The sequence below is a fragment of the Ceratotherium simum genome, chromosome 7, assembly GCF_057802395.1.
Source record: "Ceratotherium simum simum isolate JZ-2026a chromosome 7, ASM5780239v1, whole genome shotgun sequence".
Taxonomy (NCBI): domain Eukaryota; kingdom Metazoa; phylum Chordata; class Mammalia; order Perissodactyla; family Rhinocerotidae; genus Ceratotherium; species Ceratotherium simum.
Window position 1 is genome coordinate 44,180,551 of NC_141906.1, and position 288,358 is coordinate 44,468,908.

The 288,358-nt window shown below is 35.5% G+C and overlaps 2 protein-coding genes and 1 long non-coding RNA gene across 7 annotated transcripts; 2 read left to right on the top strand and 1 right to left on the bottom strand.

Moving 5' to 3' along the window:
• Nucleotides 1-27,794: 27,794 nt before the first annotated feature.
• Nucleotides 27,795-96,444, top strand: NAALAD2 (N-acetylated alpha-linked acidic dipeptidase 2). Of its 4 annotated transcripts, XM_087433572.1 has the most exons (21): nucleotides 27,795-27,904; nucleotides 28,468-28,601; nucleotides 29,308-29,419; nucleotides 33,827-33,883; nucleotides 39,032-39,218; nucleotides 40,764-40,865; nucleotides 41,550-41,675; nucleotides 43,594-43,780; nucleotides 47,252-47,345; nucleotides 48,694-48,792; nucleotides 52,393-52,478; nucleotides 52,755-52,874; nucleotides 52,979-53,061; nucleotides 55,547-55,610; nucleotides 56,390-56,457; nucleotides 60,731-60,822; nucleotides 62,373-62,463; nucleotides 64,062-64,326; nucleotides 67,030-67,111; nucleotides 68,573-68,665; nucleotides 89,030-96,444. In XM_087433572.1, the coding sequence occupies exons 2-21, from the start codon at nucleotides 28,520-28,522 to the stop codon at nucleotides 89,217-89,219; spliced, it is 2,280 nt and encodes a 759-aa protein (XP_087289698.1). In that variant the 5' UTR covers nucleotides 27,795-27,904; nucleotides 28,468-28,519; the 3' UTR covers nucleotides 89,220-96,444. The 4 variants fall into 4 exon arrangements, with proteins under 4 accessions (XP_087289698.1, XP_087289699.1, XP_087289700.1 ...); XM_087433573.1 differs by lacking the exon at nucleotides 33,827-33,883; XM_087433574.1 differs by lacking the exon at nucleotides 27,795-27,904 and having other exon boundaries at nucleotides 28,344-28,601.
• A 9,661-nt stretch (nucleotides 96,445-106,105) lies between these two features.
• Nucleotides 106,106-126,409, bottom strand: CHORDC1 (cysteine and histidine rich domain containing 1). 2 transcript variants are annotated; one of them, XM_014785248.2, is made up of 11 exons: nucleotides 126,230-126,409; nucleotides 123,212-123,261; nucleotides 120,448-120,504; nucleotides 119,257-119,414; nucleotides 117,106-117,209; nucleotides 116,070-116,125; nucleotides 112,272-112,342; nucleotides 111,202-111,307; nucleotides 109,006-109,125; nucleotides 108,505-108,567; nucleotides 106,106-108,246 (listed from the first exon to the last, which is right to left on the bottom strand). In XM_014785248.2, the coding sequence occupies exons 1-11, from the start codon at nucleotides 126,291-126,293 to the stop codon at nucleotides 108,100-108,102; spliced, it is 996 nt and encodes a 331-aa protein (XP_014640734.1). In that variant the 5' UTR covers nucleotides 126,294-126,409; the 3' UTR covers nucleotides 106,106-108,099. The 2 variants fall into 2 exon arrangements, with proteins under 2 accessions (XP_014640734.1, XP_004427508.1); XM_004427451.3 differs by having other exon boundaries at nucleotides 116,070-116,128; nucleotides 126,230-126,408.
• Nucleotides 126,410-126,494: 85 nt separating this feature from the next.
• LOC147916659 (uncharacterized) lies at nucleotides 126,495-128,164 on the top strand. Its single transcript, XR_015552710.1, has 2 exons — nucleotides 126,495-127,001; nucleotides 127,691-128,164. It is a non-coding gene; the product is annotated as an uncharacterized LOC147916659 (long non-coding RNA).
• Nucleotides 128,165-288,358: the final 160,194 nt, after the last annotated feature.

Below are 288,358 nucleotides of genomic sequence, written 5' to 3' on the forward strand. Positions count from 1 at the left end.
TATAATTAGAAAGATAGGACAAACAAAACAATTTTAGAGACATGCCTAAATTAATCACAAGATTTAATAAAATGTAACTTAAATGCTTAATGCAAAAATATTTAAATAGGGCCAGCTCCGACGGCCTAGTGGTTAAAGTTCAGCATGCTCCACTTTGGTGGCTGGGGTTCAGTTTCCAGGCAGAGAACCACACCACCTGCCTGTCCGTGGCCATGCTGTGGTGGTAGCTCACGTTAAAAAAAAAAAAAAAAAAGAGAAAGATTGGCAACAGATGTTAGCTCAGGGTGAATCTTCCTCAGCAAAAAAAATAAAAAGTAAAAAAATTTAATACAGTTGAAATGTGTTCATATTTAACCCAATATATCCAAAACATTATCATTTCAACATGTAATTAATTTTAAAAATATGAATGAGATATTTTACTTTCTTTATTAGAATACTAAGTTTTTGACATCCACTATACATTATACACTTAGCACACAGCTCAAATCAGACTAGCCACATTTCAAGTGCTCAGTATCTACATGTGGCTACCCTATTAGACAACGTGTAATCAGACAAACCACCCATCTACGTGAGAGACACCTTGTTTTCAAACCCTTAGCTGGAAGAACAATGTCAAGTAGTCTTAGGAAGAGAGGGTGGATTGGAACACACTTTCTCTAAATTCCATACCAACACATGAGCATTATGAATGGTCTCATGATAATAGTTTTAGAGGAAAAGCTGTCAAAGTTAGCCAGGCTGCTTACTTTATGAGACAGGACTCACTGGCGGCTGTAACTTGGCATCCTAATGACCACCAGTGAGGGTCTTTATTTTCTGGATAATGTGGAGGACTGAATTTTATTCTTTAGCTCTTTTGCAGAATTTCTAAAGACTAGACACTTTTCGTAAGATACTGTGCTACACTCTTAACAGAAGATTAGGTTATCACAGCTGTAAACAGGAGTTCAAATCCTTTAGGTTGGATTTACATAATCACTTAATCTGTTTAAGGAACCACCTACAAATACCTGCTGGTGGGAGATAATTAGATCAGTTTGTCTAACACCATTATTTGATGTTACATTTTTAAGCTACATAAGATGACTTCACTTATGCCTTTCAGTGACCCTTCATTCTAAACTTTAAATATATTAACTGCAATAGGAAATTTTGCATGAATCTTTTATTTATTTATTTATTTATTTATTTATTTATTTATTGTGAGGAGATCAGCCTTGTGCTAACATCTGCCAATCCTCCTCTTTTTTTGCTGAGGAAGACTGGCCCTGAGCTAACGTCCATGCCCATCTTCCTCCACTCTATATGGGACGCCAGCACAGCATCGCTTGCCAAGTGGTGCATTGGTGCACGCCCGGGGATCCGAACCGGTGAACTCTGGGCCGCCGCAGCGGAGCTGTGAACTTAACCCCTTGCACCACCCGGCCAGCCCCCACATGAATCTTTTTTTAAATACACTTTACCTTTCAGAGCAGTTTTAGGTTCACAGCAAAATTGAGGAGAAGGTACAGAGATTCCCCATATACCTCTGCCCCCATTGGTGCATAGCCTCTCCCATTATCAACATCCCCCACCAGAGTGGCGTATTAGTTATAATTGTTGAACCTACAATGACACATCATTATCATCCAGAGTACATGGTGTACCTTAGAGTTTACTGTTGATGTTGTACATTCTGTGTGTTTGAACAAATTTATAATGAAATGTATTCACCACTGTAATCATACAGAGTAGTTTCACCGCCCTAAAAATCCTCTGTGCTCCACCTAAATACTCTGTGCTGATCAAGAATCTTTTTTTTTTTTTAGTTGGAGGACTTTTTTAATAAGGCAATTAAAAATAAACATTCTCTGATATAAATAAAAAACTGAGTTCTGTCAGAAAATTGTCCTTTAGATTGGAGAGGTTTATAAACACTTGGAATGTATATGTTTTATTATAAAGAACTGTTTTTCCTGTTTTGTGAACTTTTTTAAAGTTAAAAATATTTCACAAAACAAAAAGTTTGAATGAGGACTGAGTTATAGGTATGAAACTGTAAAAAGGCTGTGTATCGTTGGATCAGTATTCTGAAGCATAAATTAATTATAGTGACTTAGAAAAATTCCCAAATCACCAAGCACAATGAATTTATAGATCAAAAGTTTGTAGTGGGCTAATGAACTTCTCTGAAGCATTGTCTAAATCTCCTATAACTATGAAAAACAAACCGTTCAAAACTGATGAGTCAGACTGAGAGGTGTCTACTTAGCATGTGGGTTCTTTCAACTATGGCTCAATACATTACAAAGATCAACTTTTCTTGTGACCTGCTCCTCACAAAAACTGATAGAAATGCAAAGAGAAATAGAAAAGTCTACAATGATAGTCAGAGATTTCAATATCTCTTTGATCAAATAGAAAATCATAAAGGATGTAGAAAACAGGACAACATTGTTAGCCAACTTGACCTAATAGACATTTATAGAACATGACTCCCAACAACAGCATATTACTACGATGAACAAAGTTGGAGGACTAATACTACCTAATTTGAGGACTTATTTAAAAGCCACAGTAGTCACAACAGTATGGTATTGGTGTTCAGATAGAAAAATATATAAACAGCACAGAATAGAGAGTTCAGACATAGACCTACATGTACATGGAAAATGGACTGTTTTTTACAAAGGTGCAAAGGCTGTTCAGTAGAGAAAAGATAATCTTTTCAACAAATGGTACTGGAACACCTGGATATCCAACTGCAAAAAAAAATTAACTTCAATTTATACTGCATATCATCCACAAAAATTAACTCAAATGGATTATAGACCTAAATATAAAACCTAAAGCCATAAAACTTCTACTAGAAAATCTCTGTAATATTGGGTTAAGCAAAATCTTTTTAGCGGGGTAGGGGAGGATACAACACCAAAAGCATGACCAATAAAATAGCAAATTGATAAATTGGACTTTAATCACAATTAAAAAACATCTACCCTCAAAAGACACTTTTTTTTTTTTTTTTTTTTTTAAGATTTTATTTATTCAGTTTTTTCCCCCCAAAGCCCCAGTAGATAGTTGTACGTCATAGGTTCACATCCTTCTAGTTGCTGTACGTGGGACTCGGCCTCGCGTTGGACGGAGAAGTGGTGCCTCGGGGCGCTCCCGGGATCCGAACCCGGGCCGCCAGCATCAGAGCGCGCGCACTTAACCGCCAAGCCACGGGGCCGGCCCAAAAGACACTTTTAATGGACTACTACGCAGCCATAAAAAAAAATCGTCCCATTTGGAACAACATGGATGGACCTGGAGGGTATTATGTTAAGCAAAACAAGCCACAAACACAGTATGATTTCACCCATAAGTGGAAGATAAACCAATACATGGACCGAGAGAACTGTTTGGTGATTATCAGGGGCAAGGGGGCTGGGGGGCACAGCGGGTGAAGGGATGCATTTACATGGTGACTGACAAACAATAATGTACAATAAAAATTTCACAATAAAGAAAAAGAACATTTTTAAAAAGAAGAAAAAGCAGAGGAAAATATTCAGGGATCATATATCAGGTGGAGAACTTGTATATAAAGAAGCCTCAAAACTAAATAATGAAAAAAACAAACAATTCACTAATACAAGGGTATGAGATTTGAAGAGACATTTCACCAGAGAAGATATATAGATGGTAAATAAGCACATTGAATGATATTCAATGTCATTAATCATTAGGGAAATAGAAATTAAAATGACAATGTGATACCACTATTAAAATTTTAAAAACTGGCCATATTAAATATTGGTGAGACTATGGAGGAACTGAAATGCTCATAAGCTGCTACTAGAAATATGAAATGGTATAGCCCCAGTCAGTTTCTTAAAAAGTTAAACATATGCTTACCATACGATCTCGTCATTCAAGTCCTAGGCATTCACCCAAGAGAAAGGAAAGCATATGTCCATACAAATACTTGTACATAAAGGTTCATGGCAGCTTTACTCGAAATAGCAAAAAACTGGAAATAACCCAAATGTCTAACAGGTAAATAGATACACTAATTGTGGTATATCTATAAAATGAAATGCTACTTAGCAATAAATGAAATGACCTATTGATATGCACTAAAACAAAAATGAATCTAAAATAACTAGTCTGAATGAGAAATAGAAAGCCAGATGAAAAGAGTACATAGTGTATAATTCAATTTATATAATTATCCAAAAAATGCATCTAATCTATAATGACAGAATGCAGATCAGTGATTGCCTGGGAATGGGACTGGAGGATGTGGGGAAAGTTGGATGAGAAAGATTATAAAAGGGCAGGAGAAACTTATTGTGATGTTTCCATGGCTGTGCACGTATATGAAAACTTTTGAAATTATAGTCTCTAAATAGTTGCAGTTTACTGTATGTCAATTATCCCTCAATAAAACTGGTTTTTAAAATCTAAACTGTAAAAATAAAAAAAAGATAGGTCTAATTTCTTGGCAAATATGTTCACAATTAGCGCTTATCAAAGATATCTTCCGGGGCCGGCCTGGTGGCTTAGCGGTTAAGTGCGCGAGCACCGCTACTGGCAGCCCGGGTTCGGATCCCAGGTGCACACCAACGCACCACTTCTCCGGCCATGCTGAGGCCGTGTCCCACATACAGCAACTAGAAGGATGTGCAACTATGACATACAACTATCTACTGGGGCTTTGGGGACAAAAAAGAGGAGGATTGGCAATAGATGTTAGCTCAGAGCCGGTCTTCCTCAGAGAAAGAGGAGGATTAGCACGGATGTTAGCTCAGGGCTGACCTCCCTCACAAAAAAAAAAAAAAAAAAAAAAAAAAAGATATGTTCTGTATTAATATGCTTTTCCTTATGAAAATATTTTTACATCAAAATGACACCAAAATACAAATAAACAAGCAAACAAAGGACACCCAGTCTTAAAGATTCTCCTGGGTCTCACCCAGTGCCAACCACCTAAATCTTCTCATCTCCCCTGCAGGTATTCCTTCCATCTCTGGGATAGATACTATAGGAGTGCAGAATCTTGGGCTGTGGTCACAAGCCTTGGACAGTACTGGACTGCACAGTCAGCTGGGGACTCACATGGGGTTTCATCCGGGACCCCCGTGCCGGGTCCCTGGGAACCTGCTGTCCCTGCCCCTCAGGGTGTGCTCCCTGATTTTCTCCTCTGCTGACAGGAAGAAATCAAGCCAGAAACTTAGGCAGGATAGAGATAAGCTTGGGGTTCACATGGCTGTCTTCTCTGGCACCAGCACAAGCCCCTGAACTGTCTCCTCACCCCTGCCAAGCATAGTGCTACGTGGAATCACTGGGTGTGGATGTGCTGAGATGGTGAACTGGGTCACTGATCCCTCAGATCTTTCTCTAAGGTGTGGTACCAAGCCCTCCAATTCAAAGATTTCTTTCCACCATTTGCTCTGGGATTTATTTATATGGATTAATATCTGTGTGTTTGCCCCAAAGAATAAAAGCTTCATCAGAGAAGAGATTTTATTTGTTTTTATTTTTTAAAAGTTATATGTTTAGGACCTGTAATAGTGACCAGCTTATAGGTGGTACCTAGTAAAAATTTCTTGTTGAATGAATGAAAGAATGAATATATAATATGAAGTGTCACATCATCCCAGACTGGCAAGAAAACGGAATGATCTGATATCAAGTACTGACAAAGTTGTGAAGTAAGTATAATTCTTGAACAGTGTTACTGAACACAAACACAGGTTCATTACCTGGTGCACAGGAAAGCCAATGACCAAAACGTCAGGCTTGTACCAAGCAAAGAGGTTTATTATTGAAAGCAGCCAGACAAGGAGATGGGCGTTAAAACTCAAATCCACTCCTCAGAGGGAAAAAGGTAGGGGTTTTTATCTGGGGTTTTAGGTAAGGGAGGAGGACTATGTGTTGAACTTTAAGGCAGCAGAGGGGGATCATGTGGCCTTGCTGGCTTGTGTCTGCAGCCTGCATTTGGTCTTGAAGACTGAATCTCTTTTTTCCTTGACCTTCTGGACTTGTCTGTTAATTTTCATCCTCAGCCTGCATTTGGCCTTGTGAGGCTGAATCTCCTTTCTTCTTGACGTCTGGACCTTGACTTCCTGGGAGAAACAGCTCGCTCACATACTAAGGAGGGACAGAAAGACCTGGTTAGTTTTAAACCACAGTTGGTTGTGCTGAGTATGCACAGCTGCAGTTAGCAACGCTTATCTCAAGTTTTTTTGCTCTAGGGAAGCTTTTAACTCCTTCGTTCTTGGTTTCAACAGGACTGATGAAAAGTATAATACAGAAGGCTCACTTTGGAAGATATTATATGGTAAAAATGAAATTGTTCAAGACCCATGAACTAGTTGTATATATCTGCAAGTTGTATATCTTTGTGTTAGGCAGAATAATGCTGCCCCAAAGATGTCCACACTCTGATTCTCAGAACCTCTGAACATGTTCTCTTAAATAGTAAAAGGTGATATGATTATGATTACAGATGTGATTACGCTTAAGGATCTTGGGATGGGGAAATTATCCTGAATTACCTTGGCAGACGCCACCTAATCACAGGAGTGCTTGAAAGCAGAGAAACAGAGAGATGGCAGCACGAGAAAGACTTTGTCTGCCATTGCTGGCTTTGAAAGTGAAGGAAGGGTGTCACAAGCCAGGTGGTCTTCTAGTGGTCTCTATAAGCTGGGACTGACCCTCAGCTTACAAGAAGCTTATAGGAAGAAAACAAGAACCCCAGTCTTATACTCACAAGGAACTGATTGATGACAAATGAGCAGGAAACATTCTCTCCTAGAACCTCCACAAGAGAACACAATATGCCAAAATCTTGATTTTAGGCCGATGAGAGCCATACCAGACTTCTGACACAAATACCTCTAAGATAACAAATCTGTGCTTCTTTTAAGTTTGTGGTAAATTTTTATGGCAGAAATAGAAAACTATACAACCCTAGAGAAAATCTTGCACGTGTGCCCTATAAAAATACAGCAGAATTTTTATGTCAGCAATGTCTAATATAAGAAAACAATCAGAAACAATGAAATGATAATCAAAAGTATCACTGATATATAATTTATTATGCTCATGAGACACAATAGTATACAGCTAGACAACGTGAATAAAATACACACAAACAGAAGAATCTCAGAATAATTTTATTAAAAAAGGAAATTAAAAAAGTTGGATTCTATTTGTATAGCATGCAAAACGAGCGAACTTATTATATTAAAATATTAAATATAAAGCATAAATATAGTAAAACAATAATAAAACACATGGAACTCAGTGGTCATCACTAAGGGTGTGAAAGAAAGAGATGTGATCAGCAAAGCTCATACAGGTGGCTTAAAAGTGGTTTTACAGGTGGCATAAAGTTCTTGTATCAGGTGGCTGGAGACACAGAAGTTCATTATGTGGTTATCCTACATACATTACAACTATTTCATCAATATTCTGCTGTTTCTATTCAATAGCTAATACAGTAAATTAGTATAGTGTAACTGGAAAAAAATTAAAAAGCAATGCACACACATTTCAAATATTTCTGTTCTAAATTTTATAAAAATTGCATAATTATCTTCTTGGTGTTTAGTCAGTCTTACAAGGCTTAAGACATCGATATTAAGAATAGTTCCCCTAGGTATAAGTTGTGTTTCTGGAGAAATATAATATTCTCATCTGGTCTCCATAACCCTGATGCTATCTAACATTTATCCACCCGGGTCAACAACTTGGGGACGTATCCCTAAACATTACTAGGGAACCTGTAGTCCTCAAAACATTACTAGATGAAGCGAGCTCCTCACATATCTGTGGATCTTCCGCTCATTAGGAGAAAGAGGAAAAATCATCCTAAATTAATTTATTTAATACAGTTGTGCAGCATTAGTTTTATATTGATAGAAAAGCCACAAAATAAATCGTCTTTGAAAAATCATAAACTTTTCAGGCTTTCTCCCATTAAAACTAACCAGGCTCACAGCCCAGGGAAATACAAAGGTATCCTGTTTCTCAACCTGACCAGGATGCTGCAGTAATTTCAGATAAGTACAATGCCTGGATCTCTACCAAAGGGTCATTCCATCTGAATCAAGGTGTATCTCTCATCGACATTCTGGCAAGATTATTTTTCTGGGACTAGACAAATTATCCAAAGTATAATCAATATCACAGCCTCTCTAAAGAGCAAAATATGACCATCAATGATACAACAGCTAAACCTAAGTCTGATGCTTCATACTGGGTGGACAACAACAGCACAGCTGATGGCAGAGTTGTGAGAAGGAAACACTGCTTTTCCAGGATCACACATGATTTCAGTAGAAGGGCAAGAACTTTTTAATTGTAAACAGCTCGCCTTATGGGAACATGATCACTAAGTACACACCAATGTATCTTTCCTCACAGCCCTCAGTGTAGATACTGTGATTTTCTTCTTTCACTCACTATTATATGTCTATGTCTAATTATATGAAAATGTCTTCTTCACATGTTTAAATAAATTCACACTAGTGGTGTAAAACCTCCAGCTGTGTAAGTGTGAAAACAGGAGAAAATGTGTCGTGTGTTTACCCACTGCTCCATTACTCCATATGTATAAAGAGAAGATATCCTGTTGTTGTATTTGTTGCCCACCTTTTGACATTTATTTATTTATTTATTTATTTATTTATTTATTTTGTTTGAGGAGGATCAGCCCTGAGCTAACATCCATGCCAATCCTCCTCTTTTTGCTGAGGAAGACCGGCTCTGAGCTAACATCTATTGCCAATCCTCCTCCTCTTTTTCCCCTTTTTCTCCCCAAAGCCCCAGTAGATAGTTATATGTCATAGCTGCAAGTCCTTCTAGTTGCCGTATGTGGGACGCGGCCTCAGCATGGCCGGAGAAGCGGTGCGTTAGTGCGCGCCCGGGATCCGAACCCGGGCCGCCAGCAGCAGAGCGCGCGCACTTAACCGCTAAGCCACGGGGCTGGCCCCCTATTGCCCACCTTTTGATTTTTAACCTTCCTGAGATGTCATGTGTCTTACATTCAGCATAGAATTGAGTTTCACTTTGTGATTTAACTTGACAATATTTTTTCTTTTAATAAGAGACTTAAATGCCTTTACTTTTAATAATATAAGAATTGTGTTTGGTTTTATTTTGGTTACAGTGTTTTATACGCTGTGTTATATACACGTATTTGTCTTTCATTATCTTGTTTGTATTTGTTGCTTTTGTTTTAGTGCTGAGATATTTTGGAAGGTTGGATGTTGGTTCTGATGGCTACCTGATTCCCTAAGGTCATCTCTCTCTTTAGACAGTAGTTACTGTCTCCAAACTAAAACAACATCAGCTTGTAGTCTCCTCCTTCCCCTCCACATGTTCTCCCTTATCCTCCAATTTGATAGGATACTAACATTAAGTGTTTCCCTTGGCAGCAGTAAACCTGCCAGACCAAATCCTTTAACTCCTAGGGATTACAGATGAGGCAGTCAGGAAGCTTATTCTATGGAATGCCTTGTCTTCCTTCTTTTCTCCCATTTTCCTTAGTTGTATCGTTTCTACATTATCAGATGTACATTACATTCATTTCTGTCAGTTTTATCCTGCTTTTGCTTGCATCCTTGGTTTGAAGTTAAATATATTTCATGCTTACTACCACCACACTGGAGGAAGAAAGCTTTTGTGTTTTTTAAAATACTGGAGAAAACAAAAAAATGTATATGCTGATGGAATAGAAGGGCAAGAGAGGACAAACGAGAGGGAATGAGAGTGAACATGTTTATTCTGAACTGGTGGGGCTGTTACACTAAGCACCATCTCTAAGCTAGCAGGACAGGATGGTGAATTATGAACAGATAAGTTTATAGCTTTTCAAGGGAGGAGGAAAGCCCTGCCCTCAATAAAAAGCTGAGCAGAATCAAGAACTGGTGATGTTTGAAATCGATGTTTTGACCCAGAGGCAGGAATTTGAGAAAACTCTTTTAGTACCTATTTTCCCAAGAAAATATTAAGATACTTTTTGCTGATCATCTGTCTCAGTTGTAAGCTATGACACAGAGAGTTTCCTTATGGCCTTCACCCATCTTCCCCCAAGGGTAGCATCTTGCATAGCTATGGTACATTCTCACAACCTGGAAACTGACATTGATACAATTCACAAATCTTATTCAGATTTCACAAGTTTTACATGTAGTTATTTGGGTGTGTGCTTTTATTACACGTGCAGATTCATGTAACCACCAATGCAAGCAAGATAGAGAACATTCCATCACAAGGATCCTTTGTCCTATACTTTATAGCCACAGCCAACTTTCTGATTCTTCCTGTCAGTAACCCCTGGCAACTACTAATCTGTTATCCATCTCCATGATATTGTCATTTCAAGAATTTTTCGTAAATGGGATCGTATAGCATGAAACTTTTTGAGATTGACTTCTTAAACTTAGCATAATTCCCTTGGGATCCAGCCAAGTTTTGCCTGTCTTTATAGTTTGTTCCTTTTTATTCCTGAGTAGTATTTCATGGTATAAATGTACCGTGGTTTGTTTGACCATTCACCCACTGAAGGACATTTGGATTGCTACCAGTGTAGGGCTGTTATGAATACAACCTATATACATTCATGTACATGTTTTTGTGTGAACGTAAGCCTATTTCATATCTTTAGGATAAATGCCCAAGAGTTCCATTGATAGGTCATATGGTTAGCACATATTTTGTTTTGTAAGAAACTGCTATACTCTTTTCTAGAGTTACTGTACCATTTTACATTCCCGCCAGCAATGTATGAGTGATCTAGTTCCTTTGCATCTTTGCCAGCATTCGGTGTTGTCACTAATTTTTATTATAGCCATTCTGATAGATGTGCAGTGATATTTCATTGTGCTTTCAATGTGCATTTCTCTAATGGCTAATGATATTGAGAATATTTTCCTGTGCTTATTTACCATCATTATATCATTTTCAGTGACATGTCTATTCATATCTTTTGACTGTTTTCTAATTGGATAGCTTGTTTTTTTACTGTTGAGTTCTGAGAATTCTTTATATATTCTAGATACAAGTCCTTTGTCAGATATGTGCGAATGATCTCTCCCAGTCTGTAATTTGTCTTTTCATCATCTACAGGGTCTTTTCCAGGGCAAAGTTTTTAATTTTGATGAAGTCCAATTTTATAATTTTTTTCTTTTTGTGGATTGTGCTTTTGTTATCAAGCCTAAAAATGCTTTGCCTAGCCCCAGGTCCCAAGGATTTTTCTCTTATGTTTTCTTCTGAAACTCTTATAGTTTTACATTTTCTATTTAAGTCTGTGATTCATTTCAGCTAATTTTTGTATAAGGTGTCAATTCAGGTCAAGGTTCACTTTTGTGCCTATGGACATCCAATTGCTCCAACACCATTTGTTGAAAAGGCTATACTTCCTCCTTTGAATTGTTTATGCACCGTTTTAAAAAATCAATTGGTTGGTGCAGCCTCTATGGCAAACAGTATGGAGATTCCTCAAAGAATTAAAAATAGAGATGACCTATGATCCAGCCATCCCACTACTGGGAATCTATCCAACGAACCTGAAATCAACAATCCAAAGAGGCTTATGCACCCCTATGTTCATTGCAGCATTATTCACCATAGCCAAGAAGTGGAAGCAACCTAAGTGTCCCTCGACTGACGATTGGATTAGAAAAATGTGGTATATATATACAATGGAATACTACTCAGCCATAAAAAAAGAGAAAATCGTCCCATTTGCAACAACATGGATGGGCCTGGAGCGTATTATGTTAAGTGAAATAAGCCAGAAAGAGAAAGACAAACATTGTATGATCTCACTCATATGTGGAATATAAACCAACACATGGACAGAGAAAACTGGACTGTTGTTACCAGGGGCAGTGGGGGTGGGGGGTGGGCACAAGGGGTGAAGGGAGTCATATATATGGTGATGGACAAACAAAAATGTACAACCCAAAAATTTCACAATGTTAGAAACCATTAAAACATCAATTAAAAAAAATCAATTGGGTATATTTTTGTAGATTTATTACTTTTTAATAAAATAAAAACTTAATATTCACTAGTTATGGAAGTTTAACAGTTTTTTAGAAGGTATACTTCTGAAAACAGAATAAAACACCTTCTCAGGTCAAATCAGTCAAAATACAAAGTACTACTTCCTTTAAAAATTAAAATGAAAAATAATTTGAGCAACTAAAATTATCATCTAATACTATAAGTAAAAAAACTTATTATTTAGTCAAATGGTTTTAATTTATACATTAGAATGAGTTCAGAAAGGCCCATTGTATCCTTGAATAAGCAAAAGTTTAGTTCTTTAATTTCAGAGGCTGGAATGGATGCACTATTGTCACCTCGAGGAAATATTCTCCCATTAGAGGCTATTATAAAAAGCAATGAGGGTGTGTAATCCTTGCAAGAGCCATCTTCTGCTTCCTCAGTTTCTTAAATATGAGGCAACTTTAGAGAGGCCTTTTTCCCCTTCTTATAAACAGTTGTAGATATTTGCCCCAAGGAAATGCATTTGTGGTAATATATTTTAATAGAAAGTTTTATTGGTTAAATGTATGTCAGATAACAGTAATTCTGATCAAAATTAAAACTACAAACCAAGCAGGGTTTTTTTTTTTGTTTCCTGTGAAAAACGAAAGATGATTCAAAAAGTTACAAAAATTCAAAGTGCTAAAAATATTCCAATTAATCTTGAAGAACATATTTTGAAGGACTTGTACTCAAGATACAAATTTATTTTAAGAACTTGAGTCCCATTGGAGTTTGTATGTTTTCTAGACCAGCGCTTCTCCAAACTAAAGTACCTTTAGATGACATGGGTATCTTGTCAAAATGCAGATCCTTATTGAGTAAAATGAAGCCTGAGACTGCTCCCAGGTGATACTGAGGCTGCTGATCTTCCATAAAATTTTGAGTAACAAGGTTATAGACTAGTGGTTTGCAGACTTAACTGCATATTCACTTGGGGAGCTCTTAATTATACCAATACATGGGGCCAGGCCAGTTAGATTGGACTCTCTAGGATTGGGCTCCAATCATTGGCAAGTTGAAAGCTCCCAGTTGATTCTAACGTGCAGTCATTATGTTCTAAACTTGAGATCCATTGTGTAGGGAGAAGCAGACATCTGTAAGTTAAAAACTACAAGGAGTAGCATTGTCTCTATCCTCCTCTTGAAATTCAAATGAATGTCAAAGTTGGGACAGAGGTAGACACCATACAAATATGATCCTGAAAACACCCAACACTAAAGGACATGGTTAGACATTTGCATACAACCTGACCCATATGGCATAAGGTCAGTTACCTCAGACCATTATTAAAAATAAAGTAACAAATAAATGGAAAGGTATCCTATGTTCATGGATTGGAAGAATTAATATTGTTAAAAATATCAATACTTTCAAAATCCTTCTACAGATTCAATGCAACCCTTATGAAGATTCCAATGGCATTTTTTGCAGAAGTAGGGAAAACAATCCTAAAATTTATATTGAACCACAAAAAACCCCAAATAACCAAAGCAATCCTGAGAAAGAAGAACGAAGCAGGTGGCATCACACTTCCTGATTTCAAGCTATGCTATAAAGCTCTAGTAATCAAAATAGTACATATTGGCATAGAAACAGACAAATAGATCTGTGGAACAGAATCAAGAGCCCGGAAATAAACCCAAGCATATACACTCAACTAATATTTGACAAAGGAGCCAATAATACTCAATGGAGAAAAGACAGTCTCTTCAATAAATGTTGCTGGGGAAATTGGATATTTACATGTAAAAGAATGCAACTACATGCTGATCTTACATCTCTCACAAAAACTAACTGTAAATTGACTAAACTCTTAAATGTAAGACCTAAAACCATGAAACTCCTAAAGAAAACATAGGAAAAAAATCTCCTTGACATGAGTCTTGGCAATTTTTTAGATATGACACCTAAAGTGCAAGCAACAAAGTCAAAAATAAACAAGTAGGGCTACATCAAACTAAAACACTTTTGCCCAGCAAGAAGCCATCAACAAAGTACAAAGACAACCAATGGAATGGGGAAAAAAATATTTGCAAACCGTATATCTGATAGGTGGTTAATATCCAAAATATAAAGAACTCATACAAGTCAATAGTAAAAAACAAATTATCCAATTAAAAATGGGCAAAAGACCTGAATAGACATTTTTCCAAAAAAGATATACACATGTCAACAAGTACGCGAAAAGATGCTCAACCTCACTGTCATTAGGAAAATGCAAATCAAAACCACAATGAGATATCATCTCACTCCTGTCAGAATGGCCATCATCAAAAAGATGAGATAACAAGTGGTGGCAAGGATGTGGATAAAAGGGAATTCTTCTGCACTGTTGGTGGAAAACAATGTGGAGGATCTTCAAAAAATTAAAAATGGAACTACCACATGATCCAGAAATTCCACTTCTAGGAATATATAGAAAGGAAATGAAAACACTAACTAAAAAGATATCTGCACCCCTGTGTTCATAGCAGCATTATTTATAATAGCCAAGATGTGGAAACAACCTAAGTATCCATGGAAAGATGAATGGATAAAGAAGTTATGGTATATTTATATAATGGAATATTAGCCATAAAAAATGAGGAAATCCTGCCATTTGTGACAACATGGATAGACCTTGAGGACATTACGCCGAGTCAAATAAGTCACACAGAGAAAGACAAATACTGCATGATCTCACTTAGATGTGGAATCTAAAAGCCAAACTCATAGAAAAAGAGATCAGATGTGTTGTTACCAGAAGGGAGGGTGTGTGGGAGGAGGTGGGATTAGAGGAAGGCGGTCAAAAGGTACAAACTTCCAGTTATAAGATAAATAAGTACTAGGGAGGTAATGTACAGCATGATGACTATAGTTAACACTGCTCTATGATATATTTGAAAGTTGTTGAGAGTAAATCCTAAGAGTTCTCATCACAAGGAAAATGTTTTTGCTTTTTTTTTTATTGTATCTATATGAGATGATGGATGCCAACTAAATTTATTGTGGTAATCACTTCAAAATATGTAAGTCAAACCATTGTGCTGTACACCTTAAACTTATACAATAATGTATGTCAAGTGTATCTCAATGAAACTGGACAAAAACCAGCAAAGTATGGGAAGTTATATAAACACATTTTGAAATCTTTTAAAAACTCAAAGTTTTGTGCTAACCAATTCGTAAACACGATGTATTTTTCTGGTTGAGTTATATAAAAATGTCTTTATGTAAAAAAAAAAATAGTAATAAAGTCTACCTTTTAAATAAAGCAAAGCAAAGTAAAGGCTTCTCAGCCAATCTGGATGGAGCCCTTAAACACCATGCTCTGGGACCATGTGATTGATGAAGAACTTGTGTGTAGGGCAGGTAAGAATTTTCTGGACACCTTGTACTGAGTAGGAATCAAGATTTCTGAGTAGAGAAGCAGGAAAAAAATCAGTGTCAGTCCAAGAACAAAAAAGTTCTCTGAATTTTCCCACTTGGACTCTGTGAACTCAAACCTGTAGTTTATTATAAAATATAATTATTTATTGTAATTATACTAAATGTTAACATAGTAGTGAGTCATAATATTGCCAATATATGAAAGGGAGAAAATTCTCTTTTACCTATGACACATATGGGGATATAGAGGCTCATATATAAACTTCAACTTTCAATTAAAATTTCAGGTTACTTACTTTAATCCCTTCCATTAAAATATTTGTGTATGCTAACTGAGATATAACTTCTAATGTCTATAGAGGAAGAAGGAGGATCTTGGTTGAGTCCATTGTTTCCGGTTCAAGTGACTGTGACAAAGTTAGGAAAGCAACTACGTCCTTTCCTTTCTTTTTTAACAGCATTGTTGAGGTATAATTGACATACAATAAACTGCACATTTTGGTAAGTTTTGACATATGTTTACATGTAAAACCACCACCACAATCAAGATAATGAACATCCATCACCTAAAAGCTTCCAGCTGCCGCTTTGGAATCTCATCCCCTTGACTCTCCATGTTGCTCCATTCTAGGCAACCACTGATCTGCTCTCTGTAAATGTAATTAGAGATTAGTTTACATTTTCTAGAATTATATATAAATGAATCATATAGCATATACATGTTTTTGCCTAACTTTTTTCATTCAGCATTTATTTTGAGATTCATACTTGTTATGTGCATGAAATTTATTGCAGAATAATATTCAGTTGAATGGATATAACACAGTTTAACCATTTACTTGTTAATGGAAATCTTGGTTGTTTTCAGTTTGGGGATATAACAAAAAAGGCTGCTGTGAATACAAGTGTCCAAGTCTTTGTGTGGACATACGCTTTGATTTCTCTTGAGTGACACCTAGAAGAGAAATGGCTGAACCACATGCCTCTGCTTTCTGACAGAATTCAATTAGAGCAAATCCCCGTTTCCTTAGACCTTCACTCAAATCCCCTAACCAAGCTCAAATCCTATAGTAGCTTCTTTCTAATACCTTATTACTGAGACATTTCATTGTTCCCCTTGGTATCTGTTTTCCCTCATTGAAAGGAGTCATAAACCCAACTTGTTTAATTACAGGTGTGTTCCTCGTGGTCTTTAGCTGAAGTTTCTTTCTAGGATATTTTTTCTATTGGCATAAAGTTGTTCATAATATTTTCTTACTATTAACTTAACATCTGTGAATCTATAGTGATATCACCCTTCTGTTTCCTGATATTGGCAATTTGTGTCATCTTTCCTTTTTTTCCTGATCAGTCTGGCTAGAGGTTTATCAAAGTTTTGACCTTCTCAAAGATCAATGGGTTTTAGTTTTGTCGATTTTCTCAATTGCTTTTGTTTTCTGTATCATTGATTCCTTCTCAGATTATTATTTTTGTGCTTCTGCTTACTTTGGGTTTAATTTCTAATCTTTTTCTGGATTCTTAGGGTGAAATCTGAAGTCATTGACATGAGGCTTTTCTTCTTTTCTAACATGGAGGCTTTTAGTGCTATAAATTTCCCCCTTAAGTGCTGCTTTCCTGGCATCCCACAGATTTTGATGTTGGATTTTCATTTTAATTAAGTTTAAAATACTTTCTAATTTCCCTTTATATTTCCTCTTTGAATAATAGGTCATTTAGAAGTACGTTATTTAGTTTCTAAATATTTGGGGATTTTCCCGATCTTTCTGTTATTGATTTCTTATTCAATTCCATTACGGTTAGAAAATACACTTTGTGCAATTTTCATCATTTCAAAGTTGTTTGGATTAGTTGTATCACCTAGAATATGAATCATCTTGTTAAATGTTCTGTGTACAATTGAAAAGAATGCATAATCTGCTATTGTTGTGTAGTGTGTTCTAGAAATATTAATTATCTCAAGTTGGTTGATAGTGTTGCTCCATCTTCTCTGTCTTTATTGATTTCATGTCTATTTGTTCTACCAATCATTGACAGAGGAATATCAAAATCTCCTACTTTAGCTGTGGATGTGTTTATCTCATCTTGCAGTTCTATCTGTGTTTGCCTCATGTATTTTCAAGATCTGTTAAGTAGGCGTATAAACGTTTAGATCATTGTGTTCTCTTGATGAATTGATCGTTTTGTCATGCTAAAATAACCTACTTACCACAGTAAAAGAACCGGAAAAAAAAGAATTTTTATTGAAATGGCAGAAAATGAAATAAAATAAAAATAATAAATTTCAATAACTTTATTAAATAAACCAAAACATTATATATACTAATAAAATAAAATAAAATGACCTACCTATTTCTGTTAGTACTCTTTGCTCTTAAATATATGTTCTCTGATATAGTGAAAGCCAATCTTACTATTTTTTTTGACTAGTTTTATAGTTGCTTCTTTTTTTCATCCTTTTACTCTTTAACTAATTTGCCTTATATTTAAAGCTCATTTTTTATAGGACACATATAGGGTAGACTTATTATTATTGTTTGTGTACAATTTATTTTTACATATATTATAAATCTCATCCTACACTGGTATTATTTTTGTTTAAACAGCCAAATATCTTTTAAAGAGATTTGAATATGAAAAACCATCAATTGCTGAAACAAGTACTCTAATCTCATCTGTTTCGATCTTACTGTATCATGTACATATTTTATACTTTATTTTATATTTCCTCTCTCCCTATTACATTTAAAATGTAAATAGGGGATGAGGTTGATGGTTAGCTTTTCAGTTTTGTTCACAGGATGAGACCATTGAGATGGAACCATGACAGAACTAGATGAAGAATGGGCATCAAATAGAAATGCTAGACTTGCATCTGATTGCAGTAACTCTGAGACTTTGAGTTGACTCCTCTCGTGTAAAACCAGCTGTATTTCTCTTTGGCTGTCAAGATCAATCACTGTAGACCAGTGGTTCTCAAATTTTAGCATGATCAGAATGCACCTGGAGGCCTTGTTAAACACAGGTTGCTTAGTTTCCAATTCAGTAGTTCTAGGTTGGGCCCAAGGATTTGCACTTCTAACAAGTTGTCAAATAATATTGACACTGTTAGTCTGCGGACCTCACTTTGAGAACCACTTCCCTAGACAATACTCTAACGCATTTTTCTGTCTGTTTGAGAAAGGGTGAGTGTTCAGTTTGTTAAGTGTGAAAATTATAAAACCATCCCTGGGGATGTTTTTTTGGAAAAGTAACTGCAGGAAGAATAATGTGTGTGGATGTTGGGCAGGCAAAGGATGGACTAAGGATCATTTGCTGGCAGGAGTTTGGTTGATTAGCATTTGAAATCCCTCTCTTTGTGGAATATTCCACTCTGTGAGTCTTCGTAGTTTCAGAACTCTTTCCCACTAGGGAAGCTATAAAGTCTAGACGTTTCTTTTCCCTGGGCCTGGAAGCTAGAGCACAGCCACACGATCTAAGTGTCCCTGTGGAGGTGGTGGGATTGTCTCTAGAGCAAGTGCTACATAGCAGCAGGGTTAGTGCCATCCAGTGTCCTGCTCCTGCAGCCATACCATCTCACCAATTTATTCCTGTGACATAATTGTGCCATAGTTATGGGTGCCTGGCTATCTTGATTTCTGCACACTTTTAAAAAAATTTTGATTTTCTAATTTCTCCAGAGATTCAATGAGCTACTATTGCTTTTCTGCTCAAGTTAGAGTCAGTGCATGTTGCTTGCAAAATAGAACCTGATAGATACCAAAAGCACAGGCCAATAATGATGCACATTACAGATGATAAGGTTAACAATCAGTTTGTTTTTTTTTTAAATACAATAAGTATTTCATTATACTCTACATTGCAGATTAAATTACATTGGACCTCATTTTTTTTCTTTTGGTATTAAAAACAGTAAGTCAAACTGTGAGTACGGATGTCAGCAATTTCACAGAGCTACACTTTTAGTTATCATATATCTGAAAATTCTTATCAATATTTATCCCTTTAAAGAGAAACACCAAGGGGCTGGCCCAGTGGTGTAGTGGTTAAGTTCACGTGCTCTGCTTTGGTGGCCCAGGGTTCGCAGGTTCAGATCCCAGGTACAGATCTACTCACGGTTCATCAAGCCATGCTGTGGCGGCATCCCACATATAAAGTAGAGGAAGATGGACATGAATGTTAGACCAGGGCCAATCTTCCTCAGCAAAAAGATGTTAGCTCGGGGCTAAGCCTCCTCACCAAAAAAAAAAAAAAAAAAGAGAGAAACATCAAGAGAACCCTATTTTTATAGACAAGGAATTTGAAAATGAAAAATAAATGAAGGCAAATCAACTTTAAAGGACAATGGTTTAGAAATATGGACTATAGGATAATAAATTTCTAAGACATCTGAACTTTTCTGCATTAGAAATAAAATTATGGAAAATTATTATTACTTTAAATTTGTAAATATTTGCAAATTGGAAATTTAGAAATGTGAAAAATTGTTGATTAACATTTTTTACTTAAATTGGACAGATTTGGATAACTCCAGAGTCTCATAACTCTTTTTTTCCCTAAATATATATAGTGTGCATATATGAGAGTGTGTATATATGAACGTGTGTATTGTGCTTTTTTCATTGATTAAAAGTAGACTGAGTTGGAAGTGAATTGCTTTTTCTCTCCAAAAGGAATGGAATTGAACTTCACTTAAACTCCAATATAGAGTTTGCCACACAGGCTTTGTGAATAAGACAGACTTGGATCCCATCAAATTCAGTGACCTGAGCCCCTGACAATAATTTTTCCTACTTGGAGATCATTCTGTGAAGGTGTGCCACCTGTTGCTCACCAGAAGAACAAAAACCACTGAATCCCTGTAATTTGACGTCTTCTAAATACAGGACTTTAAAAATTCAACATAAAGAATAAGTTGAGGAGAATGAACCCTCACTATTAAATAAATTTTGAACAGTTTATGTAACTATACTCTTACGGGACAAATATCAGTAACTATAAATCCCTATCCATTAGAGTATTTGTAGAAAACTGCTTGATTCAGAACGTCCTGAGCAGTCTCTGTTGGGATTCTGGTTTAGCCTCTATTCTTTTCTTTGCTGTATTCATCCTCCTACTCTGATCTGCTTCTGTAGCCTATGATATGCACATCCTAAGCTGGTGATAACCTTGTGCCAGAGCTGATATACTGATTATAATAGAAGCTTCACTTTAGAATATTTTATTGAATTTTGAAAGTCTCACAAACTTACAAAAAGTTGAAAATATAGTGCAAAGATCATTTGTTTTTCCAGAACCCTTGTAGAGTACGTTATTTTTCTAAGCCACATTACCTTTGAATACTTTAGTGTGTATTTATTACAAATAAGGACATTCTCCTACATAACCACAACATAACCATCAAAATCAGAAAATTAAACCAATGCATTACTGCCGTTTAATCCTCAGACCCCATTCAAGATTTGCCAGTTATCTCAATAATGTCCTTTATAATAAAAGGATTCAACTCAGAATCTTGTGTTGCATTTATTTGTCATGTCTCTTTAGTTTCTATATTCTGGAACAATTCCTCAGTCTTAACTTTCATGCTCTTTCATCTTGAAGATGGAAGGTTGGATATTTTGTAGAATATCTCAGTGATTTTGTCTGTTTCCTCATGATTAGAAATAGATTATGCTTCTTTGACAAGAAAATCACAGAAGTGATGCTGTGTTTTTTTGCATCAGATGAAAGGGTGCATGATTTTGATGGGCCCACTATTGATGACATTCATTTAGATCCCCAGCTTAAGGTGGTGTCTGCCAGGTTTCCCCACTTTAAAGTTACTTTTTCCCTTTTTACTTAAGTATTTTTGTGGCTAGTTACTTTGAAGCTATGTAAATAGTTCATCTTCACTAAAACTTTAAAGTTATTCATTTATGTCATTTCAATTCATTCATTTATAACCGTTTGGACTCATGGTTTCCAATTTTACTCAATGAGTTATAATTAGTTACAAGCATGATTTATTTTGATCTCAAATTGTTTCAGATTTGATCAATAGCGGCCTCTTCAAGCTGCCCTCCCTGTCCTTTTGACATGTCTCCATCATTCTTTGAGCATTTCCTTGATTTCTGGTAAACAAGATGTTCCAGACATATCTTATATTTCCTTTGCCACAGCACTGGAATAAGCCATTTCTCCAAAGATCCTTGGTCCACTTAGTGGAGAATGGTATTTAGAAGCCAAGATCTGGGACATAAACATGTTCACTGCTATGAAGATGTACTGTTTCCAGGTCTTCTCAGCAAACAAAGCTAGAAAATAAATATATGCATACATTTTTGTTTTTGTTTTTTTTAGGTTCCACATATAAGTAAGATAATACAGTGTTTTTCTCTTTCTGATTTATTTCACTTAGCATAATGCCATCGAGGACTATTCATGTTGTTGCAAATGGCAAGATTTTATTCTTTTTATGGCTGAGTAGTATTCCCCTATATATACAAACAAATTTCCTGATTTTGATGGTTATATTGTGGTATATTGTGGTTATGTAGGAGAACGTCCTCATTTGTAGGAAACACACACTAAAGTATTCAAAGATAATGGGGCTTAGGAAAAAACTTAATCTTCAGTGGCTCCAGAAAAAGAAATGATCTTTGCACTAAATTTGTAAATTTTTGTTAGTTTATATATATAAATATATATATACACATATATATCACATTTTATTTATCCATTCACCCATTGACTGACATTTAGGTTATTTCCATGTCTTGGCTATTGTAAACAATGCTGCAGTGAACATGAGGGTGCATATATCTTTTCGAATTAGTGTTTTCGTTTTCTTCAGATAAAAACTCAGAAGTGGAATTGCTGGATCATATGGTAATTTTATTTTTAATTTGGAGGAGTTGTTTTCATTACAGGCAAAAACACCCTTTCTCTTGGGTGAGATGCCATTTCTCAACGCCTACAGAGCAAGCATCCAGAGCAATTTTTAAAGCAGAAGGTAAACAGGAATTACCTCACTCTAAATTCTATATTTATAGATCAATTTTAAATTTGGTTTCACCAAAACCAATCAAATAAGGTGTAAAATTCAGGAAAGCTGATTGTTCACGAGGGCAGAGTCTTTCTCCTCGGCTGTATTTTGCTGGGGTGAAGAAGTCTCTTCAGGCTAATAAACAGTAAGGACAGAATCTTTCTTCTCTAAGCAATGCAGAAAACACATAGTTTTGATATTAAGATGCCAGCTTTAGAGTGTGCCTGCTCACCACACCCTTTTTCCTCGCAAAGATAACAAAAATAATGACCAGGATAATGGTCCTAGGGTCTAACTATCCTTCCAAGTTGATTGGAGTTAAGTGTTTTTTAAACCGTTCTGAAGAAAAACTTGTGACAATGTCTACAGATGGCTACAATCATCTTTTGATTTTTTTTTACATGTTTAAAGTCCAGCTTTATTTATTTAGTTCTAGGGTATTTTATTCTATTCATCAATATACAAGCTACACTCAGATATTTTGTTCTAACCTACAGGAATTTTTATGAAATATTCTAATAACATTCTTATTTATGAAAAGAGAGTTTAAGGAGGAGTAAATAAAACATCCATGTTGGTTAGACATTTAGTTTTGTTGTGGAAGGATGACCAGTGTTTTAGGAATTAGGATCGACAGGTTGTTAAAATTTTATTCTGTGTGACAGCCAGAGCATTCATTGAACTGGTTATTTCACATCCCCTTGGACCACACCACAGTTCTCTTATCTTTTGTCTCTTCTTTCCTGGATCTTTTCATCCTCTTTTTAGGTACAAACCGGAGTCTGCACTAACTTCACCACTTGATCATCTTAAAACATGTTTCACTTACTAATAGCCTTGCTTGTCTGGGTCTAAGAAAAAGAAGGCATTCTGCATGAAAGCTGGGGTAGTGAGAAGCCTGGCAAATGTTTGGCAGCCTTTCTCAGGGTGGTCTGAGATTGAGAGAACAGAGGATAGCACTGAATCCCAAATACTGGCAATACAGCTCAGGGAATCGTAGGGTTAACCTTCATTATAAATAGGGCTTGCAGAATAGGTTTTATATTGCTTTTATGAATTATACTCTCCTTGGTCAGTCTAGATGGTCAAAAAGAGTTACTGGTTAATTAAGGAGACAGCTCACTGGAGTAAAAGCATGAAATAATTTTAGTTTTTCTAATAACTGCCTCCAATTATAAAATTGTTGAATATCCCTTTCTTTCTGTCTTGCCTTGTTAGGCACCTTTGGAAAATACTGTGGAAGAGGTTCAGGAACTTCTTTGGCCATTTGCCATTTACCAATGCCTCGTTCATCTGTAGATATATAGACGAACTACACTATCACTAGGAGAGCACAGCACACAGGTCTCCCTTAGGGATTGTCTGGTTCTTTGTGATGCTGGTGATCTCTGCTGATGTGGTGGTTTCCTGGTCTCATGTTTGCATGTGTTTCCTTAGTGTTGTTTTCCCTTGAAGGTGGTAAGATTCAAAAGCTAGATCAAGTGGGTTTGATTGCTACTCTAAGGAGTGTAAATTTTGTTTTTAAGTTTAACGAGAAAGCTTGGACAGATATTAATAATAACATGATCTGATTGCCACTTTAGGAAGAAAATTACGGAGTCAAAGATGGTCTGTACAGGAGCATCAGTGGAGGCAGACACCACTTACGGGGCTGTTGCAGAAGCCTAGAGGAGAGTTCGCTGTGGCTAAGATTAGAGGAATACTGGTGAAGCAGCTGGATTCAAGATATATCTTGATTGCAGAGCTAATAAAACTGGTGAATTGGATGCAAGGTGTGAAAGAAAACAACGAGTGAAGGACCAGAGGTGCACCCCAAATCTGCAAGGCAGCCATTAAAAATACTGCTGAAGGTGGGAGAATATCTTGGTGCTCAACTGGAGACAATAATGAGACTAGGAAGCAAATGATATAATCCGAGGGTAGCAACTTCAAAAAAGAAAACACAGTGGAATAATGTTGGCAGAGCAAAGGTCCGTCCTTCCTCTCTGACCCCATGAGTCCGCATGGACTCATTTGTTCTTCCTCATGCAGTGGAAATTTATCTGGTTTTAGGGCAAGTGGTATCATCAAGTGAAAATAGATGTCAAGTGAGATGGAATATAGACAGGGCTTGTAGAAGGAAGATCAAGAATCCAGAGAGATTTATTCATAATCTAATGATACTGAAGGTACACAGGGACTGAGGATGTAAATGAGGCTAGAGGATGAGAGTGTTAGCAGAAAAAGCATGAGGGGTCCCCTGATCCCAGCACTATTAGGTAAAAGTTACCATGGAAAATAGATGAAGGCACATGTTAATGATAAGGGATGAGAAATGTTGAGCAGGAATATTTGGTTTAAAGGCCAAATTATAACTTACCCGTGCCAAGTAAGTTGGAATGTTAGCATCATGGTACACACATCTTGCGTTGATAGGAAGGCATGGGTGGGGTTCCTTTCTCTGTTTTACACTTTAACTTAGTGAGTCTTTTCTAATTTCTACATTTACTGTTGAGTAGAGTAATTGTGACATCAGAAGAAAATCATCCAATCACGGTCTTCTGCTTTTCTTTTAAAATTTCTTCTCACTCATTTTATTAGTCTTTTATCCTTTTCTCATATCCACACTTCTTCTTCTGTCTCACTTCTCACCTGCTCTATACGTTACGGTATATTGTACAATGTACTAACATTCTAACATCTCATTTTAAGTCTGAAACTGATTTTTCACAGTTTTTGGGCCCAGGATTTTAGAAATACTCAGCTGGAATGTATTTCTTGTCATGAATCTCAGCCATCTGACATCAACCTTTCACTTTTTTGAAAGTGAACATTGTTGTCTGGATGACCAGATCATCATGTCACCTTGTGACATCACTAATGGCATCATCTCCATATCTGTACAGCAAGCATCTAGGTGGTCCCTTTCATATGAAAGATAAGGCAACATCTTCAAACTAAACATGAAATTTGTGACAGCTAAACATTATTCCTTCTCTGTTAAATCTTAAACATTGGTATGTTTATTAACAAATTTACATATGCTGCTTTATTAGTACTTATGTCACACTTTGTTTTGAAACCTTGCTATGACCCATTTGATGAACTTTGAAGTTACAAGATTGCCTCTTCTAGGATGTGAGAAGAGGGGGAAGAAAGGATTATATAAAAGTAATTTAACTTTATGAATTGAGAAGATAGTTTTGTCATGTTAGAGGCTCACTAAATAATGAGCAGATCATATATGTTAAATACTTCTATTGAGAGATTGGCTCTCCAATACTAAGAGCTTCTTATACACTTTTTAGCTTTGAAGGAAAGATTGAAAGTGGTTGGCATAAGTCAACAATGTTACTTTGTTAAGTATGCTTTGCAAAATGCAAATGTCTTCCAAGACGCTAATAATTAGAAACTATGATAGCAGCCTTCTGTTATAAGTTTAATTAAGATGGAGGAATGAATCTGTATCTGTATTAACAAAAGGCCAAAGACTTGCTGAACAAGCTAACTGGACTTATGACAATGGATTGGCAAGATAAAGCTTGCAGATGCCACCTATTGAGGCAGCGACAACCTTCACATTTAAGGTAATACTGCTCCTTCTTAGACCGCTTTACATCTAATTATGTATTCAATATTGCCTTCTCATTGTATTGTAGGCTTCCTAAAGGCAAGGATCATATCCTCAGAAATTTTCACAATGTCTGGCATTAAATAAATATTTTTGAATCAATAAATATTGATTGAATAATCTAACTTTAATTTGGGAAGATTAATCAAGTTGGGAAACTGCTAATTAATACAGTGATTTCTTCTATTAGTCAAACTTTAATTAGCTATAAAAAATTGAGATAGGAGTAAGCAAAGAACAAATTTCACAAATACGTTAGTCATTGTAATTGTTAGTTTCTATCTTCCCTTTCTCCAACAAACCTTTTCTAGATATGATTTTGATCTGCCTTTTGAGAGATATGTAATAAATAGCCAGTCATCCCATGAGTAGCAGATAGAAAAAGCCAAGGGTCTAGAAATTAATAAATTATATAGTCAATTCTCAAAAGGTATATGTGTAACCCATTTTTGTGTATACTGACACAAATACCATTTGATATTGTTTGTGGGCATAGAGGAGACCCTCATCACCCAACTGTTAAAAGCAGAAACTGAATATTTATTAAAATCCCAATATTCTTTAGTAACAAAACATATAGAAACAATTCTGGATGAGCTAAGGAAGTGTTTCTTAAACTATGTTTGAGGAGTATAGTTAACTTCATTGGCTATTGCGTCTGTCTGAGTAATTTCATTCTGATTTGCTGTATATGCTGCTGTGTGTGCGTGTGGCGGCCTTATTTTGTATGATAATATCTTTTTAAAGGTGTTCTTCTCTAAAATAGAAAACACTGGAGGCATCAGTTGAGGAATGACAAAGGGCCTAGTAGCTGAAAGAGCTGAAGTTAGTTAGGGGTTTAACAACACACAAATATTTTGAAATCAATTAGTTCACTAAAGATGTTTGGTTCAAAGGTAACTATCAGAGATTCCACAAAAGTTCCAAGGGAAAAACTACCAGATACATCCATCAACAATTATAGTGTAAGAAAAAGAAAGTAGACTCTCTGGCAACTTGTTAGGAGCCAAGAAAAGTGCCTTACCTAAGATCATCAGGGCTTCAGACAATGCAGTGAAGATTGGGGGTACAACCATAGATGGATTAGCTCCTTCATAATCCACTCAGGATGCATCTTTGCTTTGGCTGCAAATCTGCTTTCGGCTGGATATGAAGAATCCAGTTATGAATTCCTAAAGATTGCCTCTAGGATAAAATGGATGCATGCAGGCATCCTATATACAAGGACCACCATTTGCAAACCTTCTAAATACTTTTAAAGAGAAATGCTCTATAATATGATAGGAAGAGGACAGGGAGGATGGCATTTGTTGAGAATCTACTGTCAGTTACAGTAAAAGGCACTTTCAATGGTTAATCTTACTACTTTTGTCATCCTGCAAAAACAGAAACCAGTTTAAGAAGCAAAGCATTTATCTGGGATCAAAGAATTGCAATTCCAGGACCACAGATTCAGATAGAAACCCAAATAGAGTCCCACTAGGGAGTAAAAGTCAGGGGCTTTTAAAAGCAAAGAAAGGAGGTTGTATTACAAAGAATTTTAATTGGAGTAGGAGGTAGAGAAACATTGACTATTGCTTCTATCTTTAGAAGTCCACAATCCTCAGTCTTTGTGATCAGGATGTCCATTCTCCTGCTGACTTCTCAAACAATTGCTTGTAAAACAACTGCTGTTTTAGCCCAGCCCAAAGTTCAAGACAGCAAAGCAGTTTCTCTGGAAAGGCAGCCCTAAGGCCATTTTAAAATGGCTCCACTATAGTCCATTTCGACAATTTGAACCTGCAACATTCTAGTGAGGTAGGGAAAAACGCCAGTTACAGAAGAAGAAACTGAGAATTACAGAAATTTGGAGACTTGTTCAGGTAAGGGGGAACAAAAGAATTCAGTTTCATCAGTTTCTATGTTGACGTAGGGTTAAGGAACTAACGTGTTTTGGTGGAGCTGTCAGGACTAGAAATGCTTCCCAAGCGTGACCAGTTAGGAATTAGGACAGAGAATCTGACAGCAGGGTAATCAACAAGGAAGAAAAGCAGCACTTCAATGCACTTCGCAGTCGAAATTCAGCAATTTCTGGATAAGGGCAGCAAAGAAGCCAGTAAGTACAGTTCTTCAGGAGACAATTAGGGCCGTTTTCAGTAGCCCCCACCACGGACTTTGTCCGCGTTACTGCTGGATCAACACAATGGAAGCTGCCAGCCAGCAGGAAGAATATTGTCTCCTCCCCTTGCAGGGCTTCCTCTCTCCCTCTCTCCCCCTCTCCCCTAGAGGTCCCCAGGGACCTAAGCAGCCAGGAGTTGTTTGGCGCTGCCTCTGGACGGACCTGGAGGGCAGAGGCGGGGCTTTGCGGATGGTCAGCAGCTGAGGCACGCTGCCAGGCTCTCCGGGCCACTGGGTCCCCGAGCGCGCGCTCTCTGTTCTTCCGCAGCCCCGAGGCTCCCTACGGCAGGCGGCGCCCCAAGCTCAGTCCCGAAGAAGCCATGGCGAAGTCCAGGGGCCGTCTGTACCTTTGGATGTGCTTGGCTGCAGCGATAGCATCTTTCCTGGTGGGATTTATGGTGGGTAAGTGCACGGACCCCTTCCCCTAGCCCGTTGCTGGTGCTCCTCGCTGCAGCCTCCCCTCAGCGGAGAAAGCCTGGAGCTGGAGGGCTGGGGCTGTGTGCTGGGCTCGCCCGGCCAGCTGAGCTCCCTCGGCATGGCGAACCTGGTAATTTCAGCAAAAGTGGAAACCGAATGGAATGCATTTTGGCTTTCCTATTCAAGTGTGACTGAAATTCAGATTTGTTAAATACTCACTGAGTTTAGGGTACTGTTAAGGGCTGTAGAAAGACAATTTAGAATTGTCACTATCCGAAGGGATGAAATAAGATGGTTTCATTCATGGCACCATTAATGAGTGAAAACTTGCCACTAATATGGGCAGCAAAAACTGCCCTTCCCTCATCATTTATTAAATAAGTATTTGTGGAATGCGCCCTGTGTGTCAGGCACTGTGCCAAGAACTAGACACCCCCTCCCAGAACAAGACAGACAGAGAGGTCCATGTCTTAATGTATAACATCCTTCATATAAAACTCGTTTTAAGCAACTCAAAATTACATTATACATCGGAATTGGAATTTTCTGCATTTAATATGAATATTTTTGTAAATATCACCATGATCTATTTTTTAGGGAAGGGCTATTTTTTGGGTCTAGTTTTTATAAAAATCAAAAGCAATTAATTATGTGTCTGTGGTGTGTATATGTTTATGTATTCTCCCCCCAGGCTGGTTTATTAAGCCAGTCAAAGAAACAGCCACTTCACTGCGCTCTCATCAAAGTATACGGTGGAAACTGGTATCCGAGATGAAGGCTGAAAATATTAAATCATTTCTTCGGTAAGTTTGTTTTGCATATTTGATCTTAAAAATAAAGTGCTTAAAATATTGCAGAGCGAGAAGTGTATTAAAACTGGTTATATTCATGTGGGTAATCTTTGTGTGAAATTATATATCACATTAATTTCTAGTAGTTTAAAATGTCCCTTTAAACCACTCTTAGGATAAAATCCATTTGAATGTTGTAGGAGTTAAGTCTTTTTTCCCTAACTTCATCTACAGAAAAAGTATCTGGTTGCTTTATTAGATGTTTCAACTTCATGTAACTTTGGACTGCAACTGAAGGTTATTCTTTGTTCCTCATGCCTGGCTTTAATCAGCCATTTTATTTAAATGTCCATATTCTGTCAGGAAGACTTAGATGGTTGTAAACTCTGATTTAGAGGAAAGGAGATTAGAGTTTCAGATTGTGTCTGCCACAAACCTTTATCCCATGTTGCAAATATGAGTAACACAGATAAGACAAAATGAAAGCAAAAGGATCAGTGCAAATCCACCAGCATGAAATACAGTGATGTTCAGGAGAGTGAGTATGAGCTCCTTGAAGTTAATCACCATGACATTTACTTCTCAACTTACTCTTTCAAAGGAGTGTCTGTCATAAAAAAAACAAACCCATCTTTATTAAAGTATAATTTACATAAAATAAACTGCATCCATATACAGGCTACAATTTGAGAGTATGGACAGATGCATAATATACTCAACAAACCACTTCCTTAATTAAGATACAGAAAATTTACAATTTATTCCTCCCTTCACCCCTGGCCCTAGGCAATCAACTGATCAGTTTTATGTCACTATGGATTTCTTTGCATTTTCTAAAATTTTGTATAAATGGAATCATACAATATGTGCTTGTCAAAACTGACTTTAGTGGAGCCATTTTAAAATGCACTCAGAGCTGCCTTTCCAGAGAAACTGCTTTGCTGTCTTGTTCTGGGCCACACCTTTGGACTGGGCCAAAATGGTAGTTGTTTTACAAGCAATTGTTTGAGAAGTTAGCAGGAAAACAGACATCCTGATCACAAAGACTGAGGATTGTGGGCTTTCTGAAGATAGAATCAACTGTTAATCAATGTTTAGCCAAGACTAGCTCTCTGCCTCCAACTCCAATTAAAATTCTTTGTAATACAACCTCCCTTCTTTGCCTTGAAAAGCCCCTGACTTTTACTCCCTAGTGGGACACTATTTAGGTTTCTACTTGAATCTGTGGTCCCCAAATTGCAATTCTTTGATCCCTAGGAAACACTGTGCCTCTTAAAGTGGTTTCTGTTTTTGTAGTTGACATGCTCTTTTGTGTATGTCTTCTTTCGCTCAGTATGATTTTGGAATTCTTCCAGGTTGTTCCATGTATCAGGTTATTGCTGAGTAGTATTCCATTGTATGGATAGACTACAATGTGTAGTTGATGGACATTTGGGTTGTTTCTAGTTTTTGATTATTGTGAATAAAGCTGCAGTGAATGTATGTTTACAAGTTGTTGTGTGGACATATGTTTTCCTTTCTCTTGGAATGGCTGTGTTGGATGACAAGTATATGTTTAACTTTTTAAGAAAACGCCAAATAGATTTCAAAAGTGGTTGCACCATTTTACATTCCTACCTTTCATGTGTGAAGTGTACCAGTTACTCCACATCCTGGTCAACGCTTAGTATTGTCAGTTGTTTAAATTTTAACAATTCCAATGGGTATGTAGTGGTATCTCATTGTGCTTCTAATTTGCATTTTCCTGATGACTAGTGATGTTAAGCATCCTCTCAAGTGCTTATTGGACATTTGTATATCTTTTTCTATAAAGTCTCTGTTCAAATATTTTCTTATTTCTAAATTGCTTTGTTTTCTTATAACTGAGTTGTAGTTCTTTATATTTTCTGGATACAATTCCTTTGCCAGACATGTACTGTGAATATTTTCTTCTGTTTTATGGCTGGCCTTTTTTGTTTTCTTAGTGGAGTTTTTGAAGAGCAGAAATTTTTAATTTTGGTAAAGTCCGGTTGATCAATTTTTTGTTTTATGTTTCATACTCTGTGTCGTATCTAACTTGGCCCGGGAGATGTTATAAAGATTTTCTTTTATGTTTTCTTTTAGAAGTTTTATAATTTTTAGCTTGCACATTTAGGTCAATGATCCACTTCAAGTTAATTTTTACGTATGGTATGATGTAAGAGTTGATTTTTTAAATACGAATATTCACTTATCCCTGCCACATTTGTTGAAAAAACTTTTCTTTCCCCATTGAATTGCCTTGGCATCTTTGTCCAAAATCACTTGATCATAAATGTCTTGCCTGTTTTTGGATTTTATATTTTCTTCTATTGATCTGTTGATCTATATATCTATATATCATTTGAAATATAGAAATCCACGCTATGCAACAAGCCATAGTATCTTGTTTAGTGTAGTTTAATAGTAAGTCTGAAAATCAGATAGTTAATCTTACAAATTTTCTTTTTAAAAATTGCTTTGAGGGCCTGCCCAGTGGCGCAAGTGGTTAAGTGAGCGCGCTCCACTTCGGTGGCCTGGGGTTCGCTGGTTCGGATCCAGGGCGTGCACCGACGCACCGCTTGGCAAGCCATGCTGTGGTGGCATCCCGTATAAAGTGAAGGAAGATGGGCACGGATGTTAGCCCAGGGCCAGTCTTCCTCAGCAAAAAGAGGAGGATTGGCAGATGTTAGCTCAGGGATGATCTTCCTGACAAAAAAAAAATTGCTTTGACTAAGTCATTTTGCATTTCCAAGTAAATTTTATTTATTTATTTTATATACATATACTTTTATTTACCTTCATCCTTTACATACTGTTTTGGATCTTACCATTTCCTCTTCCAAATATCTTACCTATGTTTCCATATCATCTTTTTTTTTCCCAAATAAATTTACAATCAACTTCTCAATTCCTATAAAAAACAAAAAAAAAGCATGCTGTAATTTTGATTAAAAGTGCATTGAATCTATAGATGAATTTGGAAGAGAAGTGACATCTTTAAAATATCAAGTTTTTCAATCTCTTTATTCATTCATCATAGGGATGTATCTTAGTTTAACTTTTCACCCACTGAGGGACATTTGCATTGTTCCAAGTTTTTGGCTATTATGAATAAAGCTGCTATTAATATTTGCATACAGCTTTTACGTGATCATAGGTTTTCTTTTCTGTGGGATAAGTCCCCAAAAGTGAAAATTGCTAAGTTGTATGGTAAGCACATTTTTAGTTTTTGAAGAATCTTCCAAACTACTTTCTTTTTTTCTTTTAAACAAGTTCTCTTAGACTTTTTTTTTTTTAATTTTTATTTATTTATTTATTTTTTCCCCCAAAGCCCACAGTTGTATGTCATAGCTGCACATCCCTCCAGATGCTGTATGTGGGACACGGCCCCAGCGTGGCCAGAGAAGCGGTGCGTCGGTGCGCGCCCAGGATCCGAACCCGGGCCGCCAGCAGCGGAGCGCACGCACCCAACCACCAAGCCACGGGGCCGGCCCCTCCAAACTACTTTCTAGTATAACTGTATCATTTTACATGTTCCATTGGTATTATAACTATTTTTAATTTTACCCATTCTGACAGGTTCATAGTGATATCTCGTTATGGTTTTAATTTGCATTCCCCAAATGGCTAATTATGTTGAACATCTTTCGCTGTGCTCATTCACCATCTGTATACCCTCTTCAGTGAAATATTTGTTCATGTCTTTGACCTATTTTAGATTTGGATAATTTTTTTTTCTATTGAGCGTTCTTTGTATTTTCTAGATATATGTCTTTTGTTGGCTTTGTGGTATACAAATATTTTTCCCAGTCTGTATTTGTCTTTTCACGTCTTTACAAGGTCTTTTGGAGATCAGTTTTAATTTTAATGAGGTCCAATTTATCAGTTTTTCTTTTTATGGATCATGCTTTTGGGTTCATGTCTAAGAACTCTTTGACTAGCCCTAGATCTCTCTTCTCCTTCCAAACTTTATAGTTTATATTTTACATTAAAGTTTTTGATTCTTTTAGAGTTAATTGTTGCGTAAGGTGTAAGGTTTGGCTGAAGTTCATTCTTTTGCCTATGGATGTCCAGTTGCCCTAGCACCATTTGTTGAAAGACTATCCTTTTCCGTTTAATTGCTTTTGCACCTTTGTCAAAAATCAGTTGGGCATATTTGGATGAGTCTATTTCTGGGTTCTGTATTCTGCTCTATTGATCTAGGTGTCTACTGTCTGCCAGTACCACGCTGTCTTGATTATTGAAGTTATATTGTAAGACTTAACAATGCGTAGAATGATTCTTCCCACTTTATTCTTTTAAACAATTGTTTCAGCTATTCTATATCCTTTGCCTTTTCATACAAAATATAGAATAAACATATTTATGTCTAGAAAAATCCTTGCTGGGATTTTGATAGAAATTGCGTTAATCTTATAGAGCAATCTGGGAATACGTGACATTTTTACTACGTCCAGTCTTCCAATCCACGAAGAGGTAAGTCTCTCCAATTATTTAGGTCTTCTTTGATTTCTTTTATCAACATTTTATAACTTTTAGGGTGCAGATCCTGTGTATGTATTGTTTTATATCTAACATATTTATATCTAAGTATTTCATTTTCTTTGGAACAAATTTAAATCATATCGTGTTTAATTTGTTTCCATATGCCATCTTCAAATAGGGACAATTTTATTTTTCGCTTTCCAAACTTGTGTGCTATTTACTTTTTTTTTTTCTGGTCCTTACTGCATTGGCTTGAATTCCAGTACTATGCTGAATAACAGTGATGAGAGCAAACATCCTTTCCTTGTTTCTGATCTTAGGGGGAAAGCATTCAGAGTGTCACCATTAAATGTGATGTTATCTGCGGATTTTTGGTAGATGCTGTTTATCAAGTTAAGGAAACTCTCCTCTATTCTAAGGTTGCTAAGAGGTTTTTTTTTTTTTCATCATGAATGGGTATTAAATTTTGTCACATGGTTTTTCTGCATCAGTTTATATGATCATATGATTTTTCTTCTTTATTGGTTAGTATAGTGATTCTTTTATTTCCTTTTTGATTTTTAGGGGGGATCAAATTCTGTCATGAAGGGTGTTACAGTCTCCTCCAGGAATGTGAAATTGTCTATTTTTTCCATGCTTTAAGTTAAATTTTTGCTTTACATATTATGAGGTTTATTTATTAAGCATATGCACATTAATGTTGTTATGTCTTCAAGACAGAACTACACTTTTATATTTATGAGATGTCCTTCTTTATCTTTGGTAATAATCTCTATCTTTGTTTATTTTATTTGGTATAAATATAGCCACATCAGCCTTCTTATACTTAGATTTGCATGACATGTCTTCTTCCATCCACTTACTTTTAACCTAGCATTTTCTTTACAATTAAAGTGTACCTTCTATAGAGAGCATATAATTGCCACTTGCTATTTTATGCATTTTGGTAATCTTTATTAAAGTGTGTCCCCTGTAGGCAGCAGATAGTAGCAACTTGCTATTTTATACATTCTGGTAAACTGTGCCTTTTAATTTGAGTATTTAGTCTGTTAACACATAATTCTACCACTTTATTGTTTCCTGTTTGCTGCCTTTATTTTTGTTCCTTTACTTCTCATTTTCTGCCCTTATTTGGTAGTGAGGAGAGTAAAATTTTATTTCATTTCAATTTATCTTTTGCCTATACCTCTTTGCATTGGCTTTTTAGTAGACACTCTAGGGATTGTGTTATGCATCTATAACTCTTCACTGTATTCTTAAAGTTACTATTGTACCACTTAATATAAAAGCAGAAAACTCACATTTCTATGTCCATTTACCCTCTCTTCTACTGTCCTTTATACTGTAGCTGTCAAAAGTATCATATATACATACAATATAAACCTCACAAAACAATGTTGTAATTTTTTCTTTGAACAGTTATATGTATTGAAAGACAATTAAGAGTTAAAAAATAGTATTTTGTATTTCTCAGATATTTTCAATGATCTTCAGTTGTTTCTGAAAATTTAGGTTATCCTATGGTATTTCTATTTAGTCTGAACAACTTTCTTAAGCCTTTCCTGTAATGTGGGGTCTGGTGGTGACAAATTCTCTTAGTTTTTCTTCATCTACAAAATCTTTATTTCACCTGAATTCTTGAAGCATATTTTTCCTGGATATAGAATTCTAAGGTGACTTTGTTTTCTTCTCCTTTCAGAACTTTAAATGTTTTTTCACTGTCTTCTGGCTGGTGGTGACATCCGATGAGAAGTCCACAGTCATTTAAGTTATATAACATATGTCATTTTTGTCTTTAATTTTCAGCATTTTTACTATGTGCCTAGGCATAGTTTTCTTCAAATTTATTCTGTTTACAGCTCTCCGAAATTCTTGACTTTGTAAATTTCTGTTTCTCCCTAATTTAGGAAGGTTTTATTCATTATTTCTTACAATTTTTCTGCAGCATTCTTTCTCGTCTCCCCTTCTGAGACTCCAATTAAACTCTAGAATCAAAAAAGCAAAGTGAAGTGCATGCAGTATGGTGTATTTCCTCCCTATCTGTCCTGTGACTTGATGAGATCACCAAGTTCCATCTTAGTTTCTGTGGATGAACTAGAACAAGCTATGGTAATAAGGAATGAAAACAGCTATACTGTTCTTATGAAATCTGAGCTAATTTATGACTGAGGCACATCAGATATCAAAGCTAATTCAAAATGTCTGTTTTGAGGTGCTTGTTTGGCGATAAAAGAGTCAGCATGCAGTAGGATGGATGTCACTTGAAAAGAGGCTCAGTTCATATTTCTCATGCAGTATGGTAAAATAGCAGAATGTCTTACGAAGAGAGACAGAATGCTTATATTTAAATTTGTGTGTTAGGAGACCAGATATATGGTAACACTATTGAACTCTGTCTGCAGCATATCATGAAGTGTCCAAAAGAAATCACCTAGAAAATTACATGAGGTGATGCTCTTGACAAAACATTAAAATTCATGTCTATTTTATCTCTATTTTGCTTTAATGTGTAATATAGCATGAGGTGTTAAGTTATGTGTGAATAGTTTGAATGACGATTATCCTGTTGAAGTTGGCTTTTCTTTTCTTTACATCTAACTGAATACAGAAATTGCACACCGAGAATCATAAGAACAGAGGTAGAGTAAAATACATTGAATTAGGAACTGAAGACTTTTTAATGAGTGAAGAGGAGTGACTCACAGTTTTGACAGCACCTAGAAGGTGTAGTAGGTGGTGACTTTTGGTATGAGCTTTAAAAGAGTTGTTATTTTTGAAAGAAAAAGGAAAAATATTTGAAAGAGCCAATGGGGAGTACAAAGGTCTCCTAGCTGGTCTTCTAGCCCTGAGATATTTGGGGCCTGGGAAATAAAACAGCCTGCAGGTGAGCAGGGTCCTCTGAGGAAACCAGTCAAGGCAAGGAGATCAAGCAAACGTTCAGACAAGGGGCTGAGGATATGGAATTGTTGATCGTGGATCTAGAGGGTTTATGAGCAATGAAAGATTCTAGGAGGGAAAGGAGGGGTTCAAGACTAGGTTAACGGGATTAGTGTAGTGGGAACGATTTGATTTCTCCCCAGCCCCTTTCTTGTTGGCAGAGCTGCCACTGTTGAGTGTTTGCCCTCCTTCAGGAGGGCCAGTGTTCAGTAAGGATTATCTTCTTTCCAGCCCAGGAATCTCTTAATTAGGCCATAATCCAATATATATAACTCTCTTCCCTCTGGCAATGATTAGTTTGAGAAGGGGTATATGATCCTATTATGCCTAATGAATGGTAGGAAAATTTAGCTGAATCTTCTACAGAAAGTTTTCCCCTGTTAAAGGAAACATAAAAGAGGCACTAGCTGTTCTTGTTTGTACTTGTTTCTCCTGAACATTACAGTGTGAATACATGACGCCTGGAGCTGTAATGACCAACTTGGAACCTTGTGGAGAAATTCAGATGTAAAGTAAAGGATCTCACACCCTGCTGCTCTTTTTTTGCACTTCTTTGTTTCATTTCAGTGGGTTGCCTAAAACATGGGAGGCAAAATTTCGTGGTAAATCTTCTATCTTAATTTAAGGAAATATATTTATTTTTTCCGAATTTTAAGAATATTATTTGTTCACTGTAGAAAATAAAACAATAACAAATTATATAAAGTAGAAATTAAATATTCCTAGCCTCACTGTTTTCTCTATGCATATAAAATAACTTCTGTGTAGAAACATATTAATACTTTCTTTTACAAATATTGTAAGATATTAAATATCTGTAACCTGCAGTTTTCATTTAATGATACAGAAAGGGAAAGCTTCACAGAGGAGAAGATGCTTGAGGAGTCCTAATGGATGATTAAGAGCTTACAGGGTGGGAAAGGGGAATGAATAGAAGTGGTGATAGAGGGCGATTCAGGTAAATAGAAATTTATTTATGTCTGAGAGAAGACCTTGTGCAAAGGCTATGAGGTGGTCATTTCAGGAGAAAAATGAGTACACTGAATGATGTAGAGTGGAGAAGTGTATAAGGAGAGTGGTGGGAAATGAAGGTGGAAGGGTGGATCAGATGAAAAGGGCTCTATATGCCAGGTTGGAGTGTGAACTTTATAATGCAGGGTGTAGGGAGCCATAGAAGGATTTTAAGCAATTGAAAAATAAGATCAAAGATTTTAAAATATGGCTATTTCTCAAGGCCAGACAATTGTGACTTTCAGATTCTAGCCCCAGCATTTAATAGTTATGAAATTAGGAGCAAGTTATTTAACTACTCTCTATTTCCTCATTTGCAAAATGGAGACAATGGAAGAAGGGTTGTGAGAATTAAATGAGGTAACCCATGTCAAAGAACCTGGTCAAGTTCCTGGCATATAGTAAGTTTTCAATAAACATTAATTTTCCTTTACTGTCGACCTTTTTTGGGTGTCCTGTGGTTGACTAAAAAACCAATTTACGAAAGTATTATTGCTCTTCTGATGAGGGAAGGGGGTTTGGGAAACTGTTTTAAAATATTATTTACCTCAAGCAAAGTGAATCTAATTAAGAACTATGTCTGTGAGGTCACTTAAATACTCCAAATCCTTTACACGCAGAATCAAGAGAACATTGTCCAAATTCAGTTCAACGAACTTGTATTGTGGAACTCCTGGATAAGCACTGGGGAACTAAGCACTGGGGAATATAAAAATAAAAGTGCAAGGCCTTGAACTTCAATGAGATAGTAGACAACAGCATACAATATGATAAAAACAACAGAAGTATATGTTAAACAGACTGCCCACCTGGTCTCTGACAAACACTGTGATCTTTTTTTTCAAAATGCCTTCATTTACTGATAAGCAGCAAGAAGGAGCACCATTGGTATAGAGGCAAGACATTTTTCCAGGTGTTTTCTCATACCTGGGCCTCTGCTGATTGTATGTGTTTACCATGGAATGTGTTCTTTTTGGGGGGAGCAAAATGTGAAAACTGCAGTTGCACACAGATATTTAAAAACTGGCATATCTAGAAATTGGTATCTCCAGCTGGGTTTTTTATATCTTTGATACAGAAACTGTAACTTAATGCCTAAAGGATGAATAATGCATCTAGAATGGTTCTTGGGCACATCATCTGAATGTAGGCTCTAACTTTAACTCCACTTGTATTTTGTTTTCATTTTAGTTCTTTTACAAAGCTCCCTCATCTGGCAGGAACAGAACAGAATTTACTTCTCGCCAAGAAAATCCAAAGCCAGTGGATGAAATTTGGACTGGATTCAGCCAAATTGGTTCATTATGATGTTCTCCTGTCTTACCCTAATGAGACAAATGCCAACTATATATCAATCATGGATGAATATGGAATCGAGGTGATGTAGAATTGTTGATACTTTTTGTACTTTATAACTCCACTTTTTTGTGTGAATTGGAATTTAGGGTCAAGTCAAAGTAGAAATTTGTTAATAGTGCAATGGAACTCATGTTTTTTAGAAAAGTTAATAAGTTGCAAATTAATTAATTAGTGTCTACTATGTGTTAGGCACAGTGTTAGGTCCTGAGGTCAGAATGAAGACTAGGACATGGTTCTTTTGCTTAAGTAAGGGGAAGCAGATATTGGAACACATCATTTCAAATCAATATGGTAAGTGCTATGAAAAGCATGGTTAGAGTTCTTTATTTACACAGAGCAGGGTCACTCAGCCCAGCCTGGGAGTTAGAGAGGCTTCCTAAAAGAGTTGATATGTGAGTCATGAAAGATCCTGAGGGGTTAACTACATGAAAAAGCAAGGTAAGAGAATTCTAGGCAGAAGAGAAAATACTAGCAAAGGTTTGGAGACATATACTAGCTTAGTATTGGAGGAACTTAAAGATTTTCTGTATTTCAAGAGTGTAAAATACAAAGAGGGCCATGATAAGAGATAAACTAGTATGTATGTTTCGGGGACAGGTCATAGAAGGGCTTATACACTGTCCTAAAGAGCTCAGAATTCAACTTCAGTCATCAGAAACCATTGACAAGTCCTAAACAGTGGAAAGATGTGCCTAGAGAGACATTTTAGATGGTTTGGGCAGTGTTCAGATTAGACCCAGACTAGGCAAAGAGTTAAAGTTGGAGTCTTAAGACAATATTCCAGGTAAAAGATGATGAAGCCCTGATTTAGGATGTTAGCAGGAATGAGGAAGAGGGATGGATTTAAGAAATAGTTGGGAAGCAGTATTAGCAGGACTTGATTAGTGATTGACTGGAGGAAAGAGGTGAAGACAGAATTCAGGATGACTCCTAGGTGTCTGGTGTGGGTGGTTAGCTAGTGATGCTGTTAATAGTGGTGGGGAATGCAGAACCAGAAGCAGGCCTGGGGTGAGAGAAGATAAATTCAAATTTTGACATGTTGAGTTTGGACATCCAAGCTGAAATCACCATCAGGCCATTAGATATCTAAGATTGAAAGCTGGGTTTCATAAGCCTCTTACCTGTGGATAAAATTTAAAGAGTCAAGGAAATCTTGCAGGAAGGGAGTATAAAATGAGGCAAGCCTTGGACTGGGAATAAAACACAGGAAACATTATTTAAGTGCAGTTGGAACAAAAGGGGCCCACAAAGAAAGCTGAAAGGGAATAACTGGAAAAGAAGGGGGAGAATCATGAGAGTGCCACCTTCAAAGCCCTGTTTTTATACTTCATATGGGAACTTGTAGTTACCTGAGATTACATGCATTTATAGAAGTTTCCACTATTTTGAAGGTAATAATAATTGTAAAGCTCTCTCTTATTGTTGCCAGTGGAACTTACCTATTTAATTATAGAACCAGAGATTCAGAATGCTTCATCCGAAGTGTATACTTGGGGGCAAAATGCATTCTTTAATAACAATCTGGAATATTTCTCTCCAACTTCATGTGTTCAATTCTTGCTAGATTTTCAAAACGTCATACCTTGAGCCTCCACCAGATGGATATGAGAATGTCACAAATATTGTACCACCATATAATGCTTTCTCAGCCCAAGGCACGCCAGAGGTAAAATAAAAGACATTTTTATTTAATTCTTTAAATGTTTCTTTGTTATATAAAACTATGTAGAGAACTAAAACAAAGGAGATTAGGTGGATCATACATGCTGATCTACACTTTGAGGTTCCGTGCTATGAACACCCTCCCTAAAAATAATTAAAAAAAAAAACAGAAAAGGAAAAAATAAAATAAATAAAAATCAGATTCTAATGAAGCAGATGCCACTCTTTGAAATAAGTGCTGAACATGATTTAATTCAGTAAGGGCGATAGAGGTTTTTACAAGCTTTTTTCCTTTCTTCATAGTCTGACTCTGTTATAGATTTAAGATCTGATTTTATAGATTACACTACAGTAGTTATTAAAAAAAATGCTATTATTGGAAATTAAACAGAGTTGGGATTTTTAAAATGACTTTTATGTTTTCTATTTCCTGTGGCTCAGCATACACTGATAATTTCCTCAAAACAGAACATACTATTTAAAATATGTTTCATATATTGTCATTTAACTTTTCAGGATTTTGAAATATTTCAAAAGACTTCTACAGAATTAGCATGGATCTGTTTATTAAGGCCAAACCAGGAAGGATAACTTTTGATGATGCAGTATTGTGGAGTAAACTTATTCTTTGGTTTTCTCTTTAATTATAGCAGTATTATGCTTTTTTTTTTCTTTTTTTTCCCTACAGGGAGATCTTATATATGTGAACTATGCTCGAACTGAAGATTTTTTCAAACTAGAACGAGAGATGAACATTAACTGCACTGGAAAGATTGTTATTGCAAGATATGGGAAAATCTTCAGAGGAAATAAAGTATTGTGTTATTTGCTTTTCTAGAGAGAAGACAGGCTATACCCTATAACTGTAAATGATCAGCTTGCATCACGGTTTCCAAAATTGCTTTCAATATATATAGTCATGCACTGCATAACAATATTTTTCAGTCAATGATAGGCCACATATACAATGGTGGTCTCATAAGATTAGTACCATATGGCCTAGGTGTGTAGTAGGCTCTACCATCTAGGTTTGTGTAAGTACACTCTATGATGTTCACGCAATCACTTAACGATGCATTTCTCAGAATGTATCCCCGTCATTGAGATGTATGACTGTATATATTGTTTTGCTATTTGCCATAGTTGTACAGAAAATCCTGTATAAAAACATACATAAAAGTTACATATCTAGAAAGGGAAATTATTTTTATTACAAAAGCAAAATTTGCTTTTTAAAATTTAATTGAAGGAAATTTAAATTAAAAAATGAAAAGCTCCCCTGCATTATCCAACTCATTGCCCAGACATAATCAATTTTAACAGCTCTAGCCAGACCTAATTCTGTGAAATACGAATATAAACATATTTGTTTCTGTATACTCATTTTACATATTTTATTTTTTTTGCAAAGAGGGCATCATACAGAGTATGTTGTATAACTTTGTTTTTTCACTCAGCAGTAACTCATGGGTATTCTTCCATAACAACACATTGAGAGTTGTATAAATGTAGTGGTTAAGAATATAGGACTCTAGATCCATTCAACCTGGGTTCTTGTTTAGTCTGGGCTCCCTGTTCTTCAGATCTTTTACTGCGAGCAAGTTATTTAACTTGTTGGTGCCAATATTTCCTCATATGTAAAATGGGAATGCTAATATTAGCATAAATCTCATAGAATCCTTATTAGGGTTAAATGACTTTATGTTTGAGAGGACTTAGAATAGTGACTGGTACTTAGTAATTTCTATATACCTGCTTATTAAGTAATACTTCGTTATTTTAGATGGCTGTATAACATTTCACAGTATTGATAAGCAACTTATTCAACAATTCCTCTTGACAGATGCTTGTCTTGTCTTAAATTTGTTACTGTTACGAATAATTCCATTGTGAACATCTTTGTCCATATGACTTGAACATTTGTGTGAAGATTTTTGTAGTACAGATTCCTAGTAGTTGAATGGCTGAATCATAGTGTATATTATCTCAGAAATTTGATAGCCATCATCAAATTGCCCTTCAAAAAGGTTGTGTCAGATTGTACTCCCATTACTATTATAAGAGAGTGCGTTCTGAGTATTGGAATTTGTTTTAGTTAATCAAGACTGATGGTTATCTATCTTTTGCTACAATACTTCTGGTAATGAAGAATTCAGTATCTTACAGGGTAGATTTTCCTATTCGTGGTCAGTTTGGATTGACAGAAAAATGTTTACAATAACACTGTGGCCAATTTTTCACACACTATGACTCTTCTGCATAGGATTTTAAATTAGTTTAGTTACACAAATATTTATAGAGTGCTTACTCTATGATGTGCCAGATTTTGAAGGGTAGAGAGTTAAAAGTAGATAAGACAGGGTCCCTGTTCTCGAAAACACCCCCAGTCTAGTAGGGGAGAAAGACATTTAAAAGATACTTTAAAACACTATGACCCATCCTCTAATAGAAATATATACAAAATATAGAAGTACAAAGAAGGGAGACATTAATTTTGCAGTTTTGGGGACAATAGTAATGTTTCACAGACGATCCACTTGTTTAGAGTTGTATAGAATAAATTATAGTTGTTAGTTCTACCAAGAGAGATTGTATTCAAAGCAGAGAACAGAATGTGTAACAGTAAGATAAAAAACAGTGTCTAAATTTTCTTACATTATTAAATTGATTTTCTCAAATGAATGTCAATCATTTGTCACTTCTACGTTATGGATTTTACATTGTCCCTGCAGGTTAAAAATGCCATGTTAGCAGGGGCCATGGGAATCATCTTGTACTCAGATCCAGCTGACTACTTTGCCCCTGGGGTACAGCCATATCCTAAAGGGTGGAATCTTCCTGGAACTGCAGCCCAGAGAGGGAATGTGTTAAATTTGAATGGTGCTGGTGACCCACTCACTCCAGGCTATCCAGCTAAAGGTAATGGATGAGCCCATCATGGTGCACCTATTTTTGCAAAAATACTACTGCCCTTATAGAAGATATAGAAGCAAACATCTACAGAATAACATTAAAACTAAAATTGTGTGCAGTTATAGTATTTTGGATTACTATTGCTAGGAATTCAAAAACATTTCCCTTGTATTATTTTAGTTTTAAATTTTTGTGAGGTGTGGATGTGGAGAGGGAGGAGTCAGTTGAATTCTCTCTCTACCTTTAGTAGAGTACAGGTTCAGAAACACAGGTCCCTATACCCAAAGTAATATTGCTCTTACCAAAATAGAACTTGGGTTTTTTGAATTGCCTAGTGATTTTATCCTTCTCTAGCTCATATACATTTGTATTTTTAAAAATACCAATGATTTTTTTGTGTTAGTTAATATGTAAAATGTGAAAAGTTTTGACATTTATGTAACCATTTCTACAATCAAGATAATGAACATATCCATTACCCTAAAAAGTTTCCTCTCATCCCTTTGTAACTCTTTCCTCCCAACCCTTCCTGCCCCTTCCCTGCCAATCCCTAGGCAACCACTCATCTGCTTTCCATCAGCATAATTATTTTGAGATCCATTCATGTTGACGTCTGTGTCAATAACTCACTCCTTATTTGTGGAGTAGTAGTCCACTGATGGATATACCAGTTTGTTTATTAATTTACTTGTTGATGGACATTTGGATTATTTTCAGTTTGGGGGCTATTACACATAAAGCTACTATGAATAGTTATACACAAGTCTTTGTATGTATGTGTGCTTTTATTTCTCTTGGGTAAATACATAGAAATGGAATGACTGGATAATATGATGTATGTTTTAACTCTTTTTTTTTTTGGTGAGGAAGATCAGCTCTGTGCTAACATCTGTCAATTCTCCTCTTTTTTTGCTGAGGAAGACTGGCCCTGGGCTAACATCCATGCCCATCTTCCTCCACTTTATATGGGACGCCGCCACAGCATGGCCTGCCAAGCGGTGCGTCAGTGCGCGCCGGGATCCGAACTGGCAAACCCCAGGCCACTGCAGTGGAGCGCGCACACTTAACTGCTTGCGCCACCGGGCTGGCCCCTGTTTTAACTTTTTAAGAAATTTTCAAACTGTTTTCCAAAGTGGTTGTACCACTTTACATTCTAGCAGCAGTGTATGACTGTTCCACTAGCTACATCCTTGCCAACACTTAGTATGGTCAATCTTTTTAACTTTACATTCTAATAGTTATGTAAGTCTTCCAAGTTACAATTCTTTTTCAAAATTTTTGTGGCTATTCTAGGTCCTTTCTATGTGAGTTTTAGAACCAGCTTATCAATTTCCACCAAAAAGCCTTCTGGGAGTTTGATTGAGATTGAATTAAATCTATAGATCAGTTTGGGGAGAACTGACATCTTAAAAAATATTGAATCTTCTGATCCATGAACATAGTACAATTCTCCATTTACTTAGGTATTCTTTAATTTCTCTCAGCATGTTTGTAGTTCCACTGTAGAGATCATACACATCTTTTTTTCACATTTATCCATAAGCATTTCATAGTTTTGTGCTATTTTAAATTACCTTTTAAATTTCAATTTCCAATTGTTCATTGCTAGTAAATAGAAATACTATTGTATTTCCAGAAGAAATACATTGATCTTGTATCCTGCAAACTTTTTAAATTCACTAAATAGTTCTACTAGGTTTTTGTAGATTCCATCAGAGTTTTTACATAGATGATCATGTCATCTGCAGATAAAGGGAATTTTAGTTCTTTGTTTCCAATCTGGATGACTTTTATTTCTTTTTCTTGCCTTATTGTACTGGTTAGTACCTGTAGTACATTTTTGAGAAAAGTTGTTAGAGCGGATATCCTTGCCTCATTCTGGTCCCAAGGAGAAAAACATCCTGCCTATTAGCTATAGGATTTTTTTTTTTTAATTCTTTTTGCCAGATTGAGGAAGTTCACTTCTATCCTAATATGCTAAGAGTTTTTATCTTAGCACATTTATCTAGGAACGTATATTGGATTTTGCCAAATGCTTTTACTGCATCTATTGAGATGATCATATGTTGTTATTATTTACTTTTGTTAAATTATACTGATTGATTTTTTAATGTTAAACCAACCCTGCCATCCTGGGATAAACTCCACTGGGTCACAATGTATTATCCTTTTATATATTGTTGGTGTGTTGTTGGATCTGTGCTAAAATTTGTTAAGAATATTTTTGTCTATAGTCATAAGCAATACTGGCCTATAGACATTTTCTTATAATATCTCTGTCTCATTTTGATATTAGAGTAATATTGGCCTCAAGGAATGAGTTGGGAACTATTTCATCATCTTCATTTTTCTGCAAGAGTTTACATGGAATGGGTTTGATTTTTGTCTATAAATGTTTGGTAGAATTCCCCAGAAAATCCATCTGGGCCTGAAGTTTTGTTTGTAGGAATGTTTTCAACTACAAATTCAATTTCTTTGATAGATACATGGATGTTTAGGTTATCTAGTTATTCTTGAGTGAGCTTTGGTAGTTTGTGTCTTTCAAGGATTTTGGCCATTTCATCTAAGTTGTCGAATGTATGGGCATAGAGTTGTTCATAATATTCTAATATTCTTTTTCCTGTTTTTGGTCTGCAGGTACTACAGTATGTTCCCTTCTTTATTCTTGACATTGGCAATTTGTGTCTTTTTTTTTCTTTTTCTTTCCTGATCTGTCTTGCTAGAGATTTATCAGTCTTGTTGATCTTCTTAAAGAACCAGCTTTGGATTTCATTGATGATCTCTATCATTTTTCTGTTTCTATTTCTTAGATTTCTGCTCTGATATTTATTATATCCTTTCTCCTGCTTATTTTTGCCTCATTTTCTCTTCTTTTTCTTGTTTCTTAAAGTGGAATCTGACGACATTTGTTTGAAACGTTCCTTTTTTCTAAGATGGGTGTTTCAGAGCAATAAAACTATTTTGGCTCAAAGCCAAAGTCTCAATAAGGTTATAAGCCTGACAATACTTTTTAATCTTTTCAAAAGAATATCATATTACTGTTTGAATAAGATCTATATCATTTATTCCCAAGATCTCATAAATTCCCAGTAATTTTTTTCTAGTTATTTCCAGTTTCAGAATCTGGGACAAATTTTTCACACAATTGGTTAATTGAAGCTTCTCTAAGACAGATTCAAGATATCCTTGAGGAAATAAAATATTCTTGTAAAATTCAAGAGAATTATGTGAAATGTCAAAACCAATTTGGGAATCTGTAACCACAATAATTGATTTTACATTAAAATGTAAATGATTTAATTTCTTACTGTTGAATTAAATAGACCATATTAGGTAAGACAATCATTGACTTTTGGGGAACTTTAAAATTTGATATAATTTCAAATGTACAGCAACTCTGCAATAGTAAAGAAATTCCTTTAAACTCCTTTCTCAGGTTCTTCAATTGTTTTCATTTTATGCAATTGATTTTTGCAGAGTACACCTTTAGACTTGATGTTGAAGAAGGAGTGGGAATGCCCAAAATCCCTGTACATCCCATTGGATATAATGATGCAGAAATATTATTACGGTATAGTTTTCTAGTTGGATATGAGATTAAGATACTTTGCACTAATGTGTCCATTTTCTTATCTAAAACCATTGTAACCTAATTATGTTAAAAGTAAAGTCTTGTTGTATACCTGAAACTAATATAATGTTATATGTCAATTATACCTCAATAAAAAACAACTAAAAAATAAAAAAGAAACAAAATAGGAAAATGAGAGTTAAAAAAAAAAGTCTTTTATGAAAAGAGCTCCCGAAGTAGGAATAACAGAGCACACCTTCTTTTTATTCCATAAGAGAAAAACAGTCAGTTTAGTGACTAAGAAATAGTAAGAAAACATTACTCTGTTTGCTACAAATGAAAGTCTCAGATGCAAAACTATGTCCAAAGATAAAAAAACTGATTTCAGGTTTTTCAAATACAGTAATGAGTCACTTAATGATGGGGATATGTGCTGAGCAAGGTTTCATTAGGCAATTTCATTGTTGTGTGAACATCATAGAGTGTACTTACACATACCTAGATGGTATAGCCTACTACACATCTAGGCCATCTGGTACTAATCTTATGGGACCACTGTTGTATATGCGGTCCGTTGTTGGCTGAAATGTTATGTGGTACATGACTGTAGTTGGATTTTTTTAAATATTCATTTGATATTTGTACTTGACCTGCATTTTAGAAATATGATAACGCCCACCACTTACTAGATGTGTGACTTGGACCAGTTACTTAATCTTTCTCTGATTCAGTTTCTTTATCTATAAAATGAGGACAGTTTCTCCCTGATAGGATTATTATGAGAAGTAATGAGATCTATGTAAGTATATAAGGTATCTAGAATATAGTAAACATTCAATTAATGTTTGTTATTATTGCATTCTGTAACTGATGTTTCTTTAGAAATCTCCAAACTTCTATTTTTTTAAATGTCTGTAACAATAAAATTTAATAATTGCTTTATGAATGCCTACTGTGTAGTCAGCAGCTTCTTTAGAAATTTCTTCCCCTTAAGTCATGAATTTCCTATTTTCAGGATTTCTTGGACCTAATGCTTCCCTACATAAATAATTAAAGTCAAAAGTAAGGAGGCTGATGCTTCCCATCTCCCCTCACTATTTTGGTTGTTTTCTCTTTAGCTCTTATCAGTAACATTAAATATTTTACTTATTTATCTCAGTTATGGTTCTTTCACTAAAATGTAAGCTCCACAAGGGAAGGGAATTTTGACAGTACCTGGAACTTAGTAAATGCTCAATAAATATTTGTTAAATATGTGAATGAAATAGCTTATCATCTGACTTCATGATTTCTTCTAAGAAATTGTGATGCTCAGCCTTTTTCTGTCATTTTCATTTCCTCTTGACAGCCATATGGGAGGAACTGCTCCACCAGATGAGAGCTGGAAGGGAAGTCTTAATGTGGCTTACAATATCGGGCCTGGCTTTACAGGGCATGATTCTTTCAGGTAATTTTACATTACTTTAATAGCCTGGAAAAGTTTTATGCGTTTCATGGAAAAATGTCAAGATAATAGGTTTGCTAGGTATATTTTGCATCTTCTTTTTCTCATTTTTCATAGTGAACAATTGATCTTATATCACTGAAGAAGTACTTATAGAATGATGTATCGAATTCTTCTTCCAATAGAGACATCACAACATTTGTTTCATGAAGTCTCAAAAATTACCATTTTTGAGTTATAGGTTTAACATTTTAACTTTCCTTTTCTCCTAAAGTTTTAGAACAGTTTTTCAGATAACTTTCAAAATGCTATGCATGTGAAACACTAGGTTAACTTAAGGGAAGGAGTCAAAGAGAAGAGAGAAAGGAGCCAACTTTTATTGATCACTTACTATGTGGGTGGGTTAAATGAGTTAAAATGGATAAGGACATAACTATTGTAAGTCAGTACACTTATCATTTTAATCATTATTGTTATTAACACATTATAGCACTGCTGTGGAGGAGGAATGGTCAGAGAATATGTGTTCATTGAGCTTAATTTTACTGAAAGAGTAAGTTTTCCATTGGATCAAGGCAGCCAGGAAATACCAGCTAAGAGATCAGCTATACAGAGCTGTCAAACAGCATGGCAGGATCAGAACTTTATAAGTAGTTTGATTTGCCTGAAATGTAAAGGGTAAGGGAAATTTAACACTGATAAATCAGAGAAGATATGGCTGTTTTTATTAAACCAAAATTATTAAATCAGTCTTATAATAATAAGGTAAATTATTTATAATTTACTTATTTATTACTTATTTAACTTATTACTTATAATAAGGTGACTTATTAGTAAATAATTAGTATTATTACTAAAAAATTAGTAAATAATTTACCTTAACAATGTAAACTTGGATTCTTAGAGTGCTTTTTAGTTTGTGTAAGAATTTTTTTTATTTCAGAACTTCTAAAGTATTAGGAGTTCAATTTTCTTATTTTATATGAATTTTAGAAATTTTTTTAATATAGTGCTTATTTATCTCTCTAACTCAATTAGAACAGAGTTCCTTTACTATAAGAGAATTTATTATCTAATTTATTACCCTGCAAAAGTAGGAAAACATAACACACAAATGAAAGATAAAGGCCTTTCTGATTTACAAACAGAAACATATGGACACAGAGAAAACGGAAAACATACAGCTTCAGGTCTACAATTTCAGTCACAGCTCAAGAATAAACTCAGAAACATAAAAATTCCCTGATCAAGATATCGAAAAGCTGTTCTTCTTTGCCATGGGCACAAACCCTTAATTGATTTGAGCTCAAAATGAACAAATTCACAAATTTTAAAAATTGCCGAAAACTAAATTTTCTGTCATTTCTCACTCAAAAGAGATCTTCATAATCTGTTAATCCATTTAGAGATTGCCACATGACAAGATATGAATCCAAATTCCTAACCATTTCTGTCATCCATGGGGAATAGCTTATCTGCCACAAGTCAACTAGAAACATAAACAAAACACAAAATCAGTAGAAAAAAATAAAATTAGAGATAGAGTCAGCAAAGTTAAAATTCTATTGCTGCTTGGGATTTACTTCTGAGAGCCAAAAGAAGACGTGTGGGTTTAAGCTGACCATACTTGATTCTGCAAGATGAATGATAAAGGATGACTTTTTTTTAAAGTAAAACCATAATTCTCGAACAAATATAAAACGAATGTGTCAACAATTTTATTTAATTCATTAATTAATAAGGGAACCAGAAAGGAGTTAAAACTGGTTCAAAGGAGAATTCAAAGATGATACAAAAAATCAGCTTATCAGGAATGCTGAAATGGGTGCACTTTATAGCAGAAAAACTGATTCGTCCACATGAGGGGAGGGAAGTCATTTGCATGTTCACTAGACACATTGTGAGTTTCAGCAGACGTGAATTATGTGTGTTACTATCACAAGTTAATTTCTGTCTCCACAGAGTTGTAAAATAGTCAGGTCAAAGACAATGAGAGGCAGAAGTAACTCTGATAGATGAGCTAAGGTCTTCCTCAGTTGTTCCTTCCAGGGGTATATTCATTCATTTCACAAATATTTATGGAACATTTACTATACCCCAGGCACCATTCTGGGTACTAGGGATTCAGGAGTGAACAAAACAGGCAAAAATCCCTGCACTGTGGAGCCTACATTCCAGAGTGCTGTTTATCTGGAACATGATGAGTTCGAAGTGATAAGAGGACAAACAAATAGATCTTTTAGGCACTTCTGGAGTCAAAGATACTAAAAACTAGAAAGATGTAGGATTAAAGATGTGAATGAGCTTCTTTGAGAATCTGAGCAGATAACCTACATTTATTTTCATGTTTAGATTAAAACAGATTTTTTTCCTCATTCCTTATGGTTAAATTAGTCTTAATTTTCTTCATTTAATGACATAATATCAATGAATTTGGGTTTCTTACTAAAAAATATTAGGCTCTTATTTTTAGAAACACATGCTAAACAATATTTCTGCTTTTTTGTTATTAATTTTTATCTCTCAGGAGGAAAAATAAATCCTCAATATCTTAAAATGAGAAAAACACTTACTGATTAGTTTTCCTGCAAAGGCACTTTTAGTTGAATATTGAACATGAGTTAAATATGCATTCAGGAGCACAGTATACTTTTGAAGGGGAAAACCAGAATCTCCATTTAACAATATACCACAGGTTTTGACAGCTTGTTAGTTCTTCTATTCAAAAATGAACCACAAATTAGAAACTGTTGGGATTCCTGCCCCCAATGCACATAAAGACTTATACTGTTCCCTTGTGAAAAAGAGACTCAACATTATCCCATGTCATTTTGGATTCATAAAATGTGAGTGGCATTTTTTTTTTCTATTGGTCTGAGCTTAATTGTATTTTCCTGTGAATTCTAACTTGGTTAGTAGTAATTCATGAATGAATATTTAAAAGGCCGGCATGAATCAGAATCAACAGTGATGGCCTGGAAACGTTTTGTTATATAGTTGTTTTGTACATTTTAGCAGGCACCTCCCAAATTCCCATTTAAACATAGAGTTTATCATGTTTCTTATAGACAGCACTCAGCAGCTGTTTAACAATGGACTGATATACTACTTCAATAATCTCGAAGAAAGTTACTGACTAGCAGTAATTAATGTAAACACAAAGACACATTAAAAAATAGGCTTATTTGTCCTTTAATACATAATGGGCTTTCTTTATTTTTGTAATTAAGTAGGGTGTGTTTAACAATTTTAGAATGAATACCCAAGACATGTTGAATAGTAGAACATTTTGAATTTTAAATAAATATCAATGATATAGCTATGAGGGAGGAGGAATATAAAATATTGACCTTCAGTTTTTTAAATTTGACTTTAAGGTGCGTGCTTAAGTATTTAGGAGTAAAATTTCATGATGTCTGCAAATTACTTGCAAGTGGTTCAATGATATTAACAATTATTGAATTTAAGCAGTTGATATATGGAAATTCCCTGTCGTATTATACAGTTTTCTGTACTTTTGAGATTTTTCATAATAAAATGTTGGAAGAAAGCTATTAGACATAATGCTTTATGTGAAGTAATTTATTCCCTTTGAAATTCTAGGAAGGTTAGAATGCATGTTCATAACACCAATAAAATTACAAGGATTTACAATGTAATCGGAACTATCAGAGGATCTGTGGAACCTGGTGAGTCAGTGAATTTTGCTAAACATTTGTTTTTACAAAGATTAAAAGAGTAAGAGAAGATAAATTTTAGTCCACAGTTGATTTTTCTTCTGGCCGATGTGAAACAAAATTTGAAAAAAAATTATACAACTCTAAAAGAAAACTCTACTTTTTTATAGTGTTGATTTTTTCCTATGGAGGAAACTCAAGTAAGCGGAAGTTTAATTTAAAGACATAAATTACAACTATTTATAATGCATTCAGAGTTGTAGTTCTTTTGAGCACATTCTTTTCCAGACAGGTATGTTATTCTGGGAGGTCATCGGGACTCCTGGGTGTTTGGAGCTATTGACCCAACCAGTGGGACTGCTGTTTTGCAAGAAATTGTCCAGAGCTTTGGAAAACTGATAAGTAGAGGTAAATAATGTTTCTTTGGTAGGTGATGACAAAAAGTGACTCATTTAATTTTCCTTTATTTGTAAGCAGGTGTATCTAACTATGTGTGTTAACAATCATTACAGGCTGGAGACCTAGAAGAACTATCATTTTTGCCAGCTGGGATGCAGAAGAATTTGGACTTCTGGGTTCCACAGAATGGGCCGAGGTAAATTAGACAGAGAAGGTTCTTATTTTCTTGGTCAACAGGGAACAAATATATGTACCTTGGGATGATCACAAATAGATTCCATTATCTAATATGGTTTTAACTTGGAGAAACACTCAAGAGAATTTAAGAAATAGAGTTTGTTTTTACTTTCATATCAGTTTGGCAAAACAGAATAACCTCTTAATTACTGGACTAAAAACAGTTACTCATTATTGTCAAAATATTTTAGTTTCTATTTGTATTTGTTTTGTGAAAAATAAGTAAAATCTGTAAGCTCAGAAAATAGTCAAAACTAGCGAGCTGTTTCTAACAAGTGAATTAACTTGTCTGAAAACTGATACAGATCCTTGGAGTTAATTTTCAAGTTTTTTTCAAGTTTCCTTGGAGTTCTTCTATCTAAGAAAACATCAGATGTTCTGTTAAGATTACTATACTCTGATTATAATTTCATGTTTACAGATTCCATTTAAAATTGCAACCCTAGGTATATTTTACCATTCACAAAAGATAAGTAGCTGATTGTTGAGTATAAGATGATAATTTTGTAAATTGAATTACTTTAGTAAATTGCTGTACTTTATAATTTCAGAGATTTATTTATTCTTCAGATATGATCAATTTTCATTTGTCACTGGCTCTTAATGCTTTATCTTTAAGTGTCTCTCCTAGGCCCCTTTCTTTCTTCTTCTTCCCTTAGCCTCTCTGTCGAGTAACTCTAAGTTCTTAAATGTACAAGGTAAGCTCATACGTTTTTATAAAGGCAGGTGCACTATGTAGTACTTACTCTCCCTCGACTATCCTCTATTTATCTTTTATAAGTCCAGATTTTATAGAAGTTTTAAAGCATGTCAAACATTTCTTGCCATTGTGTCTAGTTTTTAAAATGCTTTCCTTAGGGCCGGCCCAGTGGCGCAAGCGGTTAAGTGCACCCGCTCCGCTGTGGCGGCCCGGTTTGGATCCCGGGCGTGCACTGACCCACCGCTTGGCAAGCCATGCTGTGGCGGCATCCCATATAAGGCAGAGGAAGATGGGCATGGATGTTAGTCCAGGGCCAGTCTTCCTCAGCAAAAAGAGGAGGATTGGCAGATGTTAGCCCAGGGCCGATCTTCCTTACAAAAAAAGAAAAAAAATGCTTTCCTCATGACTTGTTTCCTCTTACTTTACTGTAAAATAATAATATGAATCAAATAAATATGGGGGTAAAATCGCACACACAGTTACTTGTCTAATATCACTTATTCTTTGATTCCATTTACATTGCAAAATTTTATTATTACACTGGTGTTATGAAAATGCATTTTGGAAGTAGACTGTTAATTTAAATGAATCAAATTTCATTAAAGTCATTTACTTTAAGAAATATGTAACTTCTTATGGACACATGTATATATAAATACATGTCTCTATAATTTCAGCAGCTTAAAATAAAGATCAAAGAAATCTAAAATATAAAATAATGAATATGCTTTGCATTAATTTAAATACATCTGGGTTAAAAAAGAATTTCAACATTGTTTCCAGTTTTCTACTAGGTTCTTGATCATATTAAGTAGCAAACTTACCTTCTTTAAATATAGTTAAGGAATCTTCTTTATTTCTACTGTAAATCTCTTATAATGGAAACTATATTCATCTATAGCAGAGGCAACTATCATCTGGCCTGTGTAGGCGAGTGCAGACAGGCAACAGTCCTCATTTGTGTCATAACCACTCACAGCTTTAAATGTTTTTATTACAACATGTTCTTATAAGGTAGCAAGCTAGAGAGAGAGAGAGAAGTAAAGCACTCTCTCAGCATATTCCCAGCTGTGTGTGATGACATTAGTCTTTCTCTCTTTTTTCTTGGATGTGTGTGTGTGTGTGAGAGAGACAGAGAATCTTATCTTTGTCCTAATGTCCTTCTTTCTCTCCCTCTAGTTTTGTCTCTATCCTCCTGTTCTTTTTTTGTTCTTTTTCTTCATCATATCTTCTATTTAAAAAAATATATAGGTAAATGGAAATTTTCTATTTCTCACTTTTCAAATGATAAAATTATTTGGGTATCCAATCCCAGTGGATCTCAAACTTTAATGTATGTAAGGATTTCCAGGGATAGCTTTGAGAAAATACAGACTACCAGGCCTTACTTTCAGCAATTCTTATTCAGCAGATATAGGGTGGGGCCCAGAATCTGAGAGCCTCAATCCTTCATATTCTGGTGCAGGGAATCAAGGAACCACACTTTGAATACTTTTCCTCTGGGGCTCCCTGCCTTTGCTATAAACAGTAGTTACAACATCATAATATTGTTTTAATTGCATGAAGGTTGTTGTCAACCAACCAGTTATCAGCATTTTCTCAAAAGTTATAGTGAAAGGCATAGGTGTTTGATTCATAAAGTTATTTGAAGACCACCTTTATCATAAATTAATTTGCTTATTTTGTTTGCATTTCCACAATTGTAAATACTGTGAATTAAATAAAAACTTTGCTTCAACTATAGGAGAATGCAAAAACACTTCAGGAGAGAAGCATTGCTTATATCAACTCAGATTCATCTATAGAAGGTAAATTTTATTTCAGATTGTTATTAAACAGTATACCATTTTTAAAGTCTGTAAATTCCAACTTATAAACTAAGATTATCCTCTTCCTATGAGATACCTCAATAATACCTTCATTTTCCATTTTACCACAGAGAAAATCAATATGATTCATAACTAAGCTGTTGATTTTAATTCTTTTAGTATATTTACCTTGGATTACTACTTAAAACTCTAGTATTAACCACATTCTTCCTGTGGAGATATTAAAAGAATTTGTCTGAAATATTTTAGAATTTTTCATACAGAAATACTTCCTGTACGTATTGGAACAAATTTGAAGTAAGCACAAACTACAGACTTCTTTTGAACCTGACATGTGACATTTGTGTTTCTAGACTTTCATTATATTATGATTATTTCTAGATAAATGTAAGAGCATATGTCTTGATATATACTGTCGAATTGAATGAATAAGAAATGAATGTTGTAGCCTTACCACTTCCTTGCCAAAGTCCCCCCCAGGAGATAATGCCTTAAGAATGACCCTTATGATTACTGTGGGAGCTGCTGCCGTAGCCACCAAAGTCCCCCCTACCTTCTTCTGTCCGAAGTGTGTACCGCAGTCTCTCTTTCTCCCCCTCTGAAGAACTATTTCCACCCTCTTTCAATTCTCTGGGAATGATGCCTTTGATTTGAAGTCTCTTATATCTTGTTTATAATTAGAAAATAAAGTTAGAATTAAACATAGATTGGAATTTCATTTGGAAGTATTAAAATACTCTGTTTTATTTATTTTTCAGGCAATTATACTCTCAGAGTTGACTGTACACCCCTTCTTTACCAATTGGTGTATCAACTGACAAAAGAGGTATGTAAGTAGATCTGTCTTAATGTTTTCTGATGAATGGATAAGTGAATAACACTTGTTTTCTTGATTAGTGGTACTTCTTTTTAAACTAGTGACAGGCATAGCTGATTTGTATAAAGTCAGAACAAAATCTTTAATACACTACTTATGTATGAGTAAGTATGAAGATAGTATTTCTAGTCTCTCAGTTCTAATAATAGTTCTTATTAATAATTGTGTACATTGTTGCAATGTATAGGGCATATAATTTCATCTGGAAGAGGCATTTTGATATAACAGAAAGAACACTGAGCTGGAATAGAAAAGCCTTGGGTTAAAAGATTGCCTTGACTATTTATTCATTCATTCAACAAATATTTATTGAGTGGTAACTATGTATCAGGCCCTATAAAATGAATTCTAGCAGCAACAATGATAAAACGACAAGTTACTGAATCCAAATATTTGTAATCTAGAGAGGATACAGACCTGTAAATGAGGAATTATAGTTCACTAGAAGATTGGATACCATATACTGTAGAGAACAATTGTGGAATAGAGAACCTAAAATCCTGGGGTAGCGGGGGAAGTTGGGAATCATCAGAGGATGTTTGCAGAATAGTTAATGCCTGGCCTGTAAAATGGCTGTGAAAGTAAGGGAGAAGGCATTCTCAGCAAAAGACACAGTACCTAAAAAAGATGTGGAGGTTTGAAAGAACATATTTCCTGACCTGCAGATAGTCAGTGTGACCTAAGCATAAGGTGTTAGTGGAAAGATGGTAAGAAATGGGGTATGTCAAGTAGGCCAATGAGTTCAGAAATCTGGTGATGGAGAAATTAAATAATCTTTAATGAGGTTGTGTATCATATTTGTTCATTAGCAAGATCACTCCGAATCAGTGTAGTGAATAGATTAAGCTGTAGCAAGTCTAAAAGTAAAATGGAATTAATACCACATGCTTACTTATCACACAGGAAGTTTATAAATATTAGTTATTGACATAAAAAGTTCTCTGAAAACTAAGGCACTCTGAATCTCTAAAAATTATATAATCTATTCATTTAATATCTGTGTACTTCATTTAAATAGTTCCCTGTTATAGAATTTAATTATAGAAATGTTTCTTTCAAGTAGGAATCACTTGGATGACAATGACAAGTAGGTATCAGTTTTCTGTAGGTACTGGTTCTTTTTTTAAGTTGTTTGCTCTAATTATTTTTTGTTTGTTTTTTTTTAATTTTTTGTTTATTGCAATAACATTGGCTTATAACTTTGTATAAATTTCAGGTGTACATCATTATACTTCTATTTCTGCATAGATTACATCATGTTCACCACCCAAATACTAATTACAACCCATCACCACACACATGTGCTGAATTATCCCTTTCGCCCTTCTCCCTCCCGCGTTCCCCTCTGGTAACCACCAACCCAATCTCTGTCTCTATGTGTTTGTTTGTTGTTGTTATTATCTACTACTTAATGAGGGAAATCATACGGTATTTGACCTTCTCCCTCTGACTTATTTCACTTTGCATAATTGTAGGTACTGTTTCTGAATCTCCCTTAATTTTGCCCTTTCCTTTTTACTGTTAGTGTCTGTAAAAACTAGTTCTCCCAGTAGCTGGCCTGGTGGCGCAGTGGTTAAGTTTGCATGCTCCACTTTGGTGGCCCAGGATTCGCAGGTTCGGATCCCAGGCACGGACTGATGCGCCCCTCATCAAGCCATGCTGTGGCAGTGTCCCATATAAAGTAGAGGAAGATGGGCATGGATGTTAGCTTGGGCCTAATCTTTCTCACACACACAAAAAACAAAACAAACAAAAAACTAGTTCTCCCAGTGACAGTCCTCTCGTTATTCCCATCACAACTCTCTCACCATATGGGTAGCTTATGTCCTTGATCCTTTCATTAGAATGTCCCATAAAAACGTCTTAGCTAAAAGCAAGCTGTAAAGAAAATCCTTATTAGGAGAACCCTTCTCAAGATATGCGTTTATGCTTTGTGCTGTCCTACAGAGACTGCTTCTGCCTTTGATATCAGGCCAATAAGGGAGGGAGAAGTTTAGGTCTCCTCCCCGTTGTGCAAAGGCAGATGCTTATCTATGGCCATACCAAAACCCAGTAGAAAGAGGAGACTTTTTTTCCTCCTAAACTGATTATTACAATTTTATCAACCCCTAGTGTGTGTTGGCACAAACAGGCAAACCATACTGGTGACATGAGAGTATGGTGTAGGTGGTGAAGAAGACTGAACTTAGAGAGTAGGGCAGCTGCCTAATAGAAGCAAGAAATGGGACAAGGTATAGATATAATGGAGGATGGCCAGCAATTATGACAATGCATACAGCTGAGACAGAAGACTCTGCTCTAGGGTTTACAGGCCAAAGGGACACAGTTCTGGTTAGCACTAGACCGAGATGGTGTGATTCCAGAAAATGAAGAAGATTTGCAGGGAATTCAATCCAAGCAGGGTGTAGGAATTGGAGCAGGATCTTAGCTATTGCAAATTGGCAGGAGCAGGGTAGGGAGTAGAACCCAGTCAGCTGGCTGGAAATGAGCAGCATGTCCCTGCTACTGCAACATGGTGGCAGCGAAGGGGATGCCTCTGTGGAGTGCCAAGACTGTTTATAAGCCGAGGAGCTCCATGCAATGATGAGGGAATAACCAACTCTGTATAAAGGCCAGAGAAGATATCAGAGCAGATGATGGGTTAAGATGGGAACCATTATCCCAATTTCCACAGGTGAGAAAACTAGGATTTAAAGAGGGGAAACAATACACCACAGGTTATAATGCTTTCAGAGCTGCTTAAGTAGGGTCTGCCTTGGGTCTGCTTTTGAACAAAGCAGAGCTATAAACAAACAAACAAATAAAATTCAACCAATGTGTGTGATAATATGGATCTAAAATAGACATGTTAGACTCCATGGTCCACAATTTTTCCACCACATGGCCCTGGCTTTTCCTAGACTGGAGAAAGAAAAGGAAAGTATAAGTTTCTAAGTGTACTTTCAAGGGTAATAAAAAATGTTTGTGTATATACAGAAGGTCTTAAAATTCCCAAATAGAAATCTGAGGTTATTTAGAGTTTTTTGAACCAATCAAATTCCAACTTTGTTTAAATATAATTAGACTTTCTAAAATAACAGTTCCCCCTCGCCCCACCTGCCCTAAGAAATCGGGACTTATGCTGACTATTTTAAGCCCAGCCTCTTAACTGATATCTGCTGCCCTGAGGCCTCTTCCTAGGTCTTCTTGGACAAAAGCAATTTAGTAAAGTAAATATTATATCTAAAGTTTTCCCCCAATGACTTTTCATTAAAAGAAATCTAAGCTGCCAAACATTAAAGTGATGATATTTGTTAAAAATCTGAACCACTATTAAAGTTTACCAAAATAAGCAGTAAATTTTATCCTAGGTTCGTGGCAAAATTACCAATAGGCAGGCATCATAAATGAAGAAGAATTTACGTGGGATTTTTTTCTTGCCATTAGCAAAAGCATATTTTTCTAAAAAGAACATGATACACAAATGTACATACAGTAGTCCCCCCTTATCCATGCTTTCACTTTCCGTGGTTTCAGTCACCTGCAGTCCTACAATATTAAATGGAAAATTCCAGAAATAAACAATCCATAAGTTTTAAGTTGTGCACTGTTCTGAGTAGTGTGGTGAAATATGCCATCCTGCTCCATTCCTCCCGAGATGTAAATCATCCATCCATATGTCCAGCATATCCACGCTGTACACCCTACCTACCCGTTAGTCACTTAGTAGCTGTCTCAATTATCAGATTGACTGTCGCGGTATCACAGTTCTTGTGTTCAAGTAACCCTTATTTTACTTAATAATGGCTCCAAAGTGCAAGAGCAGTGATGCTGACAACTTGGGTATGCCAAAGAGAAGCCGTAAAGTGCTTCCTTTAAATGAAAAGGTGAAAGTTCTCCACTTACTAAGGAAAGACAACAATTGTATGCTGAAGTTACCAAGACCTATGGTAAGAATGAATCTTCTATCCGTGAAATTGTGAAGAAAGAAAAATAAATTCATGCTAGTTTTGCTGTCTCACCTCAAATATGTATGTATAGAAAAAACATAGTCTATAGGGTTCTTTCCCATCCAAGGTTTCAGGCATCCGGTGGGGGTCTTGGAACGTATCCCTCGTGGTCAGGGGGACTACTGTATATATAGATAGAAGTAGAAGTTGATGTTAACTAACATGTGGTTTTTTATTGGCGTAAATTTAGTTGCTTCTGCCTCTAATTCCCAGTATTTGATTTATCTTTGCAGATCTCCAGCCCCGATGATGGTTTTGAGAATAAATCTCTTTATGAAAGCTGGTTGGAAAAGGACCCTTCATCTGAAAATAAAAATTTTCCTAGGTAAATTACTTGTATCTATATTTCCTACCATAGGATAAGTTATGAATTCCCCTTTGCCCCTTGTTTCTCCAGACGTGCAATTCTCAGATGTCTCATCCACAATTTCAGTAGAGAAAAGATAATCCCAAAGGATCCCTCTGTGCAGTCTTCAATCTTCCGATCAGCCAGAACAGCCAAGTTTTTTAACCTGTAATAGAGCAGATAGATGTAGTTTTGCAAATTTTTAGTCAAAATTATTTTGCTATATTATTAAGTATTCTTTTGCATTCTTGCATAAAATTTCATTCAGATATGTATTAAATGCATTAATAAATAATATAACTTCAAATGATGACGTAAAGAACAATGGATTATTTGCTTTCAAATTTAAGGGGCATTATCAATAACTACCAAATTGTGTCTTTACCTGTAATCGATTTAGATTTTATCTAAATATTAATTTATTTTTTACTTATTCATACAATAGCAGCTTTCTTGTATTTTATATTTGTTTTCTACTGAAATACTATTTCTAAAACTAGCAGATGATAGTTTATAGCTTCATTCTATATTACAAATAAGTCTTGTGAAAGTTGAAATGTGTTTCCATTATAAAAGTTTCACATACTTGTTGGAAAAAAAGAGTAGAAAAAAGATTTTAAAAACATCCAAGGTCTCAATCTCAAAAACATATCTAATAATTAATTTGGAAGTATACAGTTGTGTTCTTAATGCATATGTCATTTTATATTCTGCTTTACTGACTTAGCATTATATTGTGAATTTTTCCATGTCATTACATTGTATACATATATATGCATGCATGTGTGTATGTATGTATGTGTGTGTGTGTGTATGTATACAGTCACGCTCCACATAACGATGTTTTGGTCAATGATGGACCACATATATGATGGTGGTCCCATAAGATTAGTACCATATGGCCTAGGTGTGTAGCAGGCTATACCATCTAGGTTTGTGTAAGCACACTCTATGGTGTTCGCACAATGACAAAATTGCCTAACGACACATTTCACAGAATGTATCCCCATCGTAAGTGATGCATGACTGTATATATACGTATATATACAATGGTTTCATAATTAAGTGCAAAGAAATACATTATAATTAAATGAATTTCTGAAATAAAATAAGGCACATTAAGATTCTCTATGATCTTAAATATAGACTTTCTCATGCAAATTTTCTTACTAGACTGTAGTTCCCTGAGGGCAGGGACCATATCTTATTTGTTGTTTCCCCTCTAAACAATACTATAAATGCTGAAAATATGGAAGACAGCATAGTCACTAGGCTATCGTCTTTGGTGGCACTGCCCAACTCTGGTTGTAGTCAATGCAGATTTATAGATTTAACACACCAATTTCCAGCAGATGATAGGAAAGTGTCTTAGGGGTGGTATATCTTTTCCTAATTCTTACAAATGTGCCATAGCAGTTCCTTGCTATTTTGGGGACAGAGTTCATTATCCCATCTATTTAACTTAGTATTATTTAGTTATTTATGCATTTATTTCTCCCTGTGTGTATTTATTTATATTCTACATCTAGAATCAATAAGCTGGGATCTGGAAGTGATTTTGAAGCTTATTTTCAGAGACTTGGAATTGCTTCAGGCAGAGCCCGTTACACTAAGAATAGGGTAAGTAATTTTATTATTTTGGATACGTAGCACTTAATCCACATTCTTTATGCTGGGAATTCTGTCATTTAGTTGTTTGGCACCAGGCACTGGGTGGACATGTGGTCTGGGAAGAATTCCAGGGATAGAGAGAGAGTGCATGCCCCTTTGTAGATGGACTAGGAAGTAATCTGGAGTATTTTGTGAATTTTTACTGCCAAGGTTGTTCAATGAAGTGGTAGTGGACAGAGTAATGCCAGGTACTTGGCTGGTTATCAGTATCAGTAGCCAGTATCATATCCTTTTCCTGATGCAGGCTTTGTTGGATAATCTCATTCTTCCAGTCTTGTAGGCTCTGATGTACTTTTCCAGAGGAAAATGTGCACCTGGAGAACATATTTTGGTTACAGGGAAGGCTAGGCTAAGATTATTGTCAGTAGCCCTTCTTCAGATTCCCACCCCTGCCAGTCATCTGAGTCCAGGGCTCTTGGGTAGAGAATAAAACTAGTTGCTCTTAATTTTTAACCTGATCCTCTTTGCTATTCTGCACTGACTGGTTTGCAACATTGCCACTCAAACACATTGATGATATGCAAGTTCTTGGATACGCCAACATACACGAGGTCTTGTTTATGTTATAAATTATGTCATAAACCAAATTGAAGATTACATCAGTAAACTGAGATTTGTCAGATTTTTAATAATTTTCAAATCATAATTGCCAACATCTTACTTGTCTACTATACATAACCCTTGCAAATCTGACTATTTAGAATACAACTAATAAGCAAAAACAGCTTCAGAATAACCCAAAATAAATGCATAAATCTGTTTACTAATACTCATTACACTTAATACATAAAAGATGTGCTTTACCTCTTTCAAGGCCTGTTCACTTTTATACTCTGTCATCAATCTGAAGTTATCTAGTTTCTAAGACAATGCAGATTAAAAGCTGAATATTAGAAGGAGAGAGACTGATACAGGGATTCCTTTTAATGATACTGAAAGCAATAAGAATGATAACCTTATAGCAAAGTAGCAGATAGGTAAAAGCTCAAGTTAGGAGGGGCAGACCTAAGAAGTCAAAAACTCTTTATATAGATTAGCACCATGTAATAATTTATGTTTATAATGGTGGCCCTTAACTGTGTGATGCAGGTTAAATGGCATTTGGTTATATACTGTTTGGGAAGGCAGGGAAGGTGCTTAAATATATAATTCTTCAGCTATGTAGATACTTAGCTGCCCAAACTTTTCATTCCCAATCAATTGATAATTTTAAACTGTGCTGATAAGCAATTTGAGTATGTACTCTTAATTTTAGTTATCAGAAATACAGTAAGGAAAATGTTCAAGAAGCAGTACTTTGAATGAAGATTACATGATTTATAAAATGAATAATGGTAAAATTTTAAATTGGTGTACATTTGGTTGTGGTGTCTTAGTTAATAAGATTTTAACATTTTTGCTTTGTTGTGATAAAACTCTGGGTGCCAGATGGTTGTATTTTTTTCCTGCAATCATTTTTATGATTACATAAAATCTTGTAATTTGAATATTTAATGTTTGTCTATACTCGGTCCTCCCTACACCCTTTTTTTAAAAAATTTTTTTAGAAAACAGATAAGTACAGCAGCTACCCGGTATACCACACGATTTATGAGACGTTTGAATTGGTAGAGAAGTTTTATGACCCATCATTTAAAAAACAGCTTTCTGTGGCTCAGTTACGAGGAGCACTGGTTTATGAGCTTGCAGACTCCAAAATCATTCCTTTCAATATTCAAGACTATGCAAAAGCTTTAAAAAACTATGCAACGAGTATCTACAATTTATCCAAGAAGCATGACCAACAATTGAGAGACCATGGAGTATCATTTGGTAAGAAATGGGTGGGCAGATATTTCATAATCTTTAAGTTAGAGCTTTAGATATCATCTCATATCATCATCGATGCATACTATTTCATCCTAGAATTTATCCCTGCCTCATTTATTAATTCTGACTTCTAGAAAAAAACTTTAAACACCTATTAAAGAATGTTACTTAATCTGATGTTTTTAGGATGAATCCATTTTGCTAAGTTAGTGCTGCAAACATTGGATTGGTAAATATTTTCCCTATATTGCTGCCTTTAAAAATATTTTTACTGTTATAGGAACAATACTATAAAAAGGCAACAATATTATACACAGAAAGTAGAGAAAACCACCAATTCCACTACATATATGTATTATAATTATTATTATCATTACTGCGTATATTTTTTAGTGTCTGTCTACTTGGAGGATTTTTGACATAGTTTTAAGCATTCTTTCCTTTTCTATCTAGCCACTTTATGGTTGCCGCTCTACATCATGTATCTCCTGCAAAGCAGGGATGAAATATAGTGTAGTGTAGTAGCATTGAGCATTGGGGGTGAAAGCTGTTTCCTCGTTCAAATCCTGGCTCTAATGTTTTAGTCACTGTGTGACCTTGCGAAAGTTACTTAACTCCTATATGCGTCAGTTTTCTTATGAGTGAAATGGCAAAAAAGAATATATCATGTTTTCAAGATTGCTGTGGAGATTCGGTTGGTTGATTTATAGAAACACTGGTGACTGACACTTAGTGCTCATAAAAGTTACCTATTATTACTGTTTTACTGTAACCATTTTCTTTTTTATTCCGGGAGTACACATTCTTAGTATATACCAAAATTATCAAATATGTACTGAGTATCTACTGGGTACCAAGTACTATGTTATTTACTGGGAGATATAAGGATGTGTAAGACATAGTCATTGTCCTCAAAGAGCTTAAAATCTCTCAGGGAAGGAGAAGACAAAATGCAAGGGATAGGTTATTTTAGGGGTACAAAGAGAGTACTACAGGCACACAGAGAATGAAGTGGTCAGTACTGGCTTTTGAATATCATTACACAAGAATTAGTAAATCTTCAGAAACTTACGAAGAGCAGCAGATCTTTATTTCTAAGATCTAGAACTAAAATGAAACAAAGAAAATTTAGGAAATTGTGTTTACTTAGATATGATTGGAGAATCTCTGTAATGATGGGGAAAATGGAGAGATGAAACTGGAGAAATAGGCAGACCCTACAAGGTGGATTTTCATAGTTCTGTGGCTATCCAGCATCCAGTTCTCTTCCTGAATACCCTGATTTCCTTTGTTGAATTATCTTTGATCAATTTGTAGAAGTCAGGGTCCAATCGAGAGATAGAAACCACAGTTACAGTGGAAGGATTCTTTATATATATAAGGTTAATTGATCCACCCATTTACCTCCTTAGGGATCTCGTCTGATCTGTTAATGCCTTTCTCTCCCATATTTTCAAACTCTCCATCTCTATTGGTGACTCTCCATCAGCATTAAACATTCTCATATTTTTTCTATCTTAAAAACGCTTTTTCTACCTGATGTGCCCTCTTCCTTCACAATCAAAATTCTTCATTTAGTGCCAGGCAAAAAGTCCCTCAGAAAATGTTTTAATGAAGGCAGGAATGATGGATGGATGGATATATAATCTACACTGCCTGACTTGTTCTTTACCTCTCACTAACCAATCCACTGCACTGTCTTACGTTCCTACTACTCTACTGAAATTGCTCTTGCCGAAGTCATCACTCACCTGTGTCAGTGAATCCCAGGGACACATTTCAATTCTTATCTATCTTGACTTCTGTGCTTCATTGAAATTTAAAACTCCTTCTTCAACACTCTTTTCTCTTAGCTTCCATAGTATCTATTATTAGAGTATTTGATTTGTATATGGTTTAAAAAACAGCAACAATAATTAAAGCTTAAAGAATATCTAGGACTAAAAAGACCTTGTTTCTTATACTGAATGTACTACTTACTAGCTGTGTGACCAAAGAGAAATCTCGTGTCTGGGGCTGTAAGTGCTTTATCTGTAAAATGAATATTGTATTCCCTGCATCACAGGATTAATGCAAGAAGCAAATCGATAATGTATATTAATGTATAGTTTAGAAAAGATGGAAAATGATAAGTAGGTTGTTGTAATAAAAAATAATATACTGAGACCCTAATCCCTTTCCTTAGAAACCTTGTAAACTAAAAAGCTTGACCAGACCAAACCTGATCCTATTTCTCAGAGTCTAGATACATCAGCTTGTCACAAGTTGCCTTTAAACAAGATCTTAAATGCACTACTTAAAAACAAGGATTAGCATTGTTTTATTGTATAATAATTACAGGAACATCACTCATTTATAGCTGTATCCAGTATCTAGCGTATGGTAGTTGTCCCAATAAATACGCATTGAATGAATAAATAAATGAATGCTGGGTTTTTGGTAAATTATGAGTTAAAATAATTATTTATATTCTAGACTCTTGAAAGTTATTTCCTTAAGAACCAATTTAGCCATTTTCAACGTTATTTCTTTGTTGCAATATTTTATAATAATTTCCATGGATCTGCAAGAACGCTGGGTAGAAAAATGGTTTCAGTATCTCTCAGTCATATCAGCCTGGAAGGGGGAGGGAAGGAAAGTGAATCTCTGAAATATGAAGCACTCGTGCTTACAAATATCCCTTCTACTTTTCTATTTTTAAAAAAGATTCCTTATTTTCTGCTGTGAAAAATTTCTCAGAGGCTGCTTCAGATTTTCATAGAAGACTTACACAAGTTGATCTTAACAAGTAAGTTTCAAATGTAGGGCTCCCTACCGTTCTGAAAAGCAATCCGGTTACTTGAATGAACTGTGTAGACTCACATAAGCATTCAGTCAGCTCTAAATCACTGCTACTCAAGTCGAGGTGTGCAAACCAGCAGTATCAGCATCACCTGGGAGCTTGTCAGAAAGGCAGAATATCAGACCTCACCCAAGAAATACTGAATTAGAATTCTGCAATTTAAAAAGACTCTCCAGGTGGTTTGTATTCACATTAAAGTTTGAGGAGCATTGCTCTAAATAGTAGACTAAAATCTCATCCCAAGACAAGGCCGCAAGAGACATGTCTTTAGGAGTTTACATGATAAGAATTCTGACTATAAAAAAAAAAGGAAAAAAAAATAAAGTGGGGGGGCGCCGGCCTGGTGGCATAGCGGTTAAGTGCAGGTGCTCTGCTTTGGTGGCCCAAGGGTTCGCAGGTTCGGATCCCGGGTGCACACCAATGCACCGCTTGTCAAGCCATGCTGTGGCGACGTCCCATATAAAGTAGAGGAAGGTGGGCATGGATGTTAGCCCAGGCCAATCTTCCTCAGCAAAAAGAGAAGGATTGGCATCAGATGTTAGCTCAGGGCTGATCTTCCTCACACACACACACACACACACACACACAAAAAAGAATTCTGACTATAGCTGGTAATTCATGTTCTGTGGCTTTAAATGCATTGTAGTATATTTCACTACAGTCCCAATACTCTTATGACCAGTGTAGAAATTCTTTTTTAACTTTTAGGTTGAAAAATAAAAGTTACACTCAAAGCATTATTTAGCAAGCATAAATTTTTCCATGGTATAGTCCATGTCACATTTCTTTATTTTTTTCAGATTCAATCAGAATAAGCTTTCCCACCTCCCATATTGGCAGAAAGCTTTATCAGTCATTTTGAGGGTGCTCTCTCTCCCTTGGGTTGTGAGAGAGCCCAGAGAACTTACACAGCACCCCAAAAAGAGAGTTGGCAGATTCCTAGTGTGAAAAGGGATTCTCTGCCCACTCTGTGCAGCTCTCTCCACCCTTCTTGCAGACTACTGCAACTTTGCTTCATTCTTTGTTGCTCAGCCTTTATTCTGCTGCTTTCTTCCACAGTAGGACTGAATGGCTTACCAAGAACTTAATAATACACCTTTGTCTCCCTTTGCAGGAGGCCTGGCTATCCTCCTAGAAAGAATTAAAAATGTCTTTCAGTTCTTTCTGATAGATCTGTGGTCTTGAAAAACAAAACATACCATACAATAGGTCTGTCAGCTTATAAATATTAGAAAGATGCCCCTGCTGTTGTATGTAGCTTACCATGTAAAGCAATACTCTGTTAATATCCATTTTCTTAACCTTCTAAAATCAATATATTTTTATCTTCCTGTGCTTTATCTTTATTTAATATTATTTTAAAATATGTTGCATGGTAAGGGTTATAATTATTTTTTATTCTCAAAGTCCCATTGCAGTGAGAATCATGAATGACCAGTTGATGCTCCTGGAAAGAGCGTTCATTGATCCCCTTGGTTTACCAGGGAGGCGGTTCTATAGGTAAGGAAACAACAGGTGTTCCACTAAAGGACACCAAATACGTCACTATGACCAGAAGCAGCATACCCGAAGTTGGCTTTAAACTATTTCCATCAGATGAATGGAAGGTGAACATGTATACTAAGAGGAACATGGGTAAGATTAAATATAACAGTATAATTTGTAATATTAGAAAAATTAATTTCATATTGTTTATTGCTTTGCTGCAGATGTAAATGGTAAATAATATTTGAAAAAGAACTCTGTAAGAAAATCTAAAAGCTGTGGAATCTTAAAAGGGATCTTAGAGCTCATGTTGTTTAAACTTCTACATGAATCTTTTCTATAGGATCTCAGATAAGTAGTTATCCAGCCTCTGTTTGAATCTTCCAGTGATGGGAAGCTTACTATCTCATGAGGAAGTCCATTCCATTTCAGGAAAGTTCTACTTAATAGAAAGTTTTCTTCATAAAGATCTATTTCCCTGTAATTTTCTCCCTCTGATCCTGTTCTGCTCTCCAGAGTCAAACAGAGTAAGTCTAGATTTATTTCCATATAACATTTTAGGTTTTTGAGCATGGCTGCCATGTTTCCCCTAAAGAAATAGCCTCTTTTGTATCTATAGCTCTATGTTATGTTTTCTTTCAATGTCTTAGCTGCATGCTTTTGGATAGTCTCCAGTTTTTCAAGGCAGCTCTTAAACTATGGTTCCTTGGTAAAAATCAGAAAGGTCCTAGCATTTAGAGTCAGAAAATCTGTGGTCTGGTTCACTTAACGCATTTGTGATTTAGAGAAAGGCACTTCTAGGGTCTTCTCATATGAATTAAGACGGTGATAACTATTTTACATGGCTGTAAAATAACTATTTTACAAGGCTGTTTATGTGAAAAATAGTTCTACATATTACCTTTCTTAGAAATATTAGTGATTAGTATTAACATTTAACTAACTATAAACACAGCCTTTTAGAGCGCAGCTCTGCCACATACTAAGTGTGTGACCTGGGCAAATTACTTCTCCAAGCCTCAGGTTCCTCAGCTGTAAATGGAGATTATAATTGCTTTCACCTCATAGGTTTATAGATTTAAGGCATGCAGAAGATTTAGCTCAGATGGATGCACTCAGTAAATGGTGCTATTTTTATAAAATCATAAATAATATGAACATAAACGTTTATTGACACAACTGAAATAGCAGCCATCAGTTAAGTATTTACACAAATCAAATAAGTTGAAAGCAAATCTATATGTTAATCCTCTCTTGCCTAGTCTATCTTAGTCTATCGTTATATATTTATTTATTTATATTTTAAGCAAAACATCTCTATTTTGTCAAAATAAATTCAAACTCTATAGAAGCATATAGAATAAATTGTAAGGCTTACATGTATAATTTTTTTAGTCCTGAGTTTTTAATTAGATTTGTTTTTTCCCTAATTATTTACTATTATAAAAAGTACTGCCATAGGATGTCACTATGTCCTACTGGAACATTTGTATTAGTATCTCTATAATCAGTACCTAGGATTTCACGGTCAAAGGGTAAACATATTTGAAATTTGATTAAGTAACTGCCAAACAATCCTCTAAAAAGACTGTACTATATTTTAAAACTATATTGGGAACTATCAACTGAATATTAAGACTATATTCTAAAGCCAGTGGTTCAAGATGTCAATGTAGGAAGATCCTGAACTCACCTCATCCTATGAATACTTTGAAGCTACAGCTACAAATGGAACAATTTCCTCTGAAAAAGACCTGAAAACTAGCTGGGCAACTCCTTCACATTGGGCAAATGAGAAAAAGGTTCATCAAAGCAGGTAGAAGAGGCTGAGACCCAGTCTCACCATAAACCCCACCACTGGCATGGTGACCCACAATCAGGAGGGAACTCACAAACCTGGAGCTTCTCACTGAGGAGCAAAGGGTTCATACCCCAATTTGGGCACCCTAACTTTTAAGAATTGCACCTGAGAGGCGTCCCCAAAACATCTGGCCTTGAAAACCAATGAGGTTCATGTCCATGAGACCCAAAGAGCTGTAGCAAACTGAGAAACATCTCTTAATGGGCTCATATGGACTTACCTCAGGAAACAGCCCTTTGAAAAGCACCCAGATTTTATGTGAGAGAGATTCAACTGCTAATCTCAAAGCATCAGCTGGAGGGGCAGAGGCCTGTAGGGATACTCTCTGGGACAAGGCTGGTGGGTGCCATCTTCACGCTCTCATTCTGCAGAGCTCCAAAGCGCCAGTATCTCCTGGAGGGGAACTTTTTTCCACATCTGGACCCAGTTTTTGCAGCTGCCACTCAGGGGATGTGCTTGATTGCCTGGCTCTGGAGGCCAGAGGTGCTTGTGTTCCTGGGTCCCATGGAACTGTTAACAATAGGAGAGACAGTGCTTGGCAGGCTACCACCCCCAGGGTATAGCACAGACAGACTGAAACACACCACTAATCTTTAAGAGGCTTATTTGCTTGTCCTGGAGCTTCAGCCTGAGGAGCAGGCTTGAGGTTTGGCACAAATCTGGAGACCACAGAGATGTTCTCAGGGGACACAGCCTGGGGGAATGCCATCTTTGTGCTCTCCCTCTGCTTTGCTACAAGTCACTGGTATATCCCAGAAAGGAGCTTATACAGTTTTACAAATGTTGCCCAGGGGACACCTCCGTATCACCTGGCTCTGGTGACCACCAGGGCTTACACTTGTGGTCCCACAGGATGGTATATATTTCCATACCTTAAAAGCTGCTGCCTGAGGGTCTGGCTTCCAATCAACCTGAATCTAAGTGCTGATTGAGATGTTCCCCTTTGGTACACTGATAGGTCTTGGCATACCCTAAACTACCGGGAGCTATTGAAAGTAAAATAGGCTGGTTGGGCAATCACAAAGGTATGAGAGACAGCTAGAGCTAGGACAATGTTAACAGATTCATCTCCTACACGAAGCCACTCCTTCAAGACTAACAGAGGTGGCTTTTCATATAATGCATAGAAACAAACATAGAGTATAAAGCGAAATGAGGAAACACAGAAATATGTTCCAAATGAAAGAACAAGATAAAACCTTAGAAAAAAACCTTAATGTAATGGAGATAAGTAATCTACCTGATAAAGAGTTCAAAGTAACAGTCATAAAGATGCTTACTGAACTTGGGAGAAAGAAGTGAATTAAACACACTGAAAACATCAACAAAGAGAAAATATTAAAAAGTATGAAATAAAAGTCACAGAGCTGAAGAATACAATAATTGAACTGAAAAATACACTAGAGGGGTTCAACAGCAGATTAGATGAAGTAGAAGAAAGGATCAGTGAATTCAAATAGAGGGCAATGGAACTCACCCAATCAGAGCAGCAAAAAGAAAAAAGAAGGAAAAAAAGTGAAGTTAGCTTAAGGGACTTATGGGAAAACATCAAACATACTAACATTCATATTACAGGGGTCCCAGAAGGAGAAAAGAAAGAGAAAGGGGCTGAAAACTTCCCTAACCTGGGGAAGGAAAGGGACATCCAGATCCAGGAAGCCCAGACAGTTCCAAATAAGATGAACCCAAAGAGACCCACACCAAGACACATTATAATTAAAATGGTAAAAGTTAAAGACAAGGAGAGAATCTTAAAAGCAGCAAGAGAAAAATAAATTGTTATGTACAAGGGAGCCCCCATAAGAATATGAACAGATTTTTCAGCACAAACTTTGCAGGCCAGAAGGGAGTGGCATGATATGTTCAAAGCGCTGAAAGAAAAAAACCTTCCAACCAAGAATACTCTGTCCAGCAATGTTATCATCCAGAATTGAAGGGGAAAGTTTTCCAGACAAACAAAAGCTAAAGGAGTTCATCACCACTAAACTGGCCTTACAGGAAGTGTTAAAGGGAGTTCTTTACGCTGAAAAGAAAGGGCACTAATTAGTAACAAGAAAATATATGAAAGTATAAATCTCTCTGGTAAAGGTAAATATATAGTAAAGGTAGAGGATTAATCATTTATAAAGCTAGTATGAAGGCTAAAAGACAAAAGTAGTACAAATAACTATAACTACAATAATTAAGTGACACACAAGATAAAAAGAAATAAAATGTGACATCAAAAACATAAAACATGGGGAGAGTAAGCAGAGCTTTAGGATGTGTTCAAACTTAAGTTGTTATCAAACTAAAATAGACTGTTATAGATACATGTTGTTATATGTTAGCCTCATAGTAACCAAAAAGCAAAAACCTATAGTAGATACACAGAGGATAATGAGAAAGGAATCTAAGGTACCACTAAAGAAAGTCATCAAATGACAAAGGCAGAGACCAAGAGAAGAAAGGAACAAAGAGGAACCACAAAACAGCCAGAAAACCATGAACAAAATGGCAATAAGTACTATCTATTGATAATTACTTTAAATGTAAATGGACTAAGTTTCCAAATCAGAAGACATAGAATGGCTGAATGGATTAAAAAACAAGACCCATCTACATGCTGCCTACAAGAGATTCACTTCAGATGTAAGGACAGACACAAACTAAAAATGAAGGGATGGAAAAAGACATTCTATGCAAATGAAACCAAAAGAAAGGGAGGGTATCTATACTTGTATCAAAAAAAAAAATACTTTAAAAACAAACACTGTAATAAGAGACAAAGAAGGCATTACATAACGATAAAGGAGTCAATCCAACAAGAGGATATAACATTTGTAAATATTTATGAACACAACATAGCAGCAAGTAAATATGTAAAACAAGTATTAACAGACCTAATAGGAGAACTAGATAGTAACAATACCATACTTACAACAATGGATAGATCATTCAGAAAGAAAATCAAGGAGGAAACACCAGCTTTAAACAACACGTTAGACCAGACGGACTTAAAAGATATATACAGAACATTCCGTCCAAAAACAGTAGAACACACATTCTTCTCAAGTGCACATGGAATATTCTCCAGGATAGATCATGTGTTAGGTCACAAAAAAAGTCTTAACAAATTTAAGAAGCCTGAAATCATGTCAAACATCTTTTCTGACCACAATGGTATGAAACTAGAAATCAATTACAAAGAGAAAACTGGAAAATTCACAAATATGTAGAGATTAAACAACATGCTACTGAACAACCAAAAAGTCAACAAAGAAATCAAAAGAGAAATCAAAAAATATCTTGACACAAACAAAAATGGAAATATAACATGCCAAAATTTATGAGATGCAGCAAAAGCAGTTCTAAGAGGAAAGTTCATAGTGATAAATGCCTACGCCTCATGAAACAGGAATAATTTCAGATAAACAACCTAATGTTGCACCCCCAGGAACTAGAAAAATAAGAAGAAATGAAGTCCAAAGATAGTAGAAGGAAGCAAATAAAGATCAGAGTGGAAATGAATAGAGACTAAAAAGACAATAGAAAAGATCAAGACCTGGTTCTTTGAAAAAATAAACAAAATTGACAGATCTTTAGCTAAACTCACTTACCAAGAAAAAAGAGGACTCATATAAATAAAACCAGAAGTGACAGTGGTGACATTATAACTAAAACCAAAGAAATACAAAGACCATAAGAAAATACTAAGAATAATTATATGCCAACAAATTGGACAACCTAGAAGATATGGATAAATTCCTAGAAACATACAACCTTTGAGGATTGATCATGAATAGAAAATCTGAATAGAGAAATTTCTAGTAAGGAGATTGAATCGGTAATCAAAAACATCCCAACAAACAAAAGTCCAAGGCTAGATGGCTTCACTGGTGAATTCTAACAGACATACAAAGAAGAATTAACACAAATCCTTCTCAAACTTATGCAGAAAACTGATGACGAGGGAACACTTCAAAACTCTTTCTATGAGGCCTGCATTACTCTGATACCAAAACCAGACAAGGACACCTCCAGAAAAGAAAATTACAATATCCCTGATGAACATAGACGCAAAAATCCTCCACAAAATATTAGCAAACCAAATTCAATGATACATTAAAACTATTGTACACCATGACCAAGAGGGATTCATTCCAGGGATGCAAGGATGGTTCAACATCCACAAATTAATCAGTGTGATACACTACATTAACAAAATGAAGAAGTGACCTCAGCATCTTGGTGGTATGAGTCATTCCCTTTATCTATCCCCTCTAAGTTACAACCAGTAGAACATCCATAGACCAACAAAAGATCCTCTGCACAGCACAACAGAATGCCTGAGAGATCCACAACAGAATGCACCTTGTGGAGGCGGCAAAACCAGGGGAGTGGTGGCAGCTGCTCCTGGAACTGGAGGCTCCAGAAACCCCTATGGTGCACACAACTGAAGGCTCCAGGAACTGCAGCATTGCCCACAACACAGCTCCTCCCCTGGCAGTGGTGGCTGCATCCAAGACCATGGTACCCCTGGCAGCAGTGACAGCACCCTTAACCTGAGGTTACAGGAACCAAGGTAGCACCTAGGATCAGAGGCTTCAGGAACTGCAGTGGCACTCATGAAACCAGCACCCCCTACCCAGTAGCAACAGCAACACCTGTGACCCTGGCCCTCCCAGCAGTGGAGGCTGCATTTTAGATCTTGGTGCCCACAGCAGCAGTGGCCATGAACTGAGGCTCCAGAAACTGGAGCAGCACCCGCAACCAGGGGCTCCAGGAACTGCAGTAGCACTCACAATCCAAAGATCCTCTGCCCAGCAGGGGTGCTGATGACCCCAGTCTGCCTGGCAGTGGTGGCAATACCTGCAAACCCAATGCCCTCAGCAGTGATGGTGCCAGAACCCCCAGAAAACCCAGTAGCACCAGTGGCAGCACCCACAATCCTGGACCCCTAAGCCACAGCGGGACCTACAACCGCAGCCCCTCCACTTATGGTGGCAGCACCTACAAACCTGACAACCCTGGAGGCAGAGGCATCCATGACCCTGGCTCCTGCCCCACCCTCCCTCTTCCCCCACTGTGATGGTAGAGTCCACAACCCCAGAAGCAGTAAGGCACCAGCAACCTCAGCGGCACAAGCAGCAGCAACAGGGGCACTGAGAACCTGGCAGAAGCAGTAGAGAATGGAAAGAGCTGTCTCTCAAATATAACCAGAGGCAGCTCAGAATCAAAGTAAACAAAGCCTTACCAAAATAAGAAAAGTATTCGCTATTACCAATGCACCAGCAAAGGAAAACTCCTCAAGCATCACGAAAAATTATGGTTACATAGTATCACAAAAAGAAGATGACAGTTCTCCAGAAACCAAACTTGAAGTCATGGAAGATTGCAATCTGATAGAGAATTCAAGATAGCTGTCATAAAATCAACGAGCTATAAGAAAACTCAGAAAGTTCAATGAGCTCAAGAATAAAATTAATGATTGGAAGAAGTACTTTACTGAAGAGATTGAAACTCTAAAAAAGAAACAAATAGGGGTGGGCCCAGTGGCACAGTGGTTAAGTTCACACACTCTGCTTCGGAGGCCCAGGGTTCGCAGGTTCGGATCCCAGGCACGGACCTATGCACCATTTATCAAGCCATGCTGTGGCAGTGTCCCACATATAAAAAAAGTAGAGGAAGATGGGCACAGATGTTAGCCCAGGGCCAATCTGCCTCAGCAAAAAGAGGAGGATTGGCAACAGATGTTAGCTCAGGGATAATCTTCCTCACCAAAAAAAAAAAAAAAAACAAAAAGAAATTCTGGAGCTACAGAACTCCATAAATCAGATGAAGAATACAGTAGAAAGCATTGGAAATAGAGCAGAACATATGGAAAAGAAAATTAGTGAGCTCAAATATAGAAATCTAGAAATGATTCAGGTGGAAGAGAGAGAACTAAAATTTTTTAAAAGTTAAGAAACTCTACGAAAAATATATGACTCCATTACAAAAAGCAACATAAGGATAATGGGTACCCCAGAAGAAGAAGACAGGGAGAAGGGAGCAGAGAGCTTATTTAACAAAATAATAGCTGAGAACTACCCAATCTTGGGGAAGGAACTGGATACACAATTCCATGAAGCTAATCGAACACCTAATTATCTCAACACAAAAAGACCTTCTCCAAGATACATTTTGTTGAAACTGTCAGAAGTCAATTACAAAGAAAGAATTTGAAATGCAGCCAGGGAGTAAAGACAGTAACCTTCAAAGGAACCCTCATTAGGCTATCAGCAGATTTCTCAGCAGAAACTCTACAGGCCAGGAGAATAGAATGACATATTCAAAATACTGAAAGGTAGAAGACTGCCAGCCAAGAATACTCTATTCAGAAAAGTTATCCTTCAGATATGAAAAAGAAATAATGACTTTCCCAGATAAAAGCTGAGGGATTTCACCACCAGTAGACTTGCATTACAAGAAATGTTGAAAGGAGCTCTTCTATCAGAAACGAAAATGAAAAAGTACACACTACTTTGAGTAAGGTAATAAACAGAACCAGAAAATTGGAAAGCTATTACAGAATAGAGTGTTAAACATTTAATTGTAACATAAAAGTTAAAGGGAAAAGAAAGCATTAAAAATAACTAAAGCTACTTCAATATGGTAATGAACTCACAACATAAAATGAGATAATGTGTGACAACAAAAACATGAAAGGGAAGGAGGAAAAGGATGAAACCTGTATAGACAAATGAACATAAGACAGTATCAGCAGAAAAAAGACTATTTTATCTATGAGATGTTGTGTACAAACTTTGTTGTAACCACAAAACAAAAATCGAGAGTAGAGACACGAAACGTGAAAAATGAAAAAACTGAGAAAAATATCATAGAAAACCACCAAAAAAAAGGCATGCAGAAACACAAGGGAAACAATAGAGAGACAGAGCAACCAGAAAACAAAAGATAAAATGGCAGTAGTAAGTCCTCATATATCAATAAACACCCTAAATGTAAATGGATTGAACTCACTAATCAAAAGCCACTGAGTGGTTAGATGGATTAAAAAACAAGACCAAACAATATGCTGCCTTCAGGGGATTCATCTCAGCTCTAAAGAAAAACATAGGCTCAAAGTGAAGGGGTGAAAGATGATACTCCAAGCAAATGGCAACCAAAAGAAAGCAGGTGTAGCCATACTTATATCAGACAAAATAGACTTCAAGCCAAATAAGGCAACAAGAGACAAAGATGCACATTATATAATGATAAAGGTGACAATTCATCAAGACAACATAACACTTATTAAATATATATGCACCCAACATGGGAGCACCAAAATATATAAAGTAACTGCTAACAGACCTAAAGGGAGAAACTGACAGCAATACAACAAAGGTAGGGGACTTTAACACCCCACTTACATCAATGGATAGATCATCCAGAGAGAAAGTCAACAAGGAAAAATTGGCCTTGAATGACACATTAAACCAGATGGACTTAATAGATATATACAGAACATTATATCCAAAAGCTGAATACACATTCTTCTCAACTACACATGGAACATTCTCAAGGATAGACCACAAATTGGGAAACAAAACAAGTCTCAATCAATTTAAGAAGACTGAAATAACATCAAGCATATTTTCCAGTGAAAATGGTACAAAACTAGAAATCAACTACAAGAAGACTGGAAAAATCACAAATATGTGGAGATTAAACAACATGCTACTGAAAAGCTATTGAGTCAATGAAGAAATCAAAGGAGAAATCAAAAAATACATGGAGATAAATAAAAATGAAAATACGACATACCAAAATCTTTGGGATACGGCAAAAGTGGTACTAAGAGGGAAGTTTACAGCAATATAGGCCTACCTCAAGAAACAAAAAAATTTCAAACAATCTAACCTTATACCTAAAGGAATCAGAAAAAGAACAAATTAACTCAAAGACAGTTGAAGGAAGGAAATAATAGAAATTGGGGAGGGATTAAATGGAATAGAAACTAAAAAGACAATAGAAAAGATCCATAAAACTAAGACTGGGCCGGCCCAGTGGCTTAGCGGTTAAGTGCGTGCATTCCGCTACTGGCGGCCCGGGTTCAGATCCCGGGTGCGCACTGACGCACCGCTTCTCCGGCCATGCTGAGGCTGCGTCCCACATACAGCAACGAGAAGGATGTGCAACTATGACATACAACTGTCTACTGGGGCTTTGGGGAAGAAAAAAAGGAGGAGGATTGGCAATGGATGTTAGCTCAGAGCCGGTCTTCCTCAGCAAAAAGAGGAGGATTAGCACGGATGTTAGCTCAGGGCTGATCTTCCTCACAAAAAAAAAAAAAAAAAAAACACTAAGACCTGGTTCCTTGAAAAAACAAACAAAATTGAAAACCTTTAGCTAAACTCACCAAGAAAAAAGAGAGGGCTCAAATAGATAACATCAGAAATGAAAAAGAGGTTACAATGGATACCCCAGAAATACAAAGGATCACAGAAGACTACTACAAACAGCTATACACTAAGAAATTAGAAAATCTAGAAAAAAATGGATAAATTCTTAGAATCATACACCCTTCCAAGACTAAACCATGAAAAAATAGAAAATCTTTTAGATCAATCTCTAGTATAGAGATTGAAACAGTAATCAAAAACTTCCCAACAAACAACAGTCCATGACCAGACAGCTTCAACGGTGAATTCTACCAAACTTCGAAGAAGATTTAATATTTATCCTTCTCAAACTGTTCCAAAAAACTGAAAAGGAAGGAACACTTCCTAATTCATTCTATGAGGCCAACATTACCCTGATACCAAAAGCAGAGAAGGATAATACAAAAAAAGAAAATTACAGGCCAATATCTCTGATCAACTTAGATGCAAAAATCCTCAACAAAATATTAGCAAACCAAATACCATACATTAAAAAGGATCATAACACCATGATCAAGTGGGCTTTATTCTAGGGATGCAAGGATAGTTCAACATCCGCAAATTAATCAACATGATACACCGCATTAAGAAATTAAAGGATAAAAATCATATGATCATCTCAATGGATGCAGAAAAAGCATTTGACAAAATTCAGCATCCATTTATGATAACTCTTAATAAAATGGGTATAGAAGGAAAGTACCTCAACATAATAAAGGCCATATATGACAAACCCACAGGTAAATCATACTCAGTGGTGAAAAACTGGAAGCTTTTCCTCTACGATCAGGAACAATACAAGAATGCCCACTCTCACCACTTTTATTCAACATACTGGAAGTCCTAGCCATAGCAATTAGGCAAAAAAAAAAAAAAGAAAAAGAAAAAGAAATAAAAGGGATCCAAGTTGAAAAGGAAGAAGTAAAGCTGTCACTATTTGCAGACTACATGATTTTACATATATAGAAAACCCTAAAGACTCCACCAAAAACTATTTGAAATAATAAAGGAATATAGTAAAGTTGCAGGGTACAAAATTAATATACAAAAATCTATTGCATTTCTATATGCCAACAACAAACCATCAGAGAGAGAAATTAAGAAAACAATCCCACTATTAAAAAAAGAATAAATTAAAAAAAGAATAAAATACCTACTAATAAATTAAACCAAGGAGGTGAAATATTTGTATGCTGAAAACTATGAGACATTGCTGAAAGAAACTGAAGTAGACACAAAGAAATGGAAAGATATTCCATGCTCATGGATTGGAAGAATTAACATTGTTAAAATGTCCATTTATCTAAAGCAAGCTACAGATTCAGCACAATCCCTATCAACATCCCAATGGCATTTTTCAAAGAAATAGAACAAAAAAAATCCTAAAATTTGTGTGGAACCACAAAACACCCTGAAAGAATCAAAGCAATCCTGATAAAAAAGAACAAAGCAGAAGGTATCACACTCCTTGATTTCAAACTACACTACAGAGCTATAGTAACCAAAATAGTATGGCATTGGCAGAAACCCAGACACATAGATAAATGCAACTGGAACAAGAGCCCAGAAATAAACCCCCATATATACAGACAACTAATTTACGACAAAGGAGCCAAGAAGATACAATGGAGAAAGGAAAGTCTCTTCAATAAATGGTGTTGGGAAAAGTGGACAGCCGCATGCAAAAGAATAAAAGTAGACCACTATTTTAACACTATACACAAAAATGAACTCAAAATGAATTACAGACTTAAATGTAAGACCTGAAACCATAACTCCTAGAAGAAAACATAGGCATATGTCTAAGACATAAGACATATGTCTTAGCAATATCTTCTTGGATATGTCTTCTCAAGCAAGGAGAACAAAAGAAAAAATAAACAGATAGGACTACATCAAACCAAAAAGTTTCTGCCCAGCAAAGGAAACCATCAATAAAATGAAAAGACAACCTACTGAATGAGAGAAGATATTTGCAAATCATATATCCAGTAAGGGGTTAATATTGAACATATATAAAGAACTCATACAACTCAACAACAACAGAACAACCTGATTAAAACTGGGCAGAGAATCTGAAAAGACATTTTTCCTAAGAAGACATACAGATGGCCAACAGGCACATGAAAAGATGTCAACATCAATAATTATTAGGGAAATGCAAATCAAAACCATAAGGAGATATCATTTCACATCCATTAGAATGGCTATTATCAAAAAGACAAGAAATAACAAGAGTTGGAGAGGATGTGGAGAAAAAGGAACCCTCATACACTATTGGTGGGAATGTAAATGGGAGCATCCATTACAGAAAACAGTATGGAGATTCCTCGAAAAATTAAGAAGAAAACTATCATATGATTCAGCTATTCTACTTCTGGGTATTTATCCAAAGAATACAAAAACTAATTTGAAAAGATATATGCACCCCTATGTTCACTGCAGCATTATTTACAATAGCCAAGGTATGGAAACAACCTAAGTGCCCAATGATGGATGAATGGATAAAGAAGATTATACATATATACACATACACAGTGGAATACTACTCAGCCATAAAATAGATGAAATCTTGCCATTTCTGACAACATAGATGTTCCTTGTGGGTATTATGTTAAGTGAAATACCTCAGAGAAAGACAAATACCATATGATTTCACTTACATGTGGAATCTAAAAACAAAACAAAACCAAAAGAAACGCATAGAAGCATACAATAGATTGGTTGTTACCAGAGGGGAAGAAGGGTGGCGGAGGGCAAAATGGATCAAGGGGGCCAACTGGATGGTGAGGGACAGGAAGTAGAATTGCTTTCGGTCATGAGCACACTGTAGTATATAGAGATGTTGAATTATAATATTGTACACCTGAAACAATATAATGTTATACACCAATGTTACCTTAAGAAGAAAAAAAGTGCATTTAGTTGTTGTAACAGGCTTTTAAAAAAACTCCCGTCATCTACACAAAGTGGAAAGAAATACAGAAGTGTTTAGTTATTAAAAACAAAGAAGGATAAAAATCATATCTCAGTAGATGCAGAAAAAGCATTTGACAAAATTCAACATCCATTTATGATAAAAATTGTCAACAAAGTGGATATATAGGGAATGTACTTCAAAATAATAAAGGCCATACCTGACAAGCCACCACAGCTAACATCATCCTCAGTAGTGAAGAGCTGAAAGGTTTTCATCTAAGATTAGGGAAAAGACAAGGATGCCCACTCTCCCCACTTTTACTAGCCAGAGCAATTAGGCAAGAAAAAGAGATAAAAGGCATTCAAATTGGAAAGAAGAAATAAAACTGTCAATGTTGCAGATGGCACATTATATATAGATAAGCCTAAGGACTCCACCACAAAACTGTTAGAACTAGTAAACGAATTCAGTCAAGTTGCAGGATACAAAATCAGTATACAGAAACCTGCTGCATTTCTATACACTAATAACAAACTATCAAAAAGACAAACTAAGAAAACAATCCCATTTACAATTGCATCAAAAGGAATAAAAAACCTAGGAATAAATTTAACCAAGGAGGTGAAAGACCTGTATACTGAAAAGTATGACACTGATGAAAAAAACTGAAGACGACACAAATAAATGGAAAGATATTCCATGCTCATGGATTTAAAAAATTAATATTGTTAAAATTATCATTAATATGAGATGATTAAGTAAGTTAATTAATATTAATTAGTTAATTAACATTAATTAATATTGTTAAAATATTGTTAAAAGTTAATATTGTTAAAAAATCCATACTACCCAAAGCATCTACAGATTCAATGCACTCTCTATCAAAATTCCAATGGAATTTTTCACAGAATTAGAACAAACAATCCTAAAATTTGTATGGAACCACAAAAGACCCCGAATAGCCAAAGCAATCTTGTAAATGAAGAACAAAGCTGGAGGCGTCACACTCTCTGATTTCAAACCATATTATAAAGCTATAGTAATCCAAACAGTATGGTATTGGCATATAAAGAGACAATGGGGCGGAACAGAAAGTCCAGAAATAAATCCATGTATTTGATATGTCCACATATATGTTCAATTAATTTATGACAAAGGAGCCAAGAATATATAATGGGGAAAGAACCGTCTCTTCGATAAATGGTGCTGGGATATATAATGGGGAAAGAACCATCCCTTCGATAAATGGTGCTGGGAAAACTGGACAGCCACATGTAAAAGAATAAAACTGGTCCACTATCTCATACTATACACAAAAACTGACTGGAAATGGATTAAAGACTTGAACATTAAGACCTGAAACCATAAAAGTCCTAGAAGAAAACATAGGTGGTAAGCTCCTTGACAACAGTCTTGCAATGATTTTTTGGACCTAAATCCAAAAGCAAAGGCAACAAAAGCCAAAATAAACAAGGGGGACTACATCAAACTAAAAGAAGTTTCATCAATGAAATGAAAATGCAACCTACAGAATAAGAGAAAAGTTTTGCATATCATATATCTGGATAAGGGTTTAATATCCAAAATAGGTAAATAACTTATCCAACTCCATAGCAAAAAAAAAAAATCCAGTTAAAAAAATGGGCCGAAGATCTGAATAGACATTTTCCCTAAGAATACATACAGATGGCCAACAGGTACATGAAACGATGCTCAACATCACTCATCATCAGGGAAATGCAAATCAAAACCACAATGAGATATCACCTCACAGCCATCAGAATGGCTATTTATCAATAAGATTACAAACAACAAGTGCTGGTGAGGATATGGAAAAAAGGGAACCCTTGCATACTGTTGGTGGGAATGTAAATTTGTGCAGCCAACTATGGAAAACAATATGAAGTTCCTCAAAAAATTAAAAATAGAACTACGATATGATCTAGCAATTCCACTTCTGGGTATGTATCTGAAGAAAATGGAAACACTAATTCAAAAAGATAATCTGCACTCCTATGTTCGCTGCAGCATTATTTATAATAGCCAAAATACAGAAACAACCAAAGTGTCCATTGTTGGATGAATGGATAAAGAAATTGCAGTATATATATATATATATATATATATATATATATATATATATATATATATGCAATGGAATATTATTCAGCAATAAAAAAGAATGAAATCTTGCCATTTGTGACTACATGGATGGAATTTGAGGGTGTTATGCTCAGTGAAATAAGTGAGAGAAAAATAAATACTGTGTAATTTCAGTTATATGTGCAACATAAAGAAAGATAAAGGAAAAAAAACAAGCTCACAGAGAAAATAGATTAGTGGTTGCCAGAGGTGGGTTTGGGAGAAATGGGTGAAGGGGGTGAAAAGGTACAAACTTCCAGTTATAAAATAAGTCATGGAGATTTAATGGACAGCATGGTGACTATAGTTAATAATAATGTATCTTATATTTGAAAGTTACTAAGAGAGTAAATCTTAAAAGTCCTCATCACAAGAAAAAAAAACTTTTTTGTAGTTACATAAGGTGACGAACGTTAACTAGACTTATTGTGGTGATCACTTGGCAATATATACAAATATCAAATCATTATGTTGTACACCTGAAACTTACCTAATGTTATATGTCAATTATACCTAAATAAAAAAATTTAAAAAGCCAGATCATATTGCTATGTTTCAGTCTGCAGTGGTATGGGAATAATTTTTCCCTTCCTGATTGTAAGGATTACTTTATGAGTTGAATATATATTCCTTCCACTTCCACTTTTTCCAGTAACTCCAAAAAGAAATGTAGCTATAATATTAATGCCAGCTACCCAGAATTTTTCATTTTTTAGATAAATTATTTCAAAACTTTTTTTCCTCATCTGGTAGATCAGGTTAAAAACAAGCTTGTAAATTTTTTTTATTGAGGTAACATTGGTTTATAATATTATATAAATTTCAGGTGTACATCATATTTTGAATTCTGTGTAGACTACAGCATGTTCACCACCCAAAGATTAATTACTATTCATCACTGTACACATGTGCCCTATCACCTCTCTCATCCTCCTCCCCCCCCTTCCCCTCTGGTTACCACCAATCTAATGTCTGTGTCTATGTATTCATTTGTTGTTGTTGTTGTTGTTATCTTCTATTTATGAGTGAAATCAAACAGTATTTGACTTTGATTTATTTCGCTTAGCATAATACCCTCAAGAGTCCATCCATATTGTCACAAATGGTAAGATTCCATCCTCTTTTATAGCTGAGTAGTATTCCATTGTGTATATATACCACATCTTCTTTAATCATCCATCCACTGATCGCACTTAGGTTGTTTCCAAGTCTTGGCTATTGTGAGTAATGCTGCAATGAACATAGGGGTGCAAATATCTTTATGCATTTGTGTTTTCATGATCTTTGGATAAATACCCAGAAGTAGAATAGCTGGATTGTATGGTAGTTCTATTCTTAATTTTTTGAGGAATCTCCATACTGTTTTCCATAGTCACTGCACCAGTACATTCCCACCAGCAGTGTATGAGGGTTTCCTTTTCTCCACATCCTCTCCAATACTTGTTATTTCTTGTCATGTTAATTATAGCCATTCTGACGCATGTGAGGTGATATCTCATTGTAGTTTTGATTTGCATTTCCCTAATAATTATTGCTGTTGAACATCTTTTCATGTGCCTTTGTAAATTTTTTAAAACTTGAGTGAGGTTAAAAATTTTCAGTATATGTACTGTATCAATGCCATTTTTTTTTTTTTTTTGGTGAGGAAGATCAGCCCTGAGCTAACATCCATGCTAATCCTCCTCTCTTTTTCTTTTTTTGCTGAGGAAGACCGGCTCGGAGCTAACATCTATTGCCAATCTTCCTCCCTTCTTTCCCCCAAAGCCCCAGTAGATAGTTGTATGTCATAGCTGCACATCCTTCTAGCTGCTGTATGTGGGACACGGCCCCAGCATGGCCGGAGAGGCGGTGCGTCGGTGCGCGCCCGGGATCCGAACCCAGGCCGCCAGTAGCGGAGCGCGCGCACTTAACCGCTAAGCCACCGGGCCGGCCCTCAATGCCATTTTTAAGTTATTTCATGAACTTCAAGGAAGGATAGTAGATTACCAGATTTATAGTGAAATAAAATTTTTCTACCACTTACGATTGATAAATATTGGATTAAAAAATTAGAGTAACCCAATGTGTACGTATACATGTATTATTAGGTATATATATTATGTATGTATTATAAAATCATACATAATGTTGTGATTAGTAATGAATGAATCAGTAAAAATTGTACATATTTTTAAATGTTTTTACTGTGGAATATATTTAAAACATCTTAAAATTCAGAAGTGTAAATGTTTACCACAGAATAAAAAGCATGATTGACGTTAATTTCTGCAAACTTAATTGAGTTATGGGTAATACATTGAAACTGTCACAAGAAAGGCAAATATCTTTCATTGAGCATATTTTACACATTCTAATACTTTTGTCATTTTTTCTCTAAGGAAATTCCCGTAAACTTAATTGCTCTGTGCAGCAGGCAAAATGATGGTCTCCAAAAGATGTCCATTTCCTAATACCCAGAACCTGTGAATATGACAGGTTACATGGTAAAGAAAAATTAAGGTAGCAGATAGAATTCAGGTTGCTAATCAGCTGACCTTATGATAAGGAAATTTTCCTGGATTATCCAAGTAGACCCAATGATGTAATTAAAAGGGTCCTTAAAAGTGGAAGAGAGAGGCATGACATAAAGTTAGAGTGACGCCATGTGAAGAGGACTCACTCTGACCTGCTGTTGCTGGTTTTGCAGTTGGAGGAATGAGGGAGGCCTCTAGAAGATAGAAAACAGCAAGTAAATGGATTCTCCCCTAGAGCCTCCAGAAAAGAATGTGGCCCTGCTGATAACTTGATTTTAGCCCAGTGAGACCTATATCAGACTTCTAACTTACAGAACTATAAGATAATAAAATCGTGTTGTTTTAGGCCATTAAGTTTGTTGTAATTTGTTACAAGAGCAATAGAAAACTAACATACTTGGTAATGTGTGTAGAGTATTAAAGAAAGCTGACTTTTCTTCCAAACATCAAATGAAATAAGGTATGCAAAAGTCTTTAAAGGCATTTGATTATAAAAATATAAAAACATTTGCATTATTGTAACTCATCACTGAATAATTACTATGTACTGAGAGAAAAGTTGAGAGAAAAAAGAGGACTATAAATAGTCTAAATGTAGACTGTAGTCTACAGTCTGCTATAGTTCTTGATACCTCTTGACAATTCAGAAATGCTCGTCGTGAAGGGTGACAGATTATCATGATATACTTGAAACCTTGAGAATCAGTCCAGGGTTTGAATTGTTATGGGGCTAGAATAGTTTTTTGGGTCTGCCATTCATGAAATGGTATTCGAATTGGTTAAACATTGTCCATTGTGTGATCATCTCTTTTAGCTAGCTGCCTGCTTCTTATCTGAGAGAATTATGGGAAGGATTTATCCTCAGAATAATAGCCAATATTTATTGAGCATTTACTAAATGTCAACCTATACTGAGTGGCTTCCATCCAGCATTGGATTCTCACAACAATCCTTTGAGGACAGTATTATTACTACTCCCATTTCAGTGATGAAGAAATAGGCACAGGGAGGTTAAATAACCAGTGTGACGTCACAAGGTAAATGTGATAGCATTTCTGACAGACAGTCTGATTCCACAACCCACTTAGTCACTACTCCAGGCAGAACCTAAATTATTTCAGTTCTTTCACACATATGGGACAAGTTTAGAGAAATTACAAAATTTGCCAAAGGCCACAGAGTTATTAGATGCCGGGTCAATGATTCAAACAAGGTTTGTTTGAGTCCTATATCAATAACTTTTTACTATAGTCTCCCTTTACAATTCTCCAGAAGAGGGCAAGTATACTAAGGAATATCTGTGACCTGTATCTCTCATATCTCAACTTGTATACAGGTCAGAATATCAACGCTTATAAACAGTTTAGCACATATACCTGTTTTAATAAAAAGATTTATTTGAGGCCATATTAAGATTTAAAAGCCAAGAGCAAAAATTCTTGATGATCTTTGGGAAATCTAAATGATTAGCATTATAAATTTCTCTTTGATCATTAATATTGACTTATATAGAATTCCATATTGTCTCATACAATGGATTTACATCTTGAAGAAGCTCTAGTGTTTGACTGTTGGATCTAATTCCTAAAAACAGTGTTTAATAAAATATGTCCTCTTCTGGAAGGCAGAATTCCACACACTTATTGAGAAGAGATGTAGACTGATCTCTTGAGCTACTTATGAGATGAAGTAGGAAATCAACTGAAAAACTTTCCCTCTAGATCAGAAATTAAGTGTGTCTTTGTTGGCAACCCATATATAACCATTTTACCTTTGTGGGATGGGCTTCATTATCCTTTCCATTTATGATATTTTGGAGATACAAGATTCTTTACTTACTTCTTTTTTAATATCTGAAGAGTATTATTGGGAACAACTGTCATTCTTGTTGAATCTCTAAAAAACGTCAACACAAAGCTAAATTTTTTTTCAATCTCCTCTCCCATTAACTATGTCCATAAAGCATACATGTTATCACTGTTTGTGGATGTCCAGGCAGTCAGACAACTAATGCACACAACTTTTAAGAAAGAACCTACTTTCTTCCAACTATATGGGTTAGCAACATGATATGATTCATGGGATACGTCTTAGCAAAAGCATATTGCCGGCTCCTTTCTTTGCTTAAAATTATACCATTACATAAGTATTGCAAATAAATTATACAGTCACATGCCACATAATGACATTTCAGTCAAGGACAGACCAAATATACAACGGTGGTCCCATAAGATTAGTACCACATAGCCTAGAGATGTGTAGCAGGCTATACCATCTAAGTTTGTATAAGTACACTCTATGATGTTTGCACATTGAAATCACCCAATAACACGTTTCTCAGAATGTATCCCTGTCATTAAGTGATGCATGACTGTACATGTCTTTAGGAGCAACAAACGTGAATGCCAGGAGGAGACACAGAATGCTTAATAAAACGTAGTCTATCAAAAGGGAGTGAATAAAGAAAAAGCATATAAAATGTCATATATGTATACTCTTTAGCTTAACCTGCCTTATTTATGTTTTTTCTTCTAGGCATATCATCTTTGCTCCAAGTAGCCACAACAAATATGCTGGAGAATCATTTCCTGGGATATACGATGCTATGTTTGATATTGAAAATAAAGCAGACCCTCGTTCAGCCTGGAGAGAAGTAAAGAAACACATTTCTATTGCAGCCTTCACAATTCAAGCAGCAGCAGGAACTCTGAAAGAAGTGTTATAATAAGGTCTCAGCCAAGTGACTAGCCATTAAAAGTGTTACTGAAAGTCTGAGGATAAAATCCATCTTTCTTTCTGATAACTCTTGAAGCCAGAGTATTCTAAAATCTTGGTGTTCATGTCACGTTTTGATTTTAGACTTCCATCTTGTTCATCTGCAAAGAGTTTTTTGGCTCTTTAAACATTCATAACTTCATCACCAAAGTGTTAATCTAATAAAAGAAAACAAAAATCTCCAGTCATGTGGCAGAAAGAGATAAAGCAACTGAAAATTCCCTAAAGTAAAATATGGCAAGGAACTTGAACTCTCAGACATTTCTGGTAGGAACGTAAAATGGTACAACTCACTTTGGAAAACAGTTTGGTAGTTTCTTATAATGTTAAACATATATATTTACTTTATGACTCCAAAATTCCACTTGTAAGTATTTACTAAAGAGAAGCAAAAACATAATAAGCAGACGACTCTTCCATGCATGTTCATAGAAGCTTAAAATGAGAACAACTCAAATGTCCATCAACGGATGGATGGAAAAATTGTGGTATACCCACAATGGAATACTACTCAGCAATAAAAATGCAATAACTGCCAATATATGTAATATTATTGGCAGACATTGTTGAGGGAAAGAAGCCAGACACAAGAGAATACCTAGTATATGATTCTATTTATACGAAGAAAAGGCAAAACTAATCTATGGTCTTAGAAATTAGATCAGTGATTGCCTGAGGCAAGTAAGGAGCAGGGAGGAGACGGGCTGCAAAGAGGCAGAAGGATACTTTCTGGGATGATGGGCATTTTCTGTATGTTGATCTGGGTGATGGTTATGCAGGCGTATACATTTGTCAAACCTCATCAAACGTAAACTTAAAATGTATGAAAATTATACCTCAATAAATTTGATTACCAAAAAAAAAGTCTGGCAAGGAAACCAGAATAACACTTTCTCTTGTGAAATCATGGTGGAATGCCAAATGGTAAGGAAAAAAGTGAATAATATCCATACTTCTGATAACTTCAACTCTACTGTATAATATATATCTGATAGGTAAAGAAAATACTTGCCACCAATCTTCATACTCCGACTCCTAAAAAAAACAGTATATCAGCATTGGCAAAGTTTTATGCAAAGCCTAATGACTCAGAATTATGCGTAAGCTATGATGAAACCTTCAAGAAGCTTGATTGTTCAGTTACTTTGCCTTTTAAAAAGAGTTGAGAATCAACAATTAAAAGACCCTTTATAGGTAGGCACACTAACTACAATAAGGAGTGACAGCTCAAAGTCTGACTGCAAGGAGAAACTACCCCTGCTACACTTGCTGGCTGACAAACAATACAATTTAATTTAATAAAACAGTGGAGTATTTAGTTTAGGGACAAAATTTTCCTATATATCTCAATATTACCAGAAGGTATCTCACTGATTCTCCACAATAAAATAAGCAGCATGCATAGAAATGCCCTAAGTCATTGTGATAAATTTTAAATAAGATCTATTCATTCTGGTTAAAGAGGCAATAAGAGTATTCTGCTTAACAAGACAGTAAAGTTTGTTATTTATAATGTATAAATTTATAAAGCATATAAAATTGGACTTTTGTAAAAATAATTTGTTTTAGCAAATCTAGGGATTTAACTTCTCTACCATACTATATTACCTTAGTATGACAGTTTATTTTGGAGTATAAAGAGGAGTAACTGTATTTTAATTTTTACCTTAAAGCATTGTGTTGTAGACAGGATATTAGGTTAAGACTCATAAGTCACACTTTTCCACTATCCAACTGAGTAAATTATTACATATTTCTAGGCATCAGAAATTCCTCATTCTCCAACTCCATTATATCATTTCTAAAGGGGACAAAACACAAAAGTTTATAAATCTCTTTTGTGTTCTTCCTGCTGGTAGCTTTTCTGAAGAAAGACATGGGTTGCTAAAACAGCAAGTGTGGTTGGAAGTATGAGTTTGGAGGAAAACAGTAACCCTTGCAAATTATTGTTCCCTTTAATTGGTAAGTTATTTTGTTTTTGTCACCTTTAATCAACAGCTGATCATTAGAACAGAACAAGTGATTATGTGTCATGCACTGTAATCAGTCTAGGACATTAGATATAGGATATCTGCTACCATATGTTCAACACACAGAACATGTGTTTGAACTGTTTTTTAAAAACTTTTTCCCCTAGGACTATTTTATCTATGAGATGTTTTATGTAAGCCACCTGGTAACCACAAAGCAAAAATCTAGAATCACAAAACAAAGAAAGGGAGAGACTGAGCAAATCACCATGGAAAAGCACCACTTTAAAAGGTAGACAGAAACAGAGGGAAAAAGAAACCAAGGAGATAGAAAACAATCAGAAGGCGAATGGTAAGATGGCAGTAGGAAGTCCTTACATATCAATAATCACTCTAAATATAAATGGATTAAATTCACCAATCAAAAGGCACAGAGTGGCTGAACAGATTTTAAAAAACAAGACTTAACTATATGCTGCCTATAGGAAAGTCATTTCAGCTCTAAAGAAACACATAGGCTCAAAGTGAAGGAAGAGGATATGACGATAAGAGACAAAGAAGGTCATTATATAGTAATAAAAGGGTCAATACATCAAGAAGATGTAACAATCATAAATATATACATACCTAACATTGGAGCACCAAAATATATTAAGCAAATACTAACAGAATCTAAGGCCGAAATAGACAATACAATAACAGTAGGAGACTTCAATATTCCACTATCAGCAATGGATAGATTATCCAAACAAAATCAATAGGAAATGTTGGAATTGAACCATACTCTAAACAAATGGACTTAACAGACATATACAGAACATTACATCCAACAAGAGCAGAATGCATATTCTTCTCAAGTGCACATGCAACATTTTCCAGGATAGATCATATGATATGGCACAAAACAAATCTCAGCAAATTTAAGAAGACTGAAATCATACCAACTATCTTTTCTGGTCACAGTGGTATGAAATTAGAAATCAACAAAAGGAAAGCGGAAAATCTACAAATATGTGGAAACTAAACCACACACTTCTGAACAATCAATGGGTCAAAGAAAAAATCAAAAGGAAATAAAAAATTATCTTCAAACAAATAAAAATGGAAATACAGTAGTCCCCCTCTCATCCTTGGTTTCACTGTCCACAGTTTCAGTTACCCACGGTCAACTGTGGTCTAAAAATATTAAATGGAAAATTCCAGAAATAATTTATACATTTTAAATTGCACACCATTCTGGGTAGCATGACGAAATCTTGTGCTGTCCCATTTCACCCCACCCAAGATGTGAATCATCCCTTTGTCCAGCATATCCAGCCTGTATACGCTACCTGCCTGTTAGTCATTTAACTGTTTGAATTATCAGATCAGCTGCTGTGGTATCACAGTGCTTGTGTTCAAGTAACTTATTTTACTTAACAATGGCCCCAAAGCACCATTAACCTCTTATTGTGCCTAATTTATAAATTAAACTGTATCACAGGTATGTATAGGAAAAAACAATATATAGGGTTTGGTACTATCCACAGTTTCAGCCATCCACTTGGGGTATTCCCCACAGATAAGGGGGGACTACTATACAACACATCATATCTTGTGGAATGCAGCAAAAGCAGTTCTGAAAGTTTATAGTGATAAATGCATATATTAAGACATTAGAAAGATCTCAAACAACCTAACTTTACACCTCAAGGAATTAGAAAAAGAAGAACAGATTAAGGCACAATTAGCAGAAAGAAGGAAATAATAAAGATCAGAGCAGAAATAAATGAAATAGAGACCAGAAAAAAAAAAAAGAACCAACAAAATTAAAAGTTGGTTCTTCAAGAAGATAAAATTGACAAACCTGTAGTCAGACTAAGAAAAAAAGAGAAGACTCAAATAAATAAAATGAAAAAGAGACATTATAACTGACAATACAGAAATACATATGACCATAAGAGACTATTAACTATTACATGCCAACAAATTAGATAACCTAGAAGAAATGGATAAATTTCTAGAAACACAACCTACCAAGGTTGAATCAGGAAGAAGAAATAGAAAATCTGAACACACCAATAAGAAACAAAGAGATTGAGTCAGTCATCAAAAACCTCCCAAAACAGAAAACCCCAGGACCAGACAACTTCACTGGTGAATTCTACCAAACATCCAAAGAAGAATTAACACCAATCCTTCTCAAACTCTTCCAAAACATTAAGGAGGAGGGAACACTTCCAAACTCATTCTACAAAGCCATTAACCTGACACCAAAGTCAGGTAAGGACACAAGAAAAGAAAACTAGAGACCAATATCCCCCATGAATACAGATACAAAAATTCTCAACAAAATATTAGCAAACCAAATTCAAGAACAAATAAAAAGGATTATACACCATGACCAAGTGGGATTTATCCCTGGGATGCAAGGATAGTTCAACATATGTAAATCAATAAATGTAATACATCACATTAATAAAATGAAAGATAAAAATCACATGATCATCTCAACAGCTGTAGGACTTAAAATACAGCATGCTTTCATGATAAAAACCCTCAGCAGACTGGGAATAGAAGGAACATATCTCAATATAATAAAGGCCATTTTGACGTACTCACAGTGAACCATGACACTCAATGGAGAAAAACTGAAAGCTTTTCCTCTAAGATCAGGAACAAGACAAGGATGCTCACTCTCACCACTCTTATTCAATGTAGTACTGTAAGTACTAACTAGAGCAATTAGGCAAGAAAGAAATAAAATATATCCAATTGTGAAGGAAGAAGTAAAACTGTGGTTATTTGCAGAGGATATGATTTTGTATATAAAAAATCCCAAAGACTCAATCAAAAAACTGTTAGAACTAATGAATGATTTCAGTCAAGTTGCAGGACACAAAATCAACATACAGAAATCAGTTACATTTCTATACACTAAGGATGAAATATCTGAAAAAGAAATAAAGGGAACTATCTCATTCATGATAGCATGAAAAAATAAAATACTTAGAAATAAATTTAACCATGGAAGTATAAGATCTGTACAACAAAAACTACAAGACTTTGCTGAAAGAAATCAAAGATGCAAACAAATACAAAGATATCCCATGTTCATGGATCAGAAGAATTAATATTGTTAAAACATCCATACTACCCAAAGCCAGCTATGGATTCAAGACAATCTCCATCAAAATACCAATGGCATTCTTCACATACATAGAAAAAAAAAAACCCTAAAATTTGCATGGAACCACAAAAGACACTGAGTAGCCAAAGCAATCCTGAGGAAAAAGAAGAAAGCTGGAGGTATCACATTTCCTGATTTCAAACTATACTACAAAGCTACAGTAATAAAAACAGTATGGTACTGGCACAAAAATAGACACAGAGAACAATGAAACAGAATATAGAACCCAGAATTAAACCCCTGCTTATATGGTCAGCTAATACTTGGCAAGAGAGCCAAGAGCACCCAATGGGGAAAGGACAGGCTTCAACAAATGGTGTTGGGAAAACTGGATAAATACACGCAGAGCAATGAAATTGGACCCCTATCTTACACCACTCACAAAAATTAACTTGAAATGGATCAAAGACTTAAACATAAGACCTGATACTGTAAAACCCCTAGAAGAAAACATAGGGATGAAGCTCCTTAACATTGGTCTCAGCAATCATTTTTTGGATATAACACCAAAGAACAAACAACAAAAGCAAAAATCTACAAATAGGACTGTATCAGGTGCCGGTGTGGTGGCGTAGTGGTTAAGTTCGCGCGTTCCACTTCATCAGCCCAGGGTTCGCTGGTCAGATCCTGGGCACAGACCTACTCACTGCTCATCAAGCCATGCTGAGGCGGCGTCCCACACAGAAGAACTAGAAGGACCTACAACTAGGATATACGACTATGTACTGGGGCTTTGGGGAGAAAAAAAAAAAAACAACAAATGGGACTATATCAAACTTAAAAACTTTTGCATAGCAAAAGAAACAACAACGAAAAGGCAAGCTACAGAATGAGAGAAAATTTTTGCAAACCATATATAGATAAAAAACTCATATGAAATATATAAAGAACTCATATAACTCAGTAACAAAAAAAGAAACAATTTGATTGAAAAATGGGACAGAAGAACTAAACAGACATTTTTCCAAAGACATCCAAATGGCCAACAGGTACATGAAAAGATGCTCAACATCACTAATCATCAGGGAGTGCAAATTAAAACCACAATGAGAGATCACCTCACATCTGTTAGAATGGCTATCATCAAAAAGACAAGAGATTTAACAAGCACTGGTGAAGATATGCAGAAATGAGAACGCTTGTTCGTGGTAATGTAAATTGGTGCAGCCACTATAGAAAACAGTATAGAGGTTCCTCAAAAAATTAAAAATAGAACTACTATATGATCCAGCAATTCCACTTCTGGGTATTTAATCTGAAGAAAATAAAAACAGTAACTCAAAAAGATATATGCACCCCTCACGTTCATTTCAGCATTATTTACAATAGCCAAAATATGGAAACAACCTAAGTGTCCATCAATAGAAAAATGGATAAAGCAATGTGGTACATATATACAAGGGAATATCATTCAGCCATGAGAAAGGAGGACATCCTGCCATTTATGACAACATGGGTGGACCTTGAGCACATTATGCTAAGTGAGATAAGTCAGATAGAGAAAGACAAGTACTGTATGATATCACTTATATGTGGAATTTAAAAAAGCCAAACTTGTGGAAACGGAGAATAAAATGGTGGTTAATGGATAGGGTCTGAGGGGGACAAGACATATGCTGTTTAAGGGTACAAATTTACAACAAGTAGTTAAGCCCTACAGATATAATGCACAGTACAGTGAATACAGAGAACAATATTCTATTATAATCATCAAACTTGCTAAGACACTAGAACTTAAGTACTCCTACTACCAAAAGAAAGGAAAATTATGTAAAATGATAGAGGTGCTAATTATCACTATAATAGCAATCATATTACAATATATAAATGTATCTAATTAACATGTTGTATACCTTAAATTTACACAATGTTATATGTCAAATATGTTTCAATAAAAAAGACACTCTAGAAGAGGGATGGTGCCTGCTTTATCTTGGAGTCCTTTGCACCCAGCCCAGCACCTCCTTAAGTTTCAAACATACACAAATGCAGAGAGAACATACAATAAACTCCCATGTACCCATCACCCAGCTCCAAAAATCATCTCTCAAAACAAACAAAAAAAACCCAAACTTTTTTCCCTTATGCATTAGAGATCAGTTGTTAAACTGATAATCATTATTCCCCTTTCATCCCATTCCTTGGTCCACGTCCTGAGTGAGATTATTTCTCATAAGGCTACTTGGGAAATAGCAAAGAAATATTTTGCTAGTCACAGTGTACTGTCTGTTTTATTACTGACTTTTAAAATCAAATTTAAATAAGCCATAAATTTCTATTATAATGCAATAATTTAGTCATTAAAAAAATCTAAACATGATGCTTAATATAACTTGTCTAATACAAAAGGAAACTAGTAAACGAAAAGCATGTGAAATGCAATATATCTTTAATTCAGAAATTCTAAAAATTTATTCTAGAGAAAATTGGAAAGAATGCCAATATATGTGACAAGGGTGTTTATTGCAGCATTTTTCACCATAGTAAAAAAAAAGTAACAAACTAAATTTTCATCATTGGGGAACTGATTAACTTACAGTATAATATATAATCAAGAATCATAAAACTGATATAAATACTTTCCATTTTTATGGTAAGTTGCCTGTGAGTTATTGCTGAGTTGGGAAAAACTGGTAATAAAATTGAATGTACAATATTACACAAAATGTTAACAGTGCTTACACTGGGGTGGTGGACTTTTACTCTTTGTATTTTTCTGTATTGCCTGAACTTCTTACTTCAGAATATATTCCTTTTATAATAAAAACTATAATAAGGATGTTTTAATTTTGAACAGAAAAAAGTACACAAAGTTCTGGAATGCAATCAAGTTTACAAATAGATACCTCTTTTTGTATCTTTGTAATTTACTATTTTTCTATTCTGAGGATATAAATAACACTCATTTACATATGCATACATAGCTTATTTTAATATTTTTCATATTTAGCTCACAGTTTCATAAATAGTAATTGACCCTCAAACTTTCAAGTTTATACACAGAGATGAGAGACAAGAAAATAATCACTTCTCCTCCAACTTTGACTTTTTAAGTATAGGAATAATGAGTTTGGCGTAAAACAGTAACCTTAGAAATAATTACAATACTGTAATAGATTTTAGCCTTTGTCTTGTCATTGCTTTTTAACTTTAGTGAGTCATTTGCTCTTTTTTCTCTTTATCTTTTCGGCAACTCCTATATTCATCCATTTCTTCCAATCTCCAATGCGATTATTATAAATACAGGCCCACAATATCTTTCACTTAAATGATGCAAAAACTCCCTTTCAAATCACTCCACTTCCTCTCCTCTGTTATATCACAATTATACTAACTTCAACCAGAAAGATCTTCCTAAATGTGACCGTGCTACACTCTATTTAAAAACCCATCAATAGGGACTTCCACTCCCAGGAAGGATGTAGCAGGTACTGGCAGTCAATCATTACAGTTGCAACAACTAGAAAAAAAAAATGAATTAAATGCAAAATATTTTTAGAGATATCAAAAGTCTGTGGAAGCAATGAAGACTTGACATACTAAAAATCTCTAGATAGCTGAGAGCACCAACTGTTGACTTCCAGATGGCATTTGCCAATTCTAGGTGGGGGCTAAGGATCAGACTTGGCATGGACTAAGCCATTTACTTTACTGGGGAAAAATCAGCAGAGCTTCTGCTGGCTGTATGAACTAACACTATTACTAGAATCTAGACAAGCCTAAAACCAAGGCTGAGACATTTGCTTAGGGGCTAGGGCAAGACGGAAAGCTTGGAGGCTGAGCAAACTAACAAGAGTTTTCCGAACAGGCCATTGCAATCTCTCAACTCCAGGCATTTTCACATCCTAGTCCTTCTTCAGGGAACCGGCCCCACCTGTTCCGTGCCCCGCCCCCAACCCCTCCACTCTCCTATCTGTCTTGTTAACTCCTACCCATTTTTTTCAGGACTCTGGTATCCAGAAATTCATCCACAAAATCTACCAAATATACTCCAACAGCAACTTTTTACAGGTTTATCTTGAGCATAGTTTCTATTTAATGACCTCTTATTTTCCTTGCTGGAACTTTCCTTGGAAGCAGAGTGTTTTTGGTGTTTGGTCAATTATTCCCAGCACACAGAAACTGATTGAAAAGTGTTTTGTTGAATGAAATAATTAAACAAAAGGACGTCTACAATATTGAAGATGCTCACAAACTTTTACATCTTATTAAAAACATTAATAATATCTAAATTTCTTACCTGCCAACTCAGTACAATTCCTTTGGGAGAAAAAACTATTAGAAACCTAAACCTCAACTAGTCTCAAGATTATCTGGCAGAGTATAATATGACAAGTAGATCACCCATGTATGCTAGGGAACTCTCTTTGGAAGAAGTGTCCTATAATTTATAACATAATTTTACGTGTGATTCTTGATTCATTAAAACATTCTAAGGTTCAGGTTTAAAAAAGTCTTTCCCTCGTCAACTGATGGGACATCTTCCCTAACTTTTCACAAAGGAGAACCTAGCTAGTTTTACATAATTGAAGTAAGAGTGAATTTGCCTAAGGCAGTAATACTTAATTTTAATGCATCGCTTCTTTCACTCCATTACAGTGACATGTTATCGCCAATGTACATGGCCTTCCAACCATCCACATCTAAGAATACAGAGATGCAGAACACTGTTTGAGATTCCAGATGATAAGGCCAAGGTTATTTATATGCACAAACCTTTAGAACAAACTGCTAGCACAGGACAAATTCATTGCCACGTGCCTTTTACTTTCATTCAGTCCCACAGACTCCCTAATTCTTGTCAAGTGCACATCAGCTCTTTAGGGGTCCTTATCAAGAAGAGTCAGTGGCTCAACTGACTACTGCGAAAATTGAAAGTACATTATCTTTTCATGATAATTCAGTCATTTAACACTAAGGAAGAAAAGACTGAACACTAATAACCAAATGGCAGTTCCACTTTTAGGTTTTGCATGGCGACTCAGATGTCTTCAGTGTCATGGTGAAGAGTTTAAGGACTTTGGAGTCTTAAGTCCTTAATTTTAAAATCTAATTTCATCATTTGCTACTTATATGACCAGAGGCAAGTTATGTAGCTTTCCTTTGCCTGTTTCTCTACCAGTAAAATAGGGATAACAGTATATAATCATGGGAGTGTTCTGAAGATTAAATGAAAAGCTATCAAAAGCACTTAGGCAAGTGCTTGGCACACTCTGCCAAGTTTTTAACAAAAAATTAGCGATCATTATGTCTAGAGTTTTGAATTACTTGTAACTAATACCTAAATTCTTAAGCCTAAATCACAATTTAAATCTGATCAGGTGAATTATAAAGTCCTGTTATCAGACACCTACTTTTCCTGAAGGTTTTAAATTATCTGCCTGAAAGATGGGACTTGAATTCCACCTATTTTCCAATTCTGATTTTCATTATCCTGACATTGGCTTTCTACTCCCTTAAATTGTTCCCCTCCTCTGCCTCCAACTCAGCCTTTTCCTGCTGATAATTTATGTAGCTTTACAGGCAAAGGGGGAGTAGGACTGGAAGGAATCCTTAAGGCATCAAAACCAGTGCAAATTGGCCTCTACCACGAAGTCCACAATCTGGGATCAGTTTGTTACCGGAACCCAGCTTTCAGTCGAGAGCCTTTTCAAGTTTTACACACAAGTGTAATTATAAAGAACCCAGTAATTCTAAGCCTAATGTACTGAACATTTAAAACTTGTGGATTTTATTTGCCAACACATTTAATCTTTATATTTTCCTCCACCTGAAGAATACATCATGCCTGACTAACCCATTTAACCATTGGCACTGACAGAATCGAGGGTCTGGGAATTTACGTTTCCTTGTCCACCATCTTCCTCTCCATTCTTCTGGTAAAGAACTTCTCCTTCACATAGCGGACTCATCACAGGTGAGTTAAGTGGCACATTCTGCAAACGCAGCACATAAGCCTGAACAAGCCTTTATCGGACTGACTTATTTCAGTGCTTGTGTACTCCTACCCTATCATATTCAAGAGCAGGGATTGCTGTTTTTTTAATGAAAGCAGGATGCCCTCAAAAGCTCAGAACACTATTGGGCTGGCCCCGTGGCTTAGCTGTTGGGTGCGCGCGCTCCGCTACCAGCAGCCCGGGTTCGGATCCCGCGTGCGCACTGACGCACCACTTCTCCGGCCTCATGGCCACGTCCCACATACAGCAACTAGAAGGATGTGCAAGTATGACATACAACTATCTACTGGGGCTTTGGGGGGGAAAAAAAAGGAGGATTGGCAATAGATGTTAGCTCAGAGCCAGTCTTCCTCAGCAAAAAGAGGAGGATTAGCACGGATGTTAGCTCAGGGCTGATCTTCCTCACAAAAAAAAAAAAAAGCTCAGAACACTATCAACTTCGCATCCTCAAAGTTAGCTAAATGGTATATTTACATTACCATTTACTTATGATTTCCAAATCCTGAGAGCCACACAAGGCCTCACTGTAAGCTTCAGAACTTACCAATAGCCGGGCCTACTTCACCTGGAGGTTATGAAGATTCCTTGGACTCAGCAGTCCTCTGCGAAAATCACGTCCTCCAAAACCTTTGTGTAGGTTCCCTGTTTTGTTCAGGCTTCCCTCTGTTCCCAAACCTAGGCGTTTTCCTCAAATTTTCCCTCTCTCGTCTGTAATTCCTTTCAGTTCAAGATCCTAAATCTCTTCTTAATTTATCCCCTTCTCGTCCTACTGCTTCTGTTGTAATTCATGCCCTCATCCTAACTGGTCTTTCTCTTTAGAGCACTTCCAATTGTACCTTCCTATCAAATTGATCTTTCCAAAATAAAATGCAAGTCTTTACAAATGTATGAAACAACTTCAATGAAAGAAGTGAGGAGAAAGGTGCTCAGCTAACTCTGAGTCGGTAGGAGTCTAGAAATGAATAAGACTAAAGGCAAAAAGACCTACATAAGCACTGTACTCTAGTTAATAAATACTTCCCATGGGAGATTAGGTTAATAATTCTGATACCGATATACATGTTTACTGGAATTGAGCAATTAAGTAAATGGATAGCGATGGCAGAAGCCAGGTTTTTCACACTGCAGGAGTGGGAAGTTACAGATAAGCAAGGGCAGGAGGCTACAGTGATCTATGTGGTAATGGATTACGCTTAGAGACTTAAGCATGAACTCAAGGTTAGCTTAATATAGATACAAATGGTTACTTATAGAAATACGTGTATAGACACAGGTTAGTATATACTTCCTTGCTATCAGCTGAGTGCGCCTAAAAGCAAAGATACCTCAGCAGCAATGAGTATATCTAATATCCAGATGCTGGTTTCTAATACCATTCTCCAATAAAAACAACCATGGATCCTTGGAGAAATGGCTCACTGGAGCATCCTGAAGTGCCAGAAAGTAAGAAAGTGCTAAAATAAAACAAACAGCAAAAAACCAAAAACAAACCCACCATGACAGGACAAGGGTATGATAAAGGAACACAGAAGCCAACTGAAAGGCCACAATAACCAAAGCTGGAACAATTTGAGAAACAAAATGAAATAATATTGGATTACAACTCAAACTATAAAATAGAGTCCATACTGATTATTAAATAAGTAAATAAATAAATCAGGAGAGACAAATCTCCCATGCACAAAAATTGTAAACAATTTATGTAGATACTCTGCCCTCAAGAGGTGGAACATATCTCCCCACTCCTTTTTAAGTGTTGGCTATACACAGTGACTCCCTTCTAAAGAAGGATGGAAAGGGGGGAAAGGAGTAATTTTACAGTCAAAAAACTGACAGACACGACCATTGCCAGGTAATCAAAATGATAAGTCACGTTGAGAATATGTACCCTTGATACACCAATGAGAATGGCACTTTACCTGTATGGTTTTCTTTCTCAAGACACATAACTTTAATCATAAGAAAAACACCAGACAAATCCCAATGCAGGGACATTCTACAGAACACCTGACCAGTATTCCTTGAAACTGACAGGGTTTTGAAGAAAGTCTAAGAAACCGCCAAAACCAAGAGCAGCCCAAAGAACACACGATGACTAAATGTAATGTGGTATCCTAGGTGGGATCCTAAAACAGAAAAAAGACCTTGGGTAAAAACTAAGAAAATCTAAACAAAGTATGGACTTTAGTTAATAACAATGTATCAATATCGGTTCATTAATTCTAACAAATGTACCATACTGATGTAAAATATAAATAAGGGAAATTGGGTGTGGAATATGTGAGAACTCTCTATACTATCTTTACAATTTTTCTTTAAATGCAAAACTATTCTAAAACAAAAAGTGAATTTAAAAAAAATTAAGATTATTAATAAAAGGAAAAAAAATGCAAGCCTAATCAGACATCCATGCTGCTAGTGTTTTTCAAACTTTATTGTATGCCAGAACAAAACAAAAATAATTCTGCAAATTTTTGGGCGCCACTCCCAGAGTTTCTGATTTCATAACTCTGAGGTTGAAGACTAGGAATCTGCATTTCCAACAAATTCCGTGATGTTGATCCTGCTGGTCTAGAAACGCTATTTTGATAACCACTGGCCTGGCCTAGAAGGTGAAAGCCAAAACTTCAAATGACCCTTTGCTACCTGTCCTATGTTTACAAGCTTATCTCTCTTTCTTATGAAAGTATCTTATGTTGCAGACACTCTAAATTATACAATTGCTTTAACGAGGTCTCATATTAATGGGGAAAACAAATATAAGTTTGATGCTGTTTCATCACACTTTATCTAACACACAAATATAAATTCCTACATACAAGATACATATCACTAACAAAATGGCAATGGAAACTTTTTTTTTGAACTGATGATTCTGAAACTTCTTTGGAGGCTGTTTAGAGAAACTAGAGACTCTAAGAGTTGTCAAATCACAAATGACAAGTTTTTAATCCCGCTATTATAAAGAAAACCATCCAGGCAAAAGGACTACATATTTCATTTTATAAATTTATTTCCTAACAAAACATATGAAACTAAAAATTTGTTCCTGGTGACCAAATACAGTGTTACTAGTTTTCCAAGCTACGTGCCAATGTTTTACGGAACCTATTAATTCAACTGACATATGCAGCATACAATAGTAAAGAGCACAGAACGCAAATCGAGGGTGCCAGAGTTTGAAATCTCTTCTCCACAACTCACTAGTTTTGACTTTGGGTAAGTTACTTAACCTGTGACAAAAATCAGTTTCCTTGCCTATAATATAATAATAGAACCTACCTCATAGGGTTGTTGCGATTAATTTCAAATTCATTAAAGCCCTTAGAAGAGTGACTGGCCCATAACAAGTGCTATATGTCTGGATATTTACAAGAACCAACCAATATGCCAAGGGCTGTACTAGAAAATGGGGATACAATGGCTGGCCAAAACATAAACAGTCAAGGTTATAAAAATTCAGTCTACAAGAAGATACAGACATTAACAAAGTAATCATAAAAATAAAATACGAATAAACATGGAACTGCAAACCTAAATAAGCATTATGAAGGAAAGAATCACAGTGCTTTAAAACACATTAATACGCTCATCTAGTCTCATTTTTGGAGGAGGAGGGGAAAGTACTCCAGGTTCAGGGAGGTCTCCCTCGTCTAGGCTTAATCAGTAATCTTACTGCAATTAGCAAAGTCTTAAAAAACGTAATTTGGGGGCGGCCCTGTGGCGCAGTGGTTAAGTCTGCACATTCTGCTTCACCGGCCCAGGGTTCGCGGATTCAGATCCCAGGCACGGACCCACACACAGCTCAAGCCATGCTGTGGCAGTGTCCCATATACAGGGTGGAGCAGGACTGGCACAGACGTTAGCTCAGAGACAATCTTCCGCAAGTAAAAAGAAGATTGGCAACAGATGTTGGCTCAGGGATAATCTTCCTCACCAAAAACAAAAACATAATTTAACAATCCAATCATTTGGACAGGATATCTGCTTAGTCAAAAAGAAATGGCAAATTAAATTATTTGGATACATAATCTTTAAGCAACATAAAAACATTTAAGGCTGGAAGTTTTATTTGACTTTAATGGACATTAAGGGTGATCTACTAAATTGGAAACCTAAGAAAAGTCATTTAGCATTTAATAAAAATGTTCTTTAGAAAAACTGTTCTTGAAGGAATTCTTCACAACTAAGACCTATATAAAAACTTAAAATCAAACAATAACTTTGCAGAATAAAAACTTTGCAAGCCCAGTATTTTAGAGATAATACCACGTGCATGAAACCCCAGGCATCTACAACTGACTTAACAAGGCAAGCCATGCAACAACTCCAGATGAGTTTAACTTGTAAGATTCTTGGGCAGTAAAGAAGCAATCAGGTAAAAAAAATAACTTCCTACCTACCCAACAAACCAACAATCAAAAGAAATGAAAACAAACACCTATTAACAAAACAAACCAGACTTAGTTTGCATTTCAGAACTGAGGCCATGGAATTATGATACAGGCTTAAGAATCAAAATAAACACCAAATATGAATGCCAGATCAAAATAATTTGCAACAAAATAAACCTGTTACTATTCTAACAACTTATAAGTACCTAGCTGTTAAAAAAAATTACAGAGTACATACCCAAACACCCTAAAACTGACACTGGACCTCATAAACGAGATTTTAAAAATTTATTTATGGTTGGTGTATGCATAACATGCATTTTCAGGCTAGGGAATGACTGCATTTTTTAAAAAACCAAAGGGTTGCAGAGCAATAACTCAAAGTTACCTTAAAATATCTGCAAGAACTCTTTAAGGTTCTTTTCACCCTTACATGGTTGAAGAATTGTCTAAAGAAAACCACACAAAACAAGTCATACCTAATAAGAATTAAAATCTCCAACATGAAATATAATAAAATGGATCATTACAGTCCTTTGCCAGTATATGGTTACAACAAAAAGTTACATCATGGATCTGTAAGCATATGTCTATGGTAAGTTGATTTCAATTTATTTTTTTCTTTTTTTTTTTGTGAGGAAGATCAGCCCTGAGTTAACATCTGATGCCAATCCTCCTCTTTTTGCCGAGGAAGATTGGCCCTGGGCTAACATCCGTGCCCATCTTCCTCTACTTTATACAGAACGCCACCACAGCACGGCTTGACAAATGGTGCGTCAATGCACGCCCAGGATTCGAACCTGCGAACCCTCGGGCCGCTGAAGCGGAGTACACGCATTTAACCACTACCCCCCTGGACCGGCCCCTCAATTTATATTTTTAATGGGTTATCAATTATTGGCTTAAATTACAAAAAACTAGGATAAGTCTCAAGAACTACCCTTTAATAGTGTTCCACTAAAAACAGATGGTCAAAACTTATGTTCTACTTTAGTCAACAGTATTGTACGAAGGCTAATTTTTAGTCTTGGAAAAGTTCTACGGTTAAGTAAGATTTTAACGTTAAGTGGAAGATTAATATAGGATATAAAGAACTCTGTACCTTTCTTGCAACTTTTCTGTAAATCTAAAATTATCGCAAAATAAGAGGTTAAAAATAATAATAAAAGCTCAACTTCTTAGGACGTTACTTCCTTTATACCAACAAATGTGCTAGGCAAGAAAAACAGAACTGTATGTTCCCCATGTTGAGTTTAGCTGTCAGATTAGTTACCAGATTTGACTGCTTTGCTATACTAATTACTTTGAATGCTGAGAAAGACAAAGCATATTTCTAGAGAAACAACTTCAAGTTAACATTTTTTATTTTTTTGACAGATTGATAAAGTAAAATATAATCTGCCTAATTCTAACTGTGTCCCTTTATGTATGAGTCTAAGATATTTAGATTTTTATCTGGGCAACAAATTCAGAGGTTCATAGGAATAAGTAAGGAAATAGAATGGTCACTAGTATAACCAGACTAAATACATACGCTGTATCAAAAAACAAACAAAAAACACAAAAGTCAGTGCTTTGCAACTAACAGGTGAATAATCCACTTACTTTTACACAATAGCTCAGTTGCACATAATACATGAAGATATTGTTTAGGGCAAAACAGCCTCAAGAAGTAAACATCAAAAAAGGGTTAACCGTTAACCTCAAATGAAATTGAGAATCAACCTCTCCCCTAAACAATAAACAAAATTTCATGTCTCCAAATAAACCCAGGTTCCTAAAATTGTAAAAGATAACTTTTAACAATTTAAATACAATCCCAAGTACTAGAAACTATCTGGGTCCAATATTTACTGCCAAAAATTTCTTGCCATGGTATTTTAGTGTCATGAAAGCCTGATTGCCAGATTTTTTACATTTTTATTGGTAACAGAGCTAAACCATTTAATAATTACATAACTGTATGTAACAGTTATTTGCTAAGGGTAGTACAATGAGATATACTAACTCTTTATCACCTAAAATTGTATTTCTGCAAATTTTTCTTTATACGAAATTCCATCAATACCAAGAAAAGAAAAACACTCAAGGGGCTTGGAAAATAATCATTTTAATCTATATAAGCATAAATTCATACCCAAACTTATTAAGTTCTGCCTGTTTTGGCCTTCATAACTTCTTGATTTTAGTTTTCTTCATGAGCTCTGCACTGCCTCAAAAAGTAACTTATCCTGAAATGGGTTCAATTAGCACAAACAATCTAATTGTGTGATACCTACATTTAATAAAGCACAATATATTATCAACACTGTATCACCTAGAATTATCAAGCTGTTCATGAAAGTCTAAGAAAAAAACCTCCAAAAGAATTAAGCTATTTTATTTAACATGTAATAGTTGTCATAAAGCAAAGCTTTAATATTTAGTTTTCTGATACCCTAATGTATTTCCAGAAGCCTTTAAGCCTATAATTTTATAGATACCAGGGAGGCCAGATATAATTTCTCTTTATATGTATCTAATTCAAGATTTTAAGAGGATGTAGGCTACAAATCAGCCTAAATTTATGACTATAAATTTAGTCATAACACCATACAAAGATCCCATAAATAATCAGGAAAGAGACGTTCAACATTATTGCTTAAGTCATAGAAAATGGTGAATTTTAACCAAATTGATACCACTATACTCTTCTTTATGTTTCCTATACTCTTAAATCATATTGTTTGGCAAGTAACATAGGTGCTTATCTAATTTAAAATTCAATTAGTTGTAAACAAATTCTAATTTGTTAATCAATGCATACATTCTCCTTTAACTGCTTACTACACTACCTCAGAATTAACCCTCCTAGAAAAAGTAACTGTCCCTAGTGGAAAGAACAATGCAGAGCTCCAACTCTTCCTTAAAGATTTTCAAGTATTATAGGAACACAAACTCATGAAAAAACTAATTAAAAATTTGACATTCCATCTTGCTTTACTAATTATGGGATAATAGAGATGTGAACAAATGTTCCTTTTTATTTCTCTGCTTAACATAATATTACATTAAAAAATACTGTAACTGTTTATGAGCTGGTTTCTAGCTTCTTCAAGTACAGGACACAACTACAGTTCTATGAGTGAGGAGAAATGAATAATCAATCTTAGGTAACTCAAAAGGAAGATGGGAGGCACAAAAAGATAAACTGACTTTGGCTTTTAAGAACCTACTGTTGACCCTGAAATGCCAGATTCAACATCAACATCAACAAAACAAAACATTACAGCAGCAAGCCACCACTTCACCACATATTAAGAACTCTGGAATAGACAATAACTTTTTTTCCCCTCTCAACTCATTCTGTTATATCTTCTTTTTGTTTTTCCTGCTTTTTGGCTGCAGGCAGTTCAAGGCTTGCCCACTGCATAGGTTCAGCTTTTCTCATGGTGATCTCAATCTTGGTTGCAGTCATAGTTACATAGCTTCGCTTTACATCAATCACCTGCAACATATCACAGAGAGTTACACTCAACCTAGGAGGTTTCATTAGTCTTAGAGGAAACTATTGGTCTCGTCTATGCTAATAACCAAAAATCTAAGCCTCTCACTTAGTATACCTAGATTTAATTTTTTTGGTAAGGATTAGTGGTAAGTTATAGATCTACTTTGCGACAAAGTTTACTAAAGTACTGTTTTTTTATTGTACAAATGGCATTTTAAATTATAAAAAAAATAATTCTGCTGGATTCCTAATACTTACACCCCATAATTTCACGTTTTGATGAAATTCTTTCTCTCCTTCAAATACAATGTGCACATTTAACTGAAAAAGATATAGAAAGTTGATTGATCAGATCCAAACTGAAGGTATTATGACATAAAACAATGATTACAAAAACATGAAGATATCGATAAAAATCATTTAAGCTATTTTACAAATCTGCCAGTATTGTATTTTTTATTTGAAAAAACCGTTAACTGAAAAGAAAAATTAACTTGAAGTTTCACACTAAGAACTAAGTACCATATTATCTGATAAATCTAAGCTACCTTAGTATCTCCAAAATGCTTCAGCAATAACTATGATACAGAAATTTTCATTTATAATAGTTTCTGTGAAAGTAATTTCAAACTATTTTTCAAATGAGAAAGATTTAAAGATCTTAAAATCAGCTCAAACAAGAACAATACTTTATAATACAATAACATAAAGAATAATGTATAAAGACAACTTCTACTCAAAGATATTTAGTGTACTTACCACAGTACTATTTGCTACTACTTGACTAAGTTCTGGAAGTGAATTTTTAGCATATACTGAAATGGTGACTTCACCTCCAGTCTGATGCCAGTCATGTCTACATGGAACAACTTTTTTGCCCTGTAACATAAGAGAAACTCTATGAATTTACCAAATGCCATATAACTAACTTCTTAAAAAAGAGGAAGCTGACCTATCCAATTGAGAAAAAATGACCATGTGCAACTAAGCCCTTAATGTTTCTAAGGACAAACAAATTCTAAAGTTCCCATCAAGAAGTTTAAACAATTAAATATATCATGATACAAAGAATCTTTATGGTTTTATGATTTGAGAATACGCTTATTTCTTCCATTTGATATTGTTCTTCTAGGAACACAACATTAATATATGTTGAACAAGACAATTTAAGAACTCCTACTATATCCAATTTTAACATTCTGCAATCCACTCAGTCAGTCATAAAACATTCTTTGAAGACTAAAGTGAGAAGACAGTGCTTAGTGGGGTAAACCATACAACATCTTACCCTCATGCAGAGGAACCTTCCATTTATTTTCTACAAATTGGAATTTGGGAAAAAATAATTGACTACTTATAGCTACCTGCTATTGTTATTGAATAATTATTTTCCTCTCATAATAACATGCAGAAAAAAGTGGAAATTTGTGGAAGTAATCCTGATTACTATAATGGAAATAATTATTACCTACTAGTGGGACACTGCTATATCAATAAGTAAAAGGGACATATTATGATATTTTTATAAATGAAGGTAATTTAGTCACATGAAGCAGGAAACTCTGAGACACTTTTACTGTTGTAAAAAGCAGCATTTACATTTTGATATCACTATATTAACTGAATTTAAATTACTTATGTCACTTACATTTTTTGCCCTAAGCTATTAGCTTAGACTCTTAATGCTTGATAACTGTATGCATTAAAAAATAACAAAAACATTACTTCATCAAGGGTTATACTCTGAAACATTCTGCATATAATAGAAAACAACATTTTGTTTCCCCAAACTTTGGACCTTGAAGAGAATACAGGGAGACTTCACACTTTTTGCTAATAAAACATTCCTGAAAGTGTTGTGGTAGATGAATTATTATAACTTGAGGGATATATTTATAATATCCAACCAAGTGTTATTAAAAAGTAGAAACTACAGAATACTCTAATATAGAATAAATAAATCTCCAAAGCAATTTGAGAATTTATAATTATTTTGTAAGTTAAAAGACACACATACTGAAAAGGTTCATTGTCTTGGGGTTATTAACTAATTTAATACATTATAAAATACATTAACAATAGCTAACAAACACGTACTTAGCAACAAATTGCCTTCTTACAATTTACTGGGATTTTGAGAAATTATTTGCATAGCCCCAAGACTTTTTTTAAAAAGCTGTCCAGGAAGTAGGAACCAATGCTTTCTTTTTTCTGCTGATAAATATCCCTGTAGCAAGCAGAGGCATTCAAAATAATTCCAACAAAACAAGGCTGCAATCCTCCTCTTTGGCCACTACTTGTGCACCTGTAAATGGCTGAATGAAGTTTTAAGTGGCAAGAAGAGAATCACAAGTCTAAATGATTACTAACACCAAACGAGTAGAAAAGTGATTTTTGAAAAACAAAAGTGGGAACAGGCTACAGAATTACAGAAAAATAAGCTTCAATTGAGAAGAATTAAGTATTTCACAAAAACCTACATACTTGCATCAATGAACACAATGGCTATTTTGATCAAAGGGCAGTGCTCTGGGAGCTTGACTCAGATTAATTTTAGTTTTTTAAGCACATCAAAACCTCACTGTGTGGGGGCTGGCCCGGTGGCACAAGCAGTTAAGTGCGTGCGCTCGGCTGCAGCGGCCCGTGGTTCGCAGGTTCGGATCCCGGGCGCGCGCTGATGCACCGCTTGTTAAGCCATGCTGTGGCGGCGTCCCATATAAAACAGAGGAAGATGGCCACAGATGTTAGCTCAGGGCCAATCTTCCTCAAGAAAAAAGGGGAGGATTGGTATCAGATGTTAGCTCAAGGCTCATCCTCTGCGCACACACACACACAAAACCTTACTATGTGAAGGAGATAAAAACTTTTTTAATCTAAACACAGAATAATCTCAAATCTTTTAAAAATGACTCAGATGAATACACCCTAATGTGTTATTTTAAAAAGGCTACTTACAGCATCCTTTTTAGTCCACATGTGTTTCCCTGTTGTACAGCCTTCTTGGGCTAAGAATGTATTAAAATCAGAAGTTTTTCTTCTACAACAGCTCCAGTATTTCATCCTTTATCATAGAAAAATTTCAGAAATAAAATCTCACAACCAATTAAGTGTAGAAGTATTATAGTGACAAGTGTGATTTAAAAAGAAAATCAATCAATAAGTAAGGAACTTTAGTATCTTACAAGTGCCTAAGCTACTAAACAGTTAAAACTATCAGAAGACTAAAAATTTTAAAGCCAGAATGACATTTATTATAGCGATTTTGGAGCTCCTGAGTAAAGATGCTTAAAACCATCACAAAATTCCAAATCAGCTTTTCATTGATAGCTCACATTCCAGTTTCTTCATGAAGCTACCAAAAAGCGATATGACAGATTTAAAATCCTCACATTTTAATAACCCAGGAAACTGAGAACATGCAAACGAACTAAAAACTAATGTTTACACAACCTGTGATGGTCATTCCCAAAGTAGGTGAAACTCATTATTATTTGCTGGAGAAAAATCTAACACTGGAAGACAAAATTACAATAAAACTTTGGGTTTGAGTCCTGAAGAACATGGAAAGAATGGAAGATTTTAACACAGTACTGCATTTCCATAAACTACAGCATAATATAGAAAAGAAGCTCTCAATTGAGGGCTATGGAAAAGTATGGGTTTTCCTGGATGCCACAACGTTGGTTACTTAGTGCTCCAGGGCCAAAAATTCTGAATGTCCTGCAATACGCACGATAGTCTTTCAAACAAAAAACTATTCAGCTCCAATAGAAAGATTATCACACTGAAATACAATGGAATGAGGAAAAACATGAGGTCTGAATTACAACGGCCACTTACTATAAACTTGTATTAGTTTTCTCATGTGTAAAAAAAAGACAACACCCACATTTCTATGTTATTGAAAAGATTATATGACAATGTGAGTAAAATACCTAATAATGCTGCATAGCAAATAATGTTTAAAGGCATATTAATTTTTCTAACCTCTACCATCAAGTTTTAATTAGTCATGTATAAGTTACCCTTCATGGAAAATAGGTACTCCAGAATGATATACACAGACTTCTTCTAGACTCTGTAAACCTTGATACGTCTAAAAGAGAAAAAAGAGAGGAAAAAGATTAGCTTCATATCTCAATGCTATATTTCACACGTATTTGTAGTATTGGTGACCTCTATGAACTATGAAAATGCTCAAGAAAGAACAATTACCTAGAACATTCATAAATTCACCCCAGGCCATTCCAATAAGGAATGAAAAATGATTCCTTTTTGGATATGCTTAAGTTTCAGTTCCCTGTGAAAAAGGCAAATAGAAAAGCAGGCAATAGGATGTATTAAGATGCTCTCAGACTTTTGGGTATGAGGTCACATCCAAGCATATTCAGGTATTTAAATTTACAGAACAATACTGATTAGTACTCTCAACAGAAATATAGTTATAGAATGATTTATGTGTACAGTAAACTCTGTGTGGGCATTATGAATTAATATGGAAAATCTAATAACAAGCAATTCTGGAAGCTCTATAGTGATTTCTTATCCCTAGGAAGGGTAAAATGAGCTGCAGACCTATATATATATCCAGGGTTTGTCTGGAAGATCCGGGCCCCATTGCTGCTGTAGGTGAAGGCTCTACAGATGAATTCACAAAAAGTTATGTTAACAAAACATAGATGCAGCCAGTAGTATATTTTCTATTTTGGTATTTATAGCAACCACCTACAAGTGTAGAAAATAAAATTCTGGATGTTTACTTTTTGTAAATCCAAAGTACTAGGAGTGTGTATCGCCTAAGGATATTCCATAGCACATGAAACCCAGTATGTTCGATTCTGAACTTATCACTATTGTCCCCCAAACCGCCTACACTTCTTCCCATCTTATGTGATGGAACCATATCTACTCAGTCTCCTAAAGCACAATTCTCTAAGTCCTCTTCAATTTCTTCTCTCCCTCAACCCATATGTAGTCTATCATGAAATCCTGTCTATTTGACTTAAAAATATCTATCAGTTTAATTTGCTAACCTTCCTCATGATCACTAGCAGATTTTAGGCAATGAGACTACACTAACAGCTTCTAATTCATTTCTCTGCCTTCAATTTCTGTACTCTACTATCTAATTAAAACATGTATCACTCTCTTATTTAAAGTCTTTTATTAAACCTACCTTACACTTTAAACAATAATCAGTTCCAGATGGTTTGTCCACTTAAATGTGCCTCCATATATGAGAAAATAATCATGGCCCTGAAGTAAGCAGATTTCTTAAATAGGACACAGAAAGCACTAGTTATAAAGTAAAAGATGGACAAATTGGATTTCATTAAAATTAGAGTCTCTGTTTATCAAAAGCCATTATTAAGACAGTGAAAAAGTATAGTCTCTCTCTCTCTCACAAAGGACTTGTAGCTAAAAAATATAAAGAATTCCTAAAATTAATAAGAAAAAGCCAACTTAATAGAAAAATAGGTAAAAGATTTTGGACATTTCACAAAAGAGGATATCCAAATAGCCAATAAACATACAAAAAGGTACTCAACCTCATCATCAGGAGAGTACAAATTAAAATCAGAACACTACACACCCACCACAATGACTTATAAAATATAAAAGACTAATATTACAAACTACTACCAAGGTGTAGAACAAATGGAACCAGCCTCATATACTGCTGCTGGGAGTGTAAAGACAGTCACTTTGGAAAACTATGTGCAAGTTATCTGTTAAAGATGAACATATACATACACTATGATCCAGCAATTCCTCTCCTAGTCATATACCTAAGTCATGCACAGAAGTGTTCACAGTAGCAATTAAAAAAATTTAAAGGAAAGTAGAAAGGATAAATTGATTGGCACATTCAAACAATGACATATTTTAAAGCAATGAAAATGAACAAACTATAGCCACATGCAACAAGGATAACTCAAGCATTTTATTAAGCAAAGGCAGACACAAGAGTGCCTATTCAAAGATTCTATTTCCATTAACTTCTAGAGTAGGACTAACCAATCTATGCTGATAGAAAAATGTGGTTACCTTTGGGAAACGGAATGATGAACAAGAGGAGGCATAAGGAGGGCTATGCTCTGTGAAAATCTCTTTAGCTATAAACTTATATTTGGGTATTTTTAATGTTACATTTTAAAGAAAAAGACTAAAAATTTTCTTTAATGGCCTCCATAACCTAAAGTAAGGTCTAACCTTTGAACATTATAAAAGGCTTTCAGGATCTGACTCCTACTTATCTCTTTTAATCTCAACTGCACACCAGCAAATTCTGTCATTATTATTGACTATTTATTGTTTTCTGTATACTACTGCTACTATCACCTCTGCTTGGAATATCCTTTCCCTTTTTGTCCATTTACAGAACTGTCATTCATTTTTCTAAATTCATCTGGAGTACCTTCTCTCTGATCTTCCTCCACTACCCTACCACTTGCACTGTTCTCCCCCACTCCACGGATTAATCATTCTCATTTACTACTTTCACCTTAAGCACATGAGAATACATTTATATTTCCATCCCTAAATGAGCAAGGCAATCTCAAACTTAACATGAGGGAAAACTACAAACCTGCTCCCCCAACCCCATCTTCTCCTTAATGGTGTCACCAATCACCTAGCTGCTGGAGCCACAAGTCCCCTTCATCTACAGTTCTTTAGCAAGCCCTGTTAATACTTTCAAATATCATTCATTCTACACATGCCACATGCCAGGCACTGCTCTAAGCATTCAAGATACAGCAAAAAACAAAACAAATAAAATTCTTTCCTTGCAACCCTACATAAGGGGAGGAAGGGAAGGGGAGTTAGATGGGACAGATCATAAGCAAAATAAATACGCAAAATAAACAGTATATTGTAAGGTGATAAGTGCTATGGAAAAAAAAGGCGGGAGTGGAAATATTGGAGGGCATGCAATTTCACACCAAGTAGGTAGGAAAAAGCCTCACTGAGATATTTAATTACATCCCACATTTGCCCACTTCTCAAAAACATAATCTCCAATCCCACTGCCTGGTCTTCCACAATAGCATCCTAGCTGGTTCTCCCTCTTCCAATTCTACTCCTGCCCCATTATAATGTATTTGCCACTTATCAAGCAGAAAGCATCTTTTCAAAACGCCTCCTTAAAACAGATAGTGGCTTCCCATTATACTTAAAGCCCAAACTCCTCACTGAAGCTTATAAGGACCTCCATAATCTTGCCTACCTCTCTTACCCTCTACTTTCACACCCTTGAGCAAGCCCCACTGACTTTTCTCATAATTCCTTGAATAGTCAACCTCTAAAACCTCTACACATACTCCTCCCATGTCTAGTCCAAGGTTTACAGGACTCATCCGCTACATTACTCAGATTTCTGACTTGTGTCACCACTTCAAAGAGGATTTCCCTGACAATCGTATTTAAAGTTTCATTCTATCTCCTTATCTGTTTTATTTTCCTCACATCTACCTTAATTCATAATACTTAATTACCGATTTGTTGTTCTTCTCCCCAAACTAGACTATTAGCTCCAGAAAAAAAAAACTTCTGTTTTATTTAATACTATATCCCTAGTCCCTAAAACAACGTATGGCACATAGTAAGTGCTCAGTAAACGCTGACTGAATTAGAATTACTTATGTTCATGACTCTATCAGAAATGGTGCTCCTCTCTTATCCACGTTCATAACCCTGGTCCATAGCATAGTGCCCAACACATGACAGGCACCCAAATGTTTGTTGAATTGAGTCAGTAAATTGCATTCTCTTTCAAAATTAAAATTTTACTTCCATGACACCATAAATTTTACAATATATACCTTTGAACACCCTCCATTTTTACATGAGGTCCCAATCTTAATTTCATCACTGTCTTCTTCTGAAACAGAGAAAAAAAAAACAAATTAGAAATATTAAAATAGAACACTTTACCGTAGTGTCAGAAGTAACCTTTTCCGTAAAACAACTATTTAAGAAAATAATCTAAGTACAAAAAACACTGATATTTTAAAGTAATTTTAAGTAACTAAGTTTTCTGTGTGACCTCTCATATAATATATTAAAAAAGCTAGTAAGAAAACTATTATAGGGGCCGGCCCTGTGGCTTAGTGGTTAAGTGCTCGCGCTCCGCTACTGGCGGCCCGGGTTCGGATCCCGGGCGCGCACCGACGCACCGCTTCTCCGGCCATGCTGAGGCCGCGTCCAACACACAGCAACTAGAAGGATGTGCAGCTATGACATACAATTATCTACTGGGGCTTTGGGGAAAGAAAAGGAGGAGGAATGGCAATAAGATGTTAGCTCAGAGCCGGTCTTCCTCAAGCAAAAAGAGGAGGATTAGCATGGATGTCAGCTCAGGGCTGATCTTCCTCACAAAAAAAAAAAGAAGAAAACTATTATAATTAGGTTTTGCTTATATCCCCCAAATGATATATGACACATTTCTATTCTATAATGCGATACTATATCCAATATCTTAACCTTGTAACAGAGAAATCACGAAAGGGTACTCCCATGGCATCAGGTACAGGGTGAGAGAATACTGAATATATTTTATATCATGCACAATGAAACATTTACAATTATCAAGGAAATTTAACTCACTGTTAAAAAGTAACAAATCACAGAAGAAAAAAAATTTCTAATTAGCAGGTTCTGATTTCTAATAAAGACATAATGGAATGAACCACATATTCATTCTGTGGTATTATTGGCATTTAGAAAACAAAAATAAGTTCTTTACTACAATGTGCTACTTCTTCATATTTATATTCAGTAAACTATACCGCTCCTGTCTCTTCTCGATAACTGGTTAACTATACAGAAAAAATTACAAAATACAAAACAAAATCTTACCTTTCTTATTTTCTTCATTCCCCGATGACAGTTTAAGTTTATCAAGTGCTTGTTTTAGGGAAGCAGATATTTTTAATTCCAAATTCGTCATTGGTTCATCTGGGCTGGAGAATTTTGAAACTTTATTACCATTACTGATGTACCAAAATATTTCTTTATACTAAAAATAAACACTTAAGAGCCTATTTATGAAAAGAAACCAAATGCCTTGTGAATCAAGTTTTTCCCATTAAAAAGTATTTTATGATTAACTGCTATAATATATCTACATTTCTAAGTTTTAAAAGAAAGGTTCTGATATTAAAACATTAAATCTCAATCATGCTATTGCCAACACATTAAATTATTAATCAGTAGGGCTAATGGGAAGGAAGTAAAGACTAAGAATCCAGTTTGTCAAGATGAGTAACTCCAAGGAAGTGACCATGAAGTACTTTTACATTCCATGCTTAAGCAAAATGCTGAGCATATAATAAACAGGCAATAAATATGTACTAAGTAAATCCATATTCCTACTGGTGCAGATAATTCATTTTGTGTGGACACTGGTGTATGCACCTATAAATTCAGATACAATTGTATCACAAGGCAATTTTAGTAGGGTTACAAAAAACAATACCACTACTCCCTAACATTTTACAATGGTTAAGTGTTGTATGTACAACTTGTTTAAGGCCATTCGATAAGTATTAAGAATATTAATAAATGCAGCAATAAAAACAGAAATCCTAGGTTATTCATTCTATATCCTTAATGAAAAAAACTACTAATGTAAGAGGCATTAACAAAGTACATAAAAACCTGTATCCTCATAATGTCTACAATACTACCAAATGAATTTAGGAGAAAATATTTAATTTCTCACTTCCTCTTAAGTAAAATTATTAGTTATCCATTATTTAAGGAAAATATTAACTCATACTGTCAATTATAGTAGACTCCACTGCAATATTTAATAATGAGCTATACCAGAATTCCTGTCTTTTTCTATTTTTTTAACTGGCAAATCAGCCAGCAAGGCATTTGATAGTCTCTCATGATTATGAATAAGATGGAGGTGGAATAAAATCATTCTAAGTAGTTTGGTTAAAAGAACAAATAAACATCAAAAAGTCTCTTAGGTCTTAGGGTTCTTATCTTCATCCAGTATTATTTAATATGCTATAAATTTATTTAAGTAAGATTGTTAAAGAAAAAGTTGGGAAAACCATGAGTCCTATAGTGTGAATAAAAATATCAATGGGGGCCATATTTGAGGCCAAAAACCCTCCGTTTTTTATGTCCTGTATTTTGGTTCTAAAAAAATTCAATACTCAAGTGCAACATGAAGACGACCTAGCGTAACAATGGTACCCAACATGCATATGTGGGAATGTAAAATGCAGTCTACTCGACCAGAAGATGAGTATGAAGACTGTATAATTCAACTACAAAATGAGCAAAAGATTTTTAAAAGTACTTTAACAGATCTGCCATCTAAATCAAATACATTAAAACTTATCAATAATAATGAGATTAACAGTTTCCACGTATCAGAAAGTCAAAGATGAGTAACTAGACTTGTTCTAAGTGACGAAATACAGATAAATAAAAAAGAGAAAATCTGGCTCAATGGAAGGGAAAATTATACACTGACTTAGTAAGAAAAAAAATGCACTGCTTTGAAGTAAAAGTAAATTCTTCTTCACTAGAATTATTTGAAAGGAAACTATTCTGTCAAGAACGTCCCAGAAAATATTCAAGAAACAGTAGAAGAATGGAAGAGAAGGCCGCTAAGTTCTTTTTCAACTAAACTGATTCCCTGACAAGGAATGCCCTGACAATTCTACAATTCCTTTATAGAATTTCACCACGCCACAGTGAAACAGACACATGCCAAGGAACAAAGAAGACAGGTGCCCCCCCCTCCCCCGCCAGGGCATAATTATGATGGTACAGTGAGCAAATCTGCAACAAAGTTTTATGTGTATACACCCTCAAATTAAGGGGGAATAAAAATGAAAGGTATATCTAAGGGAAAACCAAATGGTTCAAAAGTTGCTGACCTATACGATGGCTACAAATGGTATTAGGCAAAATCATAAAAGGAAATACCAGGAACAAATGCTATTATTCAAGCAGGACAAAAACATGCAGCTGGATAAAGTGTACCTGGGCCTTTTTATTGCTTCTACTGGTTTAGGGGCTTGAATGATGTGCTCCTGAAATTTGGGTTTCAATTCAGACAGTTCTTTCTTCTCAGTAGTCTTGACTTCCGGTTTGACTGGCTCGGGTGGTTTCTCACTATTATGCCTACCTTTTGTACAGCCCTGTTAGTGAAAGGTAATCATTAAGAGTTATCCTATCAAACTCTATTTCACATGCCACAATAGAAATACTATTTTTCAATTCTTTATTAATAAATTCTACTGTATGTTTTCTCTACTTTTATCAGACTGACTTATTTTAAGAAACTAAAAATAGGACTTCAAATTTGCTGTATTTGTAAATGAGTCCTTACATCTGAATAATGCATTTTAAAAAAAGCCTTCGAATTACACTTCATAAATATCTACTTAACTTATTCTATTAAACATATGGCATAAACTTCCTGTTTACAGGAAACAAATTCTGGAGATCTCATAAAGAGAATTCTACAAATTATTTATACAAAAGGGCCTCAGTTTGAGACCCAGTTCTCCTACTTAATAGCTATATGACCTTGAGCATAAATATGACCTTGAGCAAATTAATTAACCTGTTATACCTCATTTCATCAGTAAAATGACAGTAATGGCACTTAAGATATTTTTTGAGAGGATTAAATAAAATAGAATGCTTGGAACATCTGGCATTTGGTAAACATTCAATAAATGCTGGCTACCTTTTCCACATTCCGTTGAGTCATATATATATTTTAACATCCCTGAGATCATAAGATCAATGCCATATCATTTAATTAACAGCTTTAGTTTTCTTTCTTAAGAGTATACAAAATAATGGTGTATCTCAATGGTAGCTTAGATTTGATAAAAATTTACTGTTCCTAACTGAAAATGCTTTAAATTGTTGCCTACCACTTTATTCTTCTTGATATTCTTTTAAAACTACTAACATCAAGAACAAACTTCAATCGACAAGTGAGTAACTAATATCTTGAAACTTTAACTTCTAAAGCAGATAGATAAATTCCTTATTTTAAAGGCTGCAGAAGGGAGGTGAGCTCCACTTTAAAAGAAAGGTACTATCTGCAAGTTAACAGGGACTAGTCAATAGACGTCCCAAATCAGACTCCTCAAATCTGGAGCTTCCTATAATATGTACTTTTCAGGAGATAATCTAGAAAAAACAATTAATACTTACCACAATGCTTAAAAAATCAGAAAAATCAGTTGTTCTTCTCTTACAGCAAGACCAGCCCTATAAAACATAAGTGAAAAAAACTGAAAACCATGAGAACCACAATCCACTAAAACACTCTACTTGCACATATCTCCTCCAATCTGGAAGTAACTTGCATACATACAGATTTCACAATTTTCAAGTGTTATAAATGATTTATCTAACCAAGTGAAATGATTTTTAGTTTTTGATTTAAAAGAAAACGAATTAACCAATGTTACAAGAGATTTGTGTTGTGATTTATCATGAAAGGAAGCACCTTAAAATAAGGAAACAAATTGCTTCTGTTTTCAAGAATATTACTTGAGCTTTAGAAGAAAAACATTTTATAATTTCTAAAAACATCATATATTTTAAAGGATCTAGGGAGTAAGTGAAATGCCCTATTTTAAAAATCTAGTAAGTTAGAGTTAATAATTATAATAATGCAGTTTCTAAACAGATTCATTGTAGCTGTTCCCCAACAATAAGCACTCTATCCATTTTCAGAACAACACAGATTAACGTAGCAGCCTAATCACTGTCAGATCTTTGAAGGTTAAATGATCTTTTCCGTGAAAGGCATAAAAAAATAGAAACTGTAATGCAGTATGTGATTTCTGAACAAACTACCAAGTGGCTTACCAAAAAACAGCTTTAAGTCGCCACCTACAATTTCACTGTAGTATACAGAATAAGGAAATAAAAATGCAGCAGTGTCAAGACTTGGGGTGTCTCAAATTCAGACTAACGGCTACCTTTGCACATATTCATCTGTGCCTCCCTATTTTTCTCAACATACTGTAGGAAAAATTTGGTGATTTTTTCCCAAAATAGGCATTATACAGTTTTTTTTAAAAGAAAATGTTAAATATGCTATAATTGAAATTTCCCTTTATTTTGAAATTGAATTGAATTGAATTGAGATATAGATGAAAAATTACTACAACCTTAAATATAGAGTTTAATTAGTATTGATAATATAGTCATCAGAAAAATTATTCTATACGAGAAAAAATTTTATTGCCTAAATCATATATGAAGAGTTATATCAGGTATTCTGGGGACACAGGGATAGATACAGGATATACACTAGTTGTACCCAAATGTCAATCAGGGATCTATGGTAGTCCTCAGCAAAATGAGAAAAGGAAGGATAAATTTAAGTATGTGAGTATAAGGCTGCTGTCTTTTCCTAAAAGAGATCTTCCTCTCTCTGAATATGCCTCTTCTAATTTGAATATTAAAATAGAAACCTGGCAACAGTGGACACTATATTCATTTCCATATTTTGTCTGAAATCTACTGGGCTGTGAAATCTAGTAGTCTTAGAAAGCTGAAAGGTTTACAGAGACAATAATAAACAGGGATTGGAGAGGAGAGAGAAACAAAAATACTTCAAAGTAAAATCATTAAGATTAATTAATCAGGGTGATTAACAGTTGGGTAGGAAAATAAAAGAGCAATGGACTGAATGACTAGAAAGTCAATGATATTACGAGCAGCAACGAAGTTGAGAAGCAGGCTATTTTTGGAATAAAAGTTCACTTTGGAAACTGGTTTGCAGTTGCCAATGACACACATAAATAGAAATATGTTGTAGAGGCCACTGGCATAGAGGTGACATTTAAGGACAGCGATGAATGAACTGAATGAGAGAAAACAGGAAGCCAAAGACTGAGAAGTGAAGTATGCCTATGGTTAGGAGACAGGAGGAAAACATCAGAGGAAACAAAAAATAAAAACATACAATAAGAAAAATACACAGAATAAATGGCAGTCTAGGAAAAATAAAATCCCCCACCCCTCACAAAAATAAACATTCCCACTGAACTACAGCTTCCATCCCCGTAAAAGTTGGTAAAGAGGATAAAAGATGTGAGGAGGAGTCAGGTCTCAACTTACCATACTGAATGTTTGTTCTGTTTTCTTCACTTAGAACTAACCAGATTAATATAAACTTGATATCTGCTTGTGTGTCTTTGTTTCCATTAGGCTATCTAACAGTTAACTACCAAAAAGGTCCAACTACTCCCTGGAAGGTGTAATGAGAAATTCAAGGAGCATCAACAATATTTACACACGTAAAACTGTTTAAGTTCCTAAGAACAAAAGCAGCAACGCTGAAAGCCATGGCAGCCACACTGCAACATTTTCTTTTAAGATATACAATGGAAAATGTACCATATTATCATAAATTTTAAAAGATCAATAAGCTCACCAAGAAAAACTTGGTCAAACAACATTCTATTATTCCTTTAATTCTCCCGAACATCAAGGAAGTACAAGTGGAAAACAGGTGGCATCCCTTTTTTGTTTAGAGTTTTACTCCAACCTTACACGTCTGTCCCTAAGATTGGCACTGTTAGGTGTTTATAACAATCCTTCCTAAAATTCAGAGCTGCTCTTTTTAGACAGCAGCGCCTGACACACTGAGAGATTAAGAGTCAATGCAACTGCTTTTATTTCCTCTCAAAATTAGGAGAGTGAAGAAATGCGGGGTATAGAAGACAAGAGTTGGAATAGAAACAACATAATTTTATAACTGGAAAAGACCTTAAGATCACCATCTACTATTCACTGTCTTCTCTGGCTTTAGCGGCGTACTTGCTTAAGGCACCCCAAAAAGGTCACTAAAAAAGCAGAAAGTCACAAGCTGAGGAAAAAAGATGAGAAAAAGATGTAGTATTACACCTCTAAATTTACTATATAAATACCAAGAGACTGAAATATATCAAGTTCCTACCTTTAACGCATCATGAAAGACTGGAACACCTGGGTGGTATGTACAAGCATCTGGTCAAAAACAGAAGGAAAAAATATATCACTTTATAATGAAGAAAAATCATTACTGCCTTCAAGGGTTAACATTCAACCCTTTTTCCAAATGCAGGTAATCCTTTTCTTTTCCTTAAAAATTCACTAATGCTCAAGTTTGATGAATGGCACACAGTGCTTAATATAAAACATTGTATTAAAATAGTAATAGTTAAAATTCTAATTCAAGAGTATGATAAATATAGATAAAAATAATACAGAATAGTTCAAGTATAACCAATTATATTCTGTATTCCTCTAACCTTTGTAGTAAAATTTGTTTAGTACCAAAACATCAAGCTCCAAGATTTTGACCATCATCTTTCAATTCTGTTTTTACAAAAATACTATCAAACTTAGGTGTTCTTATATACACTAATCCATAAAGGTTGCCCAAGAGATTCCCTAAAGATATTTTGGAAGAATAGGTTCAAAATTATAAAAACTGATATAATATCTAATTGCTAATTTAACTTTCCTAGATAGGGGCAATTCCTAGATACAAATCTCATTAAAAAGCAGTTTAAGTTCTACAGTCTATTTTCAGGGTTGTCACTGATCACTATTCTGTATTTCCCTACCACCTCTCCATTACACCATTAATTTTTACTTAACACTTATGAAAATGTGCTTATTACGGTTTGAAACATGGAGTATTACGTTAAAGAAATCAGATAATAGGGGCTGGCCCGGTGGTATAGTGGTTAAGTTCGCATGTTCCACTTCATGGCCCAGGGTTCTTGAGTTGGATCCTGGGTGCAGACCTATGCGCTGCTCATCAAGCCATGCCATGGCGAGGTCCCACACACGAAACAGAGGAAGATGGGCACCGAAGTTAGCTCACAGCTAGTCTTTCTCAGCAAAAAAAAACAAAAAAAAAAAAGAGGAAGATTGGCAACTGATGTTAGCTCAGGGCCAATATTCCTCAAAAAAAAAAAAAAAAGCATCTTAATTCATTAAAAAAAAAACCAAGGGCTGTTAACACTGAGTCCCTGGCTCAAATTCTGGCTCTGCCTCTTGGCAACTGTTTGTGAAGTGGTGCTTTTTCCAGAATAACTGTTTAACATATGCAAATTACCAACCTTGTTTCCTTTAAACACCAAAGTAAAATGTCACATCAGCTTAGAAGGGGGTCTTGTTATTTTAGTCAATACACAGGCGGAACTTTTTCCATTCTATAAAACTTTCTCCTAACCAGGCCCACAGGTTGCTGCCAGTTCTTGTCTTCTACTCCCTGTGTCCATTTTCTTAACTTCCCATTTTATCAACCAACTTACTTGGAGTATTTCTTTAAGTCTCTAAACTAGTTTAGAGACTTATTTTAGTAAAGCAAATAAACTTTCAACAACCTTATTGGAGCTCCCTGCTGAGTCTGGTACTGCTGACCACACGATCCTCCAGACTGTCTACTCCTCTGGCTTTCCTGGCCTCCCCGCTCCCTAACTCTCTCCCTAGGCACTGCACCACTTCACACAGACACAGTTGACTTCCCAAAAGTGGCTGTATCTCCTCTTAATTTTAGGCTGGTATATAACACCCTATAAATAAACATACTGTTCCATGCAACAAACCACCAGTCTTTCCCCTTTATTTAATAAAGTAGAATACGTACAGGCACTAAGGCAATTCACTTTTCATATAGACTACCAACAGGAAAGGACTTAAAACCCCTCATTCCTCGATTCTGTGACCCACTGAAGTCTCACAATTTTCCCCTTAAATAACTTCATATTAATATGATAAAAATGTCAATGACAGTAACTTGAGTATTGTACAAAGACTGGATTTATCTTTTCCTTAGAATCCTGCCAATGGTCACCAAGTCATGTGCGCTCCAAGATAAATATTTCAGACATCTCAGAGGTGAAAAAGATTTTAAAAGCCGTCGATTTTAATCTCCTTCACAACGTAGAACCATGCTGAACTCGGCTTCTCTATTAAATGGGTCTAATAATGCATACTTTAGAGGGTTGTGAAGGTTAAATGAGACAATGGAATAAAGCGATAGACCAACGTCTGGCATACAGAAAACACACAATAAATGCTAGCTGAATCTGAGAAAATGTTGTCACTTTCCACAGTACTCAAGGAATCAACTCACTTGTTTATCGCATTCACCAATCAAAATTCCAATTCATTGGTGATTTTCTATTACTCACCTAGTCTATTCACTACCTTTCGCTTTACACCCTTAACTCTACACCTAGGTGCTGCAGAGGACAGTCAATCACTTTATCCTGAAGGTGGCATGGTATTAAAACGGGAAGGCCGTAGCAAAAATATGCAACAAACACGGCTACTGAGTCAAGGATAACGAATCTACCACCCACCCGGGCGGCTGTATCACAACAGCGTAAAGACCTAGAATAATTTTCCTAACCAAGAACACTTTTTGAAAAAGTAGGTTTATTAACAGTGGGTCGACTGAACGAGCTGACAGCAGGCTTTCATAAAAATTAAGTTCTAAACTTAAACGCTAGGATAACGGACCCACTGCCCAAGTGTCCCGTCTCTGCCTGTGTCTCGGTCTCTGTGCGTCTGTCTCGCGCACACACTCACACTCACAGCAAATCCACCGCAAAGCGAGCGCAGTAGCACGCGGGTAGCGGTCGCTTTGCAAAGAGACCCGGGGAGGAGATAAAGATGTTCTCAATTCCCGGCGAAACGGCCAGTGAGTGGGCGACCGCGGAAACACGTGCGACCAGGGGCGGAGGGGGTCGGTTCGGCGGCCGCAGAGGGAGGGGGTCGGCTGCCGCCGCCGCCGGGGCGCCCGCCGAGCGGCCCCGCACACAGGAGGCGGCTGCCGGCTGCGAGGGCGGCCGGGGGTGGACCCCGACCCGGGCAGCGCGGCGACGGCTCGCGGGAGGACCCCGGGGAGGCCTCGGGCCCAAGGGCGTCCCCCGGGGGAGGTGGACCGGGAGCAGGGCTGGCGGCGCGGCTCTCTTACCATCGGAATTGGTCTCGGGATCGAAGCGCTGACCGCAGCCCCGGTTGTAGCACAGCAAGGCCATTTTCTTGTCCCACCGTTACCGGTCCAACCCAGACAACGGGAACCGCAAAAGAGCTCCTTACAACTCCCCTGTCGCAACCACCGGTCTGCCGGCTGGGGCGGCTGCCGGCTTCCGGAAATCGCCGGTTCCGCTTCAGGAACCTTCGCGAATGTTCCGGTCGCGCAGGCGCAGAGAAGATGGGAAGAGGCGGAGGAAGCGGCGGGAGGGCGGATACTCTACTCGTATCCGCTGTAGGTCCGGCTCCAGCGGGTGGCGGCGGGGGTCGGTGAAGGAGCGGCGGTATCCGTAGACGAGAAACCTTCAAGGCAGAGCACGCCGGCGTCCTAGGGAGGGACGACCCTTCCAGATTTCATCACTCCTTATCGGCTGTGGGCATCTCGCGCCGCGAAGTGGCCGCCCTGCCCGCTCGGCCCCCGCAGCCCAGCGTCCTTCTTACTTTTGAGACTCTAGTTACACAGCATTGTTGATACGTTTGTCCCCTAGCTGCTTGAGAGTAAGTGTAGAATCGTACAGTATTTCCGAATCCTCTGCATGGAACGCGGTTGCTTAGTAAATGAGGAGAGGAGTGGTGGGCGAATCTCCGCGTGTGTCTCCGCTGTCTTGATCTCCGGAACGCTGAAGAAATGTAGGCATCGGAGCAATTTTAATAACTGAGTAATTGCAGTCAAATCATTTTGAAAATACAGCGCTTGAAAATATCAAAGAAAGGTATTGATCAAATATGGTGCTAGAAATGGTCACTATTGCTGTTAAGACCCTGGGATAATTATTACTATTTCATGTTAGCTTCCGTTTAATCAGTTTGTCAATACTTAATTCTCCAATCCTGGAACCTCTAGTAAGATTTCATAAGGTGCATTATAAAAACTGTAGTGGGGAAAAAAAAAAAACTAGTGATACACTAACGGGCACGTGCAAACAGCACTAGTTCCAATGGTATGTTTCCCAAACTTGGGGCATTTGAAATGAAAGGAAACGCTTCTTGGTAACAGGTATGCTGCTCAGTCTTAAAATGGTAATATCAGTCGTTCCTAAGCAGAGATAAAAAGCCATACAACCGGTTTGTGGTGATGCCAAGTCCTCTAATGAAAGAACGGCTCACAGTGCTCCCATCCTGATTAAAAAGACTACTCATTTTTCCATACTCCTTTCCTATCTTTATACCTAGAAGTATTAAATTTGTGTGTAATAATCCCAACATAGTTATATACAACTTTGTATTCTCCTTCATTTAACGTACATGAGCATTTTTGTATTTTGTTTCATAATCATCGTTATGAATGATGAAGTATTCTGTTGAATAACTGCACTGTAACCATTCTTCCTTTAATCTGACCAACTTTCTCTGTTGATATAGGCTTCAATAATCAACCTATTGTATGTTTTTCTTATTTTAGATTTCCCCCCAGGATAATTGTTGAGAAGTGGCTGGACTGGAGTAAAGGACATAAGCCTTTTAAAATAATTTTAAGATTTTAAAAATATATATTGCCAATTGTTTCCAAAAGAAAAGATGGTACCAATTTACAATTTCATCACCCATGGATGCGAGGAATAGTCCATAGGAATTAATCTTACACAATTAGAAATGGGGAGATGGAGAGGTTTTGAAAGTTTTGATTGTGGCCAGATCCATTGTCTGACTATCCTAGCATCACTGCAACATCACTAGGATTATTTGTAAGCTAACTCTTTTAAATGGTTTTAATGTTTATTGTCAGTTTTTTTCCAACTATAGCGTTTTACAATTAGAAAATAAGTGCTTATAGTAGATAATTTGAAAATGCGAAAATATATTAAGAACAAAGTCAACAGTAATTTCACCACCCAGCAATAAGTACTGAATAAATAAAATAACTTTGATAAATTTATTTCCAGTGTTCTTTTTCCTAGGCATTTATTGGTATGAATGTTAAAACAAAAACCTGAAGAATTGGAGTCATAGTGTACATGGAAGTTCATGTTTCTATTCTGGGTATGATAATAAACTATAAAATTAAATCTTTTTTTTTTTTTAAAGTACAGAGACAGTGCATTCCACTCCACTGCCAATCACACTTCCATCTCCATTCCCACACTCCAGTGCTGACTACCATCAGCTGTTTGAGAAACTTTGTGGTGGTGACATGCATTATTTATATAGCCTTTAAATCCAGCTCCTGCCCCCTCCCCCTCAACACACACGTACACGTACACAGCATCTTGAGATTTTTCCTGTGTTAGAAAACAGTGCAATAGAGTAGTTAAGTGTGGAGCTTTGGAGTCAGACCAGGATTCAAATTCTAGCTCTGCAATGTGGTAGCTAAAAGAGTTTAATCATCTCAGGAAATTTCTCTGGGCTTCAATGTTCTCTTCTGTAAATTGTAAATAATAATTTTGTGTGGACGCTGTAATTGTTTCTATTATTAAAAGCATCAAAATAACGTGTAAAGCTCTTAGCACATTGTCTTGTCCATAGTAGGTGCTCACTAAATTAAAACTATTTTTGTTTTGAAATGCTCTACGGAGATACTATGACTGAAGGGTATTCAATCCTGTTGCTGCAAAAATAGGAAAAGGGAATGTTTCTAAGATACTGGCATATTTCATTTCTTTAGGTGGTGAGTGTACACTTGATAATGATTCATAAAGCAGTACATTCATACTTTATGTGCTTTTCTGTGTTATTATTCCTGTATCACAGGAATCTGAAGACTAAACTATTTGAACTTTCCAGTGGTAAAGTTTTAAATATTATAGCATAAATTTTTCATACAGAAGATTAGATTAAGTAACCAAATTAGATGCAGATTGTGGTGGATTGGTTGACTAGACAAAGAACTTGAGACTCGAACTTATAGGCAGTGAAAGGCCTGTGGAAGCTGGATGGTAGTAGGTAACCAGTAAATGTAGCACGGTACACTCCTTGTCCCAGGCCCGAGACATGGCGCAGCCAGCGATGAGCACTCAATTGGCGTCTTCCTTCCTGATCAGCTGTGAGTCTGGAGTCCCAGGTAGGATTAGGTACAGACCTGATCTGGCTACCTATCTACAGCAGGAAGTCCATTCTCAGGGCTTAAAAAACGATCTTGATTATTTTGATTAGTCAGGCCATATTGAACATTTACATTTATCTCCACTTTCTCCTCAGATCCCACTAAAATTGTAGAGAAGGAATAAAAAATATGTATATATATGTATGTATATAAACCCACAAAGACAACAAAATTTGAATAGGGTACTGAAATAAACAAATGATATCAGCCTAGTATTGTTTTGTTTAATTTTGTCTTTGTTTTGGTATTTAGGAATGTTTGCATTTTTGTTCTATTGGTTCCCTGCATACTAATATCTTTATATAATTACCTCTTTTTCTTACTTAGGCTTTCCTACTCAGTTTGTCAGATTTGACTGACTGAATTTTAATTACTTCCTATAGGGCAATCAATGAGATTGTTACTCTTTTCTTTTTTCCTTCTTTTTCCTCTCATTTTATTTATGATTTTTCTGCTTTGTCAGAAAATGTAGCATTTACATACTAATCTTCCAGCCTTATGCCTAGCTTTATTATTTAGTTATGATTTAAATATATTTGTTATATACATTACATGTTAATATATAAATGTATAATTATAAAATATCTAAATTTATTTATTCATTTATAATAAATATATTAAAAGTATTCATTGGTTACTGCCAGTCTTTTGGCTGAAATCTCCTCAGTCATTCTTTTTTTTTTTTGTGAGGAAGATCAGCCCTGAGCTAACATCCGTTGCCAATCTTCCTCTTTTTGATGAGGAAGATTAGCCCTGCACTAACATCTGTGCCCATCCTCTATTTTGTATATGGGATGCTGCCACAGCATGGCTTGATGAGCGATGTGTAGGTCCGCACCCAGGATTTGAATCCACACGCCCCAGGCAGCCAACGAGCAGCATGAGAACTTAACCACTACGCCACTGGGCCAGCCCCCTTCAGTCATTGTTAATTTAAGGTCAGATGAAGCTTATCTTCAGTAGCGTCCTCAGAAATAATCTATGAAAATTATATTGCCTGAGTTCTTACGTGTTTAAAATAGCTTTTTCTGTTGGCCTGATACTTGAAGGAGGGCTTGAGTGGATGTAAAATCCTTGGTTCATACTTCTTTTCTAAACATTTTTGAAAATATTGCTTCACTGTTATCCTGACTTTTGTGTTGCTTTTTGTAAAGGTTGAACGTCTGACATTATGTTCAATGCTACTCAATTAAGAAGTTCTACACTGAAAATAAAATTATTTGTTTTTATTGTAACAATATGAATATCAATTTTGTTGGAGCACAACATCATGGCACAAAGCGTGTTCTGACCAAATTAAGAAATTTATGAAGCAGAAATGTACTTGAGATTAGTGGTGGAGCATGTATAATTTTATTTACTTAAGCTGCGATAGTGTACTAGTTAAAATAGCCTCTGTCAGAATTTGCTGATGTTTTTTACATAGAATAACTGAACTGAATTTATTTTTCTGAGGAAGCCTATGTTGACTCAATAACAATAAAAAAGAAAGAAAGAACCTCATCATGGCAGAACGTTTTCCTTTTTGCTTCCCTGCATCAATCAAATCTTTAGAAATGTCCTGAACTTATTTCACTACTCTGTAAATCAACATAAATGTCCTACAATAGTATTGCATATTTTGTAAATGATTCTTCCAAAATTTGGTTACATTTTTTTTTCAAAATAAGCTGAACATCTTTAACCAAAATAGTTAATAAATTTGGATTGCTGAAAACCCTTCAGCTTTTGAAGTTCTTTGAGAATTGCAATTTTAAAAAACAAAGATTACACTTAAGAATACATTAAAATTTATCCCTACAAAGCAAGGGAGGAAATAAAATAGAAATAATAAGACTAGAAATGATAATTTTGTATATTAAAAAACACGTTTATGCTCTTTAGCATGTGTGTGCACACAGAGAATTATTTGAAAAGTACAAATTTCTTGATGTTGCCCATATTTGACTTTTTTCTATAGGTAGCAATCCTGATGGAAGTAATTTATATTAAATTCTCATATCAAAATTGTGAAATATATTTTCTTATGATAAATTCTCATTTATTTATGTTATCTTTTTATTTCCCATCTAAGATGATGTCCTTATTAGTTTTAATAGCTTTACCAAATGGGAGGTGAAAACCACACACATTTTGTGCCCCACCTCACATTCTCTTGGCCCACATTTTACTCCAGTCACTGTGGATGTAACTGAGGACATCTCGTTTCATCACATACTTTTCGCTCTCTCCTCCCGGGCTTCTCTGGTGCTGTATGTAAAATGCCTGATAGAATCCAGTCAGCCCTTCTGGTACTTAGCAAACCTGGAAGTGGGAGGAGTCAACATGCAATGGTGCAACCTTGATCAATTTCCTGACGGGGGGGACTGGTGGTAAATGCTCCCTGATTCTGTGTCTCAGGTGGGCAGTACTGAGGTATATTCTGCCAGGCTTCTTAGAGGAATTGAGCCTGGCTTCTTACTGCAATAATAATACTGCTGAATAATATACCCTAGGATTCAATTTTCTTCCTTCCCTTCTCAGTTTCCCACGCCTCTTTTTTGGAATAATTTCCTAAAATAGACTATCTGTTTACAAGCTTTTGTTTCCAGCTCTGTTTTTGGAGAAGACCCAGGCTGAAACAAACTGAAATATGTTGAAATATGTACATTCTTACTGAATATCTTTTTTTAATTAAATCTTCAAAAAATGAAATTCATCGTATCTCAGAGTTTTATGGACTAAATGCTGTATTAACAAAAAAGAAAGGACAACTTTACATGCTGAATGTTTGAAGCTGTTGTTGATTAGGAAGAATGATTTTCTTGTGCAATAATTGCTGGCATCTCCATAAAATTACATTTCCTTTATTGTGTAAAATGCCAGTTTTTCCAAATTTTCAGTTTTCATTAAACTTTGGCTCTCTCGGTGGTGCATATGAGTGCTAGCTGACTTGTTTTATTCAGATTTGAATAAGCTAACCAAAATTTAAAAATTTGCTGTTGACTCATGTATTTGTAGCTCACCTTTCTGTGATCCTGTAAATGCAGAAATCGTCACTAAGACTTTCAGTTTCTGCAAAATTTTTTATGCACAGTTCTAATTTTGGAGTGCTCTAGAGTACATTTTTTCCTAAAAAGAAAGCCTATTTTAGTGATAGTTTCTCCTATATCTTCCTTCCTTCCAAACTAAAAACTTACACAGTTTGTTATAGTGGGTAACAAAGATGTTTTTAAAGAACATCAATACGTAAAAATCCTCTTTATATAGTCAACAAAAATGTAAGCTCTTTGAAAGCAGTTTTTGTCTCTTTATTCACTATTATGTCCTGAATGCTTAGCACAATGACTGACGTAAGATAGGCACTCCAATATCTCTTGACTAAATCGAATGAATGAATTTATATGTACTCAATAGGAAAAGAGCTAAAAGGTAGTAAATTCAAAATTAAATCATCACTGAAGTTTTTCTTTAGCCTATAGAATTTGGAGCAAAATTAAACAAAAACAAATTTAAATATAGAAATTAATTTAGAAATATTTATATTACACTTAACAAAACAATATTAGACTCCAAAAAGATATAGATAAAAAGTCCATGTAGATTGAAAAGTACCTCTGCATGAAAGTGGCGGAAGAAACACTTTTAAATGTTTAAGGGTTAAGTTGAAATTTATTTCTTTTTAATAAACAAAGAACTTAACTATGGATAATTGTGGACTCAGTCTTGCAAAGCTTAAACATTGTTATAAAATATATATAATGTTTTTTTTCCACAAGATGGCAGCAAAGATTTATTTTAGAATCACTAGACAGTCATACTAAATGATGTACATCTTTAAAAGCTATAATGTATAAGGAGCGTGGGGAATATATTTTTATTATTCCTTAAAGGTATCGTGTCATCAGAAAGGTTCTATCATTGGTGCCCAGACTTTCTGTGTCTCTATACTTGCCTCCTCTCTTTTAAACTCTCCACTTCCATTTTTTTAATATACTTCCAGATTAATCTTAAATTACAAATCTGGACATGTCACTCCTTAAATAAAAAAACTTCAATAATTCCCTAAACCATAGGGAATAAAGAATAATCCTTTTAGTTGATTCACTCAACCAATTCAGTAACTATATTTTATTTAAAGTCACTATGATAGGCACCTGGAATAGAAAAATGAATAATGCATGGGGCTTTCCATTTGAGGAATTACAAACATGTAAAGATACAGCTGCAACAAAGCACTTACCTAAAGAAAAGTATGACAAAAGAAGGATGGAGGCGAGAAGTGAGTTTGACTATGGGGCATCCAGATCTGGAATTCCGGGGAAAAAAATCTGGGCTTGTGAGAGTAGTTTGAGAATCATCAACATACAACTATAATTGAAGAGCAAATAAATATAATTGGTGAACTTTTTATTTATCTCAAATTTTAAAATTTATACATGATAATTACAAAAATATTAAAGAACGATAGAAATTATTAATGTGAACTCACCCAGAATATCTCCACTGCCTGCTAACATTTTGGTATATATTTTTTTCAGATTTGTCTTACACATAAACACAAATTATATGTGTATACTCTTGAGTATCTGTCTATCTATATATAGATCACAAATGGGGTCATAATACACATCTTGTTTTTATAACTGCAATTCACTTAACAAGTCCAGAGGAGGGAGGTGAAGGGGATAGCAAATGAGACGGAAAAAAAACGGCCAGGAAGCTGTATAAGAGTCAGGAGAATAATGCCATGTATGACAAGAGTTGAACGACTCTTAGGAATGGAATAATTTAGTGTCAAATTCTGCGGAGTGATTAACTGAGAAGAGAAGTAAGAACAATCAATTGGATTCGGCAATTAGTATCCTGGATGGCGTCCTCTGCCAGAAGAGCCGTAGCCTGACTGCTGTGGGACAAAGAGGGATGAGAAGCAAAGAAGGGATGGCAGTAACTGTGAACTATTCCTGTGAGAAGATGTCTTTGAAATGGCAGGATGGTAGCCCCATAGAAAGTCTGAATAGAAGAAGAGTATTGATGGATTGATTTGTTTATTTAAAGCGGATAAGATTAAAGCATGAATATAATTTGTGAAGAAAGAATCTGGCAAACAAAGAAAGGTCTAAAACATAAGAAAAATAGGGAATAACTAATAGAACAAGATTCTGCAAATGGTCAGATGTGATCAAAAATTAGGTGAAGCATTTGTTTATGCACGGTGGGAATATAGTTTTGTTTTCTCCTGAGTCTGGAAGAAATGATGTGAACATGAGTGTAAGTTTAGTTAAGTTTTTGGGTATAGGGGTGAAGAGTTCACATTCAAGGATCTTCACGCTATGGTCTCAACCCTTTATTAATTCACTTCATGTGGTTTATACATGCGTCATACTGAATTACTTCTTCTTGCCCTGATATGTCCCACGATTTCCTTATACTTTGTTTTGTTTTCTTCATTCTCTCTTCTCCAATCTCTTCTTGTTTAAAGCTCATACATTCTTCAAGGTCCAGAGCAAATTACATCTCCTACCTGGAGCCATTCTCACCACATGGTCTAGTTCAAGTGTGACTTCTCATTACCCGAAACTTACAGGTTAATAATTATCTCAATGTTATAGTCAATGTTATCTCCAAGGACACAACCAGTTTAGAATACTAGAGGAAAACAAGACAACTATAAGTGGGGTGGTGGTTAGGGAGGAATCTTCCAGTACGTGATCTTTCATGGTCTGACAACATCAGAGAATCTTATGGGCAGTAGAGGAAGTTCTTTGTTTTAATCTGGCTCAGTGGTTTTAGAAAATATATTCAGTTCTCTCAAAATTTAATTCAATCCACTGCTTTTTGAAAACACAAACTTCACTCTTACTAAAAGTAAAATGTATATTAGATTTGATTTGTCAGTAATGTTTAATTTTTGTTTCGTTTCTGTTTAAGTTTCCCAAAGGTAATTCTAAAATTTTGTTAATTTGTTTGTATAACATGTAACGTTTTACCAATATATAAGAAAAATGAAATTAAGAAAAATAATAAAAGCAGTTGGATATTAATATAATAATCAAAAGCAGGTAATGAGAAGAGCCAGGATTTGGAGTAAGAAGACATGACATTGAGTCCAAATGTATAATCTTGGGCATGTCACTTTATTTCTCTGGTCCACATGCTTTCTAATCTAAAAATAGGTTCTTAGGATCAGCAATTGAAAAAGTTTTTGTGAAAATGTGTTATGAACCACAAAGACTGGTAACAATATTAGTAAACATTTTTAGAAGCATTCATGCAAAAATATATCATGGTTTTTATTTAATAAGCTTTATTATAATTACGCTATACAATTCTCTATGAGTTTCACAGATTTTGATATCCATATTGTCAGCAACTTGGTTCTTATTACTAAGCACAAGTTTGACAAAGTCCCTCAGTAATTGTTTGTTAAGTGAAGTAATAGTGTATAATTGGTTCTATCCTGAATCTTATAAATATAATTTATTTTGTTTTTAAACATCAGAGGGTGTTTATTATATTTTTAAAATATAGATACAGAATATTTTGATCTGACTGTTTTTAGCTGAGTATTTTTATTTTATTTTTTTTTAGTAAAGAAGGATTTTATTGGAAAGGATCTTTTTGTTTTTATTGGAGTATAGTTGACATACAGTATTATGTTAGTTTCAGGTGTACAACATAGTAATTCAACATTTATATACATATGAAACAATCACCACGATAAGTCTAATAACCATCTGTCACTATATAAAGTTCTTACAATATCATTGACTATATTCCCTATGCTGTACATTATGTCCCTGTGACTTATTTATTTTATAACTGGAAGTCTGTACCTCTTAATCCTCTTCACCTATTTTGCCTAACCACCCACTCACCTCCACTCTGGCAATCACCAGTTTGTTCTCTGAATCTATGAGTCTGTTTCTGTTTTGTTTTGTTTGTTTTGTTTTTTAGATTCACACATAAGTGAAATCATACGGTATTTGTCTTTCTCTGTCTGACTTATTTCACTTAGCATAATACCCTCTGGGTCCATCCATGTTGTTACGAATGGCAAGATTACATTCTTTTTTATGGCTGAGTAATATTCTATTGTGTGTATGTGTATACATATATATATATATATATATATATATATATATGTATACACATACACCACATCTTTATCCATTCATCTATTGATAGACACTTAGGTTGCTTCCATATCTTGACTATTGTAAATAATACTGCAACAAACATAGGGGTGCACATATCTTTTTGAATTAGTGTCTTTGTTTTCTTTGGGTAAATACCCAGAGGTGGAATTGCTGGATTGTATAGTTGTGTTTTTAATTTTTTGAGGAACTTCCATACTGTTTTCCATAGTGTCTGCACCAAACACATGCCCACCAACAATGCATGAGGGTTCCCTTTCCTCCACATCCTCACCAACACTTGTTATTTGTTGTCTTTTTGATAATAGCCATTCTGACAGGTATGAGGTGTTATCTCCTTGTGATTTTGATTGGCATTTCCCTGATGATTAGTGATGTTGAGCACATTTTCATATGTCTGTTGGCCATCTGTATGTCTTCCTTGGAAAAATGTCTATTTAGGTCTTCTGCTCATTTTTTAATCAGAATGTTTGTATTTTTAGCTATTGAGTTATATGAGTTTTTTATATATTTTGGATATTAACTCCTTATTGGATATATAATTTGCAAATATCTTCTGCCATTCAGTAGGTTGCCTTTTTGTTTTGTTGATGGTTTCCTTTGCTGTGCAAAAGCTTTTTAGTTTGATGTAGTCCCATTTGTTTATATTTGCTTTTGTTGCCTTTGCCTGAGGAGACAGATCCAAAAAAATATTGCTAAGACCAAGTCAAAGAGTGTACTATCTATGTTTTCTTCTAGGATTTTTATGGTTTCAGATCTTACATTTAAGTCTTTAATCCATTTTGACTTTATTTTGGTATATGGTGTAAGAAAGTGGTCCAGTTTCATTCTTTTACATGTAGCTGACCAGTTTACCCAACACCATTTATTGAAGAGACTGTCTTTTCCCCGTTGTATATTCTTGCCTCCTTTGTTGTAGATTAATTGACCATATAAGTGTGGATTAATTTCTGGGCTCTCTATTCTGTTCCATTGGCCTATGTGTCTGTTTTTGTGCCAGTATCATGCTGTTTTGATTACCATAGCTTTGTACTATACTTTGAAATCAGGGAGTGTGATGCTTCAGGCTTTGTTCTTCTTTCTCAAGATTGCTTTGGCTATTTGGTGTATGTATTTAACTTATATTTTGATCCTAAGATCACTTTGCCTTTTGTTCATGCACATAGAATATTTTAATCAGAATTATTACAAAATTGATTATTTTTTTTGTGAAAATATTTGAGGGTAAATAAAAATATATTTGGGGGAATATATGTCATTGCATCAGTTTAATCTGCTGATCAATTTTCTCTGTACAGTTAACTGTTCCTCAATTTTGACAGTTTCATTTTAAATTTACCGAAATTAGTTTTATTAACATAATTTTTCTTATAAAGTTTTTAAATAAGATTTTATCCATTGATTTTTTGCCTATATAAAATATTATCATTTATAACTTATTCTATTGGGGATTTTCTTTGGTGACCATTATTTCTATTAAATCCAATGTGCTTGCATGAAATTTTGTATATCATAATGTTACACTTGGAGTTTTATCTATTTACAAATTTATTTGTCTTGCTTATTTTTACCAGTCGTAGTCATCAAAATTTTAAAGACTAAGAGTTTATGTTTATTTGTTGGCTAATCTTAGAAAAAATATATAAAACAATTGCCTTTAGATAGTTTAAGATTGAGCAAATTTAGGGCTGGTTTGTTGTATGGATAAGCCAATTCTTCCTTATTTCTTCAATCCTTCTGTGTCCTATCAATGGTTCTAATTTGATTTTTTGCTATATTTATAATGTACCTTTTCTTTTCTTGAAGTCTGCAAAATGAGTCAGCTTAATAGATATCATTTAAGTAGACATTTAAAAATCATATATTTGATCAATTATCTTTGGTTCTGAATAATATATGCTTAGGCTTTTCTCCATTTCTTTGAACAGCTGAGTTAATATAAATTATTTTATGAGAAATATTAGTGATAAAATACTCATTAATTAGTCATGAGATAATTGAATGAGGAATTCATAAAAATCAAAGCAAAATGTGTTTAGGGGATGTAAGAGAAGTAAAATAATATTGTAATATAAGAACAGAAATTTTAAGCAAATATAGTTTCAGGAGAAATGTTCTAATACTAAAATCATGCTATGAAATATCCTCCCATGGGAAATGTGAACACTTCAGTTATTCAAAACCATCCTGGAAACAGCATTAAAAAATATACTCTCGGGAGTAATTTTATACAGTGGTTGAGTCGACTAGGAGCCTAATAGGCCTTTACCATGTCTACTTGGTATGACTTAAGTAAAATAGCAACTTTTACGTAGTACTTGCTAGTGGAAAGTAGAAATTAAAAAATAACATGACCAGTGCAGGTAACATGATTCTTTTAATAAAATACAGTCACATTTTCCTAACCTATCAAATAAGAGGAGTAATGGTGATTTTCAAAGAATTTTGAAAATAAAAAATGTTACGAAGTGTTGTCAGGCTCTATTACCTATTTTTATGTACATGTGTAACTTCTCTGGAAAAATAATTCTATAACCTGAAAAGTGGAAAAGAAAGGGGACTAATATAATGAAAAGGAAAAAATAAATTAAGAGGGAAAGCAGAAAACATCTGCTTAGAACTATAAAGGGCATCAGGCTTTAACGGGACCAGTTCAAGGAGTATTTATTCATATCAAAATAGAGAAGAAATCCAGATGTTTCTGTTTCGAATGTGTTAAAGAAGTGAATAATTATTCTCTCTGTTGTTGTGAATATTGATCTTTTATTGGTAGCATTATCATTTTCAAGATCTCATGTGAAGAATATTTCATTGGTTAAGCTTTTGAGTATCTGTTTCATAATATTTCAGTTCACCTTTTCATCAGTGAAAATAAGTAAATATGTCTGAAAGATTATGTAAACTACAACTCCCAAAGTTAAGAGTGGTTCAAGCAACATATATTTACATAATATTTACAGTATTCCATGTTTATTAAGAAAAGAAAGTTTAGGGCTCTTTAAAAACAGCAAAAGCCAACTGAATAATGTCTGAATAATGGGATCATTCTATTCTGTTATATTCATTACTACATATGAAAACAAGAACAGTTCAGTGCTTACTCTAGTCTAGGCTCTTTATATTAAATAATCCTGACAAAAACTGCTATGGATGCTTTATTATCCCAAGTTTTCAGATTAGGAAAATGAGGCATATAGAAGTTAATTTATTTGCCCAAGGTATCACAGCTGGTAGATTTCAAAGACTTAATTCAAACCCAGGCATTCTGAATCCAGAGCTCATGTTCTGGGGCTCTGTCTAAAGCATTTAAAATAAGCATATTCTATAGTAGTGGGGAGTTATAGAATTAACACAACAGAGTACTAATATATTTTTTAGTAATTGTGTAATTAATTTGAAGACATTTTTGGGTGGAAATTGGCTATTATTATCTTCTTAGTGGCCAAAGTTAAGTCTTACTTTCATTCCTAAGTGCCTAGCAAAATGTCATTATATAATTCTGTGGATACCTAATGCGTATTTGTTGAATAAGTTATACATTAAAATTTCACAGAGAAAGTTGTTCAAAAAAGATAGGGGAAGCAATATTTGCAAGTTACTTTTATTCTATGGAGTAAGTTTTCTTAAAATTTTAAGTAAATTTTATTTTGTGACCACTGAAGATTCACACGCAGCTGTACAGAAATAATGCTGAGAGATCCCAGCTACCCTTTACCTGGTTTCTCCCCATGGTGACATCTAATAAAACTATAGTATAATTACCATGGTGAGGAAATTGACATTGATACAATCCCATCATCTTATTCAGATTTCCCTAGTTTTATATGTAGTTATTTGTTGTGTGTCTGTGTATTTAGTTGTATATAATTTTGTCCCATGCATCAGTTCATGTAACTACCATCACAATCAAGATACAAAACAGTTCCATCACTACAAGGGTACCTATTGTACACTTTTAGAACCACTTTCTCCAGCTCCTACCCCTTCCTTAATCCCTAACAACCACTAATTTGGTCTCCATCTCTATACTTTTGTTATTTCTAGAATGTTATGTGAGTGGAATTTTATAGTATGAATCTTTTTAGGATTGTTTTTTTTCACCCTGCGTAATTTCCTGGAGACTTATCCAAGTTGTTGCATGCATCAATACTTCATTCCTTTTTATTGCTGAGTACTATTCCATTGCATGTATGCCCCACAGTTTAACCTTTCACCCATTGAAGGACACCTGGCTTGTTTCAGTTTTTAACTATTACAAATAAAGCTGCTACAAACATTTGTTTACAGGTTTTTGCATGAACGTAAGTATTCATTTCTCTTGGATAAATGTCCAAAAGTGCAGTTGCTGGGACATATGGTAGTTGCATGTTCAGTTTTATAAGAAACTGCCGAACCATTCCATAGTGGCTGTGTTATTTTACATTCTCACTAGTAATGTGTGAGTGATCCAATTTTTCCACGTGCTTGCCAGCATTTGGTACTGTTATTCTGATAGATGTGTAGTATCTCATTGTGGTTTTAATTTTCATTTTTTTAAGGGTAAATCATGTTGAACATCTTTTCATGTGCTATCAATTTATCCTCTTTGGGGGTATATAGATGGCAAATTTTATTTGCCATTTACATATCCTTTTGGTGAAATGTCTGTTCATCTTTTGCCTATTTTATAATTGGATTGTTCTTTACTCTTGAGTTTTGAGAGTTCTTTACATAATCCAGATACTTATTTTTGGCCCTTTCTATATTCTAGAAAGTAGTCCTTTGTGTGATTTGCAAATATTTTCTCTCAGACTGTAGTTCATCTTTTAAATCTAACAGAGTCTTTTGTAGAGCAAAAGTTTTTAATTTTGATGAGATCAAATTGATCAATTTTTCTTTTACGGATTGTGCTTTTGGCATCAAATATAAAAATTCTTCGCTTAACACTTAATCCTGAATATTTTTTTCTAAGTTTTTTTCCTAGAAGTTTTACTTTTTATATTATGTTACATTACATTGACATTATGTTTTACCTTTAAGTTTGTGATTCATTTTGAATTAATTTTTAAATTTTTGCATAAAATATTTGAGGTTCTTTTTTTTGGCCTATGCATGTCCAATTGCTGCAGGACCATTTGTTAAAAAGGTTACCTTTCTTCCATTGAATTGTTTTTTTCATCTTCGTTAAAAATGTTTTGGACGTAATTTGTGTAGGTCTATTTATTTATTCTCTGTTCTATTCCATTGATCTGTGTGAAGATATTTTGATACATTTAATATGAAGAAAAAGAACAGAAAATTCTAGAACAGTGATCAGCAAATATTTTCTATAATGGTTCAGGTAGTTAATATTTTTGGCTGTGTAGTCTCTGTCGGAACTATTCAACTCTGCTGTTAGGCGAAAGAAGCCATAAACAATACATAAATGAATGGGTGTGGCTGTATTCCAATTATAATTTATTTACAAAAACACACATTAGGTTGATTTGGCCCATAGGCTGTAGTTGGCCAATCATTCTTTTAGAGAAGAGAGTAATAACTGAGGTAAAAGTCTCTTTGTCCTGAAAATATTGGATATTTATAAAATACTGCTAAATTCCTTCTAGCACTACAATGTTTAACATGCTAATGGCCTTTCATCATCCTAATCAATATTTCTCATTTGAGTAATGTATGGAACCATTTTAAAAGGAAAGCACTCATATATTGCTAATGGTTATTTAATTTGCTGTTTATTATAGTATTACTTAAATATGTAAAAACACAGAAGTAAGTATAATTTTCTGTTACTTGTAGCTCTTATGTATTCACATAAGCAAAATTATGAAACAAAATTAACATTAACAAAACTAATTTGATGTAATGAATGAATGTCTTGCTCAAAATAAATAACTCCTCAAGTTGAAAATGGTACTGACTCTTTTAAAGCAAAGACTACTTTTAGTTTGAAGTGACTATGTGATGACTCAATTCTCTATAACTTTTTTCTATTAAACTACTTTGAATATCTTGTTCATTCAGTACACTGATATGATATTTGGCCTTCACTTGGCAAAACTCATTAGCTATGTGTAAATGGTCATTTTCTTATTTGACTCTGACAATTAAAAGCTTTTCCTTGTTATACCATTATCATAAACACAAGCTGGGTACTGAATTTATGAAACAGTTCTTGTTTAAGATGATCTTCAGATGATCCATAATATACCTAAAAATCTTATCATATAAATTAAATCATAAAGTTTAAAAAATCTGTTATAGACAATAACCCCTGTAAATATGTCCATAAAACATCATTTAGGAAATTCTGATCTTGACTCTTTCTACTTAAAAACTGGAAGCACAGTCTTTTGTGAAAATAATATCTGCCTAAACATATCTATAGACTTTTGAAAAAATGGGTATATTAATTTACTTACAGGTATTTGCTTTGGTATAACTAATTTATTCTGAAGTATTCATGTGGAATCCTTGTCATCAGAATCTGAATTCTAATTAGTACGTAACGTTCTTCTAAGACATAACATAATGCATCTTTGTATTATTATTTAACAGGTATTCACTGAATACCTACCGATTGCTAGTATTGGAAGTAAAAATAAAATTAATGTTTGGTCCCCAACGTGAAGTAGTTTATTAACCAGTTTGGGAAACGAGACATTCACATTAAATTTGTAATATCAGTAGCTAACATTTATCAAAAGCTTACTATTTTCCAGGTTTTAGTCTAGGTTCTTTTTTTTTTTTTTTTTTTATGAGGCGATCAGCCTTGTGCTAACATCTGCCAGTCCTCCTCTTTTTTTGCTGAGGAAGACTGGCCCTGGGCTAACATCCGTGCCCATCTTCTTCCACCTTATATGGGACGCCGCCACAGCATGGCTTGCCAAGCAGTGCGTGGGTGCGCGCCCGGGATCCGAACCGGCGGACCCCTGGCCGCCGCAGCAGAGCGCATGCACTTAACCGCTTGCGCCACCAGGCCGGCCCCTAGTCTAGGTTCTTTACCTGTATGAAATCATTTGCTCATACAAATAACCTTATAAGGTAGGTACTATTATTTTCCCTCTTTGACAGAAGTAACAAAAGGACAGACAGTTTAAATAACTTGGACAAGATCCTAAGCTGATGAGTGACAAGGTACCATTCAAACTAGTCAATCTGACTCAGTAGCCTGTGCCTTCAATCCTTGCTCAATATTATTTCCTCCAGAAGGGAGGTAATAGCATCAGGCTGGGTTATCAAGGCCAAGCTTTGAGTCAATTGATTCTACAGATTGTGTTTTACCATCTTATACCCCTTTGCCAATCCAATCAGTAGATTAACACAACTATTGTTGGAAATTATATAATTGGGGAAATTATTTGGTCATTACAATGGCCAAATTTGATTATATATTTAGGAAAAACCTCCACTACCTAAACACTTTCAACTTTATCTATTTGGCTCCTTCAGAGCGACTGTCCTCTATTTGGACTGCCCTGGGTAGGACTGATAAAGGTATTGCATTTAATGTGGAGATTTTATTTCCTGACTGGCCATGTTGAAAGATAAAATGAATTGGGAAAACAATGTATTATGATCAAATAAGCCTAGTAGAGTTGGAAATTATTTGGCTTATACTAATATATTTTTAAAAATGTTTCTGTAGTCAAGTCAATTTTGATTGTTGACACTTTTAACATTCATGAATTAGTTCAATCAGGTATAAGCATAGTTTTTTTTTAGTAACTTCAGTAGTAATATTAACAGGACTTAAATTTGATGTAAATGTTTTTCAATAAGTGCATTTTTACTATTGAGTAAAAAATTACAAATATAAAGTTTACTTATACTTTTTTCAATGATGGCTTGATAATTTGGGCTTTTTCTTCCTCTTCCTCTAAGTCTAAGCCGTTTAATTAGCAGCATGTCACTATAATTTATAATTGCTTGTCCCTATGACAACTAAATCCTAGAAACCAAATGTTTATAGAGTAATATCTTAATTACTCTAATAAAAGTTTTATAGCCTTATTGGTTGTTGTCTCTTTAATTGTTAATGTAACAGTGAAGTTATACAAATATGATTTGTTTTGTTAGGATTCTCAGGGAAAAAATGGGGCAGATTTGATCCTTTAAAGGAATCGCTTACTTTAGTCATCTTAAAACCAAAAATAAAGGCAGTCTGGGAGGAGTAGGAATAGTCAGAGTGATGAAATTAGAGGAGAAATAGAATGAGTTTCAATAAAACATGAACAGTTGTTAACTGACATATGTGTGCTTGCAGCCTTAAGCTATATATCAAAATTTTAATTACACATATGCATGATAAGTAAATATATATGAATTAAAATTATTTTAAGTTACGTAGATTAAGCAAGCTATTATTCAAAAAGTTTACTGATTCTTTGCAATTTTATCAATTAATTTAATCAGCAAATTTCAACAACGTGGGCTATTTTTATGTAATTCAGAGATGCGTTGTCTTCACATTTTAACGTTTTAAAGTTGAGTTGCATTGTATAATCCAGATTAAATTTGCAACCTCAATGCCAAAACTTTGGAAAAGCAACGAATTGCCACATGGTCCTGTCTGCCTGCGAACTTAACTATGTGTAGGTGCACATTTATCTAATTGTGAACTCAGCTAGGTTATTTGCAAATTGGTAACCAAACAGAAGATTGAATTTCAATTTAATTTGGAACCATAATTGCAGCCCAAAATTTATAAAAATTATTACATTGGGATACAACATGGAAATGAAAAGTACTGGATTCAGAAGAACATAACATGGATCTGCACAGTGAAAATTTATTATAAATTGAGCAAATATTTGTTGCTGAAACATTATCTGCATATTTTTAAAGCATCAACCAAGTGATTTACAACACATAATTTGAGAAAAAATACACAAGAAAATAAAGCTGAGTTTGATTTTGTCATTTAGACATTTGAAAGAGGATTTCTGGTCACACTCCAGGCAATGCAATTAAAGATAGGAGAAACTGCCAAATCTCTTGGAACAGATCACAGAATTTTCAAAGCCAGGAAAGGTTAGTGTGATGACTCATACATCATGAAAATCTATCCCTCAGATACTGAGCGTGTAACTTTCAAAGGCTTCCAGCTGACTTTCAAGAGAAGCTGTTAACTTCCAGGGATACATAAGTCCTATAGGGAGAAAAGGAAACCTTGAATTTAACTAAATAGGAAATGCAGATGAAATCTTGATGTTCTTTGATATGTCAAAAATTATACAGTCAATTCTAAATGTGCTAAAGCAGTCAGGATCACTAGCATAGAATATAAAAAGCAGTATTTCTCTGTTATGTAACAGCATATGCCTGGAAGTGATTCAGGGGAAGCTTTGGATTCTGAATTATTCAGAACAGTCCAATATTCTTCAGGGGAAAGAAGCTTTATTACATAGCTAATGTCCAAAGGCCTCTAGCCTATAAATAGGACGTCTCACTTGTCTCCTAAATCTGGATGGGAATTCAAACAATGAGAGTGAGAACTAGAGCAAGAACTAAAGTACAAGTGAGAAGGAGATGCTGAGAGAGAAGAGTGAAACGACTAGATGGCCTCCCATACTTGAGAATCTGATAGAGGAGCCAGCAGAAAGGCTGAAAGAAGGTAGGCAGAGAGAAGAGATGAAAGCCCATGGAATGTAGTATCACGGAAGCAAAGCAAAATTAACTTTTCCAGAAGGAGGCTGTGATCAACTGTTAAATACTGCTAAGATATTAAGTAGAGTGAAGGCTGACACATGTCCATTGAATTTAGTTACAGGAAGCTAACTGAAGCTTAAGGAAAGTGGGTTTCATGGAGTAGTGGGGGCAGAAGGCAGATTAGATTGGTCTAATAAGTCTCAATGTGTGGAGGATATGAGCTGAAGGAGCACTTGGGGGTCAAAGTTTTTAAAAAAACTTTTAGATGAAAGAATTTAAAGATAAAGTTATAAGGGAACAGAGTAATTCTCTGTGGTTCAAACTACAGGTTATAACTCACTAGAGTGTTGTAACACTAATTTAGTGAGTGGTGACCAGCATTAAACAAAAAAAAATGAAAAAGAAAAGAAGAAAAAATATCAGTGCATCATGCATAGTAAAGTAATCTTATCTTATGAAATTTTGTTTTGGTTATTTGTATAAATTGTTGACTGCAATCCACAGCAAGAAATATATTTTGTATATTTATACATGATAGTACTTATATATAGTATATGTATTATATATGATACTTACATATGTTATATATATATAGTATGTATATATTGTGTTGCAATGTAATATATATTTCTTGTTGCGGGTCATAGTAAAAAGAAAAAGACATTCTGAAAGCTAAAGCATTAAATATTATCACAGATTCCGGAGAATGTGAGAGGGACTGGGACTTAGATTACACGTAGAGGAATTGGCCTTCAAAGGAGGAGAAATATATACTTTTTTGTATCAAGGGGGCAGAAGGAGAAGATTGGTACAGATGCAGGTTACTGACAGATTTGGCAGAGAATATTAAGGAATTCCTGTCTGATGGCTCCAATCGTTTAATTTAAGCACAATGCAGGCATCTGCTGAGAGTAAAGAGTATAGAAAGGGTATCATGGTTTGTAAAGAAGGGAGGAAATTTGAAATATTTCTTATAGAAATTAGATCAAGATGATTAGAGAATTATATTAAGATTGTAGGTAGATGAGGTTGTTGATTGAATTTATAGGAATTCTAATCCACTGAGGAGAGTTCAGCTATCTGAGTATAGACACAGACACAGGTAACAAAGATTGTTGGACTCACTGTTGGAATTTTTCTACTTGGAGGCTTTGAAAGAACAAATGGACAGGGGAGGTTAGTGTATTGGTAGCTAAATGATTGAAATGAAAGATTTTAGAATCAATCAAAAATATAAGAAGTTTGATATTTTGGAAGAAAGTGGAGAAGTCAATGGAGCTGAAGGCTCAAAGAGATTGAATAACAGTTAGAGTTGGATCTCGCTCTCTCTTTTTTTTTGATAAGGAAGATTGGCCCTGAGCTAACATTTGTTGCCAATATTCAATATTTCTCTTTTTGCTGAGGAAGATTGGCCCTGACCTAACGTCTGTGCCCATCTTCTTCTATTTTGTATGAGGGATGCTGCCACAGCATGGCTTGATGAGCAGTGCATAGGTCTGCACCTGGGGTCTGAACTCGTGAACCCCAGGCCACTGAAGCAGAGTGCACGAACTTAACCAGTATGCCACCAGGCCAGCCCCACAGAGCTGGGTATCTTGTGCAGGCAAATGGGAATTTTCATAAGAGAGTGAAATGTTTGTGATTTTGGAAGTGGAAAATTTTTCAGTGATAAATTATAATGGATTGGTGGAAATGATGTGAATTATACCATTAATGATAAGGAAGTCAGGGAACCATTAAAATGTGATGTTGGATAAATTGTCCATGTGGACATTGAATTTCCTGAGATGACGGCAGGAATTGAGGAGGAAAGAAATACCCTGACCTGAGTACCAAAATATTTACCAAATGAGATGAATTGGCCAGGAGGTTGGTAGATGAAAACAACAAGGAACAGCAGTTTTCAAGAGCTAGAAGAGCTTTTAAGGAGCAAGGCAACAATGAGAACTCGGGCTCCACTTCTAACCCATGTGCTACCAAGGAAGAAGATATTGCCCAAGAGCACTAACTCTGGATTCAGACTGTCTGGATTCCATTGCTGGTTTCAGCTCTCTATAATTCTGTGACCCTGAGAAGGTTACTTAATCTTTCTATGCCTCAGTTCCACATCTCTAAAATATGGATAAAAGTACTTACCTCATAGGATTGCTGTGATAATTAAATAAAATAAATTTATAAAATTTATTCATGAAACAAATTCATGTACATTATGGGTGTAGTGCTTCTACATAGGAAGTGTGCAATAAATGCTTGCTGTTATCATTGGCTATTATTTTCTAGAATGTTAAATAAACAACCTCTACTTGGGAAAGCTGTAGAAGGTTTCTCAGTAGTTATTCACTTTTCAATTAAAGTAATGTTTGGGGAAGCTGGTAGGGTTGTAGGGATTTGCTGGTTTTACAAGGAGAGTTTCAGAAAGCCCAGTGGAATTGTTTTGGAGGGAAAGGAGGTGTGAGTGGGATGGCAGGTCAGGGGCAGACATACTGAGAGTCACACAGATGAGAATAGAGGAAGGGCTAGTTTAAAGGACTTATACCTTCACAGTGCCACTTGCATGCTGGCACACCGTTCACGTACACTCTACACAGAAGCTGGGGTAGAAAGCAGGGATATGAGGCATATAGTGAATTTAGTCCCAATAATCTTTCGAAGGAGGAAGGATATTTGGCCTTACAGTCTGGAAGGGAGGCCCTGTGGGTGTGGGATAGGGTGGGATATTTTCTTTCCTTCTGGTGTCAACAGCTGCAATGAAAGCAACTGTGACTGGCAACTATGGGTAAATGAGCACTAGCCACGTAGTCTCTCATGGAAGTAAGAGAGGATGCACATTGGCCATAATTCCCATACATACCCAGTTGGTATTTGTACTCTTCACCCCGATCACTATTGTTTCTCTATTTCCATCAAGGTCATATCATTATCTTAAACTACCACATGTTTACTTATTTTTGTTTATTTGTTTGTATATTTTTTGTTTACTTGAATTTGAAGTCAATAAGAGCAGTGCTTCTCTCTTTCTTGTTTATGGTGGCATCTCCAATGCCTAGACAGCCACTGTTATTTGTTAAATGAAGAAGATTCTCCATTCCTTTCAATCCAGGTGATATATCATTTTGAGGATGATACACCTCAGTCTAATACTCAGAGTTACTTTGCCTTATAAAAATACCATATTGTTGTTAAGTTCCCACTACTTGATGTAATTTACCACTTTGAATTTGTGTTTCTTATGATATAAAAAATGGAATCATGGGCCGGCCCCGTGGCTTAGCGGTTAAGTGCACGCACTCCGCTACCAGCGGCCCGGGGTTCGGATCCCGGGCGCACACTGACACACCGCTTCTCCGGCCATGCTGAGGCCGTGTCCTACATACAGCAACTAGAAGAATGTGCAACTATGACATACAACTACCTACTGGGGCTTTGGGGGGGAAAAAAAAAAGGAGGAGGATTGGCAATAGATGTTAGCTCAGAGCTGGTCTTCCTCAGCAAAAAGAGGAGGATTAGCATGGATGTTAGCTCAGGGCTGACTTTCCTCACCAAAAAAAAAAAAAAATGGAATCATGACGAGTCACTAAGCACCAACTAATGGGTTTGTTGTACAATAGTATAAATAATTATATTCTGTCTAAATTTAGAACTACTTCTGTGAAATTTCACACATTTTGTTCTTTTTATTAAGTTCTCAGCAAGGCAAAGCATTTGGTTCATCCAAAGTGCTGCCCATGAAAAGAGGCGGAGGAAGTATGACCACTTACTGATGCTTTCCTCACCACGATGGGCTCCAATCTATAACAGCCCTCCTTGACTTTCTCTCTCACATAGCCCCCAAAATGAATTGAAATTAGTTTCAGGATTGGAAAGATCCAGTAGCTTCATGAAGAATTCAGAATCTATAGCATTTATTTTTTCTAGGAGCAAATGGTCACCTGGAAACCTTTCCTCAGTGCGAGTGAATAGACATTTCAGAAAGCACAATTTTCTGAATAATAATAAAGTGGTGCCTTCATATAGACATTTGCTTTGATAATCCTAAGGGATTGCAGGTGTTTTTTGATAGCAAAGACCATATTTAGCATTTTTAAATTAAGCATCTGCTAAGATTCTTCTTTCTGATTCACAGTTTGTAAAAGGATTATGATAAATATTGGTAATTCCTATTCTTTGTCTTATATCCTGCTCCTTTTCAGTCTACTTTGTTGGAGTTCCTTAGGATTTGACCCGGGTCCTGTTAAGCTCTCTGTCTGCACTCACTCCTTTCCTGTTCTAACTTCAACCTATGTATACATATATATAGTTCATACTTCTCTCCTAAGATTCAAATTCATATATCCAATTATCTTCATGACATATCCACTCAACAGGGTCAAAGTTGTCTAAATTTTGACAAGTGCAAGAACAGATTGATTGATTTCCTTATTCATCAACTCTAGTTCACTTTAGGTCTTTTCTTCACACAATTTGGACTACCATCCATTCACTCTGACTCATAAAGCAAAAGTTGAAGTGTTATTCTTCATTATTTCCATGTATTCCATAAGAAGGCCAGTCAAATCTACTTCAAAGATATGCTTACAATGCACCCACTCCTCTCTATCTCCTTCTTCCCGACAAAATCAAGTCACCATAATTTCTTTCCAGATTACTTCAAGTGTCTCCTAACAGCATTGATTTCAGTTTTAGTCAAGCTCTCCTTTCCAGAGAAACATCATTCCTCTTTCCCAATTATTTGCTCCAGTAAAAGTCTAAGGTAAGGCTCTCATGAACCTGGCCTCAGTCATATAGGCATTCCAGAACCAAGTACTGGACCAGAGGGAAACATTGCTCTTATTTGTCAAGAGTAGCTATGTGGAATTCTGATTCAAGTGAGTCAGCTCCACCCAAACCGTAGGGACAGAGAGAAGGGAAATGTCATTCCCTAAAGGAACATCAAGGCACTATTTCCAAGAGATGGGGAAATGGATGTTGGGAAGGCAAAAACAATGGTTGCCAACCATTTCTACTGTTGCCCTCCTACAATACATTCTCCACACATCAGATAATCTGCTTATTTTAAAAACTCAAGTTATTGTTGTTATTATCTACTACTTAATGAAGGAAATCATACGGTACTTGACCTTCTCCCTCTGACTTATTTCACTTTGCATTATACCCTCAATGTCCATCCATGTTGTCACAAATGGCTGGATTTCGTCGTTTCTTATGGCTGAGTAGTATTCCATTGTGTATATATACCACAGCTTCTTTATCCATTCGTCCCTTGATGGGCACTTAGGTTGCTTCCAAGTCTTGGCTATCGTGAATAAGGCTGCAATGAACACAGGGGTGCATGTACCTTTGCAAATTGGTGTTTTCAAGTTCTTTGGATAAATACCCAACAGTGGAATAGCTGGATCATATGGTAGTTCTATCGTTGATTTTTTGAGGAATCTCCATACTGTTTTCCATAGTGGCTGCACCAGTTTGCACTCCCACCAGCAGTGTATGAGAGTTCCCTTCTCTCCACATACTCTCCAACACATATTGTTTCCTGTCTTGTTAATTATAGCCATTCTGACGGGCGTGAGGTGATATCTCATTGTAGTTTTGATTTGCATTTCCCTGATAGTTAGTGATTTTGAACATCTTTTCATGTGTCTGTTGGCCATCTGTATATCTTCTTTGGAGAAATGTCTGTTCAGGTCTTTTGCCCATTTTTTAATTGGGTTGTTAGTTTTTTTGTTGTTGAGATGCATGAGTTCTTTATATATTTTGGAGATTAAGCCCTTATCAGACAGAGATTGGATTGGTGGTTACCAGAAGGGAAGGGGGGAGGGAGGAGGGTGAAAGGGATAATTCGGTACATGTGTGTGGTGATGGGTTGTAATTAGTATTTTGGTGGTGAACATGATGTAGTCCATGCAGAAATAGAAGTACAATGATGTACACCTGAAATTTTTACAATGTTATAAACCAATGTTACTGCAATAAACAAAAAATTAAAAAAAAAAAATAAATAAATAAAAACTCAAGTTATATCATTTCACTGCCTTTTAAAATTCTGTTCATGGTTCTTACTGCTTTTAGAATATATTTCCAACATCTTTTAGTGGCTACAAGGCCATGCAATATCTTGAACCTGCTCACCATTCAGTCTCATCTCATGCCACTTTCTCCTTCAGCCACTACTCTTAGATGAAAGTTCTTTTTACAACAAAATTCTTTTTCCACCTTAGGGCATTTGCACTTGCTGTACTATCTGCTGGGAGATATCTTTGTCTATTCTTGTTATCCTGTTACTTCTTTTCCTTCATGTCTCAGCTCAAATGTCACTTCCCCAGAGAGGCCTCCTCTGCCTACTCAGCCCTACACTGTTAATTTTCTATTATAGAGTCTATTTCTTTCCTGCTTATGCTTCTCCAAGCTCCAAACATTAGTTGCTACTGCTTATCTTTCCAAGTGGAATATAAACTCCATGAGGAGAGGGGCTATATTACTTTTTTTCATCACAAACCCAGAACTTACAACAATCTCTCTGGGTCAATATAGTCTGAGTCAGTGAATCCTTAAGAGCTATTTCTGCCATTGTTCATTTTTTATATTTACTTACACCTTCCTGGATTCCTGCAGTGCTGAGTCAGCTACTGCAATACTATCTAATTGCTTTTACTCTTAAAGATCTATCATGCTTATTCTATATCAGCATTAATGAAATTCTTTAGTCAATTAAAGTAATTCTTTTCCTGTCTTTAAAAAATACATGTCTTTAAAAAAATGTATGTTACCCTTGTCTCTCCCTCCCTGCAACATTACATTACATTGCATTCCCTCCCTGCAAAGATATAGATCTAATTTTATCCACTTTTAAATCAATATATCATCCAGTTAATGTGTCAAGTAAGCTTTACTTTTTGGTTTCTTTACATTTTCAATATCTTGCAAGGTCTGAATGGTCATGTTTAGAGTCTAGACCATAACTCATGAAAGTATAAGATAAAGTGATAGGATATCTTTTAAAATAACAAATGTAGAAGGAACAGAATACAAATGTTTCCATCTGTACTTTGGAATAAAATCAACTGAGAGGCACATAAACTAGAAGTATTCAATGTACAGACAATATTTATCCATAAATATGTCAGGAGGAAGAGGCTAGTGATATTTTTACTGGACTGAACATCAAGATTATAGTCGTAAAAGACTATGCCCATTCTCTTTGTGAGGCATAAGATTTTATCATGTACTTTTGGAGTATATAGAACATAATTTTTGTTATGTGGTAATATAATTTTTGGTAAAGATTGAATAATAAATGTTTTTGAAAGAGGATTAAGTAAATTACCTGACATTAAAAACTTTTAATGATGAACCAGAGTATAAATTACTTTTTAGAAGTGGCATATGTATCAATTTATAGTTTTTTGACTTGAAATTTAATGTAAAAGCTATTATTATAATATAAAATTTAACATTATTAACATTTATATTATCTACATTCCTCAGTTGAAATCACATTGTTGTCAAGGGCTGTGCAACAGACATGTGGAAACAAGTCCAGTGGCACGCACCCAGGGAAGGATCAATTACCAGTATTTTCAACGAGGTGCTAAGAAATGTGGTAGGGATGATGTCAGGCATAGGAATCAAGGGAAGAGACAGGTATGGTGGGGGAAAAAAAAGGTGTTCAACTATGTTGGTCTTGAAAATGACTTTTATATGGTAGATTTGGCCCAGGCATTTTTTTGTTAAGCACATTTCCACTCCTTCCAAAAACAGTTGTAGTTGTTAAGAGGCAAATCACCTACTTGCAGTCATTATACCTGGATCCTGACAGTTCATAGAACTGTGCTTAGGGTGTTCCAGATCTTATCAATAATTTATGGGGCCTTCATCTGATGATTTTAAGGGATCTTCATGATAAAATCATATCATTTTAATTTTTTTATTAATAGACTTTATTTTTTAGAGCAGTTTTAGGTCTACAGGAAAATTGAGCAGAAAGTACAGAGAGCTCTCATACCTCCTCTCCTCCTGCACACAGTTCCCCCCATTATTATCTTTCATTATTTTTAATGTTCCTTAATTGCTGTACCAGAGAACTGGTAGACTTCCAATATGACCTTCACAAATTAAATTTATTATAAGCATCTTTAGATCTACAAACTTTAGTGTAATGCTTAAAAGTATGGTCTTTAGTATCAAATAGTTGCATTTGTGTTCAAATCTTGGTTCTGCTGCTTGCTAGCTATGGGACCTCGCGCAAGTTCATTAAGTCTTTTGAGCCTCAATTCCATTGTCTGTAATGTAGGAATAATAATATCTACCTCATGGGGTTGATGTGGGGATTAAATTAGATTATGTAATTATAGCATTGATACAACATCTATCTTAATAAATAGTAGGTGTTATTAATTTTATTACAAATGAATAAATGTCATCTTTTTTTTTTTTTTTACAAGTAATGGTGTGGAATTTGAGGAATATATAAGGAAACAATTTATGGCAGAAAGGTAAAGTAGTATTGTACAAAAGAAAGATCATGGGCTTTGGAGTGAAGCTGTTTGAATCCCAGTATCACTATATAAAACTGAGTGACTTCAGACAAGTAGTTGAAATTAGCTAATCCTCAATTTTTTCAACTTAAAAATGAAAATATTTTTACTGACTCATATATTAAATAAAGTAATATATATAAAGCATTTTCCAAAGTGTATTTAACATAAATGGCAAAAGTACGTGATTGTACTTCTATAAGGAACATGCATATGTGATCTTTTCTGATTGTGTGAGATAATAAAATAAAAATATAGTAAGCATGAGCTATTTGATGGAATTTATTTGGATGTTGAGCAAAGCTTTTTACCAAAAAAGTTTCTGTACCAAAAGTTACCTAAATACGAAACTCCCAACAGATATCTAGTTATGATTTTATTGCAGATGACTTTACTAAGATATTTCAGGAAAATAGAAATAGCCACATCTCTGCATGGACAGTTGTGTTGTCATATACCCTCACCGTTTTCACTGTAAATTCAAATGTCTCCACAGTTTCTCAACTGTGCGATCTTAGGTTAGTTTCTTACCTTTCTATATGTTCAAAATCAGCTATAAAATATTTATTATGATAGCATGATTAACAAGATGCTTATATATAAAAGACACGAGTGTATGTGTGTGTGTGTGTGTGTCTGTGTGTGTGTATACATACATACAAAGCTCTGGCATGACATCTGAAAGGCAAACAACTTAGCCGCCAAACAAGGTATAGAATTTTGTTGGGAGTGAAGAGATCAGAGTTCTCTTCTCCCTTATAGTGGTAGCTTTTCTTCTGTCTTTTGCAGCTAGAGGGTAAAAGCCAAGTACGTGTTCTGCTTGGGAAGCCCTCTGCTTGGAAAGGTCAAGCACAGATCTATGGTAGGGTCAAGAGGAAAGGAGATATCAAATGAATTTGAAGAGTTAACCCTACCTAAAATTTAAGAGTCAGAGTTGAAAAATGTTATTGCTTTGCAGGAGAAAAGACAGGGTTTGTGAATAGAAGGCTTAGCTGGGAATTAAGAATGTGCATACAGGTGCTATATTTGACATCGTATTTCCTGGGACCTTTTAGCATAGTCTCAGGAGAGTAGGAGGCATGCGTCCCAGAGGCTGATATATGACAGAAATAAATTTCTGGCTAATAATCAACAGAGCAGTTGTTTGTTTTTTCCCCCAAGGGATCTAAAGTAATTTAACATTTTTTTTTAAATTTTATTTATTTTTACCCCAAAGCCCAGTAGATAGTTGTATGTCAGTTGCACATCCTTCTAGTTGCTGTATGTGGGACGCCACCTTAGCATGGCTGGAGAAGCGGTGCGTCAGTGCGCGCCCAGGATCCGAACCTGGGCCGTCAGCATTGGAGTGTGAGCACTTAACTGCTAAGCCACAGGGCCGGCCCAGTAATTTAACATTTTTAATGACAGTATTTGACAATATATAGTGGGTTTTGTTTTGTTTGCTTTGTTTTACAAACAGCATTAAGTTATGAAGTAGTGTAAAATCTAAGTTCTTGGAGACCTAGAGGCAAATGAAGACACTGACTTTTAGGTAGGTTGGGCTCTGCCCCAAATCTTACAACACTAGTGACAGAGCTTGGACTGGAACTCAGGTTTCCCAGCCAACTGCTCTTCTCAAGACACCATGCTGAAAAGTAGTAGGTGGGCTTCTATGTTGTGAAGTGCAGACATACATTTAGAGAAAAATAATCCAAACAATATCTACATAACAATAAACATTAAGATTTAAGTAAACATTAAATTTTCAAAAGGATTCTTTTACATTTGCTGGTGACGTTTAAAGAATAGTTACTCCTAGTTGCTTTCTGTGGATCTATCTTTGCAAATCTTGGAAAAAGTTGATAGGGAGATTTCTAAAGAACGGGTTTAGTGGTTTGGGCCTTCTGCCTGTCTTTTCATCATACTAGAAGTTTCCCTCCTTCTCTGTCTGGAAGCTACACATTAAAAAATATAGCTCTGAATCATTTAATAAGCTAATCTTTTTCTATTTTCCAATCAGTTCAACTGTTTGTTAGTATTTTATTTTATTTTATTTATTTTATTTTTTTTTTTAAGATTTTATTTATTTATTTATTTTTCCCCCCAAAGCCCCAGCAGATTGTTGTATGTCATAGCTGCACATCCTTCTAGTTGCTGTATGTGGGATGCGGCCTCAGCATGACCAGAGAAGTGGTGCGTCGGTGCGCGCCCGAGATCCGAACCCGGGCCGCCAGCAGCGGAGTGTGCGCTCTTAACCACTAAGCCACGGGGCCGGCCCAGTATTTTAAAAAATAAACCTACTTAGTGAGCTACACAATTTCTTTAATCCTAAACGTTTTTGCAAAATCTGACAAAATGTGAAATTAAAGGCATTCATACATTTAAAATATGTACAGCATGTTTTTAGAAAAATATAATATTTGTTTAGATATGTAAACAAATATATAAATACATGAGGAAAGGAACAAAACGTAAACTCATTGACAAATCATGAAAAATGACTGTTTCACATCAGCACCTAGTACCCAGAATATGATTTTTTTATTTCTTAAAGCATAGTGATATGTAAATATTAAGAGGAACAGTGGGAAAAAACACAAAGTATTGAATGTTCTGTAAATGAATTTTTTCATAATCTATAATGACAAATATAAGAATATTTGTTGAGGCTAGATCACTGGCATTTCTTGAAGTGCTTAACAGAGTACCTTCTTTTAGTGGGAAATAAATGCTTTATAGTATGTCACTGGGTCTATAATTATACTGGTTTATTTCTCACCTAGTACTTTTACGTGGTGTTTGAATTTCTCTTTACAGTTGGTAATGTATTCAAAACGTATTTTTAGGCTGTTTCCAGTTTTGTGCTCAATCTGATTTTTCTGGGTATAACATTTGTTGACAAAGGCAGGGAAACATTGCGTGTCAACAAACTGTAACTTTGTCAGGGTCAAATAGAATTACTCCTCAAATGCTCCTGCTCACACCGCACAGAATAACATTCTTAAGTGGCCCAGGGAATTGATGTCTCTCATCATTTGACAATATCTTTTACTCACAAAAAGATCACATCCCCAATGCCTCCCTACTCAGTCTTGACCACATGATCAACTTTTAACTAGGCTCTTGCAAGAATCCTTGCTTTCTCTATTCTTTTTTCTTTACATCTTATCCAATTTTCCAGTGCTTAAATTAAGGTAGATCATAAATGTGTATTTTCTTGGTTCCTACTCCCAATCTTCCAAGCATTAATGGATAAAGACATAAAATTGGCCTGATTAATGTTGAGTCCAGTTTTATTTCCCTTACTGAGTAGTAAGTAGGGTCAATTCTATAGAAATCAAAAGGAAACTATAATGTATTGAGTTCCGATTATGTGAGTGGCACTGGGTTGATATTTAATATATATTTTCAACCGATTCTACCTGCATGATAGCTATGAAATTGACCTCCTTCTCTTCTTTTCTACTATTTCTACTAAAATTAAACATCCCAATTATTCTTGGATTACTGGCTTATTGCCAAAAAACCTCATAACAAATTACCCTATTTCCAGTATATCTATTTAAATTCATTTTAGATGTTGCTCTCAAATAGATCTTTCTAAGCTATGGTTCTTATCACATTATGCTTTTGTTTAAAAATTTGCAGTGGCTTGTCATTTTCTTACAGTAGGTTCCAAAGAGGGGGGAGCATATTCAAGTGAAAATACTAGATGATGCACTAGGATATGGGGAGAACCATATTAAAATTTTATTTGTATTATTACAGTAATAAAGAATATATATTTTATAAATAAGCAAATAAATATAAAGTGTGGAGTGAGATATTTCTAATAAAGATGCATGATTATTCATAATTGGAAGCTGCTGGTCTATAGAATGACATCCAGGTTACTTAGCCAGGCATTCATTTCTTCTAGGACTTTTACCTCAACCAACACTTTCAGACTATATCTTCATTCAGTTTTCATTATAGTCAAACCAAGATACATTTTATACAGAAATTCTCTACTGTCCTAAGCCTGGAATGTTTCCTTTCATCCCTTTAGGCTCCATTTTAGCCATTTTTCAAATTCTAGCTCAGATGCTAATTCCTTTGTGAATATTTTAGCAATCAGAACAGTTTTGATTATAAATAACAGAGAATCACTCAAATTGGCATAATTAATAAAGGAAATAAAGGGTCTTGCCATTGAAATATTAAGATAAAGAGAAGGCTTTATGTGCAGTTGCATCAGGCCACAGCCAGTTTTCCATGACTCCTTTGGCTCTCCATTCCTTCATGTGATCTCTCCCCTCAGGTTGGTTTCCTTCATGGTTACACAATGTTGTGGCAATTCTAAGCCTTACATTTGCTTTCCACATCATGTGGAAAGCTTCTGTCCCTCCCCCCCAATTCAGTAAAAGTCTTTGGCTTCACACTGAATTAGCTTAAGTCATCTTCTCACTCATGTGGCCAGAGAAATGCTGCCTAGATTAGGTCCGCCAGGGCCTATTTTTGAGTTAAGCTAGTCAAGGTCCACCCCTGGAACTTGCAGGTCATCAATTTCATGGCTGCTTCATAATGGAGATAAAATGGAGATAAATGGATATAAAAACAATTATGTTCTGATATTACAATATCCACTACAAGGCTTAAGTTATTTACCAGCTAAAAGTGGATTCTTCATGTCCTGAATTACTATGATATTTTATTTGTGTATTTTCTTTTATCCTTATTTTTTCCTTGTTATATGGCAATTTTCTTTCATATCTACCAGGCTTTAAGCTGCTTGAGGGGCAAGTATCCATATCTGATTCATCTTTTTATCCAACTTCCTGCTGTCCAGCATCTAACATAGCGCTCTGTTACACTACTATATGTAGAATAAATGAATTCATAAAGAAATAAATACATAACTGAATGATTGTGCAAAATAATTTCCTTGAAATACAGGTTCCCTTTCATTAGATTTCAAGAAAAGTGCATGTACAACATATTCAGATATGGAAAGGGCTCATTCATTAGAGAAAAGCTGGATGCAATTACCTCAAAGTCAACTTCCATTTCAACAGTCCATTTATTTCTTGAAAACTTGATCTTTTGAGAGCAGGAGATGTCTTTTAAATGGCTTCTTCTTAACTACATATCTTTTGTAGTCCACAGGTAGTCCATGAAAAAATGCTACTTGCCCAGAAAGAAAAAAAGGAAAGTACAAAGCGATTGGGAGGGATGGCACATCAGCCTGCCAAATATTATGCCTTTCAGTACGGGAAGAAATTTGACCTTGGACAGTTCTTACTTGCATTTAAATGAATAATAATCACTTAACACTGTTATTAGATAAATTAGTTGATCTTCTTCTGAAAAGATAATTTCTTCTCATCAGAATTTTAATTAAATGAATAAAATGTACATAGTTTTTAAGCTTCCAGGTTCACTTTGGATGAACATTTCATTTCACCTAATATAGAAGCTATAGTTAATGAAAATTATTTTTATGTAACTTTACTTATCAGAAATATTTTCTCCCCAAAAATGCTACATTCAAGCATTAAACATTAAATCCAAATTAATCTCAAGACCCATATATACAATGACCTATTTGACTGTTGGTGCCTCACAGGCCAAAACTGAACCTATGATCTGCACCCACCAAACCAACTTCTCTTCTAAGGCTAACCGTCTTGGCAAGTGACTTTTTCATCCGCTTAGTTGTTCTTTTCAGAAACCTGGGAGCCATCCTTGACACTCCCTCTACCTGACTCCATTACATCCAATTCATTATCAAATCTTGCCAATTCTACTTTCCAAATGTGCAAAATGCGTCTTGAATGTGTTCAGTTTTCTCAACCTCTATTGCTACTACTCAGTCTAAGCCACCATGATCAATTGCCTGGACTTAGACAAATAGGCTCCTAATTGTTTTTCCTGTTTCTAATATTGTCTTTCTCCATTCCAGTATCCACAGTTTCACCAGTGTTAAAAACCCCCACTAAAGGCCTTTAATAGCTTTCTGTTGCTCTAAGAATAAATTTATAAATTCTACAAGATTTAGATAATATGGTTCCTGCCTACTTCTCTATCCTCATCTTTCACTAATCTCTCCCTTTTCCTCACTTCGCTCCATCCATGTCAACCTTTTCTGTTCCTGAAATATGCTAAATTCTTTTTCTTTCATAGCGTTTGCACATCCTGTTTCCTGCATGTGAGACATTTCCTTCACATCTCTCTCTCTCTGTCTTTCACACAAACACAGTTCTTACTAGCTTAGCTAATTCTTATTCATCCTTTAAGTCTCAGACTAAACATCATTTTAATTGTCAGGGAATCTTTCTCAGAACCTCTGACCAGATTAGATAATTCCTCTTGCTATAAAATCTCATAGCCCTCTGTACTTTACCTAATGGCACATATAATAACCATATTAAATAATTACTTGCGCAATTATTTGTTAAATATATGTTTTCTCCTTTACACAATAATCACCATGAGGGTAGGCACTATGTCTATTTTGTTCATCATTGTATCTTCACTACCTAAGATAATGTCTGACATTTAGTATGCATTCAATAAATATATATTAAATGAATGAATAATAAAAGCATTAAAGAAGAAAAAGATTTACCAAATGATTCTATTTGTCAAAGAAGAACTCGTAATCGGAGAAAGACAAGTTGTGGCCACCTGGGAAGGGAAAGTATAAGGCAACAAGCCACAGCAAAAATGTCGTCCACTTGATTTTTTAAAATGTGGCCCATAAATAACAGCAATTTTTCTGTACCTTATACCTTCTGGGTACTGATCTTGACTTTGCTCTGTGTACATTTCACGAATCAGCATTCTTTTCTAGTCTTAGCCTGTCTCCAAGTTACTCTCTATGTAATGCCACTCAAAAATTTCTATTGATTTTTTCTTTGTAATATCATTGCCTGTTTTTCTTTTTAATCTCATTGGCACTACTATATTGCAGAGCACAATTATCTTGTCCTTAGTCTGCTGCAAAAGTCTCCTAAAACATCTTCCTACTCTCAATTCATATAGAACTTTGATGTCAGATTAATCTGTGTAAAACAATTCTCCGTTCATGTCACCCATGGTACAAAAGTCTTCATTTTATCCTTTTCATTCTATAAAATAAATCTAGGCATTTACTTTGGCATTCATGGCCTTACTCTCCATTTTTCTCCTCTGTTTTTTATGTGAGTTATCTGTATCAGTGACCAGTCCATATATTCTCACCTCCACAATTTTGTTCACTCCTTTTTTTCTTCTTAGAATATCTTCCTTTCCTACTTTAGTTGTTTTTTACTCCAAAATGTATTTCCTGACTAATTCTGCTGACAATAATCTCTCCTTTCTCTGAAATTTGTTCTCATCTACATTCTGGGATAATCACTTGATACTACATAATATTTTCTGTCATTTATTTTTATTTTAATGTATAGGAGCTGAACTGCCAACTAAATTGTTAATCCTTTGAGAACTTTATTGTAGTCCCAGCATCTAGGATAGTACTGAGTAACCCAATTGTAGTCTCTTATAACTCACTGTGGTACCAGAATTTAAAATGGCATTTAGTACATAATATAACTCAATGAATATTTATTGTTGATGTTAATGGGTATTACTTAGAGGAAGAGAAGTGGGCAGGATGAACAGAATATCTTGAGGAATGCCAAACATGCAGAATATTGCTAGTAGAGAGGCTAACTAAATTCACTAGGCTTGCGTTTCCTAAAAGTTTGATGGTATCAGCTTTAGTTGAATTGTTCCCTGATGCAGGATAGCATGAAGGAAGGGCATTTCAATGGAAAGAATGGCATGACCAAAAACTCAGGGGGTGGAAATGTGTATGAAAGATGGACTAATTTGATAAGAAGGGGAAATTGCTCACTCCATATGGAGACCATTACATTATTATCCGTTTCTTTTGTAGGGAAAAAGTGAAGCTGTGTTTATGTGAAAAAAAAATCTTTTGTAAAGCCTGCAGAAAAAAATTCTTCCTTCCTATACCAACCTATTTTTTTGAGAAATTAAGAGAATTTTGGTCAAGAGAAGAACAGAATTGGAGTATTTTTAGGTATTTAGCAAAATAAGTAAGTGAAACTATACAGACTGAAGAAAACCTGAGCCAACTTCCCATATTCTTACACCCACACGTAAGATTGTATCTTATTTGCCTGAACAGATAAATGAACTATTTCTTGACACTGCTGTAGCATAAATATTGTTGCTTTACACATTCAAACTATTACTTTTATAATTTGGATTTTTTTTTTATTCTTCAATAAGATGTTGGTATTGATCAAAATTGAACTGGAAAAGAGCAAAGAAGTTAAAATCCATGGAATTCAATACTTATACTAAAAAATTATTCCCTATAATCTTAAATTTGAGGATGAAAAGAGAGTCTATAAAGTCAATAATTATGAAAGTAGATTATTTTTCTGGTTAACAGAAGTCTAGCACATCAAAACAATATGTTAATTTCTTAATGATAAACAATTATCTTGCTTTGATATTCAGAGGAGCATTTGAAAATTTTATATACTCTGTTCCTGGGCTCCTTAATATCATTTTATTTACATATATAGATACATTTTAGGTGTTACCATGTTGATCTGAGAGAACTGAATGTTAAACTATGCACTCTATAAACAACTTGGTCATGTTTTAAGATTGCTTTCTCAAGTTTTTTTTTTTTAAAGTTTTGTTTAGATTTGTTTTGGTTTTGATTCTACTGACTTGAAAGCTCTCCTCGACCTTTGCCGCAGGACATACTAAGTAATGGAAGAGTGAATTATGGAAAGCAGGCAAGCAGGTTATTTTCATTTTGTTTTGGTTTTGATAAAAGTGTGAGCTTGAGAGCTTCCAAGGCATTCAAATTATCATGCTGGCTGCTTTTCCACAGAGATAAAGTCTCTAAGACAGACACTCATAAAAGGATTCACATCATTTTACTATGTCTTCATCCTCACCTGTAGTGACCAAGTCATCTGTGGTGACAAATTTATATTTGGTATCAGTAGCTTAATTTTTCATGCTATGGTCATATTCAGGGTTATAACCAGGTAGGGCAAAGCAGGGGAGTAAGGTACGTGGACCCGTGTTAGTCTCCTCCCCAAATTTAGCTTTTTCTTCTGTGACCTGGTGACCTCTCAATCACTTTTCATCTTAGAGCAGGAAATGGTGACATTATAACATCATTTATGTGCATGTGGTAATATCATTGTGTATTTAATATGTGGTCATATGAAGTTGACAAGTCATCACTTCCTAAAAGCTAGGATCATGACAATGTGAGGAGACCTTGGGAAAATCCAAGGCTTCCTTGGCAGACAAATTAAGTCTTCCATGGCCTCCGGCCTCCAAGTATAAGAGTTCTGGAAGGCAGAAAAAGCATATGATTTCAACTTTTGTCACAAATACTCATTGCTAGTTGAGTAAATCTTTTCTTCGGATTGATTTTAAGAACTTTGGAAAGCACTGGAAATGTACATTACGTTTCTAGTGGCCTAGCTGATATTACTGTGGTCTGGAAGGTTGAATGCATTGAATGCACATTTAAAAGAACCTAATGATCCTAGAAAGATGGATCACTGTTTGTGGTTGAAATTACATTTTAATAGAATTCCCACAAAACAATATGCATTTTAATAAGTTTCATGAAAATCGCAACATTTTCATGATGCCAAAGAAATAGGAAGAGTGATGTTAGTGTTTGAATCAGCATATGTAACTTGAAAGTTCTGGAATATTATGACAAGCTACAGAATGTATAAATGAGATGCTGACTTTACCTTTATAGTAATAGAGAAAGAGGCTTCAAGATTTATAGTCAGGGTCTCAGAAACATGGGATGCACATTATTAAAAAAGGGTATCCTAACCCTGGAGTGACAGTGGTAGGAAAGAATATAGGGAACAGACCATGAAGTGGGACAGAGATGTATTGCATGTATATTATCATGAAACACAAATTTGTGGTCTGAGAGTAAGGCTTTAAATATTCTATTTTTCCTGCTATATCCCCATTATTTCTGCATATGCCTAGATCAGGAGTTAACAAACATTTCTATAAAGGGAAAGATAGTAAATATTTTAGGCTTTCCAGGCCATAAGTCTCTGTTGCAACTACTGCCACTGTAACCATAGACAATACATAATAAAATGAGTGTGGCTGTGTTTTCACATGACTTTATTTACAAAAACAGTCAACAAGCTAGATTTGGCCCACTGACTGTTGTTTACTGACTCCTCATATAGATTCGTACCTAGCAAGTGAGATTTTTCCTGGACCGTGACATTCGCCTCATTCCTATCTATGAAAAAGTCTTAATATCTTCATTCATTTATTCAAGAAATTTTATAAAACATCTAATACATACCAGACACCATGTCATACATTGCAGATACTGTAGTGAAAAAGATAGATGACTTTCTTTCCTCTAGGAGTTTTGGTCCAAAAACCAGATTATAAATAAACAAAGAAGTAAGTAACTATATAATGAAAAATTGTTTTAAGTATTATAAAGGAAATAAATTCTATGACGTGAAAGAAAGTAACTGGAGGTAGGAGCTCAACTTTAAATAGGGTGGTCAAGGAATGCTTCTAGAAGAAAGCGACATTTAAGCTGAAACCTGAACGATGGAAAAACCTACCACATTATGAGCCTGGGGAAAGAGCATCCCTGGAAAGGGAAATAAAAAGCATAAAGACTCTGAGACGGGAAGATGCCTGATACATTCTGAGAACTGAAAGGAAGCCTATGTGCCTAGAATATGGGGGAAAGGAGGTATAAAAGGAGATTGGAGATGAAGACAGTATCCAGATCAAGTAGAGCCTTGAAGGTCATGGCAGTGTGTGTGGGATGTTTTCTAATTGCAATGGGAAACTGCTGAAAATATTTTATCAGGGAGGTCACAGGATCTTATGTGTATTTAAACAAATTACTCTGGCTGCTAGATAATGAATGGAAGGAGAGAAGCAAGAGTGGAAGTAAGATTAGAAGTTGCTGCAATGGCTCAGATGAGAGATTCTGAGAGTGGTTGTAGTGCAGAGAGAAAGAGAAGAGGTTGGATTTGATATGCCTTTTGAAATAGAACAATAGGAATTGCTACGGTATTGGATATGGCAGTCAAGAGAAGACAGGAGTCAAAGATAACACCTAGATTTTTTAATTGAACATCTAGGGGGCTGGTGGTGATATGTACTGAGATTCGGAAGAACATGAGAGAAGTGGATTGGGGATGGAGTGAATCAAAAGTTCTGCTTGGATAAGATGAATTCTGCTTTGGGTAAGCTGGGTTTAGAATGTCAACGAGAATTTAAGGAAAAATATAAAATAGGAAATTGGATATGTGTTTGTAGTTCAAGGGAGAGTTCTGGACTAAAATTTTAACTTTTAGTTGTAGCATATAGATGGTATTTAAAACATTGGGCCAGGCATCTCCTTCTAGCCCATGGAGTAAAGGCCTGGATTTATCTGTACACCTTAAATAAAAAATAGGACAAATATAAGAAACAATAGGTTTCAGAAATTGAACAACCAGCATCTGGGAGAAGGAAAACAAATGAGGTGAATTCTACGATTGACCCAACTTACTGCCTTAAGAGAATTTCTAGGATGCAGCGCAGAGAGAAGGAACCTAAACAGAGCCTCACAGTTTCCCTGAGTTGAGGAAACAGACTTGAGAATGCAGAAATTAATAGGGCAGCACATAGGAGAGGAGAGATGTGGATAGGAAGATAGAGCTCTAGAAGTTGGAAAAGAATTCCCCTCAAGTCTTCAGCTGCGTACTGATCAGCAGTTTGATGTGAGAAAACTACTAGAAACTGGGGGAAGAGGCACAAATTCTTTAATATTCCCTCCTTCTTCCAGGAGGTAGAGCTTACAGTGGAGAAAGCTGTTAGAAACAATCTTCGTCAAGTGATTGAAGTTAACGTCATCAGTAACAAGGCATATTGATATCATGTACCATCTGATGTGATGTGATGAGAAGCACACTTTTCCTTTGTGGTATTAATTCAAAAATCTATAACACCAGTGCACTCATGAGAAAACATCAGACAAACCTAAAGTGAGGGACATTATACAAAGTTCATGATGAGTATTCCTCAGAAGTGTCAAGGTCATGAAAAATAAGGACAGACTGAGGAACTGTCACAGATTGGAGTGGCCTAGAGACATAACTAAATCCAAGGTAGTATCCTGGAACGAAAAAAATGGACATTAGTGGGAAAGCTGGGGAAATCCAAAGTAAGTTTGTAGTTTAGTTAATAGTACTGTAGTGATGTTAATTTCTCACTTTTAATAATTATACCTTGGTTATCTGAGATAATAACATTAAGGAGAAGCTGAATGAAGAGTATAAAGGAACTCTTTCTACTCTCTTTACAACTCTTCTGTAAGTCAAAAATTATTTCACCATAATTTTTTTTTAAAGAGCAAAATTAAGACTTTGGAAACAATAAAGCAGAGCACTGACATATCAATGGTGGGAGGTTCCCTAATTAACCACACACACACAAAACCAATGATATTCATTCAATCCTTTAATATAAATGTATTGGGGACCTATAATAGGCCAATTTCTATGCTATGACTAGGGTAATAGAAGCAAACAAAAGATACATGTTCTTTTAGTCACTAAGGGGGATTGTGACTGTTATATCTATGGGTAGAGAAAGACTTCGAATTTGCAGTAGTGAAATTTGGTTGACGGCTCAGCCATAAGTGTCTTTGAATCATTTTCAGAGTCTCATTATCTTCAAGGTTAACATGTATTGGGAAAAACCAAGATTTCATAGAAAAATAATAAAATTGTAGAACTGTGTTGGAAAAGATGTGGAGAAAAGGGAACCCTAGTACACCACTGGCGGAAATGTAAAATGGTGCAGCCACTATGGAAAACAGTATGAAGATTACTCAAAAAATTAAAAATAGAACTACCATATGATCTAGCTGTTCCACGTCTACGTATTTATCCAAAGAACATGTAAACACTAATTCAAAAAGATATATGCACCCCTGTGTTAATTGCAACATCATTCACAATAGCCAAGTCTTGGAAATAACCTAAGTGCCCATCAATGCATGAGTCGATAAAGAAGGTGTAGTGTATATATACAATAGAATACCACTCAGCTATAAAAAGGATAAAATCTTGCCATTTGTGACAAGAGGGATGGACCTTGAGGGTATTATGCTAAGCGAAATAAGTCAGACAGAGAAAGCCAAATACCATATGACTTCACTCATGTGGGAGATAAAAAAACAACAACAAACAACACATAGATACAGAGAATAGATTGGTGGTTACCAGAGGGGAAGGGAGTGGGGGGAGGGTGAAAGGGGTAAAGAGGCACGTTTGAAGGGTGATGGACGGCAACTAGACTCTGGGTGGTGAATACAATGTAGGCTATACAACAGTGGAAATATAATGATGTACACCTGACATTTATACAATGTTAGAAACCAATGTTACTTCAATAAAAAAATAAAAGTGAAAAAATAAATAATAAAAAACTGTATAACTGAAATACTTCTAATCTCTAATGTTTATGCAAGAATCCTTTTTATTGGTCTTTGATGAGCACATGTATTATAGCCTTTTTCGTTGCCTGAGTTAGTTTCCGGTTTGATTGGAGTCACCAGCATAGGTATTAGGGCAGGCTTGCCAAAGTTTCACAGGTGTATGCTGAATATTCTTGATGTATTAATCAGCATTAATATTGTGAAATCAATATCTGTGTGTATTCTGTACCACTTCCGATATTCCTTTATCTGTGTCTCCTATTAAGGAACACATTCAACAGAACTACTTTTCTCCATTCCTTTGTGGATGGTAATATTTAAAAGGATTATTAAATATATTAAAATAAGTAGACTGAATTTTGAATGAGTGAAGAAAGAGGTATTTAAGAGATTTTTATGCTTCTGGAGTCCTCCTGGGATTTTTTGCTGGCACTATAGCCTGTAAATACTTAATATTTTCCAGAAATTATCCACAGAGGCTCAATCCATTAATTCAAGTGCATGCTACAAAAACAGATTCATATAGTATTGACAGTACGTGAACAGAGGAAGGAAAGAAAATGAAATGGTTTTTCGATCAAGTGTCATGATTTAGTCATCTCTGTGTTCTATGGATTTAGCTTAGTGCTTGGCAATACTGGAAGTTATAAATTCAATTTTGTTGAAATTAGTGAATGAAGGAATGAATGTATCAACCACGGTTTCATTTAAAGAGCTTAAAGCATCACAACCTTTTCTTTTGTCTCCGGGAATGTCCTTGGCAAAGCCATTATGATATCTAGTGCTGTTCAACTATTTCGGGAATGTTTGCTATATTCCAGTAGATGGCAGTCCCTCTTCACTTCTCATCTTTCTTTAACCGGGAAAAAAGGAAGCAAGGAATTGAGAAAGAAAGGAATGGAAATGGAAACAGATAAAGATAGATTTTTAAATTCAGCACATTGTGTTTATTTAATTTTCATGAATGGATTTTTAAAAGTGAACCGTTAAGAAGAAAAAATTAAAATGTGTTGTTAATTGAAATTAAGGCGTCAAACACAATTGACTTTGTGCTAGCTCATCAAATTTCCTACTAATGTGTTACATTTTGATTAAATGACGCTGTATTTCTTTCTGAAAAGAAGCTCATCAATAGCCGTGTGGAATATGCGATTTTCATGTAAATGTTACCCAGTTTCTTGCCATGCTGAGTACTCAGGTGAGGCAGGCTTCAGTTTTAAGGTTTTCGGGCTCCACTTTGTTATCAACCTGGTACCTTGGAGAGTGCTTAGAGAAAGCCTCAAACTGTTTTTATCTCCGGAATGTTTAAAATTTGTTGAGCAGCTCAGGACGCTGTAGACATCGGGACAAATGCATGCCCTAGCACTGAAGCATAATGTGAAAAACTGCCCCAACAGGAGCTCATTACACACTTCCACAGAGAGTCCCAATATGTGAAACACATTGATGCATTCAAGTTGCGTCTTTGCTACAGTAGTTGCTAAGGAGCAAACTGAGATCACCGATTTCATTTCCTTTAGAAAGTATCTTTATTTGAAACCTAAATCATGGGCTCCAGAACAATTTCCTCAACCTCTTCCCCTCATTACTTTCATCATTCCTCCATCTACTTCAGCCCTCTCACACTGACCCTACTCCAATGGGAAAAAACACGAATAATCCTGGGGAACAATTTAGAATTTCAAATACTGGGTCCAGTTTCCACTTGATTTTTTGTATCCTCTTATTTAGTCTATTCTACAATTGTCAAGAGCTAAAAGCACAGCAACCTTAAATGTCTACTAATCGATAGCTAATTTTAACTAGAGAACACAGGTCATGGTAAAAATACATTTTCCTTGAAAAGAGATATCTTCTCACATATCTCTCATGAAATTCATTCCTCTGAAAATAAACTGCTATCTGGATAGTTTGACTGATTTTATGTTGTACTCAGATGTGCATTTTTATTTAGCTGTTAATATTTAGGAGATAGTATAAAATCAACTATATAGTTATAGTAGAAGTAGGAAATGGGAGGAATGACATACACGAATCACAAAAGTCACAGGAAACACACCTCATGTTCACAATGAATATATGTGTTTTCCCTTGACCTATCTGGAAATAACAGAATGCACACCAGTCAACCATTGCAATACACACTCTGTTATAATTCTGATGTTTGTATATATCTCCCCATTAGACTTTGAGACAGATGAGGGCAAGAAAAGTTCACATTAATTTACTCATGCAAACATGCTTTTACCACTCACTTATTGCATACTTAATATGTGACAGGTTGGGGATAAAATGATGAATAAGACATAACCTCTGCCTTTAAGGAGCTTAAAGTATGTAAAGGTAAAGCAGACACTATAAAAAATAGGGTCAATTGGGGTCGGCCCCGTGGCGTAGTGGTTAAGTTCATGTGTTCTGCTTTGGCGGCCCAGGGTTCGCAGGTTCGGATCCCGGGCGCAGACCTATGCACTGCTTATCAAGCCATACTGTGGCAGGTGTCCCATATATAAAGTAGAGGAAATGGACACAGATGTTAGCTCAGGGCCAATCTTCCTCAGCAAAAAGAGGAGGATTGGCAATAGACGTTAGCTCAGGGCTAATCTCCCTCACCCCCGCCCCCCAAAAAAATAGAATCACTAAATCATAAGTACCATGATGGAAGTGTGTATTGGCTACAGTGGAATCACAAAAGATAGAGCCTTTCTGTTTACTGGGATGTAAGATGCAGTGATGGGAAGCGTCATTAGAGAGGAACTCTTGAACTATATTGAAGGATGTACAGCAGTTCACCAGATTGACAAAGTGTGAGATAGAACATTCTACACAGATGGATAGTGTGAAAAGGGCATACATAGTGTGGTTTATTTGAAAATTAAAAATAATTTGTGTGAGGCAGTGCACAAGATAGAGCTGTAAACGTAGGTAGGGATGTGGTCAGGAAAGCCTGCCATATCATATCAAGAAACTTGGACATTATTACCTGGGTACTTGGAGTCAGGAATGGGTTTTATGCATGGAAGTGACAAATCCTATTTACATTTTTGAAACTTCACTCTAACAAAGTTTTAGTGGATAGATTGAAGGATGGGAATCTGGCAACAAGGAGATAAGTTGGGAGACTTTGCAATAGCTTAGGCAAGAGATGAAGGACGAAATAAATCCAGGAGAAAAGATGACAAGGTCGGTTTTCGATAGATTTAGATCGAGGTGCCTGTTGGGCTTCCAAGAAGAGATAAAAGGCAGCATTTGGAATCAAGGGAATGTTCTGGATTAGAACTGTGGCCTTGGGATCTATCAGTATATAAATGGTGACTGAAGCCATGTATAAGGATGAGATCATCTAGTGAGAGTGAGAAGAGAAAAGAAGAAAGGAAAGGACGGAGCATTGGAAAATGTAACACTTAAGATATAAATAGATAAAAGGGAGCTCTAGGAGGAAAGATATTTAAAAGGTGGGAATAGAAGGAGATAATGGACTTACAGAAGTGAAGGTAGGAACAAGCAGTCAACATGAGAAATGCAGCATAGAGGAAAAATAGGGTAAAAATTGACGGGAGTCTATTGAATTTGGCAATTAGGAAGTCATGAGTAAAATGGAAAAACCATTTTCCAAAATGGTTTATATGGAGTGGTGGGGTATAAGCCTGATGGTTGAAGGTTGAAGAAGGTCTGGGAGGTGAGGAGGAGGAGGAGATAAATATGTAGTTTTTTCTTTCAAAGAACTTCTCTGTGAAGGTAAGTAGAAAGAGATAGCACCAGAATCTAGCACAGAACAGGGCACTGAGTGGGTGTTAATGTATAGCTTTTGAATTGAACTTAACAAGTACACTTTGTCATCACTACAGTATTACTTGTGGACATAAGTCTGATCCATGTTGTAGCACCCATAAACATTCATGTCCTATAATTGGATGTGATTCTCTATCTTAGGACACACACCTGTATAATTCAGTGGAACAACGAATGTGTAGTTTGGTCAAAGATTAAAGCTCACGGCCTTGTAAGGGGAAGCAGAGTGAAATCCATAGCTCTGCCTTTAAGAATTCTCTTTGAGTTCACCAGTTGTATAGGGTTTTTCCTTGTGCAGTACAGTTTGGTACTGCAGGTTGGGAGCAGAGAATTCCATGGGCTATCTAAAGCATGACTGAGAGTATAAAGACAAGACGAAAGTGAAGAGTAACTATTAACTCATAAAATGTGAGAGCTGGGAGAGTCCTCAGAGATCATCTGACCACAAGTTCTTCAAATCTTTATTTTTGTTTTATTAATAGAATCTCTTCTTACCAAATAAGTTTGTATGGGTAATCCCAATTTTCAACACCAATAAAAGTGGAATTTAATTAGTATAAATTTCTTATAAATTTAGATTTATAATAGCTATTTTTTTAACTTAATAAGACAATGAGTCCGTTTTGATGAACACAAATGTCTAAAAATCTAAACTTGGCAGTTGCAATTTATATTAGACACAATATCCAATTTATTTCTGTATTTCGATTTGGTTGTGCTGTTGAGAGAAAATACTGCATCACACAGGTGAGTTGTTGTAAATGGTAACTATTTTTCAAAACATAATTTTGGAATCTGAGGACATTCATCAAATAAACTATCTAGAAGGGCAGGGATACTTAACATTTGTCTATTCATGCATGGATCATAATTAAGACTATTATGAAGCACCTGCCAAGTGTATTACAATGTGTGAAGTCCTTTGAGGCTTAAATTTAACTTATTAAAGGCTTGCTTTCTCATAAATCTTTTATTGAACGATTATTATACAATTGTCTACAGATACAAATATGAATAAAGACACAGGCTTTGCCCTTAAGAAGTTTACAGTGAAGAGGGAAAATTAGATTCATAGAAATAAAAGCAACGAAACATCAAAGATGGACTGAAAGAAGTGTGCAATAATGTATAGGCTACAGTAGAGAAACAAAAGGAGAGAGCAGCTCTATCTGTGAGGTTGTGGAAGAGAGTTATATGAAGCTCCCTGGAAGAGGTGACACTTGTACTGTTGTGAAGGATGTGTAGGAGTTCACCAGGTTGACAAAGTTGGGGAGAAAAGTAGTAGCTGATAAATGATAATTTGTCTAAATGATTAAAAGGGTCTCCCACCCTTATGTAACAATTGCTAATATTCTCGCCAGAGATATAAAAGTGAGTCAACAAACAGTTCTTATACAGTAATCATAAAACCATAGTATGATATTATGATATGATATAGAGTGCATTTACTTATAAAGTTACTATACCATGAAGAAAATATGGACCAAGCAGAAATGCCCAAACATTGACTGGCATTTAATTGTGTATGTTGCCTGAGTGCTTTAGCAGTGTACTCTCTGTACACGAGCAGATGTGTACACACCTAGATTTAAATAAAAGGCCAGTGTCACAGTATAAGCTTTATAGCTAATGAAATATTTAGAAAAATTCAGATATATGTAAACATGAAACCAGGCTAAACATCCTTTTCAAAGCTTATACAAAAACACATTAATATACTGGAGATCAGCAACAGGTGAAATTTTGGCTTATAACACATTTTAATGTTCACTTATTCATTCCTATTTTATTTTAAGTACTTAAAACATATTTAAAATTTTAATAAAATTTTTTAAATAAAAACATTTGTATACCCATGTTCATAGCAGTATTATTCACCATAGTCAAAATGTAGAAGCAACCAAAATGTCCATTAATGAATGAATGGATAAAAAAAATGTATCATATACATACAATGAAATATTATTCACTCTGTAAAAGGAAGAAAATCCTGACACGTGCTACAACATGGATAAACCTTGAGGACATTACGCTAAGTGAAATAAGCTAGTCACAAAAAGGCAAAAATTATATGATTCTGCTTGTATGAGGTATTTAGAGTAGTCATACTCATAGAAACAGAAAGTAGGTTGGTGGTTACCAGGGGCTGGGACAGGGCGAAATGGAGAGTTGTTTAATGGGTGTAGAGTTTGGATTTTGCAAGATGATGAAGTGTGGAGATTGATTGCACAACAATGTGAATATACTTAATACTACTGCACTGTGAACTCAAAAATGGGTAAGATGGTAAATTTTATGTTATGTTTATGTTATGTTTTGTGTTATGTTTATGTTTATCACAATTATATATATAGTTAAGTTATATATATATATATTTAAAAATTAAACTAGAATAAAAAATTTATGGAACCGCTACAGCCACTCTGAAACACAATTTAAAAGCCATTGATTTATTCCATCAGCTCAGAGGTGAAACCTTAATGCCGAGCACCTGACCAAGCTGCCCACGTGTGCCCAGAGTGTTGGAGGCAAAGCAGGTCTAGGACTCTTTTCACTTGACTGAGTTCAGAGTTCTTTCCATAATAAAATACTTTCTTTTTCTCCCGCTTGTCCTCAGGAAAATCTGTTTCTATTACTAGCACTCCTACATATAAAGGAAATGAGTACCTGTTATGTTTGTGTTGATCTTTCCTTTGTTCTGGCAGATGGAAAAAATACCTTGTTTGACCCTGTATTTTGAAAAGAAAGCTAGAAAAATGCAGACCCCATCAGATATTCATATTTAAGAAATACACTAATTTATTTCCAGATCAATAATTAAACAAATAAGAGTTTCTTTTTAAACTTGGAAGTCTCTGCGTTTTTGTCTTTGCTTCTTGTGGTTTGGGCACTAACACATTTGTTTGATTTCTTTTAGGTCAAATTGTGGTCATAAACTTCTATTACAAAAGAAATGAAGAAAAAATGAATTTTACATGCGGCCTGACAATTACTGTACAAGAGGTTTTATGTCATTTTAGAAATGAGTGGCACCACATTCTGCCACTTGTATTGTGTACCAATATTGCATCTTGTAAAACTAAATGGCAGAAAATTAAAAACAGATTGGGAACATGTTCAAACTTAAAAAAAACCCTTATACTCCAATAATTTAACCAAATATAGATTAACTCTGGGAAAACCTATAACCACTGCAATTTGCTTAGCCGCATTCACATGCCATGATATAACTAGAACAAAGTCTGCAATTATGCAAGTAGTAAATGTAACAGCATTCCTTAAAAATCAATTGTACATGTCACAATATAATAGCGTATACTTAGTTCATAGTTATATCAACAATCAGATTTGGATTTGTAAAAAAATGTAAGGTTTTTTCAATAGTAATTAAGACTGTTATTAAGCACCTGCTAAACATATTACAATGCATGTAGTGCTTTAAGGCTTCAAGTTAACTTAATAAAGGCTCTCCCTCAAACAGTTAGTGGAGGAGAAAGACCAGACATCATTAACAAAGATTCTGTAGTAACTTTGTGAACAGTTCTCTCATATCTCTCCTTCATTCACTTTACCTTTTGCGTATTTTTTGCTTCTTCTCCCATCCTCCTGCTTTTCTACTTTTTGTATTTTGCCTGGTTACCCATTGCCTCCTTCCGGTCTTTTTCTTTTTTGTATTCATGTAGTAACTATATGGCCTTTCCTTGATTTACAAATGTTTTCTTTATTCTTGATGAGTGAGTGTATGAGACAGTTAAGTGTGTGAAGAAGGTAAGGGAAAGTGACAGATGGTAGATAATTTGGTAATGTGTCTGAACAGACTGAGGCTTTTGATTTGCTCATAGGAAGGTCACTAGTTACCTTTGTAGTTTAAATATCCGGATTTGAATAAAATGCTGAGAATAGATATTCAAGGGATCAATTTGGAAGGAGGAAATAAAAAATAGATATTTATCTTAGCCTAGAAAATGTAATAAAGAAATAGGAAAGCAATGTTCTACAAAATGCAGAGAAAAACTCAATCTACACTTTTACAGAAAAATTATTTATTTCAACAAGAAACAAATTTGAGAAATATATATTTTAATGTATCTGATTCTAAGATTACTGTATATATCATATGTTTCCTCAAAATTAAATGTTTAATTATTTTTAGACTCTAAGTTTCCTAATAATATGATAACTCTCCATGTTCCCAGTATGATTTAGACATAAACAAAAAGTATTTTGTTTAATGGAAAGTTCTTGTTAATGAGGCTTTCCAAATAGCACATATTTTTCACTGGATCCTGAAGTTTTGAAACTTGAAACAATGAATTAAAATTTATTAAATACCTCCAATAATTGCTGATTCCTTACCAAGCCTTCTTAAACAATGAAAGTATAGAATTAGAATTCTTCAGGCCTCTGGTTTGTGTTCCATCATTCTTTAAAACTATACCAAATTTAATAAGAGAATCATTAATATGTATTTTTAAAAAAGCCTCAAATTATACAGTGGTTTTTAAATACACTCTTTATTTATAATTATCCACTGCTATTGTAAAACACTATGTACATTCAGCTCTGAATATCTTGATTGCAGGGACTTAGGTTCTTCCTCTGAATCCTCAGCATACTTCTTTGCATGCAGTAAATGGTAAGTATTTATAAAAATAGTGAATTTGTAGCTTTGGGTTTTTATTTCTGACATAGGAAAGAGTCTAAAGTCCTAAAAGGCTACCTACTGATGATATTTTCTCAGTATGATAATGTTTCCAAACATGATCAAGAAATACTTGCTCTCACCAAAAAAGACATTGGAAATAAAACAAAAAAGCCCTTATCCAACATTGCCCTAAACTGTTGAAATTGCCACATTTGGAATTTCTGGTTCTCAGCCTCAAGATATTATAAAATGGCAGAAGACAATTTAGAGAAAGTACATGCAGCTTTTATTAGTAGAAATAAGAAATTAATAGGCTATAATTTAACTGATCTTACTTACAAAAAAGTATGTTACATTAGAATTGGATAAGAGGCCTAGAAAAGAAAATAATTTTGACCTTATTTTCTTCTCACGACATAAGTACTTAAGTGACATGTGAAACTGCCTTTCTAAGCAACAAAAAGGAAAGAAAACAAGAAAATATTTACATTTCTGTGATTATAATGGTTCTACAATTAAGAGTCCTGTTGGAAAGACAGCCAAGCAGGAATGGAATTACTTAAGTTAAAATCTATAAATATTCCATTTCTTATCATGATTATATGAGCTCCTCTCTTTCTTTATGTTTGCTAAGAAGAAGAGAACAGCTCAAGACATTCAACTATTTAGCTATAAATTTTTTGGTTAATCTCCCAGGAATGTAATATTTATATGTGAGGTTTGTGATGGCCAGAAAACTTATAAAATATGTTTGTTACAGGTTATTGTCTTTGTTCACTCAGCCAATAAAATGTGGTTGTTTTTAATAGAAAATTGAATTTACTTAAGCTGTAAATGAATTTATTAGCCTTGGAAAAATTAACTTACTGCTTTATAAACGAACTCCACCATCGTGTAATCAATTCAACATCGTGTGTGGGTTCTCTGGTTAAAAAGAACATTTTGACTAGCACTCCTCTATCACTGCCAAAAATTAGTGCTGCCTTTGACAGATTTAATTCAAATACAGTGCAAAGCTTGGAGCCTTTTACATATGTGACAACAGCTTGAAATATAGGACTTTCTGTTAGAAAAGATAAAATCTGCAAGTAGTAATCACCTAAGAGTAAGAAATCACGAAGACAATGGATAATGTCAACGTTGACTTATTTACTTGGAGTAACTCTTTCAAACTTGAAAGAATAAACTTGAGACAAATGAGAGTACATAAGTCAATACTAAGAGATGAAAAAGGCTTAAACATGAATTAGTTCAAGAAGATTTTAGTTAAATTAATGAAGGATTAAGTCAAGATCAAGGTAGGGGAATATCACTAAACTTTTTGAGTTTGTATTAAGGGAAATTACTCTGCTTCTTTACCAAAGCATGTTAGATGCTACCATCAGAGAAGTATTATTGGATTAGATATAATGAATTATTCTGGCTAGTATTAGAAATTTGTATATATAAGTAATTTATTGGGGCCAGCCCCGTGGCATAGTGGTTAAGTGCATGTGCTCCGCGGCTGGCAGCCCGGGGTTCAGATCCCAGGCGTGCACCGATGCACCTGCTTGTCAGGCCATGCTGTGGCGGCATCCCATATAAAGTGGAGGAAGATGGGCACAGATGTTAGCCCAGGGCCAGTCTTCCTCAGCAAAAAAGAAGAGGAGGATTGGCATGGATGTTAGCTCAGGCCTGATCTCCCTCACACACACACACAAATAATAATAATAATTTATTAAATATTTGCAATTAGATGGTGATATTTACACCACTAAAAAAGATTCTAACTACTAGCTTCAAACATGCTATGTGAAATCTCCCCTTCCTGTTTTAGTTACATCTCAGGCAATCCCATAACTTTCTGGTCACTTTTGGTTGAAAAAAGGCCAGTCCAGTTCAGTACAATTTAAATCAGTTGAATATTTTAAGTTCATATTCTTCCCTTTGTATAATGATGACTAAACCTCAGCCTGAGGGTCTTGGTGTGAAGAAAGGCATAATCAGCTCTTTTACTCTCCTCTTGCCTTTTTCTAGGATCTGAGATGGGGAAATGGGCAGAAATCTTTTTACTTAATTAGTGCCTTTGTAATTCTCTTGGCTTTCAAGGAGGTGGGTATGGCCGGCCTCTAAATAGTGACTCTCTTATGTGGAACATGTGTGAGATCACTGGGAATTTTGGAGGAGGTTATCCCATAGAACAGTTTCATAATGTGGAAGCCATTCTCTTCACACCTTCCTTCAGCTCTCTCTCCCAACAGTACATAATTTCTCTCACTGCTGGAATCAGCTTCTGAAATGGCTTCTCAACTCTATTTACCTTCTTATCTGGCTCACAGGAAATTCTCACATCCTTATCATGGCAAGCGCTTTAAATGTCGGATGTCCCACTGCTGTCTCCTCTCTTCACTTAGCATTATCTCTCCTCTTCTCTCTTTCTCCTTCACAAAAGATCATGAGGTATGATACACGGCACGTGTCCACCTAGACAGTGGGATGCCATTTCATCTTCTCACAAGCACTCCAATAAGTGGTTCTCTGGGAGCCTCCTTATTTGGATGAGAGCAGCAGCTTTTACCCTCCCTTTGTGAAGGGAGGATATAAAATTTTACTAGGATGTCTACACTTCCTACAACTCTGTTCATGGACCCTTGTGCTTCTGTTTTTTCTCTCACACAGTTCTGAGGGGTGCCACTGGGGTTGATGGTTATCTATTTCTCTCGGTAAACCCTCCTGGAAGCTCTCTTTAGAATGCTTGTGGTGATATTTAGATGCAATTCTAAAGCAACAGGAAAAGTCAGATTAACAATCGATTACACATATATCGAACTGGAGATTTGCAGGAGCACTGTTTCTTCCAATGTGTTTTTTTCCATTTCCCCCTCAAATTTCCAGATACAATAAATTACTTGAAGAAGGTACTGTTCTTTAATGAAATATTAAAGATTTTAGAATTATCCTGTCCTCCATGCTTTCTCTGTTTATACTTGCAGACAACTCTTCTATCACTTAAAATCTAAACATTTTTTTACCAAAATTTTGATAAAATTATTCCATTTAAACAGTGGTTCTCAAATTCTTTCTCCTTGGAGACCTGGGATTATAGTAGGATAAAAGAAGAGTAAGTTCTATTGCTGTGAATATTATTATAACAAGTATTTATTTAAATGGTTGAGAGAATTGTAGTTCATCTCTTGTTCTCATAAACATATAAGGTCCAATAGAGTGTATGCACATCTATGGCAAAAAGAGATTAAATTCATATCTAGTTCATGCCTAAAACAAGTTTTGTTAATGTGTATTTTGTAGTGTTCAGAATGAAAATAACTTTCCTCTCCCCTCAAAAAGAACCTACTTTTAAGGAGACTAAGCTAAGAATGTTTTCTCTATTTAAACACAAATACTTTAGTTTGAAAGTAAAATATAAAGCTTATTACAAATTCAGTTTGTTGAATCTGATTGAAAATTCAGTCCAAAGCCATTTTGGAAGACTAGTCTTTTAATTTGCATGCTGTAGTTTTTTATTATGTATTTATTTTATGCATCTGTCTTTCAGTTTTGTCAAATAGTCAAGGAATTGTTGATAGGTGAGTTGAATTTAGTAAGACTGCTTTCCTTACTTAAATGATCTATTTCCGTTGAACTGCCAGTTAAAGATGACCTCATGCTTGCTGACATATTATTAGTGATTGATGGTTAAAGGAAAGTTGATATTTCCTTGTGCTGTGTATTTTGCTTCTTCATATATCTTATTGACCTTATTTTCTTTGTCCTTTGCACACGTTCTGTTTTCTTTGAAAAAGACATAAAATGAATGTTCATACGATCAGTTATGAATTATATCATGGGGAAAAAAATTCAAACATGGATCCAAAAATCCAAATCCAAATAGCTGCTTTATAACTATCAGACTTTCTCGTCTAAAAATATAAAAATAAAAAATAAAAAGCCCCGTTTTGAAGTCAAAGTTTTCTCTAATTCAAGGCTTCTATTTATTTTATCTTTGAGCTACCAATACCATAGTCAACATAAAATGTTTAAATTTTTTTCTAATATTTTAGTGTTATAATACACTATCTGACTGAAAATATTTTTCAAGTTCTTAATCCACTTAGTGACATCTTGAAGTAATTTAATTAATTCATACATTCTTCTATTCAACGTTCTTTTCTAAACACCTGCCATGTGCCAGCATTGAGCTAGATCCCAGAGATGTTCTTGTAAGTGACAGACAACATGCCCTCATGGAGCTCAGAGTTTGGTTGTGGAGATAGGAAAAGAAAAACAAGTAGTAAATATATAAACTAGAAAATAAGACATTGTGATGAGTGTCTGAAGAAAATTAGCACAGGGCTTTCGCAGCACTTAGCCCATTGTAAGTTTGCCTGATAAATTATCAATTATTTAGGTCAAGTATATAAAACACATACACATACATTCTCGCTCTCCTAATAAATAACCATAGTTTACTTGAACTTTTAAAAAAAATTCAATCAAATATAGCTTATCAATTATAGTAACTTTATTATTTAAAAAATACACATTTGCAAGTGAGGTAAAATTATGGACCCTTGAAGAGAAATGTAGTTTTCATGAATAGTTTGTGACAACTCTGAGGAACACGGGATACGTGTGCCATGCTTCATGCAGTTAGGATGGAGCCTAATTCTCCAGCCTTACTTCTCACTGCTCTTTAAATACCTTCTCCGCCCATGTTCCAGTGTTACTGAAGTGCTTGTTGCCGAATATTTTATTCTTTCTTGCTTTTGGCCCTCTGAATGTACCATGCCCTACATTCTCTACATTCCCTACACTTTCTCTCTGCCTCCCTCCCCCTACAGAGCTATCATGTGTCAGTTTAGACCAGTGGTTCTCAAGGTATGGTCCCCAGAAGCATCAGTGTCACCTTGGTTGTTAGAAATACAAATTTTGGGGCCAGTCTTGTGGCGCAAGAGGTTAAGTGAGCGCGCTCCGCTTGGGCGGCCCAGGGTTTGCAGGTTGGGATCCTGCGCATGCACCCACACACCACTCGTTAGGCCATGCTGTGGTGGCGTTCCATATAAAGTGGAGGAAAATGGGCACAGATGTTAGCCCAGCGCCAATCTTCCTCAAGAAAAAAGAGGAGGATTGGCATTGGATGTTAGCTCAGTGCTGGTCCTCCTCACAAAAAAAAAAAAAAAAAGGCAAATTTTCAGGTTCCACCCCAGACCTATGGACTCAAACACTCTGGGGTGGAGCTTAGCAATTTGTGTTGTAACAAGCCTTCCAGGTGACTCTGACACACATGCATGTTAACATTTGGGAACTACTGGATTAAACTTTTTCTGGAAAGACTTTCCAAACCCTCCACAGATCAGTCTATGTATATAGGTTTTCTACGTGTATTTCTTACACAGGGTTGGCAAACTATAGTCCTCAGACCAAATCCAGCCTGCAGCTTTGTCTTTTGTAATAAAAGTTATTGGAATACAATCACGTCCATTTGTTTATGCACTGTCTATGGCTCTTTTGAGCTACACTGGCAGAATGCGACAGAGACTGCATGGCCTCCAAACTCTAAACTGTTTACTATCTGCCCCTTTACAGAAAGGAAAAAAGGCCAATTCCTGCTCTAGCACTGTAGCACAGCACTTATTACACTAAATTATCGCTAGCTGTTTACTTACTATTCCTTTATTGTCAGGCACTTTTCTGAGTTCTGTGATGCATTCGCAAAAAAACCAAATTTTCTGCCTTCATGGAGCATATATTCTGATGTGGGTGGGATAGATAATGAACAAACAAATATAACTTTCTTTATTCACCAACAGGTTTGGAATTGTGTACTGTTCACTACGGTGCCTAGGTCAGTGATGCATTGTGGACATTCAATAAACGTCTATCAAATAAGTGAATTACCAAATGAATGAATGAAAGAATGCCACAAAGTGACAGGAAAGGCAGTTCTATTTCTACTTGAGAGTGAGAAATGTAACTGATCTGTCTTGGAATTATTTTACTCTTTCCTGTTCGTAGCTGATATCCTGAGATTCTACATTCAGTGAGTCTCAACCCTCACTTGGTGTTTCAGATCACCACAAAAAGTGTTACAGAATTTAGATAATATTAAAAAAAATGAACTCAACTCTAAAATTTTAAAGTAATACATCCTTTTAGGAGAGGAACAAGGGTTCATATATGTGACAGTCACCATGAGTCATGACCCATTTCTGTGACTCCAATAGCGTTACAAATCAGCACTTTCTACCTTGCTATGGTATTCTAAGATATAGACTACAGATATGAAAAGATACTTTAGATCTTGGTTGAGTGGTTCATTATTCAAAGCACTAGAACAGCCTTATGCAAAATAATATTTATCTGTATTGGGAGTAAGCAAAATGCAGAGAATTATATATAATGTGATCACATTTTTATAAAACAAACAATGGAAAATTTAGATACTTATGTTTGTGTGTGTGAATATATTTGATTGGTTTGTGTATGAGTGTATGAGCATGAAGAAAAATGTAAACTAATAAATACTAGATTTCCAACATGGGTTATAGAGTGGGGGTTAGGGAGAGCTTGTATTGACAGGAGATATTGTGGGTAAAGATGCAAGAAAGAGAGAGAGATGAAGGAGCCAAACAACATAGGAAAAGGATAATCAACAGTAATTTGATCAAAAAAGCAAAACAATAAGCTATGGTAAAAATTTTCACAAAAATAGAAAAATATTTCTATGCAATTAAAATCATACAAATACATTTATGTGTACAGAAGTGTTTTTAAATGAAAAAGTGGAATAAGCAGAGGATACCAGACAAACTAAAACCAAAGAAAAGCAGGAAAAGTAAAGCTGATATTAGACAAGTTAGGAATTTTTGTTAAATGGGATAAAAAGACCATTGTGTAATAATAAACAATAAACAATAATAAAATGCAATTCTTTATGAAGTATCAGTAATAAACTTGTATATGCTAAACAACACAGCAGCTGATTATATTAAAAAATTTTATTAGCAACACAAGGAGAATTTGACTAAAAATATAATTAAATTAGGATATTTGGGTTCATATGTATACATTAGGCCAAATCAACTAAAGAAAAAGAAGTTAAGATGGGAAGAAATTGAACAATATAATCACACGTGTGTGTGTGTGTGTGTGTGTGTGTGTGTGTTAGGGGGAGGAAAAGGAGACAGAAAGAGAGAGCCTGAAGTGAAGAGAGAGAGAGAACTTTTCATCTCACAAACAGAAAGTAATTTATTTTTTTATGTCCATGGAATGTTTTTAAAATCAATCTTTTGCTTGCTGACAAAGAATAAATGAGAACATTTTAAAGTAGAGATTTTTACAGATCATATTCTTTGATAGTTAATCTAATAATCTAGAAGTTCTGAAAAATTAGTTACATAGAAATTACGAAACATTCTCTTAAATAACCCTTAGATGAAAGAAGAATTCAAAAATGAAATTACAAACTGTCTAGAAAGCCATTAAAAAAAAACCTCTTTGTACTAAAACCATGGGACACAACTGAAGTTATTCTTACAGAAAATCGTACATCTTTAAATGGTTTAAAGAAGAAAGACAAAAAATACAGAAACTTAGTATTTACCTTGAGAAATTAGACAAAACAAACAAAATATGCTGAAACAAAGTAGTATAAAGAATACACAAAAATAGAATCTGAAAAAATAAACAGAAAGTAAATAAATAAATAAAAAGGATAAATCTGAAAACTGATTCTTTCAAGATCGATAATTCAGATTGTGAGCTCAATTAAGGAAAAGGGAAGCAAGAAAATATATTAGGATGAAAATGGAGATATCATTCAGATGTAAATGAGATTTAAAGAATTATAAAAGAATAACCAATTTGAAAACCTACATTATGTAGATGTTTTCCTAGCAAACAGATAAATTATCAACATTGACTGATGAATAAGCAGAAAACTTAGGAAATTTATTATTGCAAAATAGATTGGAAAGGATATTTAAAATGTATGTCTAAACAAGGAACCATGATGGGAGAATTTCAAGGATGAGTTTAATGTTTAGAGAAGAGAGAGTTCTAATTTATTTAAATTATAGGCCATAAGAAAATTGAGGAAACTTCTAAATTCCTTATATAAATAAAACATAATATTAATATCAAAACATGATGAGAAGTGTACAAAGAAGGAAAATAATCCAATGATACTTTAAATTATAGATGCAAATAAAATATTTATCAATTGGAAGTTAGCAGTGAGACACAGAGAGGATTCCAGGAATATGAGGGTGAGTACAAAATCAGGAAGTTTATTAACACATTTCATGATACCAAGTTACTAATGAGAAAACCAAAGGAATATAGTCCTAAATGCTGAAAGTTATGTGATGACATTTAGCAGATATTCTCAATAAACCTTGACTAAAAGAAGAAAGCAAAGAAACGACTTCAATAGAATAAATAATTTTCACTTGTAAACAACGAGAAGCCCACTTTGACCATTATTATTCAACTTTAAAAAATACATTCTAGCAAATGCCAAAAAGAAGAACTTTAAATAATCAGTACTAATATTGAAAAATTAAAATAAGATTATATAACTTTTGCTAAAAACTGAAACCTAAGAAATCTAAACGTCTGCTAATCCTCTTAAGGGAAATTTTAAAAGTCGCCACGTACATTATAAATATACAAACCTCAATAGATTTTTCTTTACATTTGATGTAATCAGCTATAAGTGAAAATGAAGTTATCCTATTCAAAATAGTAACCAAAACTATAAAATAATTAGAAATAATCATAACAAGACCAGTATGAGACCTATACGAAGACACCTGTAAAATATTTCCAAAGGAAACTGATTAAGATGTGGACTAATGGAAAGATTTACCATGTTCCTAATGGGAACACTCATATCATAAAATCGACAATTCTTCTCAAGGTAATATATGAATTACAAGAAATTTCAGTTAGAAGGCTTAAGATGTTTTCTTTGGAACTGGATTAAAGTGATCTACAATTATTCTGAAAGAAAAATATTCAAGAATATAATATTGGCTTAGGAATGTGTGAATAAATTAGTAAAACACAAAATAAATTTTGGTAATAGGCTATAGGGTGTGTGTGTGTGTGCGCATGTGTGTGTAACGTAAAGGTACTATTTCTGTTCACTGTGAAACGATGGTGTATTTTAGCAATAGTGCTGTTAAAATTGTCTATCCTCCTGGAATAAAAGAGAGTTGGATCTCCTCCCATCCCCATAAATAAACACACACACGCACACACATACACACAGAGGCAAATAAATAAACAAATAAACATAAATAAAATTAGTAAGTGAAATATAGGAAAACGATAATAATCTTAGGAAAAACGTTAGTAGAATATTTGTATAATCTACGAGTTTGAAGGATCTTAAAATAAGACAGTATATCCAGAACCCAAGGAGGAAAAGTATATTTAAGTTTGATGAGAGAAAAATTGAAAAGAATTTCAATAAAGATACTATGAGTGACGTCAAGTACATGGTTAATTGGAAGAAACTCTCAGTGTACATAAAAGATAAAACATTGATATTTATTTTATATAATCAGCTCTTACATTTGATAGCTTAAAGAGAACTATAAAAATAGACAACGAGTTGGTTTAAATACACAAATCACAGAAGAGTAAATTCAGATGACCAATAACCATATGAAAAGAACCTCAGACTCACTAATAGAAAAACGTTAATAAAAATAATAATGAAATATCCCTTTTCACCAATCATATTGGCCAAAAAAATCACCTTGTGGGACTGGACCGCAGTTGGGTCCTTCTTCAGATGAGGCCCCAGCATTTTCTTTATCCACCAGCCAGGCCAGAGGAACCATATTGCTGTCATAGGTGCTGGGACTGCACTTGGAAAATTGTATATCCTGGATATTGCCAGCAACTTGCCCACACAAAATTGAATATCCAGGAATGATTAGGTAGCTGAGTTCAAGTTCAAGCTGAGTTAAGTTCCTATTCACTCTCTACAGGAACTGGGAAGACCCCAATATATTAATCTGCAGATATGAATAATCTTATTAGTTAACTCAGTGTAAATTAACAAATTATCATTTAGAATTTGTTTTTTTACACAAGTTTCTTTGGGTTGAATTAGTGTAAATCAGTCTACTGAAGCCAAATCAATAACTTTTAAAACCCTACAAAATCTGCACTCCTACCAACCCATCCCTGTTTCCTCTCTGATTTCATCTTCTATCACTTCCCCCTCCTCCGCTTTGCTCCATCCACGGTGTCTTCTTTGTTTACCTAGAATGTATGAAAGCTGCTCTCCCTCCAGGGATGTGCACTTGTTCTTGCTAAAAAAGAAGTGCTTTTCCCCACTTCTTTCAGGTTTCTTCCCAAATACTTTCTTCTTATTTGAGAGATCATCCCTGATTACTTTTTAAAATAGTAACACTGCTCTTACCTCACTCCTCTCTTTTCAATTACCCTGTTTTATTATTCTATTCATACACAAATGGCCACAGGCACATGGAAGGATGTTCAACATCACTAGTCGTTAGTGAACTGTAAATTAAAACAACAGTGAGGTACTATTTCACACTCACTAGAATGGCTATAATCAAAAAGACAGACAATAACAAGTGTTGACAAGGATGTGGAGAAACTGGAACTCCACTACATTGCTGGTGAGAATATAAAATGCTACAGCCACTTTGGAAAACAATTTGGCATAACATTGAAAAGTTAAATATAAACTTATCATACAGTCCAGAAATTCTACTCCTAAGAATCTACCCAAGAGAAATGAAAAAATATATTCACACAAAGCCTTGTACAGCAATGTTATAGCCACATTATTCAAAATAGACAAAAACTTGAAACAATCCAATATCCAACTGATGAATGGATTAAAAGGATGGTATATCCCTACAATGGAATATTATTTAACAATAAAAAGGAATAAGTACTGATACATGCTACAACAAAGATGAATCTCAGAAATATTATACTAAGTAAAAGAAGCCAGGTGCTAAAGACTACATATTGATTCCATTTATATGAAACATCTAGAAAAGTCAAATCTGTAGATGTAGAAATCAGACAAGTGGTTAACTGGGGTTGGAGGTGAATGAGAGGATTCACTGAAAATAGGATTGAGGGAATTTTTTGGGGGGCAACGGAAAGGTTCTAAAACTGGATGGTTATGATGGTTACACAACTCGATAGACTTACTTAGAATTGTATACTTTTAATGGATGAATTTTATGGAATGTAAATTATACCACAACAAAGATAAAAAATGCAGTTTTATTAGTTCTCACTATACAGGCAACAGTATGGTCAAGCTGCAATCTTCTTTCTTGCATTAGAATGTATATTTGGTTTAATTTTTCTTCTGGCTTAAAACGTAAGAAGTCCCCAATTTTTTCTGAGTATTTATGTTTATAAATATTAGGTACTATCTACGCCACTGGAGAACTCTCTCTTGAAATTATTGAAGAAATTCTTTCAAAAATGTTTGCCTGGAAGCCGTGAATTTATATTTATACAACATGTACGTATCTGCGTATCAGCTTAAAAAAATGTAAAGTTATATTTGGTAAAACAATTTGTTTGGGGAAATATGAAACAATGTTGGACTAAGTATATTCACTTATTCATTTAGTCTTCAATCATTAAATATACATTTATTGAGTTTCTCTTTTGTGCAATAAGGCACAAAATGTCAAAAGCTAAAGGAGAATGCAGAGATGATCTTGTTGACTTCAACTTACAAAAATAATGAAACTAAGGCCCAGAGAAGTCAAATTGCTTGTCCGGTGCAAAACTTCCTAAATGACAAAGCCAGAGCAGGTTCTCCTTGCTCTCATTCTCCGAACTATGCTTGTGCTAAGCGCTGTATTCACAAAAATTTACCAGAAATTTAACAAATCAATAGATTAAAAATCATATTTTATCAGTGAAATTTTAGGACTAACTCATCTGTATACACAGTCAACATTTATGTGACTCAAGAGACACGAGGCTTTGAGGGAACCAAGGGGCTGCAGGAAATTCACTGATAACAGTCAAACTTCTCATTCCATCTTCAAAATAGAAAGCAATCTAAACCTTTTCATATGCTCCGCCGTATTTGCTTACAATGTTAATTTCATCCCTGTTAGCTATAAATATTGAAGGGAATTGAAACTGACAAACCTCCTTGGTAATAGTTTATGAAACTAGATTAAACATTTATTGATTAGCAAACCAAACTTCAGGCAGCATTTTAAAGTAAATCATTCAACAGTCTTATAACTAATAAATGTAGTCCAGACATATAAATTTCCCAATTCATACATTTTACACTTTAACACGTGAGAAGATTAAAGTGTGATGCGTCTTACAAACAACAAAACAGAAATTTTCTTCTTGTGTTAGAGATCAGGTTCTTGTCAATTTCCATATGTTTCCACTGAGCTGAGGGGAGAGGAAGGGATGGCAGACTATTTAACATAAACTGAGCATTTGTGCAGCAACTATAAAACAACAGTACACATAATAATTGTTTTTTGAGTTTTCTATCTTAAATATATTTAAAGTAAATTACAAATAACATGTAATGTTTCAAAGGGATTTGTATATCATATTCACAGTGACTGAATTAACTCCAGGGTGTATTTTAGTCACTAGAAGAAGGTGGGTAATATCTTTTAAAGAGCACCTCAAACTTTTGTAATCTATCTTATTTTTAAAAGCTTGCTCTGATTTCAGATGGCTTATTCCTTTTATTAAGAAATAAGAAAAATATTAACTATTTGCTATTGACAACACCCCCCAACCTTGGCAAGATTATAATCCTCTAAAACTTTCAATTATCATTATCTTTGAGTGGGTCACACACTAAAAATTACATTGTTATCAAAATTGGTATCAGGCTTTAAAATATATTCATGTGAAAAGACTTTATTACGGAAGTCAGTTATTTAGAAGGCGGTGCTTTGTATTATTAAGTTCATATATACTTGTGCATTCATTTATTTAGCAAATATTAATTAAATATCTACTAAAAAAAAAAAAAGCCAGGATCCCACCAGGTGTTAGAGATACAACGATTAAACAAAACAGACTCATTTCCTGCTCTAATGAAGCTTAAAATATCAGATGAGTAAATCGCCAATTATAATACAACAAGATAATTGATAAGTCCTGAGCTAACCAAACAAGATGAGTTTTGTGGTCTGTACCGTTGAGTCTACTTAAAAAAATGTTAGATTCCTATTTTGTGTATGTCATTTTTATTATTTATTATGTGGTTGGGGAAAAAACCATTTGTGGTAGACTGCATTTTCCAAAAGTGTTCACAGCAATATTTCCGGTCTCGCATGCTCTTACAGTCCTTGCCATATCACCAACCAAGACGAGGAGTCTATTTTCTCTCCCTTTCAACTTGAAGGGGTAGTATGTGCTTCCACCAAAAGAGTGGAGCAGATATGACATTATGTAATTACACTTCCAAGACTAGATCTTAAAATTATGCAGCTTCTGCCTGCCTCTCTCAGGATATCACCACTGGAACCCAACCACCGTGTTATGAGGAAGCCCAGGTTAAGGGGAGGGTCATGTGTACATGTTTCAGTAGACAGCCCCACTGAAGGTCTCAGCTGATAGCCAGTCAACTGTGAGATGTGTGAATGAGCAACCACCGGCTGCTGACACACTTCAGTCTTTAAGCCGCTTCAGCCGATGCCAAGTAGAGCGGAGACCAGCTACCTCTTTCCAAGCCCTGCCCAAATTGCGCATTTGTGAGCAAGATAAATGCTTCCAGTGTTTTAAGCCATTAAGTTTGAAATATTTTTTATGCAGAAATAGATAGCTGGGACAAAGTGTCTCCATATCCAAACTTTGGTTCATTTCAGTAAAATAATTCTTACAGTGCTATATAGTGAAAGAACAACGATGCTTGGAAATTGACCACTAGAACTTGCCTATATTTATCTATTTCTCCAAACTGGTTTCCTGTTATTCATATATACTGTTTACATTCCAAGTTTCATGACAGAGATATTTATTAACACCTAGTATGTGTTAGGCAATCTGCTAGATACTAGTTTTCCCTGAACACACTATGCTCCTTCACAGCTCTATATATTTTCATGTACTGTTCTTTCTATCAGAATACCTTTCTCTACCTTTTCTAACGTACTTTAACTCATCCTTCCATAACCAGTTCATATGTCACCTCTACTGTGAAGCCTTCCCTTACTCCACCAGTAGTAGCTGCCTCTTTCTCGTATTTAGAGCACTATGCATATGTCTGTTAAAGCTCTTACATACAATTATGATTCTCAATTTTATTCTAACTTCTTTACTAGATCTGAGTCTCTGGAGGTCAGGAACAAGTGTCTTTTTATCTATGAATCTCCTGCACTCTGTTCCACAGCGTCAGGAACATACTAGTTTCATAATACGTGATGGTTTAATATTGCTAAAAAATGTTTAAAACATTGATTAAGCAATGGCATTTTTGGTGCCTTTTAAAAAAATTTTAGTTCTCTATGGGAATTCTGTTGCACACATGATAATAACAATTATGTCATTAGCTAGTGTGGGTACTGAGCTGAGATAATCAACAAATTTCATGTATGTCACCATGAATCTATCAAGTTGTAACAGCTTTGTCCACAACTAGCCTTTAGCTGATTTTAACAACCTCACAGAAGATTAAAGATTTCATTGCTTATTTCTAAACTCCAAATTTTTAGCTTTCTGATAGCTCTAACAGGATCCCATAAGGAAGAATTTTCATTAACCTATGAGCTACAGCAACAGAAAAAAAGTTTCCGTTATGTACAACTAAGATATATTTTTCAAGAAGTGTTCAGAACATTTTCTGCCTGTTAGGATGTTTCATCCAAATAAATTGGTGTGATCGTTAATGGTACTTTTCTTTTGAATCACAAGGGCCTTCTGTTTTAGGAATTATACTGTTGTCATTTACTGAGCTACAGTTCACTGGAGCCAAGAAGGAGATGGAAGGCCTTCTCTTTGATCTTTCCTATTTCAAAGCTCAAATGGAGGTACCTTATGTACTTTTTAGTCACTTACATTCTAAAAGGGTTCATTAAGAAATAATGCCATAAAATCAATGATGTTAGAGTTTCAGCCTTGTGAACATGACCATTACCAGATATGTAAGAAACCCGAGGGCTCTTTAGGGAAAATTTCCTAAATAGTGAGTGCTGTTTGGATTGGCACCTCTGGGGAAGAGAAAAAGAAAGTAAATAAAATGACTAATTAGGACTCAGCGAAAGAGCCTAATAATGTGGACTGAATCAAATGGTGCCCTTGACCGTCAGAAAAAAAATCTTTTTCTCAATGTTCAATCATTATAGATGTATATTTTAACAGAACAATATGTGGTTCATTGAGCAAAAGATTTTGATTGCTCTGTCATGGTCTAATTTCACATACCTTATTTATCTATCTAAGTGATACATTGGGAATATTATAAATAAATACAGAGATAACTCACTGAGAAGACAGCTCTAAGAAATGAGGTATTTTTCAGAAGTAAAATTTTTACCTGGACTGAATTTATTCCTAAGTAGAATAGATGGCTATGTACTGTGATTTCAGGAACTCTGATAACGACTCTCACTGTTCCCTAAATTTGCACACCCCAATTTAATATTCTTTGGTGGCTGAAATTTTTTTAATAAGAAAGATTTTTCTATTTCATTACAGACACTGAGATTGAAAATGTGAATATTCTAGGGAAAAGAAATCGATAATGTCTGTGGTTCTTATTAAGTTTTAAGCGGCTAATAGCATCTTTTAGTAGAAACTGATTGTGATAGTGATAGAATGAACTATGGACTATGGAGAAGAAATAGGGGCACTTACTTATGGACAAGTTTGCCCATTTTATCATTTTGCCTAGGACCAGCTCTCTTCCCAAATAACTGAGATTTACCATTTACGGATTGGTCTGTATTTTATTTCTCATAGAAATATATCAAAATGTATTGTGCATTTATTAAAGACAGTATACTGCGTAGAATAAAAACTTTCTTTGTGATCCAGAGTCATTGTTTTCTTTGTCCCTAAATTATCCTAGATTACTGTTTTGTTGTAATTCTTGATGGCATCTGTCCCAGCTCAGTGTCGCTGCTTTTAGCAACAACCTCTCCACACTCCTCTATCCTCTTCACTATCTCCCATATACTCTATAGCTCTATAACTTTAAAGTCACAATGTCCTAAGCGTCAGTTCTGAATACAATACTTAGCAGCTGTTGCTTGACCTCATTAAGTCTTGTTTCGGGGGCTAATGGTAATACTTCCTACAGGGACTATGGTAAGAACTAACTTAAAAATATACATGAAGCATAAGGCTGTTAGTTATAACTTGTTTAGCTATCTGTAGTTGCTTATAAACAATAAAAGATACAAAATGAAACAAAGTGCCAAGCTTCCTAAGTAAGCAACTTGAATCGTAAATATAATTTTGAAGTTATAAAAATCTTTCGAGAGGGCACATTGATTAATTTTCTCTGTTATAGAATGTTCTTAGGAGATTGGAGGTACTTTTCACTAATGTGTAAGTTTAAATGATGTTTAGAAGAGAGAGGATTATAGAGGATGCCTGCCAGAAAAGTGGGTAGAATTGTATTTTTACATACTAAAATCAAAGAAAAATGTGTAAGAGTTCATTCAACATATAACTATTTCTAAGGTACTTCGTTTGTCTCTCTAACTATACCGTAGCCCTTTGACGTTACTGCCTGTGTTTTGTTACTGCATTAGTATCATATACTCAACTTTGTACTGTTTACAAAAACAGCAGGTGCACAATTATGAGTAATTTTAGGGTAGAGAGGGAAAAAAAAGAAATGTGGATGGGAAGTTCTCTTGCCTTAGATGTTGTGGGATTGTCCCTCCATTTGAGTCCTGGACATGTTCTAGGAATTTACATTCTAAAGCATCATTTCCTAGTTGAAGGACTTTGGGAACCTAAAGTGAATTTTTAAAAGGTCAGCTTTTAGCTGCATAAGGCCTACTTTTCCTTCCTCATATAGTTATTGCTGACATTCAGCATAATCATGGAGAATATCCAATTAAGAGTCCTGCATGGCAAGTCACCTTTAAATTCCTTTATTTTATTTGTCCCCTAGCATCTATTTGGAGCGTCACCATCTTGAAACCTTGAAGGTATATGATCTTTATTATAATGGCCACTCTCCAAGGAAATTAATGTTCTAAAATAAAAGGCAGGCCAATGTGACAAAAAGTATCAAGACTTCTACCCTCCCATCAGATCACTACATATAATCTTCAGGGCTTGTCTTTTCCTAGCTTTTATTTTCTGACTAGAACATTAGCATAGAACAATAGTCCATTTATAATTCAATTACTTGGACTCTTTCAGCCTGAGGGTTCTCATACCAAATGATTTTGGTGGCTTACACTATAGTCAATTAGAATTTCAGGGGAGGAGTTGATATTGAGTGAATCAGAGTTTATCTAATATTCCTTAGGAGCAAATTAGAGAGTGAACCCTACACTTACCAAAGGGGCATTTTGTTCTAGCAACAGATCTTCTCAAATGGAAAGTTCTCAGGTGGTTTGGAGGGGAGTGTTGTCACAGTACAATTGGCTTTCGAGAGTTACATACGATGAAACTAAAATAACTAAGGATCACTGGTATTTTGTTAAAATATCCAAGGGAATCAGGGAACCAGGTGATGAGAAAGAGATGCTTGCTTGTTTCGAATGCTAATAAGATTGCCTCTCTTTTTAATGCTTTCCACAGAGACCTCTTGAAAAACTATACAATTCCTTTCCTGACAGTGTTATTTTGTCTGAAGATATCAGAAAGTTTAAGTTATTGTCTTCTTATCTTTAAAAAATAAACATAAAATTTTGCTTTTAAGAGAGAAGAAAAACAGTAAATGTATAGTTCAGTATTGACAGCTTCTGGGCTTATTCAGATGTAATTTTTAAAGACATTTGGTTAGAAACTCTATCCTTAAGCCTGAATGTATTTGATTTGACAAGATATTGACCCAAACAACTCCTGATTCATCATAATTGAATAGGAGTAGCTCAGTTAAAGCAGTTCAAGCTCATTGTCTCTGAAGTCATTCTTTGACCTCTCCTTTCACCCCCAAAGTTGATGATTATCGAGAGTCCAAATCTTAGAACAACTCTGCAAGTTGAATGATCTTCACACAAGTACTGCTAAGCAAGCAACTTGGGCCTATTTTAAACCTTCAGACACACTCTGCAATTTAGACTGATATTTTAACACCAAACATCATTACAAAGAAGACGCATAAGATAGCAAAAAGACTTTCACTGTGGATTGAGTTTGCTGAAGGAATTGGAAGTCAAGAAGGAAGAAATATAAGCAGAAGTGGCCAGGGAATATCTATTTCAAATTGGCAGTTTGTTCTAACAATTTCTCATTGGATATAATGTTCAGTGATTTCATGCATACACATAGCAATGTCAGTAATTTGTTATCATATCAGGAAAGCAGACCAAGTGGGCCTGTTTTCATGATATTGCTTTTGTGGTGTCACCATTACAAATTCTTATGATCACTAGTTTTGTTGAATTTCCTTAGGATTAAGCCGATGTCCACATATATATCTTAGGAAAATATCTTCTGGCTAACTTTTTAGAAGCTGAGAAAAGTAAACAGATTATGTTCAAAGACTAGTCACAGTGGAGATACTAAAGAAATGGTGTTTGAGGAACTGGTTTGGGAGACAAGACACACAATCATACAAAGATGATTAGTAATAAATAATTGTATGGAGAGAATGATATGACTCATATGTTGTCGTTTTTGAGGAGTTTAGCAAAAAGAACAAACCCTGTATGAGTTGGGCTAGTCAGGAATGGTGTTACAGAAGTGAGGCTTTGCTGTGTAGAATTAGATGGCATACAGGGGAAAAAATAAATGACATTTTAAACAAAGAAGGTCCTTCCCCTTCCTGCGAGGAAAGACAGAGGCAGGAATGCTCAAGGAATGTACTATAGTTGAAATATACATTTTATGCTGGGGTTGCAGAGGAAAATATGGTTGAAAAAGTAAGGGTATCAGATAGTGGAAGGACTTTGTATTAGTTTGGTAGGGCTGCCATAACAAAATCCCACAGACTGAATGACTTAAACAACAGAAATTTATTTTCTCACAGTTCTGAAATCTAGAAGTCCAAGAACAAGGTGTTGGCAGATTTGGTTTCTTCTGAGGCCTCTCTCTTTGGCTTGCAGACGGCCATATCTTCACATGGTCTTTTCTCTGTGTGCGTGCATTCCTGGTGTCTCTTCTTGTTTGTCTAAATTTCCTTTTCTTATAAGGACACCAGTTAGATTGTATTAGAGCTCACTCTAATAGTCTCATTTTAATTTAAATACTTCTTTAAAGGCCCTTTCTTTAAATATAGTCACATTCTGAGGTGCTAGGGGTTAGGGCTTCAACATATGAATTTTGGAGGACCACAGGTCAGCCCATAAGAGATTTGCATGCCAAATTGAGGAGAAGGTTTCCAAGAGAGAGCGTTAGTGACTGGGATCTAGTTCTGACTGAGTCATTTCTTTTCTGCATCGCCTTGAGTGCATTATGAAATCATCTGGTCCTACGGGTAAAATGTAGTTGAACTAGAAAATCTTTAAAGTTTTCCTAACTAAAATTCTATATTTGGGGGAAATTCTAAAAATATGAAAATAGATCATATAGCTGTAAATCAATTGATGTCATGAATCAGCTTATTTACAGTAAATTAGACCATGGGTAACCTTTAGAACAGTGTTTCCCAATCTCTTCCTAGGACCAGTGGTGTTTCATAAGACACTAAGAGATATTGCTCAAAAAGTATTCAGAGGTCATAAAAATTTAGGAAATTTGGGAAATTATTTTGACTGTAGGACTTTGAGCTTTTAGGTAAGCCAATGCATATTGTGGAAGCTACAGGAGCCTGGGGCAGCTGCTATCTCCTTTTTTCCTAATGGAAGATCAATGTCTTCCACCCCTACCCCCCAATTTGAACAACATATATAAGGAACAAAATCAAAGTTGTTTTATGAGAATAGTTAAGCCTGTTCTCTGCAGCCTTGTTTTTTTTACTCTTTTGTGCAAAAATCATTTTCTGAGAACATTTTAAACAATTTGGGGAGTGATTATTATAAGTACACTTTTTTAAAAAATTTCAAATGACAGTTACAGTGATCAAACCAGGGCCAAAGAGATAGGAGTCTAGGAGAAAATAAAATACTCTAGCTGCCTTAATTCTCTAGATTTTATAAACAGGCTAAGACTTCTACTCTTAAAGTCATATGACAGCCTGGAAGAATAGAGAGAAGGCTCACGGTGTTGCGAGGGCTCCCACTTAATCTTTCCTTGTTGCTTACTCATTCTCTGGGGGATGTGACTGAGACAAACCAGTTCTGAACCCAAAGGAGCCTGAGAACTCGAATCATGCTGTTTCCTCACTCCCTCTCCCTCTTCCCTTGGGGATTTGAAAGGTGGAAGGACAGAGCGTTTAAGAGTTAGTTGATTCATGCAGTGTTGGTTCTGAGCTAGTCAATGAGAACTGGGTTTGAAAAGGAAGGGCCCAACTCCTTCTCAGTGAGTTTAGAAAGAGCCATACTCAGAACTCTATATTTAAGAGGCAGATATAGTATACAGCAATTTCCGAGTGTATTTGACGATGTTCTTTTCTGTGTGTGTCTGTGTGTGTGTATGAAAGAGAGAGAGAATTCTCTTTTTTTCAATAGACTTTATATTTTAGACCAGTTTTAGATTCACAGCAAAATTGAGTGGAAAATATAGAGTGTTCCCCCATCCCCACACATGCACAGTCTCCCTTCTATCAATATCCCCCACTGGAGTGGTACATTTATTATAACCAATGAATCTACATTGACACATCATCATCACTCTAAGCCTGTAGTTTACGTTAGGGTTCACCCTTGGTGTTGTACATTCTATGGATTTTGGAAAATGTATAATGACCTGTATCCACCATTATAGTATCATATAGAATAGTTTCACTGACCTAAAAATCCTCTATGCTCTGTCTGAGAATTCTCTTTTTACTGGTATTTACTGGTGTTGCAGTGGACACATTCTGGGAAATACTGCTCTAAAACAACTGTAGCCTGTAAGGTTGAACCGGTAAAAGTCTTGTTTCTGCTTTATTGAAGCTAGAAAGAACTGATTCAAAACATATGCTGCTTTATTGTCTACTACAGCCCCTGACCGTGTACCGTCTCACTTTACACTTTGCTAACACAAATAAACTGTTTAGGTGGTTTGGGGGCCTAAGTACCTAATTTATTGCCCACTTACATTTGATAAGTATTTTAAAGAAAGATTTACTTACATTTTCTTCCAAGAATATGGGAGTGTGCAGCAGGGAGCTACAAAAAAGTTTGTATGTTCTCTTTTTAAATTGAATCTCATGAGAATTTTAGTTTCAAGGACACAGGTGTTCACCTGAGGCTAGGCAGTTTATTAGGGATGAGCACTATTTCTGGAGTGCGAGGCATGTGTTGTGATCATGGAACATGCTGAGAGGAAATAACGGCATGAATTTCCATCTTCAAACTTAGAGTCATAGAATTTCAGAGTCTAATCCTGATAAATATATTAACATGTATATGGACATGTTTATTTTATATGAGTATCAAACAACATCTTAAAAAGACCTTCCTGAAATACACAAAATGTATTTGCAGTAGCTATGTGATGTCCTAAAGAATTTTCAATTCCAAAATAAAAAAAATTACATGGAGATTAATGGGAAATGTTTTGTCAATAGAGTTCAATTTTGATTATAAAAGGGTCAGGAAAGTAAAAAGATAAGAGCACCAACCTTGAACTAGGGCACTTGAGTACTTTCCCTAGCTATGTGCTGCTGGGCAAAATACTAACTCCTCTGAATTTCTGTGTCTTTGTTTATAAAGGAAGGAGGTTGGATTTGATGATCTTTATGTCTTTCTACTCTTAATACTTTCTTAAAATTTATGAAGTTTGCCTATGAGGTTTTGGTCCCATTGTTGGGTGCTGACAGCACAATGACAAGACAAGGTCCTTGATTTTAAAGAGATTTTAACTTAGAGAGACAGACAAGTGAATTGGAAATTATAATATAATGTGACAAGTGATACCATGGTGATAAATACCATGGGAGAACATGGAAGGGAGACCTAACCTTCTCATGGGGTTTATAAAGGGAGACACTTAACTAGTTGACAACAGGATGGCTGAACCACTTATTAAAACAGTGAAATACTTCTGTACAGTTTGGTAATTAGCCTCTGCCTGTACTCCCGAGTGTTTCCTCTGACACCTTGGCCACTCAGGCTTCTCTCCAGAGACCTCCCTTCCACACCTTGTCATGATCCTGCCACTAAGGAGTTAATCTCTGAACAGTGAAAACCTTCCATGATTCTGTTCTAGTGGGTGAAAGAGTGTTCCAGACAAAGAGATCAATGTGTATACAGCTCTACTAGTGAGAGAGAGGCTGGTATGTTTAAGCAACTGAAAATAGTTTAGTAGATCTGTACTAGTGAGACCAGGAGGGAAGTGGTGGGAGAAAACTCTAGAGAAATAGGAAGGATCTAGATTACAAAGTGCTTTTACAAGTCAGGCTAAGTAATTTATACTGAAGATAAAAGGTTGTTATTTATGTATTTCTGAAGATGGCTCTGCTCTGTTTTAGTGGTGTTAGAAATGCCAGGAAAAATACTACAGAAAAGTCTAGAAAAGTAGATGCCAGCGTTGTATAGGCATCTACTACTTGTGATATCTGCCCCCAAAATGGTGATGTAAGTAAGGTCTGCTTGCCAGCCCCAGACTCATACAATTCTTTCCAGGGCATGCCAGAAGCATCAATATCTACTTCAATACCAAAGAAACAGCAATATACAACCACTGGGTTTGTCTTCCCATTCTATTAATCATTCTAGAGGGAAGGGTGTTGGTGTCTAGAAGTTATACAGTAAATTGTCTTCAGATTTTAGCCTTTTGAAAATGGTGTTAATACTGTGTTTGGGAGTAAGCTATAAGTGCTTTCTATAGTAATGTTTGAAGATAGATCTTTTCAGTGGTCTAGATATTAGTAGCGTATAATAAATGTTTAATGGATGCATGAGTAGATGAATGAATAAATGAAAGGCAGGTGATAATTCTCAGGGGTAAAGTGGGAATATTTCTTTCCTTTTCTAGATGTTTCTTGACCTGTGAAGGAAACCCCACTAGCCTAACATTCCTAGCATCTTTTCCCAACCTCTCCCACTCCTTGTTAGAAGAGGAAGGCTTAGTATTGGTGAGTTTTGAAGAAGTAACTAGGCATGCATTGCCCAACTGATCCTCTGTGTAGCTCTTGGATTCAGCTGACACCAGGAAGTATGTCTGCTCTCATACTCCTCTGGCAGGCTCTTTGTTCCCTGGGGCAGGAGAATGTCGGGTGAGACTTTCCTTGTTCCAATGCTTCCACGCCTTGGTACTCAAGTTTGTCTAATTTTGGGGTTTGTTATTAGAAAGCCTGCCTGCCAGCAAATATTGATCAGATTTCTCAGTATCAGCTTTATCAGTAATAAAGATGATATTTTAAACCACATTTGGTGGCTCTTATGTCTTACATTTCAATTAGTTCAGAATTCAGGTAGAAAATGAGAGGGCTATTTATTAGGCCACTTTCAAATGCAATGATGCATTCTTCTTACTCAAGCCATAGAAAGATATTTTCCTGCTAAATATAGAAAGGAAATTTGCTTACACCTTAGTCTGAAAACACATTTACTTTTCACTTCATGTAGTTGCAAATACATGTTTTATAAATGTTTAAAAATGCTGTTAAATCATCACTGGTTTAATGGCTTACTGTGGTTGTAAATTTTCTAATGCAAGGATTACAAATATAATTACATTTTTCCCAGAAAAAAATTAGCAATGAAAGCCAAATATTATTCTTTGAGTTCTCTAAAAATTTCTCTTCAGAAGACACGAAATAGTAACACTTGAACAAATTTGTTTGTCTTTTCCAGTTTGTAACCAGATCAGAAAAGTTTACATTGATATTTATTAATTATAATGTTTCAATATATTCTCATAATACAAATAGCAATACAGATAGAAGTTATGCAAAGAAGCATAAGAGAATATTATACTAAAATGGAAAAAATTTCAAAACCTATTGGAAATGGATTGTGTCCTAATAAAATATAAATTAACAAAATCAATCCAACAGAAGTGGAAAACTTAATAGGCCAATTGTCAAAAAAAAAAAGATTGAAAATGGTGATTAAGGAACAATCATTAAAAATAGAAGCTATCTAACATAAATAAAAGATGATTTCAATGCTATCTAAATTATTCTAGTTCATGGGAAATTTACAACCTCCTAATTCATTTTAAGAAGCCATCATAACTTTAATATTAAAACCTATAAAGATAGCAACACTTCATTTATTATTTGAAAGCAAAATTTCTAAAAAAAAAATTACCAAATAGAACCATTATTGTTTCAAAGGATTATACCAGGCCCAAATACAATTTATTTTAGAAATACAAGCGTTATTCCACATTGATTGATCTATTAGTATAATTCATTTCATCAGCAAATTGGAGGAAATTTACACATTTTTTATCACTAAAATGCTGAAAATGTATTTGAAAAAGAAATTCAGGAGCCATGCCTAATTAGAACTCTGAGTAAACAGGAGTATAAGAAAATTACTTAAATATGATAAAGATTAATTATAAAATCCAAAGGCAAATATAAATGTAAATTGTGAAATACTACTAAATATGTTTTAATTACAATTAGAAACCAGAAAGATATACCTGTTAGTGCCACGATTAAACAATACTGTATTGAAGGATGTAAAACATATAAGAAAGAAAATCAAATAATGGTTACAAATTTTGAAAAAGAAAATTATTTATTTTTTTAGGTGATTGTATAGCCGGAAAACCTAAGATATTCTTAGAAAAATATTATTTAACTTGAAAAGAAAATTGAGGAAAGTTATTCTATACAAAATAAACAGAAAATAGTAACTGTTATTCTAGCAATAAATAACTCAAAGAGGAATTAGGAAAAGCCCCATTCATAATATAAACAGAAACCTATAAAGTACTTAGGAATCAATTTAACAAAGGATATCAGGAATAATATAAAGAAAACTACAAAAAAAATCACTGAAGCAAGTAATCACATGGAAATCATATGATATTCCTGAAGGGAAAGATTTAACTTCATGAAAATGAGAATTCTCCCAGAGTTGTTAGAAATTTAATTCAACTACAGTTTGAATCCTAATATGATTTTTGAAAAAATTAGATACCTTACTTTGAAGTTTATACGTAACATTAAATATAAAAGAACTTAAGAAAATTATGAAAATGAAGAACAAATATCAGAACAAGTTATAAAGCTACAGTAATAAATGAATATGACGTTGGCATGGAAAGAAAAAACAGACCAGACAAAAAGAGAATCCTGAAATAGACTCCATTTTAAAAAACCATATATTTTTTTAAATAGAAAAAAATGAGCAAAAGATAGAAATAGGTGACTAACAAATGAGGAATTCTATATGGCTACCAAGAACTGGAAAAGATGCTTAAGCTCACTAGTCAGAGAAATGAATAGCGAAGCAGAAATGAAATACTATTTCATTCTATCAAGCTTCCAGAATTAAAATATACTCTAAAACCAACTGCTAGCCAAGACATGTGGAGCAATTGTATCACTTATCATTGGTGAAAGACTTTTCTCGTTTTATTACTTTCCTGGAAAAAAATCTGGTACCACCTATTTTAAAAATTCATATTCTTCTACCAAGCAACCCCGTTTCCAGGAATCTATCCTATAAAAATAAAAATGTGATCTATAAGATCATGTTTCCAAGGATTTCTCTAGAATCATTGTTCTTGGGGACAAAAAACTGGAAACAAAATGAATCATCATCAAGAAAGAAATGGTTGAGTAAATTACGCAAAGATGAAATTTTCTCATAATTTATTTGGTGGAATTTTCTCAAAATATTATGGAGAGAGAGATGAAAAATCCAGAGAAGACCATAATATGATGAATTTTTTTGGTAAAGAAAATAATGACACCAGCAGGATGGTGGCCATGGAACTCAGAAGCTACTAAGGAATGTTTAGCAACTCATCTGCTGAATCAACTAGTCCTGCAAACAGATGGCACTGGAGCATTGGTTCCATACTCAGCTGTTTCTGGTAGTCGGTGACAAGCAAGAGGATGAGTGTGGGAAGGGCCTTTCCTAATTCCCACCCCCTGGATGTTATGCCCTATAAGCAGGAGTGCCACTGGAGTGAGCCTTGAAACCTAGGGCATAGGCCAGGGTGGAGTCCCACAAGTACAGATCTTGGTGGTGGTAGCAAGTATTCAAACCAGCACTTTGAAGGTAAAAGTAGAGAAGGTTTCATATGAACAATAGTTGAATATGGATCAGTCAATCCAGAGAGATGGGATAGTGCCATTCAAAAGGGAGGGCAATGGCCTCTGTTGCCCTCAGCCACCCATAGTTGGGTTTAGATCCTCAAATCTGGATTGGGGAAGGTGGGTGCTGCCAGGACAATTTGAGACCCATCGGTTATTTAGAAGTTTGCTGTTTAATTTTCAAATATTTGGAGATTCCCTAGTTATCTCTGTCATTGATTGTTATGGATTGTTTAAGTCCTTCATGGTCTAAAAACATAATTTGTATGATTTCTATTTTTAAAATTTTGTTAAGGTGTGTTAAAGTATGGCCCAGAATGTAGTCTATCTTGATTGAATGTTCCATGACAACTTGAGAAGAATTTATATTCTGCTATTGTTAAATGAAGTATTCTATAAATGTCAATTAGATCAAGTTGATAGTGATAGTACTGTTCATGTCATTTATATCTTAATTGATTTTCTGCCTGCTTAATCTATCAGTTACTGGAAAGGGATGTCTGTTGAAGTTTCCAACTGGATTAGTCTATTTCTCCTTTCCCAATCTATTTTTGCCTTGTGTATTTCAATGCTCTGTTGTTAGTGCACATATGTTTGAGATTATGTCTTCTTGGAGAGTGATCTCTCTATCCATGATAGTGTTCTTTGTTCTGAAGTCTTCTTTGTCTGAAATTAATATAGATACTCCACCTTTCTCTTGGTTAGTGTTAGCATGGTATATCTTTTTTCCTTTTTTTCCTTTTAACCTGAGTCTTTATATTCAAAGTGGGTTTCTTGTAGACCATATAGAATTGGATGTTATTTTTTTCTACTCTAATGATCTTTGTCCTTTAATTGATGTGTTGATACCATTAACATTTAAAGTGATTATTTACATGGTTGGAGTAATATGTACTATCTTTGTAACTTTCTTATTCATTGAATTAGCTTTGTTTCTCTCCTCTCCTTTTCCTGCCTCCTCTAGTTTTAATTGAGCATTTTATTTGATTCCATTTTATCTCTTTCCTTAGCATATTATTTGTAATTCTTTTTAAATTTTTTAGTAGTTGTACCAGATTTTCCATTACACATTTTTAACTAATCTAATCCCCCTTTAAAAACACTATTCTACTTCACATATATTGAAGACAACTTATAACAGAGTATTCCAAATCCTCCCTCCCATCTTTGTGATATTATTGTCATTCATTTTACTTATACATCTGCTATAATCATGTAATATATTTTAACATTTATTGCTTTAAACAAACAGTTATCTTTTAGATCGGTTACAAATAAGAAAAATAAAATATTCATTTACCTTCTTTTATTCCTTCTCTGATGTTCCTCTCTCTCTCTCTCTTTTTTTTTTTTGTGAGGAGATCAGCCCTGTGCTAACATCTGCCAATCCTCCTCTTTTTTTTGCGAGGAAGACTGGCCCTGGCCTAACATCTGTGCCCCTCTTCCTCCACTATTATATGGGACGCCACCACAGCATGGCTTGCCAAGCAGTGCATCGGTGCGTGCCCGGGATCCGAACCAGCGAACCCTGGGCAGCCACAGCCGAGCGTGCCCACTTAATCGCTTGCGCCACCAGGCCAGCCCCAGATGTTCCTCTCTTTTTAATGTAGATTCCAGTTTCTGAGGGGATGTTTCTCTGATCTCACCCTGAGAACCTGGTGAGTTTCTAGAGAGAAAGCCCGTGCAATTGTTATGGGCAGCCCTAAGACTGAGGCCCTAGGAGTTAGTTTCTCACTCGTAAGTTATACCACTCAACCTCCAGCATTTCATCAAAATTACTATTTAAATGTATATATCACTTAATGGCTCCAACAACTTTTGTTCCAAGTAAGCAGATCACAGTTGCTGCATCTCTCTGGATGTGCCAGTCTTTCCAGATTTTGAAGTGGCAGTTTGCCCTAAAAACTCAGTTCTCTAATGGGTCCAAGAAAAGTCATTAATTTTTATTTTACCTCACTGTTTCTTGTTGTAAAGACCAAATTAATGACTCCTTAGCTCTTTACATATCAGAACTCTCACTGATATTTTGAAAAGTAAAAAATGCAAGTTCCAATTAATTTTATATACAGAACTTATCTTGGAAGAAAAAGGGCAAGAAATTCAGAGAAACTAAACTCTTCCGAGTTTGCATATGTGCTTACATATCTTTCTCTGAGGAAGAGGACTAGTGTGGTATAATGCTCACAAGGTCGTTAACACTGGTCATTGCATGTGGCTGAGATATTTTTGTATTGTGTTGGTTCCTTTATTACGAAAAGAATATATCACTTCTCTAATGAGATTATTATTTTTAAAAAATTGTGCAGTTTGCCAGGAGCATTTATCATTTGTGTTCATGAATAAGGATGATAAACCTTTAAAAGTAGGAGGGTTCTAAATGCCAGGCTAAGACGTATGACCTTTATTTGAGAGGCAAAGCGGTGCTACTGATGAATTTTGAGCAGGGGAATGATATAATCTGAGTTCTGCTTTTAGAAAACTTATTTAGCTGCTGTGTGTTGCATGGGATGGCATATTGAGGAACTCATTTAGGGGGCTATCAGAATTATGATAACAATGATATTTTCTATTTGCACAGTGCTTTAAAATTTATCGAGCACTCATTTACATTGACTTATTTGTTTCCCAAAACTGCACTGTGAGCCAGGCAGATCAGAGTTTTGCTTTAGATTATAAATATGGACACTGATTCTAAGTAAATTAAACAACATGTCTCGACCACACAGTTAGTATGTTTCACAGCCGCAGTGTGAAGCCGGAAATTTTGTGCTCTTTCTATTCTACTGTGTAGCTTTGGCACAAGACCAAACAAAAATAGCTCTATATCTTTATGAAGCTTAGAGTTTATAAAGTGCTTTCATGGAATAATCTTAATTAAGGTGGTAATAATATACTTGAAAACAAGCAATCTATACCAAAAACAAACAAACGAAAACAATTCTCGAGAAAAGTGAATAAGTGACTGGATGTAGGACTAGGAATTAACATTGTGTTTCATCTTAAACTTTTATTACATCATTACTGCTTTTGCGGTGGCTATTAAACCTGTATCTTGTAGATGAGGAAATGGAATCTTAAGAAGGTTGAGTGACTTGGTCAAAGCCATGTAGCTTTTCAAAAGGCCTTACTGAGATGTGAACCCAGGTCTGCTGATTCCATATCTGACACCATGTTGCCTCTTGTAAAAGGCTGCGGTGCTTACTGTGAATGACTTGCTGCATTGTATGTTTCTGTTGGACCTCTTTTCAGGGTATTTAAAAAAACTGTAGTGAGAAGAGTGTGGTAGAAATGTTGATGTACTATCCAGATCCCCTTGCTGTCCAGGTGTAGGGAGTGCCATCAGCAGATAGCCTTCAGCTGTCAGCAACTTCATGGTCTGGTTCAGCTGCAGAGAGCTGCCTCAGGAAGCCAAGGCAGGTGCATCACAGCTCAAATTCTTCCTCTGCCAAATGTTCCTTCCTCCCACTTCCTTTCGTAGGTGTTGATCCCTAATAAACATCTTGTATCCCAAACTCCATCTCAGCATCTGCCTCTGGAGAACCCATTTGTGACAGCTGATACCAGGAGTGGCCTAGGCAAGCAAACAATAAGTAAGGTTTTGGAGTTGAATCAACCACTGTCTTTTTTTTTTTTTCTTGCTGGGAAATATTAGCTCTGAGATAATATCTGTTGCCAATCTTTCTCTTTTTTTTTTTCTCCCCAAAGTCCCAGTACATAGTTGTATGTTCTAGTTGTAAGTCCTTCTAGTTCTTCTATGTGAGCTGCCACCACAGCAGGACTACTGACAGATGGCTGGGGTGGTTCTACAACCAGGAACTGAACCCAGGCCGCCGAAGTGGTGAGAGCACAAAACTTTAACAACTAGGCCATTAGGGCTGGCTCAACCACTGTCTTTTTGACATTAAAGACCGCATCACTGATAGTGGGTATAGTGCAGACAACCCCTGGCACAAGATGACACTGCAGCCTTCACCAGTGATGAGGGTATGACATTGGAAAGAAATGTACTTGTTGGTGTGATGTATTAGGCTTTTGAGAGGTTAAGAAGAAATAGTAGCTATAAGGACAATAGTATTGATGGCTATTGTGTAATTGGTGTGTTACAGAAAGATAATAATAGCTGAGTCTAAGTAACATGCTATTGTCAACAAGAAAGTCTCTTTGGTTGCATACAGTGGCGTTTTCATCTTCTTCAGCAATGGAATGGAGAAAGTCAAGAATCAAGCCTAGAGCTCAAGAGCATGGATGAACTTAAAAGACAGTTAAATGCCTAAAAGCAGGTTTTTTATGACAAGATGACTTACCTGATATATGGTATGGGGTTTCTGTGAGGATACTTTCAAATATTTTGACACCCTAGAATCCTCTGAATCTTCGGAGCCTGCAGACAAAGTCCATTCTTCCTGATTAAGGGATAAAATACCCCGAGGAGTCCAGTTCCAGCTCCTGGAAAAGGAATTAAGATTGTGTTTCATCTTTAACTTTTATTACGTTATTATTGCACCGTATGGTAGATATTATATCTGTATTTTGTAGATGAGAAAAAATCTTATATGTGATTTTTCAGGTCTGACCCAAGGCAATTATAAAGCTTTGCCTGGCAGAGCTCATAGGGGGAAGCTGCCCACCCCATTTCAGACTTGGTGCACAGCCGGTGCATTGCAGTTTTCTGGAGGGAGTTGCAGTCAGGGACTTAGGCACTCTGGGCTAACCATGATCATATGCGTATCTGCATTTGAGCCACAGGGTCTCCACCTACTTATTAGGGGCCTTGGCTGAGGCACTTTTCTCCGGTTTGACTGAGTACCTTTCCACTCCTAGTCCTTCCTGCTCTCCCTATCTCTGGGGCCATGGGTCCACAAAGAGGGAGTAATCTTTCACTCAGAGCTCCTTGGCAGTGAGATGATTCCCCCCGTCTGCGTTGCATTCACCTGACACTCACCCAGTGCTATTCTGTGGGGAAAAATTTAGCACTGGGGAGCCAGTACCTCTTTTTTGCCTCTTATGTGCATTGTCGCAATAAGTGACTACAATCTTGATTTTCACTTTCAGTTTGGTTCATTGTCCTAATTGACTACCATTACACCTGATTGCATGACAAAATTGGCACAGTGAGCAGGGTGTTCAATTGCACAAAATGCCATTCTGAAAGAGAAAAAAGCCTGAGGGTCCCACTGGGCACTTTGCCAGCCACGCCAATGGGTGTTTCTTGGGAAGTGTTAGAAGATTGTTTACAGGAACTTTTCACTTCTGAGGGGCATCATTGGTGTTTCTCTTTAGCCTCTGACTCCCTGGCTGAGCTCACCCAATGGATCAAATTAGAAATCCAACCAAGAGAAGGAAGCATTTCCCTAGCTACTGCTTATGGTCCTCCCACAATGGGACCCAAAACTGCCAGAGGACCCTGGCACTGAATTGTGTTGAATAATTAGTGTTATCTCTGTGCGGATCCCTGGTGTTGATGTACATCCTGTGACACAGCAACTTATTGAAACCTGTGCCTTGGGTGAAAAAGAGTGTAGAGCTCTTGGAATTACTTTGCCTAGCAGTCCAAAGAAACGTTAGAGACTCGGTTAGTTTGCCTCCACAATGAAGGAGATAATCCTGTTAAAATTGGTGAAGGAAAAAGCGGCACATTGTAGGGTGTGTTACTACAAACGTTCTCCTTAAAAGTGCCCTGAATAAGGCCACTTTGCATAAGGAGGAAGAAGAGAGAGCAAGAACACCCAGGACCCTTTTCTTCCTCAGCTGGGTATTATTTTGGAACTGAAAAGTTTGGCCCACTTGTTCCCTGCCACTGAAAAACATGTTTGTACTATCCTTGCAGAGGCTATAGTCATTCTGGTTGCATACAGTGACCCTGGTGGTCTCTTGGATCTACAGTCAGTGATTGGAGACAGTGGATGATGAGACTGTTTACCAGACTCAGACTTCTAGGGTTTGTCCATGCTGCTCCTGCTGGTTACCCAGCCCAGTGAAACCTCCTTATGAGAACAGGTAATCAGTCCATGACACAATCAGAGTCTTAATTGACATATTCTCAGCAAGGACAAAGTAGCCACGTCAAGATAGCAAAAACTGACCACCAGAAAGAACAGCATAAGAACGGTAAATAGGCAGCCTTTCTTGGACAGAGGAAAGCAAGAGCTTTCCCGAAAAGATATTTGGGTTTGTTTACTCTACAATGGGATCTCAAAGAAGGAGACAGCTGGGCTCCCCACAAAGGAAATTGTGGCCAGGTACCCAGCCATGGAGGCGGCTGACTGGAGGCCTGGCTAGGTTCCATGTAATGATGGCCCCTGTGACCTACACAAGCACTTTTTACTCCTAGTGAAAGCCCTCCTAGTGAGTCTGGAGGTACACTAGAGAGCCCTGTCAAACTGTACCTGGACCTCTTGGCTTTCAAAAATAAGACTTGGGGTTTAGGCTAATGTCCTCTGTCCCCAGAGGTGATCAGTGACCCTATGCTGTAGTTCAAGTTCAGTGGGGATATGGTGGAGAATTGTACTTCTTGAGCCTTTTGGATACCGGTGCCCAGGTGACTGTGGTCCCTGCAATCTCTGGTACTGGGATGAGGGGAGAACAGATAATGCTCTCTGATTTCTGTTCTGAGACCACCATCAGTGGAACCCTCACTTAGGCCTGGCTATGGATGGGTCCTTTTGGCTTCTTACAAACCTCCATTGTTATGGATCCCACTATTGAATGTATTATTGGTATAGTTATATTGTCTATGTCCACTCCTGCTCACCTTAGCTCCCATATCCTGATGAGAATAGCTGCTAATAATCCTAATAAAACAGTTGAAATCATTTTAGTGGGGCATATGGAAAACTGTGCTCCTACCTGACTACTGTCACCTGGTGCCAGTGTTTCTCAAAAAACAATTTCAGCTGCCTGTGGGAGAAAAAGAAATAGTTGCCCTCATTGCTGAGCTTAAGGAAGCCAAGGTCCTCTGTAAGGCCATTTCTCCATTCAATAGTACCATATAGCTTGTACACAAGGCCTTTGGTACCTAGAGACTCACCTTTGACTACTGGTGACTCAATGCCATAGTGCCACCCTTGGCACGCATAGTACCAGACATTGTGACTATTGCCTAAGCTGAGGAAACTTGGCATATAGCAATTGATATCATAAATGATTTTTTCAGCATCTCGCTCCACCACAATCTTGATCAATTTGCCTTTACGTGGAATGGCTTGCAATACATCTTTAGCATAACATAAATTCCCTTGCTATCTGCCATCATGGGGGATAGACTGTAATCTGGAAAATTTCCTCTCCCAGAGGGAGCACAGACTTATTGATGACATCCTTCTTGTGGGTCCTGACAAGTGTACTACCCAACAAGGACTGGAAGCCCTGTTGACCCACATGCAGCAACATAGCTAGGGCATTAACACAGAAGAGGTACAAGGACCTAGTACCCAAGTGAAGTTCCTGGATGCAATCTGGTTAGGGGAGATTCCAGAAGAGATGACTGCTATGATTTTGGTTTTTTCTGCACCAATAAATCAAAAAGAGGCCTACCAATTGGTGGGTCTATTCAGCTACTGGCATTTCCAGATACTCTGCATGCAAATCTTAATGGGACCTATCTACCAGGTTACTAGAAAGCCTGCTACCTTTGTGTGGAGACCCAACCAACAGATTTCCCTGGCAGCTCTCCAATGGGCCACCCAGGCTGCCCTTTCCTTGGACCCCACTAATCCACATTTACCATTTTTTTTGTTTGTTTTGGTGAAGAAGATTGGCCCTGAGCTAACATCTGTTGCCAATCTTCCTCTTTTTGCTTGAGGAAGATTGTCCCTGTGCTAACATCTGTGCCCATATTCCTCTATTTTTTTTAATATGTGGGACACCTCTACAGCATGGCTTGACAAGCCATGTGTAGGTCCACATCTGGGATCTGAACCCACAAACCCCAGGCTGCTGAAGCGGAGCATGTGAACCTAACCACTATGCCACCAGGCTGGCCCCACATTTATCATTTGAGTTACGGGTCTCAGCAACCTCTCAGTTCACCAATTGGAGTTATGACAGAAAGACCACCATGGGCCAGCAGCACTGTTGGGCTTTTGGACCAGTAAGCTGCTGGAGTCAGCTGAAGGTATACAGCTTTTGAGTGACAATCACTGGCTTCTTATTGTACATTGGTCAATACTGAGCAAATGACTCGTAGCCATGAAGTAGTCTTGCAACCAGAAATTCCAATCGTGTTGTGGGTATGAGCAGAGGCCTTAAATTGCCAGATGGGAGTGGCTCAGGAATCCTCTCTAGTGAAGTGGAAACGTTACACACAGGAGTGGGCAAAGCCCAGCCCAGCTGGGGTCTTGTAACCATGAAAAAATCTCTGAGACCATGAAAAGGCCTCAGGAATGCCCCTCTGCCCTCCAGGTATATAGCTCAAGGAGCTGCTGCCTCTACTGGTTCAGTGGGGACCCCGATATAGAGATATCGAGGACCGTGCATGGGCGGCCTCGTTCACTGATTGCTCCTACTGGTTAACTTCTACTGGGATGGGATGGGGTACAGCTGCCATCCAACTTGAAAAAGACCTGTCCCTTACAGAGCATGGGAAAGGATGCTCAGGACAATTGGCAGAGCTTCATGCAGTATGGATAGCTATCCAGGCCACCTCAGCAAATGAGCCATGATACATTTTCACTGACTCATAGGCTGACTAATGCCATGGCTGTTTGGTCAGGCCACTGGCAAGCCCTGGACTGGCATATAAAACAAGCTCCTCTGTGGGGATAAGACATTTGGATAAAAATTGGTTTTGTTCCTAATAAGCTTTTTGTTACTCATGTCACCAGAAAGACCACTACATCAATGAAGGGAAATCAATGAGCAGACCCCTCTTGTCAGCTAAATGTGAAGACTGATTTGTTCTCTGCCCCAGAGCCAGCAAATGTACAACCAGTTGCCTCCTGGACCCATGAGAAATGGAAATTCAGTCACCATCCTAGATAGGATCTACGTGCATGGACTGATACTGTTCATCAGAAGATGCTAAAATAGCTTGGAAAAGCTGTCCTGCTGCTAGACCATAACTGAGGCTAAAAATACTGCTGAACCAACAGGCTAGAGTGTTCTTGGTAGATCACCTCGGGCCTCTCATCCTATCCAGAAAGTTCTGCTGGATCCTAACTGCAGTTGACAATTTCTCTGGGTTTGGCTTAGCCATCCTCAGGCATTCCACTGACTCAGGCCACACTATCCAGGCCCTACAAGGCCACATTTTTCCTGTTTGGGTTCCCTGAGCACATTGTATCTGATAATGGACCTGGATTTGTGGTTCAAGCTACACATCAATGGGCCCGATCATGGGACATATGATGGACTTGCCCTGCTCCATAAAACTCCCAAGTTGCAGAGGTGGTTAAGCATTTTAATGGGCACTTAAAGAACAGAATTAAGTGGCTGATGGGAGGGAACAAGGTAACTTCCCATCCTGGACTACACCCTAGACTACATGCAGGCCTTGCAGCCTGAACTACATATCTCAGGTGGGCAGACTGGAGTTCAATGCAACAATTCCTTAAAAGGGTACTTCTCATTTGTGCTACATGTTTGACCAGGTTGCCCACAAGATTGCTTCAATTATACTTTCTTCTTTCATGATTATGGACTCTTTGATCTCCATGGGGTCCGTGCAAGGGCCGTCCATCCCCTCAACCTCTTCCTGAAGACTCAAATTGGTGAGGGACAGTAATCTATCAACCAGCAAGGGGTGGGATTTCTCTACTTACTCTGTGGGGGCAAAGCATGGGTTTTTGCCTACAGGGACCTTGAAGATAATGACAATCAATTTGAGATCTCTACTTCAACATTTTCCTCAAGGTGGCCCTGCCACTTTGCCCTGAGTAGCCCCACAGAATGGATATCAGTATATAAAATAAAAATTTATATTGAACCACAAGAGGATCCAACCCGGAAGGTTTGTGTTCACCACCCTGGGGACTGGATAAAGGGTGTTATCTTTGCCCATGATAAAGACAGACTGCCCAAGTTGCAGTCTATGAGGAATAGTTTTCTCAACTGAGCTTCTTCTGATCTGGGAGCTCAGATACAGGACAAGAAGTGGGTAGGTATATAACTTCGATTCTCTCTGTCCCATAGGGTAAACTGTGTGACTCCTGCATCACCAAATCCATTGGTACATCTAGCTGGGGCAGTTGCCACCACCATGAATTTGATGAGCTGTCGGAAATGTTTCCTGCTGCCTAATTCTGTAGACAAACATCTGATTGCTGTGCTCCTGAACACCACAAATGGATATTTCTCTAACCATGTACCTTTCTCATACCTCAGGTATACTGACCTTATTAACCTGGGCTTGTTGCGTTGCTGCAAATGAACTCCGACACTGCAGAGCAAAATTCCTCCCTAAATGTCAACTCATTTCTCTCAAGTGCTGTAACTGAAACACCTGGAGAAGGCGGCATAGGATCCATCATTGGGGCTATTTTGTCCACATTCATGGTGGCCTTTTTCCTCCCTATGCTTACCCCTGCCATACATAGATGAGGTTATTCCTGTCCAGGTCATCCAACTAGAAAAATTGTGTGAAGGCTGTCCTTGACCCTGGCTGAAGTTATTAATGATACTAAGTCAGCTTTGGAGGAGTCTAAACTCCTTGGCCTCAGTAGTGCTGGATAATTGCATAGCTGTCTACTTCCTGCTGGTCAGCAGAGGATCGGTGTTCAACTGCCAACATCTTGTGTTGCCCCCAGATCAATGAAACTGGCAAAATAGAAGAGTACTTTATGAGGCTTAGATAGGAGGCTTCTTGGCTCTCTAGGGTAGACTCTGGTGGGCTATGGGGCATCTTTTTCTGTGTTGGTAATGGTCGGGATTCATTGCTATATTCATTCCTCCTGAGAGGCTTGCTCATCCTGCTTGGGATGATTTGTGACTGTGGCACTGGTCTACTGTTGTCTCAGACAGATTAACTTCTTATGATCACAGCCCCTTAATGTCCAGCATATCTGAGTCCATGATGGGGTAACCTATGCTTTTCTCTCAGGCCTTGAAGGATCAAGGGGCAAAGTTGAGGAGTCTGACCCCAGGCCAAAATCCTATACCTGTATATGATTTTTCAGGCCCAATTCTAGGCAATTATAAGGCTTTGCTTAGCAGGTCTGATTTGTGGGAAGCTGCCCTCCCCATATCAGACCTTGTGCACAGCCAGTGCATTGCAATTTTCTGGAGGGAATTGCAGCCAAGAACTCAGGCACTCCTGGGCCAGCCATGTTTATATGCATATCTGTATTCCTCACCAAGGGGCCTCCATAGAGACCTCATTATTGGGGGCAGTGGCTTTTCACACGGAGGAAAGTGAAAGATGGGATTAAAGGCCTTGGGGAAGCGGTCATGTTGAGATAGACACACTATGGCCATAAGACTTTCCAGATTATTATATTTCATAAGAAGACCAAAGACATAGCATTTACCAAGGCCATAAAAGAAATTTGCTGATGAAACAAGCACAAGCATCACTATAATTACGCAGCATCACTACAATTACGGTGCCTCTCTTCTTTAGATAAAGGCTAGTGGCAGGACAGGCTATTAGCAGAACTTAGATCACGAAGAGAATGGAGAAGACAGGACTCTGAAACAGTAGAGACCAAGTGTTGGCATTTAATTGCCAGAAGCCAGGGGTTCATAATTACTGTAATAAGCAACAGGATCAAAGTGGCAACTGAAGGGCTGGTCTGCAAAGAGTTATGGAGATGGTTAACAGAACATAACTTTCCTAGAGCAGAAGAGATGGACAGCTGCAAAGGTCTTACTTAGCTTGTACCAGCAGAAGAAATCAAAGATAGATTACTGGGAGGCTGAGGGTAGTCTCCCAAATAAACAGTCAAAATCCCTTTTCCCAGTATCCAAACCTGGGTTAGCTTTCAGACGTAAACCCCATTGACTAAAGAAGATGTCCTATCCCTAGGGGAGAGGACCCTGCAATACCACGGCAACTATACACAGTTATGTTTTCCTCAAAGGAATGTATGGTGTTTTATTCAGGAATTAGTTCACTGGGGAAAAGAGAATACCTAGACATTTTAAGAATTGTTGTAAATCGAGTCTAAATTAATATTTGATATTTGGAGAGCTGAAGAAACATCATTACCCTCCTGTTAGAGTGAGGGCATCTGAGGCGCAGGTGATGAAGGAAGTTCAGAAAAGTTCTGTCTTGCAGTGGATCCAACAGGTCTATTCGCATAGCAGTCTGTAATCTCTTCAGTCTCCAAATGTATGATCTCCTGCCTGACTGTCATCCCCTCTGTCCCCGTATGTGTAACTGAGATTCTTTGCAGTGGGTAACGCAACCCTCACACTGGGTCTTGAGCCTGTGTGCTAATAGCAATTATAATGAGGAAGCCCATGCGGAAGCCTCTGAAATTCTCCTCCTACACAAGCCCAGACAGTAAATCAAAACAATATTGCATCCTGGCAGGAAGGGTGGGAGCAGGGGGTGGGAGTAGGAAGCAGTAGGTAGGAGCTACTTTTGAGGATCTAAAGAATTTAGTGATGCTTGTCCCTGTCATATCTATGTTTAATTCACCAGACTGTCCCCTGCAGAAACAGAATAGATCCTGAAAAGTCACTGTAGACTACCACAAGCTCAACTAAGTAATAGCCACAATTCCAACTGCTGTGCCAGATACAGAATCTTTGCTAGAGCTGATCAACATGGCTACAAACTCCCTCTCAGCATCCACTTCAAGAGAAGCCAAACTGCAACAGAGACAGATGGTAGAATTGGGCAATTTGTATTCTCATTTCACAGGGGAAATCAAGGCAGGTACAGTTCAGAGTTAAAAAAAAAAAAAAGGAAAGAAAGTAGGTATGTCTCTCAATCTTCCTCGCTGACCGTCGTTCCATTTTGCTTCCAGACATTAGAAGCAATCCACTCTCATACATATACGCATACATACATACATCCACGCTTTCTATTATAAGTTAAGTATTCATGGCCAGCCCTAGCTTCTGGGCATCATTATTTATGAGATGCAGCATGCATGATGTATCAATACTAAGCTGTCAGAAAAACACGAATCTCAAACAATTTATAGGATATTGAGTGCATCCTGCTTTCTTTCAATACATTTTTGTTAGACTGACTTACATGTATATTACATTGTTATCTGAATGCATTTTCTTTATAATGTTAGGGAAAAAGTTACACTAACACAAGGTGCTTTCTGTGATCTGGGAGACAAAGAACATTTAGAGGCTTTTGATGGGAACCAGACGGGCTTGTATGTGCTAATTATAAAGAAATCTGACATCTGTCACTTATTCTATAAAAGAACATTTGGGCTATAAGCAAAGTGGATGACTTGTATTTATTTCTTCATTCAGAAGCACCCTGCCACCACATTCTTTATCAAAAGAACCATTAAATTTTTTCATCTTCGTAGAATGATTGGATATTTTCCAGTATTTGTCTGTTTCACTATTGATAACTTTAATTTGGTAACTTTCTGATGATGCTTTTTTGAACTGTTTGCTTTCTCCTCTGCCAGGGACAGCAATCAAATCTGCTGCATAGGTGTTTTTCAGGTGGTTCCCTAAACAGACGCATCTGAAGAAGGAGCACGTGGGGGTGGAAATCTTTCCATGAACCCTGACTTAACATTGGGTCAATATGAGGAAAAGGGTGCCCTTCTGTGATTCATCTACCCAGAGACGGCACCTTTTTAAAACTCACACAAAGGCATTTTATACACTATGGGTGACTCTGTCCCCAATATTGGCTCAGGTAGTCAAACTGCTAATGATATTTCTCTGTTTAATAATAAAAAATAAATTAGGGTTTTATAATTTCTACTTAGAATTTGAGATAATTTTATCTCAATGGGTGAAATCTTATAAACCTGAGTTTAAAATGGCATGTTTTCTTTTCTTAATCTTTTCTTCTTTGAAATCTTTATATTTTATTAACTATTTTTCCAGTGAGATACTAGCTCTTAATTTCATAGCTCCTTCCTTGGGACGTTTCCAGACTATTCTAGCTTTAGTCACTGGTAATAACTTAGAATTTCACAAATAACTTGCTCTTTTTCATGTAAATTTAGCTAAATATACATCCATTTTTTAAAGCTTACATATTCTAGCCTTGAGGGAAGACAGTATCAATGATTTGGGGTTTTGACAGGAGGAAGACAGAAGAAAGGCTTGTGTATTAATCATAAGGGAACCAGACATCTGTCCTTTTCTTACTCCTCAAAGTCCTTAACCACCAGACTCAAAACTCACTAGAATGTAAAGCTACTTAAAAGCAAAGATTTTTACTTGTTAGCACATAGAATAGTGCCAGCACACAGCAGGCGCTAAATAAATATCTGTCATATAAATGAATGTAGTAAAGCCCTTTGAGCATCATACCTCAAACTTGAAAAAAAATCTAAATTTTATAAATCATGTTGTCGTTACTATTTCTATTTCTCTTATAAAGACAGCCTCAATAAAGCAGACTTTCCCTGCTACATATCAAGGGATCTGGGCATGCACCATAGCATCCACTGCAAAGGATTGCTATGAGGAGTAAATTATTATATGAAATAATATATATTCCAGGCACTATATATATTAATATATGTTAAAATATATATAGTAAAGTAATAATCTATATTTCAAGTAACATATTTAACTTTTACTTTGTTTCCTTTCCCTTATTTTTTATTGTAAAAAATAGTCCATATCCATTTAAGTAATTGTCATTAAACAAAATGAGCAAACATTTTTTTCTGTATCCTATGTCATGCTTTTTTTGTAGCATCCACTGTTTTGGATGCTTTCCAATATGTATTCATCAAACAAGTCAGTAGAGTAGAATGAGTTATTTTTAATCATACTTTAAGTTAACAATAAAAGCAGAATAATGAATTGGTACTATTGTTTCAAAGAAATTCCTTTGCTAAATTTTTTTTTTTTTCTTAGAGAATTACACGCTATGGCTGATTCAAATTACCTCAAGATTAGCGTTTCTTAGGTTCAAACTTCAACACTATAAAAATAACAAAGAATTAGCTTTCTTAATAAGCAATGGCTCAGTTAGATGATCTACTTTTAGGAGTTCAAGCCAGCGTTGAGGTCAGAAACATCATGTATAATAATGGGAACATCCAGTTTCTACACGGAGGAAATATGGATGGTCTATGGCTATCTATTCCGGCCATTGTCAGCATACATATGGATTTCTATAAATCTGTATGTTTATACTATTTTAAATATTAAAAATGTATATTTAATGTATTTTAGTATCTCTGTCATATTATATCAATAATGGATCATGTTTAAATCTTGAAAGTGAAGAGCTGCTTAAGATATTGACACCCAAATTAAATGGTGATTATTTTATCTTGTCCAGAAATAGAAAAGTGACTTGAAAATACATTGCAGGCTGGGCATTTCTTCCTCCTTGTTGTGTATCAGAGATTAAAGCCCATTGAAAGAGAATGAGATTCAGTATCTCAAATGAGGTGACAACTAAATAGAGGCAGATTTGGATGTTTAAAGGAAAATGAATCAACACAAAGGGAAAATTATGCCCTAATTTTAGAAGACACATTTTTTAAACCAATCCTGCCTTCTGCTGTGACCCAATATGAAAAAAGTCACTACTAAGGCATATACATAATTCGATAAGCTGATTTGACTCTGGATGTTGCTTTGAATGAAATCCTAGTTTTAATCTCAGGAGTAAATAAACTTATTTATCCATGACACTGTTCTGTTCTTTAGGTCGAGATCTATAATAGCATTCATATTTATTTTTCTCATGAAAATATTTCAATGGTTTAGTCTATGGGAATATTCTTTTTCTAAAACTTCATGAAAACTCTCACTCATTGCGGTTGGTAATACAAATTGGTACAGATGCTTTGGAAGACAATTTGGCAGTTTCTTAAAAAAGCTAAACATAATCCTATCATCAATCCAATAATTGTGCTGATAGTTATTTAGTCAACTGACTTGAAAACTTATGTCCACACAAAAACCTGCACACAAAGTTTTATAGTGCCTTTGTTCCTAATCGTCAAAAACTGGAAGCAACCAAGATGTCCTTCAATAGGTGAGTGGATAAATAAACTTGTGATATAGCCAAACAATGTGGTACTATTCAGCAATGTAAAAGAATGAGCTACCAAGCTATGCAAAAACATGGATAAATCTTAAGGGAATAATGCTAAATGAAAGAAGTCAAACTGAAAATGTTACATACTATATGATTTCATTTATTTGACATTCTGGAAGAGACATAACTATAGAGACGATAAACGGATCAGTGGTTGCTAGGCGTTTAGGGAAGAGAGAAGGTTGAATATGTGAAAATGGAGAACTTTTTAAAAGATACTTTAACTTGTCTGTATGATACTGTAATTGTGGACACATGACTTACATGACACTATGTTTTTGTCAAAGCCCATAGACCTTTACAGCACAAAGAATAAATCTTAATATAAGCAAATAAATGATTCATTTAGAAAGTTGGGGGAGTCTATGAGGGAATTCAGACTATATGAATCAGAGTTCTCAAGAGAAACAAAACAATAGGAGATATATAAAGAGTTTTATTATAATGAATTGACTCATGTAATTACGGAGGCTGAGAAGTCCTAAGATCTGTAGTCAGCAAGCTGGAGACATGAAGACCCAGGAGAGCTGATGTGTAGTTCCAGTCTGAGTCAGATTGCTTGAGAACCAGGAGAGCCAATGTTTTAAATTTCATTCTGAAAGCAAGCATGTTTGAGAACCAAGCCGATGTTTCAGTCTGAGTCTCAAGGCTGGAAAAGATGAATATTCCAGCTCAATCATTCAGGCAGGAGGAATTCCCTCTTACTAAGCTTTTTTGTTTAATTCCTGTCTTCAGTTGATTGGATGAGGCCCATCCACACTAGCAAGGGCAATCTGCTTTCCTCAGTCAACGAATTCAAATGTTAATATCATCCAGAAAAATCCTCACAGACACACTCAGAATAATGTTTGGCTAATAATGTTTGGGCACCCTGTGATCCAATCAAGTTGACACATAAAATTAACCATCACATAGGCTATAACAAAAGAATCTACCTATATTACAAATGAATGAAGTAACCTCACTGAAGGGGTAGTGGAAAAATGTGTTGATCTAAGTAACTTTGGATATGAGTGGAGACTATAAAACTAAAAGCAAAAGAACTGAACATAAGCACTGTTCTCTGGTTAATAAGACAGTTTCTCATGGACGTACAGGTTAGTAATTCTGAAATCACTCACGTGCATACTGGAATTGAATACTTATGTACATAGATCATGGATGGTAGGAGTGTATCTTGTTGGGGGCTACCATTCAATCCACTGCTGGTAGGTTCCAGAAATAGTTCCATTTTACAAAGAAAGTCAATTCACTTGAAAATTGTATAAGATTGCCAGGGCGCTGGTTAAATAATTCATAGTCGTACTTTTCCTGGTTGAGAAGTACTTAGCTGTGCAGACTCAGTCATTGAGAAGGCAGATAGATGAATTTATTAAGACTTGGGTTTCTGCTGGATAAGGGGTACAGTAAGACAGATGAGCAAAAGAGAAAAATAATGAGGTACAAAATAAGTTTTTATTTTAATAGTCTACATTTTATTTGAAAATCAATATATCTCCTTTCTGATTTCCATACGTGTCTTTGGAATACCCTTCCATTCCGTATATTTTGTTTGTAGGAAAGTCACAGAGCAAAGTGAAAATTTAGTTTTTAAAAATTAGATTCCAGGGGGCCGGGCCGGTGGCCTAGCGGTTAAGTGAGCCGCTCCACTGTGGCAGCCTGGGGTTGGCAGGTTCGGATCGGTGGCCTAGCGGTTAAGTGAGCCGCTCCACTGTGGCAGCCTGGGGTTGGCAGGTTCGGATCCCAGGCGCACAACAAAGCACTGCTTGTCAAGCCATGCTCTGGCGGCATCCCATATAAAGTGGAGGAAGATGGGCGTGAATGTTAGCCCAGGGCCCATCTTCCTCAGCAAAAAGAGGAGGATTGGCAGATGTTAGCTCAGGGCTGATCTTCCTCACAAAAAAAAAAAAAAAAATTAGATTCCATTTAGCATTATTTAATAGTTAAGAGATCATTACATAATTCTGGTTAGTTTTTACTCTTTTAAAAATTAAAAATATATTTTTAGATGGACCTATTTAAAATAAAAACACAGATATAAAAGTATTGATCTGCCTTGCTAACAACAAACTTCAAGCCTTTGAAAATTGTTTCTAAGGTCTGTGATGGTAAAACTTTTTTCATTTGGTTTGAATGTAGTTTAATTTTTTTAACTTAAATATCCTACTTTGAATTGATTTTAATAAATCTGAATGGAATAACATATCATGCCATCATTTTGCATTAAAATAAAGAATATTAAAGTACAGTTAAAAGAGGTGCAATATTCAGACATATATAGTAACTCTGAGAATATTTAAATCTAAATCCCCTATCAATGTGTACTGATATTGATAGAACAAGAGTTGAAATTGAGGTCATCTCAGTGAACTAGATAGAGGGTCATTTTTCTTTAGTCATGAGGCAAAGTTAAGAAGCAAAGCTGTCATAAAGTTTTCATCGGCCCATCAAACCACAGACTCAAGAGCGGAAATTTTCATTATGCATGATGCACGACACCTAACCATTCTTATTTCACTGAATTTCACTATATATCTAATTTAAAGAAAGACTTCAGAACATTATATGCTTTTCTTATAGCCCTAGAGCATGCCGATATCAATTCAAGGCAATAATCATATTATGAGTTGGTAACATATTGTGCATGTTTATATAAAAGATTTCCATTATGGAATATATCCATAAAGTACGTTTTCAACAAATTTCTCCTAAAAAAAAATCCTCCATGACAATTAAAATGAAAATCCCTTAAAAACTCTGTCAACTATTATGTACTAAGACTTCTGACCCTTTAAAAAATCATTCATATTGTCTGACCCCTTTAAAAATCAATCATATTGTCAACTACATTTGGCATATGCAACTATGTGTTGCTATTTTATATTTAATTGCTGAGCAGGGATGAAATCTCTTTGTGGCTACCGTACATTTCAAGTATTAGGAGTATAATATTTGTTGTGATGACACAAAAATTAATAAGCTAGCAAAATATTTATGAGACAAGAAGTCGAAAAACCTTCTTAAGTTATTGGTTGGAATTTAGGCTTAATGTAGATAGAGAACTTGCCTGTCTTTCTCATCATTGGGTCCCCAGTGCTTAGCCAAATGTTGGGCATATAGAATGGATATTTATGGATAAAAATATAGCTGAGTTGAACATCAAAGAATTATTATAAAGAGCTCAGTTACATACAAGTTTGGAAAAAATTGAATAATCCATAGTTATTACAATATCAAGAAAATGCTGGATGTTTGCATACATCATCTCATTAAACACACAAAACTTTTGAAGTTATTATTCTTGAGATGACATATACTTTTAAAATCAAAATGCAATATGACAGTATTTACCTGTGTGCCCCTCTTTGTCCATTTCCAAATTTTCAAGAAAATTCTTCCTCTTTGTTTTAGCTGAAAATCTGGAAGCTTTTCTTCTTCTAGAAATACCAGTACATCAATCACATAGTAGACTATCATTCCAAAATATCTGACCAATTGTATAGTTCCTTTTTGTTATACAAGTTAGAAGTCCTAAAAATTTTAATAAACCAAATTATCTAATCCTTAATTACTAAAAATTACTAAAATTAATTGCTAAAAATTAGTAAACGCGTAAAATTGTTACTCTTTATAAAGACCTGTCATATACATTATTAATATGAATATTAACAACCATCACTTATTTAGTCATTATTTTATATACAAAGCACTTTGCCAAGCACTCTAAAAATATCATATTTAATCCTTCGAATGATGATATGGGAAAGTTTTTATTAACTGCATTTTCTTAGATAAGGTAATTGAGGATCAAATGGATTAATTAATTTTTCAAGATCACACATCTAGAAAGAATGAAGACCTTTTTCATCTGTCTAGCTGAAAAGTTCATGTTCCACCACTATACTATACTGCCTACTATATGTGTGAGGTGGGCAACATTAATATTTCAGTTTCCATTTTACACTTAAGGAAACTGATACATTCCAAGATCAAATGCCCCACAGGTAGCAAGTAGAACCTTTGTCCTTCTATCTCCAACTTCAGTCCAGGAGGATTAAATAGTCTACCAGTAAATAGAAAAGACAAATAATCAGTTGCTTTCTACATTTTACTTTTCAAAGAATGATAAAAAGTGAGTAAAGCTGAGAGAATCATCATTATTGATGATCACTTTTATGAACAACTTTTTGGGGCTTCCAGAGATTTACTTTGGGGCTCTCTGCATGCAAGCATACTTAACAAAGAGTAGACAATAATTAAAAAGTTAGTATAAAGTTCAGAGAAATTCTACAGAATTGTATATTGTACTCACATTCATTCTGAGTTTCCCAAGAGATTACCACAACTGTGCAAACCATTTGTAATCAATCCCTTATGCTCTCCATCTGATGAAGGGCTTTCCAGGACCCTTTGAGATCTAACCCAGCATTAGAAGCCACTTGAAAGCTAATACAGTCCTCCCTCGGTATCTGTGGGGGATTAGTTCCAGGACTCCCAGCCCCTCCACAGATACCAAAATCCACAGATGCTCCAGTCCTTTATATAAAATGGCAGTAGTATTTGCATATAACCTATGCACATCCTCCTGCATACTTTAAATCATCTCTAGATTACATATAATACCTAATACAATGTAAATGTTATGTAAGTAGTTATACTGTTTAGGGAATAATGACAAGAAAAAGAAGTCTGTACATGTTCAGTACAGACTAACCATTGTAGGCCTTTTGATCCAGGTTGGTTTAATCCATGGATGCAAAACCCATGGATATGGAGGGCCGATTGTAATTAAGAGATGTTTGTTGCTTTCTCCTAAAGTGTAAATTGCTTGATGGGAAGGATTATGATTTTTGCTCTCTGTTTCTCAAAAATAGTGCCTTACATAGAGCAGATGCTTAATACAGGTTTCCCAACAGTTGCAGTTCATTCACTACTAAATGACTTGTAGTTGTTCAGGCAGGATAATTCATTTCCTTATTGTTTTATTTATTCAGTCAAGTTGTACTAGTACCTACTGCGTGACAGGCGCTGTGCTAAATGCTTGAGATTCTAAAATGAGTAGTTTCCAGCTTTAAAGAAATCATAGCCGAGTAGGGGAGGCACATGTCTACACAAGTAATCGTAATACATTTTAAATATTTAGGGATAGTTCTAACACAATATCAATGTGGATACATAGAGGGAATAATGTTAGAAACATAGAAATCAAAATGGCACTGTTTTCCAAAGTATCAGATGTTCTTAGGAATGGGAAGTTTACTTATCCCAATTAGCTTACATTTTGTTAATATCGTAAAGTGAAATACCCAGATTACATAAATGTATTTTTGGGCAAAACGAATAGTACTCTGTCAGTGACTTCTATTGGCAGCATCAACAATGGTGAGTAAAAGAAATCCACAGAAATCTTTGTGTCCTTAGCTGAACACTCCATGTTGTAGATGACTCTCTTGGCACTAAAATCATTTGTTCTGTTGTTCTCTTATGGAGCTCCAAGTTATTTGCTACTATATTATATGCACTACAACTTTTTGGCCCTTTTGGCTTTAACAGGATAGAAAATGCTGGTTAGTTTTGATTTATATTTCTCATACACAAATTCTGTGTTTTTTCCCCCCCACAGACATTTTTATAGATATTCTTTTTAAATAATTCAGATACAGTATTTATACTCTTTTCAAGATGTTGCTTTTCTGACTTGTGCTGAAGACAATGCCATAGTCCTTCTTTTGAAATATTTTCTTACTAGCTTTTTTGAGACAAATGAACATTTTTCTTAAGAGAGATGGCTTTCTTTATTCATAATTTCTAATATTTAAAATTTATTATTTATTAATAATTTTATATTTTAATTTAAGTAATTAATGCACATTATTTTTTAAAAATCAAAGTACTTAAAGTCTTCTGTGAAAACAGTTATCCCCCGTCCCAGCTTTTCCATCCTTCAAATGCAGCTTCTGAGGCAAATTCTATTAACTCTTTAATTGGTTTCTTCCAGGATCATCCCCTATATCTCTAATTAAAATGTTTATATTGCTTTTTCTTGACTTATCAATTTTAAGATTATCTTTCTTCCTTCAACTTACAATAGTAGAAGATTAACCTATTCTGCACCACTTGCACATTTTGTGGTAGCTTTATTGTATTGCAGGACCCAATTTTTACACCTTGCTATGTTCATACCCTTTGGAAATAACTTCTCATATCGACTCTGAGCTTGGCTGTACAACCTTTTACACTGGACTTTAGCAAAATTGACGCAAAGAGAGGCTTGAGAAAGAACTGGGACAATTCTACTTCCTATCTTGGATCCCTACCATTGCCGTGAGAATGAGCCCTGTCTAGCCCGCTGTAGAATGCGAGACTTTGTGGATCAAAACCAAGTGGTCCCCGCTCTAACCATTCTTGCCCTTCCAGCCTTTAGCTGACCTGATGACCAACTGAAGACAATAACAGCAGAATCACTCAACCAACCTGTGAACTCATAAGATGTTTGTAACTAAGTTTTAGGGTGATACACTTTCCTTCTTTTCACTTTCAAAATATAATTTTATCATATTCTTCTCTCAGCTCTTCCCTTTCTCCCATGTTTTGTTTTGTTTGGATTGGTTTTGAGCCATCTTGTCTAATGCTTTAATCTGAAATTGTTGCTTTCTAGATACAATTCATCCTGGCACTTCTAGTTGCTACTCTTCTGGATTGAATATTCTGCCATAATCTATGACTTTTTCCTTTTTGGTTAACTCCCTTGTTTTGAAGGGCATATTCTCTAATTCCATCTGAGAAAGTATGTATGTGATGTATATATTCTGAGTGCTTATAAATCTGGAATTATCTTTATTCTATATTCAACTCATCTGATATTTTGATTTCCTAAGTGGAAAATTACTTTTCCGGAAAAATTTGAGAGTATTTATCCTATTTCTTTTAGCATACATGTCATATTCAGGAGTCCATGTATTATTCTTAGTCTCATTCCTTTGTATATAACCTGTTCTCCAACACTCTGGAAGCATTTAGAATAATTTTCTCTGGATTTCATCCTTATACCTTTAAAGAGTAAAGTGAGCATCAAAATAATAATGTGAGCTTGTTTAGGATGATGTTTGGAAAACTAGATCTATCCATGGAGAAAATTAAAACTGGATTGTTACTAACACTATAGATCAAGGTAGAGTCTAGGGGAATAGAAGATCTAAGCAAGAGAGGTAAAAATATAAAGTTAATAAATGAAAATAGAGGAAAATGCTTTTGCGCTCTATGGGTTGAAAACAACTTCAACAAAATTTCAAAAGCATAAACTTTTAGATTAAAAAGTTGAATTCAGTTACATCAAAATAAGAGATTTTTGTTCACTGAAGGATACCATAAACCAAGTTAAGAGATGATGCACATGGATAAGAGAATTGCAATGTTTAAAATGAAAAAAAAAACAAACAGAATATCAAATATCTAAGAAGTCATGCAATGAGCAAGAAAAATCAGTAATCTCATTAGGAGAACGAGCAAGTGATATGGATCAGATAATTTAATAAGAAAACCAAAAATCTAATAAGTAAAGAGATGCTCAAAATTATTAGTAATTAGGGAAATTAGATTTTAAAATTGCAATGTGATATCACTTATAACTACGGTATTAGACCAGAAAAATTAAAAAGCTGAATAATGCCAAATGCTTGGAAGGGTTGTGGGGATACAGGAACTGTCATGCTCTGCTAGTGGAAGTTTCGACTGGGGTAGTCATTCTGGAATCAGTCAAGATAAGCACACTAACCTATGTGATCCAGGAAAAGTAGTAATTGGAATGGCAGCAGTAGTAACATATTGATAAGAGGGCACATATATGCATGCTCATAGAAGACTTATTTGTATTGGTGGAGAGAAGGGGGTAATGTGAGTATCCATAAGTGGAGATGGATAAGTAAAATACATCAATTACACAACAGGAAATATTATGCAGAAGTTAGATACAATAGATTAAATGTACACATTTCCAATAGTGTGGAACTTAAAATCATAGTGCTTAGAGTGAAAAAAAGAAATAGAATTAAATATATAACAAAATAACATTTTTGTATATCTATCATGGATCTATCATCTATCTATCTATCTCTCTATCATCTATCTATCTATCTAATCTATCATCTAATCTATCTATCATCATCATCATCTATGTATCTATCTATCTTCATCATCATCATCATCATCATCATCTCATCTCCATCTCTCCCTTATATGCAGGTCATGCTTCAGAACTCCTCCAAAGAAATTGGTGCCTTCAGTTACCAAACTCCTTAGAGGTTCTACATGACGGAACATACTTTTGATTTGTTTCTCTTTCTTCATGTAGTTTAGATGGTTAGTAAATTTTTAAAAGACAAACACAATTTTACTTTTTGCATGCTTTAAAAACATCACATTTTATATTTCAGCTTGTATTATACCATAACCTAAGACCATAAAAATTTCAATAAGTACTTAATGAGCGTTTATCATATGCTAAGCACTATGACAAGCTCTGAGAATATAACAATGAACAAGACACGTTAACCTTGGCTTCCTGAAGGTGGCATAATAAATTAATGTGTGTATGTAGGCGGGGCAGGTATACGAGTATTTATTTATTTGTAGCATCATTCAAAAAATATATTTTTTTAGCTTTATTGAGATATAATTGACAAATAAATTGTAAGATATTTAAAGTATACAAAGTGATGATTTGATATACGTATATATTGTGAAAGGATTCCCCACTTCGAGTTAAATAACACATCCATCACCTCACATATTCAACTTTGGGTTTTTTTTTTTTTTCTGAAAACATTTAAGTTCTACTCTCTTAGCAAGTTTCAATTATACAATAATGAATCAACTATAGTCACCATGCTATACATCAGATCCTCAGACTTTATTCATCTCATAATTGAAAGTTTATACCCTTTTATCAAACTCTCCCAAATTTCCTCACCCCCCCCATTCCCTGGCAACTACCTTTCTACTCTTCTGAGTATAGAGGAGAGTTTTTCTACAATTTTTGTCTTTTTAGATTCCATGTATAAGTGATACCATGCAGCATTTGTCTTTCTCTGTCTGGCTTATTTCACTTAGCATAATGTCTTCCAGGTTCAACCATGACAGGACTTCCTTCTTTTTAAAAGCTGAATAGTATCCCATTGTGTGTGTGTGTGGGTGTGTATGTATATGTTATATATATATATAACATTTTCTTGATCCATTCATCCATTGAGAGACACTTAGGTTGTTTCCATACCTTGGCTATTATGAATAATGCTGCAATGAACATGGAAGCATAGATATCTCTTTGAGATGGTTGTTTTGTTTTTTATTTTATTGAGATCATATTGGCTTATAGCATCGTGTAAATTCAGGTATACATTATTATATTTCAGTTTCTGTGTAGACCTCATCATGCTTATCACCAACAGTCTAGTTTTTATCTGTCACCATATATGCCCCTTTATTCCTTTCACCCTCCACACATCCCCTTCCCCTCTGGTAATCACCAATCTGCTCTCCTTATCTATGTGTTTATCTTCCACATGAGTGAAATCACACGGTATTTGTCTTTCTTTGTCTGATTTATTTTGCTTAGCATAATACTCTCAAAATCCATCTATATTGTTGCAAATGGCACAATTTTGTCTTTTTCATGGCTGAGTAGTATTCCATTGCATATATACACCACATCTTCTTTATCCATTCATCCATTGATGGGCATTTGGGTTGCTTCTATGTCTTGGCTATTGTGAATAATTCTGCAACAAACACAGTGGTGCAGAAATCTTTTTGAATTATTGATTTCATGTTCTTTGGATAAATACCCAGTAGTGGAATAGCTGGATCATATGGTATTTTTAACTTTTTGAGAAATCTCCATACTGTTTTCCATAGAGGCTGCACCAGTTTGCATTCTCACCAGCAGTGTATGAGGGTTCCCTTCTCTCCACATCCTCTCCAACACTTGTTATTTCTTGTCTTGTTAATTATAGCCATTCTGATGGGTGTGAGGTGATATCTCATTGTAGTTTTGATTTGCATTTCCCTAATAATTAGTGATGCTTAACAGCTTTTCGTGTGCCTGTTGGCCATCTGTATATCTCCTTTGGAAAAAAGTCTTTTCAGATCCTCTGTGTATTTTTTGATCAGGTTGTTCATTTTTTTGTTGTTGAGTTGTATGAGTTCATATTTTGGAAATTAACCCCTTGTCAGATACATGATTTGCAAATATTTTCTCCCATTTGGTGGGTTGTCTTTTCATTTTGTTGATGATTTCCTTTGCCATGCAGAAGGGATGGCTGGATCATATGCTAGTTCTATCTTTAATCTCTTGCAGAACCTCCATACTGTTTTCCATAGTGGCTGTACCAGTTTGTATTCCCACCAATAGTATACAATTGTTCTTTTCTCCACATCTTCACCAGCATTTGTTATCTCTTGTCTTTTGGTAATAAACATACTAATAGGTGTGAGGTAATATCTCCTTGTGGTTTTGATTTGCATTTCCTGGATGATTAGTGATGCTGAACACCTTTTCACAGACCTGCAGGCCAATTGCATGTCTTCTTTAGAAAAATGTCTATTCAGGTCCCCTGCATATATTTAAATTGGATTATTATTATTATTATTTTGTTGTTGAGTTGTATGAGTTCCTTGTATATTTTGGATATCAGCTCCTTATCAGAAATGTGGCTTGTAAATATTTTCTCCCATTCCATAGGTTGTCTTCATTTTGTTGACAGTTTCTTTTGATGAGCAGAAGCTTTTTAGTTTGATGTAGTCCCATTTTATTTTAACTTTTGTTGCCTTTGCTTTTGGTGTCAAATACAAAAAGATTTTACCAAGACCAATGTCAAAGTGCTTACCCCTGAAGTTTTGTTCTAGGAGTTTTATGATTTCAGGGCTTGTGTTCAAGGGTTTAATCCATTTGAGTTGACTTTTGTGTGTGGTGTAAGATAGGTGTCCAGTTTCCTTCTTTTGCATGTGACTGTCAATCTTGTGTAGATGAACCTCATCAACCAGCCCAACCTGAGTGCCTGGTTGTATCTCAAAACTCTGTGATTGTCTAAGTCACCTTCTTTGTTCTTAGTGGCTCCTGGTATTGAGGGTATGCCAAGACTGGTCAGTGTCCCAAGGTAAGGATCACATTCAACCTCTAGATGAATGTTGATTGGAAACTGAACCCTCGGTCAGCAGCTGGGAAAGTATATACTTTAAGCCCCTTCCAGTGAGAAAGTAGGAAATTTTTGTCTGCCCGCTCTGTGCTGGGCCTTGGTGTAGAGCCGTGTGTGTGTGTGTGTGTGTGTGTGTGTGTGTATTTGTTGGGGGAGTGCCCTTGAGGCCATGAAGAACTGCTTCTTTGAATGTTGTGGTCTTGTGGGACTCATGAATGGAAGCCCCATTGGCTATCAGAGCCAGGTGCTCCAGGAACCCTTCTCTTGCGCAGCATCTGCAAAAGGTGGGATGCAGACATGTACACAAGCTCCTTCCAGGGAGATACTAATGACTTGGAGCAGGCTACAGGAAGAGGGCAGGGGAGATGTCTGCCAGTCTTCCCCATCTCCAGGGAGGAGTGTAGCCAGCCCATAGGTGTGTGCTAAATTAGAAGCCTGACCCTCGGGCAGCTCTTTTAAAGTATACAGATGGACCCCTTTCAGGGGAAAACTGGGAGATGGACATTTCCGTCTGCTCCCTCTGTGCTGAGCCCTGGGTGGATAGCCAGTCAAGGACTACTTCTTTGCTACAGTCTTTGGGACCCGAGAATGGAAGCCCCGGTGGCTTTCAGAGCCAGGTGATCTGGGGACTTGTACCTTGGGCAAGAATGCAAAAGCTTGGTCACAGACATGTGTGCAAGCTCCTTCTAGGGAGATATTGGTGATGTGGAGCATTCTACAGGGAGATGACAGTGAAGGTGTCCACTGGTTTCCTCCTCCCCAGGGAGTATTAAGAGCCTGCCTGCAGATGTGAGCTAAATTAGAAGCCTGACTCTCAGGCAGCAGTTTTCAAAATATGCAGATGGACCCCTTTCAAGGAAAGATGATTTTGCCTGCTCTCTCTGGACTGAGTCCTGGGGGGATAACCTTGGCAAGTGCTTGCATGCCTGTTAATAATTTCCTATAGTCTTGTGGATCTCATGGAGGCAAGCCTGGTTGGCTGTCAGAGCTAGATGTTTTAGGGGTCCATCTTTTGGGCGGGAGTCTTAAAAACCACGGTGCTTAATGTGGAGTGTAAACCCTTTGCTCCTCAGGGGAAGCCGGAAGTTGAGAGTTCCCTCTTGATTGCATGGTGCTGTACCAGGCGGTGGGGTTTATGGTGAGAGTGTGTCTCAGCCTTTCCTTTCCATTTTGATGTGGATATTTTCTCATTTACCTGATGTGTATAGGAGTCACTCAGCTAATTTCTGGATTTCTGTCAGAAGGAATTTCTCCACGTGTAGCTATACATTCAGAGGGGAATTCAGGAGCCATCTTTGTTGACCTCTTGACACTTTTATCCTTAGAATGAAAGAAAACAAATCAGGAATAGTAATAATTGTCCTTATTTACCACACGTAACAGTCTATTTGGCACTACCTCAATTGTGCTTAGGTGCTGCGCTTCGTGACTGAAACACAAAGAGTGACAGTGCTGTGTAACAAGCAGTGCAAGAGCGCAATGCAACTTTACCTTTCTTTTGTTAGGCAATCACCAGGACGTAGCTGGGATTAACTTACATAAATTTATTCTTACACTTACATCCATCTACAAGCACAAGTGGTAAGATCTCCTCAAAGAATGAAACCGTACTCGGCTTCTTCAATAGTAGTCACGCAATCAATCCAATTCCATTTAATGAAGTTGAAATTTTCATTTTTGTGCCCTCAATGCTTATTTTATATTATAAAATTAATCATTAAAAATAATTTTTAAGATATAGGGTAAGTAGAAAAGAAGGGCGAACAGATCAGTCATTCTCCTACCATCCGGATACAAGCAGAGGGAATAGTAAGGTATGTTTCCTTCCAACACTTGTTTCACTCAGCATCAGTTTTGAAAAAACTTCCTTGTAATTTATTTCCACGTTGTTTCCATAAGCACTGTTGCAAAACTGGCTTCCTCAGGGCCTTTTAATTTCAGGGATATCTCTACAGTATAAGAATAGCGAATGTGACTTTTTGAGTCAGATCTGGTTTTATCTGATCTTTATTTTGTAATAAAATCTGACTTCCATGTAATATCTCATATATTAGACAACAATTAAAGCTAAAATTAGACTTTTTAGAAAGTTTTTCATAATATCTCTGCTAGGAATTTTGATAAGTCCTTTTCAGTTCCTTCTTTCAGAAAAAATAATAAGGTAGGGAGGAGTTAGGGAGGTTAGGGAGCACAACCCAGAGAATGAAAGTAGGTCTTTAATTAAGTGACTGACAAATTCCATAAAATACTTATTAAATGTTGGAAGCAAGAGAATTCTGTAACGAAAGAGGAGACAGCACTTGTCAAGGCATTCTGTACGATAATGGCATTGTACTTCAGTAACCAGGGAAGTGGATTTGGGCATAAGTTCATCAGCTAACTCCCTCTATGGACAGAACAAGGGCCTTCCCGGAATATATGTCTCTAGAAGGCCCTGCTCACAAATGATAATGGGATTTTCAGTATGCCCCTTGATATACTGTGGCCTGGAATTTAATGGCTATCCTTGTCACCTTGGTCCAAATGAGATTCGTGGATGCCTGATTCTTAATAAGTCATACTTCTAAACTCATCATAAGGGCTGGCTTCTCGGGTACATGACCTGTGCGGTTGCACAGGACCCCTTGCTTAGAAAGGCCTCATGCTTGATTTAAACATGCTCAGCTGTTTTCCATCCTGAAATTATTAAACATTTTTGAATAAGGGGCCCAGCATTTTTATTTTCCACTGGGTCCTGCAGATTATGTAGCTTGTCCTGTATACCATTTAATTTTATAGTATCTCCCCAGATGGAAATCAGTATCTGTATACTCTCCTCAACTGCTGAGAATTGTTTAAAAAAATAAAAATCTTGTAGGATTGGTAGTATATTGATGGTGATACTTCATTGCTTCTTTTCACTCTGGGTTAGTATCAAAGAAATGTAATGATATTATGATCTCTTGTTCTCCTTAAAAAAGAGGATTTCCTGTTTTTTTCCTCTTCTTTTCCCTCCTTTCTTACCTCACCAATTTTCTTCTTCATTTGTATATTTCACTTGCGTTGCATAAAGTGCATAAAATCCCATTTCATCACATTGTGTTTTCATTTGTGTAAAATATTTGTCATACTAAAGATATTTTATTGTTATTGAATATTGGAAAATAAAAACCATGCATGTTGAGAATTAAATAGCCTAAATGTATTTTTCTTCTTAATTCCATAATGAAATGACAGATTTTCAAGTGTATAATGCTTGAATCAATTTTATAATATCCCAGGGCTCTCGTAGGCCCATGGTAGTCCTCTTATTTATAACCTCATTTGCACAGCTTCTGTATATTTTGAAACAATGTTAGCTTAATGATAATTTTAATTAGGAAACAATTATAGCAACAATAATTATACCTAATTTCTAATTTTGATTTGACTGTAACATAGACATCACACACTCTTACTAAACAATCCTCACAGAGTACATATTTATACCTTATTATAAATTATCTTTATTTTAACAGGCAAGATAAAGCTCCAATTTCTGCCCTTACAAGTAATGTTAATTATGCTCATTGTTTAGGATTGAAGTATTAATTGCAACACTATGCTATCTTTTAGGGTAACCATAAGGTATATGGAATCCTTTCATCTCCCAGGCATACCTCTCCTCTGGCCCCATCCTGCTCTGCCCCACATAGATCACTAATCTTGATATTGACTCTCTAATCTCCCATTTCCCTAAGTGGTCTGTTACCGCCAGTCTTATTAGAAGCTGTTTCCACTTCTACTTATTTTTCTTTTGTATTCTCACTACTAGCATTACTGTGATGCTTTTTCAGCTAGCTTATGTATAGATTTCAAAAGACAGAATACAAATATTAAATGTGTATTAGTTTGCTAGAGCTTCCATAAAAAAATACCACTGACTGGGTGGCTTAAACAACAGAAATGTACGTTCTCACAATTCTAGAGGCTAGAAGTCCGAGATCAAGGTGTTGCAGGCAAGTTAGTTTTCTTCTCTCTCTTTGGCTTGCAGATGGCTGCCTTCTGGCTGTGTCCTCACACGGCCTTTCCTCTTTGTATGCTTGCCTCTGGTGTTTCTTCCTCTTCTTATGAGGCATCAGTCAGATTAGATTAGGGCCTCACCTTAACATATTCATTTTAACTTAATCACTACTTTAAAGACTTCTTTATCTCCAAATACAGTTACATTGTGAGGTACTGGAGGTTGGGACTTCGACAAATGAATTTTAGGGGATACAATTCAGCTCATAACAAAATGGAACCTCAGAAGGTCATAAGTCTAAACACTTCAAGGCTATAAAATGAAGGTTGTGCTAACTGATTTCTATCATCCTACGACAGTGATAAATATATTAGTGCTGAGGCATAATAGTCAAACATGTTTTAAATCTTTAGCCTTGAAATCGCCAAAACTTCTGAGCCATCAAAGTCTGTGGGTATTATATAATTATAAGACAAGGGATACGTATGATCTTTGCGAATTTTTCTTAGTTAAGCCCATATTAAATTACATCAACCAGTCCCAAAGCCTGATATTCCTTGACAAGTCAATTTATGAGTTAAAACACTGGAGATGTATTAAATTTTAAACTTATTATATATTTATCCTCTTTTACTTTAACAAAAGTTAATTGGATGTTTACTCTGTAACACTGGGCTGTTCTCTAGTCTACATGGCCTGACACTTTTCTGGACTCTCATCAACCGGAGAACAGAACACAGCCCCATAACCTGGGAGTATCTATAAGAAATCTATCCCGTTCAAGGTTTTTATGTTTTTGGAAGTTGAGACTGAAGCTGTGAAGGCTCTAGAGTGGGCTCAAACTGCACAGCGCATGGCATTTAGTTTGAAATATCCCTATTTGACATGACCTTGCTCCATTTTCCTCTGTGTCTGGCTTTCTGAGGAATTCCTCCCCGTTCTCCCAATCCCACCGTGCAATACCAGCCTCCCTGATTCCTCGCTCTCCAAAAAGAGAATCACATAGGATTTCACCTATGAATTTCAAAATTCACACCCTTTTATCAAACAGAACAACTTAGCAATAACCATTTTTTAAATTCAGTATGATTCTGGGGATTTCATCTTCTCTCCCCACCTAGACAGGTTATGTACATATTTCCTCAGAAAGATGATTTTTCCCTTTGAGGAAACTCAAGTTGCTAAATGAGTATATTTTTTCTCATTTTGTATTCTTTCATTTGTTATCTCTCCCTCTCTCTCTGTCTGTCCATTTATTTATTTATCTGAAAATCATCTGCTCCATTATTAGAGAGTCATTGAGATTCTGTAATTTAATCCAACCCTCTAGATCTGGATTCCCTCTTCTATTAAATGAGACAATTTTCGCTCACATCCACTTAAGTCCTATCTATCCTTAAAGTTTATACTCGTCTGACTTTTTACCTGAGTGCTCTTCTCAAAATTTCATAGAGCTATTTTTTTGACTGAAGTACACTTGACCTACAATATTATATTAGTTTCAGGTGTACAACATAGTGATTTGATATTTATGTACTTTACGAAACGATCACCATGACAAGTCTAGTAACCATCTGTCACTATATAAAGTTATTACAATATTATTGACTACATTCCCTATGCTGTACATTACATCCCTGTGATTTATTTATTTTATGACTGGAAGTTTGTACCTCTTAATCCCTGTCACCTATTTCACCCATCCCCCAATCCCTCCCTTCTCGGGTAAGCACCAGTTTGTTTCCTGTATCTATAAGTCTGCTTCTGTTTTGTTTTGTTTGTATTGTTTTTTAAATTTCACATATAACTGAAATTGTATGGTATTTGTCTTTCTCTGAATGACTTATTTCACTCAACATAGTACCCTCTATGTCCATCCATGTTGTTGCAAATGCCAAGATTTCATTCTTTCTCATGGCTGAGTAATATTCCATTGTGTATATATACTGCATCTTTTATCCATTTGTCTATTGATGGACACTTAGGTAGCTTCCTTATCTTGGCTATTGTAGATAATGCTGCAATGAACATAGGGTTGTATACATCTTTTCAAATTAGTGTTTTTGTTTTCTTACAGTAAATACCAGAAGTGAAACCGCTGAATTGTGTGGTAGTTCTAGTTTTAATTTTTTGAGGAAATTTCAAACAATTTTCCATAGTGTCTATACCAATAGTGTCCAATTGTTACCTTTCCTCCACACTCTCACCAGCACTTGTTGTTTATTGTCTTTTTGGTATTAGCCATTCTGACAGGTGTGAGGTGATATATCACTGTGGTTTTGATTTGCATTTCCCTGATGATTATTGATGTTGAGCATCTTTTCATATATGTGTTGGCCATCTGTATGTCTTCTTTGGAAGAATGTCTATTTATGTCCTTTGCCCATATTTTATCAGATTATTTGGTTTTTTTTTGCTATTGAATTATATGAATTCTTTATATATTTTGGATATTAACACCTATTCAGATGTATGATTTGCAAATATCTTCTCCCATTCAGTAGGTTGCCTTTTCATTTTGTTGATGGTTTCCTTTGCTATGAAAAAGCTTTTGAGCTTGATACAGTCTCACTTGTTTATTTTTGCTTTGGTTGCCTTTGCCTGAGGAGACAGATCCAAAAAATATTGCTAAGACTGACATCAAAGAGCTTATTGCCTATATTTTCTTCTAAGAGTTTTATGGCTTCATGTCTTACATTTAAGTCTTTAATCCATTTTGAGTTTATTTTTGTATAAGGTGTAAGAAAGTGGTCCAGTTTCATTCTTTTGCACAGAGCTGTCCAGTTTTCCCAACATCATTTATTGAAGAGACTGTCTTTTCCCCATTGTATTCTTGCCTCCTTTGTCATAGATTAATTGACCATTTATGCATAGGTTTATTTCTGGGCTTTCTATTCTATTCCATTGATCTATGTGTCTGTTTTCATGCCAGCACCATAGTGTTTTGATTACTATAGCTTTGTAATATAGTTTCAAATCAGGGAGTGTGATACCTCCAGCTTTATTATTCTTTCTCAAGATTGCTTTGGCTATTGGGATCTTTGGTGGTTCCGTACAAATTTTAGGATTCTTTGTTCTAGTTCTGTGAAAAATGCCATTGGTATTTTCATAGAGATTGCATTGAATCTGTAGCTTGCTTTGGGTAGTATGGACATTTTAATGATATTAATTCTTCCAATCCATGAGCATGATATATCTTTCCATTTATTTGTGTCATCTTTAATTTCTTTCATCAATGTCTTATAGTTTTCAGAGTGCAGGTCTTTCATCTCCTTGGCTAAATTTGTTCCTGGTATTTTATTCTTTTGGATGTAATTGTAAATGGGATGGTTTTATTAATCTCTCTTTCTGATTATTTGTTATTAGTGTATAGAAAAGCAACTTACTTTTTTTGTATATTGATTTTGTATCCTGCAATTTTCTGAAGTCATTCATTAATTCTAACAGGTTTTTTTTTGTGTGTGTGTGTGGAGTCTTTAGGGTTTTCTCTATATAATATCATGTCATCTGCAAATAGACACAGTTTTAATTATTCCTTTCCTATTTGCATGCCTTTTACTTCTTTTTCTTGTCTGATTGTTGTGGCTAGGACTTCCAATCCTATGTTGAATAAAAGTGGCAAGAGTGGGCATCCTTGTCTTGTTCCTCATCTTAGAGGAAATGCTTTCAGTTTTTTACCACAGATGTTAGCTGTGGGTTTGCCATATATGGCCTTTATTATGTTGAGGTATATTCTCTTTATACTCCTTTGTTGAGAGTTTTTACCTAAATAGATGTTGAACTTTGTCAAAAGCTTTTTCTGCATCTATTGAGATGATCATATGATTTTTGTCCTTTATTTTGTTAATGTGGTGAATCACATTGATTGATTTGTGGATATTGAACCATCTTTGCATCCCTGCAATAAATCCTACTTGGTTGTGGTATATGGTTCTTTTAATGTATTGTTGAATTTGGTTTGCTAACATTTTGTCAAGGGTTTTTGCATCTATGTTCATCAGGGATATTGGCCTTTTTATAATTTTCTTTTTGTCCAGATTTGTTATCAGGGTAATGCTGGCCTTGTAGAAGGAGTTCAGAAGCATTCCTTCCTCTTTAATTTTTTGGAATAGTTTGAGAAGGATGGGTACTAACTCTTCTTTAAATGTTTGGTAGAATTTACCTGTGAAGCTATCTGATCCTGGACTTTTGTTTGTTGGGAGTTTTTTGATTACTGATTCAATTTCATACGCTAGTAATCAGTGTGTTTAGATTTTCTATTTCTTCCTGATTCAGTCTTCAAAGATTGTATGTTTCTAAGAATTTATCCATTTCTGCTAGGTTGTCCCATTTGTTGGTGTATAATTGTTCATAGTAATCTGTTATGATCGTTTGTATTTCTGTGGTGTCGATTGTAACTTCTCCTCTTTCATTTCTGATTTTATTTATTTGGGTTCTCTCTCTTTTTTTCTTGATGAGTCTGGCTAAAGATTTTATCAATTTGGTTTATCTTTGCAAAGAACCAGCTCTTAGTTTCATTGATCTTTTCTATTGTTTTTTAGTCTCTGTATTATTTATTTTTACTCTGTTCTTTATTATTTCCTTTTTCCATCTACTCACTTTGGGCTATGTTTGTTATTCTTTTTTTAGGTGTTCCTTTAGGTGTAAGGTTAGATTTATACTTTTTAGGTTATTTGGCATTTTTCTTGTTTTCTGAGGTAGGCCTATATCATTATAAACTTAGAACTGCTTTTGTTGCATCCCATAGATTTTGGAAAGTTGTGTTTCTGTTTTCATTTGTTCCAAGGTAGTTTTTTATTTCCTCTTTGATTTCCTCGTTGACTCACTGGTTGCTTAGTAGCATGTTGTTTGGCCTCCACATGATTGTGTTTTTTGCAGTTTTCTTCTTGTAATTGATTTCTAGTTTCATACCATTGTGGTAGGAAAAGATGGTTGATATCATTTCAATATTCTTAAATTTATTGAGACTTGTTTTGTGGCCTAACATGTGATATAGCCTGGGGAATGTTCCTTGTGCACTTGAGAAGAATGTGTATTCTGCTGTTTTTGTATGGAGTGTTTTGTATGTATCTATTTAATCCTTCTTGTCTAATGTGTCATTTAAGGCCAATGTTTCCTTGTTAATTTTGTGTCTGGATACTCTATCCATTGATTTAAGTGGGGTATTACAGTCCCCTCCTATTATTAGATTACTGTCAATTTCTCCCTTTATGTCTGCTAACATGTATGTAAGTGCTATGTATATAAGTGTTCCTATGTTGAATGCATAGATACAAGTGTTATGTCTTCTTCTTAGATTGATCCCCTTTTCATTATGCAAGGCCCTTTGTTGTCTCTTGTTAAAGTCTTTGTTTTAAAGTCTATTTTGTCTGATATAAGTATGGCTACCCCAGCTTTCTTCTTGTTTCCATTTGCATGGAATGTCTTTTTCCATCTCTTCACTTTCAGTCTGTATGTGTCTTTAGATCTGAAATGAGTCTATTGTAGGCAGCATATCTTGTTTTTTTATCCACTCAGCCACCCTATGTCTTTTGATTGGGGAATTTAATCCATTTACATTTAAAGTAATTATTGATAGGTATGTACTTATTGACATTTTGTTAATTGTTTTCTGGTTGTTTTTGTAGTTCTTCTCTATTCCTTTTTTCTTCTCTTGCTCTCTTCCCTTGTGGCTTGATGACTTTCTTTAGTGTTATCTTCAGATTCCTTTCTCTTTGTTTTTTTGTGCATATCTATTACAGATTTTTGGTTTATGGTTACCATGAGCTTCATATATAACAAACTTTGTATATAGAAGTCTATTTTAAGTTGATGATTGCTTAAGTTCAACCACATTCTAAATGCACTCCATTTGCACTCACCAACCCCCACATTTTATATTTTTGATGTCATATTTTGCATCTTTTAATTTTGTGTGTCCCTTAACTAATTATTATAGATGTAGATGATTTTACTACTTTTGTCTTTTAACCTTAAAACTAGCTGTACAAAGTTTGATTCACTACTTTTACTATATGTTTGCCACTAACAGTGAGATTTTCTTCTTTCATAATAACTCAGACAATGCTGGGGCAGCAGTGCAGGTAGTGCATGAGGCAGCAGCACCCAAGTCTGGGGAGCCCATGTAGATCCACTTGGGGAACATGAGACTTAAGATATGCTGGAAGCAGAAGTGCTTGTGGCCTAGTGACCCTGGTGGTGACATGGGAGACTGCAGTGAAATCATAAGCAGCAAGGCAGCAGCAACCTCAGTGGCACAAGTGGCACAAGGAGGGCACTGAAACATGGCAGAACACGAAGAGAACGATAAGCCTCCAGAAACCAAACTTGAAGGCACAGAAGATTACAATCTAACTGACAGAGAATTCAAAATAGCTGTCATGAAGAAACTGAATGAGTTATAAGAAAACTCAGAAGGAAGTTCAATGAGCTTAGGAATAAAATTAATGAACAGAAGGAGTACTTCACTAAAGAGATTGAAACCTCTAAGAACAGGAAGAAGATAAGGATGCCCACTCTTGCTGCTTTTATTCAACATAGTATTTGAAGTCCTAGCCAGAGCAATTAGGCAAGAAAAAAAAATAAGGTGTATCCAAATTGGAAAGGAAGAAGTGTAACTGTCACTCTTTGCCAATGACATGATTCTATATAGAGAAAACACTAAGGAATCCACCAAAAGCTATTTAAAATAGTTAATGAATACAGTAAAGTTGCAGGGTACAAAATGAACATAGAAAGATTAATTGTATGTCTATACACTAACAACAAACTAGCAGAAAGAGAACTCAGGAATACAATCCCATTTACACTGACAAGAAAAAGAATAAAATACCTAAGAATAAATTTAACCAAGGAGGTGAAAGACCTATACACTGAAAACTGTAAGATATTAGTGAAAGAAATTGAAGAAGGTATAAAGAAATGGAAAGAAGTTCTGTGCTCATGGATTGGAAAAACAAACATACTTAGAATGTCCATATTACCTAAGGAAATCTACAGATTTAATGCAATCCCAATCAGAATCCCAAGGACATTTCTAATGGAAATAGCCCAAAGAATCCTAAAATTTATATGGAACAACAAAAGACCCCAAATAACTAAAACAATCCTGAGAAAAAAGAACAAAGCTGGAGGTATCACACTCCCTGATTTTAAAATATACTACAAAGCTATAGTAACCAAAACAGCATGCTACTGGCACAAAAACAGACACCAGATCATTGGAACAGAATCAAGAGCCCAGAAATAAACCCACACATCTATGGACAGCTAATCTTTGACAAAGGAGCCAAGAACATACAATAGAGAAATGAAAGTCTCTTCAATAAACCATGTTAGGAAAACTGGACAGTCATGTGCAAAAGAATGAAAGTAGACCATTATCTTACATGATACAAAAAAATTAACTTAAAATGGATTAAAGACTTGAATGTAAGACCTAAAACTCCTAGAAGAAAACATAGGCAGTATGCTCTTTGACATTGGTCTTAGCAGTATCTTTTTAAATACCATATCTACTCAGGCAACAGAAAAAAACAAAAAAAAACTGGGACTACATCAGACTAAAAAGCTTCTGCACACATCACCAAAATGAAAAGACAATCCACGAACTGGGAGAAAATATTTGCAAATCGTTTATCCAACAGGGGTTTAATTTCCAAAATATAAAAAGAACTCATACAACTCAACAACAAAAAAATGAATAACTCGATCAAAAAGTGGGCAGAGGATATAAACAGACAGTTTTCTAAAGAAGATTTACAGATGGCCAACTGGCACATGAAAAGACATTCAACATCACTAATTATTTAGGAAATGCAAATCAAAACTACAATGAGATATCACCTCACACCCATCAGAATGGCTATAATTAACAAGACAAGAAATAACAAGTGTTGGAGAGGATGTGGAGAAAAGAGAGCCCTCATATACTGTTGGTGGGAATGCAAACTGGTGCAGCCTCTATGGAAAATAGTATGCAGATTTCTCAAAAAGTTAAAAATACCATATTATCCAGCTATTCCACTACTGGGTTTTTATCTAAAGAACTTGAACTCAAAAAGATTTCTGCACCCCTGTGTTCATTGCAGAATTATTCACGATAGCCAAGACGTAGAAGCAACCCAAGCGCCCATCAACGGATGAATGGATAAAGAAGATGTGGTGTATATACAGAACGGAGTAGTACTCAGTCATAAAAAGATAAAATTGTGCCATTTGTGACAACATGGATGGACCTTCAGGGTATTACACTGAGCGAAATGTCAGACAGACAAAGACAAATACGGTATGATTTAACTCATATGTGGAAGATAAACACACAGATAAGAATAACAGATTTGTGGTTATCAGAGGGGAAGAGGGAGAGGGAGGGCAAAAGGAGTAAAGGGGCACAGGTCTACAGTGATGGATAAAAACTGGACTATTTTTGGGGAACATGATGCAGTCTACACAGAAACTGAAATATAATAATGTACACCTGAGATTTACACATTGTTATAAGCCAATATTGCCTCAATAAAATAATTTTTAAAAATTACATATTTAAAAATAAAAAAAGAAATGGCATCTGCCTCCATTTTTGTTCGGGGAGAAAGTTCCAATAGATCCCCATGACTCGGGCACATGCTCTAAAATTAGTCAATGAGTCTCCTTCACATATAATCCAGGCACTTTTCAAACTGCTGCCTCAGTGCTGGAGCTGGAGCGAGTGAATTTGTGCATATGCCTTTTCAGAGTGGAGTCTCGGTTTCCTAGAGCCCTCCAGCTTGGCTGGACATAAGCCCCGCTGTTTTTCAAAGCCAGACATTATGGAGGCTCATTTTCCCAGTGCAGATCCCCCAGGTTGGGGAGCCCTATGTGGAGCTCTGGCCCCTTGCTTGTTTGGGAGGACCTCTGCGGTTGTGATAACCCTCCTGCTTGTCGGTCACTCTGCTGGGGTTGTGGGTCCTGTCTAGACCATGTCTCCACTCGTCCCACCTATCTCAATGTGGCTTTTTCTTCATATCCTTAGCTGTGGAAAATCTGTTCTGCTAGTCTTCAGGTCGTTCTCAGTGATAGTTGTTCTATATGTAGTTGTAGTTTTGGTGTATTCATGGAAGAAGGTGAGCTGAGGATCTTTCTACTCTGCCATCTTGATCTCTGTCTAAACCTCAAAAGAGCTTTATGTCTTGCTTTTCAGTTCTCTAAATTTACTTTGTTACTCCAAAATATCTCTGAATTACTTAGAGGCCCCAATCACAAACAAAACCACCAATTCTGCTTCATATAAGCAGAAAATGAATTTATTGGAATGATATTATGAAGATACATAAATATTAGGAAATAGCCAAGAATTGCTGGATATCTTGCAATAAGAGTGACTTATCTAGGACACAGTGACTGGCTCTGTTGTCAGTAGACACCTACTCCACAGGATATCCTAACAGAACCCCATTAAATATTTGCTGAATTTGCTAGCTGTACATCTGTGATTTGATAGAATTACCTACATGTTTTGGAATTCATAATTGTGTTAAGGTGAATTTAAATACTACACACACACACACAAAAAACACTTAGAATTTGAGAAATAAAACTGTCCTGAGAAGGTAAAGTGTGTTCCTTCATTATTCCTGGATCAATAGTAGAAGCCTGAGGAAAGAGTGCCTGGTTTGCACTAGGCAGTTTCACTTACAACAACATTTAATATGCTTGACACTCTTATGTAGTAGGTCTTGTAATATCCATTTTACGGATCAGCTAATGAGATTATGAGAAGTTCATTAACTTCCTTAAGGTTCCATAACCCCTCAATTGGCAAGACTGAGGTTTGAACTGAGTTTCATCAGACTCCCTTGCTTCGGCCTTTTCCACTAAACTAGGTGCCCACAAGAATGGAATTTAAATCTCTGATGTTCATGTTTTACATTTTTTTAATGGATAAAAAAATTACTTTTGAAAAAATTCCATGATCATATCAAAGGCTGCATGATATCATACAAAAATTTTACTAAGCAAGATTTTTTTAATAAATTAAATATATGTAACCAGGCATGCTTGTCTTCAGTTTTCTTGTAAATAGGTTTTAAATTAGGGACAAAAGACACAGGAAAACATAATTTGAGTATTATTGAGCCCTTAATGCCTGAATATATCTTAAGATGTCTTGAAATTCTGAAACACAGCTGGGTAATATTTCTTGACGTAATTTATTTTTTTAAAGCCACTCACACCTGGTTGTATTTTTAATGTACTGGGTTATGTGGATTTATTTTTTTGCAAAAAGCACTTAGGCCTAGTCAAAATTTATTCTACTCTAAATGAAGAAATCCCTAAGGTTCACAATGAATATGGCATCATAGCAATCGTTTGTGCTATGATTAAAGCAAATTATTTTTATATGACATCCATTTAAACAGTATAATATCCATTTCGTATTCTGGAAGTAATTTTTAGTGAGCTTTTTGCCATTTCCATTAATGGTGAAGTAATGGAGGACAATGATGGAGATTTAAAAATGTCTGGATTCAAATTTCTCATTAATATAGCATTTTAAAGACAAATAGCACTATGCCTGTCACTGGTGAAGGGGATTTCTTACTCTGGCCAGGAGATCACCTTTCTGTGCTTGTAAGCACTAGCTTTTGCTCCTATCATAGAAATTAAAAAAAAAAAATTTAGATGTCACATAGTTAAAATCAGCATTTCCATTAGTATATTACTTGATTTAATAGTTTTTTTCCAAACCGAAACAAAAACCTAAGTGCCTCTTGGTTTGGATCCTTTGTTTGCAAGTGACAAAAACTCCAACTCAAACTATTGTAACCAGGAAGGGAAGAGATCAACCACAGGCTTAAAACCTTGGCTCACTTGCTTTTTCTCTCTGGTCTTTGCTTCTCTCTGTAGAATGTCTCAGGATAGCTTGCACACAATGGCTACAGTGAGCTCCAAATTGATATTTTTGGGGTTTGCAACCAGCGAAGACAAAGGGCTCTTCCTCACCACTTCAAGATAGAAAACGCTATTGAAGGATTTGATTGACCCTGGTTGAGTCACAGGACCATTCCTAGACCAATTCTTGTGCCATGGAGTACAGATACGTATTCCCACCCCTGTGGCTTGGGGGAGACATCTGTAACCAAAAGTAACGCCTGGGAAAGTAGGGTTAGCAGACAAAACTATAGCAGGAGTCAAAAACATCTGAACAGATTTCTGCTGTAGGGTATCTCAAAATCTTGAATTTGCTAATACGAATTATGAATCTGTAGAAAAGGAGGATATTTTATGCAATCTCAAATTGACATCTGGCTGTATGGGTAAGGATAGGGTTGCTTATGTCACCTCTTGGAGCAATGGGGTCTGTGCTCCTTCCTCTGAATTCTTGCCAGCCTCCGCTATGGGGTGACTGCTCTGGCCCCTTGGTTCCTTGTGCTGGGTTTTCCTGGAGTGTGGCTGGTGACCTTCGAGTTTATTGTTTGGCCCAGGTTGAGCTATTTGGCCTTCTTTTGCTAACTGACTTTACCTCAGCTCTTGCTAGTGCTGCACACTCATATATATTGACATGTCTTGCATTTAGTCCCTAAGCAAGGCTATTTATTCCATTACAAGGGGTCATCTCTTCCCTCGCCATGGTCACTCTGCGGAAGGATCATTGGTTCCTTAATCAGCTGCTTTTCACATATGCCCCACCTTACCCTCCTTGGGCATATGGAAAATTCTGGGGCATTTTCACACTAGATCAGAATTGAAGGTGGTTAAGGAGTGTAAACTCAGGACTGCTTTTTGCTGAACTATACTTGTTGCTGTTATCTACCCTGAAGCTTCATCCCCAGGTTGGCGCATGAGGGAAGCTTTGGCGCATGAGGGAAGCTTTTAACTTTTTCCTCAAACTATCTGACAAGCAAAGCCTGTAGCCTATCCTCACTCCCCAACTAGGTCGATGTCCTGACACATGCATCTCTTGTCTTGCTTCCCCTACTTGAGTTCTCTCCCTTTTGTCACTCCAACAGCCATAAAGAACTTTTTTATTGATGTTGTTATATGTAAGATTAGCTTAGAATTTTAGAAATCCTTTTCCTCCTGGGACAAAACTTTATTCTCTATACTATTGCCTTGAGATTGATTTGGAAAAAGTAATGAAGTCAATTTTGTGATTCAAACCTAAAGAAGGATCACTTAGTTCCAGGCAGAATTTACTTTCACCCTGGGGGGACCAAGGACATTGACTCAACGGGTTGGATGGTACACAGTAACACAAATTTATAGGTTATGAAAGCGCATATGAAAATATTTCAAAAGAATATAATCATCACTGCAAATTCTTATAGCACATGCTTTGGGGTATGCTGACCTATTCCAAAGTGTTAATTAACTAATGAGACAGACAGCCCAAGAGATGTGCTTTGATTTTGTAATGTCAAACAAGTCTTTAGTGAGTCAGGGATAGAACCCAAATCTCCTATTGCCAGATCGTCTTGCCTCCACTTAAACTTTTTAATTTATCTTTTGGATATAGTCCTTCATGAAATTTTGAATTAGCAGCACCATACAGATATTAACATCTTTCATAAGATTCAACTGGGAAGAGATACTGAGGGAACACAAAAGCTGAGAAGTCTCTTTCTTTAGATAATAATAGCTAATGATTTTAAAGTTCTTGAGCGCGGATGCTGTTTTGTGCTCTACTTTTATTAACTCATTCTTTTTTCACAACAATCCAATGAAATAAAAACTATTGTTACCCCACTTTACAGATAAGGAAACTGAGGCACAGAGATATTGAATAACTTGCCTTCTGTCACATAGCAGGTGAGTGATAGAGCTGGGAACTGAACCTAGGCAGTCCAGATCTAGAACCCATGCTTTGCCCAACTACACATAGTGCCTCTTGCAAACCTCTGGAGGAGCCATTTCAGACTTTCTCTGGCTGAGTTTTATTTCTCAAGGATCTTTGGGTTCAAGAGAAGGTGAAATTAACAAATGGCTATAATTAATTCCCTTATTCAATTTTGTAAGTGTTTCTAATAGCTCAGGTAGGGAATCAGAGAGTTCTAGGATCAATATCATTGGGATTTTCTTTTTTTCTATGATTCAAACCACTCTTTTTTTTTTTATATTGAGGTAACATTGGTTTACATTATATAAATTTCAGGTGTTCATCATTATATTTCAATTTCTGTGTAGATTAAATCATGTTCACCACCCAAAGACTAATTATAATCCATCACCACACGCATGTGCCTAATTACCTCTTTTGCCCTCCTCTTTCCCCACTTCCCCTCTGGTAACCAACAATTCAGTCTCCGTCTCTATGTGATTGTTGTTGTTTTTATTGTCTATTTATGAGTGAGATCATACAGTATTTGACTTTCTCTCTCTGACTTATTTCACTTAGCATAATACCCTCAAGGTCTACCCATGTAGACCTTGGCCTCAAAAATGGCCAGATTTCGTTGTTTTTCATGGCTGAGTAATAGTCCATCGTGTATATATACCACATCTTCTTTATCCACTTGTCCGTTGATGGGCACCTAGGTTGCTTCCAAGTCTTGGCTATTGTGAATAATGCTGCAATGAACATAGGGGTGCATGTATCTTTACTCATTCAGGTTTTCATGGTTTGGGTAAATACCCAGCAGTGGAATAGCTGGATCGTATGGTAGTTCTATTATTAATTTTTTGAGGAATCTCCATACTGTTTTCCATAGTGGCTGCACCGGTTTGCACTCCCACTGGCAGTGTATGAGTTCGTTTTCTCCACATCCTCTCAAACACTTGTTATTTCCTGTTTTGTTAATTATAGCCATTCTGATGGGGGTGAGGTGATATCTCATTGTGGTTTTGATTTGCATTTCTCTGATAGATAATGATGTTGAACATCTATTATGTGCCTGTTGACCATCTGTATATCTTCTTTGGAGAAATGTCTGGTCAGATCTTTTGCCTATTTTTTAACTGAGTTGTTAGTTTTTTTTGTTGTTGAGATGTTTGAGTTCTTTATATATTTTGGATATTAACCCCTTAACAGATATATGGTTTACAAATATCTTCTCCCAATTGTTAAGTCGTCTTTTCATTTTGTTGTTGTTTTCCTTTGCTGTGCAGAAGCGTTTTAGTTTTAAGTAGTCACATTTGTTTATATTTTCTATTGTTTCTCTTGCCCGGTCAGACATGGTACTTGAAAATATGCTTCTAAGACTGATGTTGAAGAGCATACTGCCTGTGTTTTCTTCTAGAAGTTTTATGGTTTCAGGTCTTACATTTAAGTCTTTTTTTTTTTTCTTTGTGAGGAAGATTCGCCCTGGGCTAACATCCATGCCCATCTTCCTCTACTTTATATAGGACGCCGCCACAGCACGGTTTGACAAGCGGTGCATCGGTGTGCGCCCGGGATCTGAACCTGCGAATCCCGGGCCACTGCAGCGGAGCGTGCACACATAACTGCTGTGCCACCAGGCTGGCCCTCAAGTCTTCAATCCATTTTGAATTAATTTTTGTGTATGGTGTAAGATAATGGTCTACTTTTATTCTTTTACATGTGGCTGTCCACTTTTCCCAACACCATTTATTGAAGAGACTTTCCTTTCTCCATTGTATGTTCTTGGCTCCCTAGTCGAAAAATAGCTGCCCATAGATGTGTGGGTTTATTTCTGGGCTCTCGATTCTGTTCCATTATCTGTGTGTCTGTTTTTGTGCCAGTACCATGCTGTTTTGGTCACTATAGCTTTGTAGCATATTTTGAAATCAGGGAGTGTGATACCTCCAGCTTTGTTCTTTTTTCTCAGGACTCCTTTAGCTATTCGGGGTCTTTTGTTGTTCCATATAAATTTTAGGATTCTTTGTTCTGCTTCTGTGAAAAATGTTGTTGGAACTTTGATAGGGATTGCAATGAATCTGTAGATTGCTTTAGGAAGTATGGACATTTTAAGTATGTTAACTCTTCCAATCCAAGAACATGGAATATCTTTCCATTTCTTTGTGCCTTCTTCAATTTCTTTCAATGATGTTTTAGAATTTTCAGTGTACAGATCTTTCACCTCTTTGGTTAAATTTATTCCTAGGTATTTTACTCTTTTTGTTGCAATTTTAAATGGGATTATGTTCTTAATTTCTCTTTATGCTACTTTGTTGTTAGTGAATAGAAATGCAACTGATTTTTGTATGTTGATTTTGTATCCTGCAACTTTACTGTATTCGTTCATTACTTCTAAAATTTTTTTGGTGGATTCTTTAGGGTTTCTATATATAAAATCATGTCATCTGCAAATAGTGACAGTTTCAAACTGTTAAACCACTCTTAATAAAACTGACTTTGGAACGTAGGAGATAATATTGAAGGGGAAGCTCAAATGCTAAAAATATATTCTCTGTCTTGGTATTAGTTTGATATTGATTTGGAACATCCAATATCAGGATTTGAGAAAATATTTTCATTCTTTTCTCCTCTGCTAACCCCTGAGATTTATCAATCCCTGTGTTTCTACAGCAGTAATATGCAATGCCATCCAAGAAATGGAAGCAGTTGAGATTCTTCTTGTGAGTATTGTTAATAGCTTACTAATTGCCCCTGACAACAATCTCCAAGAAAGCTCCTGTTTGCAGACTTTCTGAATACTCGATTTCAATTGTGGTCAGGTGTCAAGGTTTAGGACAGAAGCTCAACTATGGATCCTTAATATTTTGGAGTAAGTATAATCAATCACTCTTTAAGGCATGAGTTCATCACCTGACATGCCAAAAATGAAGCTCAACTTTGTCGCAGCTGTCCAATCCTTTTATTTTTTCATCTTAGAAGAGCCCTTCACCAATGGAGGTAGATACCATTTCATAAAAGATTATGAAATATCATATGAGAAGAACTGGTGTGGTAGTATAAAGAACACTGACCTTGAATTTGGGCAAGACTGGCACAAATGCTAACGCTGCTGCTTGTTTCCTTTGTGATGCTGCTGTATTTCATGCTCTTGATCCATAAAAGGGAAATAATATCTATCTCCCTAAGGTTTTCTGAGAGTTAAATGCAACAATATTGAAAAAATGTCTACTATATATTAATTTTTATTTTTAATATAAGATTTGCCTTGATTTGTGACTGTAAGAATTTTCTTCATTAAAGGTAGGGTTACTTTTTTTTTTTTCCAGTTTATTGAGATATAATTGACATATAACATGGTATCAGTTTAAGGTGTACCACATAACAATTTCATATATGTATATATTGAAAATGATTACTGTAATAAGTTTTGTTAACATCTCACCTCACAGTTATAATTTTTTTTCCTGTGATGAGAACTTTTAATCTGATATAAATAGCCTAAAATGTTGGAGATGAATGGAATAAAAGTCTTAACATAGATTTTTATATAATGAAGGAAATTGAAAATTTTGTCACTGAACTAATCTGATTAACAGTCAGTAAGGTAACCCAGATTCTTATAGCTGTGTTTACCATATATCAAAACCCCTCCAATGGGATATATGCTCTTAAGGTTTGCGGTTGTGTTTGTTCTTTTTTCTTTTTTCCAATATCAATGGTAGGCAGTGAATGTATTTTGGTTACTTCAATGTTAGAATTTGTGAGATATTTTAATAGTAGTGGAATATTTTAATAGTACTCTAATAACTCTAGAATATTTTAGTAGTAGTTTCTGTTAATTTAGTAATAGAGCCACCACTATTAAACATATATCAAACACTATATGAAATAGTGTTTCAGGAACTCTAGAGAGATAATTACCATAACAATAAGCCTCTCAAATTACTTACTATATCCTATTTAATAAATTCCTAAATCTTTTCCTCTTCATAAGGTCTCCCTATAATATTACATAATGTCTATTTTTTGCAATAACTATTTTAGTGTCTTGTTTCGACTTAAAAACAACCCCTATATGTCGGAGTTTTTATCATAAATGGATGCTGTATCTTGTCAAATGCTTTCTCTGCATCTATTGAGATGATCATGTGATTTTTGTTCTTCATTTTATTAATGTGGTGTATTACCTTGATTGATTTGCGAATGTTAAACCATCCCTGCATACCTGGAATAAATCCCACTTGATCATGGTGTATAATCTTCTTAATGTATTGTTGTATGCGATTTGCTAGTATTTTGTTGAGGATTTTTGCATCGATGTTCATCAGTGATATTGGCCTGTAATTTTCTTTTTTTGTGTTGTCCTTGTCTGGTTTTGGTATCAGGGTAATATCAACTTCGTAGAATGAAGGTCAAATACCGTATGATTTCCTTCATTTAGTAGATAATAACAACAATAAACAAATACATAGGGACAGAGATTGGATTGGTGGTTACCAGAGGGGAAGGGGGGAGGGAGGAGGGTGAAAGGGATAATTCGGTACATGTGTGTGGTGATGGGTTGTAATTAGTATTTTGGTGGTGAACATGATGTAATCTATGCAGAAATAGAAGTATAATGATGTACACCTGAAACTTTTACAATGTTATAAACCAATGTTACTGCAATAAACAAAAAATTAAATAAAAACAAAAAAAAAACCCTATCTTATGCTTGATGTACAGTGTTTCAAAAGTGTTAGCGTCTGGAGGTAAGATATCATATCCTCAGAAACTGGATCAGCTTTGGCTCTTCTCTCTCCCTCACTTCCATTATCCACTCACCAAACTGGGTTCCACGGCCCTCTCCACATCTGTCCTCTCCTGTGCAACTGCACTGTTTGTTCTCCCACCCAGGCCAATTTTTTGAATAGATATTTATTGAGTGCCCACATACCATTTATAGTCATATATTCTGGGAAAAAGATGAGTTAAAATTGGTCAATGCCCTTGAGAAAATTTCAGTATCATGAGGGAGGTAAACAAATAAATAGCTAATCAAAATTCAGCATGAATAAATACAACATCTTTTTGTTTTTCTCTTTACTGTGATGGTACCTAGTTCACCTGATCAGTACAAATTTACCAAGTGTACAGTGTAACCATTCCTAGAGTGGGGACAGCAGTGAGCAAAATAAATATAGTCCCTGCCCTCTAGAGTCTTCCCAGCCAGCGAAGAAAATGGAAGTTAAACAAATAATTACTAATACTTAAATAAATATTTACAAATGCCCTATGTACTATAAAATGGAAAAAAACAGAATATATTAAACAAATCCTTATGTAATATTAATTTAAATCAATTAAATTTTGGCCAATAGAAAACAAAATCTCACAAATAGCTATTTGCCCATAATGCTATTTCTGACAGAGCTCTGATTAAATGTTTCATCTCTTTTTCTTGGCACAGGAACCATGTCACTAGGTCTATAAATGACATGATACATTTATTTTCTTTCATATAGCATTAGTTGTCTCAAAGTGCTCTAGTATTCTTATGTAATTTGTTAACTTTTTGATAAAACATAAGAGAAAAATGATAAAACATAAGTATTTTCAGCTCCTCAGTCCTATAAATGGTAGGTTTTCAGTTATAGTTGAAAAACTATCCCCTTTCTATTTTGATCATTTCTTCTTTTTCTTTTATCTCTTATATTTCTAAGGATATTAGACATATTTAAAAAATATTCCACTTTTTTTTCATTTTGTGAACAGTAACTAGCTTTTTGCCTTATGGTTTGTGTCACTGACTTTTATGAATCTTTCATTCTTTCGGTGCTTGCTATTTTAGAGGTAGCTATGCTACCATGGAAAGAGCATTGCATTTTATTTCCATATTGACATTTGAGTTCCAACTCTGTTACTTATCAGCTGTGTGATTTCAGGATAGTCAATGCTCAGGGCTTCAGTTTCATCATTAATAATATGGTTATGGCTATACCTGCCTCATTGAGCTGTGTTTATATTAGAAGACCTGATATCTGTTGTCAGGCACATAGTAGGTGGTCAGTTTCTTTCTTTACAATCACATTTCTATCATATCGTAAAAATGTAACAATTGACACCTACTTAGAAAGGGGAAAGATAAGGAGGGGTATTCCTCTGTGTACTGAGAGAGGGGTACATTTTAATTGATTTTTATTTGGTATATAATTTTTGCAAAATTTATAAGAATTCCATAGTGATTACAAATAAGTTATTTAAGTATATTACTCCTAGGTCATAATCACTTCATAGAAAATTCAAAGAGAAATTTAAATGAACGTCTTCCTTCCCTCCTTCTCTCCTTCCTCTTTCCCTCCTTCCTTCTTTCTTTCTTTCCTTCCTTCCTTCCTTCCTTCCTTCTATTATATAATAATCATCCTTATTCCACGACTTTAAACAGTTATTATAAATTTGTGTTTCTTTCTAGCACATTTATATGTATACAAAATTAATCATTTAAAGCATAGTTTACATAAACATTTATATCCTAATTTTAAGTTAGCTTTATGTGGCTATTTCTCTTATTGCTAGTTTTTGTAATTATGATTTTTAGTGGCTCTACTATTATTTCTTTGAGTTTGTATGAAAATATATTTAAGTGATGCCATTTTGATACATATTAAAGTACCTTCTGTTGATTTATTATAACAAGAATTGCAGTGAATACTTTTACATATAACTTTTTTTTACTATTTTCATAGAATAAATTCTCAAAATCTAATTGTTACATCTAAAAGACCATTTTTACCATTCGTAATATATGTTACCAAGATTATCCTTCAAAAGTGTTCAAAAGTTTTTTCTGCAACAATATAATTTGCGTTTTCTTGCCAGCTTTATTAGATTTCAGTATTAATGATTCAATAATATTTTATTAATTTAAAAATATTATTATATGACTATATAAATAGCTAGATATAGATATAACCAATCTGGAAAATTTTGAACACTATTAATTATTCTTTGAATACTACTGATGCCAAGTACTGTTTTACGTGTGAGGAATTTAGATATAAAAATTCTCCTTGATGAGAATCAGATAATGATTCACTGAACAGTTAATTTGAAGTGAAAGTAGAAGGATGAGAAATATTTTTGCCAGGTGTAGAAGTATCTCTCAACTTAGGTAAGTCCTCTATGAATTCCCATTGTAAACAAACTATGCATTTAAAATATATAGTTGTGAGTGTGTGTGTGTATATATATATATATATATATAAACAAAGGATAAGCATATGGTAAAGGTTCAGAAAACAGTAAAGTAACGGTATGTGTAGTGTATAATGAATCAATCAATGGGGTTCAAACCAATGAGGTTTATGTTGTGGAGAAGCAGAGGGTAAGAATGGAAGGGCAGACTGGGACTGGCTTGGAGTGGACTTTAAATAAGTTTAGAATTTATTTGGTGGTCATTGGGGAGCCATTTTAGGATGAAATATCTAGTTTTACTTGATTGAGATGTGAAATATCTAGAAATATTTTGCTTTTTTGTATTAGAAACGGCACTGGAAATCAGTGTATAGAGACTTAGAGCCCTCTCAAATGAACAAAAGACAATTTCAGAGTTCCCTTTCCATGTGAAGTTATGTTGGAAAGATAATTTGAGGTTGGATACTTGTTAAAGTACTTTTCCTAAGTTTAGGAGAGACTTACACTTACAGTGCACTGGCTGTTCACAGTGATAGCATCTATCTCAAAATGTATATTTCTAAATCTATACACTACAATTATGGTTTTAGTTAGATTGTGGTCTGTTATCATCATCTCTTACCTGGACAATTTCAGTTGCCTCCTACCTGGTCTCCTTGCTCTGAATTTTTACTCCTCGCAGTATTATTTTCCACACAGTACCTTAAGTTATCTTTTAAAATTTTAATTGGACAATTTCATCCCTACCTTGCCTCTGCTTAAAACTCTCCAATGGCTTGGCATCTCAATCAGAAGAAATTAAAAAATCATCGCCTTGGCCTAACATGATTTGGCCACTGCCGTTTTCTCTGACGTCATTGCATACCATTGTCCCCCATCACTACTTTAGCAACTCTGGCTTTTTCTTTCTCTATGCATGTACCAAGCTTGCTCTCACCTCAGGCCCTCGGTGTTTGTTGTTCCTTCTGTCTTGAATGCTCCTCAGGAAGGTCCTCCCAAGGCTAGCTTTTCCTTGTCTCTCAATCTTCAGCTTACATGGCATCTTATCAGAGGCATTTCCTGACAAAACATTTGAAAATTAACACCACCTTCATCGTCTACCCTTCCAGAATATTGGTTTTCTTTCTTTTCTTTTTGCCCTGTTTTTTATTTATTTATATTTTATGAAGAGACAGGTGGCAGTTGGATCTTCAGAACAATTTACCACTTCAGATTAGTTGAAAGTTTTGGTATGAGATAACAGTTAAAAGCAGGAATTCCGAACCCAGGCAGCCTGGTTTTGCCGCTTTTTATTTGTCTTACCTAGACCAAGGTACTTAACCTCCTCATGATGCATTTTCTTTCTCTGTTATGTTTGTAATCATAGTAACTAACTTACTGAGTTGCTATGAAGATAATACGTTCTTAGGACAGTGTCTGAAACATATAAATAGCCAATAAATGTTGTTACTTTTTATTATCTATTTAGACTTTGGAATATAAAATCTATGAAGGCAAGAACCTTATCGGCCTTGTTCTCTGCTGTGTTCTCAGTACCTAGAGGAGGGACTGGTACGTAATAGATGCTCCACAAATATGTGTTGAATAAATGAAAAAAATGAATGAATGTTGTTTAACATCTCAGAGGTCAGGATAACTGTCTACCGACTTCTGAGAGAATTGACTGGATTATTTGTGAAGTCAGTTCTTTGATATAGTCCAACTGATTATTTATTCTGTTTTGATGATAACTGACCCTCTGACTGTATCCAAGAGCAAGCCTGCAGTTGGATTCACAGTGTGGTTTTAGCACTGGATCCCTCAATTCCTGGAGTTTGAGTTTTGGCTCCACTGCATACAAGTTGAATATTGTCAAGTCATTGAACCTTGATTTTTCCTATGTCAAATGATGGTAAAAATTTCTACATAAAATTTATTGAGAAAACTTTCCTCGTCACAGTGATTGATGTTTCTCTAAGGAGGGTCAAGTAAATCATTTCAGACAGAAAAACTATTCTGTTCTTAAAAATCTACTGTGAAAGGGATACCAGAACTTCCTGAAATTACCCAATCTAATGCTTAATCATCCTTTCAGGAAATTCTTTCTTTTGCCTGGAGGTGGATTTGGCATATCCTTTATCAAGAAAGTATTTGTTTAGTAGACCACCCTCCACGTGTAGGCTCTGAGAAGCCCCAAAAGAGGATTTTTGTCAAGTCAGAGGGATCATGGGTTTTTTGAGATACGGAACCTTTCTCTAATGGTGGGGTGACCACATTCCCCTTAGGAACCATTCATCTCCCTCCGTTCTCAAGCCTAACACTTCTTATATGGAACCTAAATCCTCCTAATGCAATTTAAGCCAATTTCCTGAGGTGTATCTCATTAGGGATGGAGAACAGCTGGCCACCATTTTCTATATAATAAATCTTCATATGCTTTAAGATAGTTTTCAATTTGCCATTCTTTTTCTAAGCAAGCTCCAACTTCATTGTTGTTTCCTCCCCCTGCCCCTGTAAGCCTGTTGTTTCTACCTACCAATCTAGATATGTCTGATCCTCAAACAGTACCAGTCAAATCATTAACTAAAGATAATTTTTGAGATTCTTCTCCCTCTCTCCCACAGAATACAATGACAATTTAAAGGATGCCTTTAACTAAAATATTAGAGTTGCACTGCATTACATCTTTCTTGCTATTTTTAGGGTCAGTCTGCACTACTATAGATTTCACAGTGAGTATGAATGTTGCACTAAAATCACAAGGCACGGATTGTCTCTCTTGCCTATAAACAGTAAGCACGGTAAGTTATAATGCTTATGACAGCTTTTATTACTTTCCTTTATAATATTCCCCATGTAGTGACTACTTTCTAATTGTTGATGCTATATGATCCAAAAATCTTATACACTGGTTAAAAAATCAAAATATGCAAATAATTAATATGTATTTTTACTAGAAAGAAAAATCATTGATATGACCGATAACTTTAAATCAAATTGGGAAGTTATTTTCTTATCAAACAGACACTGCCTTAGTTATTTCAGACTAAGATTCAATTAGCATACTAACATTTTGAGCACTTTCAACATGTTGGATATTGTAGTAGGCTCTTTTACTTACCTTTCCTGAATTAAATCCCTCAATATATTAAGAGGTAAACATTCTTCTTCTTCTTTTATATATGTAAAAATTGATATTAAAACAATATAAATTGCTTAAGCATTCAAGGGCAAACAGTTATTAAAGAATGAAATGAAAAAGGAAGGGTTTTGTTAAAGTTCTATTGTTAATTGCTAACATTGGGAGATGAGCACCACATGGGTGATAAGAAAGCAAAAAAAGCTACTTTATAGTCATTAGCAACAGCTGACTACTAAAAAATATTTTAGTTTCTATTGTTGTTACTGCCATGTGAACCAATAGTAATAAGACATTCATTAATGAGTTAACCTTAGGAGTTAAATAAATCAATTAGATACATTATCCCCATTCCTTCTGAAGTTACAAATTCAATGGCAACAGGACTGAGGGGCAGGTCCCTCCCTGTTTCAAATGACTGAAATGGAAGAGAAACACTATAATGGAGCCCTTGTTACAGGTGGTAACTTTTCCAGTTATTGTGGTGCAATAAACCACTATAAACTTAGCTTCATTTATTATGCTCATGGATTCTGTAGGTCAGAAATTTGAAATGGTCAGTGTAGGGATGGATTATCTCCCTTCCACGATGTCTTAAACCTTGGCTGGGATAGGGGTGACTTGGTGTCTGGGGGCTGGAATAATCTGAAGGCTTGTTCATTCGCAAGTCTGGTGGTTGACACTGGCTGGTCAACTTAGACCTCATCTTGGGGTTCTTGTCTTGAATATATAAATGTCATCAGAGCTTCCTTGAAGCATGTGGGCCTCAGGGTAGTTGAACTTCTTACACAGCAGTGTAGGGCTCTGAAGGTGAATGTCCCAACTAACAAGGCAAAATTTGAATGGCCTTTTATGATCTAGTCACATAGTGTAGCTTTTACAGTTTGCTGGTTAAAAGCAAGTCATAAACCCATCCAGATTCAAGAAAGAAATTAGACTACACTCTTAGATGGGAGAGTATCACATTTCTTAAAGAGTACTTAGAGTAATAAATATTGTTGCAGTCATCTTTGGAAAATAAAATCTACCACAAATATTCCTGGCAGACTAGATAACTTGGACCAGCCCTCCTACTAAGGACAAATAAAAGAGGTAGACAAAATCTTTTTTTTTTTTTAATCTGTTTGAAAGCTGAAGTGCTAACAAGAAAATGAGTAGTCGTTAATGACAACTTGAACAAAATGATTGAGAAAAACATCATACATAAGAAATAGACACACAGGGCCTGTAGATATTGTGGAAATTAGTTACACGATTTAGAATAACTATACTAAAAGTCCAGGAAGAGTAATGAGAAGATTGAGAATTTTAACAGAGAATTGGAAGTTATATTACATTAGAAAATGGAAATTCTAGGACTTAAAAATCCAATGATCAAAATTAGTAACTCAATAGGTGGCTTAACAGCAGACTAGGAAAAGTTGAAGAGAGAATTTATGAACTGGCTGAAACATAGATCAAGAAAAAAATATTCAAAATACAGTATGAGGCAGAAGGATGGTAAAAACAAAAGAGATCATAAGAGGCATAGAAAATACAGGAGGACTCTATCAGTCATGTAATATCAGTCACGTAATTGAAGTCACTAAAGGTGAGAAAAAGACAAATGAGATGATGGCAAAAACTTTTCCAAAACTGATGAAAACCATCAACCCGCAGATTAAAGACATCTAAAGATCACCAAAGAGAATAAATAATAATGAAACCACACTCATGCAAATATGCCCCACTGAGTTTCACGAGATGCAAAAGCAATTAATTGGAAGAAGAAGCCTTTTTAACAAATGGTACTAGATCAATTGGACATCATAGGCCAAAGTGAACATCAATCTAAATCTTACATCTTACACAAAAATTAACTGAAAATGGATCACAGATGTAAATGTAAAAACATAAAATTGTAAAACTTTTTAGAAAAAAACATAGAAGACAATCTTTGGGATCTAGGAATACACAAAGATTTCTTAGACTTGACACTAACAGTACAACTGATGAAAGAAAAATGATAAATTGGACCTCATCAAAATTAAGAACTTTTACTTTGTCAAAGACTCTGTTAAGAGGATTAAAAGACAAGTTACAAACTAGGAGACAATACTTGCGAACCATATATCTGACAAAGGATTAGTAGCCAGAATATACAAAAATCTCTCAAAACTCAGCAGTAAAAACCCAAATAATGCAATTTGAAAATGAGCAGGAGATATGAACAGACATTTTACTGAAGAGAAATGAAATGGCCAACAGGCACATGAAAAGATGTTCAACATTACTAATCATTAGGGAAATTCAAATTAAAACCGCAATGAAATATCACTGCACACTTATCAGTATGGCTAAAACAAAAAATAGTGACAACCTCAAATGCTGTTGAGGATGTGGAGAAACTGGATCACTCATACAATGCTGGTAGGAGTATAAAATGGTAAAGTCACTCTGGAAAATATTTGGCAGTTTCTTAAAAAATTAAGTATACAGTTATCATATGACTCAGAATTGCACACTTGGGCATTTATCCCAGAGAAATAAAAACTTATGTTCACATGAAAACCTATACAAGAATGTTCATAGCAGCATTATTTGTAAAGCCCCTGGTTGGAAACTATCCAGATAGCCTTCAATAAGTGAATAAGTACATACATACTATAGAATACTATTCAGCAATAAAACTGAATAAAAAATTGATATACACAACAACTTGGATGAATATCCAGGGAATAATCCTGAGTGAAAAAAGCCAAAGCCAACAAATTACATACTGTATGGTTCCACCTATGTAACATTCTTAAAATGACAAAATTATAGAAATGGATAACAAATTAGTGATTACAATGGGTTAGGGACTGGAGGTGGAGGGGTGGAGGTGGGAAGAAGTGAGTCCAATTACAAAAGGGTAACACAAGAGACTCTTGTGGTCATGAAACTGTCCTGTATTTTGACTGTGGTGGGGTCAAATATAAAATTGCATAAAACTAAATACACATATCCACATACACAAGTTGGTGCATATGAAATTGGTCAAATCTGAATAAGTAGGATGGATTGTATCAATGTTAATTTCTTGGTTGTGATATTGTTCTATAGTTATATAAGCTGTTACCATTGGAGGAAACTGGGAGAAAGGGATATGGAGTCTCTCGATATTATTTCTAATGACTACGTGAGTCTCAATTATCTCAAAAGAAAGAATTAAACATAAAATAAAATAAAACCACACAGTCACATTATAATATAACTGATTTAACAAATGTAAAAGATAAAATCTTAAAAGAAATCTCAAGAAAAAGAGAGATTACTTTCAAAAGAGCAACAATTGCATTGACAGATTCTCAATAAAACAAGGGAAGCCACAAGACACTAGAATGATTTCTTTAAATAGCCAAAGGAAAATAACTGCTAATCTAGAAATCTGTACCCAGCAAAATGATTCCTAAAGATTGATAAAGCGTTTTCTTTAGCAAGAGGAAAAATGATCCCAAACTGAAGGTTATAAATACAGGAAAGAATGAAGCAATAAAGCAATAAAAATAGTTAAATATGTCATTAAATCAAAGTGATTATTGACTGAATAAATATTTGGAGCAAGTTTAAAACGTATGTAGAATCAAAACGAAGGACAAGAAAGGTTTATAATTCAGAGTGGGATAAACGGAATTGTCTGTAAGATAAAAGTGCTGATTAATATTAAGCTTTGACAAATAAAGGATGCATGTTTTAATCTGTAAAAAGCAAGGATTGGGAAACTAAATCCAGCCCCCTGCTTGTGGGCACACAAATGATTTTTACACTTTAACCTGTTATAAAAATTTTAAAAACAAAAAAAAAGATGAGACAGAGACTTTAGGTGGCTGGCAATCCCGAAAATATTTACTATCTAGCCCTTCACAGCAAAAGCTTACTGACTTTTCCTTAGAGTAACAACTCAAAGAAGAATTTTTTCAAGCTAATAGAAGAAGAAAATGAAATAATAAAAAAAGAATCTACCCAAAGGAAGACAAATAGAGAACACAGAACAAGGAGACAGCACTGAGTAAAATGGGAGAGGTAAATTAAATATATCAGTAATCCCATCAAATATAAACAGAATAAATGCTATAATTAAAAGAAAAGAAGCTATCAGTTTATATTAGATAAAAACAAAAACCTAATTATGTATTACTTAATAGCAATATATTTTAAACACAAAGTTCAAAGGTTGAAACGTAAAAGGATGACAAAACGTATAATATGCAAATGCTAACCAAAAAAACCAGTAGTGTAGCTATATTAATACAGGACTTCAATACAAAAGCATCAATAGAGATTGCAGAGATGCTTCATAATAATGAAATCATCAATTTGCCAGGGAGATATATCAATTCTAAATATGTGTAACAGTCTCTCTCTCTCAATTCACTATCAGAGTGGGAGGTTTTCATACCTTCCTCTTTAATTGACAGAACAATCAGGCAAAACTCAGTAAAGATAAAAAAGATATGAAGAACACGATAAGTAAATTAGGTTTAATTTACATATACGGAATATTATATCTAACAACTGTAGAGTTCACATTATTTGTGATTACACACAGAGCATTTCCAAAATTGACCATATGTGCTTTATAACAAAACAAAATCTTGATGAATTTCGGAGGATTAAAATCCCACAGAATCTGTATTCTATGACTACTATGTAATTAAGCTAGAAATCAATTACCAAAAAGATAACTAGAAAATAAATCCCAAATCCCCAATGTTTTGAAATTGTGATAAACTGCTAAAACACCCAAGGTTAAAAAAAATCACAATGGAAATTATACAATGAGGCAAAGTGCTGACTGATATAGAGTAATTTTCAGAATAAATTGTTAACTGAAAAGTATAAGAAAAAAGTGAGAATAAGGAAATATACACATATTTGTTCATTTGTGCATAAAGAAACAGAAAAGATAAGTCAAAAACTAATGAAATTGGTTGTCCATAGAAGGTATGTAGAAATGAGCTGGAAAGGCTAGAGGAACAGGGGAAGGGGCAAGGGTAGGGGGGGTGGTCACTCACTTCTCTAAGTGAAACTTTTTGTACAGTTTTGACTAGTAGAGCCAAGTTATGTTTTTTAAAGAAATTAAATCAACAAGGGATTACAAACAGAAATAAATGACTCATATTGTATTTAGAATATATAAATTAGCCACACCTGTAATGGATGAAGAAAGAATTGCCCCAAGTAACTCTAGAACCAGTATTCTGACTATATACCTTTAAGCTAAAGATGAATCAAACTGTAAACATTATTGAATTTATTAATAGGTTTCTTTTTTTCATGGAGGTATGGGTTAGCAATTCTCAAGGTAAGTGTGTATTCCAAGATTTAGCAAATATTTTTAGATAGTAGGAGCCAGATTTCTCACTGTCAGAAAATGGAATTACAAATATGAAAAAGGGGAGGGCTAGAATGAACCTTGTGATATTTAATTGAAATTTGAGGTATCAGTATGAATGCATGCTTGGATAGATAGATAGATAGATAGATAGATAGATAGATAGATAGATAGATAGATAGATAGATAGATAGACAGACAGAGATACATAGAATTGAGATTTTGAATTCTAAGTTTCATTCTCTGAGGCATCCATGCTCGTTGGAAATATGGTTGATTTCACAGCTGCGCCTAGGAGAGTGTACAATGAACCTGGAACATCCTACTCTACCAGAAAGTAAGGAAGTATTTAGAAAAATTATGAGGGCATGTCAAAAGGCAGAGAAGATAGTTTGCAAGGGCTACCACTAATCAAATCTGGATCAGTTTCAGCATCAAAATAAATAGTTATATTAATGGATCATAACTCATAGAATAAATTTAGAATCCATAAATCCATACTTATATAAATTAATGTATAAATAAATTCAATGTAGAGAAAGGAAATCTTTTCCTTGTGGTAGAATGCCAACTATTAATTGCAGAAAGAATGATGGGATTAAAAAGTCACCATTTGGCAACCACTATTGTAGTAATAGGCAAGTGTTTGCTAACTAGAGAAAGTTTGATGATAAACAGGATGTTCACATAGTTTCAAAAGCACATCCCAACAGGATACATATTAATTTTAAAAAGAAAAAATAGTACTGTTATAATGCGGAAACCTGGCAGATACCATCTTAACCAAGTGATCAAAGTTTAGCATCACTAGTCATGGGACAAATAGATAACATGTGCCTCCTGATATGTTGCGGTGAGGGGATGACATCACTTCTGTTGTTGATATCCCTGCTAAAGATTTATAAGACGAATCTAATCATGAGGAAACTACAGACAGAGTAAAATTGGGGGACATTCTATGAATTAAATGTATGTACTCTTCAAAAATGTCAAGGTTATGACATGAAAAACAAAGTCTAGAACATATTTCTAGCTTAAAGGAGACTAAGGAGCTATAACAATTAAATGCAATTTTAATTGGATTATTATTTTTGCTAAAAAAGAAATTGGTGGGAGAATTGTGAAAATCTGAACACAATCCGTAGGGTAGATAATTGTACTATATCAATTATACTGCATTAACTTGACAATTGTACAGTGGTTATATAAGAGAACGTCCTTATCTTAGAACTGAAATATTTAGGAGAAAAAGGGCTTGATGTCTGCAACTTGTACTTAAGGTTTCAGACTTTTGGTCTCTCTCTCTCTCCATCTTTCTCTCTATCTCTGTCTTTCACTCTCTCTCATAAAAAAGCCAATTTGGTACATTATTAACATGTGGGGAATGTGAGTGAAGTATATGTGAAACTTTTTATTACTATTAAAAAAATTCTTTGAGTCTAAGATTATTTCAAAATAAAAAGTTAATAATAATTTATACTTATTATGGCAGACTTTGTTGGCATCCGCCCTATACCAGTGCATCCATATCTATACTCTGAAGGTTGCTTACTGGTAACACCTGCATTTCCTTGACTGAGGACCTTTGTCTGGCTGCAGAAGCATTATGGTCCATCTGGCAGAATAGCCAGAAGTGCCAGAAAGTTAATGGCTCTGGAAAAAGCCTTCAACTACTGATGGATTAGAATATTTGGTGGATAAATAACCCAGGTTCTTTGACTCTTGGTTGAGATAAGCATGAAGTGCATTCTAAATTGTCTCCCAGAGTTCACTAGTGGAATTAAGTTCTAGTGGCCCATATTGGTAACTTGCTTAATAATATATCCTTTATTGGCTTCTTTCCCTGTCTCAATTCCTACCCCTCAGCGAGATTCCTGGGATTTCCTCCTAAATAAATTCTTGCACTTGAATCTTTGTTTTGGGGTCTGTTTCTGGGGGAACCAAAGTAAGACAGTTAATAACAGACATTGTATGAACAGATCCTCTACATAGAATGCTGGAATTTGGATCACATATTGGCCCGATGAATACAAGTACCCATTGCTAGTGGTGAGTGGGGTAAGAATTTCTGGTCTACTGTAGCATCATAATTACTAAGATACTTATCTTTAGTAAATTGAGATAGCATATAGGTGACAGGAAACACATTGGCTTATGTAGTGTCTCTAGCATTTGACAGATATAAAGCAATAGTAATTATCCCCTAGTGAGGATGTAGAGGTATTCTTAGAAAACTTTATAGTGGCTGTACTCTGTAGACCAGTGTTATTAGTAGGAATTGTTGTTATGGAGTCAATGGTGACAGCATCTTGGAATAGAAGCATGAAATTGTGGGAGGCAAAGTAAACATAACTACTATATTTTGCAGCAAGGCCGGAATGTCAGTCATGGGTCTTGACTCAAAAGGTTCTGTGGAAATTGTTAAAAGATGATGGTATTTCTGTGGGTGAGATAGATGGGAAATTAATAAAGATATTGGTTGAAATATATAACCAAAATATTAAAGAGTAGGAGACTGGTGCCAGCCACTGCAATGGAAAATTATGAGCCTCTGCCTTGTTTCCAAATTTAAGCTACTTCTGAGACCCAGGACCTATGACTTGAAAGGGAAGGTGGGTCCTCTTGAAGAAGGGCCCATCAATGACACAGCAAATATTTACAGTTCCCTCAATTATTTGCAATTTCCCCAATTCTTCCCCTTAAGTGACCTATGACTATTTAACAGAATTCTGTATCCTGAGAAAAAAAGAATACTCAGATATTTTGAAGGCTGTTGGGGCTAATGTGACATGGATACGTGGAAACCCAAGACATTATCATGGTCCTTCTATTAGAGTGGGGTTAATGGTTTTGCATATATACCTTGTGGTCATTTTCTTGGTCCTTCAGTGCATATTTGGGATTACAATATAAATCAGCTGGCAGAATTAATCCTGTTGATTCCCTGACCTGTGGACTAAGAACCATAATGGTAAGAAAACAAGTAGAAGCTCCAAAACTGTACCCTCTCCCACTCCCAAGTCAAGGCACGAAACAGGCTCAGAAATAGCTCACATTCAACTGGCAAGAATTGCAAGATACTAATCATTGTCTTGTTATATGGGTATGTTAACTCTTCAGCTCTGTGTCATAGCGTGATCTGAAGGGACTTTGATCATCTGGCCCACTATGATCAAGTAAAAAAGATTTAGTGAACAGGAAATTGCAATTGGTCTGGATACTATGATAAATATTTGTGTGCCAGAGGGTATAGAATGAGCACGACGAAGACTCAGAAGCTTGATACATTGGTAAAACTTTTGGGTGTCCATTGGTCTGAGGCATGCCTAGACATGCCCAGTAAAATAAATAACAATTATTGCATATTGCACCTCCCATCAAAGAGTCTCATTGACCTTTTGGATTTCAGAGACAACACATGACACACTGCTTTGCCCCACTTATCAGATTACCCAGAAGGATGCCAATTTTGAGTGGACCCCAATGGACCCCGCAATTGGTTTTGGTTACAAGTGGTCCTATCACTTGTGCCATTTGTCTTGGACAATCCCATGATGGTACAGCTCTTCAAGCTCTAATAGGAGGAGAATAAGGAGCAAGAGTTTGATTGTTGCAGACACTGTCTGTAGCCATGCCATGTTTTCTGAACACTCACTTCTACATTCTAATAGCTCTGTACTATGGTCTCCTGCAACTCTTACCTAATGGTTCTTTTTTGGGGGGTACAGGGGTGGTTGGCTTCAAGAGCAAGCTTGGCAGATGTACAGGGAGATCTAGAATTGTCAGAAAGTATATAATTTGGAAAGCAGCCCTCAATCAATGACAAAAGTGAATAATTGAAGGACAAATACTCTAGCTTCCTCTTCCATCTATTGGGATAACCTTGGGGCATATTTTATATTGTGTCCCAGTAAAGTTGTCCCCAGTTGTAACTTGTAGTTACAACCACTATTGGCTCACTTCCTTACCCAACTCGCTTTCAGTTTCCTACTGGTGTTTTCTGGGATCTCCTCCAAAATAAACTCTTTTAACTTGAATCCTTGTCTCAAGTTCTGCTTCTGTAGGAGCTCAGACTGAGATTCATGGGAAAATTAGTCAAAGATATGAAAGATCTCTATACAGAAAACTATACAATATTCTTTTATAAAAAAATAAGGAAGACCCAGATAAATGGAGGGGGATACCAATTCATGGATTGAAAGACTCAATATTGTAAATACATCAATTCTCCTTAAAATTATCTATAAATTATACACAATATCAATCAAAATCCAACAGAAAGATTTTTTAAAATAGAATCTGAAAGGTGATTCTCCAGTTTATATGGAAATTCAAGAATAGAATAACCAAGACACTGTTGAAGAAGATTGAAGTGGTAGAACTCACTCTACTATATAAAGACTTTTAGACAGTGTGGCATTGGCTAAAAATAGACAAATTGACTGATAACATGGAAATGGAGAGCCTAAAAACAGAATATTTTTTTAATCGACCCCATCTTCACAGCATACATTAAAACCGTATATATAATAAAATAATTCCGGGGGATTTTATATCTAAATGTAAAAGGCAAAACAAAGCTTCTAGATAATTATATAGGAGAAAAACTTCAGGATATGAATGTACTACTATCAAGAAAATTAAGGGAGTGATTTACCATAAAAAGATAATCCTTACTTCTGGAGCATGCAAGGGGTAGTAATTTGGATTGAGAACAAGGGAGTTAGCTGGAGTGATGGCAAATCTTTATTTCTTGTCCAAGGTGGTGGGTACACGGATATTCAATTTGTGATAATTACTTGTTCTATTCATTTTTGCATGGTATAAATTTTTGCATGTGTTTTATAATTCACATTTAAAAGTATTTCAAAAAAGAAACAAACAAGACAAAAAAAAAAAGCATTTAAAATGTGGTTCCAGCAGTACTCAAGACAACATTGGTTCAGAAGCGGTTGCTAATATTGCATTCCATATACATTCATCGTGAAGAAGAATGCCCACATCTGAAAGCAACATGTGCTGAGCCCAAGGGCAAATGTTTAGGAAAGCATGCAATAGGGCTATGCTTTATTATTATTTTTTTGTTCACAATACACAAATAAATTGACCTCTATTCATCTTTTAAGATACCACTATTGAGTGCTCAATTCAGTTGGTTTCTTATGAATGGGTTAGAAAGGCTTTGGACAAACTATTCCCCATGACTTCTATTTTTCTAGCCTACACAGAAATAAGTGAAGCAAAAGTCTATTTCTGACTCCTACCTCAGTGTCTTTTCTATCCCGCCATACTGAGACAAATATAAAATAGCATTTTCATTTTTGTGTCATATTTTTTTTCTTTTTTTTCAATGAGTCCTACATACCTGATACAGTTATACTGGTTTTCAATTGCTTTCAGCCTGACTTACTACTAACGGTGATTCAGAGAGAAAAACTTCTTGAGACACCATATATCTTTGCAATTCTAAGAATAATCTACTTATTGTAAAAACTTAGACAATACAGAGGCATAAAGAAACAAAAAATCAGAAATAGCCAGTTAACATTTTGATTGATATTTTTCTAGTTTTTTGTTGCATAAAGGAACACTTGCTAATCTGATGATCTTGGACAAGTTACTTAACCTCTCTAAACTTCTTTTTCCTATCTTTTCAATGGAGATGGTAATAATATTCCAACCTTAGGTAGTCTTGATAATTAAATAAACCGATGTATATAAAGCATGTATATGCAAGACTTATAAGTGACACTAATGACACTAAGTATTCAATGAATAATAGCTATTATTTCTAAAATTAAGGTGAGTTTACAATTTTCATCCAAACTAGGGATATCTTTACTTTATTTTTTTCAGCTTTGAGGTATAATTGACAAATAAAATTATAAGATATCTAAAGTGTAAAATGTGTTGATTTAAGTATACATTGTGAAAGGATTCCTCCCGTAGAATAAATTAACACATCTATCACCTCACATGTTTACTTTTTGTGTGAGAATATTTGTTCTACTTTATGAGCAAATTTCCATTATAAAATACAGTGTTATCAACTACAGTCCCCATATTATACATTAGATTTGCAGACATTCTTCATCTCATAACTGAAAGTTTATACCCTTTTATCAACTTCTCCCTACTTCTCCCATGCCCAGCACCTGGCAACCAATTTTCTACTCTCTGTTTTTATGAGTTTGACTTTTTTTAAAAGGCTAAATAATATATATATATATCCCACATTTTCTTTATCCATTCATCCATCAATGGACACTTAGGTTGTTTTCACACGTACCTTGGCTATTTTGACTAACGCTGCAGTGAATATGGGAGTACAGATATCTCTTTGAGATAATGGATTTGTTTTTTTTTGGATATATAGCCAAAAGGGGGATTGCTGGATCATATAGTAGTTCTATTTTTAATTTCTTGGGGAACCTACATACTGTTTTCCATAGTGGCTGTACCAGTTTACATTTCCACCAACAGTTCACAAGGGTTCCATTTTCTCCACATCATTGCCAGCACTTGTCATCTCTTGTCTTTTTGATAATAGTCATCCTAATAGGTTAGACATGATATCTCATCATAGTTTTGATTTGCATTTCCCAGATGATTAGTGATGTTTAGCGCCCTTTCATGTGCCTGTGGGCCATTTTTATATCTTTTTTGGAAAAATGTCTATTTAGGTCCTTTGCCCATTTTTTATTTGGGTTTCATTTTTGCTATTGAGTTGTATGAGTTCCTTGTATGTTTTGGATATTAACCCCTTATTGGATATGAGGTTTGCAAATATTTTCTTCCATTCCATAGGTTGCCTTTTCATTTTGTTGATGGTTTCCTTTACCATGCAGAAGCTTTTTAGTTTGACGGAGTCCCACTTGTTTATTTGTGCTTTTGTTGCCTTTGCTTTTGGAGTCAAATCCAAAAATCATTACTGAGACCAATGTCAAGGAGTTTATCTACTATGTTGTCTTCTAGAAGCTTTATGGTTTCAGGTTTTATGTTCAAGTCTTTAATCCATTTTGAGTCGATTTTGTGTATGGTGTAAGCGAGGGGACCGGTTCCATTCTTTGGCGTGTGCCCATCCAGGTTTACCAGCACCATTTATTGAAGAGACTATGTTTACCCCATTATATATTCTTGGCTCCTTTATCATAAGAAAAATTAACACCATATGCATTGGTTTATTTCTGGGCTCTATTCTGTTCCATTGATCTACGTGTCTGTTTTTATGCCAATACCATACTGTTTTTTTTGTGTGTGTGAAGAAGATTAGCCCTGAGCTAACATCCACGCTAATCCTCCTCTTTTTGCTGAGGAAGACCGGCTCTGAGCTAACATCTATTGCCAATCCTCCTCCTTTTTTTTCCCCCAAAGCCCCAGTAGATAGTTGTATGTCATAGTTGCACATCCTTCTAGTTGCTGTATGTGGGACGCGGCCTCAGCATGGCTGGAGAAGCGATGCATTGGTGCACGCCCGAGATCCGAACCCGGGCCGCCAGTAGCGGAGCACGCGCACTTAACCGCTAAGCCATGGGGCCAGCCCAATACCATACTGTTTTGATTACTGTAGCTTTGTAATATAGTTTGAAGTCAGGAATTGGGATGCCTCCAGCTCTGCTCTTCTTTCTCAATTGCTTTGGCTATTTGGGGTCTTTTGAGCTTCCATACAAATTTTAGGATTGTTTTTTCTATTTCTGTGAAACTGTCTTTGGGATTTTTATATGGATGGCATTGAATCTGTACATCACTTTGGGTAGTATGGACATTTTAACAATATTAATTCTTCCAATCCATGAACACAGAATATCTTTCCGTATTTTTCTTGCGTCGTCTTCAATTTCTTTCATCAATATCTTATAGTTTTCAGTGTATTGATCACAAAACTCCTTGGTTAAATTTATTCCTAAGTATTTTATTCTCTTTGATGCTATTGTAAATGGGATTGTTTTCTTAATTCTTCTTTCTGATAGTTTGTTGTTGGTATATAGGAAAGCAACTTATTTTTGTATATTGATTTTGTATCCTGCAACTTTACTGAAATCATTCATTAATTCTAACAGTTTTTTTTTTTTTTGTGGAGTCTTTAGGGTTTTCTAAATATTATATCATGTCATCTGCAAATAGAGACAGTTTTACTTTTTCCTTCGCTATTTGGATGACTTTTCTTTCTTTTTCTTGCCTAATTGCTCTGGCTAGTTCTTCCCGTACCATATTGAATAAAAGTGGTGAGAGTGGGCCTGCTTGTCTTGTTCTTGATCTTAAATGTAAAGCTTTCAGCATTGCATCATTGAGTATAATGTTAGCTGTGGGCTTGTCTTATATGGTCTTTATTATGTTGAGGTATGTTCCCTCTATACCCAGCCTGTTGAGAGATTTTATCATGAAAGGATGTTGAATTTCATCATTTGCTTTTTCTGCATCTATTAAGATGGTCACATAATTTTTAATCCTTTATTTTTTTAATGTGATGTATCACTTTTATTGATTTGTGCATGTTGAAACATCCTTGTGTCCTTTGAATAAATCCCACTTGATCGTGGTGTATGATCCTTTCAATGCATTGTATTGCTAATATTTTGTTGAAGATTTTGCATCTATGTTCATCAGGAATATTTGTCTGTAATTTGCTTTTCTTGTAGTGTCCTTGTCTGGCTTTGGTAAGCTATCCTTGTAAAATGAGTTTTGAAAGTGTTCCCTTCTCTTCTGTTTTTTGGAAGAATTTGAGAAGGGCTGGTATTAGTTCTTCTTTAAAAGTTTGGTAGCATTCACAGGTGAAGCTGTCTGGTCCTCAACTTTTCCTTGATGGGAGGTTTTTGACTGCTGATTCAATATCTTTATGAGTAATTGCTCTGTTTATATTTTCTATTTCTTCATGATTCAGTATTGATAGGTTGTATGTTTCTAGGAATTTATCTACTTCTTCTGGGTTGTCCAATTTGTTGGCATATAAATGTTCATGGTAGTCTCTTATGATCCTTCGGTATCAGTTGTAATGTCTCCTCTTTCATTTATAATTTTATACGTTTGAGTCCTGTCACTTTTTTTCTCCCTAAGTTTAACTAAAGGTTTGTCTATTTTGTTTATATTTTCAAAAAAGCAGCTCTTAGTTTCATTGATCTTTTCTATTGGATTTTTAGTCTCTATTTCATTGATTTCCACTCTGATCTTTATTATTTTCTTCCAATAACTTTGAGTTTAGGTTGTTCTTCTTTTTCTATTCCTTGATGTTTAAAATTAGGTTGTTTCAGATCTTTTTCTTTTTTAAATAGGTGTTTATTGCTATAAACTTTCCTCTTAGAACTGCTTTTATTGCATCCCATAAGTATTTATACGTTGTGTTTCTATAATCATTTCTCTCAAGATTTTTTTTTTTTATTTCTCTTTTGATTTATTCTTTGACACATTGGTTGTTAAACAGCATGTTGTTTAATCACATATTTTTGAATTTTTCATAAACTGAGATACTTTTATAATGAAATATACTAAACTGGTCTGAAGCCACTGGACAACATGACAACGTTAGAATTTTCTGGATAGTTTAGCTCGTATAGTCATCCTAATATGAGTAGAATACAAAATGAGATTTTACATTTATTTATTTATTTATTTTTTCTCTTTCACTGAGTGTTAACATATGAACAATTTATATCCCCACGAACAAAGTTTAGGATTGGATGTCTCAATTCTATTCAACATATATTTATTATTTACTATGTTCCAGGGATCTTCTAAAATGGAGATTGAAGAGAGAACAAAACACGTAAAAATCCTTGCACTCTTACAGTTTACTCAGCACATGGAGTTTTATATCCTTGCATCAACAAATAAGTTCAAGAAATAAAACAAATGGAGAAGGAGCCTATAGATTTTAATACTTGGAAGACAAATCAGCCAATTGTAATGTGTGGACCTTATTTGGATCCTGATTCACACAAACACAATTGAAAAATAAAAACATTCCTGAGATAGTTGGAAATTTGAACATGACTGGTTATTTGATGATATTACATAATTATTGTTAATTTTAGGTTAGATAATGGCCTTGCATTTAAGCTTAAAAAATAGATCATATCTTTTAGAGATACATAATAAAATAATTTTAATAAAATGATTTGAAGGCTGGAATTTGCTTCAATAAAATAAGAAAGGTATAAGATGATGGAAGTAGATATGAAACAAGAATGTGAATGAGTTGATAATTCCTGAAGCTGGGTAATGGCTGCATGTGGGTTCAGGATATTTTGTCTATTTTTAGGATACTTGGAAAGTCTCCATAATATCATTTAAAAATCATAGCCAGTAATTCGCATTGAAAATGGTATTTCATTGTTGCTTTAATTTATTTTCCTTTGAATATTATTGAGGGTTTATATTTTTCTTAAATTATTAGCCATTTTTGGTGATACTCTGAGGAAATATGTGGCAGATTTATATGTATCAGTTTTTCCCATACTACTTCGTATTTTATTCTCATGCCCCTATTTTTTTAAACAATTATAAACAGTTTAGTTTTTTTTTTCGTCATTACTTAGAGTAAAATTCAAGAATATATTTTGTAACTACTGAATATTCAACTTTATGTGTCTGGAACATGCTCAAGTTTTATATTTCTGTTGTGGTCCTTCTCTGGGTATGTACTGAGAAGCGTTTTGTTTTCTTAGGACTTTCTAAATATATATCTCAGCAAGGAATCTAGTGAGGGAACAGATTTCAACAAGTTCCTGAACATTATTGAGTGATTTTCCTGGTTGGCCTATTGAGAAATTGCTTTTCAACAACCTGAGGATTTGTGCTCATACCTTTCTGGAACAAATTGTTCTGAGTCATCATCTAGTTCTACATGACACCACAATGGTAGAGATGATATAAGCAGGCTATTCTGGTCACCTAAAGTATCATTGTCTTTTTTTTTTTTCCCCAACTAGAAAATTTTGAACGTCGCAAAAGTTATTTTATTCACCATATTTTAATACAACTATAGAATTGACTTCAGGATTGAAAGGCCTATTAGTTCAACATGTCTTACCTTTTCTCGTAAACAGGCAGAAATTTACGAACTTGTGCCAAGCAAGATGGAGTTAATGCACGGTCCTTGGTACATGAACCTGAGAGAGGGCAATTATGGATATTGCCGTGAAGAACAGTGGAAATAAAAATCTGGATAAAATATACTACTAGATTGTAAATCTAAAGAAGAGTAAAAAAGGGGGAAGATATAGGTGTCAGGAAGGAAATGAATAGTTTAATTGAAAGAAATCTATTCTATCATTCAAAGTTTGAATTATTTTCTTTCTCTGTGTTTATGAAAAAGCAGGAGTGAGATGTGATAATAGGAAAAATTGCTATTAATAATAATAATAATAATAAACATTTATTGAGTGCTGATTTAAGAGCCTAGAATTAAGTTAAAAATGTGTTATACAGTTTCTACTACAATTCTCATTCCTCGGGGGTAAGTACTATGATTATCTCTATTTTATAAATGAGGAAATTGAGGCAGAGAGAGGTAAAGCAAATTTCTGAAGGTTACAGAATAAGAAGAACACAGATTTGAACTTGGAGAATGTCAGTGACTCCAGCACATGTAATTAATATACTCTATTAAATAACTGGATAATTATACAAAAAGGCCCAAAAAGCAATAACATCAAAATATGTATCTTTAGCTAAAGGAGAAGTTTAGATTCAACCAATATATATGGAAAACATGCTATTGGCCAAGTTCTGCACTGGCAACTTTTCCATGTTTTTGTCTTACTTAACCCCCATAAAATATTCTGTAAGTAGTTGGTGGCAGCTAATAAGGAATCGGGCTTGGTTTTTTATTCTTATTCTAAATCAGTAATATTTCCCTCCAAGAAACTGTCAAATTATTTATACCTTTCTTTCTTCTAACTTGCTTTAAAGTATTTTTTTATTGTGGTAAAATATACATAATATAAGTTTACCTTTAGTGACATTACTATGTTGACAATGTTATACAACCATCACCACTATCTGGTTTCAGAACATTTTAATCATCCTAAAAAGAAACCCCATGCACACTAAGCAATCTTCTCCATTACCCTCTACCCCCAGCCCCTGGAAACTACTAATCTGCTTTCTGTCTCTATGGATTTGCCTATTCTGGATATTCATATAAGTGGAATCATACAACATGTGGACTTTTGTGCCTGGTTTCTTTCACTTAGCCTAATGTTTTCAAGGTTCACTCATGTTGCAGTATGCAAAAGTACTTCATTCCTTTTTATGGCTGAATGATATTCCATTATACAAATATACCATGCTTTGTTTATCCATTCATCAGTTGTTGGACATTTGGTTCATTTACTTGATTTTCTTGATTTGGCTATAGTGCTGCTATGAACATGCAAGTTTTTGTTTGAACATCTGTTTTCAATTCTTTGGGGTATATACCCAGGAGTGGAATTACTGGAACATATGGTAATTCTGCATTAGACTTATAGAGGAATGGCCAAACTGTTTTCCACAGTGGTTGCATCATATTACATTTCCACCAGCAACATATGAGGGTTCCAATTTTTCCATGTCCTTGCTATTTTTCTTTTTTTTCTGTAGTTATCCTAGTGGTTTCTTTCATTTATCTTAGTGTAGTTATTTCATTGTGGTTTTGATTTGCATTTGTCTATTAGCTAATGAAGTGGAGCACCTTTTCATCTGCTTATTGGCTCTTGACATATCTTCTTTGGAGAAAATATCTATTCAACTCATTCAAGTCCTTTGGTCGTATTTTAATTGGGTTGTTGGTCCTTTGTTGTTGAGTTGTAAGAATTCTTCATATATTCTGAATATTAGATCTTTATCAAATATATGATTTGCAAATATTTTCTCCTATTGTGTAGTTGTCTTTAACTTTCTTGATAGTGCCCTTTGATGCATAAAAGTACTTAATTTTACTGTAGTTCAATTTATCTATTTTTGAGTGTATGTTTATAATCATTATAAATTCTTGATGGACTGACAATTTATGTAAATGTAATGTCCTTCTTTGCCTCTTGTAATAATTTTTTAACTTAAACTCTATTTATCTGATAGTAGTATAGACACCCCAACTCTCTTTTTGTTACTATATGCGTGAAATATCTCTTCCTATTCTTTCATTTTTAATCTATTTGTGTCTTTGGATCTTATGTGAGTCTCTTGTAGACAGTATATAGTTGGAACATGTTTTTTGTGTTTTAATGCCTTCTGCCTATTTCTTCCTTTTAATTCATTAAATGGTGAGTTTAATCCATTTATATTTATAGTGATTACTGTTAAGAAAGGACGTGCTGCTGCCATTTTGTTGTTTCTTTATGTTTTATATCTTTGTTGTTCCTCAATTCTTCCTTTAATACTTTTTGCATATTCAATTGACTTTTTCTAGTGTACCATTTTGATTTCCTCTTCATTTGCTTTTCTCTATATATTTTTAGTTGTTTGCTTAGGGGTTATCATGAGTATTACAGTTAACATCCTAAATGTATAAAAACCTAGTTTGAATTGATAGCAACTTAGCTTCAATGGCATACAAATTTCTGCTCCTATGCAATTCTGTATCCTCCACTTATATTGCTACTCTCACAAATTATATATTTGTACATTGTCTGCCTATTAACATGGAGGTATAATTATTATTTTATGCATTTATCTTTTAAATTATACAGAAAAAAAGGAGTTACAAACCAAAAATACGATAATACTGGATTTATATTTAACTATATAGTTACTTTTACTGTTATTATTTATTTCTTCATATGGCTTCGAGTTACTGTCTAGAGTTTTTTCATTTTATCTTGAAGGACTACCTTCAGCATTTCTTGTAGAGCAAGTACAATAGCAACAAACTCTCTGAGTTTTTGTGCATATGGGAATGTCTTAATTTATCCTTCATTTTTGAAGAATAATTTTGTTGGACATATAATTCTTTATAGATAGTTTTTGGTTTTCAGCTCTTTAAGTATGTCATCCACTGCCTTCTGGCCTCCATGGTCTCTACTGAGAAATTGACTGTTAATCTTATTGAAGATCCTTTGTATGTGATGAACTGCTTCTCTCTCTCTCTCTTATTTCTTTTTTTGTGAGGAAGATTGGCTCTGAACTAACATCTGTTGCCAATCTTCCTATTTTTCTTTTTTGCTTGAGGAAGATTAGCCCTAATCTAACATCTGTGCCACTCTTTCTCTATTTTGTATGCGGGTTGCTGCCACAGCATGGCTTGATGAGTGGTGTAGGTCCGTGCCTGGGATCCAAACCTGCAAACCTCGGCCACCAGAGCAGAGTATGCCAAACTTAACCACTATGCCACCAGGCCAGCCCCTGAGCTGAGTCTCTCTTGATGCTTTGAAGATTCTGTTTTTATCTTTCAAAAGTGTGATTATTATGTGTCTCAGTGTGGACCTCTATATGTTTATCTTACTGAGCATTTTTTGAGCTTCTTTGATATGTAGGTTCATTATTTTATCAAATTTTGGAAATTTTTGACCATTGCTTCTTCAAATATTCTTCCTGCTCCTTTCTCTCTCTTTTCTCCTTCTGGGACTTCCATAATACATCCGTTGTTAAGCATGATAGCGTCTCACAGGCTGCTTTGGCTCTGTTAATTTTTTTCCATTCTTTTGGCTTTCTGTTCTTCAGACTGGATAATTTCAATTGGCCTATCTTCAGATCTTCAATGAGTCTTCTGATTTTTTCTTTTGCCTGCTCAAATCTGCTGTTGAACTCATCTAGTGAAATTTTCATTTCAGCTTTGTACTTTTCAGCTCCAGAATATCTATTTGGTTCTTTTTTTATAATTTCCAATTCTTTATTGATATCCTCTATTAGTTTTATAGATTAGTCTATTCTGTAATCATTTTCTTTAAGCAAAATAAGCCAGAAAGAGAAAGACAAATACTGCATGATTTCACTCATATGTGGAAGGTAACAAATACATGGATAAAGAGAGGATATTAGTGGTTATGAGAGGGAAGAGATTTGGGGGGTGAGTGGAAGGGGTAAAGGGACACGTATGTACAGTGATGGACACTAATTAGACTACTGGGGGTGAGCACAATGAAGTCTATCTATAAACTGATAAACAATAATGTACACACGAAATTACATACTGTTGTAAACCATTATGATCTCAATAAAATTATTGCAATCATTTTCCTGTTTTCCGTCAATTCATTACCCATTGTTTCCTTTAATTCCTTGAGCACATGTAAGACAGTTGATTAAAATCTTTGTCTGCTAAGTCCAACATCTGGCTTCCTCAAGGATGGTATCTGCAATTTATTTTTTCCTGTTAATGGGCTCTACTTTCCTAGTCTCAGATTTTTTTGTTGTTACAAATGGGAAATTTTCAATATTATAATGTGATAACTCTAAAAATCAGATCTTCCTTTCTCCATCCCCACTGGGTTTGCATTGTTATTTTTTTGTTGCCTGCAGTCACACATTTGTTCAATGGCTTTTCCAAACTAGTTTTTGCAAAGAGTGTATTTCTTATCATGTGTGGTCTCTGAAGTCTCTATTCCATTAGCTGAGCAATCAGCCAATGACCTGACAGAGATTTCCTTCAACTCCTGGAGCCAAAAAGATAAACAAAACAAAGCAAAAACTACTCTCCTGTTCTTTGTAGATTCATTCAGAGCTATGGCTTTCTTTCAATGTTTAGCCAGGGTGACTACAACTCTACCTTTTCCTTCTGCTTGTCTAGTCCTCAAAGATCAACCAGAGGTGCAAGCCTAGGGTCCTCTCAGATATTTTCTGGGCATATATTTGTCCCTAGGCATGCATGTGGCCCTCTGGTTCCCTAGCAGATGCAGAAGCCCTTCAAAGCCCTCATTCTCCCATGTATCTTCTTTCTCAGCCACATGATTCCTAGGATTTTAGGTCAGTCTGTTGCTTCCACCATCTGATATTCCTTGCCCCAGTGGTTGTCGTGGTATATATTTTTAAATACTTTTGACAAACACTACCCAAGAGGCCACTCTAACCATGAGAGAGTTCCAAAGGGGGCAAATAAAAGCTTGCCTTTGAGCCAGACAAGTCAAAACACATAACCACAGTTATTTGAGAACCAGGTTTATATTGACTTATCAGGTCTATACACCAGGAATGCAGGTTGCTGTCCCAACAGCTGCTGCCACTCTGGAGAATGGAGGCTGGTAGGTTGGTAAGCAAAAATGCCACAACATTTACTAAATTTAATCTGTAAATTTGGATTTAAAAAATACCTTATAATGAAGTGATAAGAACTAAAGTAGATAATGTATGATCAGCTCCCAGTATGTACAGTACAAAGTAAGTGTTCAGTAAGTGGATGCTATTGTTATTTATGAAAAGATGTGGTTTTTCTTCTTTTTTATTACTGTGTTGTAGACAGAGAGGAGAGCAATTCTTTCTGAACATATTGGAAAACATTTTATTATTTTTAACCATTAACATACTAAATCATGAGTTAGAAACTACTGACACATATGGCTAACCAAGGATACATTATTGCCTCTACTCATACCACTCTCATATGACACATATGGCTAACCAAGGATACATTGTTGCCTCTACTCATACCACTCTCATATTCCTCATGATTATACCTTGTCTACAGGGCCAGATTTGCCTATCTATGCATTAGTTATCTTGATAGTGAATTTTGTGGGACAAGACACAGTTCCTACCTCCAAATACCTCTTCCAACTATGTGTCATGATGTGTGGAATATCCTTAGAGTTAAGGCATGAAAGACTTGTCACAAAATAAATTTAAAATGAATGAAGTAATCATTTACATTTTTCAGCTGTTTTTTCCAACTCTGACTCATATTTTTCATTGCCCATGTAGTTATGTAGTTGGCTATTTGAGTATTAAATGCTGATTCAATCAGAGATCCCTAAGTCCTCCAGGATGAGTTGGAAATCTGGATAGGACCATTGTGCTCTTCATTTCAAAGGTTCTGGGGTGTGTTTCTTGATTAAACTTCTTAATCAGTGTTCAGTAAGGAAAACAGAAGACACCGTATTTACTCCAAGTATGAAGGACTTAATATCAGAATTAGGGGTTTACATAGTCATTGAAAAAATGGAGAAACAAAGGGCAGGAAGCCAAAGCTAAAAGTCAGGAAAGCTGCCTTCAAAGAGCCCAAAGCAATGACACTAGAATTTGTTAGTTCCATGATGCGTCATTTGTGGCAAGGCATTCCTGCTTAATATTTATAAACATGAGCTCTGTATCCAGAGGACCAGGGTTCAGATCCTGGTTCCATTACTTAGGAGATGTAGTGCCCTCAACAAGTCATTTAACCTTTGTAAGCCTAGAGTTTCTTATCTGCCAAATGGGCATGATAATAGAAGTCTACCTGCTAGGGATATTGTGAAAATTAATGTAACATTAAAACACTTCATTTTGTACCTGATATTCAGTAAATACTAAGTATCTACTGCTTAACACAAGACATGATTCAATAAGTACTCATTAATAAAAATGACTGGGATATTAACAATAAAATTGCTACTATTGATTTTTCAAGAAGTGTCTTCTATACAACAAAGCTCTTGTGAATTATTTGATACTTTCAGCTCTGTGAAAATTTTTTCAAGTGATTTCATCAGCTGTAAATGAAATCCTTGGAGCCAAGGTACATTCAGTTCTGCTGCCTGGCAATAGAGTTAAGTCAGCTGACCTCACAGCTGCCATTGTGCAAATTTTTATGACAAATCAAGGAAATTAATTACTTGTGTTGACTGCATCTACTCTATTAACATTATTTCATTGTAACTACATTTAAAACCTGAACCTCTTTATTATACTGTCAGTGCAAATTCAGAATGCAGACCCTCTGTTCTTTCAAAAGGTATCATTTTTGTCTGAAGTGTAGACGTATTTGAAATCCACAACACAACTTTTAATTAGGTAAATTATCATAGAGGGATCTGCAAAATAATGTTTCTTTCTCTGGAGCATACAGGACAGTCTCAGAGCACAATTTTACACTTCTGTGTTCCCAGATATGTGAGTCTCCTTTAGCAGTTATGTAATACAAACCAAGCCTGTTAATTAACTAAATTGCTACGGCAACTAAATATTCTATAGGTAGCTAATCTCTGGTAATAAATCCATAGTATCTCTTTTCCTTTTTAAACAGTCAATGAGTATGCATAGTGCTGCTGCCATCTTAGTTTATGCATCACATTGATATTCCATTTCTAAAAACCCCAGATATAACAACATCATCATAGTGATAATCAAGGAATGAGGGTAAAGGGTTCCTATTATCTATGATATTTTACTATTTATTAACATAATTTTATATTCATTGGTTTTTAGATGCTACAGTTTTTGATTATTTTTATGGAAAATGAATTGCCTTTTATTTGTATAGCCCCAGTATTTTTGTTCCTGGCAACAGTTAGTGAATCAAATTTTAAATGTGTCATAAACCAAATATAGAGTGCTAGATACTGGGCACACAAAGTCAGATAAGACATGCTGCTTGCCATTGAGTTGCTTCTGGCCTAGTTGAGGAAACAGGTTTATACATCAGTGATGACAATTGTGGTAGACAAACTTTAAGGTGACTCCCATGATATCCACATCTTGGTGTTCACGCCCTTGTATATACTCTCTCTTTGAGTGTGGGCAAGGCCTGTGGATTGCTTTTAAGCAATAAAATATGGCAAATATGATAGGATGTGACATCTGTGATTACATTACGTTATATAAGACTTTTTGCTAGTAGACTTGCTCTAGAACCTTGTTCCCCTTGCTGTCTTTGAAGAAGCAAGCAACCATGAATTGTACCACCACAAGGAAATGAATTATACCAACCAATTGAGCCATCTTGGAAGTAGATCTTTCCCCATTGAGCCTGCTGATGAGAACCCAGCCCTTATTGACACTTTGATTGTATCCTTGCATAGGCACCCCGCTTAGCTGTGCCCAGAGCCCTGACCCACAGAAACTGTTGGATAAATGCACGTTGTTTTAAGCTGAAAAGTTTGTGGTAATTTATCATGCAGTGTAGAAAATTAATTCAACAATGGAGTGTTAGATAGTCTCATAATCATACTGTTTTGGGAGCACAGGGTACACGCACTGAAATCACACTCTAGAGTCAGGAAGGATTTCTGGAGAATGGCGACTCTTGAGCTAGCTAGCTAGATATTGGCTAGAAGAAAGAGTTAGAAGAAAATTTATTGTGGAGTTAGAAGAAAGAGGAATAGCATTTCAGATAGAAGGAAAACCCCATGTGAAGTCACAGAGGCAGGAATGTGACATATATTTTTGCAATATAGCTAAAGTGATGGTATATGTTCTAGTGTAATGAGAAACAAGAGGTTCTCAGGGGTCAGAATTTATACAGGACTTTCTATCCTGGTAAGATTTCCAAATTTATATGATGAGAAACCATTAATATAATTTAGACTGGGGAAGATATGATTAGTTTTAGTGCAAAATCAATTTAGCTTAGAACATATAATATTCGACGAGTCAAAGGCCAATTCTAGCTTTAAGAAGAAAAGAAAGTGGAATTAGAACAATTAGCAAGTCTATTTTTTGAATAAAACTGCATTATAGACTTCTGGGAAGTCATTGTGGTATATTGAACCTTACTCTACTTTGAGTCGTGCTGAAACATTCTTAGAAAACCTACATGATAAGCCATCAACCTTCCCTTATTCTCTCTTTCCAACTCCACTGGTGTAGTCTAGCCACCTTTTCTTTCACATCTAAATTATTGTACCACCTTCCTGGTTTATCTCTTTGTGTCAAAAGTAGACTAATATTATGGAAAGAGAAAAGGTTTGAAGTCAAACAGAACCAATATTGAAGTCTAGTCCTCTATCCCTTTGTCAAATAGTCTAATTTCTTTGAGTCTCTTTTCTTCATGAGAAAAAAAAGTTATCTCTATTTGTAAGGATTATTGGGAAGATTAAATAAGAAATACTTCGCATATCTTTAATCATAATAAATACAATTCTCAGATATCATTAATTATTTCTGATTTCTCACCAATTAAATAAGCCCAAATAAAGTAAAGTAGGTATATATTTACTGACAAATACCATAGGACAGAAGAAAGAACAAGATCAATTGGATGTCATCTGTGATCATATTTCCTACCTGCTGTGTGAATTTGGACAAGTTACTTAACTTTTTGAGATTAAGTTTATTCATCTGTAAAATGCAAGTATTGTGAAAATTTAATGGGTGGGCAATACATGTGAAAGACCCTAACAGTATGCCTGGCACATAGCATACGCTAAATAAATACTTTGTGAACATCTGTGCCTGGGATTATTCTAAATTCTAATAAAGATTTAGAAACGAAAAACTACTACATGACGTCAGAAAGTTTAAAAAAATCTAAATGCAGAAGCAAGAAGACTATATCAAATAGATCTTTCCTATGTATGTTTTCATTTTATTATACCCTTCCTGAGAAATCATCTAAATCTTCTGACTTAGAAAATTTCAAGTACAACTTGGGCATGGCTTTCAAAAAGTGACCAGAGAGTATGAAGGCTAAAGTGGGACTCCAACACTGTTCAGGAATAAAGTTACTTCAATGAGCCAATTTAAGTATGCTAGCTCCTCGGGGATAGAAACAGCAAGGCATCATGGAAAGAGCAAGATCTTTGCAGGAAAGTAGCTTTAATATGAAATTCAGATTTCAATATCCTTGTTGTAAAAATAGGGATAATAATTCCTATTTTGTACAGTTGTTGTAAGCGTTACAAGATATGAGGTATGGCACATAAGAATACTTAAATTCTAACTCATTTCTCTTGCTCCTTTCCCCTTGTAGAAAAGATAGGTACATCAGTCTAGCACAGCTTGGTTATAGCCAACAAGATCATTTTGACTCCACTGATTTGAAAACAAGCTTCTTATGGTAAAGAGATCAAGTTGGAGACTTCCCTAAAGAGAATATTTTCTGGGAAATTGACATGAATCTTTAATTCTTCTTAACATTATATCATTATTGTAAATTAAAATTTACCCTCTGTTTACCAACTGATTTTTTCTCTTAAGTTGTGTCACTCTATCACCAAACTTGACCAACACTGATAATACAACTGAGTTTCTTGATCCTTAAAAATAGAAATGAAATTTTGGATAGAAAGAAATGTATCCCTACCATTTAGTGAAGTACTTGGCATGTCTTTAATAAATATTGAAATAATGAATTTTATAGGTAATATCTGCTAATGATGCCATGTCTAAAAGAGCTAGATAATGATCCTCTTGATATTCACCACTTAATATATTCAACAAATATTTATTAAGCTCCTACTATATGCTAAGCATGCCTAGGTAATAAGGATAGAGCATTAAATAAAACAAACAGAAGTATATGCTCTCATGCATCCTAAATTTTAGTGTGGGGGAGCAGATATCGTATTAACTGAAATTTAACCACATAATAAAAACTGTTTTTTTTAAGCTCATTTTTTGCATGTAAAATTATGATTATATGGAAATATCTTTGTCATTTTTCTAGAGATTTTAAAGGTGAATTTAATCACAGACTTGTTTATAGAAGAAAGATACTGAAGCATTTATTCACTCAAAAAATGTTTTTTGGGTACCTGGTGTATAACAGACACTGAACTGGGATGCTGAGAATGCAAGACCTAATAACACATATATTACCCTCAAGTAATATGCAGGCTGGTGGGCAAAACAACAATTAACCAAACATTTATAAAATTGAGTGAAACTAGTCCTTGGCTAAGCTATCTGGATGAAACACGCAAGTTGGGAAATTTGAATCTTTTAGGTTACTATTCTATGTTCATTAAAACAGTCTCAAAATAGTCATAAAAATAATCGTAATAGTAGCATTAATAATATACAATAATAATCGATATTTATTCCCAGAGTATTGAGGACTTCATGAAATGTGATAAAAGTTGTTTCCTTGAATACATAAAAAATAATGGTGTTATGCAATTTGAAAATCTTTTTTGGCCATGGTCCAATCTAAATTTGTCAAAAGTCAGGAGTAAGCTTTCCATCATCACCATCATCAATTTTCCAAAGTTCTAGAAACAAAATTATACACATGTGTAATTTTAAACTTTTTTGACTATGGTAAATTTGAGAACAATTTAACTGTCACAGCAGGAATCATGGATAATATAGAATTAAAAAAATGAGAACAATGAGATACCATCATTACTGATAAGTGCAGTCTAAAATTAGCTGATGTAGTGATTTCAGGCATGAACGCACAGCTGCACCTTCTACCTCTGAGGATTGTTTGCCTGAATCCAGTTTCAGGAGCTCATTTTTAACTATCACTTTTTGCAGACTTTAGTCATTGTTTGTCAAGATTTATTTTTCTCTGCATCAATTTTGAAACTAATTATGGTAATAAAGTTACATTAAAAGATTCTATTCATTAGTAAATATTCAATTTTAAAATGTTACTATTGAATTATATAATGTTTTTGAAAATAATTTGCATGCTTTTAAGTGTTCTATAAGGTAATCATGGTATCTCACACAGTAGGTGCTCAAGAAATGTTTTTGAACAAGTGAAAAATATTAGTTCTCTCTTCTTCCTACTAGAAAGAGACATGGCATTTGAAGGCTCATGCCACAAAGAGGTTAGGAAGCTGGTTATATTAGGAGACAAAATCGTGAAAAATATTTGAACATTTAGAGACTCTATAGGTTCAAAATAGTGGAGGAAGAAGAAATCCAGTGAATAAGTAGCTCAAGGTAGTTAAGTTGTGTTGGGCACAGACCAAGGGATCCTATGATGGAATTTGTAAATCAAAAACACAATGACAAGGAGTTTCAATTTATATATTCTCGGTTGCATCATATACTGTGAAGTCACATCCAGACAAATATTTCAAACTAATTTCTTTTTTTTTTAAATTTTTTGTTTATTGCAGCAACATTGGTTTATAACATTGTAAAAATTTCAGGTGTACATCATTGTTCTTCTATTTCTGCATAGATTACATCATGTTCACCACCCAAATACTAATTACAATCTATCACCTCACACATGTACCGAATTATCCCTTTCACCCTCCTCCCTCCCCGCTTCCCCTCTGGTAACCAGCAATCCAATCTCTGTCCCTATGTGTTTGTTTATTGTTGTTATTATCTACTACTTAATGAAGGAAATCATACAGTATTTGACCTTCTCCCTCTGACTTATTTCACTTTGCATTATACCCTCAATGTCCATCCACGTTGTCACAAATGGCTAGATTTCATCGTTTCTTATGGCTGAGTAGTATTCCATTGTGTATATATACCACAGCTTCTTTATCCATTCGTCCCTTGATGGGCACTTAGGTTGCTTCCAAGTCTTGGCTATTGTGAATAACTCTGCAATGAACACAGGGGTCCATGTATCTTTACACATTGGAGTTTTCAAGTTCTTTGGATAAATACCCAGAAGTGGAATAGCTGGATCATATGGCAGTTCTATCCTTGATTTTTTGAGGAATCTCCATACTGTTTTCCATAGTGGCTGCACCAGTTTGCACTCCCACCAGCAATGTATGAGAGTTCCCTTCTCTCCACATCCTCTCCAACACATGTTGTTTCCTGTCTTGTTAATTATAGCCATTCTGACGGGCGTGAGGTGATATCTCATTGTAGTTTTGATTTGCATTTCCCTGATAGTTAGTGATTTTGAACATCTTTTCATGTGTCTGTTGGCCATCTGTGTATCTTCTTTGGAGAAATGTCTGTTCAGGTCTTTTGCCCATTTTTTAATTGGGTTGGTAGTTTTTTTGTTGTTGAGATGCATGAGTTCTTTGTATATTTTGGAGATTAAGCCCTTATCAGAAGTATGGTTTACAAATATCTTCTCCCAATTGTTAGATTGTCTTTTCGTTTTGTTGATGGTTTCCTTTGTTGTGTAGAAGCTTTTTAGTTTGATGTAGTCCCATTTGTTTATTTTTTCCATTGTTTCTCTTGCCCGGTCAGACATGGTGTTTGAAAAGATGTTGCTAAGACCGATGTCGAAGAGCGTACTGCCTATGTTTTCTTCTAGAAGTTTCACACTTTCAGGTCTTACATTCAAGTCTTTAATCCATTTGGAGTTAATTTTTGTGTATGGTGTAAGGTAAGGGTCTACTTTCATTTTTTTGCATATGGCTATCCAGTTTTCCCAACACCATTTGTTGAAGAGACTTTCTTTTCCCCATTGTATGTTCTTGGCTCCTTTGTCAAAGATTAGCTGTCCATAGATGTGTGAGTTTATTTCTGGGCTTTCGATTCTATTCCATTGATCTGTGTGTCTGTTTTTGTGCCAGTACCATGCTGTTTTGGTTACTACAGCTTTGTAGTATATTTTGAAATCAAGGAGTGTGATACCTCCAGCTTTGTTCTTTTTTCTCAGGATTCCTTTAGCTATTCGGGGTCTTTTGTTGTTCCATAGAAATTTTAGGATTCTTTGTTCTATTTCTGTGAAAAATGTTGTTGGAACTGTGATAAGGATTGCATTGAATCTATAGATGGCTTTAGGAAGTATGGACATCTTAACTATATTAATTCTTCCAATCCAAGAGCACGGAATATCTTTCCATTTCTTTGTGTCTTCTTCAATTTCTTTCAGCAATGTTTTATAGTTTTCGGTGTACAAATCTTTCACTTCTTTAGTTAAGTTTAACTAAGTTTAGTTAAGTTTCAAAGAACGAGCTCTTGGTTTTATTAATTTTTTCTATTGTTTTTTTGGTCTCCATTTCATTTATTTCTGCTCTGATTTTTATTATTTCCCTTCTTCTACTGATTTTGGACTTTGTTTGTTCTTCTTTTTCCACTTCCTTTAGGTGCATTGTTAGCTTATTTATTTGAGATTTTTCTTGTTTGTTGAGATAGGCCTGTATCGCTATAAACTTCCCTCTCAGAACTGCTTTAGCTGTATCCCATAAATTCTGGCATGTCGTATTTTCATTTTCATTTGTCTCCAGGTATTTTTTGATTTCTTTGTTAACCCAGTCGCTGTTCAGTAGCATTTTGTTTAATCTCCACATATTTGTGGCTTTTCTGATTTTCTTCCTATAGTTGATTTCTAGTTTCATACTGTTGTGGTCAGAAAAGATGCTTGGTATTATTTCAATCTTCTTAAATTTATGGAGACTTGTTTTGTGGCCTAATATGTGATCAATCCTGGAGAATGTTCCATGTGCATTTGAAAAGAACGTGTATTCTTTGGTTTTTGGATGGAATGCTCTGTATATATCTACTAGGTCCGTCTGTTCTATTGTGTCGTTTAAGGCCAATGTTTCTTTATTGATCTTCTGTTTGGAGGATCTATCCATTGGTGTAAGTGGAGTGTTAAAGTCCCCTACTATTATTGTGTTACTATCTATTTCTGTTTTTATGTCTGTTAATAATTGCTTTATATATTTAGGTGCACCTACATTAGGTGCATAGATATTTACAAGTGTTATATCCTCTTGTTGGACTGTTCCCTTGATCATTATGTAATGCCCTTCTTTGTCTCTTTTTACAGTTTTTGTTTTAAAGTCTATTTTGTCTGATACGAGTACTGCTACCCCAGCTTTCTTTTCATTGCCATTTGCATGGAGTATCTTTTTCCATCCCTTCACTCTCAGTTTGTGAGTGTCTTTAGATCTGAAGTGTG

Coding starts and splice junctions, on each gene's coding strand:
- NAALAD2 (XM_087433572.1), top strand. CDS start 28,520: ATGGCGAAGTCCAGGGGCCGTCTGTACCTTTGGATGTGCTTGGCTGCA. Junction 60,823..62,372: donor GAAAATAAAAATTTTCCTAG/GTAAATTACTTG, acceptor TTCTACATCTAG/AATCAATAAGCTGGGATCTG. Junction 64,327..67,029: donor AGACCATGGAGTATCATTTG/GTAAGAAATGGG, acceptor TTTTTAAAAAAG/ATTCCTTATTTTCTGCTGTG.
- CHORDC1 (XM_004427451.3), bottom strand. CDS start 126,293: ATGGCCTTGCTGTGCTACAACCGGGGCTGCGGTCAGCGCTTCGATCCC. Junction 120,505..123,211: donor TCTTTCATGATGCGTTAAAG/GTAGGAACTTGA, acceptor TATGTTTTATAG/GGCTGGTCTTGCTGTAAGAG. Junction 111,308..112,271: donor GTACCTATTTTCCATGAAGG/GTAACTTATACA, acceptor TCTATGATAAAG/GATGAAATACTGGAGCTGTT.